The 288,358-nt window shown below is 45.0% G+C and overlaps 1 protein-coding gene across 1 annotated transcript; it reads right to left on the minus strand.

Annotated features, from left to right (window-relative positions):
• Nucleotides 1-43,380: 43,380 nt before the first annotated feature.
• DNAJC11 (DnaJ heat shock protein family (Hsp40) member C11) lies at nucleotides 43,381-239,859 on the minus strand. Its single transcript, XM_040429902.1, has 16 exons — nucleotides 239,738-239,859; nucleotides 180,073-180,202; nucleotides 167,205-167,278; nucleotides 145,847-145,948; nucleotides 112,607-112,735; nucleotides 110,633-110,755; nucleotides 97,271-97,344; nucleotides 89,838-90,027; nucleotides 87,696-87,781; nucleotides 64,884-65,000; nucleotides 54,740-54,895; nucleotides 50,894-50,963; nucleotides 46,636-46,693; nucleotides 46,166-46,308; nucleotides 45,944-46,073; nucleotides 43,381-44,110 (listed from the first exon to the last, which is right to left on the minus strand). The coding sequence occupies exons 1-16, from the start codon at nucleotides 239,807-239,809 to the stop codon at nucleotides 44,085-44,087; spliced, it is 1,680 nt and encodes a 559-aa protein (XP_040285836.1). The 5' UTR covers nucleotides 239,810-239,859; the 3' UTR covers nucleotides 43,381-44,084.
• Between the last annotated feature and the right edge of the window lie 48,499 nt (nucleotides 239,860-288,358).

Raw genomic sequence — 288,358 nt, forward strand, 5'->3', positions numbered from 1 at the left:
TTACCGCTTCCTGGTCCTTCAGTACTAATGAGCGCTTTCATAATGGAATTCACCGGCCTGCTTTGGGGGGAATCAGCGGGGGGGGCAAAGAATAACATAGGGGGGGCAACTGCCCCCCCCTCGCCCCCCTGTAGCGACGCCACTAATGCTCTCCCAGCTCTCTGGCCCACACCTAGTGTGTACTAGTGAGCGCTCATTAGTATTCACCGGCCTGCTTTGGGGGGAATCTGCGGGGGGGCAAAGAATAACATAGGGGGGGCAATTGTCCCCCCTCGCCCCCCTGTAGCGACGCCACTAATGCTCTCCCAGCTCCCTGGCCCACATCTAGTGTGTACTAGAGAGCGCTCATTAGTAACAATTAAAAAGTCTTTTTTTTTTTTACCAACATAAAAATTTGTTGTTCCCCCCCTCTGTGGGACGCTTACCCATCATCTGCTGTATTACTTTTTGCATTTTTGCTGTGTTGTGACATCACTACATTATTCCTGTACTTTGACATCATATGTGCATTATATCTGCATGTGACATCACTGCATAATTGTAACATCACTAAGTAGATTATCCCTGTACAGTGACATCATATTCTTTATTATCTCTGTACTGTGACATCACTGTGTGTATGATGCCTTTATTGTGACATCAGTGTCTGCACTATCCCTATACTGTGACTTCACTATGTACATTATCCATGTACTGTGAAATCACTATCATAGTTGTCAACTGTCCCGAACTTGGTGGGATTTTCAGACAGTCCTGGAAAATTTGTGCTGTCCTGGGCCAAAAACGTGTGGGACCCGCATAAACCCCACCTATAAGTGGGTGTTCCTGGTCTGTCTCAGGGGGCGGGGCATATATGCCACGATTTTACCAACTGAAATGTTGGTAAGTATGCACTATGTACATTATGCCAGTACTGTGACATCATTATGTGTTTTAGCCCTGTGCATTTGGGAGACCAATCATAAATGTTTCTGAACATGTTTCTGAATTTGGTCATGGTGGAATGGGGCCCCATGGTTACTTGTTAGGTTACATTCATATGACAGCCATTTTTGTAATGGCCTTCACACGGCCATATCTAGAACCCACTAAAGTCAGTGGAGCTATTCACATGGCTATTTTTTTTTACGGTGAATAGCGGCCATCAAAAAATAGGACAAGCTGTATTTTTGGCTGTTTTCATGGCAAGATGGACCCCATTGAAATCAATGAGACCGTTTTTAAAGGCCGTTTAGACAGGAGTGCACTCGTCTTATGGTCATTAAAAATGGGTACACTTGGTCTTTCAGGGGGTTAAAAAAAAAAATATATATAATAACAGTAATAATACTCACCTTATCTACTTACATGTTCCAGAAAACATGCTCTTCTCTAGATGCAGCAGGACCTGACGTTCCCAGCGTGATGAACTCATCATGCTGGGAGTGCAGGTCCTTTCCTGCTGTATTCAGTGAAGAGGGAATGTCTCTGCATGTGCAAGTAGATAAGGTGAGTATTGTTGTTTTTTTATTTTATTTTTTTTGTACAAACTGAATTGAGGGCCAAAGTGTAGAAATACTCTGAGCCACTAAGGATGGCATTCATAATACTGCGGGCCACAATAGTGCACATTAATAATAACAATGGGGGCCACAAAAGGGGATATTAATAATATGGGGGGGGGCACAAAAGGGGTCATTCATAATATAAAGGGCCACAAAAGAGAGCATTAATAACACTATGGGTTACTAATGGGGGCATGGAACTATGGGGTGGGGGAATTGATGTCCAGGGGCCTCTATGGGAGACATTATGTATACAGAGATAGCTGTCAATCACTGATAGGACAGATTGAGCAGGAATTTAAATCAATAAAATAAAAGTTTTACTGAATCTTTTCCATTGAAACTATATATGAATCTGCTCAGCTCCTCCTGCTCTATAACATGCTGCCTGCAGTTTAAACACCATGTTCAACATGATACGGTCCCTTATAGTAACAGAGGGTTAGAATGTCCAGCCCTGGGCCTTCCTCTGAAAGATTGCAAGGGGTATTCTGGCTGTGAAAAGAATCGGAGATCACTATTAGATTATTGGGGTCTTACCAGCATTAGAAAAAGCCCTCCATTGACAACTGCCACTAACTGATAATAGGATTACCAGTGAACTTATTATTTGTGCTATACAAAATTTTCCATTGATGAACTGTACCAACTGTCCAGAGACTATTGATTCTTCAGTAAATGTTCAACTGGTTTACAACAACCGACTCCTCATTCTTACTACTGCTACTCTCAACATTTGCACCTTGCGGTGCTGGCGTCACGAACCAGGGGCCCAGCCGCAAAAGCACCTAACACCAATTACCATCAAGGACACCTCAACCAACATCTGGCTGATGTTCCCTACAACCGAGAGTGCCCCGGAGGATCTCGTGCTGTCTTCCCATCCACTGTACGCCGGCCCAGGGAGGCATCTGCTAACCGTGAGTACATTAACTATTGCACCCATCGGCCCACCGCGAGCCTCATGTGTTTCCCCTATGGTTTGGTATGCTACATACCTATGGTGTGGTGGCACAAAGAGGGAATAATTACTATGTGGGGGCATTAAGGGGATTGGGTGTGTATAGTTATGCTTTGGGTGGAGTTAAGAGGTGTCGCTTAGTATGAAAAAAAATATGCTCTCTGCATACAGTGTTACTCTTTGTACTTTTCAAAAGTTGGGAGGTACCAGTACCACCATCGCCAATAAAATGGCTACCTCCCCATTAAGGGTGGCCAGACGTCCGGTTTTCAGACTCCTGGTCCTCTGTTCGGCGCAAGTCCAGGACAGACGGCAAGAAGTCCTCCTTTTTAGTGGCTACAGGTTCCGTTTAAGTATCTCCATGGCAGGGGGCAGGCAGCATGTCCGCACAGTGCGCTGCATGACTTGACGTCACAACGTCATGATCAAGTACTGCGTCCATTGAAACTGTAATCTGCAGCAGGCGGGAGCGGAGCGCGGGTGCCAGTGTCCACAGTCTAGTGCCTCTGCCTGACTTGCCTCTGCAGTAGAGGCTCTAAGTGTCTGCACAGCCCAGAGCCCCAGGTATTTACACACTGCCCCTGTCCTAATTTATCAACATGAACTGTTCATAATGAACGCTGATACTAGTCTGCTGCAGGCTGCATAGAGTAAGCAGCCTGCAGCAGACCAGTACAAGTTGGAAGTTTGGGGCACATGCCTTATATAAAATTATATATGTAGTGCTGGTATGTTATATATCATCTTGTATATAGTGATATGGAGCATGCTGGTATAACCTGGGTATCTCCTGTATATAATTATATATGTACAGCTGGTATAAATTATACTGTATAACTCATACCAGCTGTACATACCTAATTATTTAAAGGAGAAGCCCAGGTTATACCAGCTGTACATATATAATTATATATAGACGATACCCAGGTTATACCAGCATGCTCCATATCACTATATATAGCCCAGATTATACCATATCATTATATACAAAAGATGTATGATTTATACCAGCTATAAATATATAATTATATACAGAAGATGCCCAGGTTAAACCAGCATGGTCCATATCACTATATACAAGAAGATGTATACAGTCTTGTGAAAAAATTAGGACACCCTTTGAAAGCATGTGGTTTTTTGTAACATTTTTAATAAATGGTTATTTCATCTCCGTTTCAACAATACAGAGAGATTAAAGTAATCCGACTAAACAAAGAAAACTGAAGAAAAGTCTTTTCAAGATCTTCTGTAAATGTCATTCTACAAAAATGCCTATTCTAACTGAGGAAAAAGATAGGACACCCTTGCCCCTAATAGCGAGTGTTACCTCCTTTGGCTGAAATAACTGCATTGAGACGGTTCTTATAGCCATCTACCAGTCTTCGACATCGGTCTGAGGAAATTTTACCCCACTCCTCAATGCAGAACTTTTTCAGCTGTGAGATGTTTGAGGGGTTTCTTGCACGTACAGCCCTTTTCAAGTCACCCCACAGCATCTCAATGGGATTCAAATCTGGACTTTGACTTGGCCATTTCAGGACTCTCCATTTCTTCTTTTTCAGCCAATCTTTGGTTGATTTACTAGTATGTTTTGGGTCATTGTCATGTTGCATGGTCCAGTTCCGCTTCAGCTTTAATTTTCTAACTGATGGTCTCACATGTTCTTCAAGCACCTTCTGATACACAGTAGAATTCATCGTGGATTCTATGATGGTGAGCTGACCAGGTCCTGCTGCAGCAAAGCAGCCCCAAACCATGACACTTCCACCTCCATGCTTCACAGTTGGTATGAGGTTCTTTTCTTGGAATGCTGTGTTTGGTTTACGCCAAACATGTCCTCTGCTGTTGTGTCCAAATAATTCAATTTTGGACTCATCTGTCCAAAGAACATTATTCCAGAAGTCCTGGTCTTTGTCAACTTTATCGCTGGCAAATGTCAGTCTGGCCTCGATGTTTCTCTTGGAAAGCAAAGGTTTCCTCCTTGCACACCTCCCATGCAAGTTAAACTTGTACAGTCTCTTTCTGATTGTAGAGGCATGTACTTCTACATCAACAGTAGCCAGAGCCTGCTGTAGTTCTCGAGATGACACTTTAGGGTTTTTGGATACCTCTTTTAGCATCTTGCGGTCTGCTCTTGGGGTGAACTTGCTGGGGCGACCAGTCCTGGGCATGTTGGCAGTTGTTTTGAAAGCCCTCCACTTGTAGACTATCTTCCGGACAGTGGAATGGCTGATTTCAAAATCTTTTGAGATCTTTTTAAATCCCTTCCCAGACTCATAGGCTGCTACAATCTTTTTTCTTAAGTCCTCTGACAGCTCTTTTGCTCTCACCATGGTGCTCACTCTCACTTCAACAGTCAGGAGCACACCAAACTAAATGTCTGAGGTTTAAATAGGGCAAGCCTCATTCAACATGCAGAGTAACGATCTACTAATTATGTGCACCTGGTGTGATATACCTGTGTGAGATCTGAGCCAATTTAAGAGGGAATACATGTGAGGGTGTCCTATCTTTTTCCTCAGTTAGAATAGCCATTTTTGTAGAATGACATTTACAGAAGATCTTGAAAAGACTTTTCTTCAGTTTTCTTTGTTTAGTTGGATTACTTTAATCTCTCTGTATTGTTGAAACGGAGATGAAATAACCATTTATTAAAAATGTTACAAAAAACCACATGCTTTCAAAGGGTGTCCTAATTTTTTCACATGACTGTAACTTATACCAGCTATACATATATCATTATATACAGGAAAGGCCCAGGTTATACCAGCTGTACAATTATATATGTACAGCTGGTATAAGATATATATCTTCTTGTGTATAGTGTATACAGGTGAAACTCAAAAAATTCGAATATCGTGCAAAAGTCCATTTATTTCAGTAATGCAAAAGGAATTGCATTAATGCAGCTTAAAATTAGAATTTTGTGAAAAGGTTCAATATTCTAGGCTGAAAGTGTCACACTCTAGTCAGCTAATTAATCCATACCCCCTGAGCAAAGGGTACCTGAGATTGTGAGTTTGGGGTTTCATAAGCTGTAAGCCATAATCATCCAAATTATAACAAATAAAGGCTTGAAATATCTCACTTTGCATGTAATGAGTCTCTCATATATTACTTTCACCTTTTAAGTTGCATTAGGCCTCATGCACACGACCGTTGTGTGCATCCGTGGCCGTTGTGCCGTTTTCCGTTTTTTTTCGCGGACCCATTGACTTTCAATGGGTCCGTGGAAAAATCGGAAAATGCACCGTTTTGCAGCCGCATCCATGATCCGTGTTTCCTGTCCGTCAAAAAAATAGGACCTGTCCTATTTTTTTGACGGACAACGGTTCACGGACCCATTCAAGTCAATGGGTCCGTGAAAGAACACGGATGCACACAATATTGGCATCCGCGTCCGTGATCCGTGGCCGTAGGTTACTTTCATACAGACGGATCCGACGATCCGTCTGCATAAAAGCTTTTTCAGAGCTGAGTTTTCACTTCGTGAAAACTCAGAACCGACAGTATATTCTAACACAGAGGCGTTCCCATAGTGATGGGGATGCTTCTAGTTAGAATATACTACGAACTGTGTACATGACTGCCCCCTGCTGCCTGGCAGCACCCGATCTCTTACAGGGGGCTGTGATCAGCACAATTAACCCCTCAGGTGCTGCACCTGAGGGGTTAATTGTGCATATCATAGCCCCCTATGAGAGATCAGGGGCTGCCAGGCAGCAGAGGGCAGACCCCCCTCCCTCCCCAGTTTAAATATCATTGGTGGCCAGTGTGCGCCCCCCCCCCCGCCCCCCCCTATTGTAATATCATTGGTGGACAGTGTGCGGCCTCCCCCGGCCACCCCCCCTCCCTCTATTGTAATATCATTGGTGGCCAGTGTGCGCCCCCCCGGCCCCCCTCTATTGTATTAAAATCATTGGTGGCCAGTGTGCGGCCTCCCCTTCCCCTCCATCATTGGTGGCAGCGGAGAGTTCCGATCGGAGTCCCAGTGTAATCACTCTGGGGCTCCGATCAGTAACCATGGCAACCATGACGCTACTGCAGGCCTGGTTGCCATGGTTACTTAGCAATATTACAATATTAGAAGCATCATACTTACCTGCTGCGCTGTCTGTGACCGGCCGGGAGCTCCTCCTACTGGTAAGTGACAGATCATTAAGCAATGCGCCGCACAGACCTGTCACTTACCAGTAGGAGGAGCTCCCGGCCGGACACAGACAGCGCAGCGGGTAAGTATGATGCTTCTAATATTGTAATATTGCTAAGTAACCATGGCAACCAGGCCTGCAGTAGCGTCCTGGTTGCCATGGTTACCGATCGGAGCCCCAGCGAGTAAACTGGGACTCCGATCGGAATCTCCGCTGCCACCAATGATCGGGCAGGGGGGGGGATGAGAGGGGAGGCCGCACACTGGCCACCAATGAAATTACAATAGAGGGGGGCCAACGGAGGCCGCACACTGGCCACCAATGATATTACAATAGAGGGGGGGCCAGGGGGGGCGCACACTGGCCACCAATGATATTACATTAGAGGGGGGGCCGCACACTGGCCACCAATGATATTCAAACTGGGGAGGGAGGGGGGTCTGCCCCCTGCTGCCTGGCAGCCCCTGATCTCTTACAGGGGGCTATGATACGCACAATTAACCCCTTCAGGTGCAGCACCTGAAGGGTTAATTGTGCTGATCACAGCCCCCTGTAAAAGATCGGGTGCTGCCAGGCAGCAGGGGGCAGTCATGTACACAGTTCGTAGTATATTCTAACTAGAAGCGTCCCCATCACTATGGGAACGCCTCTGTGTTAGAATATACTGTCGGATCTGAGTTTCACGATGTAACTCAAATCCGATGGTATATTCTAACATAGAGGCGTTCCCATGGTGATGGGGACGCTTCAAGTTAAAATATACCATCGGATTGGAGAAAACTCCGATCCTATGGTATATTAACTCCTGACTTTACATTGAAAGTCAATGGGGGACGGATCCGTTTGAAATTGCACCATATTGTGTCAACGTCAAACGGATCCGTCCCCATTGACTTGCATTGTAATTCCGGACGGATCCGTTTGGCTCCGCACGGCCAGGTGGACACCAAAACGACTTTTTTTTCATGTCCGTGGATCCTCCAAAAATCAAGGAAGACCCACGGACGAAAAAACGGTCACGGATCACGGAAAAACAGAGCCCGTTTTTGCGGACCGCAAAAAAAAAACGGTCGTGTGCATGAGGCCTTACTGAAATAAATGAACTTTGCACAATATTCTAATATTTTGAGTTTCACCTGTAAATCTTATGTAATATAGGTTATTGTTTCCACTGTATGCGTAGTAGTATGGGTATATGTATTCTGTATCATGCATGCTGTAGTAGTATTCAACAATTTTGCACCATTGTCCCAGATAATGTCCTCCTTTTTGGGGTTCTGCAAGTGGCCACCCTACTCCCCATGTGTAGACAAAAGTCAAGATGATATCATATAATAATGGTGTCACTTCATGTGTGCAGCCAGTCACCTGGTAAGTGTACTAAACCTATGTATATTGCTTTCCTATTCAGATTACAGCCGCCTCCACTGACACAGCAGTAAAAGATTACACTGCGTGCAGAATTATTAGGCAAATGAGTATTTTGACCACATCATCCTCTTTATGCATGTTGTCTTACTCCAAGCTGTATAGGCTCGAAAGCCTACTACCAATTAAGCATATTAGGTGATGTGCATCTCTGTAATGAGAAGGGGTGTGGTCTAATGACATCAACACCCTATATTAGGTGTGCATAATTATTAGGCAACTTCCTTTCCTTTGGCAAAATGGGTCAAAAGAAGGACTTGACAGGCTCAGAAAAGTAAAAAATAGTGAGATATCTTGCAGAGGGATGCAGCACTCTTAAAATTGCAAAGCTTCTGAAGCGTGATCATCGAACAATTAAGCGTTTTATTCAAAATAGTCAACAGGGTCGCAAGAAGCGTGTGGAAAAACCAAGGCGCAAAATAACTGCCCATGAACTGAGAAAAGTCAAGCGTGCAGCTGCCAAGATGCCACTTGCCACCAGTTTGGCCATATTTCAGAGCTGCAACATCACTGGAGTGCCCAAAAGCACAAGGTGTGCAATACTCAGAGACATGGCCAAGGTAAGAAAGGCTGAAAGACGACCACCACTGAACAAGACACACAAGCTGAAACGTCAAGACTGGGCCAAGAAATATCTCAAGACTGATTTTTCTAAGGTTTTATGGACTGATGAAATGAGAGTGAGTCTTGATGGGCCAGATGGATGGGCCCGTGGCTGGATTGGTAAAGGGCAGAGAGCTCCAGTCCGACTCAGACGCCAGCAAGGTGGAGGTGGAGTACTGGTTTGGGCTGGTATCATCAAAGATGAGCTTGTGGGGCCTTTTCGGGTTGAGGATGGAGTCAAGCTCAACTCCCAGTCCTACTGCCAGTTTCTCGAAGACACCTTCTTCAAGCAGTGGTACAGGAAGAAGTCTGCATTCTTCAAGAAAAACATGATTTTCATGCAGGACAATGCTCCATCACACGCCTCCAAGTACTCCACAGCGTGGCTGGCAAGAAAGGGTATAAAAGAAGAAAATCTAATGACATGGCCTCCTTGTTCACCTGATCTGAACCCCATTGAGAACCTGTGGTCCATCATCAAATGTGAGATTTACAAGGAGGGAAAACAGTACACCTCTCTGAACAGTGTCTGGGAGGCTGTGGTTGCTGCTGCACGCAATGTTGATGGTGAACAGATCAAAACACTGACAGAATCCATGGATGGCAGGCTTTTGAGTGTCCTTGCAAAGAAAGGTGGCTATATTGGTCACTGATTTGTTTTTGTTTTGTTTTTGAATGTCAGAAATGTATATTTGTGAATGTTGAGATGTTATATTGGTTTCACTGGTAAAAATAAATAATTGAAATGGGTATATATTTGTTTTTTGTTAAGTTGCCTAATAATTATGCACAGTAATAGTCACCTGCACACACAGATATCCCCCTAAAATAGCTAAAACTAAAAACAAACTAAAAACTACTTCCAAAAAATTCAGCTTTGATATTAATGAGTTTTTTGGGTTCATTGAGAACATGGTTGTTGTTCAATAATAAAATTAATCCTCAAAAATACAACTTGCCTAATAATTCTGCACTCCCTGTATTACTGGTATTTGACAGATGAACTCATCAGAAGTTATTTGCAGGAAACTATAATCCCTATCCTACATCGCCACCTTGTGGCAAACTTTGTTTACTACATAAATTATTTTATTCACTATAAGTATTTGGAGGGGGGGGGGGGGGGTTATGGGACAAAAACCAGCAAAACTTGTAATTTATTCATTAATATCTGCTTTTTGGGGCAGATTTGCTCAGTTTTCATCATTTGAAATGCAATGCAGAGAGTGAATTTGGCAACAAGTCCATTGAAAATATACATCCATATGATCATGTAAGTCTTGGATTTTGCAGTGGCTTTGGTTGTGGCATAAAGTTACGCCATGTGTGAATCCACCTTGAACAGTGACAAGGGGTTCGAGCATTCGAGATCCCCTTTAGACCTCATGCACACGACCGTATGTATTTCTACGAAAAATACGGATGACGTCGGTGTCAATTCCGTATTTTGCGGAACAGCTGGCCCCTAATAGAACAGTACTATCCTTGTCCGTAATGCGGACAATAATAGAACATGTTTTTTTTTTGTGAACGGAAATACGGACATTTGAAAAAGGAAGGCACACGGAGTAACTTCCGTTTATTTTTGTAGACCCATTGAAATGAATGGTTCCGTATACCATCCGCAAAAAAACAGAACGGACACGGAAATAAAATACGTTCGTACTCCGAGTACTCCGTCAAAACTGCTCGATGAAATCATATCAGAAGAGTACTTGCAACCGTCTCACCATATATTTTTATTTTTTTTTATGCTTAAAGGGAACCTGTCACCAGGATTTTGTGTATAGAGCTGAGGACATGGGTTGCTAGATGGCCGCTAGAACATCCGCAATACCCAGTCCCCATAGCTCTGTGTGCTTTTATTGTGTAAAAAAAAACGATTTGATACATATGCAAATTAACCTGAGATGAGTCCTGTCCCTGACTCATCTCACGTACAGGACTCATCTCAGGTTAATTTGCATATGTATCAAATAGTTTTATTTTACACACTAAAAGCACACAGAGCTATGGGGACTGGATATTGCGGATGTGCTAGCGGCCATCTAGCAGCCCATGTCCTCAGCTCTATACAGAAAATCCCGGTGACAGGTTCCCTTTAACACAAGATTTATTGAGAGCAAAAGAAAATCATAAATTACTGCTTAAACTGCTAAAAGTCGCAGGCAGAGTGGTACAGGAGAACTGCAGTACAAAGGAAGGCAATACCCTTAGAAGAGTAGTCATGAAATACAATCATCAATAATGTGTAAAACCAAAAAACTCTCATGTTAGCATTTAATAACTAAAACCCAATCACAGCAGGTCTCAACTAGCACACGCAAGTAAATGTACAAAAACCAAGTAAGGGCTCTTTCACACCTGCGTTATTGTCTTCCGGCATAGAGTTCCGTCGTCGGGGCTCTATGCCGGAAGAATCCTGATCAGGATTATCCTAATGCATTCTGAATGGAGAGTAATCCGTTCAGGATGCATCAGGATGTCTTCAGTTCCGGTACGGAACGTTTGTTGGCCGGAGAAAATACCGCAGCATGCTGCGCTTTTTGCTCCGGCCAAAAATCCGGAACACTTGCCGCAAGGCCGGATCCGGAATTAATGCCCATTGGAAGGCATTGATCCGGATCCGGCCTTAAGCTAAACGTCGTTTCGGCGCATTGCCGGAGCCGACATTTAGCTTTTTCAGAGTGGTTACCATGGCTCCCGGGACGCTAAAGTCCTGACAGCCATGGTAAGTGTAGCGGGGAGCGGGGGAGCAGTGTACTTACCGTCCGTGCGGCTCCCCGGGCGCTCCAGAGTGACGTCAGGGCGCCCCAAGCGCATGGATCACGTGATCGCATGGATCACGTCATCCATGCGCATGGGGCGCTCTGACGTCATTCTGGAGCGCCCCGGGAGCCGCACGGACTGTAAGTATACCGCTCCCCCGCTCCCCGCTCCTACTATGGCAACCAGGACTTTAATAGCGTCCTGGGTGCCATAGTAACACTGAAAGCATTTGGAAGACGGTTCCGTCTTCAAATGCTTTCAGTACACTTGCGTTTTTCCGGATCCGGAGTGTAATTCCGGCAAGTGGAGTACACGCCGGATCCGGACAACGCAAGTGTGAAAGAGGCCTAACATATAAAACCAGATTCAAAGCATAGATGGCAAGGGCGGATTACTGTATACTGTACATAAAATGTATGGAGGTTACACCATGCCGGACAATATAACCTCTGTGCCATGCTGTACAATAAACAGTATAACCCCTACACTGTGTAGAGGTATACTGTATATTGTGTGGCACAGTGTATGCTATATGTGTATAACATAAACATACTCCACATGAAAACTTACAATTAATTGGCTTGGGGATCTCGGACACCACTTCCACACTTTGGCCGCGGGCTCGGTGGAGCTGATGTTGTGCTTTATCCTAATGAGAAAGATTTCATAATAAGGATTTGGAGAAGGGGCAGAGGGATAGCAGAGCAGGGAGAGGCTGGTGATGCTAGTAGGGGGTCATACCATTGGGGAGTAATAAAGCCCACCAGAATGCCCCCCCAGTAGTAATAATTCTCCTTATAATGTGCAAAACATACCCCCTTGTAATGCCCCCAGTTGAGCTAATGTTCCCATAATGTGCCAATATAAAATACCCCTTCTCAGTGCCCCCGTAGATGACCCCATAGTACCCACTATAATGTGTCCCAATATAAAATGCCCCTATACAGAGCCCCCCATATAAAATACCCCTTCTTTTTAGCCTCTGTAGATGCCCCTATAGTGCCACCAAATAATGTGCCAGTAATAAGTGCCCCAATAGATGCCCCCCAATCATGTGCCAGTAAGATGTGCCCCCTTAGATGCCCCCTAATCATGTGCCAGTAAGATGTGCCCCAATCATGTGCCAGTAATAAGAGCCCCCATAGATGCCCCCCAATCATGTGCCAGTAATAAGAGCCCCCCCCACCATCATGTGCCAGTAGCCAGAGTGCCCCCATCATGTGCCAGTAGCCCCCCTATCATGTGCCAGTAGCCCCCTTATGTGCCAGTAGCCCCCCTTATCCCTTATGTGCCAGCAGACCCCCTTATGTCTGTGCCAGTGGCCCCCCTTATATGCAAGTAGCCCCCCTTATGTGCAAGCAACCCCCCTTATGTGCCAGAAGCCCCCCTTATGTCTGTGCCAGCAGCCCCCCTTATATGCAAGTAGCCCCCTTATGTGCCAGCAGCCCCCCTTATGTCTGTGCCAGCAGCCCCCCTTATATGCCAGTAGCCCCCCTTATGTGGCAGAATCCCCCCTTATGTGCCAGCAACCCCCCTTATGTCTGTGCCAGCAGCCCCCCTTATGTCTGTGCCAGGCTCCAGCAGCCCCCCTTATATGCCAGCAGCCCCCCTTATGTGCCAGCAGCCCCCCTTATGTCTGTGCCAGGCTCCAGCAGCCCCCCTTATATGCCAGCAGCCCCCCTTATGTGCCAGCAGCCCCCCTTATGTCTGTGCCAGGCTCCAGCAGCCCCCCTTATGTCTGTGCCAGGCTCCAGCAGCCCCCCTTATGTGCCAGTATTGTAATTTTTACATATATAAAAAAAATATAAACTTATACTTGCCTCCTCCAGAATGTGATGCAGGCCTCTTCCGGCCTGTGTCCCTCGCTGGCTCAGGCGGTGCGATGATGCCATCGTGCCGCCTGCAACGGCCTCTGATAGGCTGCCGGCCTAGTGCTGGCAGCCTATCAGAGGAACAGGGAGGGGACACACCTCTCCCTGCCCTGCCGCATTACAGACATTTGTATTGCCGTCCTGAGGATGGCGATACAGATGAGATGACTTTGGAGATGAGTGAGCGCTTCCACAATGGAAGCGCAGCGCTCATCTCCTGCTGTGCCCTGCCGGCACCCCCCTTCTGAAAGTGCCCGGCCCGCCCACTCCAAGAAACGTCCCTGTGCATATTTTTTGCTGACCGCAAAATACATACGGTTGTGTGCATAAGGCCTTTTTCTGGAGATCAGTGGAGATTCAGGCATCAATCTTCTCACCTGTATCCATATTAAAGAGATCCATAAAACATTATACAGTCAGGTCCATAAATATTGGGACTCCGACACAATTCTAACATGTTTGGCTCTATACACCACCACAATGGAATTGAAATGAAACGAACAAGATGTGCTTTAACTGCAGACTGTCGGCTTTAATTTGAGGGTATTTACATCCAAATCAGGTGAACGGTGTAGGAATTACAACAGTTTGCATATGTGCCTCCCACTCAGGGCCGGCGTCATAACCCGGCATCCCCGGGCAAGTGCCGGGGCCCAATGCTCCTGGGGGGGCCCACTGAGCTGCTATGAGCACTTCCATCAATACAGATGGGAGCTCTCACTGCTGTCCTTTCACATACGCAGTACCCCTCTGGTGGGCCCTCTGAGCTGCAGAGACTCAGGACACGCCCCCTCTACACAGGACACGCCCCCTCTACTCAGGACACGCCCCCTCTACACAGGACACACGCTGCCTGAGGAGACTGGAGAGAGACCGCACGGCTGGAGCTGGAGCAGAGAAGTGTGGAGACAGTCTGTGAGTGAGTCTGCACTGTGACTGTCTCTTCTCTGTGGGACAGAAGGAAAGGGGGGGACACTGCTGCTTCATTCTATTTAGTTGTGTTACTGTTTTATTAAGCAGTTTGCCTCCATGACACCTGCCCCCCCTCCCCCCATATCCTGTCCTATATCACCCTCATGGAGCCCCTGCTGTCTCCTTTCCTCCCTCATGTATCCAGGGCTCCTGTCCCACCCTCCTATCTCCTATTGCTGCCCTGCACAGACCTCCTGCCACTACTTGTATGAATCCCCCTCAGAGCCCCTTCAACCTACTTGCTGTGTCCACCCCTCCTGTCCATCCAGGGCCCCGGGCCCCTGTCTCACTCCTCTGCCTCTCATTATGGTGGCATCTGAACCGCATTCACCATAAGGACCTTCTAACATCACAGGGTCATGTGACTGTGCCCCCCACCCCGTACTGTGCCCCTTTATACCCTGCATTGTGCCCTCTTACCACACTCTGTGCAGTGCCCATAGTCATTCCCTGTACTGTGCCCTCTTATACCCTTTTATCCGGTCACTGTATGGTGGTTTTATCCTTGTATGGCGGTGTTATCACTATATGGCGGTGTTATCACTATATGGCGGTGTTATCACTATATGGCGGTGTTATCACTATATGGCGGTGGTATCCAATAACTGCATGGCCATAACTGTATCCCCTTTCTGCCCACACCACTTTTTTTAGACCTGGCATGAGCGGGAAAAGATACAGATTGCGGTGTTAAGGACCTTTGCGCCACATCTGTGTCAGAAATACGCCTAATATAGACGTATTTCTATATAATAAATGACCCCTAATCGTATGATTATTCGGGGGGTGGGGCTAATATCTTTATATTATATAGATTCTAGTGTATTATACTGTGCCCTGTATTTCCCAGTAGAAAATGATCCTTGGGAAGCACAGTCCTCACCCCTGACCACCAGGACCAGGTAGAGCTCTGTCAGTACATGGCGGCCTCCCCTCTCCGCCACGCTGCTCCGCTGTGTACTGGGGCTTATTCTGACACTAGGGCTGGGTTCACATCACATTTTTGCCATCCATTTAATGCATACTGAAAATGTATGCGTTAACAGATGCCTCAGACTGATGCCGTACAGTGGCGTCCGTTCACCATACAGTTCCATGGTAAAAAAACATATACGGTAACGTCTGCATTTTTTACTTGACTCTGCAGGATACAAAAACGTGGAGTGCTGCACATGTGTATACATCAAACCGATAGGAAAAACGTAATGTGAACCCACATTGGGGGGGGAGGGGGGCGTACTAAATTTCGCTGTGGGGCCCAGTCAGTTCTAGCTCCATCACTGCACATCTCCTTCTCTCCTCCAGGCCTGGCTCACTGCTGCAGCGGAGGAGAGAAGGAGCGCAGGGAGCTGCGGTTAGTGAATGACAGGACCACCAGCTCCCCTGCAATGATAGGTATGTGAGGGGGCCACTGGGGGGTCATTCATCACACTGTGAGGGTCCCTTACACAGTATAATGACTCCCAGTGCCCCCCATTTAGTATAATGATCCCCATTGACCCTCCATTTAGCATAATGACCACCAGATCCCCCATTAAATATAATAACCCCTCGTGCCCCCTCCATACAGTATAACCCCCAGTGTGGGGGCGACTGGGGGTCATTATTCTGAATGGAGGGTCACTGTGGGGTCATTATACTGTGAGGGCCCTTTACATAGTATAATGACCCCCAGTGTCCCCCATTTAGTATAATGATCACCAATGACCCTCCATTCAGTATAATGACCCCCAGAGCCCCCTCCATACAGTATTCCCCCCGTGTGGGGGCTACTGGGGGTCATTCAGGGCCGGCTCCAGGTTCATGTGGGGAGCTGGGAGCTGCGGTTAGTGAATGACAGGACCACCAGCTCCCCTGCAATGATAGGTATGTGAGGGGGCCACTGGGGGGTCATTCATCACACTGTGAGGGTCCCTTACACAGTATAATGACTCCCAGTGCCCCCCATTTAGCATAATGACCACCAGAGCCCCCATTAAATATAATAACCCCTCGTGCCCCCTCCATACAGTATAACCCCCAGTGTGGGGGCGACTGGGGGTCATTATTCTGAATGGAGGGCCACTGTGGGGTCATTATACTGTGAGGGCCCTTTACATAGTATAATGACCCCCAGTGTCCCCCATTTAGTAATGATCACCAATGACCCTCCATTCAGTATAAATACCCCCAGAGCCCCCTCCATACAGTATTCCCCCAGTGTGGGGGCTACTGGGGGTCATTATTCTAAATGGGGGCGACTGGGGGTTATTATTCTGAATGCAGGGCCACAGGTGGTCATTATACAGTGGGGGGGAATTGGGGGTTCATTATACTGTGTGAAGGGCCACTAGTAGTCATTATACTGTATAGGGGCCACTGGGGGTCATTATACCGTGTAGGAGCCACAGGGGGACATGTCAATGTAAAAAAATGCCTCATGGGGGCCCACTGGGATTTATCGCCCAAGGGCCCACATGAACCTGGAGCCGGCCCTGCTCCCACTTGTTATATTTATGGACCTGACTGTACATAAGAAAGACTAAAGACACAGTTTAGGAATATTTTAGGCAGAGTTTTGATTTAAAGGGGTTATTATGCATGAATGGCGTGTGTGTGAGGGGGGGGGGGAGAGTTGGCAAACAACCCTACTTAGCTGGACCTATAAAGGGAAGCTTACTTACCTGCTTCCTGCTCCCATCACCTCTTGGCCCGCAATGCTCTGCTTCCCTCCCTCGCTGAAAACATCCGGTTTGATGCAGGCTGCAGCCAATAACTGGCCATGGCAGTGACCGGATCCACCTGCCTCATGTGACCATCGGGGAAGTAGTTATATCTGCGGGCAGAAAACTAATCTCTGAATATTAGCAAAGATAATTGCTAATACTTAGGCATTTACTCATTTTGGTCTTAAAAATTAAAAAGTTTTCTGCAGTTTTTGTCACGGGGTTCCGAAGGTGCACTCTGTCCCCCATTGCCCGCAGAACTGTTGCTTAGCTTTTGGAATGAGGTTCTGTGTTTGACCTCATTCCCAGGGCGGCTTTACTAGCTGGGTGGCTCCCTGCTCCTAGTCTGCCTTGAGCGCCGAGCTGATCACTCGGTGCTCGACTGGTTGGTCTGTCGGTCATGTGATGCTGGCCACGTCACATGACCCTCACTCCCCACTATAAATACATGCAGCCTGCTGGCTACAGGTTGCCTGTTAATTTCTAGGTTCCTGGCTATTTGTTGGACTACTGAATATTTACCTGATCCTGTTCCCTGACGATCCTCTGCCTGCTCCTCCTGTACTGCGCATACATCCTGGTATTGTGACCTCGGCTCCCACCTGACTACTCTCTTAGGACTCCTCTTGTACTTCGCTACTCTCCTGGTATTTGACCCCGGCTTCTCCTGACCATTCTTTGCTTAATCCGTTGTACTGCGTAGCTCTCTTGGTTCTGACCCGGTCCGTTCATGTTCCGTATTTTGTCTTGTCTGTCTTCCCTGCACATATCCTAAGTTAGGGATTGCTGTCCAGTTGTCCCCTGTCATCAGGACTCGTGAGGCAAGTAGGCAGGGCCAGGGGTGAGGGTGGAGCGCAGTGGTCACTACCCTTCCCCCTGTGTGTGTGTGGACGTGACCGTTACAGATTAACAGGCCCAATAACCACTGTATCATGAATCCTCTTACTACCCTGACTGACCATGTCTCTAACTTGACACAGAGGGTGCAGGAGCTAGGAGAGAAACTCTGTTCTTGTGAGTTAGGGCAAGGTTCTTCCACTCCTCTGTCCTCCAGTCCATATTTTGAACCCCAGATCAAGCTCCCAGAACCCTTTTCTGGAGACCGGAAGAGGTTTCTCTCCTTTAAGGAGAATTGCAAACTCTACTTCCGTTTGCGCCCCGTGTCCTCCGGTCCCGAGAGCCAACGCGTGGGGATTATCATTTCTCTACTACAGGGTGATCCCCAGGACTGGGCATTTTCGTTACCTCCTGGGGCCAGTTGTCTAACTTCTGTGGAGGGGTTTTTTCAGGCCCTGGGTACCCTCTATGACGAACCAGACAGGGCCCTGGTAGCCGAGACAGCTCTTAGGGCACTGGTTCAGGGCCATCTCCCTGCGGAGGAGTATTGCACCCAATTCAGACGGTGGTGTGTCCCCTCAGGATGGAATGAACCAGCCCTGAAGAGTCAGTTTAGGTCTGGTCTATCTGATAATTTAAAAGATCTATTGGTCAATTACCAAATTCCTGAGACCTTAGAGGAGATGATGACCCTAGTTGTCCGACTTGACAGACGAGTTAGAGAGAGACGACAAGAACGACAGTTCTGTTCTCAGATGGTGGTCCAGCCAGAGGCCTTTTCCAGGGACAACACTGAGGTCTCCACCGAGGAACCCATGCAGGTTGGCATGACCCGGGGTAATCTTCGTCGCAGACGCGGAGAGTGCTTCTACTGTGGAGATCCTGGCCATTGGATCAACAAGTGTCCTAAGAGGGACCTCTCTGACAAGTCTTCTAAAGCAAGACAACCTAAAGACCAGGTACACCCTGATTTTTCTAAAGGTAAGCTTTTGGTACCCATAACAATTTCTCTGGGGGTTAATAAGTGGCCGGGTAAGGCCTTTATTGACTCCGGTTCAGCGGCCAGCTTTATTGACTTTGAGTTTGCTTGTAAATTGGGTATTCCAATGTTTGCTTTACCTACACCTATCCATGTCATGGCTATTGATGCTACTCCCCTGATTGGTGGTACGGTGAGGTCATGTACCTCTGAAATTTCTCTGTCCGTGGGTGTGTGCCACTCTGAGAGATGTTCTCTTCTAGTCCTGGAGAACCTACCGGTTGAGGTGGTACTAGGGTTGCCTTGGCTCCGTTTACATAACCCCACAATTGATTGGTCCAAAGGAGAGTTGGTGAAATGGGGACCTAAGTGTGACTCATGCTTGTCCGTGGTCCAGGCTGGGGTTTCAGTAAGGTCTAATACATTACCCTCTGTTATTAAGGAATATTCTGATGTGTTCTCGTCCCTTACTCCAGAGGTTCTACCCCCCCATAGACCTTATGATTGCGCCATAGAGCTAATTGAGGGTGCCGAATTTCCTAAAGGTCGAATTTATAATCTTTCAGTGCCCGAACGCAAGGCTATGGAAGATTATATTAAGGAGAGCCTTGCTAAGAGGCATATTAGACCTTCAGTCTCTCCTATGGGAGCAGGGTTTTTCTTTGTTAAAAAGAAGGATGGTGGTCTTAGGCCTTGTATTGATTACCGGAGATTAAATAAAATCACTGTCCAAAATAGATACTCTCTCCCATTGTTTCCGGATTTATTTAACCAGGTTTTGGGGGCAACCTGGTTTTCCAAGATTGACCTGAAAGGGGCATACAATCTAATCCGAATCAAGGAGGGAGACGAATGGAAGACAGCGTTCAATACTCCGATAGGACACTTTGAATATCAGGTGATGCCTTTTGGACTCAGCAATGCCCCAGCTGTGTTCCAAAACTTAATGAACGATATTCTTAGGGAGTTCTTAGGTAAATTTATTATTGTCTATCTTGACGACATTTTGATATTCTCTCCTGATTTCGAATCTCATGTGTCCCATGTCAAACAAGTATTAGAAGTGTTGAGGGAGAACCAGCTATCCGCTAAGCAAGAGAAATGTGTCTTTGGTGTACAGGAGATACTGTTTCTAGGGCATGTTTTGACTCCTCACGCCTTTAAGATGGATCCTGGTAAGGTTTTAGCAATTAAGGAATGGGTAAGGCCTTCATCCTTAAAGGCTTTACAACGGTTTTTGGGTTTCGCTAATTACTACCGTAAATTTATCATGAATTTTTCTGTAATTGCTAAGCCATTGACCGACCTTACTAAGAAAGGGGCGGATTTGGAGAATTGGTCTACCAAGGCCATTTCTTCATTTGAAACATTAAAAAAGGCATTTAGTAGCGCTCCCATTCTGATCCAGCCTGATCAGGAGAGACCCTTTATTGTGGAGGTGGATGCGTCCGAGGACGGCGCAGGAGCAGTCCTTTCACAAGGTCCTGCTAGCCTCACTAACCTGAGACCGTGTGCCTTCTTCTCTAGGAAATTCTCTCCCACGGAGAGAAACTACGACATAGGGAATAGGGAGCTGTTGGCCATTAAATGGGCATTTGAGGAGTGGAGACATTTTTTGGAGGGGGCAAGGCATCGAGTAACTGTTGTCACTGACCATAAAAACCTAATGTTTCTCGAGTCCGCTAAGAGGTTGAATCCCCGACAAGCTCGATGGGCTCTGTTTTTTACCCGTTTTGATTTCTCCATTACGTTCAGGCCGGGAAGTAAAAATGTGAAGGCAGACGCATTATCTCGGAGTTTCCATGCTTTTCAACCCACTGAGACGCCGCCTGAATCCATCCTACCAGCAAACATCTTCTTAGCGGCTCTAACCCAGGATATCTCGGCTCGCATTAAGGCTGAACAACATCTGGCACCGGCATCCACCCCAACAGATAAGTTGTTTGTTCCCGTACAATTTCGTCTCCAGCTGTTGGGTGAGTGTCACGATTCTGCCTTTTCTGGACATCCGGGTATTGAGGGCACTAAGGATCTGGTTTCTAGATCTTATTGGTGGCCCACTCTGACCAGGGATGTCAAGTCCTACGTGTCAGCCTGTGAGGTTTGTGCCAGGTCTAAGACACCTAGTACTCGCCCTGCTGGTAACCTACGACCCCTACCCATTCCCAGTAGACCCTGGTCCCATATCTCGATGGACTTTATAACTGACCTACCGCTGGCGGAGGGTAAGACTGTGGTTTGGGTAGTGGTCGATAGGTTTAGCAAGATGGTTCATTTCATTCCCCTGTCTAAACTTCCGAATGCTAAAACCCTGGCGTCTATTTTTGTGAGAGAGATTGTTCGTTTACATGGCATCCCGGAAAATATTGTTTCGGACAGGGGTGTGCAGTTTGTGTCCAAATTCTGGAGGGCCTTCTGTCAAAGATGCAAAATTTCGTTGTCTTTTTCTTCCGCCTACCATCCTGAGAGTAATGGGCAGACTGAACGCCTTAATCAGTCTGTGGAACAATTCCTGAGGTTGTATGTTGCTGATGACCAGCAATTATGGGTCAAATTCCTTCCGTTGGCTGAATTTGCTCTAATTACCCTGTCAATTCTTCTGCTGGGGTCTCCCCTTTCTTTTGTAACCATGGTTTTCATCCCCGTTTTCATTCTGGGTCGTCCGTCTCCTCCTCTAAGCTGAAGCTGATAAACTCTCCTCCGAACTGTGCACAGTTTGGGCCCGGGTTCAATCGAACCTAGAAAAGGCTCAAAGTTCTCAAAAACTCAAGGCCGATAGGAGACGTTCAAGGGGGGTGAACTTTCAGGTTGGGGATAAAGTATGGTTGTCCTCCAAGAATCTATCTCTCAAGGTAGCTTCTAGAAAATTTGCTCCTTGTTTTATTGGTCCATATAAGATCACGGAGGTGATTAACCCGGTATCATTTAGGTTGGAGCTGCCCGAGTCATTCCACATTCATAATGTGTTCCATAAATCTCTACTTAAAAAATATTTTGAACCGTTAGTACCATCGAAAGCCTCGCCACCGCCGGTTCTTGTTAATGATGCTGTCGAGTATGTCGTGTCTAAAATAGTGGATGTCAGGAAGGTGCGTAACTCCTTGCAGTATCTGATTCACTGGAAGGGGTATGGACCTGAAGAGAGATCTTGGGTACCTGCCAGGGAGGTTCATGCTCCTAGACTGGTTCGTAAATTTAATTTAGAACACCCTGAAAAGCCATCGCCTGAAGTCTTGGGTCCGGTGGCCCCTCGTAAAAGGGGGGGTACTGTCACGGGGTTCCGAAGGTGCACTCGGTCCCCCATTGCCCGCAGAACTGTTGCTTAGCTTTTGGAATGAGGTTCTGTGTTTGACCTCATTCCCAGGGCGGCTTTACTAGCTGGGTGGCTCCCTGCTCCTAGTCTGCCTTGAGCGCCGAGCTGATCACTCGGTGCTCGACTGGTTGGTCTGTTGGTCATGTGATGCTGGCCACGTCACATGACCCTCACTCCCCACTATAAATACAGGCAGCCTGCTGGCTACAGGTTGCCTGTTAATTTCTAGGTTCCTGGCTATTTGTTGGACTACTGAATATTTACCTGATCCTGTTCCCTGACGATCCTCTGCCTGCTCCTCCTGTACTGCGCATACATCCTGGTATTGTGACCTCGGCTCCCACCTGACTACTCTCTTAGGACTCCTCTTGTACTTCACTACTCTCCTGGTATTTGACCCCGGCTTCTCCTGACCATTCTTTGCTTAATCCGTTGTACTGCGTAGCTCTCTTGGTTCTGACCCGGTCCGTTCATGTTCCGTATTTTGTCTTGTCTGTCTTCCCTGCACATATCCTAAGTTAGGGATTGCCGTCCAGTTGTCCCCTGTCATCAGGACTCGTGAGGCAAGTAGACAGGGCCAGGGGTGAGGGTGGAGCGCAGTGGTCACTACCCTTCCCCCTGTGTGTGTGTGTGTGGACGTGACCGTTACAGTTTTTTTCTTTTTTACTACAGGCTCAACTTTTAGTGTATCTGCAGACTATCAGTTTCTGTTTACCCTGAGTCCCATTATCTAGTTGATCTGTTGGCTCAGTTTGAGGCCCTCATCTCTAGGTGGTAACAAGGGCACACCCTTTCCTCGGGGCACACGTCGGTTCTCGGACCCTCTGCCTGGTGGTAATAGAGGTGTAAATAGGTTTTATAGGGTGCAAGGCAGAGGCCCTGAATGTTGCAATGCAAATGTTGGTGCAGACAATGATGAAGCTCGTATTCTTACAGCAAATAAATGATACTTTACTGATCTACTCGGCAGATTTTACATCCATGCACTTGCAATGGTCAGTACTGTCTTTACAAATGTTTTCGACAATTTCCTCCAAGATTGTGAACGTGGGAGAGCAGGCAGTTTACTAGTCTCCTCTGAGTTTCTCTACAGATAAGCAATGGAGCCTCTCTATAATCTGTACAGCCTCCTCAAATTTAGTCAAAGGGCTGCCTTTCTCTTTTGCCGCTTTCTGCACTTTTTCTGTGCAACCATGGGGAGGCCCCTCTATATTACATAATTCTATTACAGGTTCTATTCCTTTCTCAGGTTGCGGACTCTCTTACAATGCGGCACTACAATGCTTTGCAAGTTCATTAAATGGGTGGTGAAAATTTTTGGAAGGACTAGCAAAGGGAAGCTTATCTACCCGTTTCCCAGTGCCAGCTCCCTGCTCCTTCTTCTCGCGGCCTGCGATGCACCTCAGGGCTACAGTGATGTCCAGGGGCGTAGCTATAGGGGGTGCAGAGGTAGCAGTTGCTACCGGGCCCAGGAGACCGAGGGGGCCCAAAGACCCTTGGACCACATGAGAAGACACCTGTTTTATAGAAGGTGCATGCTGGTCAAGTTACACCTCTGGCTGGAGGGAAGGTGTTAGGTCAAGAATTTGGCATGGTGGGCGGTGCAGTTTAAATTTTTGCCTCAGGCAGCAGGAAGGCAATGTGCTTCCCTGCCCCTGGCCACAAAGCAATGAGGGATGGGGGGCCCAAGCTAAACTCTTGCACCAGGGCCCATGAGTGTTTAGCTACGCCCCTGGTGATGTCAACATCTGGTTTGACATTGCCGCAGACAATCACAGGCTACAGCAGTGTCAGGCTTCCCTTGCGGCCCTATCATGATGCAAGGGGAGCTTGACTCGGCCGCAGCCTGTAATTAGCTTTGGCGATGTCAAACTGGATGCTGACACCATTGGAGCCCCGAGGAGCAGCGCAGATCGGGAGAAGGAGCAGGGAGCTGGCACTAGGAAACGGGTAAGCTTCCCTTTGCAGGTCCTGCAGAATGGGAGGGAGGGTTGCCAAAAACCCTTTAAGTATTTCCGCTGTACCCACTCTGGCAGCAGATTTTAACAAGTGATCAGGCCGTTTCTTAAGTATGGTGAGATATCTGAAACTACTAGTCCCATTAAATGGCAGTGAAGTCCATAGCCCTAACTATATGCTTTACCTTTCACTGGCTTGTATTCCTCAGCACCCTCCTTTGTGATGGCCGCTGTGCAGTCTCTTGAGCGGTTTTCTTTTTCCTCAGAGGCTGGTTCACTTGTTTAGCTGTCTATTGCTGCTCTCTCTCGCACAGCTTTTGTCTCTCTGGCTTCAGATTTTAGCCTCCTAGCTAAAGGGCTGGAACTAGGCACACACCAATACAGTAAAGGGGCTGGATGACTAACTCCCTACTCTCCATACACAACTTTTGAGGTACACGGTGCATAAAGTATAGTACATTAACCCTTTGCAGTATGCTTCCAAGACTCTGCATAAGTATGATTAATATTTAAATTATTCATATTAATTTTCTAATATCTGCCATAAATATACAATGCTATCAGAAAGGTTTTCCCATAAAATGGTGTACCCATATGGGGGCTCGTTTTTTTGGCTGTCAACACCCAGCAAGCTCCCCCAGGCCTGCTATCAGTTTCTGACTTTTAATAGGCTGCCTATCAGTGTACCAGGGATAGTTTATGATGCTTTGGAATACAATGTAATCCAAAGAATTATAGAAGTAGTCCAATGATTGTTGCTTCAAGTCTCCCAGCACCTTTGCAGGTACTAGAAAGCTAGGATACTTATTGCTCAGGCACCTTATCACAGGGGAAGTCACCTTAAATTCTGTAGGGAGGCTAGCAATAGGTTGGACAAATTAGGGTATGCACCTACAGGCTCTTTAAGAGCCAGAGGAAGCATGTGCACCCTATGGGCAGACTGAGGCACTGCAGGTAAGAGGAGAAGACTGCAGCCAGTGTGGCGTGGACGGAGCAGCACTACTCCAGCAGCCTTGCCCTCCAGGAAGGAACAGGGAGACACAGACTGGCACAGACCACTGTAGCGGCAGATAATGTAAGTGTTCTGTCGGCCGTGTATCCTGGGAGAACAGAGGGCATGGACCGCTGGCATCACACAAGGCACCCTGGGCAAGCCCACAGGTCAGATTACTTCCTGGGATCATGTGATGCTCTTGTTCATCTTCCATGTACTGCTGTCTCCTGTTCTGTAAAATGGATTACACCACTTTTAGGCAGTTGATACGAAACAAATTACAAAAGCTTTGGATACGCCAAAATAGGAAGGTTTTGGGAAATTCATAACAAAATCCAGTTCATTATAAACAATTTGTTCATCTCTCTGTGTGTCCCCAAAAACTACCAATAAACAATACAACATCCTGCAAAAAAAAAAAAACTGATATAGCTATGTTGATGGAAAAATAAAAATGTGTGTGTATTGAATTTTTTCTTTTTATAGAGTGTTTTTATTGTGCAAAAGTACTAAAATAAAATAAAAACATTTTAGCACAGTAAACAGCAAAAAAAAGCCACAAATAAAAACAGCATGATTGTTTTTTTCCCCCCCTATTCAATTAATTATATGTACCCAAAATAGTGCCATTGAAAAATACAACTCATCCTGGGAAAAAAACAAGATCTGAAACTGCTACAACAACTGAAAAATAACAGAGTGATGGGTTTTGGACTGCAATAATATGAAATGAGAAAGAAAATTAATTTCTTGGTTATTAAACAGGTTGTCTCACTATTGCAAGTCATATTCATTTTATAGGATCATAAAAAGGAAGCATGATTATCATTTAAGTTACACACTGTTAAGAATTTACTTACACAGTATGGTGCCACTATGTGGTCAAAATGTAATATTGCATATGTTATCCGCTCCTTTGCAGTGAACATAGGGAAAAAAGATATTACCATGAGCTGCTCTGCAGAGAAGAGAGGATCACTATGCAGAGAACTGGCTGTGGCAATGGTGGCTGAGCATGTGTGACCAGCAGCACACAGCTCAGTAGGTGGACGTGCACATTACAAACTACAGATTGGAGTGGTATTAGAAAGCAGGAAGTGCTCAACCACATATGCAGTGATGCATCTATACAAAGGGAGCAGATCCTGCACTTGTGGTCCGCTGCTAATGGCAATCCACAGCAAAAATGCATACAATGGAGGATGCCTGCAGCGGACCACAAGTACCATAATGGACTTCCTACACAGGATAGCAAATGTGTGGATGTAATAAACAGTAAAAATAATATAACAAAAACAGGTGCACACTGCGGTCTTACTAACCCTCGTACTGGTGTAAAATTGAGAGATTAGCCAACATATCCTGCTTGGGGGACATGTCTGAGCCCGAGCACCGTGCCAAGGTTTCTCAAGTAGCTTGGGACCCAACGCTAAACCTACCTGGGCCGTATGGGCAATACCAGGAGCCAGTGGGCAAATTACAGAAGCACAAGGTCCGACTCACTGTCAATCTCCCAGTAACCTCCAGCATGTGACCATGCATACAGTGGGAGGAGGAAGAGAGCTCTGAGCCCCACCCAAGACTGGCTGATATAGCCCGGGCCTCACATGTGCACCAGAATGCTGACTGTGGATGGAAATGTATAGATGTACCACTGCAAATGTGGTTGAGCACTTCCTGCTTTCTAATACCACTCCAATCTGTAGTTTGTAAATATAATTTTTTTGGAGGTGTATAAACTCCTAGTCTGAATTCGCCTTTATTTCCATCCACAGGCAGCATTCTGGTGCACATGTGAGGCCCAGGCTATATCAGCCAGTCTTGGGTGGGGCTCAGAGCTCTCCCTCCTCCCACTGTATGCTGGAGGTTACTGGGAGATTGACAGTGAGTCAGACCTTGCGCTCCTGTAATTTGCCCACTGGCTCCTGGTATTGCCCATGTAGGTTTAGCGTTAGGTCCCGAGCTACTTGATAAACCTTGGCGCGATGCTCGGGCTCAGACATGTCCTCCAAGCAGGATACGTTGGCTAATCTCTCAATTTTACACCAGTACGAGAGTTAGTAAGACCGCAGTGTGCACCTGTTTTTGTTATATTATTTGGACGTGCACATTACTATACACTTGATCATCAGGTAGCCCATGCTATAAGTAAATGTCAGTGGTGATTGTGCCATCTGAGGGGTTAGACAGGTGGAGGGGTCTCCATTTGTCCTCCAGTCTGAGCCCCCAGTGTATAATCACAGGGTTCCAATTCGTTACCATGACAGCCTGGGGCTTCGTGAAGGCTCCTTAGCCTGCCATAGTAAGTGGCAGGGCTTCATAGAATGTCTGTCAAAATCTCATGGACTCTAGTAGTATTGTATTGCAATCTATGGTACAAGCGATCAGATCACATATTTAAGTCCCCTAATGGGACTAAAATTTACACCTGTGTGAAGTTGGCACCCCATGTTCTTGAATTTCAAAAAGAAATACACCATTCGTTTGTGCTGCGTTTGTGCTGGTTTGTGCCGCAAAAATGAACGTTTGTGCCGGTTCGGGTCCTGAGATATTGCGCGTTAGATTTTTATGAAGCCCCGCCCATTTTTCACCCCATGTTCTTAAATTTCAAAAATAAATACACCATTCGTTTGTGCTGCAAAAATGAACGTTTGCACCGCTTTGGTTTTCGAGATATTGCGCACTTGATTTGCTGAAACCCCGCCCACTTTCCACCCCATGTTCTTAAATTTCAAAAAGAAATACACCATTCATTGTGCTGCGTTTGTGCGCGCAAAAATGAACGTTTGCACCGCTTTGGTTTCCGAGATATTGCACGCTTGATTTGCTGAAACCCCGCCCACTTTCCACCCCATGTTTTTACCTTTAAAAAAGAAATACACCATTCGTTTGTGCTGCGTTTGTGCCGCAAAAATGAACGTTTGCGCCGCTTTGGTTTCCGAGATATTGCACGCTTGATTTGCTGAAACCCCGCCCATTTTCCACCCCATGTTCTTAAATTTCAAAAAGAAATACACCATTCGTTTGTGCTGCATTTGTGCTGGTTTGTGCCGCAAAAATGAACATTTGTGCCGATTCGGTTCCTGAGATATTGCGCGCTTGATTTGCTGAAACCCGCCCACTTTCTACCCCATGTTTTTAAATTTCAGAAAGAAATACACCATTCGTTTGTGCTGGTTTGTGCCGCAAAAATAAACGTTTGCGCCGCTTTGGTTTCCGAGATATTGCGCGCTTGATTTGCTGAAACCCCGCCCACTTTCCACCCCATGTTTTTAACCCTGACCCTAGACCCCCCCAGGTGTGCTGCAGCTTGCCCCCCTCCCACAACTTTTTTTGGGGCACAAGCATATTTTATTTTTTTCTGCGTACGCTAACTGTGGCCGGGACTCTTAGCGTCCGGCCACTGTTAGCGCATCACACACCCCACCGCTGATCAACTTCGGACGGTTGATCAGCGAGTTAGAATTTTTTTTGTGTGTTAGGTTTAGGATAAGTTCACAAACACCCGTCCCCCCACACACACGCACACCAAATAAAGTTTATCACGCACACACACTCCCCTATGGCCCGCCGGATGTTCTCGGCTGAGGAGGCATACGCCCAGCTTGCCTCCGAGTCCGAGAGCCCCAGTAAGGATGAGGATGACCCCACTTTCCTTTTGTCATCCGCGTCCTCCTCATCTAGCGATGATGATGAGACTCCAAGGCGGCGGAGACACCGCCAGGCGGAGCAAGGGGACCGCTATGCTAGGGACCCTGTGGCCCACACTAGTGCGAGAAGCTCTGGGGCTCGTACTAGTTTTCCGGCCCACCAGTTAAGTCCACCGGAGCCCCCTACCGGTGAACTTGTCTAGTATACCCCAGAGCGTTTTGAGCCCGTGATTCCTGATTTCGTAGGCCAACCAGGAATCCAGATTTCCACAGTGGGCTTCACTGAATACGACTACTTTAGTCTTTTTTTCAGTGACCACTTTGTGAATCTGATGTTGGAGCAGACGAACCTGTACGCCCAACAGTTCGTCGCTCAACACCCGGGCTCCTTTTTGGCTAGGCCCGGTGGCTGGACTCCGGTCTGTGCAGCCAAGATCAGGACGTTTTGGGGCCTCGTACTGCATATGGGCCTAGTCAAGAAACCTAGTGTCAGGCATTACTGGAGTGGGGACGTCCTCTACCAGGCCCCACTTTACAGTACAGCCATGACACGCTCCCGGTTTGAGGCCACCCGGAAATGCCTGCATTATGCAGATAATGCAGCATGTGATCATGCCTATGACCGCCTGTACAAAATCAGGCCGGTCATCGATCACTTTGGGGCCAAATTTGTACAGGCCTATGTACCTGGAAGGGAGGTCGCGGTTGATGAGTCTCTCATTGCTTTCAAGGGGAGACTCATTTTCCGCCAGTATGTTTCCTCTAAGCGGGCGAGGTATGGCGTGAAGCTGTACAAACTTTGCGAGAGTACCTCAGGGTACACTTACAAGTTTCGTGTGTACGAGGGGCGAGATTCCCGTATTCAACCCCCAGAATGTTCCCCCCACTCTGGGTGTTAACTTGTGTGGGACCTTATGCACCCACTGCTAGATAAGGGTTACCACCTGTACGTGGGTAAATTTTAGACTAGTATCCCCTTGTTCCAGTCCCTCGCCGCCAGATCCACGTCCGCTTGTGGGACCGTGCGGAAAAAATCAACGCAGCCTCCCTACCCACCCCCTCCAGGTACCTATCCCCAGGGGTGCGACCCGTGCCCTTACCAGTGGAAACCTGTTGCTGGTCAGATATAAGGACAAGAGGGATGTCCTTGTACTGTCCACAATTCACAGTAACGGCACCACCCCTGTCCCTGTGCGAGGTACCGCGGCAACGGTCCTCAAGCCTGATTGCATCGTCGACTGCAATCGGTATATGGGAGGAGTTTATCTATCTGATCAAGTCCTCAAGCCATATAACGCCATGTGCAAAACCCGGGCATGGTGCAAAAAAGTTGCGGTCTGCTTGGTGCAGGTTGCCATGTACAACTCTTTTGTACTATCCCGAAGCACTGGCAGCACAGGGACATTCCTCCAATTCTATGAGGCAGTCCTCAAGGACCTGATCTTTTCTGACCGGGAAAGAGCAGGCCGGAGTACCTCGGGAACTGGAGGCGCTTGGATCGTCCCTGGCCAACACTTTCCAGGTGTGGTCCCCCATACTGGAAAGAAGGGACGGACCCAAAAAAGGTGCAAAGTGTGTCACAGGAAGGGGATACGGAAGGACACCACTACTCAGTGTGACACGTGCCCCGATCATACAGGCCTCTGCATTGACGGTTGCTTCAGGGAGTACCACACTTCCATGGGGTACTAAATTTATGTTCCCCTTCCCCAATTTAGCCACTGACAATCGGATAAAAAACTATGGTTCTCAGACTTGAGACACTAAAACTAAAGAAATATTTTTTCAAAAATATTTAGTAAAACTAAAATAAATAAAAAAAAGTAGACATATTAGGTATCGCCGCGTCCGTAAGAATCTGTTCTATAAAAATACCCCATGTCCTAACCCCTCAGATGAACACGGTCAAAAAATAAAATAAAAACGGTTCAAAAAAAGTTTTTTTTGTCACCTTACACCATGTTCATCTGAGGGGTTAGGTCAGGGAGTATTTTTATAGAGCAGATTCTTACAGACGCGGCGATACCCTAGATGTCAACTTTTTTTTATTTATTTTAGTTTTACTAAATATTTTAGATAATTTTTTTTTTCGTTTTAGTGTCTCGAGTCTGAGAACCATAGTTTTTTTATCCGATTGTCAGTGGCTAAATTGGGGAAGGGGAACATAAATTTAGTACTCCATGGAAGTGTGGTACTCCCTGAAGCAACCAATAATGCAGAGGCCCGGATGAAGAGGGCACATGTCACACTGAGTAGTGGTGTCCTTCCGTATCCCCTTCCTGTGACACACTCTGCACCTTTTTTGAGTCTGTCCCTTCTTTCCAGTATGGGGGACCACACCTGGAAAGTGTTGGCCAAGGACGATCCGGGTGTCTCCAGTTCCCGAGGTACTCCAGCCTGCTCTTTCCCGGTCAGAAAAGATCAGGTCCTTGAGGACTGCCTCATAGAACTGAAGGAATGTCCCTGTGTTGCCAGGATCTGGCGGCGAGGGACTGGAACAAGGGGATACTAGTATAAAAGTTATCCACGTACAAGTGGTAACCCTTATCTAGCAGTGGGTGCATAAGGTCCCATACAAGTTTCCCGCTAACACCCAGAGTGGGGGGATATTCTGGGGGTTGAATACGGGAATCTCGCCCCTCGTACACACGAAACTTGTAAGTGTACCCTGAGGTACTCTCGCAAAGTTTGTACAGCTTCACGCCATACCTCGCCCGCTTAGAGGGAACATACTGGCGGAAAATGAGTCTCCCCTTGAAAGCAATGAGAGACTCATCAACCGCGACCTCCCTTCCAGGTACATAGGCCTGCACAAATTTGGCCCCAAAATGATCGATGACCGGCCTGATTTTGTACAGGCAGTCATAGGCAGGATCACCTTGGGGGGGACATGCTGCATTATCTGCATAATGCAGGCATTTCCGGGTGGCCTCAAACCGGGTACGTGTCATGGCCGTACTGTAAAGTGGGGTCTGGTAGAGGACGTCCCCACTCCAGTAATGCCTGACACTAGGTTTCTTGACTAGGCCCATATGCAGCACGAGGCCCCAAAACGTCCTCATCTTGGCTGCACAGACCGGAGTCCAGCCACCGGGCCTAGCCAAAAAGGAGCCCGGGTGTTGAGCAATGAACTGTTGGGCGTACAGGTTCGTCTGCTCCAACATCAGATTCACAAAGTGGTCACTGAAAAAAAGACCAAAGTAGTCGTATTCAGTGAAGCCCACTGTGGAAATCTGGATTCCTGGTTGGCCTACAAAATCAGGAATCATGGGCTCAAAACGCTCTGGGGTATACCAGACAAGTTCACCGGTAGGGGGCTTCGGTGGACTTAACTGGTGGGCCGGAAAACTAGTACGAGCCCCAGAGCTTCTCGTACTAGTGTGGACCACAGGGTCCCTAGCATGGCGGTCCACTTGCTCCGCCTGGCGGTGTCTCCGCCGCCTTGGGGTCTCATCATCATCGCTAGATGATGAGGAGGACGCGGACGACAAAAGGAAAGTGGGGTTATCCTCGTCCTCACTGGGGCTCTCTGACTCGGAGGCAAGCTGGGCGTATGCCTCCTCAGCCGAGAACATCCGGCGGGCCATAGGGGAGTGTGTGTGTGCGTGATAAACTTTATTTGGTTTGCGTGTGTGTGGGGGGACGGGTGTTCGCAAACCTATCCTAAACCTAACAGACAAAAAAAAAGCCAAAAAATGTGAATTTTTTTTCAAATAAATTCGAACTCACTGATCAACCGTCCGAAGTTGATTAGCGGTAGGGTGTGCGATGCGCTAACAGTGGCCGGACGCTAAGAGTCCCGGCCACAGTTAGCGTACGCAGAAAAAAATAAAATATGCTTGTGCCCCAAAAAAAGTTGTGGGGGGTCTAGGGTCAGGGTTAAAAACATGGGGTGGAAAGTGGGCGGGGTTTCAGCAAATCAAGCGTGCAATATCTCGGAAACCAAAGCGGCGCAAACATTAATTTTTGCGGCACAAACGAATGGTGTATTTATTTTTGAAATTTAAGAACATGGGGTGGAAAGTGGGCGGGGTTTCAGCAAATCAAGCGTGCAATATCTCGGAAACCAAAGCGGCGCAAACATAAATTTTTGCGGCACAAACGCAGCACAAACGAATGGTGTATTTATTTTTGAAATTTAAGAACATGGGGTGGAAAGTGGGCGGGGTTTTAGAAAATCAAGCGTGCAATATCTCGGAAACCAAAGCGGCGCAAACATTAATTTTTGCAACACAAACCAGCACAAACGAATGGTGTATTTATTTTTGAAATTTAAAAACATGGGGTGGAAAATGGGCGGGGTTTCATAAAAATCTAACGCGCAATATCTCAGGAACCGAACCGGCACAAACACTAATTTTTGCGGCACAAACAAGCAGAAACGCAGCACAAACGAATGGTGTATTTCTTTTTTAAATGTAAAAACATGGGGTGGAAAGTGGGCGGGGTTTTAGCAAATCAAACGCGCAATACCTCAGAAACCAAAGCGGCGTAAACGTTCATTTTTGCAGCACAAACGAATGGTGTATTTCTTTTTGAAATTTAAAAACATGGGGTGGAAAGTGGGCGGGGTTTCAGCAAATAAAGCGTGCAATATCTCGGAAACCAAAGCGGCGCAAACGTTCATTTTTGTGGCACAAACCAGCACAAACGAATGGTGTATTTCTTTTTGAAATTTAAAAACATGGGGTGGAAAGTGGGCGGGGTTTCAGCAAATCAAGCGTGCAATATCTCGGAAACCAAAGCGGCGCAAACGTTCATTTTTGCGGCACAAACCAGCACAAACGCAGCACAAACGAATGGTGTATTTCTTTTTGAAATTTAAGAACATGGGGTGGAAAATGGGCGGGGCTTCATAAAAATCTAACGCGCAATATCTCAGGAACCGAACCGGCACAAACGTTCATTTTTGCAGCACAAACGAATGGTGTATTTATTTTTGAAATTTAAGAACATGGGGTGGAAAATGGGCGGGGTTTCAGAAAATCAAGTGCGCAATATCTCGGAAACCAAAGCGGCGCAAACGTTCATTTTTGCAGCACAAACCAGCACAAACGCAGCACAAACGAATGGTGTATTTCTTTTTGAAATTTAAGAACATGGGGTGGAAAATGGGCGGGGCTTCATAAAAATCTAACGCGCAATATCTCAGGAACCGAACCGGCACAAACGTTCATTTTTGCGGCACAAACCAGCACAAACGAATGGTGTATTTCTTTTTGAAATTCAAGAACATGGGGTGCCAACTTCACACAGGTAAAATTTACAGTATAAAAATACATAAAACATTCAAATGATCCCGCCTTATAAACATATTTGGTATTGTCACTTTAAAAAATGTCCAAACTATTAGAATATAAAACTACTTAGGATGCCCAGAGAATGTCATTGCACGGAAAATTTTAAAATACTTAATTTGTTGTCTTTTCAGCAATGACCCACCCCCGCAAAATAAAATAAAATAAATAAAAAAGGATCAAAATGTCACCCTGCAAAAACAAGCCTTCAAAGAGCTCTGCAGATGAAAATATAGGGGAAAAAAAAGGTCTGGGTGTTTTTAACGCCTACATCATGCAAAGCTATTAATGCCTTACGGTCATAAACAATTTTCATTTTCATCTTTTAGTCCCTGCCTTCCAAAAGCCAGGTGTTTTTATTTTTCTGCTCACAAAGCCTTATGAGTTTTTTTTTTTTTTTTTAAGTGAATGGGGCTGAGCTGTTACCAAGCACAGCCGCTATACAAGGATTGGCGCTGTGCATGGTGAGCTGTAATTTTTTTCAAGAACTATATCTCCTTAGTCTTTAAATTCTTAAAATTAATTCCCTACTTTGTGTCGGTCGTTTTGTTATATAATATGTATAATGGCAATGGTTTTGGTTGGTGTGGGCGTTTATGTATATTTTATCATTTTTTAAATATACTTCTGCCACCCAAGAGTTCATAAAAAGACCTTTAGGGGGACACTGACTTTTTTTTTTTTACTTTCTTATTTAAAAAAAAAAATACTTTATTAGGGTGGATTCACTTCACCATTATGGATTCAGTTTTTTTTTTTCTGTTATAACATGGTCATAACGGAAAATAACAGAATCCATAAGATGGAAGTCAAAACTGAAGCCTTTGAGAGCCATTCCGTTTTGATCCTTCATAATGCAAGTCTATGGGCAGCATAATGGATCCATCCTGGTTTTCATTATGCAGGAGTCCAGTCCTGCATAAAGGAAACCAGGAAGGATCAGTTATGCTGCCCATAGACTTGTATTATGACGGAATGCAAAACGGAAGCCTTTAACTCCTTAAGGACCAGGCCATTTTTTGCAAATCTGACCAGTGTCAGTTTAAGTGGTGATAACTTTTAAACGCTTTAACTTATCCAGGCCATTCTGAGATAGTTTTTTCGTCACATATTGTACTTCATGACACTGTTAAAACGGAGTAAAAAAAATAAATCATTTTTATTTATAAAAAAATACAAAAGTTGCCCAAAATTGGGAAAAATTTGCAAATTTCCAAGTTTGAATTTCTCTACTTCTATAATACATAGTAATACCTACAAAAATAGTTATTACTTTACATTCCCCATATGTCTACTTCATGTTAGGATCATTTTGGGAATGTTATTTTATTTTTGGGGGACGTTACAAGGCTTAGAAGTTAATCTTGAAATTTCTAAAAAATTTTCAAAAAACAACTTTTTAAGGACCAGTTCAGGTCTGAAGTCACTTTGTGAGGCTTACATAATAGAAACCACCCAAAAATTACCCCATTCTAGAAACTACACCCCTCAAGGTATTCAAAACTGATTTTACAAACGTTGTTAACCCTTTAGGTGTTCCAAAAGAATTAATGGAAAAGAGATACAATTTCAAAATTTCACTTTTTTGGCAGATTTTCCATTTTAATATTTTTTTTCCAGTTACAAAGCAAGAGTTAACAGCCAAACCAAACAATATTTATGGCCCTGATTCTGTAGTTTACAGAAACACCCCATATGTGGTCGTAAAAAGCTGTACGGGCACACGGCAGGGCGCAGAAGGAAAGGAATGCCATACGTTTTTTGGAAGGCAGATTTTGCTGGACTGGTTTTTTGACACCATGTCCCATTTGAAGCCCCCCTGATGCACCCCTAGAGTAGAAACTCCAAAAAAGTGACCCCATTTTAGAAACTACGGGATAGGGTGGAAGTTTTGTTGGTACTAGTTTAGGGTACATATGATTTTTGGTTGCTCTATATTACACTTTTTGTGAGGCAAGGTAACAAGAAATAGCTGTTTTGGTACCGTTTTTTTTTGTTATTTACAACATTCATCTGACAGGTTAGATCATGTGGTATTTTTATAGAGCAGGTTGTCACGGACACGGCGATACCTAATATGTATACAAATTTTTTTTATTTATGTAAGTTTTACCCAATGATTTCATTTTTGAAACAAAAAAAATCATGTTTTAGTGACATGTTTTATAGTCTGAGAGCCATAGTTTTTTCAGTTTTTGGGCGATTATCTTAGGTAGGGTCTAATTTTTTGCGGGATGAGATGACGGTTTGATTGGCACTATTTTGGGGTGCATATGACTTTTTGATCGCTTGCTATTACACTTTTTGTGATGTAAGATGACAAAAAATTGCTTTTTTTACACAGTTTTTATTTTTTTACGGTGTTCACCTGAGGGGTTAGGTCATGTGATATTTTTATAGAGTAACTTATTACGGACGCGGCGATACCTAATATCTATACTTTTTTTTAATTTATGTAAGTTTTACACAATGATTTAATTTATGAAACAACAAAAAAAAAAATCATGTTTTAGTGTTTCCATAGTCTGAGATCCAGTTTTTTCAGTTTTTGGGCGATTATCTTGGATACGGATTTTTGCGGGATGAGATGACGGTTTGATTGGCACTATTTTGGGGTGCATATGACTTTTTGATCGCTTGCTATTACACTTTTTGTGATGTAAGGTGACAAAAAATGGTTTATTTAGCACAGCTTTTATTTTTTATGGTGTTCATCTGAGGGGTTAGGTCATGTGATATTTTTATAGAGCCGGTCGATACGGACGTGGCGATACCTAATATGTATACTTTTTTTTTATTTATGTAAGTTTTACACAATAATATCATTTTTGAAAAAACAAAAAGAACCATGTTTTAGTGTCTCCATATTCTGAGCCATAGTTTTTTTTTATTTTTTGGGCGATTGTCTCAGGTAGGGGCTCATTTTTTGTGGGATGAGGTGACGGTTAGATTGGTACTATTTTGGTGGGCGTACGCCTTTTTGATCGCTTGCTGTTGTACTTTTTGTGATGTAAGGTGACAAAAAAACGGTTTATTTTGCACAGTTTTTATTTTTTATGGTGTTCATCTGAGGGGTTAGGTCATGTGATGTTTATAGAGACGGTCGATACACACGCAGCGATACCTAATAGGTCTATTTTTTTTAACTTTATTTGGGAAAATGACGTTTTTGTTTATTTTTACTTGAAACTTTATTTTTTGGGAGGGGGAAACTTTATTTTTTGTCCCACTTTGGGACTTCAACTTTTGGGGGCCTAATCCTTTACAATGCATTCCAATACTTCTGTATTGGAATGCATTGGCTGTAAGAGTAATACTGTGTGTATTACTCATACAGCTTCCGGCCTGTGAGATGCAGGGGGCTGGATCTCACAGGCACGTCACAAGAAGGCAGCGGCGATGCCTCAGGAAGGCATCGCGCTGCCTTCCATGCCATCAGGTCCCCCCTACAGCCCCATGGGGACCCGATGGCACCGCCGCCGCCCGCACCATAAAAAGCCGCAAACCGCAGGTCTGAATTGACCTGCGGTTTGTGGCCATCGCCGACATGGGGGGGAGAGGACCCCCCCGCGCATTTAGCCGAGGTGCCTGCTCAATGATTTGAGCAGGCACCAGCTTCCGATCACCGCCCGCGACACGGCGGTGATCGGAAATACACAGGGCGTACAGGTACGCCCTGTGTCCAAAAGAGGTTAAAAGTCATTCCGTTTTGCTTTCCGTCATAATAGAAGTCCATGGGAAATTATAACGGATCCGTCTGGTTTCAGTTATGCAGAACGTAAAAAAAAGTCCTGTCGACAGGACTTTGTTTTCCGTTTTGCATAACGGGAACCAGACGTATCTATGATTCCCATAGACTTCTATTATGACAGATCAAAACAGAAAGCCTTTTAAAGGTCTCCTTTTTTTACTTCTGTCTTATGAATTCCGCTATACAAAAACGGAATCCTTAACCGTGATGTGAACCGCCCTTATTTTGTTTTTTTTATGTATTTTTGCCACATATTTCTTTAAAAGAACTCTGTGGAACATGAATTTTCTTCCCAACTTTTTTCTTTTATTTGTATATTTATTATATTTTAATAATTATTTTACTTATTTGTTACATATTTTTGCTACATATTTTGTCCCCTGAGAGGTCACTGAAAGACCTTTGGGGGTCATGGAGACTTTTTTTTTTCGTGTTTCTCAGTTATTTCCACTGTAACTGGGGCATCCAAACAAGCGCCAGTTACAGCGGAAACCAGCCCCCTGTGGAGGACTTTGTACAAGGCAGAGCTTTGTTCTCCTGACCAGGCTTCTAGTCACTGCATATCGCTTAATGAGTAACAAACTGCTTCTGTCCTCTCCTCAGATCCCCCGCTGTCACTAACAGCCTGGGAATCTGACCTGCTCCTACTAGACTGCAGGACCAGGAACTGTAATCCAGCGCCATGCCGCTCTCCTGGCAGAAACACTATGTCTCAGTTCAGCAGGACAGGGACCCGTGGGTTGTACCCCCTCACAGTAGTTATGCCCATATTGTGCCCCCTCAGTAGTTATCCCTTCATGGTGACCCCTTCACAGTAGTTATGCCCTATCTGTGCCCCTTCACAGTAATGCAACTTTGTTCCCCCCTCACAGTAGTTATGCACGCTCTGTACCCACTTCAGCGTAGTTATGCCCTCATTGTACCCTGTGCCTCACAGTAGTTATCCCCACATTGTGCCCCCTTTATAGTAATGTTCTCTGTTCCCATAACAGTTGTTATGCACTCTCTGTGCTCCCATAACAGTTGCTAAGCCCATTGCCATTCTCTGTACCCTCCTCACAGTAGTAATGCTCTTTCTGTGCCCCATAACAGTTGTAAAGCTCATATTGTGCCCCTATAGTGTTAATAAAATAAAAACAGTAAATATTCACCTTGTCCTGTTCCTGATGATCAGATCACCTGTAGCAGTACCCTGCAGGCACAGATCGTGCTGCAGAACTGTGTGGGAGGAGAACAGGCAGCTTCCCAGGCCTGCAGGCTACTCCTACACAGTCTGACAGTGTGATCTGTGTCTGCAGGGCTGAATGGTGAAGCAGAGAGCAGACAGCCTGGAGGAGGTAAGGAGCATATGGAGGTGAACGATCAGTAAGTGAAAGGTGCCGCCAGCTCCTCAGTGCTCTAACAATGAGTGATTCTATCTATTCTATTGATGGAAGCGCTCATTACATCCGTCACCTCCGACAGCTGGTACGGACCTCCCTCCCCCCCCCTGTCACGCCACTGAGGGCATTATTTCTTTCTGCTACGAAGTTCACCATACCTATATTTAAATTTATAATTGTTCTGAATTTTTTTTATGCCAGAATACCAAATATTTTTAATTCCTTTTATATTCATGGGGTACATATGACTTTTTGATCACTCGATATTATGCATTTTGTAAGGCGAGGTGACAAAAAATGACTGTTCTGGCAGTTTGTATTCATTTATTTTTACAGCGTTCACCTGAGGGGGCATATCAAGTGATACTTTTATAGAGTAGGTTTTAACGGATACGGCGATACAGAATGTGTCTATTTTTTTTATTTTTGTTAAGTTTTACACAGTAAAATCATTTTAAAAAGAATAAAATCTTGTTTTTGAGTAATTTGTTTTATTTTTTGATTGGTACCATTTTGGGAGACAAGACTTTTTGATCACTTGGCATAACACTTTTTGTGAGGCAAGGTGACAAAAAAAGGTTGTTTTGGCACAGTTTTTATTTTTTTAGAGCATTCACATGAGGGGGCATATGTGATATTTTTATAGAGCAGGTTTTTACAGACACTGCGATATCTAAATGTGTCTATTTTTTTTGTTCAGTTTTACACAGTAAAAGCATTTTTGAAAAGAAAAATATCTTGTTTTTGTTTTGCTATTTTCTGAGAGCCACATTTATTTTTATTTTTTGAGCTTTTGTAGGGTCTCATTTTTTGTGGGATGAGATAAAGGTTTGATTGGTAGCATTTTGGAGAACATACGACTTTTGTGCTCCCTTCACATACCCCACACATGCCGTGGGCATAGCAAGGATTAATGCGCCGGCATCGGTGCTTTCACCGATGCCGCCGCAAAAAGCAGGGTCTTGTCTGTCAGTGACTGCCAGACCCCTGCTGCTGATCGGGCAGGCGCAGCCCCTGCACCCGATTAGTGCGCCGTAGATGTATGGTGCTGGTCAGGAAAGGGTTAAAGGGTATCTGTCACCATGATTGTGGACTATTATCTACAAAAATGCATGAGGAGCACTGCACATATTGCCATTTCTTATTGTCCTGCTCCTCGTTCCCCCACTGTCAGCACTCAAATCTGTGCTCATTTACTCAGTCCAGACTGCTGTGCCATGCTAATATAATGTATGGGGAGGGGAGGACAGGGGCAGTAGGAAAATAAAAATTAGTGATTTGCTTTCTGTTACAAAAATGCTACAGTTGCGAGATATTCCCATTACTTCATTATAATGGCATCACTGGTGTTTAAAATGTGCAAGTGCACCTACTGAGCTGAATGACCGTGCAAGCACAGTCACCACTGATGGATTGCAGGGTGGTCATAACCATGGAAGCAGTGTATAATGTGATGGAAACATGAATTCATACAGCAAAGGAAGCAATATGGATAATAATACATAATACATTAGTAAGTGCCTTTTATTAACGTTATCTACATGATAAATGCTATTTGCTGAAGTGAGACAACCCATTTAATAGCGAGCTCTGCAAAAGGGCTTAAAGAGGTATTCCGGTTTCATGAAATTAATGACCTATTCTCAGGACAGGTCATCAATTTCATACTGGTGGTGGTCCGAATCTTGGCACCCCCGACGGTCAACTGTTTGAAGGGGCTGCGTTGCTAGTGTGAGAGCTACATCCTAGTCAATGTTTACTTGAACACCTTCTACATTGCAGCGTCTGTACAGTGCAATTACAACTGTTCATCCCATTCATGTGAATAAGAGAGGAAGCTGTAACTACACTGCACCACCACTACAATGTCAAGGGTATGCGGATAAATACTAGAGAGAACGCAGCTCTCGCACTGCTGCTGAAGCACCTTTAAACCTCTGATCGCAGGGGTTGCTGAGAGTCCAACCTCTACCAATCCAAAACTGATGACTAATCCTGAGGTTAGGTGATCAATGCCCCTTTAATAGGGAGCTTGACTGACATGGCCAGGTGAGATAACTAGGCAGTAACCTGGTCCTTTCAAAAAAGTAGAGGGAAGGGCTGGAAGAGGAAACAAGAGTAGCTCTGGGCCATCCTCTGTGCACTTAACCACTCACAGAGTGAAGAGACAGATTGCCAAGTGAAAGTTATCATTACATTCAGCGGAGTTAGAATAGTGAGTACAGCTCTGGAGTATAATACAGGCTGTAACTCAAGATCAGTACAGGATAAGTAGTGTAACTTCACCAGCAGAATAGTAAGTTCAGCTCCGGAGTATATACAGAATGCAATTCAAGATTCAGTATAGTATAAGCAATGTATGTATACAGGGACAACCAGCGGAATAATGAGTATATTTTGTGTAAAATGTAATGAAATGTACCGACAAAGTGACTTAACTATGTATGTTCATAGGCTGATTTTAAATTAGTATGAGTATAAAGCTTAAATTGCTCTGCATGCATGTTGGTACTTGTAGTCCCTGGATTCAATGGAGGCCATTTTGGCACCGAAAAATGATAAAAACCATAGGGGGCCCAGCATGCATGCGGAACCTACACCCCCTAACCTTCATGGTCGCTGTCATGGCACTTAACAGGTTGAACTTAGTGTTAGGTTCCTGTCTTACAGAGATCACCTTGACGTGTGGCAGACGGGCCCAAATAATTTTGTACACAATGATTTGCCAAGCATCTCTAATTTATAAGCATAGCATTAGCAATATAATACATGTTTGTACTTTATTTGGTTTGCAGAGTGCTGTTGCATTGTATGTTTTGTTCTATGTTGTGTTTTCAGCCATAGCAACGTGCACCTGCGCACTGGGATGTGCTGACTGACCCTCTTTTTTTGCAGTCTGAACTAAGTATGCTGATGGAAACCTCAGACCAGACATGAGTAAAGCAACACCTTCTTACATAAGAGACAGGTGAAAATGTCCCATTTTAAAAGAAAAGTCAATTCCTCAAGAATCAGTAAGACTTGGAAAAATATCCTGGTTTATTTCACATTGTATTTATTTCTGCTGCGTGGAGGAAGAAGTAGAAAATGAACCTTTTCATGCAAATCCCTGGTCAGGTCTCTTGGATGGACATTTTCAGGGCGAACTGTCTGCTTGGCAGAAGATGAGAGGGACTGACATCCAGGGAGCACAGTCTGCTGTGGAGCTGTTAATGAAATCTATCATGGGTTAAAGCCTTGTGGGTGCGCGAAGGAACCCCCCCTACCATGTAGACACACAAAATATCATCTTATATTCCACTCTCAGCCTAGAGCAGTGTTTCCCAACCAATGTGCCTCCAGCTGTTGCAAAACTACAACTCCCAGCATGCCCAGACAGCCTTTGGCTGTGCAGGCATGCTGGGAGTTGTAGTTTTGCAACAGCTGGAGGCACACTGGTTGGGAAACACTGGCCTAGAGGATAACAGCGTGTGTAAGGAACAAGGGAGGCCCTTGCGGTAAAATATAGCACAAGAAGCTGCTCTATGGGACAGGGCTAACATAGTGAGCAAAGGAAAATAAACGGTGCAATTTCAAGGATAGGCCAAGGAAGAGACTTTGAAAAAAATTAGATGTGCAAATTAAAAAAAAAAAAAGTCTACTAAAACCTGTATACATATATATTCAATAAATAGGTCCCTGCCTCCTGGCACATGTCCCCAGCCAAACACTAGAACTCATTTGGAATTTTTGGCATGGTAGATGGAAAATAAGTTCCTGCAGTCAGATATTCACAGATCCAGTGTGATTCCAGATTTTTGACCTTCCTACTTTTGACCATCCTGCATCACAGTGTTCTCAAAGAACAGAAAATTTTGCACCAAAACCCCAGAATATTGCAGTCTGGATTCTGATAGGCTAATCCCATAAGTCTGAACCCAACTGCTTATACAGTTTATTGACCAATGGAATTGCTAGATCAGTGCAATGCATAGCTTAGATGGTAACTGGGCATAAAATAAATTAAAAACCCTATCCTTGCATATCCAGGGCTGCAGACATGTCCAGTTTAGTTAAATGCATTTCCATACTTATGGTTGCAAGTGGATGCCTCCAAATGCATTTAAAGGGGCACTAAACCTAAAATCTAAGTAAACAAGTAAACAAAATGATCTATTGTTCTCTATTATCAGCAACTTCAAGCAGGAGAGAAACTAACTATAGTGCTGGGATGGCTGTCAGGACGGCCCCAATTTTTTCTGCCCTCATGATTAACTACTTTATGTCACATATCTCCAGCACAGGGTTCCTTGAGAAAACTTTACATACCGTAGGTGTAACTGATATTCATTAATACATATTATAACACTGCTACTGATTTTAAAGGGATAGTCCATGATTTAAAAAAAACATGGCAGCTTTCTTTCAAAAACAGCGCCACATCTGTCCACAGGTTGTGCGTGGTATTACAGTTTAGTTCCACTGATGTGTAGTGCTCCCTACAATAATATGGAGATGCATACATCATGTAACAGATAGAAAAAGTTGGGTGTTCAGCAACATAAAGACATCTCCACACGTACCTTACACCAGTTGTTAAAGTACTACAACTTAAAGCGTATCAGTGCAAGCTAGGAGTTGTAGTTCCACAACAGAGATGCACAAGTTGAAGACCAATTGTTATGATTGCACCAAGGGGTAAAAACCAATTGAACCTTAAAGGAGAATATGGCTCTGGTAAAACAATGCCATTTTATCAGCATATGCTCATCATTACTATAACATATATTATTTCTGACAACTTTGTTTCTTCCTTTTTAATAATGGATATAGTCTTAAAAAATTCAGCTTGTTGGATTCATGTGCAGATAATCCAGGGTAGATGTTCCAGGTGTCGGATATATGAGTTTTGAGTATCAAAATTCTGCTCTTGGTATAGGCTAGCCGTCCGCATCGATCTTGTGAGCTGAAAGAATAGAGAAGAAAAGGAGCCGATCATAAAACCACACAAAAGGGCTAATATCAGAGGCGACTTTGTGAGAGGATACTACCAGGCTCTACTTGCTTTCCTTGCATGATCTACTTTTATGTGGAAGTGAAGTGTAAAAAGCTAGAAAATCCAAGATGCATTGTGGAATTGGGGATAGGGGTGGCAATACTTCTACCTTTTAAAGTATCTATGAGGGCCAGAGGTGCATTTAGCTCCCTATCCAAGGCCTGTTGAGTTAATACTGCACGCTGCTGTATGTGACAGACGTGTTAGTATGCAGACAGGAAGAACAGGCAAGATATGGGCACTATACTGCATTTAATGATAGGAGGATGGCACTTTCTGGGAGTTCAGCATTGATGGCCTATCCTCAGTAGTGATCAGCAAAGCGAGCTTCGGATCCTAGATCCAAAGTAGCTTCGGTCAAAACTTTGTTTGAACACTGTGCAGAGATCCGTCTCTGTACTGCATTCAAATGTATGGGCTCCGGTGAGACTTCGGTGAATAACTTTGGCATTCAATTTTTAAAATTGAAAACCATTTTAAAACAGGAATCCGAAGTTGGCGTTGGTACCTCAGTACTGAAGCCGACTTCGCATCCAAGTTTTAAAGTGGTTTTCAAGTTCAATAATCAAATCCTGAAGTTATTCACCAAAGTACTGCAAGACTTTGGCGAGAGCGAATTTCCCCCGCGGGAGCCCATACATTTTAATGCTGTATGGAGACGGATCTCTGTACAGCATTAAAACGAAGTTTTGAGCAAATCAACTTCGGATCTTGGATCTGAAGCTCGATTTACTCATCCCTAATACTTAGGATAGGATCACCAATATCTAATTTGTCGGGGTCTGACTCCAGGCACCCCCACCAATTAGCAGTTTGAAGAGGTTGTGTCCCTCTGGTGAGTGCTGTGGCCTCTTCCTAAGCCGGTGATGTCATGTTCAACGTCACATGGCCTATTTGCAGCTCAGTGCCATTCAAGTAAATGGGCCTGGGCTGCAATACCAAGTACGACCATTATACAAAGGACGGTGCTGTGCTTAACATGCTGTGAGGAAGCTGCAGCACTCACTAGAGCACTACAACCTCGTAAAACAGCTGATCGACGAGAGTGCTGGGAGTTGCACCCCCATCGATCAGATACTGATGACCTATCCATAGGACAGGCCAGCAATATTGGGCTCCCGGAAAACCACATTAATGATAGTAGTATGGCACTATTCATATGGACACTATTGGGGCAATGTGAGGTATTGTTTGGGTATAATATGTAATAATTTCCTGGGCTCTGTATGGTTGCATCTATTCGGGTACTGGATAGTGGTTTTTGGGCACTATTTGTCTTGGCATTGTGGGGAGCTGTCTGGGGATTTTATGGCACTAGATATGGCACTGTGTGGAATGGCCTAGGCTTTTATTACATGAATTATCTGGACATTGGGTGGCGCTGTCAGGGGTACGGCACTAGGTATTTGGGCACTATGTGAAATGGTCTGGGCTTTTATGACATTATCTGGGCACTGTCTGGACAATGGCACTAGATATTTGGACACTGTGTGGCACGCTATGGGCTTTTATGACATTAATTATCTGGGCATTGGTTGGCACTGTCGGTGCTCTTTACAGCACTAGATATCTGGGCACTGTGCGGCATAGTCTGGGCTTTTTAGGACATTATCTGGGCTTTGGTTGGTAATGTCTGGAAACTTTAGTTACTATATCACTTTGATGATACGGAGAGGTGGGGGGTGATCAGATTCCACATCTCTAAAAAAATTGTTCACATAAAAAGCTTAAATATAAACTCACACTGCTTTGGTATCCTAAGTGGCTCGTTGTCTCCAGACATGACTTGGTGCAGAACCCCTCTGAACTGGTAGAGGATCTTTAGGCTTTTATCCTCCCCAATACATGGGTCATAGAACCCAGGCAGTCCAGCCTAAGAAGGAGGAAAGACAGCCAGGGTCAGCTGCCAGTATAAAGGGACAGCGGGCAAATCTTCATCCTGGAAGGAAGCTTTAGTGCAGTTACCTTTGAAGCTTCTGTGAGGATCAACTTAGAGTCTTTGACCAAGCACTGCAGGGGCACCGTCACATCAATGACTTTCACTCTCTCATTTCTCCGGCTGTTGTCGGTAACAAATTTGCCATACCAAGCATTCAATATTATCAAGCCTGAAACACAAAAATAACCCTAGGTTGTGAAATTTAGAGATCCTGTCAGCTCTCCTGACATGTCCGTTTTAGTAAATGCTTGCAGTCCCAATGAAATAGCAATTCTGCTGCATCATTTTTTACAATCCAGCATTATGCCATTCCTCTGTTACTCCTCCTGGAAATGCATGAATGAACTGACAACTTGTCAACATGGTACAGAGTGACACTGTGAAATCAGTGCTCACTACTGACAAGGGGGAGAGTAATGCTCAATACACACTAATAATAAAATGACAGGAAATTAACAGATGGGCACTAGGCATCTCAAAAGAAGTTCACCCGTACCCATTTTAGACTCTTCAACTTCTATGATCCGCCGCACAGACTCTTGCATTAATCGCACCTACAAAACCAGAAAACAACAATGAGGATCCCATTTTAGAACTTTTTTTTTTTTTTTTACAAGAACTAAAGGAAAAGTTAACCTAAAAGTTGCTGACAGCTGAGGGAAGTAAAGGAGGTGGGATTTAACATACTTTGTCTCCCACTGTGTATTTTATTCAATGTTTTGGATGCATGTTTAACCCCTTCACTGCCGAGCCACTTTTCACCTTAAATCCCAGGCTGATTTTTGCAAATCTGACATGTGTCACTTTATGTGGTGATAACTTTAAAACGCTTTTACTTATCTAAGCCATTCTGAGGCTACTTTCACACGAGCGTTCGGGTGTCCGCTCGTGCGCTCTGTTTGAAGGGGCTCACGAGCGGCCCCGAACGCATCCGTCTGGCCCTAATGCATTCTCAGTGGAGGCGGATCCACTGAGAATGCATCCGCCTGCCAGCGCTCAGCCTCCGCTCCGCTCAGTGAGCGGACACCTGAACGCTGCTTGCAGCGTTCGGGTGTCCGCCTGGCCGTGTGGAGGCGAGCGGATCCGTCCAGACTTATAATGGAAGTCAATGGGGACGGATCCGCTTGAAGATGACACCATATGGCTCAATCTTCAAGCGGATCCGTTCCCCATTGACTTTCAATGTAAAGTCTGAACGGATCCGCTCAGGCTACTTTCAGACTTAGAAAATTTTCTAAGTAATAATGCAGACGGATCCGTTCTGAACGGATGCAAACGTCTGCATTATCGGAGCGGATCCGTCTGATGAAACATCAGACGGATCCGCTCCGAACGCTCGTGTGAAAGTAGCCTAAGACTGTTTTCTCGTCACATATTGTGCTTCATGACAGTGGTAAATTTGAGTCAAAATATTTCATATTTATAAAAAATACCAAATTTACCAAAAATGTGGAAAAATTCGCAATTTTCAAAATTTCTATTTCTCGGCTTTTAAAACAGATAGTGGTACCTCCTAAAATAGCTATTACTTTACATTTCCCATATGTCTACTTCATGTTTGGATCACTTTGTAAATGAAATTTTTTTTTTGGGACATTAGAAGGCTTACAAGTTTAGAAGCAAATCTTGAAATTTTTAAAAAAATTTCCAAAACTCACTTTTTTAGGACCAGTTCAGGTCTGAAGTCACTTTGTGAGGCTTACATAATAGAAACCAGCCAAAAATGGCCCCATTTTAGAAACTACACCCTGAAGGTATTCAAAACTGATTTTACTAACTTTCTTAACCCTTTAGGTGTTCCACAAGAATTAAAGGAAAATGCAGATGAAATTTCAGAATTTCACTTTTTTGGCAGATTTTCCATTTTAATCAATTTTTTCCAGTAACAAAGCAAGGGTTAACAGCCAAACAAAACTCAATATTTATTACTGGGATTCTGTAGTTTACAGAAACACCCCATATGTGGTCGTAAACTGCTGTACGGGCACACGGCAGGGTGCAGAAGGAAAAGAACTGCCATATGTTTTTTGGAAGGCAGATTTCACTGGGATAATTTTAATTTGCCAAGTCACATTTGACACCTGGAGTAGAAACTCCCCAAAAATTACCCCATTTTGGAAACTATGGGATAAAGTGGCAGTTTTGTTGGTACTATTTCAGGGTACATATGTTTTTTGGTTGCTCTATATTACACTTTTTGTGAGGCAAGGTAACAAAAAATAGCTGTTTTGGCACCGTTTTTATTTTTTGTTATTTACAATGCTCATCTGACAGGTTAGTTCGTGTGGTATTTTTAATAGAGCAGGTTGTTCCGGACGGGACAATACCAAATATGACAACTTTTTTTGGTTGCTCGTTTCAGTTTTACATAATAAAGCATTTTTTTTTTTAATGATTTTTTTTGTGTCCCCATATTCTGAAAGCCATATATTTTTTTTTGGGCGACCGTCCTATGTAGGGGCGAATTTTTTTCGGTATGAGATGACGGTTTAATTGGTACTATTTTGGTGTGCATATGACTTTTTGATCTCTTAGTATTACACTTTTTGTGATGTAAGAATGGCTTTTTGACACTTAATTTCATTTTTTTTTACGGTGTTCTTACGGACGTGGCGATACCTAATATGTATACTTTTTTTTAATTTATTTAGGTTTTACACAATGATATCATTTTTTAAATAATAAAAAAAATATCATGTTTTAGTGTCTGCATATTTTTAGCACAGTTTTAATATTTTTTTTTTGATGGTGTTCACCGTTAGGTCATGTGTTATTTTTATAGAGCCGGTCGATACGGACGCAGCGATACATAATAATGTCTACTTTTCTTTTTTTTCCTATTTTTTACAAATTTATTTTACTTTATTTTGGGAAAGGGCTGCTTTTTTTTTTTTTACTTGCAATTTTTTTTTGTCAAACTTCTTTTTTTTCACACTTTTTTTTTTGTCCCACTCTGGGAACTTTGGGGGTCTAATGCCCTTTACAATGCAACACATAACTTCTGTATTGTGATGCATTGGCTGTAAGTGTATTACAGATTGTAATACACTTCAGCCTGCTTGCCTGAAGATCCAAGGGCCTGGATCTCACAGGCTGTCACGGAAGGCAGCCACAATGCCCAAGGAAGGAATCGGGCTGCCTTCCCTGCCAGCGGGTCCCCGTCAGAGCAGCACGGGGACCCGATGGCCACCCCGCACCCGGCAGGATCCCGCATGTGCTGCGGCCAGCGCTGACTGCGGCAGTGCGAGAGTTTTCACCGATGCCGGCGCGTACAGCAGGGGTCTGGCTATCAGCGACTGCCGGACCCCTGCCACTGATCAGGCGGGCGCAGCTCCTGCATTCGTCCGATGTACATATACGGCGCTGGTATTTGTGTCCCGCATGTCTGCGCCGTACATGTACGGCGTTGATATCCTACGGGTTAATAAAGTCTGTTAAAAAAATAAAAAAGCTTTTTATTATTTTTTTTTTTACAGATTTTAAAAAAAAAATCATCCCATTTTTATCTCTAATGTGCTGCTATGTATCTGTATTCCAGTCCATTAGCTTCTACTAAGTCTAGTGTCACCTATGCGGTAAGAGATCAGACAGGCTGGTCCAGCAGAGAAGCAGAAGCAAATATGCTGAGAATCGGACAGATCTCTGCCGGAACCCATTATAGTTAATGGGGTCAGCAGGTAGTCAGGTAATGGCAATGCCGTATCCCAAGAGCTCAGGCAGGCTGTTCTCTGCCGGGTCTCTTGCTGCATATGTGAAACTAGCCTAAAAGAGCACAGGCAATTGTTAGGGCACACTAACAACAGGAAATGTGACTAGACAGCACTGGGGTATTTCAGTGGAAACAGGCATTTGCTTGGGAATACCTGAAAATAACGTATCAGCAGGAAAAATGGTCTAACAGCCCTAGGGTCTTTTAAAGGGGCTGCCAATGTCAGAGTTTTTTTATTTATACAATAAGAAAAAAATGCATACTTCCTGTCCTGAACTATATCCGTTCCAGTGGCTCCGCTAGATCCAACCGCTTGCTTCAGAGCTCTTGTGCCATATACTGCTGAGGCCAGTGACTGGCTGCAGCTGCCATGTGTGGTATATGGGAACATCATGGCTGAAGCAGAGGGTAGGAAAGGAGCAGTGGCTGGAACAGAGGGGGCTCAGGACAGTAAGTGTACTTTTTTAATTATCCAAATAGCTTCCTTGCCTGTAAAAGAAAAAAATTACTTGGAAAGCCCCTTTAAGGGTTTTTTGGTCGCCTGGACAATTTCCACAGTTCTGACTTGAACAAATGAAACAAAAAAAAAAAAAAAAAATGCTACTATGTCCCCAAAATCTAATTTTCTTTAAGTGCACAATATACCACAAATAAAAATATAAAAATACAACTTATAGTATTAATGCACCTAAGAGAAGTGATCTGCATATTTCACTCTAAATATCCAGTATGGACTGGGTGGGGACAGAGGTAAATGAAACTTTATTGCTTGTGGTTTGGTGCGACCTATTTGATGCTCTATACCAGAAACAGTAAATATTTGAGTCACAGCATCAATAAATGGCATAACTAGGCAGATAGCGGTGATTAGATGAGCAAGTGCACATCTTTTGCCTTATTTTCCACTGATAAAGTGGAGGTTCACAGCTCTCAGTATAACGGGAAACATGACATGCATGGATCTAGGTCATTATACGGGGCTGAATTTACGGTAACTCCTATATCTGTATTATAGAATGGGCAGGAGAATGAAGGCAATACTCACTGCAGCCTCTGCTTCTTGCTTCTTCTTTAAGACGTCAGATGAGGAGTCTTCCCTATGTTTCTCTAATTCTCTATCAATTAAAATAAGCGAAAAAAATGAACAATCAAGGAGTATAAGCTTGTAGAACAGTGAGTGCATCTCTAGAGTATAATACAGAATGTGAAGGCCCTATTACACGGGCAGATTATTGTTAAAGGGGTTGTCCGGGTTCAGGGTTCATACCCTTATTTTCACCCAGGCAGCCCCCCTGAGGCTAGCATCGGAGCATCTCATGCTAGATCGCGCAGGGCACGGGTTCTTTTGTTTTCAATAACACACTGCCGGGCGGAAACTTCCGCCCGGCAGTGTGTTCGGTGACGTCACTGGCTCAGATGGGTGGGCTTTAGATCGGCGGGCCGTTTTACTGGCTAGGGCAGCGCTAAATCCTGCCCCTCAGTGCCGGTGACGTCACCGGGGTTCCTGGCAGCCCCATAGAGAGCCCCGGTACGTCACAGGATCTCCAAAAAATGCCTTTGCCCTGCGCGATTTAGCGCAGGGCAAAGGATGCATCGGAGCATGAACTGCTCCGATGCTCAAGTCAGGGGGGCTGCCTGGGTGAAAATGGAGGGATGTCCGGGTTCAGCTCTGAACCCAGACAACCCCTTTAAGATGATCGCTAACGACTCACGGCTAATGATCACGCCATGTAATAGGCGCTCTGCTGCCGGCAAACAATGAGACAGTATAGGGACGAGCGATGCATTAGCAATCACTTGTCCCTATACTGAGAAGGAGATCGCTGCATGTCACAGCAGTGGTCTCCTCCTCTAGCGAGCAGGCCATTACCAGGAGGGAACACTTCCCTCCCAACAATCGTCTGCTCTATCTGCCCGTGTAATAGGGCCTTTACTTAGGATACAAGATAAGTAACTTACGATACAAAATAAGTAATGCATATACACAATAAACACATCAGCAGAATAGCGAGTGCAGCTCTGGAGTATAATACAGGCTTATAAGGGTCCTTTTACATGGGAAGATTTCTATCCGTGTAATGACTGTCAACTAAATATACAATACATTTTGAACGGTGCTCGTTTGAGGATTCCATAGTTTTTGCCCCATAAGACGCACTTTCACCTTCCCTCAAAGTGGGGGAAAAATGTCAGTGCGCCTTATGGGGCAAATACTAATGAGCGCCTCCAATGCGCGTCAGGTCACAGCACAGCCGTGGCAGGAAGAATAAGAGCGCTGGAGGTGAGAATCGGCGGCGGTGACATGTGGCATGGGTGTGATCTGGGGTCTAAATGGGGGACCTATTTATATTTGGGCTCTTATCTGAGGTCTGATTGGGGGTCATTCACATTGGGGTCTGAGCTGAGGTCTGATTGAGGGTCTTATTAACATTGGGGGTCTGATTGCTGGTCTGATCTGAGGTCTAATGAAAAATATTTTTTTCTTATTGTCCTCCTCTAAAACCTGCATCTTATAAGGCGAAAAATAGAAAGGTAGATAACTACCTAAATGAATGACTGCATGAATTTTCAGATGGTTAGAGCAGGCATTTGTTTACCTTGTCAGCTGCACTTCCCATGGTTACACAGGGAAAAGTGCTGCCAAAATAAAATGTCCAACAATTCGATGTACATGCATTTGCCCGACTGTCAGCTGCTCAGCGGGTCTTTTACACAGGCCAGTGATTGAGTGATCACTTTCACCATGAAAATGCAGTGGAAACTACAGGTAGCAGGTTATAGAGCAGGAGGAGCTGAACTTATATACAGATTTATGGGAACAGATTCAGTAAAACCTGTAGTTCATTCATTTAAATATCTGCTCATTCTGAGCTTAGGAGTCCTGTAAGTGGTCTTATTAGGCTACTTTCACACCTGCGTTCAGGTGTCCGCTCGTGAGCTCCGTTTGAAGGGGCTCACGAGCGGCCCTGAACGCAGCCGTCCAGCCCTGATGCATTCTCAATGGAGGCAGATCCACTGAGAATGCATCCGCCTGCCAGCGCTCAGCCTCCGCTCAGTGAGCGGACACCTGAACGCTGCTTGCAGCGTTCGGGTGTCCGCCTGGCCGTGCGGAGGCGAGCGGATCCGTCCAGACTTACAATGTAAGTCAATGGGGACGGATCCGCTTGAAGATGACACCATATGGCTCAATCTTCAAGCGGATCCGTCCCCCATTGACTTTCAATGTAAAGTCTGAACGGATCCGCTCAGGCTACTTTCAGACTTAGAAAATTTTCTAAGTTATAATGCAGACGGATCCGTTCTGAACAGATGCGAACGTCTGCATTATAGGAGCGGATCCGTCTGATGAAACATCAGACGGATCCGCTCCGAACGCTAGTATGAAAGTAGCCTTAGTGATTGAAAGCTATCTTTGTGCTGACTGTGCATATAGCTATATCTGTCAATCACTGATAGGAGACCAGTGGGTGGTCCTAAGCCCAGAAAAAGCACAGGTTTAAATGAATAAGTGATCAATTTTAGGCTACTTTCACACTAGCGTTCGGAGCGGATCCGTCTGATGTTTCATCAGACGGATCCGCTCCTATAATGCAGACATTCTCATCCGTTCAGAACGGATCCGTCTGCATTATAAAGTAGCCTGAGCGGATCCGTTCAGACTTTACATTGAAAGTCAATGGGGGACGGATCCGCTTGAAGATTGAGCCATATGGTGTCATCTTCAAGCGGATCCGTCCCTATTGACTTACATTGTAAGTCTGGACGGATCCGCTCGCCTCCGCACGGCCAGGCGGACACCTGAACGCTGCAAGCAGCGTTCAGGTGTCCGCTCACTGAGTGGAGCGGAGGCTGAGCGCTGGCAGGCGGATGCATTCTCAGTGGATCCGCCTCCATTGAGAATGCATCAGGGCTGGACGGTTGCGTTCAGGACCGCTCGTGAGCCCCTTCAAACGGAGCTCACGAGCGGACACCTGAACGAAGGTGTGAAAGTAGCCTAAATGAATCTTTTCCCATAAAACAATATATCAATCTCCTCAGCGTCCCCCGCTACATACCACTCAGCCTGCAGTCTGCACTGCATTTCAATATTACAGGTTCCCTTTAAAAGGATTTTACTGGGTAATCAGACGCACCGTTACACCGCCAGATAATCGATAACAAGCGTTCCTATGAGCGCTTGTTAGCGATTATCTGGCAGATTCTCGGCCTGTGTAAATGGGCCTTAAGAAATGGTTGGAAAGAAGAGGATGAGCCAAGAACAGATAATTTTATGATTAGGCCCCTTTCACACGAGCGAGTATTCCACGCGAGTGCAATGCGTGATGCGCACGCATTGCGCCCACATGGAATCCGGACCCATTCATTTCAAAGGGGCTGTGTAAAATTTTTTCACACATCAGTTGTGCGTTGCGTGAAAAACGCAGCATGTTCTATATTCAGCGATTTTCACACAACACTGGTTCCATAGAAGTGAATGGAGCTGCGTGAAAATTGCATTCGCAAGCAAGTGCGGATGCGATGTGTTTTTCATGGATGGTTGCTAAGAGATGTTGTTTGTATACAGTTTTTTATCATGCGCGTGCAAAACGCATTAAATCGCATTGCACCCGCGCGATAAAAACTGAACGCGATCGCATGAAAAACTGAATGACTTTGCCTTGCGAAATCGCGCATTTTGTACTGAATGAATTCGCAATGCATCCGGACCTAATGCGGACACGCTCGTCTGCAAGGGGCCTTAGAGGAAAAAAGTTTAGAATAAACACTCCAGAAACTTATTTGGCCAGTTTAGCTACAGAAAAAAGATCTATCTTAATGCAAACCTGGTGTTTCTTGCCCATAGAGGAGTTGTCTGGTTGAGTTATAGGACGAGCTGTGGCGAGATACTTACTTCTCTTTCTGTGCCTTGAGGTAAGGTTTGATGATAAGCTGATGCATCGCTACATAGATAATAAGGGGTCCCACAGTGGCGTAAAACACCGCACTTGGTAGAAGCTGATCTGTCAGATGAATGGGGAAGAAATACGTCTGACTGGCTCTATTCAACCTGGAATAAAGGAGATCAGGAACAGATTAATAGAAAGCATCTGTAGGGCTCTGAACCACCAAACAAGCCGTAAATTATACTTTGCAACAAATGCTGAATCTCATCTGACCTCGAGTGCAAAACTTGACACATCTATTATCCCCATCCCTGTAATAGGTGCGCAGCTAATAAGTAGCTGCTGGTCAGCCTGAATGCCGGGACCATCTATCCAAAGCAACTAGCCGGCCTATAAAATAAATTCATCAATGAAAAGTAGTAATACCTCAAACAAATGCGGTTATTTCTTAGGCTACTTTCACACTTGCGTTTTGTGCGGATCCGTCATGGACGGATCCGTTCAGATGATACGGCCATCTGCATCCGTTCAGAACGGATCAGTTTGTATTATCTTTAACATAGCCAAGACGGATCCGTCTTGAACTCCATTGAAAATCAATAGAGGACGGATCAGTTTTCTATTGTGCCAGATTGTGTCAGTGAAAACGGATCCGTCCCCATTGACTTACATTGTGTGCCAGGACGGATCCATAGAAACATAGAATGTGTCGGCAGATAAGAACCATTTGGCCCATCTAGTCTGCCTAATATACTAAGTACTATGGATAGCCCCTGGCCCTATCTTATATGAAGGATGGCCTTATGCCTATCCCATGCATGCTTAAACTCCTCCACTGTATTTGCAGCTACCACTTCTGCAGGAAGGCTATTCCATGCATCCACTACTCTCTCAGTAAAAGAATACTTCCTGATATTACTTTTAAATCTTTGCCCCTCTAATTTAAAACTATGTCCTCTTGTAGCAGTTTTTCTTCTTTTAAATATTCTCTCCTCTTTTACCTTGTTGATTCCCTTTATGTATTTAAAAGTTTCTATCATATCCCCTCTGTCTCGTCTTTCTTCCAAGCTATACATGTTAAGGTCCTTTAATCTTTCCTGGTAAGTTTTATCCTGCAATCCATGTACCAGTTTAGTAGCTTTTCTCTGAACTCTCTCCAAAGTATCAATATCCTTCTGGAGATATGGTCTCCAGTACTGAGCACAATACTCCAAATGAGGTCTCACTAGTGCTCTGTAGAGCGGCATGAGCACCTCCCTCTTTCTACAGGTAATTCCTCTCCCTATACACCCAAGCATTCTGCTAGCATTTCCTGCTGCTCTATGACATTGTCTGCCTACCTTTAAGTCTTCTGAAATAATGACCCCTAAATCCCTTTCCTCAGATACTGAGGCTAGGACTGTATCACTGATTTTATATGCTTTTGGGTTTTTACGCCCCAGGTGCATTATCTTGCACTTATCAACATTAAATTTTAGTTGCCAGATTTTTGTCCATTCCTCTAGTTTTCATAAATCCTTTTCCATTTGGTGTATCCCTCCAGGAACATCAACCCTGTTACAAATCTTTGTGTCATCAGCAAAAAGACACACCTTACCATCGAGGCCTTCTGCAATATACACTGCTCAAAAAAAATTAAGGGAACACAAAAATAACACATCCTAGATCTGACTGAATTAAATATTCTTCTGAAATACTTTGTTCTTTACATAGTTGAATGTGCTGACAACAAAACCACACAAAAATTTAAAAATGGAAATCAAATTTTTCAACCCATGGAGGTCTGGATTTGGAGTCACACTCAAAATTAAAGTGGAAAAACACACTACAGGCTGATCCAACTTTGATGTAATGTCCTTAAAACAAGTCAAAATGAGGCTCAGTAGTGTGTGTGGCCTCCACATGGCTGTATGACCTCTCTACAACGCCTGTGCATGCTCCTGATGAGGTAGCAGACGGTCTCCTGAGGGATCTCCTCCCAGACCTGGACTAAAACATCTGCCAACTCCTGGACAGTCTGTGGTGCAACGTGACGTTGGTGGATAGAGCGAGACATGATGTCCCAGATGTGCTCAATTGGATTCAGGTCTGGGGAACAGGCGGACCAGTTCATAGCATCAATGCCTTCGTCTTGCAGGAACTGCTGACACACTCCAGCCACATGAGGTCTAGCATTGTCTTGCATTAGGAGGAACCCAGGGCCAACCGCACCAGCATATGGTCTCACAAGGGGTCTGAGGATCTCATCTCGGTACCTAATGGCAGTCAGGCTACCTCTGGCGAGCACATGGAGGGCTGTGCGGCCCTCCAAAGAAATGCCACCCCACACCATTACTGACCCAATGCCAAACCGGTCATGCTGGAGGATGTTGCAGGCAGCAGAACGTTCTCCACGGCGTCTCCAGACTCTGTCATGTCTGTCACATGTGCTCAGTGTGAACCTGCTTTCATCTGTGAAGAGCACAGGGCGCCAGTGGCGAATTTGCCAATCTTGGTGTTCTCTGGCAAATGCCAAATGTCCTGCACGGTGTTGAGCTGTAAGCACAACCCCCACCTGTGGACGTCGGGCCCTCATATCACCCTCATGGAGTCTGTTTCTGACCGTTTGAGCAGACAAATGCACATTTGTGGCCTGCTGGAGGTCATTTTGCAGGGCTCTGGCAGTGCTCCTCCTTTTCCTCCTTGCACAAAGGCGGAGGTAGCGGTCCTGCTGCTGGGTTGTTGCCCTCCTACGGCTTCCTCCACGTCTCCTGATGTACTGGCCTGTCTCCTGGAAGCGCCTCCATGCTCTGGACACTACGCTGACAGACACAGCAAACCTTCTTGCCACAGCTCGCATTGATGTACCATCCTGGATAAGCTGCACTACCTGAGCCACTTGTGTGGGTTGTAGACTCAGTCTCATGCTACCACTAGAGTGAAAGCACCGCCAGCATTCAAAAGTGACCAAAACATCATCCAGGAAGCATAGGAACTGAGAAGTTGTCTGTGGTTACCACCTGCAGAACCACTCCTTTATTGGGGGTGTCTTGCTAAATGCCTATAATTTCCACCTGTTGTCTATCCCATTTACACAACAGCATGTGAAATTGATTGTCACTCAGTGTTGCTTCCTAAGTGGACAGTTTGATTTCACAGAAGTGTGATTGACTTGGAGTTACATTGTGTTGTTTAAGTGTTGCCTTTATTTTTTTTAGCAGTGTATATTAAACAATATGGGTCCCAGAACAGACCCCTGAGGTACCCCACTGGTAACAAGACCTTGGTCTGAATATACTCCATTGACTACAACCCTCTGTTGCCTGTCCCTCAGCCACTGCCTAATCCATTCAACAATATGGGAGTCCAAGCCCAATGACTGCAATTTATTGATAAGCCTTCTATGTGGGACAGTATCAAAAGCCTTACTAAAGTCTAGATAAGCGATGTCTACTGCACCTCCTCCATCTATTATTTTAGTCACCCAATCAAAAAAATCAATAAGATTAGTTTGACATGATCTCCCTGAAGTAAACCCATGCTGTTTCTCATCTTTCAATCCATGGGATTTTAGATGTTCCACAATTCTCTCCTTAACCGCCTCCGGACCGCCGAACGCAGGGACGCGTCCTGGAGGCGGTCGATTCATTCCTCCTGGACGCATATACGCGTCCTCTTGCGAGACGCGAGATTTCCTGTGAACGCGCGCACACAGGCGCGCGCGTTCAGAGGATCGGAAGGTAAGCGAGTGGATCTCCAGCCTGCCAGCAGCGATCGTTCGCTGGCAGGCTGGAGATGCGATTTTTTTAACCCCTAACAGGTATATTAGACGCTGTTTTGATAACAGCGTCTAATATACCTGCTACCTGGTCCTCTGGTGGTCCCTTTTGCTTGGATCGACCACCAGAGGACACAGGCAGCTCAGTAATAAGTGGCACCAAACACCACTACACTACACCCCCCCTGTCACTTATTAACCCCTTATTAACCCCTGATCACCCCATATAGACTCCCTGATCACCCCCCTGTCATTGATCACCCCCCTGTCATTGATCACCCCCTTGTAAGGCTCCATTCAGACGTCCGTATGTTTTTTACGGATCCACTGATACATGGATCGGATCCGCAAAACACATACGGACTTCTGAAGAGAGCCTTACAGGGGGGTGATCAATGACGGGGGTGATCACCCCATATAGACTTCCTGATCACCCCCCTGTCATTGATCTCCCCCCTGTAAGGCTCCATTCAGACGTCCGTATGTTTTTTACAGATCCACGGATACATGGATCGGCAAAACACATACAGACGTCTGACTAGAGCCTTACAGGGGGGTGATCAATGACAGGGGGGTGATCACCCCATATAGACTCCCTGATCACCCCCCTGTTATTGATCACCCCCCTGTAAGGCTCCATTCAGACGTCCGTATGTTTTTTACGGATCCACGGATACATGGATCGGATCCGCAAAACACGTACGGACATCTGAATGGAGCATTACAGGGGGGTGATCAATGACAGGGGGGTGATCACCCCATATAGACTCCCTGATCACCCCCCTGTAAGGCTCCATTCAGACGTCCGTATGTTTTTTACGGATCCACGGATACATGGATCGATCCGTAAAACACATACAGACGTCTGACTAGAGCCTTACAGGGGGGTGATCACCCCCTGTCATTGATCACCCCCCTGTAAGGCTCCATTCAGACGTCCGTATGTGTTTTGCGGATCTGATCCATGTATCCGTGGATCCGTAAAAAACATACGGACGTCTGAATGGAGCCTTACAGGGGGGTGATCAATGACAGGGGGGTGATCACCCCATATAGACTCCCTGATCACCCCCCTGTCATTGATCACCCCCCTGTAAGGCTAGTTTCACACTTGCGGCAGGACGGATCCGACATGCTGTTCACCATGTCGGATCCGTCCTGTGGCTATTTCGCCGTGCCCCCGGGCCGCCGCTCCGTCCCCATTGAGTATAATGGGGACGGGGCGGAGCACCGGGGAAAGCCGCCGGACTAAAAAACCTGACATGCAGTAATTTTAGTCCGGCGGCCTTTCGCCGTGCACCGCTGGAGCTCCGCCCCGTCCCCATTATAGTCAATGGGGACGGAGTGGCGGCCCGGAGGCACGGCGAAATAGCCGCAGGACGGATCCGACATGGGGAACAGCATGTCGGTTCCGTCCTGCCGCAAGTGTGAAAGTACCCTAAGGCTCCATTCAGACATTTTTTTTGGCCCAAGTTAGCGGAAATTTTTATTTTTATTTTTTTCTTACAAAGTCTCATATTCCACTAACTTGTGTCAAAAAATAAAATCTCACATGAACTCACCATACCCCTCATGGAATCCAAATGCGTAAATTTTTTTAGACATTTATATTCCAGACTTCTTCTCACGCTTTAGGGCCCCTAAAATGCCAGGGCAGTATAAATACCCCACATGTGACCCCATTTCGGAAAGTAGACACCCCAAGGTATTCGCTGAGGGGCATATTGAGTCCATGAAAGATTGAAATTTTTGTCCCAAGTTAGCGGAAAGAGAGACTGAGAAAAAAAAATTAAAAAAAATGAGTTTCCGCTAACTTGTGGCAAAAAGAAAAAATTTCTATGAACTCGCCATGCCCCTCATTGAATACCTTGGGGTGTCTTCTTTCCAAAATGGGGTCACATGTGGGGTATTTATACTGCCCTGGCATTTTAGGGGCCCTAAAGCGTGAGAAGAAGTCTGGGATCCAAATGTCTAAAAATGCCCTCCTAAAAGGAATGTGGGTCCCTTTGCGCATCTAGGCTGCAAAAAAGTGTCACACATCTGGTATCGCCGTACTCAGGAGAAGTTGGGCAATGTGTTTTGGGGTGTCTTTTTACATATGCCCATGCTGGGTGAGAGAAATATCTCTCTAAAATGACAACTTTGTATAAAAAAATGGGAAAAGTTGACTTTTAGAGAGATATTTCTCTCACCCAGCATGGGTATATGTAACAATACACCCCAAAACACATTGCCCTACTTCTTCTGAGTACGGCGCTACCACATGTGTGACACTTTTTTGCAGCCTAGGTGCCCAAATTCTAAAGAGCACCTTTAGGATTTCACAGGGCATTTTTTAGGCATTTGGATTCCAGACTTCTTCTCACGCTTTAGGTCCCCTAAAATGCCAGGGCAGTATAACTACCCCACAAGTGACCCCATTTTGGAAAGAAGACACCCCAAGGTATTCCGTGAGGGGCATGGCGAGGTCCTAGAATTTTTTATTAGCGGAAAATGATGATTTTTTCTTTTTTTTCTTACAAAGTCTCATATTCCACTAACTTGTGACAAAAAATAAAAACTTCCATGAACTCACTATGCCCATCACGAAATACCTTGGGGTGTTTTCTTTCCAAAATGGGGTCACTTGTGGGGCAGTTATACTGCCCTGGCATTTTAGGGGCCCAAATGCGTGCGAAGTACTTTGAAATCAAAATCTGTAAAAAATGGCCGGTGAAATCCGAAAGGTGCTCTTTGGAATGTGGGCCTCTTTGCCCACCTAGGCTGCAAAAAAGTGTCACACAATATGGTATTGCCGTACTCAGGAGAAGTTGGGGAATGTGTTTTGGGCTGTCATTTTACATATACCCATGCTGGGTGAGAGAAATATCTTGGCAAAAGACAACTTTTCCCATTTTTTTATACAAAGTTGTCTTTTGCCAAGATATTTCTCTCACCCAGCATGGGTATATGTATAATGGACACCCCAAAACACATTCCCCAACTTCTCCTGAGTACGGCAATACCAGATGGTGACACTTTTTGCAGCCTAGGTGGGCAAAGGGGCCCACATTCCAAAGAGCACCTTTCGGATTTCACCGGCCATTTTTTACAGATTTTGATTTCAAACTACTTACCACACATTTGGCCCCCTAAAATGCCAGAGCAGTATAACTACCCCACAAGTGACCCCATTTTGGAAAGAAGACACCCCAAGGTATTTCGTGATGGGCATAGTGAGTTCATGGAAGTTTTTATTTTTTGTCACAAGTTAGTGGAATATGAGACTTTGTAAGAAAAAAAAAAAGAAAAAATCATCATTTTCCGCTAACTTGTGACAAAAAATAAAAAGTTCTATGAACTCACTATGCCCATCAGCGAATACCTTAGGGTGTCTACTTTCCGAAATGGGGTCATTTGTGGGCTGTTTGTACTGTCTGGGCATTGTAGAACCTCAGGAAACATGACAGGTGCTCAGAAAGTCAGAGCTGCTTCAAAAAGCGGAAATTCACATTTTTGTACCATAGTTTGTAAACGTTATAACTTTTACCCAAACCATTTTTTTTTTTACCCAAACATTTTTTTTTATCAAAGACATGTAGAACAATACATTTAGAGAAAAATTTATATATGGATGTCGTTTTTTTGCAAAATTTTACAACTGAAAGTGAAAAATTTCATTTTCTTGCAAAAAAATCGTTACATTTCGATTAATAACAAAAAAAAGTAAAAATGTCAGCAGCAATGAAATACCACCAAATGAAAGCTCTATTAGTGAGAAGAAAAGGAGGTAAAATTAATTTGGGTGGTAAGTTGCATGACCGAGCAATAAATGGTGAAAGTAGTGTAGTGCAGAAGTGTAAAAAGTGGTCTGGTCATTAAGGGTGTTTAAGCTAGGGGGGCTGAGGTGGTTAAGTATGGTTTCCATTAATTTCCCCACTATTGATGTCAGGCTTACTGGCCTATAGTTGCCCGATTCCTCCCTACTACCTTTCTTGTGGCTCCGTTTGGCTCAGTTTCATCAGACGGACACCAAAACGCTGCAAGCAATGTTTTGGTGTCTGTCTCCAAAGCGCAATGGAGACTGAATGGATGTATTCTGAGCGGATCCTTTTCCATTCAGAATGCATTAGAATGCAAACTGATCTGTTTTGGACCGCTTGTGAGAGCCCTTAACAGATCTCACAAACTGAAAGCCAAAACGCGAGTGTGAAAGTAGACTTAAAAGAAAAGTAGACAGAAATATTTACAGACAACTGAGATCATGTGATATTCTTGGCAGAGCAATTTATTATAATTAAGGGCTCTTTCACACCTGCGTTGTTGTGTTCCGGCATAGAGTTCCGTCGTCGGGGCTCTATGCCGGAAGAATCCTGATCAGGATTATCCTAATGCATTCTGAATGGAGAGAAATCCGTTCAGGATGCATCAGGATGTCTTCAGTTCCGGAACGGAACGTTTTTTGGCCGGAGAAAATACCGCAGCATGCTGCGCTTTTTGCTCCGGCCAAAAATCCGGAACACTTTGCCGCAAGGCCGGATCCGGAATTAATGCCCATTGAAAGGCATTGATCCGGATCCGGCCTTAAGCTAAACGTCGTTTCGGTGCATTGCCGGAGCCGACATTTAGCTTTTTCAGAGTGGTTACCATGGCTGCCGGGGACGCTAAAGTCCTGGCAGCCATGGTAAAGTGTAGTGGGGAGCGGGGAACAGTGTACTTACCGTCCGTGCGGCTCCCCGGGGCGCTCCAGAGTGACGTCAGGGCGCCCCAAGCTCATGGATCATGTGATCACATGGATCACGTCATCCATGCGCATGGGGCGCTCTGACGTCATTCTGGAGCGCCCGGGGAGCCGCACGGACTGTAAGTATACCGCTCCCCACTACTACTATGGCAACCATGACTTTAATAGCGTCCTGGGTGCCATAGTAACACTGAACGCATTTGGAAGACGGTTCCGTCTTCAAATGCTTTCAGTACACTTGCGTTTTTCCGGATCCGGAGTGTAATTCCGGCAAGTGGAGTACACGCCGGATCCGGACAACGCAAGTGTGAAAGAGGCCTAAGCAGGTTATTTATGCAAGCTACAGTCTTAGGGTACTTTCACACTTGCGTATTGAGTTCCATCCTAGAGGCTCAATACCGGAAAAAAACTGATCAGTTTTATCCTAATGTATTCTGAATGGAAAGAAATCCATTCAGGATGCATCAGGATGTCTTCAGTTCAGTCCTTTTACGGTATTTGGACGGAGAAAAAAACGCAGCATGCTGCGTTTTTCTCTTCGGACGAAATTCCTGAACACTTGCCGGAATTGTTTTCCACTGGAATGTATTAGTGCCGGATCCGGCATTAAAATTGCCGCATTGATGGATCCGGTCTTCCGGTCTGCACATGCGCAGACCTTTAAAAATGTAAAAAATAAATACCGGATCCATTTTTCCGGATGACACCAGAGAGACAGATCCGCATCCGTCTACAAATAATATCCGTTTGCATACAGATTGCCGGATCAGAACTGCCTGCCGGAATCCAGCAACGCAAGTGTGAATGTACCCTTACACGGTAAGGTGTGTTTACAATGTGGCAGAAGTGTGCCCCCTTGTGGTCGAAGATGCTATTGTCTTCAATAGGAAAACTTATTGGGGGAGCAAAAAAAAAAGCTGAATGCTGAAAAATTGCATTATGGATGGGCTTATCCTTTTATATAGCTAGCAAACTATGATATCAGAACATATCAAGTAAGTCCAAGTCCAAGTTTCTCGTTCACGACATCACTGCAAACAAAAGTAACGGTGACTGGCTATCAAAGGCAGGACACGTAATGGGTGCCGTCACACCAATTTTCCATCTGCTAAGCACCTAGAAATGGTCTGGGCAGAGAGAGGGGTGTAATAAAGGTGCCACCTGTATCTGGATGGGAGCTGCTCAAATGATCCTCCCTACTGGTGATCTGTCTGGGCCATCCAGAGCAACGTCACCATGTGTGCCTGCCCTCATATAACCACTGCTTCCAACACCTCCTAAGAGGTCAGAACAGGGTAAATGGCAGGAAATTCGTTGAAACAACCATCCTCCACACCTGTAATCATTTAAATGTCTGCCTGAGACATAACTGAACGACTAGTTTTGCAGTAATCTGACATTTCTATCTGGGTGTGTTATTTTTTATTTTTTTGGCACTGAATGTATATCTTGACGATAATATAGAGTTGTGGTGCAGGGAACATCAATACATATCTCATTTCATGCAGAACATCACAATATATACCCAAGTTGCAGATCTTCTTTATAAAGAGGTTCTGCAGCAGCAGAAGTGTGTATTATAGGGAATGAATATCCTCTCGACTGTGGCAAAGTGCTTTACTGTGCCATAAAAACACCTCAGTAACTTACATGACAGTACAGAATAACTTACTTGACTTTTAATGATACTCCCTGTGGCACGCCGACACTCACTGTGGCCCCTAAAACGCTGTGCCTAGAGATCTTCCTCTCTGCGCCATACTCCACCACTGTCCCGAACAAGCCTGCCCTGAAACACAGGAGACATGGTAACTGGTTCCATTGTTACTAGCATTATCCTGAGACTGCCATGACACCCCAGTGCAATAGTCTTCAGGGCAGAGTTCTGCAAAATGTGGACCCTCCAGCTGACTACAACTCCCAGATTGTGCTGTCAGTGCCAGCTTAGTTCATATGTAGTAATTTATATAATAAAATATATAATAAATATAGTGACTCACCCTCTCCTTAAACTATGGTAGAGGTGCTCTGTTTTTTGGTGACTCAACCCGTCACTGGAAAAGCAATATAAATGTTTTTGAAAAGTAAAAACAGGCACTCACCATCTATATAGTAAGTTTAAAATTAAAATACATTTATTTAAAACATGTTTAAAAAAATATAAGGTTTAAAGCAAACCTGTTCGATTAGGCAATAGAAGCAATTCAAAATGACCCCCTAAAAAATATAATAAATACAATTAATTCTATGGTAATACTTCTGATATAGTCACGGGCTGTAACAGATTTACGTTAGTATTAGCTTAGTATATACTCTACATTCAATAAACAGTGACTAATGCCCCTATGAATAAAAAAAATGAAAATAAATGAATAGTAATAACACACTTCGTAGGTAATGAGAATGAATTTTACAGGTGTTCAAACAGTCTTGATAAAAAACATAAGTGACATTGAATATTCAAAGTTTCAAAAAGGTGGTTATAGCAGAAATCCTTATCCTTTTGTGTTTGATCAATTTGAGATAGGTGAATACATCTCTTCTTTTAAGCTGAGTACATAGAGAAAATATGTATGTATCAAGGGGAGAAAAACAGAGCTGGATCGCACATCCACAATGCTATGCTTAGATCTAATTAAATTTGCTTCTCGGCGCAATATAAAAGTGTACAGCCCCCTATACTACATGCTGTACCAGAGGCATTAGTGTACATTTTGATTAAAAGGCATAAGCCCACTCACCACGCCAAGGTCGCCTCTTACGCTGTGTTCAGACCTGAGCGTACGGGATGGAGCGCTCTGTATGCGCGTTTACAGACGCGGCTCCGGAACAAGCGAACACCCATTGTCGCGCGTTCCCGCTGAAGTCTATGTACGGGAACGCGTGACAAGACGCCCCAAAGAAGCTCCTGTACTTCTTGGGGCGTCTGGCGTTTTACAGCGCGATCGTACGCGCTGTAAAACGCTCAGGAGAGAACCATGCCCATAGGGAAGCATTGGTTCTTGCCTGTTGAGCGTTTTACAGCGCGTAGGAACGCGCTGTAAAACGCTCAAGTCTGAACCCAGCCTTAGAGTGGGACCTACTCTGACAAAAAAAAGGCGCAGCACAGTGCGGTGACATAGCGGCACTGCCCTAGTAGGCGGCAGGACTCAGGAGTCAAACAGCAACCAGCTGTCTGACAATGCCACCCATGGCCCTGGGTCCCATCAACCCACCAGTACAGCGCCACATGCAGTACTGCACCATGTGAACAGTTGTCTAACACAACATGTCCATTGCTATCAGGAACTGCAGGTCAGTTACCACTTATATGCAGACTTCTGTGAATAAAACCACCTGTGCAGAATGGGAGGAGTGCTGATACCAGTAATAAAGAAGAAAGATTAAACATGTATGTATCAAGGGGAGAAAAACAGAACTGGATCGCACATACCCAATGCTATGCTTAGATCTAATTAAACTCGCTTCTCAGCGCAATATAATGGTGTACAGCCCCCTATACTACATGCTGTACCAGAGGCATTATTACCTTTTGATCAAAATGTACACTAATACCTCTTGTACAGCATGTAGTATAGGGCCTGTACACTTTAATATTGCGCTGAAAAGAGAGTTCAATTAAATCTAAGTGGAGCATTGTGGATGTGCGATCCAGTTTTGTTTTTTTCCCCTTGATATAGAGAAAATATGGTTCTTTATAATTGATGCACAGAGGTTCAGAAACTGTGATGTGATGAAAACTATTTATAAATAAAGGTTCCAAAGAATAATCCAATTCTCTGTTTACTAAGGATGGATTAACTAATACACTAATTGTTACAACCCGTGACTATATCAGAAGTATACCATAGAATATAATTGTATTTATAATTTTTTAGGGGGTCATTCTGAATTGCTTCTATTTGCCTAATCGAACGGGGTTGCTTTAAACCTTAGATTTTTTAAACATGTTTTAAATAAATGTGTTTTAATTTTGAACTTACTATATAGATGGTGAGTGCCATGTTCATATGTGTCTGCATTGCTGAGAAAAATGATGTTTAACATATGCTAATAAGCCTCTAGGAGCAACGGGGGAGTTGCCGCGCTCACCACTTTGACAGGGCCAGGCAGTGATAACATCATCATCACTTGGCCCTGTCAATCAAAGTGAAGAGGGCGCGGCAGTTGCAGAGAGAGCTGAGCCTCTGGGTGTAATGGCAACGCCCCTGTTGCTCCTAGAGGCTCATTTGCATATATTAAAACATAATTTTTCTCAGCAATGAGGGCACATATGAACATGGGACCAACACAAGTGCCTTCAGCTGCCAAGAGCACATGTAACAGGTCAGCCAGTGTCATAGGTACAAATCTGCTGACAGCTGCCCTTTAACAAGTTAGTGGCAGTGCACAGGAATGCTCCAGAGGGAGCAGACATGCATTACTAATACAGCCATCTGCTTCTGAGGAATGAAAAAAAACTCCATCAGTTAAGCGGTTTTGCCTTTTAGTATAAACAATCCATAGTAAATGCCCCCACTCCCCTGTTAGGATTTGGAGTAATCAATAAGTGCAGTCTCTGGAGTGGCAAGCTCTTGACTTCACTCCTCATGCCACTGACATTGAAAGGATTAAACAACACATGAATCAATTGGTGTGGAGAAAAATAATCACAATTTTATTACCGGAGCACCACAGGGTTAATCCTAATTGGATTGCAATAGGCTCATAATTCACTGTCAGTGCATCGACTGATACGTGGTTCCAGAATAGATACAGCAAGGAAAAGAACAGAGCTATTCTCATTTTTACAGGGCTGACACCGGGTGATGAAATGAGTGCATTGATAGCAAGGACTAATCCCTGGGCGTCACGGCTCTGAGGCTTCTACAATAACCACAGCTGCAGCCTCATACATCTCAATAGAAATCAGAGAGCCAACATAAAAGGTGCAGCTGGCAAGGCTTTTGTTTTTATGGAAAATGTCAAAACTGCAAACATGTTTTAATCTATGGCTAAAGAGGACAACCCTTCTCCTTATATCCTAGCGAGACATACAGCCAATAGAGGAAGGTCCTAATGCGACTCCCACCTATCTGCACGGGCTAAGAGTCCTTGGAAAGAGCAGCTTAAGTGTCGTTGGCACTGGATGGACATTCAAAAATGTTGTGCCAAGTGGTTTCTTGGCAATTAAAGTTGATGGCAGTGGTGGGGATGGTACATGTGTTTTCCTGCAAGATGCATAGGGAATATGCTTAGAGAGGTTGCACGGTGGGATTAATTTTTTATTTTTGTATAAGAGGCAGAATGAATTTAAACAAAATTGCTTTAATGACTCCCTCTGCTTCCTGGTCTCAGCTCAACAGACATGAAATGCCAATAGATGGTTGCTCAGCAGATCAGTGACTTGCTCAGTCAGTCATTGGCTGAGCAGGCATCTCCAGGATGGCATTTCTTCCATGTCGAGCTGGGATCAGGAAGTGTAGACCAGCTGGGACCTGGTAAGCCTTGTAATGGCTGTGACAGGGATCGGCGAGGTGAGTAATATTCTTCAAAGAGTACCGGTCAGTACCTGTTTTAACACATACATGTATTCCCCATGAAATAACAATCCTGGAGCATATTTTCTTATAACAATGTGTTGTGTTGCTCCTCTGTCCTTCCTTCTGGATACAGATGAGTAAATTGATTCTAAACTAATTGGATGTTATACATTTCACAAAAAACTTGTCACCAAACAAATCCAAACTTTTTGCATTTCTGATGAATCGAGTAAAAACAGAGCCCAGCTTAATTTTAAAGTGAATATTGGCGGGGAAAACCTTGATGGAGGACAAAGATGGAGGATCACATGACACTGTGAGAATGTGGGGGGGAAGAGCTTGCCCTAACTGGCTCAGAGGTTGAAAGACAGACTGATCAGCCAATCAGAGGCAGTTGGCAAGAAGGTCCTCATGCTTAAAAGAAAAAAAATGCCATTCTGTTCCCAGCTAGGCTTGTGAAAGAATGGCAGTGTCTGACAAAAAGCTAATTCAGACACAAGTAGCAACCCTACTTGTGTCTGGGAACTTTCGATACCCAATCAATACTTTTAGCCCGGTATCGATACGATAGATCTCTATTAGGGTGAATAGACAAGGGATTAAAAGATCCTAGGTTCTAGCCCCTAAGGGGGGAAATCGTTATTAAATAAACTGTAAAAAAAAATAAAAAAATTAAACAAATAAAACACACCAAAATATTAAGTATAAATCACCCCCTTTCCCAATTTTACATATAAAATATATAAACAATAAATAAAATATTACATATTGCCATGTCCGAAAAGTCCAAACTCTTAAAATATTAAAAAATATTTCCTATGTGGTGAACGCCGTGAAAGAAAAAAAAAAAATTACGAAAAACTGCGTGATTCGCCATTTTTTTTGTCACCTTGTCCCCCCAAAAATAGGATAGGACTGTTCGATTATTTTTTTTCGCATGGTATCTAGTATCGCAATACTTTTTTATGGTATCGAAACAGATTTAAAATTTTGGTATCGAAACAACCCTAGCCACAAGCCACTAATCTAGCATGATAGGGACACGATAAGCAGTATGAAGTATATATCTGGGAATATTTTAGGAACTTTGATCATGGAAAGCATATAGAGGGAGTGAGGTACTGGTCACTCAAAGTTCTGGATATTCATGCAGCTTGTTGTCAAGTAGTTCTTTCTACATTACAAAATCTCAAAAGAAAAAGAAACTCAAGTTTCTACAGTTCATAGGCTTATTGCCAGACCACAATAACATACATTCTGCTGCAAATGCTGAGCAATTATGCAATAGTAGCAGTAGAATCACCAGCCATCTGTCCAGAAGTAGTAGGCCACAGTTCTCCCTGGCTTATGATAGGTACCACACAGTGCAGTTTCTAGGTAAAATTTATCTAAGTGCGAGTGTAAAAAAAAACTCCCCCCCCCTCCCCCATCAAAACTGCTCGATGAAATCATATCAGAAGAGTACTTGCAACCGTCTCGCCATATATATATTTTTTTATTATGCTTAACACAAGATTTATTGAGAGCAAAAGAAAATCATAAATTACTGCTTAATTTAGAGAGCTGTGGGGACTGGGTATTGCAGATGTGCTAGCGGCCATCTAGCAGCCCATGTCCCCAGCTCTATGCACAAAATCCTGGTGACAGGTTCCCTTTAAACTGCTAAAAGTCGCAGGCAGAGTGGTACAGGAGAACTGCAGTATAAAGGAAGGCAATACCCTTAGAAGAGTAGTCATGAAATACAATCATCAATAATGTGCAAAACCAAAACACTGGCATGTTAGCATTTAATAACTAAAACCCAATCACAGCAGGTCTCAACTAGCACACGCAAGTAAATGTACAAAAACCAAATAACATATAAAACCAGATTTAAAGCAGAGATGGCAAGGGCGGATTACTATATACTGTACATAAAATGTATGGAGGTTACACCATGCCGGACAATATAACCTCTGTGCCATGCTGTACAATAAACAGTATAACCCCTACACAGTGTAGAGGTATACTGTATATTGTGTGGCACAGTGTAGGCTATATGTGTATAACATAAACATACTCCACATGAAAACTTACAATTACTTGGCTTGGCCCTTGGGGATCTCGGACACCACTTCAACACTTTGGCCAAGGGCTCGGTGGAGCTGATGTTGTGCTTTATCCTAATGAGAAAGATTTCATAATAAGGATTTGGAGAAAGGGCAGAGGGATAGCAGAGCAGGGAGAGGCTGGTGCTGCTACTAGGGGGTCATACCATGGGGGGAGTAATAAAGCCAACCATAATGCCCCCCCAGTAGAAATAATTCTCCTTATATTGTGACAGTGCAAAACATACCCCCTTGTAATGCCCCCAGTTGAGCTAATGTTCCCACAATGGGCCAATATAAAATACCCCTTCTCAGTGCCCTCGTAGATGACCCCATAGTGCTCCTCTCCCCCTTCCCCATAGTACCCACCATAATGTGTTTCAGTATAAAATGCCCCTATACAGAGCCCCCCATATAAAATACCCCTTCTTTTTAGCCTCAGTAGATGCCCCTATAGTGCCACCCAATAATGTGCCAGTAATAAGTGCCCCAATAGATGGCCCCCAATCATGTGCCCCCATAGATGCCCCCTAATCATGTGCCAGTAAGATGTGCCCCCATAGATGCCCCCAATCATGTGCCAGTAATAAGAGCCCCCCCCACCATCATGTGCCAGTAGCCAGAGTGCCCCCCCTATCATGTGCCAGTCACCCCCCCTATCATGTGCCAGTAGCCCCCTATCATGTGACAGTAGCCCCCCTTATGTGCCAGTAGCCCCCCTTATGTGCCAGTAGCCTTTTATCATGTGCCAGTAGCCCCCCTTATGTGCCAGTAGCCCCCCTATCAAGTGCCAGTAGCCCCCTATCAAGTGCCAGTAGCCCCCCTACCATGTGCCAGTAGCCCCCTATCATGTGAGTAGCTATCAGTGCCAGTAGCCCCCCTATCATGTGCCAGTAGCCTATTGTGCCAGTAGCCTATTGCCAGTAGCTATCATGTGCCAGTAGCCCCCCTATCATGTGCCAGTAGCCCCCCTATCATGTGCCAGTAGCCCCCCTTATGTCTGTGCCAGTAGCCATGTCTGTGCCAGTAGTATCTTATGTGCCAGTAGCCCCCTTATGTGAGCCAGTAGCCCCCTCATGTCTGTGCCAGTAATTTGTACATATATATAAAAAACACAAAAAAAAAAAACAAAAACTTATACTTACCTCATCCAGAGATGCGATGCAGCCTCTTCCAGCCTGTGTCCCTCGCTGGCTCAGGCGGTGCGATGACTGTGCCTGCCGGCGCCCCCTTCTGACAGCGCCTCCTCCTCTCAGTCACAGCAGGATGATGTTGAGGTCACCTCTGAGTCTGACACCATGCCATGGAGCTAGGAGTTACAGAATACCTTCTACTTCTCCTCCTTGCATCTCAAGAAAAGCCTTTCACTTGCATCCTCTCTGTCATTACTGACCCCTTTCAGTGGGACACCTTCTATTTTCAAAACTCCACCACGCGCTATGGAAGATACACAAGAGTATCTCCCTTTTGAAGACTTGTTTGAGAACAGTCAGCATTTGGATTGCCATGAGGAGATTTATGGGGACCCCATGCATAGCTGTGTTGGTGGTGGTAAAAGTGGCACTTGTAGCCACTATGGTGGCAGTAGTAGTTACACTGGCACTCGGAGCAGATTGGGCTGCTGAAGAGTAGGTGACAGCAGAGAGAGAGAGTGGTGGCCGTGGCGGCAACAAAGGGCAGAGAGAACGTGTTGTCAGAAACTCCCCAAAAAATTGCCACGGCTAAAACAAACTGTTGTGCCTTTTCATAGGTGTATAATATTATATCATATATCCTAATTATAGAGTATTTGATATATAATAGGCCATGTTGTGTTATATTCACCATTGTGTATGTATTTTAAAGTAGGCCGAAAGAGGTTAATGGAAAAGACACGGTTCATATAATTTCTTCTCTGTAAATCTACCAGTCTGAAAATAGTCATTCTTGTCTCCTTATAGATTTATGACTGAGATATGGATATTTTCTAGCCGCATCTGGTACTAATTATCCCCATGGTTTAATGCCTATCGATGAAGCAGAAAATCTGTGATGTATATGTATTGTAGGAGAGTCCCCGGAATAATAATGGACGGACGATACGTGCCACCAGAGGTCCTGGCCTCGGTGGAGTAAGAACCGGATCATTGCGGTTACAGCGGCGAATGCTGCTGGCGCAGCGTGTCCGGGCCGGTTTTTACTGGGAACAGGTAAAGAGTTGGGGGGGGTGCCTGTTCCCCACGGCCAGCCCAGGTTTTTGGTGGAGCTGGGCCTTTAAAGAACCCAGCCTGCTGATGATGGGGGTGGGGTGTGTCTTGCTGTGCTGGAGATTTCGACAGACAGAGTCAGTGCTGGAGGAGGAGAGTCTGGGCGCAGCACACATTGAAGGATAGTCCTGGGACCTGTCGTGCTACGAGCCGAAGTGGCTCTGGCCTGAGGGAGACAAAGGCAGGTAGCCTACAAGCCTGCAGAAACTGCTGTGGTCTGTCCAAAACAAGGTGACTCAAACCTGCTGTTTATTTTCTATGGAAGGACTTTTGTTTTATGCACTATGTGGATATGCACCTGTCTGGTCTGCACATTGCCTGTTATGCCTTTGGTGTAAATAAAGTCACGGTGAACCACAAAGACTGTCTGTGATTGCCTCAATACTGCCGCCGCTACCGTGGCCTACCACGAGCACATCCCCACAGTATAATAAACATCAAGTTTTAGTATAAGATAATCAATAGGACATATGTATTGTACTATATTATTGGATATTATGAAGGACAACAATGCATCTATTATCTTATATATTTCTCACTAGGAACGTATACACTCCTGAAGCATGATGAGAAGATTTTTAAGTGTAAATTTTATAGTAAGATAGTGTTATTTTAACTAACAATCAATCAACCGTTGGAGTAACAGAGGAGACACACGTCTGTGAGAGTACAAGGTCCATTATATTCTTATCGGTACATAAATTTGAGAGTAGCTTGGGAAATGTCTCAAATGGTACCCAAACGTCTGTGTTTTAATTGGTCCATGTGTCAAAGGTAATCCCTTATCTTGGATTTAGGATTCCATATATTATGTGTATAGAATGTAAGAGAAATCAGAAATGGACAGTTAACCCTTAAAGGGTTTCTATCACTTCGTTTCACATAATTAGCTGTCAGACACTAGCGAGTGTCTGCTCTGCCAAACCATCCTAATATAATAGCTTTTGGGGCAGCCGTTTTGCTAAAAAAAAGAACTTTTATTAATATGCTAATGAGCCTCTAGGTGCTATGGGGGCGTCATTAGCACCTAGAGGCTCCGTCTACCTTCACAAACTGCCGCCGCCCAGTGCGTCCCTCCAGCCCGCCCATCTCCTCCGGAATGCGATCCTCCCTGTGAGCGTATGTATTCGGCGCATGCGCAGTGAATGTCTGACCGCTTCCCTGCTCAGACATTCACTGCGCATGCGCCGAATACATACGCTCACAGGGAGGATCGCATTCCGGAGGAGATGGGCGGGCTGGAGGGACGCGCTGGGCGGCGGCAGTTTGTGAAGGTAGACGGAGCCTCTAGTTACTAATGAAGCACAGATAACAGCCCCATTCACTTGATAACCCCTTTAACTCCCACCTGGCCAAGTTGCTGACGGTGCAGTCGTTGCCGTATAACTTAGTGGATTCTGCTGCCTCGCTAGAAGATAGCTGCCATTATTTCTAAAAACAAACAAACCCATCCCTTGTATTGCCACTTGGTGGAGAACGTGAGCCGCTCCTCGCAATACTCACTGTTTGGCAAGGTACACGACATGCCACCATGGACACTGGGAATAGCTGTTAAGGGTAGGGGCAGTACATATCTTTCATGGCCCACTGGGTCAATGTTTTTCATGTAAGTGACAAGGTAGCACCGCAGCAACAATGTCAGGTCCTATTTACAATTCCACATTTTTGTTAGTTTTCTTCCCACACCAAGTGTTTATTCTCCTCCTCCGTGGTCGCTCTGCATTTGGGGGAAATAATACATATGCTCCCTGCATGGCACAGGTCATAAATCTTTTCGTGCAATGCTTTTTGTAACAGTACAGTGGCTTGCAGAGTGTGCTGGCCATGTCCAGGAGACTGTCCTCGCATTTCAGACATTCTTATGTGGCAAAGAATGATATTTTTTTTTCATGCACCAGACCTCCTCAGCAGGGAGCATGTGTTGTTTTGTGGTCAGGCAGTAGCAGCTCACTAGAGATGCCTGTTGCTTACTGTGGCCCTTCAAAGAGGCCACTAGATTTGTCAGTAGGGACAACTTCGACATAACTGATGTCATCCCATATTTATCGCATAAGCTAATGCTGAAGCAACAAGGGACGTGGAAGAAGAGCAGCTAATGCATCTTGCTGGCCAACCTGTAGCTATTGGGGACCCACATGAATAAAGTCACATGGAGGAGGAAGTGGAGGATAAGAAGCTGCCACTGGAGAAGGAGAAGCAGGAGTAGTTGCCTGTGCAGGAGGATGAGGGTAGTGGTGATGATGATGATGATGATGACGACGACACTGGTCATGATGACCAATCATATCAGCAGAAGGCGTAGTTGGAAAGACCTGGGTACTCGGGTACGCTGACATGAATTCCAAGCTGTAGGCTTGCTTACATACTGACAGGCATTTCGTTCTGATGATTATTGGATAGCCATGGTTTTAGGCCCTCACTATCAAAGCAAAATAGGGAAATGTTTTCCCGTTGTCAAAAGGGAGGCCAAATTGCTTTATTACAAGAAAACTGTGTATGCAGCATGCTGCAGCTTCAGTCAAGCAGACACCTGCCGCCTGCGTGCCTGACCAGGAGGCCCCTCTCCACCCCTTGCCAAGTCACCCACCTCCCGCCATCTCCACTACCACAAGCAGCAGAAGCCACAGTAGCAGGCAGTTCAGTATCATCCACATGATGGAGAAATTTTGTTTGTGTGCTGTGCCATGCTGATGCAAACCAGCAAATGGAGATGTACCACTTGAACACCCAGGTTCAGTCCTATCTGGACTCTGGCCTTCTCCAATGCATACTGTGTTCCCTGACCACATAGACTTCTGGGCAGGCAGATTGGAACAGTGGCTGGAATCGGCCCAGTATGCGCTCTGTACTGTCTTGAACAGCCTCCATTTTCATCTCAGAGGGTTTTCAGCATATCACACCCAAATGGACAAAGTTGTTCTGTCAGAGACAAAACATTACTTTTGTCAAAATGAACGAGGCATGGATTTTCCGACACCTCCAGCTGAGACTGATGTATGGATCTGACATTGCTGACGGTGGCTATTTATTACCATCCCCATCATGCCACTGCTGCTGCCAGTCTGCCTACTATCATATTCCATATCATATGGTTGCTGCCGCCACTGATTGCACTCCCTGCTGCTAATCATCCAACTGCCACCTCCATTACCCTTACTGCCACTAACTTTACCGCTACACAGCTGCTACTACTACCCCAACAAAGTGGCACACACCTAAGGCTGAGTTCACACGAGTGTGTTCGGATAAGGTCCGGATGAGTTGCGGCAAACCCGCGCGAGTAGGTACCCAATTGCAGTCAGTTTTTACTGCGATTGGGTTCCGTTCAGTTTTTATGCACGCGCGTGATAAAAAACTGACTGTGGTACCCAGACCCGAACTTCTTCACTGAAGTTCAGCTTTGGGTTAGGTGGTGTGTAGATGTTATTATTTTCCCTTATAACATGGTTATAAGGGAAAATAATAGCATTCTTTAATACAGAATGCTTAGTAGGTGGTCAATTGAGGGTTAAAAAATAAAAAATAATTAACTCACCTTCTCCTCTTGATCGCGTAGCTGCCGGTCCCTTCTTACTTCTTTAATCATGAGCTGCCGGCTAAAGGACCCGTGGTGACGTCATATCACATGGTCCAATCACATGATCCATCACCACGTGGTGCGTGAAAATCACAGCTCATGTGCACAGCCCCATAGAAATGAATGGGTCCAGATTCAGTGCGGGTGCAATGTGTTCACCTCCCGCATTGCACCCGCGCGGAAATCTCGCCCGTGTGAACTCAGCCTAACGCCTTGTTTATTGCATGTTGTGCTGCTACTGCTGGTGCTACTATTGTAGCCTCTATTACCCCTACACAATTTATCCAGATGGTACTGTTGCTGCTTCAAAATAAAAGGGATAATTTTTCATCTTCCGAACAATCCAATGTTTCTAACAATTAACTGTGTGTGTAAAAACATGAATAGACATTCTGCCCCCATTAATGCATGATTTTTGGATGCTTATGCAGAACTAGCTACTGTTTCTTGTGACATTAACATGTGCAGGCTCGGACTGGCCCACCGGGGAGGCGGGGGATTCCTGGTGGGCCCCCAGTCTCCTGCGCCCGAGATAAGATGGAGGAGTAATTATTTCTCCTTTCTCAGGAGAGATAATTATTGTAACCACTAGGTGGCAGTATCACACAGTGATGCAGCCTCCTACTGGTGTACATTGTAAAGGAGGCCTAGCAGTATTTCTAGACTTCTTGGGCTGCTGGCTGTAAAGGAGGAGAGAAGGTGTCTGCCTCCCCCTGCCCTCCCTGCTGTCAGGAAACTGTGGCTGCTGGAGAGAAGGACTCCTCTGCGGTTCTGGGCTGATTTGTCAGGTGTGTGACAGTAATTAGCTGTAGGAGACTGTAAGGGGGGAAATAGGGGGATTTGTTTATAGCAGACACATATCTATGTATGTGTGCTGCTCTCTGCAGGGTTCAGAGTGGCATTGGGGGGGACTCTGCCCTAGGTCCCCCAATGCCTCTGCTTTAGGTGCATCCCCATAAGTGCCCCAGCTCCAGATGCCCCCACTATAAAATCACCCCTAATATTGAATCTTCTCCAGTTGCCCCCCTAATACTCCTGCAGCTGCTCCAGGATCCACACTATTACCCTGCCTCAGGTGACCCCCAATGTCTCGGCTTCAGTTATGTCCCTCCGTTTGTGCCCTTTGCTCACGTTGCTCCTCTAGCACCTTTGCTTGGGCTTTGTTAAAGGTTGTGATCTGCAAAGGGGGGTTGGACTTCTGCCCAAAGAATTCTGCACAGTGAATCACATTCTCCAGTATTGACACGTATAGTTTACATGGCGGCAGTGATGATATTCTGTATTTACAGGCATCACTGCTACAATGTAAAGAGATACTGGTGGTGGAGGATTTAAAGGGGTTGTCCAGGTTTTAAAGTTATCCTCTCCACACCATAGGGCATAACTATATGAATAGTGGGGTCCGATTCTGCAACCCCCACTGATCCCTGTTTCCCCTTTTTAAGGTGTGACAGGCTACACATACGCCCTGCTGCTCCATTCATTCTCTTTGGGACCACTGTAATTAGCCAGCGCTGTACTCCACCATCTCCGGCAACCCCATAGAGAGTGGAGCTACTCAGTCAAGAAGATGGATCAGTGGGGGCTCCAGCGTTCAGACCCCCACGGATCACTTAGTTATCCCCGATCCTGTGGATAGAGGATAACTAGAAAAGTGGACACAGGCCTTTAACCCCTCCCCGACTGCCCACTGTGTATATATGTCCTATCTGCACATGCCCCATGCAGCTAGCACGTATATACACGTGCATGCAGTGCTTTAATCTGGGATTAAAGCTCCTGCAATCTAGCAGGAGCAGGTCGGGTCCCGGGTGACAGACACAGCAGGGACCCCGAGGAGAAGACAGGAGTGGTTTATTACCGCTTCTGCTGTGCAATCAGGACAGCGCTGAACGAGCGCATGTTGCAGGGAGCAGGAAGCGGCAGAGTGATCACGTGACCACCGGGGGTGTCTGGAGCAGGGGCATGAGCAGAGCTGCAGGGTCTAAGGATTGCAGGGTGGTCTGTAACCATGGAAACGAGCAGTGTATAATGTGATGAAAAATGATGATTACACTCACCAGTAATCGGATTTTCCAGAGCCCACGACAGCACCGCAGAGAGGATCCGCCCCCAGGGACAGGAAAAATGCAGAATAAAAAGGTGGAGCCTCTCTCCCACCTCAGTGGTTTACAGAGCATGAGAGGGACTCCAACCTGGGTTAGTTTATACAATTCTTTTCTTTAAAAAAAAAAAATATATATATTATATATATATTTTTTTTTTTTTCTGGAAAATCCGATTACCGTGAGTGTAATCATCATTTTTCCCTTCCCCCACGACAGCACCACAGAGAGAGATAACAGAGAACCCCTTCCTTAAGGGTGGGAAACAACTTCCAGAACTTTCTTCCAAACAGAAGATCAGAGACAGGATTCAGTTGAAGCCGATAGTGACGGTAGAAGGGAGAAGACACATGGCAGCCCTACATATTTGCTCGATAGAGATATTTGCTCTCTCAGCCCAGGAGGTAGAGACTGCACAAGTAGAATGTGCCTTCAGAGAAAGAGGAGGAGAACTTCCAGAAAGGGAGTAGGCCAGAGAGATAATTGCCCTAAATCCACCTGGCTAGGGAACTTTTTGAGGCCCCCTTAACCTTATTTATGCCTAAAAAAAGAACAAACAGGGCAGAGGACCTTCTCCAATCCCTTGTAACCTCTAGTCTAGTTAATGCATAAGACTTCTTCTTACATCTAGGCAGTGAAAAACTCTTTTCCTCCTGGGTCTTGGGATTAGCAAAAAAGGACGGAAGAACTATCTCCTGTAGCCTGTTAAGATGGAATCTTTGGTAAGAAATTTGGGTCCGGTCTAAGAATAACCCTATCCTCAAGAATGGACATAAAGGGAGGATTAATAGAGATGGCCTGAATTTCACTAACCCTTCTTGCCGAGGTTAGTGCTACAAGCAGGGCAAGTTTGAAAGGTCAGAAACTTTACAGAACAGGTCAATAGCAAGGGTCAATAGCAAAATGTTTTCCCCCCCAGAGCAGAAAGGGCTGAGACCTGTACTTTAAGGGTGCTTTTAGCTAATCCCTTAGACAATCCCTTCTGGAGAAACTCCAGAATCTGTCGGACTAAAATATCACAGGGTAAAAGCGCCTGCCCCAATCCCTGTAAAGTCTAAAAACTTCTTCCAAACTCTCGTATAGATAGAAATTGTTACAGCTTTTCTGCTTCTTAGAAAATGTAGACACTTCGGAAAAACCTTTTCTAATTAGTAGTGACCGCTCAAATTCCAGGCCGAAAGGTGCAGACCCCTGACATTTGGATGACATACCGGTCCCTGCATCAGAAGGTCTGGGATCTCCTGAAGGATCCACGGATCTGAGACTGACATCAACCTCATGAGAGAAAACGATGCTCTCTTTGGCCAGAAGGGAGCTATCAAAACTATTCTTGCGCCCTCGTCCCTGATCTTTTTGAGGACTAGAGGAATGAGCTGAAACGGGGAAAGGCATAGCCCAGGCATGCTCAACCTGCGGCCCTCCAGCTGTTGCAAAACTACAACTCCCAGCATGCCCGAACAGCTTACAGCTATCAGCCTACAGCAGGGCATTGTGGGAGTTATAGTTTTAAAACAGCTGGAGGGCCGCAGGTTGAGCATGCCTGGCATAGTCTAAGGGAAGTTCAATTTCTGAAGAAAGGCATCCACCCAAATTCTTTTGGGTTGAGAGAATAAAATCTCTCTACCTTTCTGTTCTGTCTGGTGGCAAAAAGATCGATAGAGGGGATCCCCCAGAGAGAGACTATCTTTGAGAATACAGAAGGGTTCAGGGACCATTCTCCCTGTCTTAGCTGATGACAGCTCAGGAAATCCGCCTGAAAGTTCTCCTGGCCTCTTATGTAGAGAGCAGACAGATGACTCACCTTTCCTTCCAAAAATGGAATAACCGGCCTGCTTCCCTCATGAGGGAAACCGATCTTTTCCCCCCTTGATGGTTTATGTAAGCTACTGCAGACTGATTGTCCGACATTATTCTGACATGTTTTAGATAAATAAAGGGTAACGCTGTCTCCAAGGCCAGTCTTATGGCTAGCAGCTCTTTCCTGTTTGAGGAGAACATCTTCTGCATCGAATACCACCGACCCTGAATCATCTGGTCTAAAAAATAAACTCCCCATCCCCATGGGCTGGCATCTGTTGTTATCACTACAGGATAGGGGTAACCCCAAGGAATCCCCTGACTCAGGGGTGTGATGTCTTCCCACCAGAATAAATCTTCTAATGTTTTCTTGGAGATTATTATCTTCGAGTCCAAAGATCCCCCAGTTCTCCTCAATGATAGGAGTATTTCTTTCTGTAGCTGTCGAGTATGAAATTGGGCCCATTCCACTGCCGGAATACAGGTGGTTAGTGACCCCATAATTGACATAGCTTTTCTGACGGTCAATTTCTGGGCAGTCTGTAACATTTGCAGCTTTGTATGGACTCGCAAAATGTTCTCCTCGGTCAGAAAGATTCTTTTGCACTACCGAATCCAGGAGAAACCCTAGAAACACTTGAAGAGTTTCTGGCACCATTCTGGACTTTGAGATTGATATCCATCCTAAATCTTCCAGAATGTTCCTCACCCCCTGAACTGCCATCACACAATCCTGCTGAGAGACTGCTATGATTAGAAAATTCTCCAGATAGGGCAGGAATAGGATGTTCCCCTTTCTTATAAATGATGCTACTTCTGCCACAACCCTTGTAAATATTCTGGGGGCCATAAAGAGGCCAAACAGAAGAACCTGAAATTGGAACTGACGAATACTTGCTTCTACAGTCACTGCCACTCTGAGGAACTGTTGGTGTACAGGATGAAAAGGGATGTGATAATATGCGTCCTTTAAATCCAGGACCGCCATAAAACATTTGTGATACAGAAGATGAACTGCTGATTTTACTGTTTCCATCTTGAATTTCCTGAAGAGAAGGTATCTGTTTAGATGTTTCAGATTATTAATTGTGCAAAAGGAGTTGTCTGGTTTCTTTACTAGAAACAGCGGAGAGTAGAACCCCTTCCCCTGTTCTGTCACCAGGACTGGTATTAACACCCGCTTCTCTAACAGTTTTATCACTTCCGTCTCCATAACTAAACTCTGCGTCTTTGTGGCTACAAACCTTTGGGGAGGATTTGCACAAAATTCTAACTTTAAACCTTCTCTTATGATCTTCCTGACCCAATCTCCTGCCACCTTCTCCCACGCGGGAAGAAAAGATTTTAGCCTTCCTCCCACTGGAGTTCTGGCATCATTGCTGTGATGGCTTCTTAGGCTGGAAAGAGGAACTACCGAACAGGAAGCCCTTTCCCCCAGACCCCCTTGATCTAGGGTTCTGGCTTTTATTGATAATTTTCCCCCTATTCTGAAATCTAACTGATGAACGAAAGGGCCGTCTGGATCTAGAAAATGGAGTCGAGGAAGCACTAGGAGAAAACCTCTTTTTCTTATTTGCTGCCTTCTCTAAGAGGGAATCAAGTTCTGGACCAAAAAGAAATTGACCCCGACAAGGAATGCTGCACACTCTCTGTTTAGAGGACAAATCCCCATCTCTCCAATTCTTTAACCAAAGAGCTCGGCGGGCAGAATTAGACAAGGAGGAAGCCCGCGCGACCAGCTTAACCAAATTCACAGAGGCATCTGCAATGAAATCAGTGGCCCTCTGCAGAGTAAGTAAGGAGGCCAAAATCTGCTCCCTTGGACACTTTTCCCTAATCTGACATTCCAACCAGATACCCATGGATCTGGCCGTGACAGTGGCAGCAATACTTGGTCTAAACGTGGAGGCCGTAGCCTCCCAGGTGCTTTTTAGAGAAGAATCAATCTTCTTATCTAATGGGTCCCTCAGGAATCCCATATCCTCAAAGGGGAGAGAGGACTTTTTTGAGATCTTGGAAATGGCGACATCAATCTTTGGGGCTTTAGCCCAAGAAGAGGTTTCTGCCTCAAAGGGATATTTCCTTTTAAATCCTTTAGTAATAAAGGGTTTGTTATCACCTTTCTTTCATTGTCTGTCAATGAGGCCTAACACACTTTTGTGCAACAGAAAACATCTGTGTCTCTTCTCCTGAAGGCCCTCAAATACCGAATCAACTACAGATTTATTATCTTTCACATCTTCTAAGTCTAGGGTGGAACGTATAGCCTTTACCAATTTGTCAGTGTCTTCAATTGGAAACAACGGTCTACCCTCCATCTCCTCACCCGAGGAAGAGGAATTTTCTGAGTCATATGTTTCTACTACTTCTTCGCCATCAGTCGAAGAATTCACTTCTGACCCCCAGTCTTCTACTGATTTCTTTTGGTGTTTACATGCCCTTAGAGAAACTTTCACTTCCGATCTGATGAGTGATTTTATACTTTTAAAAAGACTAGGCGATTCTTCCGCCACAGTCTTCTCTATACACTGCTGACACAGCTTCTTTTCATAAGAGGAAGATGGGGAACATCTACAAAATGCACATTCTTTATTTTTTCTCTTAGCCAAAACTTTCTTCGGCCTTATCTAGAGAGAAGAAATAACCACCTTTAGTATCACTTAAATGCTTGGGCATTTACCCATTCCAAAGCCAACCAGTATCGGCGCTGGGATCTCTCCTTCTGCCAGATCAGATCTTTTTTCTTCCTCCATGTTCTCAAAGTCGGAACACTTGCCTGGCCAGAATTTCTGGGCAGTCACCAAAGTGTAGCCCCAAATGGAGGACAACAACTCCTCACTTAGAGGATTATAACGATGTAAGGAGAGGATTAGCGGAGAACAAGCGTTTACCATATATATATATATCTATATATCTATATATCTATATATATATATATATATATATATATATATATATCTCTATATCTCTATATCTCTATCTATATCTATCCATAGAAAAGGTCAGGCAGCACTCCTTTTTCACAATTATACGGTGCCCGTGGTGGTCCCTCGATACAGGACGGATGAACAAATAAAGAAAGTCCGCAGCACTCCTTGAAGTAAAAAATGTGCAGTTTATTCACACGTCAGAAAATTGACAACGTTTCAGTTCTCTCACAGAACCTTTCTCAAGTCAAGTGACTTGACTTGAGAAAGGTTCTGTGAGAGAACTGAAACGTTGTCAATTTTCTGACATGTGTGAATAAACTGCACATTTTTTACTTCAAGGAGTGCTGCAGACTTTCTTTTATATATATATATATATTATATATATATATATATATATATATATATAATCTATAAAAGTCCATACACATACAAGAGGGAGGGGTAGGAAGAAATATACCGCTATCCAGACAATGGAAAGTGAATTGCAGCAACCAAGCCGGCATTTCCCAGGTTCTCACTTACTTTTATCTGCTCCTGCCCCTTCCCTCCGCTTGTGGAAGGCAAATCCGGAAGCGCGTCACGTCGAATGCACGTCTTACCGGAAGTGGCGTCCAATTCTTGCGCTGGACGATCCAATGCTCCCATTGAGGAGCGCACACGCACCTGCTGCAAGAGCCAGGAGGCAGCCTAGACCACCACCGGCTCCTAGGGTCCTGCCTAGCCCAACATATGGGCGATATATCCGAGCAGGTATGTGCCACATAGCCCTCCAGAGCATCTCTGGGACTTCCAAGCTATGGGTAGAACCTCAAAGAAAACTGCAGGTCTCCCGCTCCAGGGACAGGAAACAACTGAGGTGGGAGAGAGGCTCCACCTTTTTATTCTGCAGGTTTCCTGTCCTTGGTGGCGGATCCTTACTGTGGTGCTGTCATGGGGGAAGGGAAAAAATGGATCCAGCCATCAAAGGAAGCAACATGGATAATAACAGTATATTATTAAGTTGCTTGTATTAACTTTCTCTACATGATAAATGCCACTTACTGAAGTGAGACAACCCCTTTAAGACCCTTGTGTACATAGATTGGCGGTAATGTAATTGAATGTCTCAGGACCCCTTTTTTCATGATCAGTGAGTGTTCCAGCAGTCAGACCCCCAGCAATCTGATATTTATCACCTATCCTGTAGATAGGCGATAGGTCATTATGGTAGGACAACCCTTTTAAATATACTGTAGATTATGTGCAATTTGAGGAGGTTAAGATATGATAATTTTCATGCCAGACATTTATGCTTAAAGGGATTAAAGGGGTTGTCTCACGTCAGTAAATGGCATTTATCATGTAGAGAAAGTTAATACAGGGCACTTACTAATATATTGTTATTATTAGGGTTGTAGCAGATACCCAATCGATACTTTTGTATCAGTATCGATTTGATACCGGGATTTGACATTTACCGATATGCTAGGCTACTGCGCAGCCTAGTATCAAAGAACATGGCGCATGCTGCTCTCAGCACGCTTTATTTTCTCCTCAGCAGCACAGGGGAGAAGGAAGCAGTCTTTACCAAAAATTTGAAAAAAATAGCTAATTTCCAAATTTCAATTTCTCTACTTCTATTATACATAGTAATACCTCCAAAAATTGTTAGTAATTTACATTCCCCATATGTCTACTTCATGTTTGGATCATTTTGGGAATGCCATTTTATTTTTTGGGGACGTTAGAAGGCTTAGGGCTGTTTCACACGAGCGGATGCAGTGCGTGACATCCGCTCCGTGAATGACAGCCAAGACCGATGCAGACTGGGCAGATAGCACGGAGGCATTAACATGATTGAGAATGCTCCGTGCCTCTCTGGGATCTCTTTACCTACGAATCACAGTGACAACGTTATCTCACTGGCACGGAGCATTATCGAATCATGTTATATGCTCCGTGCTTCTGCAGTCTGCATCGGGGTCTTGGCTGTCATTCACGGAGCGTGATGTCACTTGGCACGGCATCCGCTCGGGTGAAACAGGCCTTAGAAGTCTAGAAGCAATCTAGAAACTTTTCAAAAATATTCTAAACCCACTTTTCAGGACCAGTTCCGGTCTGAAGTCACTTTGTGAGGCTTACATAATAGAAACCACTAAAAATGTTAACCCTTTAGGTGTTCCACAAGAATTAATGGAAAATAGAGATAAAATTTCACCTTTTTGGTAGATTTTCCATTTAAATCCATTTTTTCCAGTTACAAAGCAAGGGTTAACAGACAAACAAAACTCAATATTTATGGCTCTGATTCTGTAGTTTACAGAAACACCCCATATGTGGTCGTAAACTGCTGTACGGGCACATGGCAGGGCGCAGAAGGAAAGGAATGCCATCAGGGCCGGCTCTATCATAAGGGAGCCCAAGCGGCTGCTTGAGGGCGCAGAGAAGGGGGAGGGGGGGGGGGTGGGTGGGCGGCAAACAATTAACTTGCTAACTTACACTTGCCCCGAGCTGATTGTTGGCTAAGTCCTTGCCATTTTGGCTATTCTTCTATCCATTGGAATGGTAGTTTTTCTGGAACGACCCATTTTCCTCAGAATTTCAGAGAGAAATGCGCTGTAACCAGCATGTACAATATTTGCTGCCTTCCTTCCTTAAAGAGGACCTTTCACCGATTCTTACCCTATGAACTAACTATACAGATAGGTAGAGCGGCACCCGGGGACCTCACTGCACTTACTATTATCCCCGGGCGCCGCTCCGTTCTCCTGCTATGCCCTCCGGTATCTCCGTTCCCTAAGTATAGTAGGCGGAGTCTGCCCTAGCGCTGGCCAATCGCACTGCAGAGCTCACAGCCTGGGAGAAAATAACCTCCCAGGCTGTGAGCTCTGCGCTGCGATTGGCCAGCTCTAGGGCAGACTCCGCCTACCATAACTTAGGGACTGGTATCTCCGCCTACTATAACTTAGTGAGCGGAGATACCGGAGGGCATAGCGGCAGAACGGGAGCGGCGCCCGGGGGATAATAGTAAGTGCAGTGAGATCCCCGGGTGCCGCTCTACCTATCTGTATAGTTAGTTCATAGGGTAAGAATCAGTGAAAGGTCCTCTTTAAATAATGGCAATAATTGCCACCTGTTTTTCAAAGAATGAATGACCTCACTCATTGAACTCCACACTGCTATTATTTTGAACATGCCCCTTTCAATTAGTGATTCAATTACACAGAATCAGCAGCATGCATGTCATGACTGATGGGTCGGATTTCTATTACGCTACTACACCTGCTAGTAAATTATTTGCCATGTAGAAATATAATTTCTACCAAAAACAGTGATTGATCAGGTTAGTGATGTCTGACTGCTATTATTTTGAACACAACTGTATGTCAGTGTCACTCTGACATTTGCTATTGCTTTCATTGCAATAAAGTGCTTAAAAAGGCGGGGGCAGTCAGGAGGAGAGAAAAGAGAACGGAGGAGAGAGAAAAAAATAATTAACCCCCCCCCCCCCCCCAAAAAAATAAAAAATTTCAGGCCAATTGCAGCATATCCGATTTGTGTAGAACTGATTTGGTCACACATTTTATTTTTTATTATTTGACAAATGGAACACAAAACGAATGATCTCTATTCCTAGATATTTATGGATTGACAAGTGGCTGTTACCATTACCCTTGTCAAAAGGGTGTGTCCTTACACAGTCTGGCACTGGTAGCTTTCACTTTATTCATGAAATGAGGAAATGACAGAGGAACACTTCTAAGAAAAGGGAAATGCAAGTAGTTACTGCAATATACACCATGAGATCTGACAGCTCCATTCCACTAGGTGAGATGGCTGCATCCAGAAGTGGATTGGGAACTTCAAGTGGCCCTGGGAAAACACCTAAAAGTGGCCCCATGTTCTAGGCGGGACTAAATTGATAAAATATAGGGCAACATAAATAGGCAGGGACAACAGAAGTAGACAGGGCCATAGTGCAGCACAAATTACCACCAATCCGCCCCTGGCTGCATCCAGTAGCAGAGTGAAGAAATGGCACAGAGAGAGCCCCACACACAAGGCCATCTCTCCACACGGTCTGGGGCTGGCAGTGGCTGCTGTCCCTCCTAGCGAAGGGACATGTATCGTAAATACCAAAAAGTCATGCGACCAGAATGAGAAGAACTTCATGATGCAGACATGTAACACATGTACACCAGACCCTGAACATCGAGATTAATTAACCCTTTGTCACTTACTTAATAGATCCTTTAAGTCGTGTCTGTTCTTCATCTTGAAATTTGTGTTGGTAGCTAACCATCATAAAGGAATGGGGGATTCCAAGCTGAAATACAGGAGACACAAGACCAGACATTTAAGGGTTTGTGCAGTAGAATTATACTGATGACCTACCCTCAGGATAGGCCATCGATATCAGATCGGCAGAGGTCTTGACCAGTTTGAACAGGTTGCAGAGCTTGTATGAGCACTCCGTTCTCTTCAAAGATTAACTGCGCGTTGTCTACAATGTAGTGATGGTTAAGTTCATCTATAACTGTTCGTGCCATTCACTTGATGACCAGACTCTAGAATGTTAGCTAGACATTACTGTGCTTCCCAAAAGGCCAGTAGCCTGCCACCCCGAGCATATGGTGCGTTAAATGCTGATTTTGTGTGTGGACGGACTGCAGATTTCACCCTTCTACATTGGGGTGAAATGCTCTGCATTTCTGCAGCATGCAGTGAATATGAATGCCCATCTACACGTAATGTACTGTAATTTACTGCATTGTGGAATCCACACGGCAAAACTGCAAAGTCTGAACTCGCCCATACTCTGCAGCTTTATTGTCAACTGATACAAAATACATAGGCAACAATGTTCACAAAGCAATCTCTCATCTGGTTCCTCTCTCCAGAGTGTAGTTTGCTAATTGCTTTGTTATCTACAGCATGGTGTGCTTTATTAGATAGATTGAGAGGTTTAAAAGAGAAAAAAAAAAGCGAATAAAACCTTCCTTCAGCTATAAAGACCCTACGCATTTTTATTTTTTCCTTTTTTAATTGAAATTTTAACCACATGAGCAAGACAGCTGGGAATGAGATTAAGCATCACTTTAGTCAGATGCCAGGGAGTGTGATATTTAAGGATGGGTGCATAAGCAGGAAGGCAAGCTGTTTAACTGCACTGCTAACAGTGACCCTTGGCTAATGCGAAATGTGTCGACTTGCCAGCTTGGGCTGGCGAGTGTGTGAGATAGTGCACTTAGCAGACAATGCTTCTTCCACTGTCGCCTGTATCCAGGATAACTTAGTACACAGCACCCCTTCTGCATTAGTATTTTTAATGTAGCGCACTTTTATATTTATGGGTTTTGCAAAAAGCAATGCATCAGCCAAAATAGCCCAAAAAGGGATCATAAAATGTACATTTATTAAAGAGTGTAATTGAACGGCATAAAACATTCATATAATGGTAATAGCCATTTGGGTTTTAATTATACCCAGTCTCTCCAATTCAACTTAAGTGCAGTGGAACCAGCTCCGAAAGACGACATTCAGCGTAGAGTGAAAGTCTCTGGCGTTTCCTGTGTAGGGCACATACGATGATTAGGGTGCGCTGCTGACACACAATCTATTATTGGCTACTATGTGTACATTATATAAGTGTTGCCGCAGTCTCCCAGTCCCGACAGGCCGGAAAGGACTACTTCCTGTATAATTCAAGCGGCATTGTATGATAAATTACCTTCTGGAGGTGCACTTGCTATCCTAACACAGGAAATTTATTTACATACTTAAAAAGCTGCACAGAAGCAGACAATTCCTATGATTTAATAAAAGCATTTATGTATATCAAATGAGTGCTTCAAAATAAGCCCTATGCCACACAGGTTTATGCAATAGGGATATCTGCTCAGGAAGGGTGGAGAAGGTCCAGTGGTAGTCAAATGTGGGGATAATGAGAGCCCGCCAGTTTTTGCATCATACAAAAAAGAGCCAGACAGTTGAGGAGAAAGGCGCCGGTCAAGCTCAGGACAGAGGGCAGGCGCCGGTCAAGCTCAGGACAGAGGGCAGGCGCCGGTCAAGCTCAGGACAGAGGGCAGGCGCCGGTCAAGCTCAGGACAGAGGGCAGGCGCCGGTCAAGCTCAGGACAGAGGGCAGGCGCCGGTCAAGCTCAGGACAGAGGGCAGGCACCGGTCAAGCTCAGGACAGAGGGCAGGCGCCGGTCAAGCTCAGGTTGCAGGGCAGGCGTCGGTCAAGCTCAGGGAGGAGGGCAGGCAAAGACGAGGATCAGTCAGTTCAGAGGGAGAGACAATCAGCTGAGTAAATGTGGGCAAAATGCCAAGTTATACACAGTGATCACAGATAATCACAGTAATACTGTATATTATCCTCACCTGGAAGGCCATAGTGAAGTGGCTCGTCTTTGTGTCCCGGACAATACTAGTGTTCATTGCTGACTGGATGCCCCAACGCCACTGGATGTAACCCATGGTGTTTTTGTCTAGATGCCTTGCTACCATCGTTGTGAGGCCAGGTCTGACTCCCTGGGAGGAAAACTGCAAAACGCAGCTTGTAGTGAAGAAACTAGAAGTGAAGAAAAGCATCAAATGAATATCGTATTAAGTCAGTGGGGGGTGGAATGTCTACATATTAAAGTTTAAAACCTAAACATATATAATGGACTGTCACTTTGTAGAAAGAAATTACTAAATGGCGAACCGCCCTTACAATTAGCCACTTGACAACTCTGCTCTCTGTCAGCATCACGCTAATAGGCAAAACCCTATGGGGGACATTTACTAAGCATGTTGCGTCTGAATTATGGTGTAAAATGCGGCAAAAAGAATGGAGTTTTGATTTGCTCCAAATATATCAACTGTTTTCTCCAGAATTTTCACCACAAAGAATGTATCACACTAGAAATGAGTTAGAAATGTCAAAGTGGGCGTGGCTATCAAATTGGCGCATATTACTCCCATTTATCATCCTCTTATCAGCAGAAATGGCTCCAATAGTTTCAGACAATTAAGGCAGCTTATGTGGTGGTGTTTTGTGTAAAAAGTCACATTTATGGCATAAAGATGCGACTTTTTGTCAAAAAGTCGCATTCATGAAAAGTAAAACCAGCTCGTCGTGGGAACAAGAGATGGGTAAATATTAAAATAGGATGATCTAAATGAGATAAACAACAGTGTTCGGTAAGTAAAGTGACATTCAACAAAAACGTCCCGAAACCCAAAAACAATAAACTGCTACTTTCCTGGACAGAAAGCACAAATAATGGAAATACTTGTATGTATACCCGAGGTGTCACACTCATCATCTACACGTGCCACAGGGAAGGACGTATCGCCTTTCACAGAAAAAATATATAGTAGAGAGAATCTGTCAGCAGGAAACTCACAGTTAAGCAGGCACAGAGTCTTGTAGGGATAGCACAGCTAAGTGTGACGATACCTCTCATTTAGTGAAGGGTATTGTTATATTCATATTCAAATAAGCAGTCAAGTGCACCAAGGGCGGACCCAAGCCACTCTGTGAGCATCTCCCTCTCCTTCTTGACTGACAGGGCCCAGTGATATGACAGACTCAATTTAAAGAAGCACTACCCTAAACTCAGCAGGTTATAATGGGGACTGCTGACATCAGTAACACTCATGCATGTAATTGTGGAGGTTCTTTGAGCTGGAGATATCAGAGATATTGGGGTAGCAGGGCTTCAAATGGCATTTCCAAAAAGATGAATGGGGCTTAAGCGTGCATGCCCTACTGCTGTCCCATTCATACAGGGAGAAACAGGCCCTAAGTTGCTGTGATCAGCGGGGGTACCAGGGTCAGACCACCACCAATTAGGGTTGAAACATAAAGGTTGCTACCATACCCTAGCATATGCCACTGACTACTGTATGGTGAGAGTCATTCCTATCACTTTCTCCCATCGCTAAAACATAGTAGTAGCAGCACAAGGAAGGCCCTGTGCTACTGTCTTCTTTATGTTCAGCCTTTTCTGAGCCGGCCATTGACTATAATCAAAGAAAATCCATGCAGAACTGTCAGAAGATGAAGTGGCCAAGCACTTTCCTAGTTAACAGAGGGGCTAGACATTCAGTCTATTCAGGGGGTCGTTTAGTTGGCGTTTTTGCACTCATTTCCTTTGTGTTTTTCGGAGGATCAATCAGACGCCCTTTTTACTTCTCATGGAATATTATGCCAAATGGCAAACTCAGCCCTGCTACATCAGCACAGGCCGACTCTACTATAGGAAACACGGAGACTCCAGTTCTTCCAGCAGACACAAGGCCCTCTACAGGCAGAAGGGAGGTACTGCATGTCAACTGACAATGATCTTTCTGACAGTGGCGTCCTACATACCCAGCTGCAGAAGTAGCTACTACACGAATAATGCTGATGTTAAACAAACAGTGACCTAAATAACAAAGTCTCACATTGACACTGTTTATGGGGGTCATATCCTTATTCTGGATGGGAAATAAATTACCTCTCGCAGAAACGCAAACTGCTTTAAAAATTAATCTAGTGCGACTCATTTCAGCTGTGAAAGTGTGACCTTACTTTCCTGCCCAAAGGATCCTAATTATGGATTTTAAAGCTGCTGTTGAGTATGGCTGACAAAGAGGATGCATTTCGCCTCTGAGCAGGGAGGGGGAGGCAATACCAGGCACATCACTGTTATGGATTAAAGATTCCATCTTCAAGTGATATATTAGGCAAGGGAAGATATAAATTTACACTACACAGCTTGTATAAAAAGCAGGAAGCAGGTCGTATATGGGACAATTTGCCTCTGACCGCCCTCGCTGTTAATGGTTATTGTAACGAAATTTGAGGTGAATAGACAGATAGATAGACGGACAGACAGATAGATAGATCTCATTCTCCTAAACTTACATTATCAAAAGCTGATTATATAGCAGTGGCTATTGATCTATTAAGCAAATGCAAATGGTGCCTCTAGATGCCAGCCCATCTGAAGACTAGGTGAGGCACTCCACATTCTCAGAGGAAGCCCCCATTTAGCACTGGCCTGCTAATTGCAAACCATTTGGGCATCCTAATGAAGACCTGGGAGGGGGATACTTAAAATGCACAGCCACCCTAGACATGTTGGCTGCTAGACCAGTGGGTGGTCTAACCCATTCAGTAGATGAATGAAATAATATCAGAAGCCATAACTCCGACCTCATGGCACCCACAGCCTCAGAACCCTAATAATTGTGTTCAGCCTGACATGGGCTTCGGGCAGAGTCTATGGACGCCATACTGGACAGGAGGCATTTCTCTGTATTCAGGATCTGGCCTTCTGGAAATCATAACTTAATCATATTTGGTGTCTGTATGACCGGGAAAAAAGCGACTCAGATTATGGGATTATACCTGTACCCGCAGTCCCTGTCATACAGAGAGGAATCGCCGTGATTTATATTGCCACCTCAGTCAGTCTTCTGGGAAGGTGGGGCAAAAACCTGAATAATATCAGACGTCCCAGAAGGCCGGACCGGAAGGAGGGAGGTTCATTTTGGGGATCCACATCATTTGGAGTGACTGCCCATATCTTCAGCTGTCCCCACAGCCGGAATATAACTGCTGCATCTCAGTAAGCCAATCTTCTGTATTTTATCCCTTTTATTTTATCTGTTTTACTGCATTGTTATTGTATGTATATTTGTATCTTTTATCGGACACTTTCTTTTTGTATTGCACTGCACTATTGTGTATTAAAATAAAAAAATGATAAGTCCCTTCCTTGTGGTCTTATAAAACTTGCTCTTTCGCAGGGAATAACGTTACCAGTAGTGTTTCAGAGGATTTTTGGTCCCATATAGATAACTTGTGTTACGGTGTTAAATTTGGGTTGATAGAATATCTGAGTATAGGCCCCTATTGCCTTATACTATAGGCGGTGGCATCTTTTGTGATAGAAAATATTGGGGTGTTAGAATTTAGGGGAGTAAGTTAGCATAATTCCGTCATCTCGAATAGGTGGGTGGGAATTTATGTGGTAAAGTGATGAGCTCACTAGTATAATTCACCCCAGTGACGCGACCCGAGAGTTGGGATTGTGACAGTTATCATGACTAGGGCCAGTTTAAGGGTATGTTTACACACGGTGGATATGCTGTGGATCTTTTTCTGTTGTGGAATTGTGGGCAGAAAATCCATAGAATATTAGGGTATGGCCACATGGTGTAAATGTAACCTGACATGCAATGCAGTGAAAATCTGCAGCATTTACAGTGCCTCGAAAAAGTATTCACATCCCTTGAACTTTCTCAAATTTCACTCACAAACTTAAATATACTTTGTATTGGTCTATCACATAAAATACCAATAAATTAGCAAGTATGTGTGAAGTGAAAAGAAAATGATTCATGGTTTTCAAACTTGTTAGTAAATAAAAAAGTGTGGTGTGCAGTTGTATTCAGCACCCTGTACTCTGATATCCCTAAATAAAATCCAGTGTGACCAATTGCCTTCAGAAGTCACCTAAATTAATAAATATAGTCCACCTGTGTGTAATTTATTCTCAGTATAACTACAGCTGTTCTGTGAAGGCCTCAGAGGTTTGGATCAAACAGCATCATAAAAACCAAGGAACATACCAGACAGGTCAGGGATAAAGGTGTGGAGAAGTGTAAAGCAGGGTAAGGTTATAAAAAATATCCCAAGCTCTGAACATCTCACGGAGCACTGTTCAATCCATCATCTGAAAATAGGAGTATGGCACAACTGCAAACCTACAAGGACATGGCTGTCTACATAAACTGCTACCCTAGGCAAAGAGAGCACTAATTAGAGAAGCAGCCAAGAGGCCCATGGTCACTCTGGAGGTGCTGCAGAGATCCCCAGCTCAGGTGGGAGAACTTGTCCACAGGATAACTAAAGCTAAACATGCAAGAAGCTATGTATAGCGGAAAAATAACACTGCACATCACCCTGAACAAACTATTTCCACCATGAAACATGGTAGTGGCAGCATCATGCCGTAGGGATGATTTTCTTCGGCAGGGACATGGAAGCTGCAGGAAAACCTGGTAAAGGCTGCAAAAGACTTGAGACTGGGGCGGAGGTTCACCTTCCAGCAGGACAACGACCCTAAACATACAGCCAGAGCTACAATGGAATGGTTTAGATTAAAGCATATTCATGTGCTAGAATGGCCCAGTCACAGACCTAAATTCCATTGAGAATCTGTGGCAAGACTTGTAAATTGCTGTTCAGACGCTCTCCATCCAATGAGACTAAGCTAGAGCTATTTTGCAAAGAATGGACAAAAATTTCAGTCTCTTAATGTGCAAAGCTGGTAGAGACATACCCCGAAAGACTTGAGGCTGTAATTGCAGCGAAAGATGGTCCTACAAAGTACTGAATTAGGGAGCTGAATACAAATTCATACCTCACTTTCCAGATTAAAATTTTTGAAAACCATGTATCATTTTCTATTCAATTCACACATACATGCTAATTTGTGTTAGTCTATCACATAAAATCCCAATAAAATACATTTAAGTTTGTGTGTGTAACTTGGAAAAAATGTGGAAAAGTTCAAGGGGTATGAATACTTTTTCAAGGCACTGTAAACACCATAATTTACAGTAGAATATACTCAGCAGACCCAACATATTTGGTGATACAGTTCAAGTAAAGTGGATGACATTTTACCAAATTTCATCCATAAGATGCAAGAGAAGCAAGAAAAAATCTGCAGCATAAATTGACCTGCAGTGCGACTCCTAAATCTGCAGCATATTAATTTATGCTAAAGATTTAACATTTGCAATGAATAGGTTGAAATCTTCAGCAAAATCATCTGCATGTAACACAAGCATTTACGTGATGGCAAAACTTTGGAGTGAAACTGAAAAAACCCACAATTCCGACAAGGTTTTTGGGGTTTTGATATTACAGTGTTCACGGTGTGCTAAAATGACATGATGCCCTTATTCTGGCAGCTCAATACGATTATGGCGATACCAAATTTATATAGTTTTTTTTGTTTTACTACTTAAAAAAAAAAATATATATATATATATGTCTTTGCATCCCCATTTTCTGCCAGCCATAATCTTTTTATATTACTGTATATAGAGCTGCATGAGGGCTTGATTTTTTGTCGGCCAAACTATAGTTTTCATTGGTACCATTTTTGAGATACATACAACTTTTTGATCACTGTTATTCATTTTTTTTGTATACCACTCAGGAAAAATATTTTAAATTTTAATAGTTCAGACATTTTCAGAGGCAGCGATACCTGTTAGCTGTACTTTTTTTTTAATTTGTTTTTATATGGAAAAGTAGGAAAAGTGGGTGATTTGAACTCAATATTTATTTTTTACCCTTTTTTTTTTACATAACTTTTAGCTTTGGGGGCTAGAATCTGGAATGTTTTGATCCCTTGTCCAATACACCATAACAGAGAACTAGTATGGTGAATGGAATTCTGCCGCGCAGCCTGCTGAGCCATGCTTCATGCACAGCTTTGCAGGCAGATTACCATGACAGGCCTAGGAACCTTCAGCAAGCCCCAGGCAGCAGCCTCCCTCTGTCTAACTCCATTGATGCCGCGGTTAAATGACCGTATTCTGCGTCATCGCGGCTAGGTGCCTTCTGTATTATATGTATGGTGCGGGCTCAGAGCAGCAGCCTGCTCTATACATTCCCTCAGTGGTGGCTGAAGGGGTTAAAATACATTGACCCAAATTTTATCTGGCGCAAATTAGGTTTCGATCCTTTTTTCGACTTGCACAAAATGGGGTGGAGCTTGTTGGAAAGGGGTGAATCTTCATGTTTAAAACACATGATTTGAATATAAAAAAAAGAAAGTATGAAACAGCATCGGTAATATAGACAGAAAGAGCTAATTTTAGTCACCATAATCAACCCTACCAGGTAGAACGCCTGCCTGGTTTAATAGGGTTGATCATAGTGACTAGGGATGAGCGAATCGACTTCGGATGAAACATCCAAAGTCGATTCGTATAACACTTCATTTGAATACTGTACAGAGCGAGCGATCCGTACAGTATTAGAATGTATTGGCTCCTAATTGGTACTACGTGGAACCGAACCCGAGTTTGGGAAATGTTTTTTTACAGTAGAAATTAAATTATGAAGTTATTATGCGAAGTCTCGCGAGATTTCGCAAAGTAATAACTTCGGCTCATAGGAGCCAATACATTCTAATAGTGTACGGATCGCTCGCTCCGTACAGTATTCAAACGAAGTATTATGTGAATCGACTTCGGATGTTTCATCTGAAGTCGATTCGCTCATCCCTAATAGAGACACATGTTTCGATACGGAATGACAATCAGTCTCCTTTCTTGAAATGTTGAGTGTTGTCGCCACTCCTCCACCTCTTAGTAGTGGCAGCCTCTAAGGTCAGCTCTTAGGCACACAGCGTTATTATGATTGATAATGCTGTGGGCCTCTGCCTGACCTATCTGTAACAGAATCATACTGACATAAAGCTGTCACTATGATTTCATTACAGAAAGGTCAGGCAGAGGCACACAGCATTAATCAATCATTATAACGCCGTGTGCCTCTGTAGTCCAGACCGCACAATCCCTCTCTCACATGGCGCGCGATTCCCGCAAAGGACACGCTCGTGTGAAAGAGCCCTTAATGTAACCGCTATGGCTGCCCAGACATGAAGCAGTGCATGTAGTAGTTCACCGCGCGGATGTGAACTACAGCTGCCATGGTTTTTGGCTGCGAATCTTGTACAGGTGAAACTCTCGGCTCCTCAGCTGCATGAATGGACACCCTAAAACGGATATTAACAATACTGTCATAGAATTACCATTTTGGCGTGAGATTCCGAAAAATCTTAAGTCCAAACAGGGGTCCCTGAAGGTCACCAGCTCCAAACTCTAGCTGAAAACAAGAACAAAAAGTATGAGTAGAATTTGAGAATGTCATCATTTTTGGTATAAAATGTATTGCTTCCACATGTCCCCGAACTGTGCTCCATTCCTGGATACAATTTCTTCCATTTTTCCTTCTTTTATAAATGGTGGGGGACAGTTACACAGAAATAGCTAATGTCGTAGCAAAGTGACCACCACCTGTGCTTAGTTTGCAATAGAATCTGGTGTCATCTTGCTAGAGAAAGCAGTGTATTTTCCCTAAAAATAAAGTAGGCACAAACAGCACTGCCTCGTGGTCTCTTCATCAAGGACACGCTCCTGTGAAAGAGGTCTCTTCTTCTGAAGTAGGCAACGACAGCAATGCCTTCCTGTCCCTACCTGTGAATTATGTAGCTACAGACAGTCCTGCCTTCCTGTAAAGTATGTAGGCATAGTACTACCTTACCATCTCTTCACTAAATAATGTGGGCACAGAAAACACTGTTTGCCCGTCTCTGCTTGTAAATGATATACACACGGATAATACTGCCTTTCATTCTCTTCTTGTACATGATGTAGGCACTGTTAGTACTGCCTCCCTGTCTCTAATAGTTAATGGAGTGGGCACAGTTAATACTGCCTTTCATTCTCTTCTTGTAAATGATGTAGGCACAGATAGTACTGCCTCCCTGTCTCTAATAGTAAATGACAGTACTGGCTCCCTGCCCCACCCTGTAAATAATGTAGAAACAGATAGTACTGCCTCACTATAAATAAGGAACAATCTGTATAAATAATGTAGGAACAGATAGTATTACCTCACTGTATCTCCCTGTAAATGATGTAGCACAGCTATTACTGCTTCTCTGTCATGTGAATATTTCAGAAATTAGGCCTCATGCACACGACCGTGACATTTTTTTCCGGGCTGCAAACCGCGGATCCGCAAAAAACGGAAGCCGCCCGTGTGCCTTCCCTAATTTGCGGGACGGAACGGGCGGCCCATTGTAGAACTCCCTATTCTTGTTCGCAAAATGGACAAGAATAGGACAGGCCATATTTTTTTGAGGGGCCTCGGAATGGAGCAATGGATGCGGACAGCACACGGAGTGCTGTCCGCATCTTTTGCGGCCCCATTGAAGTGAATGGGTTAGCAACCGACCCGCAAAAACTGCGGCTCGGATGCGGACCATAAGTACGGTCGTGTGCATGAGGCCTTAAACAGATGTTATAAAGACAAGATAGCATATTAGCATGCAGCTCTTAGAATACAGATTTTGTTTTAGTATTCAAACTTTGTAAACTTTATTATTAGAAGAAGAGCATAATAAAGAAGCTTTATGTTTGTTCTTTAAGCTGGCCATACACATGAAATTGTTTTTGGCGAAACAGCTGGCTCTCCTGATCCTCCCATACATATGCATGTTCAGCCATGCATGTAACATAGTACGGGTACTGTCACACTTACGGCAGAGCAACTGCCTGCTGGATCCGGGTGCGGATCCGTCTGACAAATGCATTTAAATACCGGATCCGTCTCTCCGGTGTCATCCGGAATTTTTTTTCTAATTTTTAAAAGGTCTGTGCATGCGCAGACCGGAAAACCGGATCAGTTTTGCCGGAACATTTAATGCCGGATCCGGCACTAATACATTTTAATTGAAATTAATGCCGGCATTCAGGCAAGTGTTCAGGATTTTTGGCTGGAGAGAAAACTGCAGCATGCTGCAGTATTTTCTCCGGCCAAAAAACGTAAGAGGGACTGAACTGATGCATCCTGAACGGAATGCTCTCCATTCAGAATGCATCAGGATAAAACCAATCAGTTTTTTCCCCGGTATTGAGCTCCTGTGATGGAACTCAACACCGGAAAAGAAAAACGTTAGTGTTAAAGTACCCTAACATAGTTTGTAAGGCTGAAATAGAGAGATCCCTCTATCCAGTTCGGCCTGTCATCCTGCAAAGTTAATCCAGAAGACAAATAAAACAGTTATGAGTTAGAAGAAAAATTTCTTCCTTTTAGGGGAAAAAATTATTTCCCCAAATCTAATGAAGCAGTCAGAATAACTCCCTGGATCAACGACCCTTCTCCAGAAATCTAGTAACTACAACCTGTAATATTATTAAACTCCAGAAATACATCCAGGCCCCTCTTAAACCCTTTTAGTGAGTTTACCATCACCACCTCCTCGGGCAGAGAGTTCCATAGTTGAACTACATTACAGTAAAGAATCCTCTTCTATGTTGATACAGAAACCTTTCCTCTAGATGTAGAGGATATCTGCTTGACCAGTCCTGGGTATAAATAGATCATGGGAGATCTAGCTGTACATGTAGTAAACAGAGAAACAAGAAAAAGCCACTGCCCACAGTGCTTCGATGTGGGCGCTGAATGCAGCAGGAGCTGATGACCACCACCCCCTGGCTTGGTTTCTCTCACATTACACTGTACACTGAGAAGTGTGCAGAGGTACATAGCTCTCATTAAGTCACAAGAGTGCTGTTGGGTCATTAAGGAAGCAGTTAGGGGGTTAAATGCCTTAGTGGGTCATGTGGTCCTCCAACCACACGGTGGCAGTATTTCTGTTGCAAACTGACAAATGACACGAAGGTATACACCTTATTCTGAATAAACAGAACTACAAGGTTAGACTGAGTTCATAACAGTGCTAATCACTTCTGCTGCTCTGCTCCATTGTAGAAGTAGAACAATGACCACAACGCAATTGCCAGGTCTGGCACATAAACTAATGGCACCCGATGGACCCTCGTTGAATATAATGGGGTCCTTCAGGTTTCCATTAGGGAGTCTGGCATTTTTGAATAAGCCTATTACTTATTATATTACACATTGCATATAAGACATCATTATAATAATATTAAAAACTGTCTTTCCTTTCCCCACACCCTCAGACCCCATATGGCTGGGATCACATAAAGATCCCCAACTTTAAAGGGGTTGTCCGAGTTATGAAAAAAAATAATATAGCACTGAAAATCTGATGGGCAGCAATATATAACTAAGCTAAGCAAGTTTTATGCAAAAAAAAATATATATTTCCTCATTTCCCTGGTTCTTTTCTGGCCCTTTGTTTACATGCAGTAAAAACAATCTCTGCCCCTCCCCCTGCTCTGCTAAGGGAGTGGATACAAGAGCTGCCCTGAGTGACATGTCTGCCTGCTGGGAGAATCAGCAGCATGTTGTATGTGTAGGACCACAAGTCCCAGCTGTATAATGACACTGCTAAGGGAGCGGATACAAGAGCTGCCCTGAGTGACATGTCTGCCTGCTGGGAGAATCAGCAGCATGTTGTATGTGTAGGACTACAAGTCCCAGCTGTATAATGACACTGCTAATACACACAGGATCTTCCCTCTACCTTCTTGTGCAATGCTCTCTCTAGTCTGTCAGCTCCTGTGCCCAGAATTGTCACTGCCTGCAGCTACCCAGCCTGTGCAGCTGAAGGGGTTAAGAATCCTAGGAGAGAGCAGACAGCCCGGCAGTGAAGGAGGGCATGGCCAGCACAGTGACTTCTGGTTTACAGGCTTGTAATCAAACTTTATCAGAGCAGGGAGAGAAGCTGACATCACAGGTCATGTGACCCTCAGTGAAATCTGATAAACCAGGCACTGCAGATAAATTGAGTTAATTGCAAAGTTGTTATATTTGCCTAGGTAGGAACATAGAAAGAACAAAAAAAATAACTCGGACAACCCCTTTAATGTTATTTATTATTTTCATTACTTTGCATATTCCCACATGGTGTCACTCTGAAGACAGCAGCGGCCGTCCAGACAGGCTGAGATATAAACATCTATTATATTAGAACAACACACTTGATCTTTTTTTTTAATACTTTCTTTGCATAAGTATTTTAAAAAAGTAATCTGAAGTCGGGTTTGGTAATAAGGTACCTGCCAGTACCAAACCTGACTTTGGATTGCTAATTTTAAATGTTTTTAAAGATGCAGAAATGAATACCAAATTCATTCACCGAAGTCTCTCCCGACTTCAGGTGAAACCACCATTGTCTCCACAGAGGCAATACATTTTAATGCTGTACGGAGACAGGTCTCCAGACAGCATTAAAACAAAGTGTTTGAATTAATTGACTTCAGATTTATGATCCGAAGGTCGATTTGCTCAAGCCTACTTAGGGTCATGGTGCAAAGTGAACCTGCAGTCCAGTCTGAGGTCTAGAGCACTCTGGAATGTTCCATTCAGCTTTTCCTCAACGCTGACCAGTCTCCCTATCCTAGCCACTGACAAACACAACCACAGCATGTTGCTGCCACAGACATGCTTAAATAAGGGAAGGTATTGGGTAAAGGATGGGTTTCTTTCCGACATGACTTAGAATTGAGGCCAAAAAGTTAAATCTTTGTTTCATCAGACCAGAGAATCTTGTTTCTCACAGTCTAAGAGTCCTTAAAGGGGTTCTGCAAGTTTTTTTTAAATTGATGATCTATCCTCTGGATAGATCATCAGCATCTAATCGGCAGAGGTCCGACACCCGGGACCCCTTCCGATCAGCTGTTTGAGAAGGCAAAGGCGCTGGCAGTAGCGCAGCGGCCTTCTCGCTGTTTACCGCAGACCCAGTGACGCCACGACTAGTATCACTGGCCTTGGCGAGGCTAAGCTCATTCAAGCTACTGCCAGCGCCGCTGCCTTCTCAAACAGCTGATCGGCAGGGGTCACGGGTGTCGGACCCCCGCCGATCACATGCTGATGATCTATCCAGAGGATAGATCATCAGTTTAAAAAAAACTGCAGAACCTCTTTAAGGTGCTGAGGAGAGACTTATTTCTGGCCACTCAGCCATAATGCCCAGATTGGAGAAATGCTATAGTGATGATTGACCTTCTGAAAGTTTCACCAATATGCATAGAGGATCTTAGGAGCTCAGCCAGGCTGACTATTAGGTTCTTGGACGCCTCTCAACGGACTTCTGCCCCTTCTGCCCCAAAAACGTAGGTGGGGCGACCAGCTCTAGGAAGAGTCCTGGTTGTTCCCAACTTCTTCCGTTTAAGATTTATGGAGGCCACTGTGCTCTTGGGATATTTTCTGTACCCATCTCCAGTTATTTCCTCCAAAAGGCAATAAACACTGTGTAGTCATCTGGTGCTCATACTTCCTTCTATTTGTCCACAACATTTTGAGAACATAAAAATTATTTTGGCTAGCAGAGATGAAAGGGTGTGTGACTGCAAGAACAGATTACACAGGGTTTGTTTGTAGTCTGTTACCATGGAGACACAATGGTATGCATAAGAGCTGTAGAATCTTATTTTTTTTAATCAAAATGATTTGCAAAGCTGTAACAAATATTACACTTTTCTCACATTTTGGCTCCCTTAATTTTCAGTCATGTATCCTAGAGTTTTAAAATGTTTTTGCCTTCATCTTACATATAATGTATGTTTTTGCTACTGATTTGGTTGTCCTATTATTTTTTTTAAACTCTTTTTTTAATTTTAGATCCTAAAAGGCCTTAAAACAATATACAATGGCTGATCTATTTTTTTTATTATAGTTTTCCTCAGTGACAGTAGCTGACATAGCATCCCACAATAAGAGAGATATTGTTAAATTTGTCACAGTCAGAGCTGATCTGGGTCTTTTTAGACCTCTGACCCTGTAGTATCATTCCAAGGACAATGTGATACGTAACATTTCTGGGATGTATACAGATGCAGCAAAACACTTTCTGTATTTTATACACATTGTCCCCTTAGTGCTCTGTACAATGTGATCCTGTCGTCTCTGAAAAGTCAAGCTGTCACAGACCACCGAGTCTGTCATATCGCTGATGCAGAATTAAAAGTACTAGTTACACCAAAAATCAAAGTGCAACTCCCTCCGAATAATTATAGGGAAACTAAACCTTTGATGAAAAATCAAAGGGGCTGAAGCACTGCTCAGATCGCTCTGCCATTTCTGCTTTCAACGACTCTGCTCGGCTTTTGGAGTGTGTAGAGTACAGATCCCAAGTTCTATGGATCTATAGGATACTGGGAAGAGGAGAAAGCTGCTTCCAGACATCTCCTCACCTTAAAAATCAAAGTGCAACTCCCTCCTATAGATCCATAGAACTTGGGATCTGTACTCTACACACTCCAAAAGCCGAGCAAAGTCGTTGAAAGCAGAAATGGCAGAGCGATCTGAGCAGTGCTTCTGCCCCTTTGATTTTTCATCAAAGGTTTAGTTTCCCTATAATTATTCGGAGGGAGTTGCACTTTGATTTTTAAGGTGAGGAGATGTCTGGAAGCAGCTTTCTCCTCTTCCCCCATTAATACCACATACATGCTTGGTTGAATCAACTGTGTAATGAGAATTCAGGATAGACAGCTGTCGGCCGACAGATATTGAAGATGTACGTGGACCTTACCGCTACTGCCATCACCATGATTGGATTAGTAGAACACAACGGGAAAGAGTCCCGAGTACTCAGAAAAGAACATTGCAACCAACATGCACCTGGGATAAAGAGCTGCAAACCGCTATCTAGCTACATTTAATTTTTTTTCTACTACCAGTTAGAGTATGCATAAAGCTAATCAGACAAAGAAGAGCTGTGTTTGTTGAATGCAGTGGAGCAGACAATGTTACTCCATGCAACTCACACTCAAGGTTTTACATAGGAACGCATAGGGTTGGGCGATATACCGGGTATCTACAATATACAATGGTATTAAAAAATGGCGATTTATCGCCGTTTCTTAATTACCACAGTGTTTTAGTGACATCATAGGGGCGTTCGCACCTGACAGCGCTGACCTCTTCTAAAACAGGCGCAGCGTAGGCACATACTGACGTGTTTTGTGCGCCATTGCACAAGGTGTCCTCGCCACAGAGTCTGGCGCAAATTACACCTGTTGCAGCGCATGTTACACAAAAGGACCGGGGAGCTAAGACTAAGGCCGAGTTCACACGAATGTGTGTGACCCATGCCCGTGCTGCGATCGCCGGCCGTAGGTCAGCCGCATCGGATCGCGGACCCACTCACTTTAATGGGTCCGCGATCCGCAAAAAGATAGGACATGTTCTATCTTTTTGCGGAATGGAAGTACGGGACGCAACCCCACGGAAGCACTCCGTAGTGCTTCTGAGGGGTCCCGTTCTGTGCGGCCGTTCCGTTCATTGAAGTGAATGGGTCAGCATCTGTGATGCAGAATGCACACTGAACTGTGGCCGTGTATTGCGGCCCGCAATACGGCCACGGATCACACACGTTTGTGTGAACTAGGCCTAAGAGTGGTGAAGCTGGTGAGTGAAATCTGATCACTCCCTGGTTCGGGCTTCTTAACATGGAGTCGGACAGTGGGGCCACAAGAAGACATTATACTGTATAAGGTCTTCTTGTTGTCCCCATACAGTATAATGTCTTCTTGTTGTCCCCATACAGTATAATGTCTTCTTGTTGTCCCCATACAGTATATTGTCTTCTTGTTGTCCCCATACAGTATAATGTCTTCTTGTTGTCCCCATACAGTATACAGTATGGGGGCAACAAGGAGAAATTATTGTATATTGTATAGGGGCAAAAAGGAGACATTATACTGTATGGGGGATACAACTTGTAGCCCCTATACAGTATAATGTCTCCTTGTAGCCCCCACACAGTATACAGTAAAGTCTCCTTGGTGCCCCTATAGTATGTGGGTTCACAAGGAGACATTACTGTATGGGGGCAACAAGGTGACATTATACTGTATGGGGCCACAAGGAGACATTATACTGTATGGGGCTTATACAGTATAATGTCCCTCTTTCGTCTAAATGGGTAATTATTGTGATATATATCGTTATCGAGATAAATGTCTTAATATCGTTATTGTGGGAATATTTTTGATATTGCCCAACCCTAGGAACGCACAGAAATCTAATGCATTATCATACCTCAATGCGCAATTACAAAGTTCATGACAAATTCACCCCTGCTACATCTCCACTAGGAAGCAGCATGCTGATAACCCATAACAGGGTTAAAATAAAGTAACTTCGCCAACAGCGATGCTGTAAGTGACAGCAAATGCAATTATGACCCACAGTGTGTAATGAGATTACATACAATATTGCAGCGTAAGCCTCTTAGCTACAGATATCAGCGCACGGAATTCATTACCGTTATGAATCGCACCATTTCATACAAAACCCACAACACATGATTCATACTTGGACATCGCTCTTCAGTCAGATGAGGGTGCAAAAAAAATAAAAATATATATAAAAAATCTGAGTAGGACCCCACAGATCAGGAAGGTTGCGGCTCCTGAATAACATAATCAGTTAAATTTCTTTGTGCCTTTCATCCTAGATGGAAGCGTTCTGGCCCTGGGCCACTGACCCTATTCAACCCTTAAATTATAACTGGTGTATCTTATTCAATCTCATCTCTTGACTTGGCAGGGGAGTCTCAGTTCTTTGCTGGGCCTGGCGCTTTGGAATAAAAGAGGAGAGGTCTCTCTGGAGAAGACCCGGCTGTCTGATAACTGACTCTTCTCCTCTCTGAATCTAATTAAGGGTCTTTGGATGAATCGCTGCTTTTTTGCATTTCCATTTGGTTACACTCCACTGTATTTTAGGTCTCACAGGTGGCTCGAGACTGCTCTCCAGAGTCTCATGTTAAACCATGTCAGCAGTTCTGCTTGAGCGCAGCCTTTGAAGTTGGAGCGAGGGCTTCCACAGTCTCATTTTCTATACTGTGGGTGACTTTCACATCGGCTTTTCAATGTTAATCTGACATTCTTCAGTCTCAGCAGTACCAAACGCTTGTTAAAGATGCAGTATTTATATACTCACTAAAAATTACAGACAGAGCAGGGAACACTTAAAGGGACACTAAACCTTGAGATGAATGAGAAAAACTCAGAAGGAGAAAACCTATTTGTCAGATGCCAAAGATATTCTGCAAGCTCCACAATCAGGCTTGAAGCAATCTGGCAGAGAAAACAAGTGTTCTGTCTCCTGCTGGACCCATTGATCTTCAGTTTGGGATGAGCTAAGGGCCAGGTCCTAGCTAAAAGGGGCTGATCTGTTGCATTCTGCTGCAGCGAGTCTCCTCCCAGCTAGAAACTAATCAACCAGTTACCCTCAAAGTATTGCTTCACATGAATTAGCACTGGAGGGGGTAACCGAAAATGGATGCCTGCTGTATGTTTTTAGCCTCTGGAATATGGAATATTGTGGCAATTGCTTGTAATATATATTTTACATTTAGTGTCCCCTTTACTACAACAACAAGACTCTTGCTCATTTTGTGTGCCATTTTGAAATGCTCAGTGAGAGCTGATTCTGTTGATGGGGAAGGAGCAGGTTATGCGGATTCTTATTGTAGTACAGAATTTTTGATGCAAATTCGCCTTTGGCTGCATAGAGTCTGTGCAATTAGCAGCAAATGCATTCTCCAGAAACCACATTTTATACCTGCTACATTAAAATGGGAATCAGCTATTTATATGACGGGTCATTGGTTATCACATCCACTGAATAATGGAAGGAGAAGGGAAATCAGAAAGCAAAGGAAGTACTAGATTATAGACAAAGCATCAATCAATCCATACAGTACTCAAAAAAAGTTAGGGATATTTGGCTTGTGGTTGAAATTTCAGGATGAACTTAATGTGACCTTCTTTAAACTTCTGAATGCACATGTCCAACTGTTTCAGTACTTTTTGCACAACTTGCTGTTCTCTAACAAGGAGCTTAACGGCCAAATTCACAACAGCTGTTTGATCCATGAACCGTCCAATAAATTTCCTGGTTCAATTAGAATTGGTATTTAAACTGTCCTCCTCATCATGCTGTTCACATTTTGACAACAAGAGACTAAGACAACACCTGACAATTGATCAACAGTATCTCACCACGGCGAGGCTTCAAGATGATGTTCTCAGTCGGGAAGTGGCCACTGAGCTTAGAGTGTCATCAGCAGGTTGTAACAGAGATAAAGAGAGACTGGAAGAGTCACAGAAAGGCATAGACATCCCACACTGATGACCACTTCATTGTGAACAATGCCCTGCAGAACTGGATGATGAATGCCACACAACTCCAGGCACATTTAAAGGAAGTGAGAAGCACCCAAGTGTCACGTCAGACCATTCGAAATCATTTACATTAGCGTTGTCTGCGTGCTAGACGACCTGCAAGGATACCTGACCACACCACAAGGCACAGGCATCATCGTCTTGGACAAGGGACCATTGGGCCTTAGTGCTGTTCACTGATGAAAGTAAATTAAGGCTGAGCAGAAATGATGGCCGCCAACGATGTTAGAGACGTCAAGGAGAGTGCTATGCATCAGCCACTGTTTGCCTTTGGTGGTGTTACAGTGCAGGTGTGTCTAGTCAATACAGAAGTGCCATACACTTTATGAATGGTACGGTTACAAGCCCATACTACGTGAATAACATCATTAATCCAGCCACTGTGCCTCTGCATGAACAACAAAGTCCTAATTTCATCTTCATGGAGGACAATGCGTCAGCTCATTGAGTTCGCATCATTAGGGAACGGCTGCTGGAGACTGGGGTACCTCAAATGGAGTTGCCATGTAGAGGCTCGTAACACTGTACCCCAGAACCTCAATGACCTGAGGGCAGCCCGTCAAGGAGAATGGGATGCCATGCCTCAGCAAACAATAGGTCGACTTAAGAACAGCATGAGGCGTCGTTGTCAAGCTGTAATTGATGTTGAAGACCACATGACCAGTTATTGAGACACTGACATTTTTGTGGGGGTATACCCACCACTTGTGTTGGCTTTTGTTTCAATAAATTGCTTGAGATGAGGAAATCACCATTGCTGCTTCTACTTAAATGAAAAAAATAAAAATAAAAAATCACAGAATGTGTGGATGAGAATATAAAAATAAAGATTTCAATATTCTCATCCACACATTATTCCACCTTGTGTAGGATGTTTTTGTGGTGCACGTGCACATGCAGAGGAATTGCTCCCCCGGGTATAAACACGCTACAGTGTTTGGTGTTTTGAGCACTTCCTCCCATTTAGGTCACTTCATTCTCAGATTTTTTTCTCTCAATATATATGGAACGTTCCATAGTTTATCGTTGGTAACATTCTGTTGCACCTGGTAGCCTGTGTCACATGGCCTGTTATAGGTGGGGCTCGCAGCCTCCTCAGTTTGGCTGTGAGTCGGACGTCAGCACCTATCGGACTGTGTTCACACACTGTAGGTAGGTTAGCGGTAGGACCCATGCCACACTGAGATACCTTGACGGGGTGCCTTGGGCTCCGATATGTTCCTGACTGGAATATATTGGCCAAAGTCTCAGTTTTTAACATCAGCGTGAGGGTTTGGCCAGTATTGTCAGTAGGGCTGGGCGATATGGCCTAAAATCTATATCGAGATATAATTTGAAGCATGTGCGATATAACGATATATCGCAATATATTATTTTCTTGTATACAAATTACATGGCCATCATCATCCATGTCCCCCAGCCAGCAACCATCAGCCCCAAGCTATTGCCATATCATCCATGTCCCCCAGCCAGCACCATCAGCCCCATGCCATTGCCATATCATCCATGTCCCCCAGCCAGCACCATCAGCCCCATGCCATTGCCACCATCATCATCATGTCCCACAGCCAGCGCCATCAGCCCCATGCCTCTGCCATATCATCCATGTCCCCCAGCCAGCGCCATCAGCCCCATGCCATAGCCATCCACCCCCCACCCCCGGTAGATTTGGGCCCCTGCTAATATACTTACCTTTCCGGCAGGGTGCGCGGCTGGCTAATGGAGTCCACAGGAGACGGACCAAGTCTTCTTGCCAGCATGCACCGGGAGGGACCTGACGTCACACACAGCGTCAGCCAGTGCGCTGACTATGTGTTCACACAAGGCCCTGGCCAGTTCAGTGCGGTGCAGAGTCGGGAGGCCACGGAGCGGTGAGTGAGAAGTTTCTTCAATTCACTACCGCTCCGTGGTCATCTATCGCGATATGGCGATATAGCTAAAATCTGTATCGTTGCCTGAATTTATGGCGATATCGTATATCGTGTATATCGCCCACCCCTAATTGTCAGTAGCATATTATTGTGGTGGACTTCTACTTAAATGCCTTACTTTCACGATATAATATCATTGTAGCCCTCCCTTTTTCCATCTCGCTCCAACCTTTCCACCACTCCCTCCCTCCTTTTACATTGTGCGCTGCCTTTACCGTCAAGCTTCCCCTCCCTTTCAGTTGCCCACTCCCACTCTCTTTCCGTCTTGTGCTCCCCCTCCCTGTTTCTGTTCTCTCTTGTTCTTTGTCTCCCTTTCTGTATCTATCTATCTGGAATCCACCTAACCTGCATCTCTCTCTATGTATCGATTTGTCTACAAACGCACACAAATCTTAAAGTAGTTTGTAATCCTGAACCCCTGCATTTTCAATTGAAAAACCCATGAATAAATCCAAAGCTCTATTAGGAAGTGGCATAGTATATATACAGAAAGAGTGAACAATATTTGACCAGTGCTGGATTTCTGCATTGTCGGATAATTTCTCTCAGGCAAATTAAAGAGTCTGTCTCGCTTCAGTAAATAGCATTTATCATGGAGAGAAAGTTAATAAAAGGCACTTACTAATGTATTGGGATTGTCCATATTGCCTCCTTTGCTGGCTGGATTCATTTCCATGGTTACCCTGCAATCCATCAGTGGTGGCCGTACTTGCACACTATAGGAAAAAGCACCAGCCTCTCTGGTGCCAGGACGATAGGAGCGCACATAGACTAGTGCTTTTTTCCTATAGTGTGCAAGCACAGCCACCCCTGCTGGATTGCGGGGTGGTCGTAACCATGGAAATGAGCAGTGTATAATATGATGGGGAAATGAATCCAGGCTGCAAAGGAGTCAATATGGATAATAACAATACATTAGTAAGTGCCTTGTATTAACTTCCTCTACATAATAAATGATATTTGCTGAAGTGACACAAGCCTTTTAAGCATATTACGCTTTTTATAGAAGTTACTAACTAGTGCCCTCGGGGGCTCGGTAATAATCGATACTTCCTTAATCACCTAAACAGATATGGGTCTTGTTGTACAACACGAGAGGCTGAGCGCTGGAAGAAGATCCCATTAGTTTTGTCCTTCACACAGAGGCAGCGATGTATAAACCCTTTTGTGTCTGACAGGATGGTAGACAGCCATAATTATATAAACACCAGTTTGCAAACTACCTTTCCGTCCTGTTTGGCAATTTATATTCATAATGTGCTGCATGTGCGATTTCTTGTTTGTTCGCTCGGGCGGATGTAGAGATCTTCAGTGTTTATTTTCCACGGTGCTTACCTCTCCCCATCCCTTGGCCGAGGTCACTCGTCTCAACGCTAAGTTTATTGATCCACCCCCATTGCCATTTTGAGTGGAGAGGCTCCCGGAGAGAATGGCCGTGTCTGTTGCTGTTAGCGGAGCCTGGCAGTGAAAGTGAAAAAAAACCTGATAAATATTTCAGAAAAAAATAAATAAATATCACAATAATATCCATTGCTATATGTGACATTCCTTCTTACACAGGCGTCCACAGGAATAAAGAGGTTTCTGGGAGTACTGTGGTGTTTAACAGAGATGCTCATGTAGCTTTTTGATTTTTTTTCAGTTTATACCCTTATTCACCATGTAAACCAATCCCTCAGGTTTGTCTCCATCCTGTATGTAGCCCTTTCGGTTCCTGTATCCAACCAAACCCACGATGCACCTTTCCTTTCTCTGCCACACCTCCAGCACCAACCCCATTTAGATTTTTTTGTTCCGTTACAGCATTAACCAAATTAAATAAATATTTAAATATTTTGAAAAGCAGGGCATTTTTGGACACAGTAATACCAATGATGTTTATAAATTTTTCATTCACTTTTATATGTAAAAAAGGGTGTTTTGAATTAAATTTATAAAACATTTTTAGGAACTTTTTATTAACTGTGTTTTTAGTCCTTCTAGGAGACTTGACCATGCAATTGTTAGGACTTAAAAGGGTTTTCTGAGATCTTTTTACTGATCTATCAATATCTTATCGTGGGGGTCCGACTCCCGGCACCCCTGCCGATCAACAGCTTGAGAAGGCACTGGCGCTCGGAGTAGCACCACGGACTTCTCGCAGCTCACCAAGCGCAGTGCCGTCCATTTGATAGCAGCTGTGCTTGGTATTGCGCTCAGCCCCATTCACTTCTATGGGGCTGAGTTGCACCTAGGCCACGTGACTGATAAATGTGACATCACTGGCCTGGGGAAATCTGTGAGACGGTCGCGGTGCAACCACTGCTAGAAAACCCTTTCAATAGAAACTTCAGTGCCGCAGGCCTTCAGAAGCTTCCCGAATGCCACAGCAACTAAACTACACCCGCGATCTTGTCTGTTCAGTCAACAGAATAAATTATACCTTTGATACTGAGGTGGCAATTGAGGGGTTAACTGTCCATGATGGACATTTCTGGCAAGTGTATGCTGCATAATACAGCAGTCACTGGCTGGCTATGGTACCTGCTCAGTTCCTGAGTGTGCGCCATATTTAGAACCCCGACTTCCATTGTACATATATGGTGGATGTCGCCAAGAGGTTAAGGGCATGTTCACACATTGCAGATATGGAGGTAAAATTTACCTGAGGTGTGGATTTTAGATCCGCAGTGTGTAAACTTATGCTGCTGATTTTAACCCCGGATCTCAACCTTTGCAACAAGTCCGTAGCAGATTTTACTGACCATTCGGGCGGATTTACATCCCATGTGGATGCACCCTAAGTGGGAAGATTCCATCTTAGAAAGTGATTGCATCACTTTATGATCGGTGGGCTTCCAACCACTGAGACCCCCCCACGCTGCTGAGAATGAAGAGGATGTAGTGTAGGATTTGTTGCTGCACCCGGCTTCACTTGAATGGGAGTCCACTGCAGATGGCTACAGGTGGCTGGGGTGGTGCTGTGTGGGGGTGAAAACAGTAAAGAGGATGCAGCATTGCACCAGCACTGCTTCCGCTTCATAAAATATACCCCTTTAATCGTAGCTCAGTGATTTTTGGGACTGGGTGCCAGTTCTCCATATCCTTTAATACTATGTACTCTAACCTCAATGCAGATAGCCCCTATTGCATTCTTGCTCTGTGCCATCTCATGTAGATGAGGCTCTGGCTAAATGAATAACTGAATCCCCTTTATAAATAAAGATGAGCCCATGGTGAATAAAACTGCAGTATTAGATGCTATGTGGGGCTGCTATGCCCTGAAAATTCGGATAGATTTTTATTTGGAGAGAAATTAGCTGTGCGTACCTCAATAGACTGCGAGATGTGCATGCGGTTAATTTCAATCTGGGGAAAGCCACTTCCTGGCAGGTCTTCAAAATCTTCATCATAGCGATCAAACAGCTCCGTGGCATCTATGCCAACGCTAATTGTCCCCTGAGAGGCGAGAAATAAGAAATAGAGGGAAAATAAGGGGAAATAAATACATTTAATATCAGCAGGAACAACCGAGATTGTACTGGCTAAAAGCAGGCTTAGGAGTGAGAGGAGCCAATGCCTGACACTAGCATCTACCAAGAGGGATAGGGACAACTGGAGCACCTGCTAGTAACCAGATGAGAGGGTCATAAAATGCATCATTTCACAGGCCAAAATGCAGATAATAGAGCCAAATCTATAAAAAAACAAACAAAAAAAAAACAGCACAGTACTAATGAAGTTTGGAGCTGAACAACTCCTGTAAAACAGACTGGTTGCTAGGGATATTCAGTCTTAACTACAGGAAGACAACCACTCTGTCTCAGACAAGTTGGAAATGCTCAACCCAAGACTTTCTCGGTCTCTTGAATACATTTAGTTGGAGAATCCCTTTAAGTACCTTCACCACAGTTTGTCAGAACTATGGGGGAGATTTAACATCTCCCACCTCCGGTTTTCTGGCAGATAAAAGTTGCAAGAGTCGAAACCTTAGATCTGTCTAATACTCTGAAAAATACAGTAATTCAGATTTGCTGTGCGTTTGCCCTTTGCTGGAAGAAAATGCACAATAAAAGCAAGTAGGTTGTTGCAAAAACCGCATCCGTTTTTTTGCTGTACCAAAAGTGCAGACAAATGTGAAGTGTGGCAGCACCCTAATGGTGCGAGCTTTCACCAGAGGAACGTGCAAATGTGTTCAGTAAATGTTGATCGTGTCTTTTGGCGGGCACCTGGAATCATCATTTCTGTGCACAGAATGTCCTGTGCAAAATGCAGGGGGTAAAGCCATTTCTAATCTGCACACTGCGTGGGTGATTGCTGCACGTACAATAAATTCAGCCTTCATCTCCACTGATGATCAGGCAATTATCTGGAATGAGCAAAACATTTAAATAATTGCTGCTAAATTGTCCGTGTAAAAAAGGATCTTAAGAGGGATTCTCCATTACACCCAGGTGAAAGTAAAGGGGCTGACAACCTTTAGGGAGTTTTCGGACAACCCTCCACCGCAGCAGATGTTCAAAGGGAAGCACACTTACCTGCTCCCTGTCACTGAAGTCCCCCGCTGTCATCATCATCAGCTTTGAGACTGCTGCAGCCAATTGCTGGCCACAACAGTGACCTGCTCCCATAGCATCATAAGAGTTGTCATGCTGCACCGAGTGATTGGCTGCAGTAGTATAATAGCATATGTTGACAGCGGGGAATTCAAGCAAGGCAGCCGAGGCTGGGGAGTGAATGAGCTGAGACCCAGAGATGGTGAGTAGGTAAGTACACCTCCCTTTGCAAGTCTGCCCAGGAGGAGGGGTTTGCCAAAATACCCTGAAAAGGAGGCCAACCCCTTTAAAAAAAACAGCCAAAAATCTAATGTGTATCGGGTCTCCTGACTCTCCCCCAACAGATAATGTCAGGAGAAAGGACTGAATTTTTCAATCAGTTCTTTCATTCTCCGTTTTCTCCTCTCTCTCCACTGACAACACATGCACGATCCTCCAAAGCCAATGTATATGCATATAGGGGGAGAAAGGAGAGATAGCCGTGTTCTAGCTGTTTACACTACAACATGGAGCAGATCAGCAGGAGGAGATTAACCCCTTTGTTCTCTGCAGGATTTGTACCGGACTGTTTGTGTTGGGATTATGCTGAAAATTCTGTGTATGTCACAAAAAGTGGGGGCAACTATATTTCTTGTGTACTTTCCGAATTTTTTCTAAGTTTAGTTTTACTTTAAGACCAGGCAACTTGCCCCAGTCTATGACCAGACACAGCGTTGCTTCTTTAGTCCGGCTGCGTTTGAAAGATTTAACTTTTCGGTCATTAATATAATATTTGCATTTTTTTTTCAGTAACACATGGGGTTTTATTTCTATCATTTTTATATAAAATGTAAAAAAAAAAAAAAAAAAAAAAAAAAAAAAAAGAGTCTGTTCTGACAGGCAGCCAGTGAAATTCCCATTGTCTGTAATAGTATACTATGGCAGTATATGGTACAAATGAAATACGTTTTTTTTGGCAAAAACACAAAATATTTAAAATTCTAATTGCCCCATCTCCCAAGTTTACATATAAAAATAAACAAAAAAAATAAAGGTGTTGTCACGTTCTAAAATGTCAACTATTAAAATATAAAAAATAGAATATAAATGATTAGTCATATATGCCCCTAAAAAGGTAATAAATTACAGCAGCCCTTAAACAACTCTCTAGAAGGAAATTTAATGTTTTTTTCAAAGGTTTTAATTCTAAGTAGTAATAAATTCTAAAAACTATATAGGTTTGGTATCGTTGTAATACTATCGACATGCCGAATAAGGTTGTCATGCTATTTTTAGCGCTCCCTGAATGTCCTAAAAAACAAAGCCCAAAAAATCCTAGGATGAAATGCCATTTTTTCTAATTTCATCCCACTAAAGCCTCATGCACACGACCATTGTGTGTTTTGTGGTCCGCAAAACATGGATGGCGCGGACATCCATTAATATAACAGCCTATTCTTGTCCGCAAAACGGACAAGAATAGGACAGTTTTTTTTTTTTTTTTTTGCGGACCACGGAACGGAGCAACGGATGTGGAAAGCAGACGGAGTGCTGTCCGCATCTTTTGCGGCCCCATTGAAGTGAATGGGTCTGCATCCAAGACGCAAATACCTCGGCTCGGATGCGGACCAAAACAACGGTCTTGTGCATGAGGCCTAAGAATGTTTTCCCATTTCCCAATACAAGCTATGGTAAAATAAATGGTGCCATTAAAAACACAAATTGTCCCGTAAAAACAAGGTCATATACAGCTATGCGAACAGAAAACTTCTAAAAATGATGGCTCCTGGAAGGCAAAAATGAAAACAAAAAAAAAAGACTGTCCTGAAAGGGTTAAATAGGTTTTCCAGTTTTTTTTAATTCACTTTCACCGAGTGGAACCTGTTAAGAGAGCTATACTTACCACCTTCTCATGATGCTCTGTTGCTCCTGGGGCCTCTTCACCAGACTTTCAGTCCATGCCTGTAAACCTCCTGTATGAACATGGGTCATGTGTCCCGCTGCAGCCAATGACTGGTCTCAGGGGTGACATGTCACCAGGCAGCACATAACAGCAATGACGTGCCACTTGGGGACATGTCAACATTGAGGCCAGTCATTGACTGCAGCGAAACCCAACTGTGCAGGATGTTTGCAGTCTTACTGAAAAACAGCTGGAGACAGCTTAGGAGCTACGGAGCAGGTAAGTATAGCTCTCTTCACAGGTCCCATTGGGTGAGGGTTAATTTAAAAAAAATCCTGGACAACTCCTTTAAACTGCATTGCCACTTCCTGATCATTGTAAGTATGAGCGCTGTGTATCCAGCAATCAAGAAGGCAATGTAATTTACCCAGTCTGACTTCTCGATGGTGAGTCCAGGTGTCTCTGCCAGGCATGCCCACTCTCCTTCAGCTGCCGAATCGCTGCATAATGATATGTGGAGCAATTAAAGGGCATTTCCACTACAAATCGAGGAAGCTAGTGAATATAATCATTGTATCCACCTCATTTGTAAGGTTTCCTACATTTGTTACTGGGCTTGGAGAGCAGGTTAAATCCAAAATATCTGCCCTATATGTTCCTACTCCGCCATGCCTGTATCACAACAAGGGGAGATGCTACACAAAGTACCATGGTTGTGTGATCATTGACCAAGCACTACTGGCAGTCTTTATGTTGTCAATCTCAGCTCAATCGCATTAAGTTTTCCAGGTGTTTTTCTGTTTTTTTGCTTTTTTTCCATATTCCAAGTGTATTCAGAGACTTTACAGATCTATCACAGCGGAAGATCTGCTACACCTTCACCCAGTCAATCCAAACACATCAGCCGCAGAAACCTCTCTCATGTCTGGATAGTTTGCTACAATGCATACTATGTATAGATGCTTTCTGCATCCGTATGTCCGTTCCGCAACTAACTATACAGACATGTAGAGCGGCGCCCGGGGATCTCACTGCACTTACTATTATCCCCGGGCGCCGCTCCGTTCTCCTGATATGTCCTCCGGTATCTCCGCTCACTAAGTTATGGTAGGCGGAGTCTGCCCTTGTTCTTCTGTAGCGCTGGCCAATCGCAGTGCAGAGCTCACAGCCTGGGAGAAAATAACCTCCCAGGCTGTGAGCTCTGCGCTGCGATTGGCCAGCGCTAGAGCAGAACAAGGGCAGGCTCCGCCTACCAAAACTTAGTGACTGGAATCTCCGCCTACTATAACTTAGTGAGCGGAGATACCGGAGGGCATAGCGGGAGAACGGAGCGGCGCCCGGGGATAATAGTAAGTGCAGTGAGATCCCCGGTCGCCGCTCTACATGTCTGTATAGTTAGTTCATAGTGTAATAATCGGTGAAAGGTCCTCTTTAAAGAGGACCTTTCATGTTTTTTTTTTTTTTTTTAGATAAAAAACTTTACTTGCGGGGTACTGATGCTGCCACCCTATCTGTTTTTTTTCAAATATCGCTCTTACAGCCCGCTGTGCCCCCCTGCAGTTTTCCCGCTCAGTATGTTAATACTGAGCATCGGTACAGGGAGGAGGAGACACCAGGGTTTCTCAATGGGCGTCTCCTTCTCCCTGGCCGCGATCCAATCACAACGGAAAGCGTCACAGCTGGGGAGAAGGAGACACCCATTGAGAAACCCTGGTGTCTCCTCCTCCCTGTACTGATGCTCAGTATTAACATACTGAGTGGGAAAACTGCAGGGGGGCACAGCGGGCTGTAAGAGCGATATTTGAATAAAAACAGGTAGGGTGGCAGCATCAGTACCCCGCAAGTAAAGGTATTTATCTAAAAAAAAACAAAAAACATGAAAGGTCCTCTTTAAGACAATGGGTCTGCAAAAAAAATTAAAATAATTTATGGATCTGTGTTTTGCGGACCGCAAAGTACATACAATCGTGTGAATAAAACCTTAGAAAACCCGCAGCAGCGGGAAATATTCATTGAGTACAGCCTCTGGATATAAGGAGTGTGCACTACCAGCAAGCCAAGGTCTTTAAAATGGTGAAGAATCCAAACAGAAAAGTAGATTAGAAAGTTTCTGAATTTTTCAAGCTAATTAAAGGGGCATTCCAATCTTCTAAATGGTGACATACCGCTAGGATATGCCATCAGTTTATGACTGCTGAGATTCAGACCTCTGGGTCCCCCACAATCCTGAAAAGGAAAGGTGTGCGGAGATGATTGAGCACTGTGGCAACTTCACTGTCTTTCCTTGCACAGCGGCGCCCAGGCACACAGAAGCTGGCCCAATTACCTTGAATGGAGCAGTGCTGTACAGTGGGGGTCAGGGTGGCACTGTGCGTGAGAAGACTGTGAAGCAGCCCCTCCATTCTCAGGACTGTAGGAGTCCCAGAGGTCGGACCCTAATGACTATTAAGTATGCCATCACTTTATGAAATGGGAATTCCTCTTTAAACTTTATTTTAATAACTACTATGCAGGTTCGGTGAGGCAGCAAGCTGTTTTTTGGGATTGGCAGAGGTCACAGCACTTGTTTGCAAGTTCCATATAGTAAATTATAACTTTTTTGAATTTGATTGTCCTTTAAAAAGTTGAGAGGAAAAAAAAAAGAAAAAAAAAGAAAAATACTTGGGTAAGATGGATCAGCAAAGCAACAGCCATTAAAAGAAATGAGGCGCGCTAAATCCAGTCAACTGATTAACTTTGCAGCCAAGGGAATGTCGACAACACATTATGGTGCCATGCAGCTTAATGGTATTGCTTCCTTCCCTTCTTTACAGTGGTTGTGGCCTTTCTGAAGACGACGCTCTCAGCTGAAACGGGGAGAAAAGGTTAACAATTCATCACGCAGCCCCCTCCTCGCCGGATTCAATTATGACGAATGTTAGACCCAAATTAATCCACGTAGTCTACTCCGCGTGATTAGCCGCACTATTTATAGGACATTTTTCAAGACTCGATCCCCTGGCCTAGACCTTGCCTCGTATCTCGCTAGTTTACAAGCTGCTGGGAAAACACTTGTGGGAATTCGCATTTCCATTTGTACTCATTATATCTTCCGTGTGGGTGAGGTCATTCTTCTTTCTTAGTTGCTCTAAACTTATCTTCAAGTTTCCTGGTGTACGGAGAAGGAGGCGCCACGCTCGCTCATTTATGAAAGGCTCGCCTCTTTAAAAGAAAAAAAAAAAACATCTACCACAGGGCTCCAGAATGAACACACTTTGCTCGTTTAGGTCATCCCATTTCATGATCCAAGACGAAGATGTGACCTGCAACTCCCTTTGTGTCCTTAGCGGTAATATAGGTAAGTGATGGGGAGGGGTGCAAGCAAATCTCAATGATCTAGATCATGCAGGTGCCTTGCTGTATAAAAGCAATACCCCATAAAATTAAAATGCAAAAAACAAACAAAAAATTTATAAAAAAAATCACAGTAACTGGTCCTAATGTTATCCATTCAGCCACTGAAAAGACAGAAAGCAATATGGCTGCTAAGCGGCGGTTGTCATACAGCTTTTCTCACACCCCAATTCCTAAATCTGCCAAGTCATCAAGCCCTACATAAGGCTACTTTCACACTTGCGTTTTGGGCGGATCCGTCATGGACGGATCCGTTCAGATACTACATCCGTCTGCATCCAGATTGTGCCGTTTGGCTCAGTTTGATCAAACGGACACCCAAACGCTGCAAGCCGCGTTTTGGTGTCCGCCTCCAAAGCGGAATGGAGACTGAACGGAGGCAAACTGATGCATTCTGAGCGGATCCTTTTCCATTCAGAATGCATTAGAATGCAAACTGATCCGTTTTGGGCCGCTTGTGAGAGCCCTAAATGGATCTCTCAAACGGAAAGCCAAAACGCGAGTGTGAAAGTAGACTAAGGGTACTTTCACACTTGCGTTTTTCTTTTCCGGCATAGAGTTCCGTCAAAAGGGCTCAATGCCGGAAAAGAACTGATCAGTTATATCCCCATGCATTCTGAATGTAGAGTAACCCGTTCAGGATGCATCAGGATGTCTTCAGTTCAGTGATTTTGACGTAGCATGCTACGGTTTCATCTCCGGCGAAAAAACCTGAAGACTTGCCTGAATGCCGGATCCGGAATTTTTTTCCACAGGAATGTATTAATCGCTGGATCCGGCATGCGTAGACCGAAAAAAAGGTTTAAAAAATAAATGCTGGATACGTTTTGCCGGATGACACCAGAAAGACGGATACAGCATTTCAATGCATTTTTCTGACTGATCAGGCATTTTTAAGACTGATCAGGATCCTGATCAGTCTTACAAATGCCATCAGTTGGCATACGCTTTGCCGGATCAGGCAGGCAGGTCCGGCGACGGAACTGCTTGCCGGATCACTCTGCCGCAAGTGTGAAAGTAGCCTAACTGTGGGGGGAATTAAAGGGGGTCATCCCACAAATAATATTATACAGTTTTCAAACCAGCACCTGAATCTGAATACTTTTGAAATTGCACGTAATTAAAAATATATTATAGCTACTGAGTTATTCAATAACATCTATCTGTATAGCGCCACCTGCTGTTTGCTCCTTTTCAAATTTCTTTGCCCTGCTCACAGACACTGTAGCACAACCTCAGTTCTATCCTTCGACTGCTATCAGCTGCAGCAAAAAGGAAACACCTCTAAGAAAGGACATGCCCCTTAGGCCTCATGCACACAAACGTATTTTCTTTCTGTGTCCGTTCCCTTTTTTTGCGGACCGTATACAGAACCATTCATTTCAATGGGTCCGCAAAAAAAACTGAAGTTACTCCGTGTGCATTCCGTATGTCCGTATTTCCATTCCGCAAAAAAAAAAAAAGAACATGTCCTATTATTGTCCACATTACGGACAAGGATAGGACTGTTTTATTGGGGGCCAGCTGTTCTATTCCACAAAATACGGAATGCACACGTATTTTTTGAGGATCAGTTTTTTTGCGGACCGCAAAAAAGAGCAATGAATTGGGAGATCTGTGGGTCCATGTGAGGTACAGGGTTGGTTCTAGCTTTGTTAGAATGATTGACCTATATGATATCAGATTTTCATTTTTTACATTAATCATGGGATAACCCCTTTAATACACAGATTTGCACCGATTTAGTATGGGAAAGCTGGGTGACAACAAAGATGGCCAACATAAAAGGGGGAATTATCAAGCTCATCATAGACCCTGAAAAATGTGCCTAGTAATGGAGCACTGAGGGAGGCACTACTACGTAACTAGGCAGCTCTACCATTCAGAAAAAAATGTGTGATAAGGTTACAAGGGTGGTTGCAACCCAACTTTCTAGGAAACAGATGTGTATGAGAAATACAGTAATGACTTTCTTCAACAACTTGATAGAGGATGTCAGACTTCTATTTACTGGTGATTTGTTTTATTTGTATTTTTACGGTAGGCCTCTTTAAAGCGTAGCCATTCCAGGAAGGATGCACTTCATCATAGCAGGCTGTAGATGGCGCCAGTTGCACTGCCATCTATGATTTCCAATGTCAGTAATATGTGGAAGCTACAAACTGTTACAATCCTGTAAACATAAAAACACATCTACATGAACTGTCTACAGTAAACTATGGGGGGCAGATGGCAAAGTAGCCCCTATAGAAAAAATACTGAGCAAAGACCCAGTGAACACTAAGATACCTATTAGGGGCTCTCTCATTTCTATAACCCCTTATCATATGCCCCATTAGGGCATTTAGACATCCTGGCTCAGTGCCCCGTGGAAGTGCTTCTAACAAGCAGCATCAGCCATTCATAAACATACTCATTCATAAACACAGCTTTAGGGGTGCACTGGGTGTGGGGTGCATGCACGGGTCTTCTACCGCAAAGTGTCTTCATCGCTAAGTGTCATGCAGTTAAACATGGCAAATGGGGCAGGATACAGGTAGGTTATCCGTACTACACATCCGCACACATTTCTTCCTCAACTATGTGCCTCGTCTCTACGTCACTTTTTACCTCCACATTCACCGCCCTGTTCCTCTTCCATTACCTTCCATCCACATCTGCCCCTCTCTCCTCCACTCCCCCATGGACAGCTCCCATGCTCTTTTCACCTTCCTTAATCAATTGAAACCATCGTGTCCCAGGGTGCAGCACAACAAGCTCTCCCATAAATCCTATAACCATTTGATTTTCCTCTCTTTACTTTTACTTCTTATTTCAGGGGATATCTCTCCTAACCCCGGCCCACTCTGCCCCCACATCAACTCCTCCCCATCTCTCACAGAAACCTTGCAAACCTCATCAACATTTGTTGTCCACCTTCTTTCCCCCTCTTTTAAAACTGTGCGCTCTGGAATTCGCGTTTAGTCTACATTCAAAACTTATTTTTAACCAACTCTCTTAACCTGCTGGCCCTCACTGAAACCTGGATTCAGGAATCTGACATGGCTTCCCCTGGTGCTCTCTTCTATGGCGGCCTACACTTCTCCCATACCCCCAGACCTGAGAACAGACATGGTGGTGGAGTTGGCATTCTCCTGTCCCCACAATGCACTTTCCAGGTCTACCCCCCCCAGTCCCATCACTCTCATTCCCTTCTTTCGAGGTTCACACCCTCAGGCTCTACCATCCCCTCTCCCTCAGAGTAGCGGTTCTATACCGTCCCCCTGGCTCACCCACCCAGTTCCTGGATCACTTTGCTGCCTGGCTGCCATACTTCCTGTCCTCAGAAATACCAACCCTTATCTTGGGAGACTTCAACATCCCCATAAACGGCCCCATCTCCCCATCTGCTTCCCAGCTTCTCTCCCTAACCTCCTCTCTTGGCCTTTCTCAACTATCTAACTCTCAGACACACAAAGACGGTAACACACTTGACTTGGTTTTCTACCAGCTCTGCTCAATCTCCAACTTTAATAACTCCCCTCTCCCGCTTTCTGACCACAATATCCTTTCCTTCACTCTCTCAAATCTGCACCCATCCCAGCACTCCTCTACCTATTACGTGCACAGAAACCTACAGGCCATCGACCCTCCTACACTTGCAGACACTCTACATGCATCATTGTCCCCAATCTACACCCGAGAATTTCCTCCATTACAAATTCATGCTACGGACCTATAACTCTGCCCTTAACCTTGCTAAACAGACCTACTTCACTACTCTAATCTCCTCACTGTCCAACAACCCCAAAAAATTCTTTGACACTTTCCAATCTCTCCTCAGTCCTAAAGTTCAGGCACCCACCACAGTCCTCTCTGCTGAAGACTTAGCCGCCTACTTCACAGAGAAAATAGAACATCCGTCATGAAATCAGCTCCCAGCCACTAAGTGCTATTCATCCCCCTCCCCCCGCATGTCCTCTGGCTCACTGTCCACATTTGACCCAGTCACGGAAGAAGAAGTCTCCAGGCTCCTCTCTTCTTCTCGTCCTACCACTTGCGCCTCTGATCCCATTCCCTCAGACCTACTCCAGTCTCTCTCTCCGGCTGTCACCACTCACCTAACAAAAATTTTCAACCTCTCCCTCTCTTCTGGTATCTTCCCCTCCTCTTTCAAACACTCTATCATTACTCCATTAATAAAAAAAAACATCTCTCGACCCATCCTGCACAACTAACTACAGACCAGTCTCCAATATTCCCTTCATCTCTAAACTCCTGGAACGTCTGCTCTACTCTCGCCTTACCCGCTATCTCTCTGATCACTTTCTCCTCGATCCACTACAATCTGGTTTCCGCCCCCTGCATTAGACAGAAACTGCCCTCACCAAAGTGACAAATGACCTCCTGACAGCAAAATGCAACGGTAACTACTCTCTGCTCATTCTCCTTGACCTCTCTGCAGCTTTTGACACTGTAGACCACTATCTCCTGCTCGCCATGCTCCAATCCATCGGCCTAAAGGACACCGCCCTCTCCTGGTGTCACATCTTTTCAGGGTGGCCTATCACCTCCCTTGATCTAACCTCCCCATAGCCCATTTATCATTCCCTGAAGCTGAGCCTCCACTGCACCCAGAAGCACTTCGTATATTGGCTGCTGACCGGCTCATGTGGCTTTATATCTGCTCCCCTATTCTCCCAAGATGGCTGGACTATCGTACATAACAAGCACTTTTACCTTTTGTGTCACCCCTATCCCCTCATAGATTGTAAGCTCTTGCGAGCAGGGCCCTCATTCCTCTTGTTGTAGTAATCAACTTGTCTGTTGCTATGTTATTTATGACTGCTTGTACATGAACCCCTGAATTGTAAGGCGCCGCGGAATATGTTGGCGCTATATAAATAAAGATTATTATTATTATTGGAGTGGATGAATGCAATTGTAATACCACATTTCCCCTGTAGCGGCCACAGCAGGAATAATCGTCAGCCAAGGGCAACTTCCCTTCCAGAAAATTAGGTGTTTGTAAGGGGTCTCATATTAAAATGCTTGTCTTTAAAGGGTTGGCCAATTTATAAAACCCATCTTCATATACATTTTTAGGGAAACCTGATATAAAGGGCACTTATGACCTGTATGGAGCGGCAGCCCAATCAAACATTTGTTACCATTCAGTAGGCTGTGACAACTGTTATACACTTTTTTTTTTATGCCGTTCATTTTACCTGTGTAATTCCCCACTGAATATTTCCTGCCCTGTGCTGGAACCCCTCCACCTTGAAGACTGATGCATTTCCTGCCCTGTGCTGGAACCCGTCCACCTTGAAGCCTGATGCATTTCCTGTCCTGTGCTGGAACCCCTCCACCTTGAAGACAGATGCATTTCCTGCCCTGTGCTGGAACCCCTCCACCTTGAAGCCTGATGCATTTCCTGTCCTGTGCTGGAACCCCTCCACCTTGAAGACTGATGCATTTCATGCTCTGTGCTGGAACCCCTCCACCTTGAAGACTGATGCATTTCCTGCCCTGTGCTGGAACCCCTCCACCTTGAAGACTGATGCATTTCCTGTCCTGTGCTGGAAACCTTGCTGGAGACTGTCAATCAAACCATGGGGGCGCAGCTAGGCAGGAGGCTCTGCGGTACGCTGGACTTCTCTCCAGCATACAGCTCAGGAAAGCTGCACTTACAAATTACTAATTATCAGAAAAATATAAATTAATGTTGGAGAGGTTGTAAAGGCCCAGACTGAGGAGTTTGAAAAGGTATATGTGTTTGAGGTGGATACATTTTGGTGAAATTGTGGTGATATGGGAGGGGCATTATCGTCCCATGGTTAGAGGGGACAGTGATTATAAAGAGTGTGTCGCGCTCTGGATGACCGGTCCAGCATTATAAATATATGGTTTTAATGAGAATTGTGTAATTTTTTTATTTCACCAGTGGTGGCGCTAAAAGGAAACTGAACACTCATTGATAGATTTTTCCACAGTTTACAGCTGATCGCTGGGGGGCCCAGTAAAGATTTCAGTCAAGGGACCCTTCTAACAGGAAGGGATTGTCTAAAGTGGACAACCCCTTTAAAGAGGTTGTACAAAATTGGGGGAGGGAGGGGTGTCAACTCTCCCCCCCCCCCCCCCCCCCCCATTCTGTAGGACCTACAGAGGGAAGACTTACCGGCTCCCAGCTCCCTCTCCTAGCCTGTGATGCTCTGCTCGGCTCTGGCAATGTCAACATCCGGTTTCACTGTGATTGGCTGCTGCGATGTCAAACCAGATGTTGACATCGCAGGCCGGGAAGTGGGGAGCCGGCACCGGGAAGCATGTAAGTGATCTTCCCTTTGCAGGTCCGATTGGATCGGGGTGTTGCCGAAACCCCCCCATTCTTGCACAACCCCTTTAGAGTGCTCAAAGTAGTAAGACATCCACGGTCCAGCCTGCAGCTGCATTCGCCAACATGCAAACTGTATGGTTGGGTGGAGCAGGAGGAAAGCCCTATCTGTCAGCATTGCCAAGAGCAATTCACCAACAGTATATACTCTACTGGAAAATGTAAAATACTGGCAACATATAAACTGCTAGTGGTGCTTGGTCAATGATCACACAACTACAGTGGTGCCCCCTGTATGTTGGGTTCTGCAGCAAGGTTTATGGTGAGGCAGGGTGATATGAAAATTGGGGGACATCTCCCTTGCTGGGTTACAGGCTGGCACTCTGGCATGGTAACGATTATACAGATGCTGGATATCCTCCTCCAAGCTCTTTCATCTTGGACCTGTAGTTTAGCCAAGGAGGTTGTTGGCTGCTGTGCTTGGGAGATCCGTCACCCCATCCAGTCCCAGACATTCCCAATGGATGAGAGATCTGGTGATGGAGCTGGAACAGCTGGAGACCCGGAAGAGCACGATGTGTAACGCGGGCAGTGTGTGGGCAGCATTATCTTGTCAGCAGGACTGGTTCCATGATGTCCTGGACATAACGAAGGCCGGTCAATGTTCCCTTCATGAATACCAGATGGGAATAGCGATGGTAACTAATGGTGCCCGACACCATGAAACCTGGTGTTGGCCCTGTGTGTTTCCACACTAAGTATAATGGCAGTAGGTGCTCTCCAGCCCTCCTGACAACCCTGATGTGGCCGTCAGTTGCATTCAGTGATGAAAGCAGGATCTGCCTTGGCACTAATGATGGCCGTATCAGAGTTCTCAGGAGTGCTGGAGAGTGTCTACAGCCATCATGTATGGTGCTATCAGCCAGCTTTTCATATAAATCCGCTTTGTTAAACAGCCACATTCCTCTGCCCTGCTACACTATCTGTGTACATCTGACAGTTCTGCAGCTCTAACATTATATTCATGAACCAGGAAGCCCAGGACGAACAGTGCTGTATCTCACCCCAGAAAGCGGAATTCTGCAAAGTACAGAACTGTGGGAAACCACAGCGAAATCTGAATAATGTTTAAATAAATGTAAGAAGTGCAGCATCTACATGAAACCTATATAAGACTTGAGGAAAGAAGAAACTTTTCAAATCCTCTGGATAAAGCTAAAGCATTGGTGCCTCTGGGTGACTTATGCTCCATATAAAAACCCACACACAGGAATAGATCATCCCCCCTCCCCTCAGGAGACAGGCGCACCACTGAGGCATTACCAGACCGTTCACTTGGGTAACTCTGACAGATAAGAGGCCCCTGTCTGCGGAGTACTTATGAATCTTCACCGGCGTCTACAAGGCTTAGAAGACAACACTCCATCACAGGCTCAGTTATGTGAAGGAAGCCATGAAGTGCTCAGCTTACAAAGTACTTATGGCCAAGACAAAGGAGAAGCAGCTATTATGTGGGGGTTATGCCCTATTCAAAGCAATGGCATCTAGCAAATGTATTTTCGTTAAAGGGAAACTCCTCCTAAAATTGAAAATTCCCCCAATCTCTCATCAACCTGTAGTGTGAGGCCCAGAAGCATCGGAAAGCTGTCCACCATCGCAACAACTATTGCACTTTTCCCATTTACTTTGTGTTCCAATTCCTTACTAATTTCAAGATCTCTGCAGGCTGTCAGTGTATGCCAGCATTCTTGCTTATATCTAGAGGCTAAAAGCCTGCACAGTCCTAATGCTTTTTACTACAATTGCATGTACCTTACACGATCCACTATGGATTAAGGCCTCATGCACATGACCGTTGTGTGCATCCACGGCCGTTGTTCCGTTTTCCGTTTTTTTTCGCGGACCCATTGACTTTAAAAAAAAAAGCACCGTTTGGCTTCCGCGTCCGTTTTTCCAGTCCGTGAAAAAAATATGACCTGTCCTATTTTTTTCACGGACAACGGTTCACGGACCCATTCAAGTCAATGGGTCCGTGAAAAATCACAGATGCACACAAGATAGTCATCCGCGTCCGTGTCCGTTTTTCCTATCATTTTCAATGCAAACTTGACTTAGTTTTTTTTTTCACTTTTCATGTCCGTGGATCCTCCAAAAATCAAGGAAGACCCACGGATGAAAAATCGGACACGGATCACGGAACAACGGAAACCGTTTTTGCGGACCGCAAAAAAAACCGTCAGTGTGCATGAGGCATAAGGCCTCATGCACACGACAGTATTTTTTTGCGGTCCGCAAAAACGGTTTCCGTTGTTCCGTGATGAGGCTGTGTATCCACCTGACTTCTCCTCAACGCCACTGATGGTCCCAACCCCATTTATAAGGCAAGAAATCCCACTTATTAAACCTGACAGGGCACACCTGTGAAGTGAAAACCATTTCAGGGGACTACCTCTTGAAGCTCATCAAGAGAATGCCAAGAGTGTGCAAAGCAGTAATCAAAGCAAAAGGTGGCTACTTTGAAGAACCTAGAATATGACATATTTTCAGTTGTTTCACACTTGTTTGTTATGTATATAATTCCACATGTGTTAATTCATAGTTTTGATGCCTTCAGTGTGAATCTACAATTTTCATAGTCATGAAAATAAAGAAAACTCTTTGAATGAGAAAGTGTGTCCAAACTTTTGGTCTGTACTGTACATACAGCCAACATAAATGTAGGCTTTACTGCTCCAATGTCAGGGTAATTGGTATATCCTTAGCTTCTCCTAGTGTCTACGCCAAATGTGCGGTGTGAACAGAGACATTCCAACCTGAGGTTCCACACATTATGGACCCCTGTCTATGATGTCCATATTCCTTAATTTTAAAGGGATTCTGTCATGTAAATTTCACTAATATAACTACAAGCATCGGCCATCAGAGCGTTGTAAAAGCTTTATAACCGTAACCTTTAGGTCATCTGCGTGTTTATTCCATATGCAGGAAAAACCCTTTTATTCCTATGAAAAAACGCTCCCATGTGCCCAGTGGGCTTTCCTTTTAGAAGAGCCCGCACCTGCCGCCCTTCCCGCTGTCTGCTCCTCCCGTTACCTCCCAAGACTTCCTCTCCCCTGACATCACAGCGATGCAGGGGATGCAGGGAAAGACAGCGGGTGCGGGCACTTTGAAAAGGAAAGCCCACCCAATGGGCACATAGGAGCGTTTTTTCATAGGAATAAAAGTTTTTTTTCCTGGAGATGGAATAAACACACAGATGACATAAAGGTATAGTTATAAAGCTCTGATGGCCGATGCTTGTAGTTATATTACTGATATTTACGTGACACAATATCGACAGATCTACCTATCCACCCATATATGTACACACTGCTGTTCAGACGTATATGCGCCATGTGTATTCTCCTAAGTAATACCTCTATATCCTGCCTCTACACGATATGTGAGTTTTTGCACTTTGTCTTTCAGATCAAACGAAAACTCCTTTCTCTTCTGCCATTTCCCCGGGGTCCGTCCTCGCTCTAATACTGTGTTACAGCAAAGAGCAGCGCGGCTGAAAACACTAAGAAATTAGCTGCCAATCTCCTTGGCAGAGTGTCAGCTTGTAAACCTTCAGTCCCATGGAGAACCCTTAACTCAACAGATTATTTGATGTTACACCGAACCCGTCACGATTTCTAGCCCTTTCCGTAAAAAATCTAAATACTTTTCAGTAGTGGACTGAAGCTGGATTGTGTCCTGAGGCTGCCAGCCCCAGCGGCACCACGGGGGCCCAGATACTGGCATATGGAGTTTTGCTGCAAGATGGTATGCAATGCTGCCACAATGCAATACTGTATAGCAAAGCCGCCTTCTCCTGCCCTGGCGTGACCCTGGTTGCCTTTTTGGTCAATGAATAGAACTTCAGAATTCCAGTAAATACTGACACCTTTACAAGCAGAAGGATAGAAGCACAAGAACAGGGCGCTGAATGTATCCCTACATAATACATTGGGGGATATTCATTAATACTGGCGCCATACAAGTACTATAACAGTCATTCAACCCAAAGTCGCAAACGCCACAATTATCAACAGGGTGCACACCCAGTTAATAAATCTGCCATCGTTTAAGTTTGGGTCACATTTGTAAGCAGAAAAGTGTTGGACAACATGGAAAAATGAGTCACATTTACTGCAACTCTAAAGTCTCGCCCCCTATTTTCTCAACAGGGGTCATAAAAATAGGGAGTCTATACATATGGTGCTCAGCCAGAGTGCAATTTTAGCATGCAAATGCACTGATGAATCTGCCTCAGTGTTAAACGCTAATTGCATGCACACAACCGTGTCCGCACTGCGGTCTGCAAACCACGGATCTGCAAAATACGGACAAAGTCCATGTGCTATCTGCATTTTTCTCACTCCCATCACTAGAAATGACTATTCTTGTCCGCTATAGGGGCAACAATAGGACATCTTCTGTAATTTGTGGAATAGACACCTGGATGATATCCGTGTGTTGTCAGCTGTTCTGTTTTTTGCGGACCCATAGAAATGAATGGTTCTGTGTGCAATCTTCAAAATATGTGGATCAGACAAGGATTCAAAATTATTATTTGCCACCCACTGAGCACAAGAGGATGAAGTCTGGGGCTTCTATATACCATATTTTTCGGCCCATAGGGCGCAATTGCCTCCCCCCCAAAAGTGGTGGGAAAATGTCCCTGCATCTTATGGTGTGAATACTAATGAGCACTTCCATTATTAGCGCTCATTAGTATCGGAGGACCGGGAAGCGGTGAAGGCTCTCTCGGCTGTGCACAGTGTAAGGGCGCTCTGTGACCTCACGCTGTGCGCGTTGCTTCACAGCACAGCCGGTGGCACAAAGAGCAGGAGCTGTGCGCTGCCGGAGAGGAGCAGCGTTGTCCAGAGCAGTAGAGGTAAGTATTTTTTTTTTTATGTTCTCTGTGGCATGGGGGCTGATGAGAGGCATGGGGCTCTTATCTAAGGTTTGATTGGTGGTCATTTACATTGGGGTCTGATCTGATGTCCTATTGGGGTTTTAATAACATTGGGGGTCTGATTGGGGCTGTCAGCTGATGCCTGATTAACATTGTGCGTCTGACTGGTGGTCTGACCTGAGGTCTAATGAAAAAGATTTTTTTTCTTATTGTCCGTCTGTAAAACCTAGGTGTGTCTTATGGGCCGGTGCGTCTTATAGGGTGAAAAATACGGTAATTGTGTCTTTCAACAGGGCAATAATGGTGGTGTGATGAAATGTGAGGCAGCGGTGATGTCATAAATAACCAAAACGGAAAAAAAAAAAAATGTGCGAACAAAAAAAAAAAGAGATAGTGCTGACACATTTGCTGGAAAAATAGCTGTAATGGAGAAAAAAAAACTGTCATCCACAGGATAGGGGATAAAACCACTGGGAGAACTACGAAAAACGGGTGTCGCCTGCGTGACTGGAGTGGTGGACACTCTGTCATGGGAGATAGTCAGGTATAATGCTCCGCTATATCCGTCAGTCCTATGGGAAGAGAATGGAGCAGCTGGTAGTCATGTGAACTACCCTTCACATAGGGGACTCACAGATACCTCCTTTCGTGATCAGTGGGGGTCCCAGTGGTTGGACCCCTTATCCTGTGCATAAATGATATGTTCTTATGGGAAAACCCCTTTATAGCCCTCATGCACATACGAGAAATATGGTCCGAAGCTGCTGACCTCAGCAGGACTTGTCGACTATCTGTATGGGGCCCATTGGAGTCTCCTCCAGCAGATGCAATCAGGGGGTAAAGGATCGAGCATGGTATATTTCAATGCCCAATTCTTGTGCTGCCTCAGAGGTGTCTGGCTGAAGCTTATAATTAGGGATGAGCGAATCGACTTCGGATGAAACATCCAAAGTCGATTCGCAAAAAACTTTGATTCAATACTGTATGGAGCGAGCGCTCAGTACAGTATAAGAATCTATTGGTTCTGATGAGCCGAAGTTATTACTTCACATAAAAACTTCATAAAGTAATTTCTACTGTAAAAAATAATTTCTCGAACTCAAGTTCGGGAAATGTTTTTTTTTTACAGTAGAAATCAATTTATGAAGTTAGACTTCGCGAAGTAATAACGTCGACTCATCAGAGCCAATACATTCTAATACTGTACGGAGCGCTTGCTCCATACAGTATTGAAACAAACTGTTATGCAAATCGACTTTGGATGTTTCACCCGAAGTCGATTCGCTCATCCCTAATTATAATAATAAATACACATGCAAGCTCAGCCATAAGTATAAATGTATGGGGCGTATTAGGCTACTTCATTGTCAATGGGGACAAAAACCCGCTGCAAGTTGGGGACAGAAACCCGCTGCAAGTTGCGGTTTACTTTCAGTCATGGAATGCGGAGCAAAACAGATCCGGCATGACACACAATGCAAGTCAATGGGAACGGATCCGTTTTCTTGGACACAATAGAAAACGGATCCGTCCCCCATTGACTGTTAATGGAGTTCATGACGGATCTAGTATGGCTATTTTGAAGATAATACAACCGGATCCGTCAAAACGTATGCAAACTGATGGCATTTGTCAGACAGATCAGGATCCTGACCCGTCTGACAAATGCATTGAAATGCCGGATCCGTCTGTCCGGTGTCATCCGGAGAAACGGATCCGGCATTTATTTATTTTACTATTTTTTTTTGCCAGATCTGTTTTGCCGGAACACTCGGGGCCGGATCCAGCATTAATGCATTTCAATGGGGAAAAAATGCGGCATTCCGGCAAGTGTTCCGGAATTTTGGACGGAGATAAAATCGCAGCATGCTGTGGTATTATCTCTGTCCTGAAAAGGCAAAAAAAGACTGAACTGAAGACATCCTGATGCATCCTGAACGGATTGCTCTCCATTCAGAATGCATTAGGATAACAGTGATAAGTTCTTTTCCGGTATTAAGCTCCTAGGACGGAACTCAATGCCGGAAAAGGATAATGCTAGTGTGAAAGTACTCTTAGGAGGAATTGCTGTCAGCCAAATGAGTAGTCAGCCGACAATACAGCAAACCATGGCTGAACACAAAGCCTTTTTATGATATGCAGGTAAGAATCTACTTCACTGGTTGGGAGTGTATATATATATATATATATATATATATATATATTATCCATAAAATGGAAGGGAATGATAAAGCTGGAAAGCGGTTAGTGGAGACCGGACATTCGACTGTTAAAGTAAACAACCAGCAGGAGCCGATTGCAAAAGGCGTTCTGCGGCAGTGAATTAAAATTTCAAATAAATGGAATGGTTATTGCCGATAATGCAAATGAATGATCTTGATAAAGACAGTGCAATTCGAGGAATTGGCATACTGGGGCCCATTTGTAGGAAGTCACAGCAGGAGAAAAAACCTGTGCATCAGCAAATCGAAGAGACTGAGGAAATTGACAAAGTTGTGCTTAGAAAGGCGAGCGGCAGGTGTTGTGTTACAAGGGCAGGAAGGAAAAAAAAGAAGAAGAAGCCGGGGCACATACAAAGGGAAGGAGCCCGCAGCTGCCGAGACCTGCTGTCATAGCGAGTCTCACAACTGGGGAACTAGGCTCGGAAAAGAAACACAAAACGTCAATATGTGCTACTAGAAAAATCCCCTGCACAAGACAAAGGTTGGTAAAGTATGTAGAGGGGGGGGGTGGATTGCTGCTAAATTTGGGAGATTCTCTGGTAAGGACACTAGAATCCTATAAGGGCCGTAATTTAAGTCTTACTGGTGCCTATCCAGCTTTTCAAGGAACAGATATAACTAAAACACATCTGGAGCTCATTTTTAACAAAGTGATGTACTCTGCTGCTTTCCAGTTAACTCCCCGATGCCATGACTGTCCTGCACCTGTCCTATGGGGCACTGTGGGAGGTCATAGGTACTATACAGTAGTCTCATGTAGGGAGAACGATCAGCTACATCTTCCATAATGTACTGCAATTTATAATCCTAGCTAGAAGAGTGTCTGTCCGCACAGCATATACCTGACTCACAACGAAGATCTGTAACTGCAAACATGAATAAAAATCAGCACACGTGAAAGGGGGCAAATCATTTGGAAATGGCTAAATAAAAGGTTATGGGCACTATTGCTCACATTTCTTTTACTGCACTATAATAAAGAGAGAGGCTGGAAACGGGTAGTCGTGAGAAAGCGGACGTGACGGAACTGAGTCTGAATGGGCATTCTGCAGCTTGCTATGAATGAGAATATATGAAAGCTGCAGAAGGCAAGTGCAGCAAAATGTTTAAACCATACATGGTTCACACATTAAAGGGGTAGTCCAGCTTAAAGTACTTTCACACTAGCGTTTTTCTTTTCCGGCGCTGAGTTCCGTCCTAGGGGCTCAAATCCGGAAAAGAACTGATCAGTTTTATCCTAATGCATTCTGACTGGAGAGTAATCTGTTCAGGATGCATCAGGATGTCTTCAGTTCAGTCTTTTTGACTGATCAGGCTTTTCAGAAAACCGTAGCATGTTGTATTTTTACCTCCGGCCAAAAATCCAGAACACTTTGACTGAACGCCGGATCCGGCCTTTTTCCCATTGACTTGCATTAACGCCGGCGCCGTGTGTTCAGTCAAACCGGATCCGGCTTTTGCATGTTAAACCTGAAAAATGGAAGAAAAAAAAAAAAAGGTAAATCCATAAATGGCGGATCCGTTTTTTCCAATGCATTTTTTCATTGTGATCAAAATCCGTTTTCACACGTTTTTCCGGATCTGGAGGGCAGTTCCGGTGTCGGAATTGAACGCCGGATTTAAACAACGCTAGTGTGAAAGTAGCCTCAGGCTACTTTCACACTTGGCTGCCGGATCCGGCAAAACGTATGCAAACTGATGGCATTTGTAAGCGTGATCAGGATCCTGATCAGTCTTAAAAATGCCTGATCAGTCAGAAAAATGCATTGAAATGCCGGATCAGTCTTTCCGGTGTCATCTGGCAAAACGGATCCGGCATTTATTTATTTTCACCTTTTTTTCAGTCTGTGCATGCGCAGACTGGAAGGACGGATCCGGTATAGAGTTCCGTCGTCGGGGCTCTATGCCGGAAGAATCCTGATCAGTTTTATCCTAATGCATTCTGAATGGAGAGAAATCCGTTCAGGATGCATCAGGATGTCTTCAGTTCCGGACCGAAACGTTTTTTGGCCGGAGAAAATACCGCAGCATGCTGCGCTTTTTGCTCCGGCCAAAAATCCTGAACACTTGCAGCAAGGCCGGATCCGGAATTAATGCCCATTGAAAGGCATTAATCCGGATCCGGTCTTAAGCTAAACGTCGTTTCGGCGCATTGCCGGATCCGACGTTTAGCTTTTCCTGAATGGTTACCATGGCTGCCAAGACGCTAAAGTCCTGGCAGCCATGGTAAAGTGTAGTGGGGAGCGGGGGAGCAGTATACTTACAGTTCATGCGGCTCCCCGGGCGCTCCAGAGTGACGTCAGGGCGCCCCACGCTCATGGATGACGTGTCGCATGGATCACGTCATCCATGCGCATGGGGCGCCCTGACGTCATTCTGGAGCGCCCCGGGAGCCGCACGGACTGTAAGTATACTGCTCCCCCGCTCCCACTATGGCAGCCAGGACTTTAATAGCGTCCTGGCTGCCATAGTAACACTGAACGCATTTTGAAGACGGATCCGTCTTCAAATGCTTTCCGTTCACTTGCGTTTTTCCGGATCCGGCGTGTAATTCCGGCAAATGGAGTACACGCCGGATCCGGACAACGCAAGTGTGAAACCAGCCTAATACATTCCTATGGAAAAAAATGGCGGATCCGGCATTCAGGCAAGTCTTCAGTTTTTGTGGCCGGAGATAAAACCATAGCATGCTACGGTTTTATCTTTTGCCTGATCAGTCAAAAAGACTGAACGGAAGACATCCTGAACGGATTACTCTCCATTCAGAATGCATGGCGATATACCTGATCAGTTATTTTCCGGCATTGAGCCTTTTTGACGGAACTCGGTGCCGGAAAAGAAAAACGCTAGTGTGAAAGTAGTGAAAATCTCCTCAAAGCTCCACCCGCTGCTTCCAGTGACGCAACTCCGATTCTCTAAGTCTGTGGTTACACACTACAGCAGTGACATAAGCGCTGCAGCCAATGACTGGCCTCAGCGGCATAGGGCACAAGACCGTGGAGGCGACTGATTGCTAGTAGTGGTCATGTGCCATACACCGCTACATCACCACTGCAGCTTGTAAACACAGATTGTGCTGGAAATAGCGGTGGTTTAAATGTTGAGTTTGCAATCTTTTATTATTTTAACACATTTAGGCGCTGCGGAGAGATTTTCAAACAAGTCTAACAACCCGCTGTATAACATGTGAAGTCACAAGTTGAGTACTGACCCTGAGATGAGCTGCATTTACACTATTCAGTGCTGAAATCTTCCACTATTTTTCTGCCTATTCGATGTCTGCATAGAGCTTGCTCTGATTATTTGCATTTGGTTTCTCAAGTAAGAAAAATTAACTCAATTAATTAAGAGCTCATCTAACACTGAAAAGAAAAACGGAATCGCCATATCCGGTACATGCTGGACACCAACAGCGCTGAAAGGATCAGACTGATAAAATACCTTTGCATTTTGTCTCTTTTTTGGGCTAGAACCTGCAGTGGAGGCTCCTGCTGTAACCTCCAGCACAGATTTTCTATTGAAAGAGGAGTGTGGTGAAAAGCTTGCTGCTTCCAGTAGCAACCAGAACAGTGAGTGCTGCTCTGGAGAACATACAAGATTAGTACAGAAAGTAATGTCATGCATGTATACAGTGGGATAAAGTTATAAAGACTGGCATTGCATTTCATACATCAGTCTTGATATAGATTGCACTGGAGTAAGTGGTGCCCAATTTTTTAGGAGGTACAGGCTATGAACTTGCGCAGATTACAGCTATAATTTACACCTGTTTCTGATGCAAATTTGCATGGCTTCAGCAGGTGACATATTTTGCGGAGAAAAAAAAAGTTCTTGCCAAAATTTTTGTCTTTTTACTCAAGATCAGTACGGGATAAGTAATGTAATGCATGTACACAGTGACTACCAGCAAAAGAGTGAGTACAGCTCTGGAATATAATACAGGATGTAACTCAGGATCAGTAATGTAATATATGTACACACTAATTCCACCAGCAGAATAGTGAGTGCAGCTCTGGAGTATAATACAGGATGTAACTCAGGATCAGTAATGTAATATTTGTAGACAGCAATTCCACCAGCAGAATAGTGAGTGCAGCTCTGGGGTATAATAGAGATAGTACAAGATAAGTAATGCACTTCGAAAGTTACTCAACTTTTGAAGTAGATTAATTTGCACATGAACTATAAAAAGATTGTAAAAAAGACATGAGAGAAACACAGGGCTATTGACTGCCTTATGGTATGTGTATTAAAGACAGACTTTACATTCTGCTTATAAAATGCCTTCAATCATGAGAATTTTAGAGGCAATTTTATGAATACACAAGAACTGCAATGATGCAAAGATTATTAAAAAAAAAACATCCCTTAAGCGACGCACCAAGTAGTCCCAACTATCCTGGAACATAACAAACACCGCCGTCACTGGGGCTTGCTCACAAACCCAGCACACTTCATAAAATCCTCCCTGTTACAATATGTCTTACACAATTAGGCACGACACAGCAATAGAAGAAAACATTCTGTATATATTTCCCTTCTGGAGAGGTCACCAATTACATTTTCATTGAATGATGTCATCAGTTCCGCCAGCAGTTCATCCAGTAATGGGATTTCAACTCAATACTTGTCTATAGAATACTTGGAATCAGTAAACCAGGACAATTACTTCCGAGAACAGAAAAGGAAAATGCAACTTGTATTACGAGTTAGAATAAAATAAACCAAAAACATATTTTTAACAAAGAAAACAGAGAAAAGTCTGATCTGATGAAATCTTCTGCACAAAGTAATCACATGTGGAACATGGCGTCAGCAAGTCACTATTATCATGTAGGTCAGCACCTCTCGAGTAGCTGAAACCAAGTGACTTCTTCAGTTGATCTCTTGAATCTAAACCAGTAGAATTAATATGGAAAGGCCTGAAGATGCCATGATCAATGTTGCCCATGGTTAAAGAGGTCTCAATGCACCAGAATCAATGTTACCCAGTGATTAAAAAGGCCTAAAAAGGCACCAAGACCAATGTTACCCAATGACTAAAACGGCCTAAAGGTACCAATATCAATGTTATCCCATGCATAAAAAGGCCTGAAGGCACCAAATCAAAGTTTACCCAGTGACTAAAAAGACCTAAAGGCACCAAGATCAATGTTACTCAATAATTAAAAAGGGCTGAAACCTCCAAGATCAACGTTACCCAATGACTAAAAAGATAATATACACCAAAATCGTCCTCTTACATCAATTATAATTGGAAAAAGCTCAAATCTTGAAATATACTATAATAATGCACAAAGCTCTTTCAATTCCATAAAAACATCACTTTTATTTAAATATAATTAAAAACCTCCATATAGGAAATAGATCCAATATAAATAACTTACAATAGACACTACGCAACTTACAATTACATAACTCACGTTCCAATTAATAAAATACCTCAGCTCAATAAAAGGTCAAATATAACATGCGTCAACCATAGTCACATAGCCTAAATAACACACTGCTCTCCAATAAGCCCATTTTTATGTCGTCCATATAAATACACACTGCTATTACAAATAATGATGCCCTCAGCACATGCCCAGTTCTTACAGACTCTTCTTGGGATACTTCCGCTCGTCATCAGGACTGCACATACCCAAGAGCGCTTACTAGGAGTCAATCTTCACTGAAGCCACGTTGGCCAGGCACCCACCTACATTCAAAAATTCCAAACTTGATAATAAATATAGAAGCTAATAAAGTGCAAAGTGCTATACTGCACTTTATTCCCCTTAAAGAGGTTGTCTCACCTCGAACATTGGTAGGATATGCCACCAATATCAGATAGGCATGGGTCCCACCTCCAGCATGCTAAACTATTTTCGGAAGTCCCATAGAAATAATTGACACCTGGGCAACAATATTATTTGTATTAACAGAGGTTATTTATATGAGTGTTAAACGGACGATTAATAAAAATAAAATAATAATAATAAAGTTATTGGTTCTGGTCGCTTCTTTTCCTATTCAGTTGCATTGACTATAATGCAGCCAAACAGGAAAAGAAGTGGCCACATCTGGTCGGTACCCGGGCGGAAGAGCACACAGTGCACGCGAGTGCAGCACTGGGGGAGTGAGGGAGGGTAAGGAAGAGTGCACATCACTCTTATAGCTTTTCCGTTTTTCTGATTTGTCAGGGGAAAAAAAAAGCTAAAACAAAAGGATCTGTTTTTTTGAACATCAGTTTGTGTAAGTTCCATCAGAGATCAGTTATTTTTTAACAACGAAAAAGTCCTGCATGCAGTATTTTTCTTCATTCAAAAATAACTGATCTCTCATGGAACTGACACAAACGGATACTCAAAAAAAAGTTATTTTTAGTGCAAACTGATGCTCAAAAATAAAGGATTATTATTTTTTTTTTATATTTCTTTTTCTGATGGATCAGAAGAACGGAAAGCTAAACAGTGGTGTGAACTCAGCCCAAGGCTACTTTCACACTAGCGGCAGGACGGATCCGACAGACTGTTCACCCTGTCGGATCCGTCCTGCCGCCGGACTGCTGCTCTGTTCCCCTTTGACTATAATGGGGACCGGGGGGGAAGGGGCGGAGCTCCGGAGCAGCACCGCAGTGTATGGCGAGAGGCCGCCGGACTAAAAGAACTGCATGTCCGACTTTTTAGTCCGGCGGACTCTCACCGCGCACTAACGTGCTGTGGCGGAGCTCCGCCCCCATTATAGTCAATGGGTACGGAGCGGCAGTCCGGCGGCACGGCAAAATAGTGGCAGGACGGATCTGACAGGCTGTTCACCCTGTCGCTAGTGTGAAAGTACCCTAAGTACTTTGTAAAAGCTCATCCCTCCATAGGTTAGTTACAACTACTAATCAGACAAAATAGAATCCCTATACAACGGGGGGTTCTGTAATGACCTGTTTCACCAGTCATTACAGACTGTGTAAAACCAGGGTTGCTCAACCTGCGGCCCTACACCTGTTGCCAAACTGCAACTCCCAACATGCCCTAATAGCTGTAGGCATGCTGGGAGTTATAGTTTGGCAACAGCTGGAAGGCGGCAGGTTGGGCATCCCTGCCGTAAGCAATGGTCACAGTTTAACCCCTTGTGCAACCAAAGTTACACACATCCATAAAAAAAGGAGCAGGTTCGCAGCATTCAAATTTCTGCTGCGGAATTCATGGTGGATTCGGCCTTTGCTAAATTCACTGGTGGCCTTATTGGAACATCCCAGAAAAAAATGATAGTGTTTTACGTGCAGCGGGGCCTAAAGGATTGCCCCACAACGTCTGTTTTTGGTGCTCTTTGAGTCGCAGTGTCATACCCTGCATGCATGCATGGTTTCTTTAAGAAAAGAACGGAATTACAAACAAACTTACAATTCTTTTCGTACTGTTCTAGAGACCAGACTGACGCCTTCGCCTGCTGAACTCACCCTTGAAACACTTGCCCTTCACTCAAATGAAAATTTTGGAGTTCCCATTTAATTAGAAAAAATAAATAAATAAAAGTATAAAAAAGGTGAAAATATACAGAAACAAAAAGCGGGTTTTTGCAAATTGCTCCATAACGTGCATCTGTTTATGGCTAAACATTTCTGGTTAGAAATGTTTTATTTATCTCAAGTCATTTTATTGAAACCAATAAAAGGTTGGAGATTTTCAACTAACTTCCAATCTAGTATGAAATCATAACAGCTGCCCTACCTAATTCAATGCGAGCATTGCCCGGAGATACATTGTGACTGAATCCCAATAAGCAATTGCTATAAACACCCCAGATGGCTAATTTTATCACAGGACACATCGACTCCGTATTCCAATCCTGCCTTTTATTTTTTACAGCTCACAAACGGCTGAAAGACAGTTTGGGGAATGGGGGGGGGGGGGGGGGGGGTGTAAAGAGGAAGAAGAGGGGGGAGAAGAGGCACAGACAAAATGTCATAGCACTGAAACAACATCGATGGTTTTTTTATGCTCGGTAAACACAATTGTTTGCTTAGGTCTTCACTGGAGGGCTTTATGGATGGGCAGATTTCGGTGGAAGGCAGAGTAAACCGTCAATAATTCCAAAGACGAGGAGATGATTTAGTACGTGGTGGAGGAAGACGGCAAGTCAACTTTCAAGCCCTTCAAAAAGGAAGCAACGGGATGGATGCAATTTCTGGTGGCTGGCTAGCGGCTGCTATCTGGATTGTGTGACGGCTTGGGACATCCAGCACTTTTTAATGGTTTCAGAGATGGACACGGTAACGCAGCCAAGCCAAAGCGATAATCATATCACTTTGACGCTTTAGGCCTCATGCCCACGGCAGTATTTTGGGTCAGCATCTCATCCGCATTTCTTGCGGATCACATATGGACCCATTTATTTCTATGGGGCAGTAAAAAAAAAAATGTGTGTGCAGTCCGCATCCGTTCAGCAAAATGACAGAACATATCCTATCCATTGTGCGGACAGGAATAAGCATTTCTATAACAGGGACAGCGGAAAGTGCAGGATGCACAGAGCCGTTATCCGGAGTTTGCGGACTGCAAAACTGCAACAGCTGTGTGTATGAGGCCTTAAAGAGCCCCGGTCAGCTTCCCGAACACGTTTTTAGTACAGATTAGCCACATTATTGTCGGCACAGAACCAACATTTTAAGTTATGTATGGGTGATAAATGCATGATTGCCGGGCATCCAACTGCGTCCAGCCATACTAAGAATGGGGGTCCCTGAGTCCCCATTTGAATAGAGTGGTACTGTACATATCTGTTCACCGCTCCATTCACTCCTATGTGACTGACGGTGTGTTATTGGAATGGCTTCTACTACAAGGGGGTGAGGAGCGATACTAGAGAGCTGGTGAAATCTCTCACCTTTTGTCTGGAGGACGTAAAAGTTCCTCTGTGGACAAGCTACGGGAAGTGGATTCCGTGTGAGCCTTACAATTAGGTCAGACTTGCTTATAAAGGATGCAAAGTCTTATAATAAGTACATAAAGAAATTTCTTTCATAATTTCTTCATATGTCACCTTAAGAAGTCTAAACTCCATGTTCCAAACATCAGGTTCGGCCCGTAATAGTGTCACAACTTCTGTTCAGAACAGAAGACCCATGAACTATGCTGGGTCAGTTCTTCAAAGGAACCCACTGGAACCTGATGGACACCATTGGCCTATAATGTGGTCTGTCAGGTTTCCAGCATTTGTGATGGCAAGAATAGCTATCTAGATCAGAAAAATGTGGCAGCTTTTTTAAAAAAACAACCACGCCTGTCTACTGGCCCCACGGTTCTATCATGTTTGCTTCAAAGGCAATCAGCCACTGACAGAAAGATATATAAAGGTACGTTTCCTAATAGAAAATTATAAATCACTGCCTGAAAAGGATACGAAAAGAAAATAATAATACTTTATTGTAACGCTACTAAAAATATATTCAAGGTGGGGGCAAAATGCCCAATGTATCTCAGGCAAAAAACCTCAATGGAAATCACACTTGACTAAGTCCAGGGGGATATTGGAGGATACGCAAATATATATATGACCCACACATCAAATGGTCACCGTGGTTAGGGAGGCACTGATCATGACAATCGCTTGATCGCACACAGTGTATCTTGTCCTCAGTGTTAGGGCTCATGCACACAAACGTATTTTCTTTCCGTATCCCTTCCCTTTTTTTTGCGGACCGTATGCAGAACCATTCACTTCAATGGGTCCGCAAAAAAAAATGAAGTTACTCTGTGTGCATTCCGTATGTCCGTAATTCCGTTCCGAAAAAAAAAAAATAGAACATGTCCTATTATTGTCTGCATTAGGGACAAGGATAGTACTGTTCTATTAGGGACCAGCTGTTCCGTTCCGCAAAATACGGAATGTACATGGACGTCATCCGTATTTTTTGCGGGCCGCAAAATACATACGGTCGTGTATATGAGCCCTTAATGTAGAGAGCGGTAGCTAATTGTGTTGCTCCCCCACAATAGTATCAAAACACACAGGCTGTTACTAATCACTTTCTTAGTCATCCCTCATTTTACATGTGTAGTGTTACCGATAATTCAGAAAATCCTTTCTAAATAAACGCTATATTGTTCTCAATAATTCTTCTATTTCTCTTTGAAATTTTGAAAGGCAATAACAGAGCTACACAGTGGACAGAGCTCTACTTCCAGCTCCATCCTCATGTCATTTCAGGTGCCATCGGCTCCTGAGAACAGCTGATTGGTGTGGGTGCAGGATGTCGGACCCCCCCCCCTTCCCAAAAGATCAGATATTGATGACCTATCCTAAGGATTGGTCAACCATATCTAAGAACCTGGACAACTCCTTTTACCCTATTCTCCTCTCACAGGCTGTGTGAACCTGCACAGCAATGTCAGCAAAGAAGTGAGAGGAAATTGTTCTGAGGGTCATTTCTATGGCCTCTCTCACACAGGCGTCATGGTTTTGGGCCGGATAAGATGCCGGTGCGTCGCGCGAGTACAAAACATTTTAATGCGTTTTGCACGCGCGGGAGAAAAATAGGCATGTTTGGTACCCAAACCGGAACTTCTCCACAGAAGTTCGGGTTTGGGTTAGGTGTTGTGTAGATTGTATTATTTTCACTTATAACATGGTTGCTAGGAGACGATCGGGATAGGGACCCGATCATTATTATTTCCCCTTATAACATGGTAATAAGGGAAAATAATAGCATTCTTATTACAGAATGCTTAGTAAAATAGTGATGGAGGGGTTAAAAAAAATAAAATAAAAATTAACTCACCTCATCCACTTGTTCGCGCAGCCCGGCTGGTGATGGATCATGTGACAGACCATGTGATGAGCACAGGTCCTTTTCCTAATGCACAGCAAAGATGAAGACAGAAATCGAAGCCGGGCTGCGCGAACAAGTGGATTACTATTTTACTAAGCATTCTGTATTCAGAATGCTATTATTTTCCCTTATAACCATGTTATAAGGGAAAATAATAATGATTGGGTCCCCATCCTGTCTCCTAGCAACCATGCGTGCTTGCGGATGCTTGCGATTTTCACGCAGCCCCATTCACGTCTATGGGGCCTGCGTTGCGTGAAAAACGCACAAAGTAGAGCATGCTGCGATTTTCATGCAACGCACAAGTGATGCGTGAAAATCACCGCTCATGTGCACAGCCCCATTGGAGCGAATGGGTCCGGATTCAGTGCGGGTGCAATGCGTTCACCTGACGCATTGCACCCGCTCTGAAAACTCGCCCATGTGAAAGAGGCCTATAAAAGGTTATAGTAAAAGTGGAATGGGGCGTGACAGCCTTGGGCCTTCCTGGGATCAATGGGTATGATGCCATGAACCAGTAGGTATGGACCTCCCCGTGACACTGCAATACTAAGACAGGCACACATGCAACCGACTGGATATATCCCGAAGGGTTAAATGCAGACAGATTGTGCAGTTCTGAGGCGTCGCCCATCCGTCTCGGAGAACATTTTCCCTAGTTTCTCATAAAGAAATGGAATGTATCGTTTGCGCGACACGGATGACTATAGATTTCAATTTACAGTTTTATGACTCGAGTATCAGCTTTTATTGTTAATGAAATTAAAAAGCTGTGATTGACTTCAAAAAAATGTTCACGGCTATGAGAGAGCGGCGGGGGTGCAATATATTACCGGGCTGAGGACGAAAGGGCCCCCGATCAAAGTCTTACAGCAGAGAGGCAATTCAAGTCATCCTACCCTGGATGCTGACAGAACAGCAAAAAAGGTACAAGAAGAGAAAACATAAAATGAATATTCAACCAGGAGACGTCATTTTAGAAGAAGGTCTTAATTAGGATCCTGGGGGAGCTGTCAGCATTGCACTCCACACAGGGTATAATTAGCTGCAAATCAGACAGTGGCTGAGTTATAACCTACAGTCCTTTGATTTGTGAGCCTGTAATAAAACAGGTAGCACACAACCTTCGTGGCGAGTCTGTGAACCCAGGTAAACAGATGGCGTTGCTGGGGAAAGACGCGCCGCTGCGACTTTGTTGGGTTCTCAATATTGGTTATTGCAACATATTTTCCATATGAAAACAGTGTGGTGACAGATACGATGAAACAATAAAGAATATTTAGCTGGAGAGGCCATGAGCGCCCTCGTAAAATGTGATGCCGGTTGAAATAAATTAAAGAGACAGTAATAGTAAAAGTGTGGCATGTGAAAACGCACAGTGTTATTTATGAAAGCCCCGCCAGTGAGGGGAGACGCCGTGTGCCGCTCTGTCTCTGATCCTGATACTTCCACGGGGAGAATTTCAATGGGTTTGTGAACTGTATGGAAGAGCTGGGAGGCTTGCGGACATACTTTTAACTCTTTGGAGACCATAACAAAGAGGTCCACGGAACATGACACAGCTGCAGGAATTTGAATGGATATTGGACGAGGAATGCTTTTAAAAGGGGTTGTCCAAGACTGGGAAATTGTGACTGCTTTCTTCTCAGAAGGAGCCCAAACCTTTTACTGAAGTAAAAGGCGCTCAGCTGCAATACCGCACACTACCTGTGGACTAGTTGTGGCACTGTTCCTGCAAGACGGCAGCCATATTTTTCTAATCCTGGAAACCCTTTTAAATATTCCATCACTACAGTTCTGCATCTCCATTGGACTCCTGTACAGCGTTTAGAGTGAACATCATTGCATTTTTGAAGTAAGTCTATGCTGATTAATGGAGAGCGACAAGTTTGAGATCAATGATTTGAAGGGGTTGTCCAAGTGCTTAATAAGGATGACTTAGGATAAGTCATCAGTATCAGATTAGTGGGGGTCCAACTCCTGGCACCTCCACCCATCGGCTGTTGGAAGAGACTACGGCGCACTTCCTAGGCCAGTGACGTCATATTCATCTGTCACATGGCCTAGCCGCAGCTAAGTCCCATTCTAGTCAATAGGGTTGAGCTGCTATACCAAGCACTGCCGCTATACAATAAATGCTGCTGTGACGGGTATGCTTCAAATAGTAGATCAGTGGCGATACAGAGTGTCAAAACCCGACCAATCAGATATTGATCACCTAACCTGAGGATAGCTCATCAATTTTTTCCTCCTTTAAAGAGTACCACATGCACAGGGTGGAGTAGACTTGGGGGGCCACTGTGTAACAATTGTACCTAGATCTAGACCAGTCCAGACTTGAAGCTGTGCTGCATACCTGGGCCTTGAATATGGCTTGGACATGCAAGCTCCATATCATATATATTTTTTTTTATGAAGTTCTGTCTATAAAAACACATGCAGATTCAGGATCTACCTTGGGGTTTGTTCGTTGTTGAAGCCGCCTTTCTTCCCGCTCCCTCTGTAACCTCTCAAACTCCTCTCGGATCTCAGCTGCCGTCCTCTTCCTCTCTACCACCTGAAAATCAAGAACACGGAGAAGCTTATTACGTATAACTGACGATTATAATGTAAGGTATGAGGAACATTCTGGTATTAGTCTAATGAGCTCAAGATATGGTACATACAAGAACTATAGTAATTTCTTTAACATACTGCATCTGATTCCAGGGTCCCAGCTCACAGACCCCACAGATAAAAATCACATCACTATATACAGCACATGACTTCTCAAATGATGTTTATCATACCTGAGGTACACTTTAGTCCAGGTGTCTAAATAATAAAAAACAAATGTACCGTATTTTTCAGATTATAAGACACTTCTCCCCAGTGCGTCTTACAGTCCGAATGCTAATGACAGCTTCCTTTATGGAAGAGGTCATTAGTATGCAGGAGGCATGGTGAGCGGTGAGGGAAGCGCTGCACAGCTCTACTCACCCTCCTCCTTCTGGGCCCCACTTTGCACTCTGTCTGATTGCGTACAGCAGGGATGGCCAACCTGAGGCTCTCCAGCTGTTGCTAAACTACAACTCCCAGCATGCCCACACTGCCTACAGCATGGTATGGTGGGAGTTGTAGTTTTGCAACAGCTGGAGAGCCGCAGGTTGGCCATCCCTGGCGTACAGCGTCAGGACATAGTGCACATAGGCGCACATTTTGACCTGACACTCCTGTGAGTGCTGCTGCCTTCTCCATGCTCACCAAGCACAGCTCCGTACATTGTATAGCCGCTGTGCCTGGTATCACCCTCAGCCCCATTCACTTGAATGCGGCTGAGCTGCTCCGAGGCCACGTGACACAGGAACGTGCTGTCACTCAGCCTAGGGAAAGCAGAAAGAAGACCACAGCGCATACAGGAGGCCTTTTCAAACAGCTGATCGGCAGGGGTCATGGGTGCCGGACCCCCGCCGATCAGATACAGAGGACAGGTATATCAGTAAAAAACTAAAATCTCGGAAAACCCCTTTAAACATTTTAGAGATATGCTTTACAACAGCCAAAATATGCACAATAGACTGGAGGGGACATCATTGACTTCCAAGGGAGGGAGAGTTTTCTAGACATGCTCTGTCATCTGTGCAGAGGTCAGGAGGGAGCAGATAAGCTGTGATATCACCTATCGTTAATGGTGGATCCTGTGTTATCTATACAGGGGTGATAATTGTTATTGTAATCCTACCTGTAATGAGAAGGAGGTGACCGCTAAAAAGTGATATGCACAGGCCAAGAAATGGCTATTATTAAGCTTGGCCGTCAGTTCAAAAACTGCATGATTGTATTTCAATTTTTTCAAACATTGAAAATTAAAAATGACCACCAAAAATTCAATAAATATGTATTTGACATTTTTTGATAGGGTATATTTTTAATGTAAAATTCTAACTTTTTTAACCAGATTATGTGTGGGTTAACCCAAAAAATCCAAGAACATTTAAGAAAACTCTAAAAAAAAACAGCTTCCAATAAAGCAGGTTATCTAGTTCTGTCCCTCCCGCACATGCGAGGAAAATTCTGGACTAATTACGGTATTTATGCCCTATAGACCCGACTATGTAAAGATGGCTCTCAGGGTACATCTAAAAACGACTAGCCAATCTTTCAAAGAGGAAGCTACTTGGAGAAGTGATGACCTCTGCTTTCTATGGTCCACCTGAAACTTTTTGCAAAGGACGATATAATAAAAGACAATAGTGCAGGTAATTAATGCAAAAAAAAAAAAATACTGGAGCGGAGTGCCTTTTGTCTAAATATCCTTATCTTTAGGAGACACTAATGAGTGTGATAGAAAAATGCCTGCAATAGACACTACAAATCTCAAACTGTACATTAAGCAGATTATATCTAACAGATATAGCAAACGGTTCGTACTTGGCCCATTTCCCTCATCTTTTCCTGCCAAATCCGAGCGACAGAAAGAGAATCCTATTTTTAGAAGGACAATTTCTGAAAATCAGCGGCGCTCAGATTTATCACTCGCCTGGTATTTCATTTCCAATGTTATCTCTCCAAGACCAATAAAATAAAGGCCTGGTTCAGAGTCAAATTATAGATAATCCGCTAACTTATTCAGTTAGCTTAAATCAATTTTATAGACTGCAGGTTTACTAATGCCGGGACACAATTTATTACATATAGGAGAGGAAAACAGATATGAAGGACGAGCGCATTTATTACCATTTGTTATGGCTGTTGTGTTTAAGAGGCAAATGATGTCCTGTAAAATGGGTTTATTTCCCTTTAAAAGTCACCTAATTGCCCCTATTATGAGGTTTATTTAAAGGGGTTGTCCCACGAATAATATTCTAAATTTTTCAAACCAACTGAATACTAGTTATACTAGAATACTGGATCTGAATACTATTGTAATTGCATGTGATTAAAAATGTTGTATAGCCAGTGAGATAGTCACTGAAATCTATCTGTATAGCGCCACCTGCTGTTTGCTCTTTTTCTCATTTCTATGTCCTGATCACTGAGACTGAAGCACATGATCAGTTCCATTCTTCAACTGCCACCAGCTGCAGTAGAAAGGAGAAAGTGGGGCAATGAATGGGCAGATCTCTTGATTCATGTAAGGTACAGGGCTGGTTTTAAGTTTGTTAGAAAGAGATAGGCGTGTACTATATGATACCAGATTTACATTTTTTATATTACTCATGAGATAACCACTTTACGTTTTGGTCTGAACTAGTTTAAGGTGATAGACAAGGCTTGTTTTGTTCAGAAACCTTGAGGCCTCAGCTCTCTCTGCAACTGCTGCACCCTCTCTACTTTGATTGACAGGACCAGGCAGTGTAATCATCATAACACCAGGCCCTGTCAATTCAAAGTTCAGAGGGTGCGGCAGTTGCAGAGAGAGCAGAGCCTCTAGGTGTAATGACAACGCCCCCATTGCTTCTAGAGGCTCATTTGCAGATATTAAAACTTTCTTTTTCTCAGCAATGCGGGCACATATGAACATAGGACAACACAGATGCCTTCAGCTGCCAAGTGCACATGTAACAGGTCAGCCAGTGTCATAGGTATAAATCTGCAAAGCCTTATAGGGGTTGTGTCACTTCAGCAAATGGCAATTATTATATAGAGAAAGTTAATACAAGGCACTTACTAATGTATTGTTATTATCCATATTGCTTCCTTCACTGGCTGGATTTATATTTTCATAACATTATACACCGCTTGTTTCCATGGTTACGACCACCCTGCAATTCAACAGTGGTGGTCGTGCTTCCATACTATAGGAAAAAGCAGCAGCCTATGTGCGCACCCTGTGGTCTTGGCCACGAGAGAGGCTGCCACTTTTTTCTACAGCGTGCAAGCACGGCCACTACTGTGGGATTGCAGGGTGGTCGTAACCATGGAAACGAGCAGTCTATAATGTGATGGAAAAATGAGTCCAGCCAGCAAAGGTGGCAATATGGACAATCACAGTACATTAATAAGCGCCTTGTATTAACTTCCACTACATGATAAATGCCATTTGCTAAAGTCAGACAACCCCTTTAAGGGCTATTATCAGTGGAGACTGCTGCTTTGTTGGCATTTTTACTAAGCATCCAGTTTTATACCTTAACACCCGGGAACTTGTGGTGAAGTTAATAAGCTCCTATTTACTGGCAGGCCATATGCTGTAGCGTTTCATGCTAGACAACATGATAGATGGATGGGCTAAGTCTTCCCGAGAGTTCTCTTTAGTAACATCTCTCCAGATTGGCAAATAAAAGGAGGTCCATGAGTGGAACACCCTCCATATCGAAATGAGACATGTTCAAGAATCAACTAACTACTTTAGGGTACTTTCACACTAGTGTTTTTCTTTTCCGGCACCGAGTTCCGTCAAAAGGGCTCAATGCCGGAAAAGAACTGATCAGGCATATCCCATGCATTGTGAATGGAGAGTAATCCGTTCAGGATGTCTTCTGTTCAGTCATTTTGACTGATCAGGCAAAAGAGAAAACCGTAGCATGCTACGGTTTTATCTCCGGCGAAAAAAAACCTGAAGACTTGCCTGAATGCCGGATCTGCCATTTTTATCCATAGGAATGTATTAGTGCTGGATCCAGCATTCAAAATACCGGAATGCCGGATCCGCGCAGACCAAAAAAAAAAAGGTGAAAAAAAATAAATGCCGGATCTGTTTTGCCAGATGACACCGGAAAGACGGATCCGGCATTTCAATGCATTTTTTTGACTGATCAGGCATTTTTAAGACTTATCAGGATCCTGATCAGTCTTACAAATGCCATCAGTTGGCATACGTTTCGGAACTGCCTGCCGGATCACTCTGCCGCAAGTGCGAAAGTACCCTTAATCCAGAGAAACTGAGAAAAATCTTAAAGACATCCTATTCAATCAGTCAAAACTGATCGTTGCGGCACCACTAAGTCCCATAGATAACAAGGCATGGCCACCTCTTCATAGCTATATCCAACCATTGCAGAATACCCTGCAGACCACCTTTGTCTGCTGGATAGGGGAAGCAAGTTCTCCCCCGTCTAGTAGACATTTAAGGCATATCCTATTTGGATAGATTTCCCACCAATCCACAGAATAGTTGCTAGATGCATGATCAATAGAACCAGTGTCCATTCCACCTCACTCACATGACCTTGGAGGTGCTCCACTGATACTTTTTGGGAAATATGGAAACACCATGTGATTTTTTACTTTAGACAGTTGTAGGAAAGTTACCCAGAACCGCTGTTAAGAATCCCCCCCAGAGCCTGATTATTGTGATGAGGTTTTTATTGTAGCAGTGGTGCGGCTCTCACATGGTAAGCGGGGCCATAGAGCTGCTCAGTGCCAGCACAGAGCGGGCATCTAGACAGCACTCGTCTAATTACAGAATATAAAAGGTCTTCATCATGGTTGTTATTGCAGACAATTAAGAGGCTTAGAATAAGCAGAGGCAGTAATGTCTAATGAAATGTAAGGGTTTAATAGATCGCATTTTGTAATACTTTTAATTTCAGCTGAGGAATAATAATAAAAGAAACTCTCCACAATAAATATGCAATAAAATCCTCATATCCGGGATTATTGAACATGTCTGACCACAGGATGTGTCAATGGTGCATGAGAACATTACCAAAAGGAGGGGGGATCGGACCTGAAGTGCTGTGTTCTCACTAGCTGCCCTCCTCCCCCAGTCCCAGCCCACCAGGCAAAGTTCATTTGACCACATATTACAACCCAGATTCTCTCTTTAAATGTGGCTACTACAGACTATGCTGACAACAGGTCAATTATTTGAATATGATGCAGGCACAGGGCACAGACAGTACTGCCCCCTTCCTGGCTGTATGTGTAAATTAAGTAGGCACAGATAGTACCACCTCGCTGCCTCTCCCTGTAAACGATGTAGGCACAAATTATATTGCCTCCCTGTATCTACCAGTAAATGATGTAGGCACAGACAGTACCACCTCCCTGCCTCTCCCTGTAAATGATGTAGGCACAGATAGTACTGCATCCCTGTATCTACCTGTAAATGGTATAGGCACAGATAGTACCACCTCCCTGCCTCTCCCTGTAAATGATGTAGGCACAGATAGTACTGCATCCCTGTATCTACCTGTAAATGGTATAGGCACAGATAGTACCACCTCCCTGCCTCTCCCTGTAAATGATGTAGGCACAGATAGTACTGCATCCCTGTATCTACCAGTAAATGATGTAGGCACAGATAGTACTGCCTCCCTGCCTCTCTTTGTAAATGATGTAGGCACATATAATATTGCATCCCTGTCTCCACCTGTAAATGGTATAAATATATTTATAAATAAATATTGCCTCCCTGTCTCTCCTTGAAAATGAGGCAAGTACAGAGAATACTGAATCCTGCCTTTCCCTGTAAATTATGTAGACAGATAGTACTGCCAACTTGTAACTGATATAGATACAGATTGTACTGCTTCCTTGCCTCTTCCTGTAAATTATGTAGACACAGACAGTGCTGCCTCCTTGTAACCAGGGCCGTCTTTACCAAGGGGCAAAAGGGGCAGCTGCCCCGGGCCCAGTTGCTCCTGGGGGGCCCAAGGCAGCTGCCTCTTGAGGCCTGCTAGGCACTGCCCTGGGTGTCAGGCTGTCAGCTACACAGGGGGTGCTTCCATGCCATGCCTGCCGGCACTGAGTCCAGCCAGCGTACTGTGAGTTGTGATCTAGGACCTTAGATGACATCATCACCATGTGACCAGTAACCTAGCAATATTTCTGGTCACATGGCTATGAGGTCATCACAGGTCCTACCAGGAGTGTTGTGACAGAAGTTTGCCTTAAAGGGAGTCTGTCACCACATTTGGGCATATTAGACTGATCAAATAGCGTTATATGTGCCACCCAGAACTTAAAAAAGGCACCTTTGTTGTATGTAACAGAGTTTTCTTTTAGCCGAAAATGAACTTTTAAGATTATGTAAATGAGCCCTCTCAAGTGCCCAGGGCGGCGTCTCAATCCTCCGAGCCCCAGGCAGCACCTCCTCAACGGCTCATAACCCCGCCCTCCGTGTGCCTCTGCCCGCCCGTTTACTCCCCTCCTCTGTCCTTTTCCACTGCAGCTGCGCGGTCAAATTCGTAGCGGGCGCATGCGCAGTAGGTATTGCGATGCCCTGCCAGGAGCTACGAATTTGACAGCGCAGCTGCAGTGGAAAAGGACAGAGGAGGGGAGTAAACGGGCGGGCAGAGGCACACGGAGGGCGGGGTTATGAGCCGTTGAGGAGGTGCTGCCTGGGGCTCGGAGGATTGAGACGCCGCCCTGGGCACTTGAGAGGGCTCAGTTACATAATCTTAAAAGTTCATTTTCGGCTAAAAGAAAACTCCGTTACATACAACAAAGGTACCGTTTTTAAGTTCTGGGTGGCACATATAACGCTATCAGTCTAATATGCCCAAATGTGGTGACAGACTCCCTTTAACTGTGGAGCTTTTTTGTGTGAAGATTACATCAGAAAAAGGTGACAGGGGCTGTTATGCTAATATACTGTAAACTACAGTATAGTGAGGTGCTGTATACTGTGGGGGGGGGCTGTATACTGTGGGGGGCCTGTATACTGTGGGGGCCCTGTATACTGTGGGGGCCCTGTATACTGTGGGGGGCCTGTATACAGTGTGGGGGGCCTGTATACAGTGTGGGGGGCCTGTATACAGTGTGGGGGGCCTGTATACAGTGTGGGGGGCCTGTATACAGTGTGGGGGGCCTGTATACAGTGTGGGGGGCCTGTATACAGTGTGGGGGGCCTGTATAGTGTGGGCTGCTCTACTATATACTATGGGGTACTGTATAGTGTGGGGTGCTATACTGCATACTGTGTGGTGCTGTATACTATAGGGTGCTATACTGTATACTGTGGGTTGCTGTATACTATAGGGTGCTATACTGCATACTGTGGGGTGCTGGGGTGCACTGTAACACTAGGGTGAGCCGAGCCCTGGTCTCCTTCCTGCAGAGCGGTGCCCACTTCCAGCCTGAGCCCAGCTGCCCAGAGCACTGATCCTGAGCCGCTGGAGTCTTCAGAACTGGAAGTATTTACAGTCATTCACTGTACTCTACCAGATGTGTGGATTTTTTGTGTGTGTGTTGTGGTGGAGGGCATGATTACCTGCTAAGGTGTGGGAAGGCGGGATCCAGGGGGCCCAAGTAAATTTTTGTCCAGGGTCCAATCAATATTAAAGACGGCCCTGCTTGTAACTGATGTAGATACAGATTGTCCTGCTTCCCTGCCTCTTCCTGCACATTATGTAGGCACAGAGTGTGCTACCTCCCTGTAAATAGTTTACAGCTCATGACAGACTGTTATGCGTTTGTGCTATGCTATTGCAATGAGCAGGTAAGAAAGCGTCACCAAAGCTCATCAGCAATTGTCCAGCTCAAATGTAAGGGAATAGCCACATTTTCTTTGCCAGAGTTCTACAACTTTGTATAATTTCTTTTCTGTACATAATTATGGTGCGGTCATCTTGTCTGAGCATTCAGATATATGCTTTACAGCAGCCACATCATCAACAGGAGCCTGTAGATTGGAGATGACTCATTGGCATCTATGGAAAAATCATGTGGGCATGCTCTGCGACCTCAAGAAAGTGGAAAACCGCGCTGCTTGATACACCTCCTCCCTTCTTGGTACGGGTTACAAAAAGCACGGGGAAGGATCTGCAAGGGGTATACCCGAGGATCCCTCCTCTCTCCAACACTCCTGTGGGTAATTAAAATACAATTCAAAAATACATCAAAATTTATCATAAAAGAAGTGTATAAATAATTTCAATAAAAGTCAACAGATTCACAGTATCAAAATATATAAAACAACTAAAACCATCTTTCTAGTACTCGCTCCTAATAGATCTTTCAATACCCCTCCACACTTCTATCTCAGGCCGGCCCCTTCTAGCTGGTCACAGCGGCTCTGCTCAATCACCGACTCGACTAGTCAGACCTTCAATCCACCTCTCATCCTATCCCAGTTAGGATTGAAAGAGGCGGACCCCGAGTGGGGACACAGGGGAAGGGTGTGCCTTTTAATGGTATTTAAGATTGGTTTTTGATGCTAAGATGTTCGCTCCTGACTAAGCGTGACAGCGAAACCCGAAGTGTGCATACCATTGTTTTATGCGTTTTATCTGAGATACTGTTTTAAGTACAATAAATCTTTGCACGTGCCGGTGGCGGTCTGGGCTACACTATTGTTGCGACCTTTAATTACCCATCTTTAATTAATCTGTTGGAGAGAGGAGGGATCCACGGGTATACCCCTTGCAGATCCTTCCCCGTGCCTTTTGTAACCCGTACCAAGAAGGGAGGAGGTGTATCAAGCAGCGCGGTTTTCCACTTTCTTGATTTACTTGCTTCTGTGATCTTCCCACATCGCATTGAAAACCTGCAGCGCAAGATTACAGATACAGATACGTATTACTAGTGACTTTTCTACTGTGATGCTCTGTGACCTGTGCAGAAGGATAGGAGGTGAGCTGTGTAAACACCTATTGTAAATGGTGTATCCTGTGTTATCTATCGTTCCAAAATTTAGACAGCACTGTCACTCATCAAATGTACGGAGTACCAAAAGATAAAGATGTGACTGACCAGCCAAAATTAAAAAGCGAAAACAAATGCAGCACTTCCAAATTTAGTGAAAAAAGTAGTGTCCTTTATTCACCCAGAAAGCGTTTGTGGGTGAATTAAGGACACTACATTTTTCACTAAATTTGGAAGTGCTGTGTTCTTTTGTTTATTTATCTATCCATCACTTGTTATTGTAATCCTGCCTGTGGTGATAATGAGATGACTTCTGAGAAGTAACCTACACAGAAAAGGGATTGTCAGCCTATTATTAGGCTAAGTAGCCAGAGTTAAAAATCAGTGATTTCATTTTCTGATGAAACATTCTTTTTAACTTCCATGTCCAAACTTGGTAAAGGTTTTTCAAACAGACCCAAGACTAAAAGGCACAGAAGATATAAGAAAGGGGGCGAATTCAAAGTAATAGGTAAGGAAAACTGATGGGACCTTTTTTTAGTCAGTCAGTGACCATCTACAAGGGACAAACGTTTAAAGCTACAGTTACTGCTTTTTTATTTATTTTGTAATAGGTAATGATGATTTACTTAAAGGGGTTTTCTGAGTATTTAATATTGATGACCTAGCCCCAGCGTAGGTCATCAATATCTGATCGTGGGGGCCGACACCCAGCATCCCCTGTCGATCAGCTGTTTGGAGACATGGCCGTCTCTTATTGGATGCTTGATACTGCAGCTCAGCACCATTCACTTGAATGGGACTGAGCTGCACCTAGGCCACGTCACCAATGCACAGGACGTTAACTAGCAGGACTGTGAAGTCCATAAGCCACAGTTCTGACTCCAACTGCCACATTTTATCCAACTGCCCTATGTCCATCTTCTGGTCCCTGGCTTATTTACTTCCTCTCCGTCATGATCATCTGCTCCACTGCAGCCAACGACTGGATTCAGCAGTGATGTGTCCACAAGACACACATTATTGCTTTAGCCTGTCATTGGCTGCAGCAGAGCAGGTGACAATGGCCATGTTGTGGAGGAAGTAAACGACGTTTACTGAAAGATTGAGTCACAACAGCTGAGGGTAGCAGGCAAGTATGAATTTTTTCATAGCAGAGGCAGGCTGCGGGCTCCTGTCAAAAATTACTTATTCTCAGATAACCCCTTTAATGCAGTCGTCCTGTCCTGTCCAGCAGTTCAGAGATGACTGCAGACATGCTCAGTAGAGAATTTTCTCGTCTGGTAATTAAAGGCATTGGAGCAACATGAAGATACTAAGTATAAGGGACAGGAGAGAACTGATTTTTTATCACCACTAAAAACACCCTGCTTATCACTGTTCATAGTATAAGGGACAGTGGAGAACACAGGGGAAGTGAGAACTGAATATCTATTACCACCAGAACACCCTGCTTACCACTGGTTATAGTATAAGGACAGGGAAGAACACAGGAGAAGGGAGAACTGATTATCACCACTAGAACACCCTATTTACCACTGGTTATAGTATAAGGACAGGGGAGAACACAGGAGAAGGGAGAACTGATTTTCTATCACCACTAGAACACCCTGCTTATCACTGATTATAGTATGAGGGACAGTGGAAAACACAGGAGAGGTGGGAACAGATTTTCTCTTACCAGTAGAACAACCTGCTTATAACTGTTTTTGATAAATAGGAGTCTTATGGCAGATTTCCACTGCACAGTTTTGCACTGATATTTATGATTAACCTAGTAAGTCAATTACACAATATTAATAACAGATCATATATTTTTTAAGCTGCAGCTGAAAACACTACTTTCTACTGACTCAGACTCCCAAAACTAGCTTCAACTCTGACTCCATAGCCCTGGTTACTAGCCTAGGAAAAGCTGATGAGCTGGTAAACCCCTTTAACGATACATTCTGATTACATTAGTTGGATTTAAGCTCACAGTACACCCTCCCACCAGAACATGGACAAGGGCTGCGAGATAACAGGCCAAGATTTGTTGAACAGTACTGCAAGAGTTTAACCTTTACAAGGGAGAATTAATAACTTTAAATTACGTTATCCGTGACAGTTTTGGTGACATACTGGAAAGGGGGGAAAAAAAGATGCTGGCACTTTTCATTTCAAGTCATCAAATTGTAACATGATTTACAAATTTAGGAGACGTCTTGAGGGGCTCACTGCAAGGTGAAAACGTCTGGCAGCCGTAATTCTCATCAAAACGTACAGAGACGTACTGAAGTGTGTCTGTAGAGAAAAATACACTCTTAAGATGAAGTAAACACTTGTTCTGCGTTTCGCCTGCACTTCTGCATTTCCCTGGCCGCTGCTGCCGTGTAATCTATATTTGCTCAGGCTGATAGTACAGACAATGCATAAAATATGGATAGTTGAAGAATGTGCGATGCATCTGGGCAGAATACAACCAAAAGGCTTCTATAAAACCTGACATGACCTCCTCTTCTTATAATTCTTTCTCCAGAACTATAACATTCTATGTGGAGGTATTTGAAGGTGTTTGACCATATGCCCTACTAAGGAACATCGAATCAGAGGGAGTCTCACTTGGAACCCCATTAGGTGAGCCATAATGTAGATGCGCTCTGTAAGGGTGGCCATACACATTCAATAGCCCCCCCCCCCCCCCCCTCCAGGCTGAGTATGTGTATTAAATGGGGAGAAGGGAGACACTGATGGTGGCTTATCTCTAGGGAGAACGAATGGATCAGCCAAAAATATCCATTTTGCACGATCCTTCTCTCTCCCATCACCTGTTGGGGAGAGTCGGGAGAAAAACACACAAATTATACTGTCGGCCGAACCAGCTGTTCTCAGCGTATTTTCCAACCTTACACTAATGCGTCTATACATAAACTAATGTATTACATAAACAGCCAGTATTAGGCCTCATGCACACGACAGTTGTTTTTTGCGTCCGCAAAAAAAAACGGATGCGGCATCAGTTTTTTTTTGGAGGATCCCTTTTTTTCCACAGATCCCTTGTAATAAATGCCTATCCTTGTCCGCAAATGTGAAAAAAGTAGGACATGCACTATTTTCTTTGCTGAAGGGAAACACGGACAACAGACGCGGAACACAAACGGTTGAACTATCAGCATTTTTTTTGCTGACCCATTGACATGAATGGGTCCCCATCCTATCCGCAAAAAAAACGGAACGGAGGCCGAGAAAAACTACTGTCGTGTGCATGAAGCCTTACTCATGTACCCTACTGCAGCAGCTACAGAGGAAAAGTATATTCAGATGTGCAAACTCCTGATGTGCAATCCAGACATACAGGGAGTGCAGAATTATTAGGCAAGTTGTATTTTTGAGGATTAATTTTATTATTGAACAACAACCATGTTCTCAATGAACCCAAAAAACTCATTAATATCAAAGCTGAATATTTTTGGAAGTAGTTTTTAGTTTTAGCTATTTTAGGGGGATATCTGTGTGTGCAGGTGACTATTACTGTGCATAATTATTAGGCAACTTAACAAAAAACAAATATATACCCATTTCAATTATTTATTTTTACCAGTGAAACCAATATAACATCTCAACATTCACAAATATACATTTCTGACATTCGAAAACAAAACAAAAACAAATCAGTGACCAATATAGCCACCTTTCTTTGCAAGGACACTCAAAAGCCTGCCATCCATGGATTCTGTCAGTGTTTTGATCTGTTCACCATCAACATTGCGTGCAGCAGCAACCACAGCCTCCCAGACACTGTTCAGAGAGGTGTACTGTTTTCCCTCCTTGTAAATCTCACATTTGATGATGGACCACAGGTTCTCAATGGGGTTCAGATCAGGTGAACAAGAAGGCCATGTCATTAGATTTTCTTCTTTTATACCCTTTCTTGCCAGCCACGCTGTGGAGTACTTGGACGCGTGTGATGGAGCATTGTCCTGCATGAAAATCATGTTTTTCTTGAAGGATGCAGACTTCTTCCTGTACCACTGCTTGAAGAAGGTGTCTTCCAGAAACTGGCAGTAGGACTGGGAGTTGAGAGTTAAGCTTGACTCCATCCTCAACCCGAAAAGGCCCCACAAGCTCATCTTTGATGATACCAGCCCAAACCAATACTCCACCTCCACCTTGCTGGCGTCTGAGTCGGACTGGAGCTCTCTGCCCTTTACCAATCCAGCCACGGGCCCATCCATCTGGCCCATCAAGACTCCCTCTCATTTCATCAGTCCATAAAACCTTAGAAAAATCAGTCTTGAGATATTTCTTGGCCCAGTCTTGACATTTCAGCTTGTGTGTCTTGTTCAGTGGTGGTCGTCTTTCAGCCTTTCTTACCTTGGCCATGTCTCTGAGTATTGCACACCTTGTGCTTTTGGGCACTCCAGTGATGTTGCAGCTCTGAAATATGGCCAAACTGGTGGCAAGTGGCATCTTGGCAGCTGCACGCTTGACTTTTCTCAGTTCATAGGCAGTTATTTTGCACCTTGGTTTTTCCACACGCTTCTTGCGACCCTGTTGACTATTTTGAATGAAACGCTTGATTGTTCGATGATCACGCTTCAGAAGCTTTGCAATTTTAAGAGTGCTGCATCCCCCTGCAAGATATCTCACTATTTTTGACTTTTCTGAGCCTGTCAAGTCCTTCTTTTGACCCATTTTGCCAAAGGAAAGGAAGTTGCCTAATAATTATGCACACCTGATATAGGGTGTTGATGTCATTAGACCACACCCCTTCTCATTACAGAGATGCACATCACCTAATATGCTTAATTGGTAGTAGGCTTTCGAGCCTATACAGCTTGGAGTAAGACAACATGCATAAAGAGGATGATGTGGTCAAAATACTCATTTGCCTAATAATTCTGTACAGGGTGTATAATCTGTCATAGGGATCTGGATGTGGACGCCACTGCTTACCAGTACAAAGCCACTGAAATGACCAGCAAGTACATACACTGCCTGTCCAAAAAAAAAAGTTGCCACCAAAAAAAAGGTTACACACTCTAATATTTTGTTGGACCGCCTTTAGCTTTGATTACAGCACGCATTCGCTGTGGCATTGTTTCGATAAGCTTCTGCAATGTCACACGATTTATTTCCATCCAGTGTTGCATTAATTTTTCACCAAGATCTTGCATTGATGATGGTAGAGTCTAACTGCTGCGCAAAGCCTTCTCCAGCACATCCCAAAGATTCTCAATGGGGTTAAGGTCTGGACTCTGTGGTGGCCAATCCATGTGTGAAAATGATGTCTCATGCTCCCTGAACCACTCTTTCACAATTTGAGCCCGATGAATCCTGGCATTGTCATCTTGGAATATGCCGTGCCATCAGGGAAGAAAAAATCCATTGATGGAATAACCTGGTCATTTAGTATGTTCAGGTAGTAACTGACCTCATTCTTGGAGCACATACTGTTGCTGAACCTAGACCTGACCAACTGCAGCAACCCCAGATCATAGCACTGCCCCCACAGGCTTGTACAGTAGGCACTAGGCATGATGGGTGCATCACTTCATCTGCATCTCTTCTTACCCTGATGCGCCCATCACTCTGGTACAGGGTAAATCTGGACTCATCAGACCACATAAGCTTCTTCCATTGCTCCAGAGTCCAATCTTTATGCTTCCTAGCAAATTGAAGCCTTTTTTTTCTGGTTTGCCTCACTGATTACTGGTTTTCTTACGGCTACACAGCTATTCAATCCCAATCCCTTGAGTTCCTTTCGCATTGAGGGTGTGGAAATGCTCTTACTTTCACTATTAAACATAGCCCTGAGTCAAAGGCGTACATAGAAATCAATGGGCCCCACCCATAGCAAGAATCTAAATTGGGCCCCCCTTTCCCTTTTTCCCCTCCCACTACCCATTCCAGGCCTCTCCCTTTATTCCATGAACTAGGCTTGCTGCTGCGTTTATAATTTATACCATCAGGGCCAGATTGGGATTACAAAACAGCCCTGGCACACAAAAGAGGTATAATAGATGCAGTGTGTACAGGTATATAGTATAAACAGTAGTGTAATATCTGAGGTACGAGGTATAATAGATGCAGTGTGCACATATATATTGTATATACAGCAGGTAGTACATGTGAGGAACGAGGTATAATAGATGCAGTGTGTACAGGTATATACTAAATACAGCAGTGTATTGACGTGAGGTATCAGTCCACTGCTGTATATACAATATATCTGTAAACACTTCATCTATTATACCTTGTACCTAACATATCAGTACACTGCTGTATATACTATATATCTATACACACTGCATTTATTATACCTCGTATCTCACATATCAGTGCACTGCTTTGTATACTATGTATCTGTACATATTGCATGTATAATACTATGTAAAATATGCAGTGTGTGTTGTGTGTTTATATATATATATTCTATACAGAGCAGTTTATTGATGTGAGACATACAAGGTATAATACTGTAGATGCAGTGTTTACAGATATATGTGGTCAGTTATACATAATGGTCACTGTGTGTGAGGTACATGAGATAGTGGTCACTGTAACTGTCTGAAGTATTATACATAAGTGAGCAATGAGTAAAAACAGGGCGGGGGGGGGGGGGGGGGGGTAAATGACAAGAAGTGGAGGACCTCCTCTTACCACTTCATTCCAGTCTGCATGGATCAATGCAGAGCTGATTGTGAACTTCTAATACTTGCTGTTAGGGGTTGAAGGACCTGTGATGAGGTCATCACAGGTCCTGGCAGATGTACCTTTCAAACCTAGGAACTACACCATTTTTGATGTAGTTCCTTTTCTATATCCTGCAGGACCTGTGATGTTGCCACAGGTCCTGGCAGATGCACTGTTCTAGCCTGGGAACTACACTTTCCACTGTGCAGTTCCCTTACAGGACCTGTGATGACATTATCAAAGGTCTTTTTAGCTTTAGAAAGATAGACAGGAGCAATTAGGGGGCGGGCTCTCTCCTCCACTGCGGGCCCCTCTTCCTCACGGGCCCCATAGCAGCTGCGTGGTCTGCCTATATGGTAGGTATGCCACTGCCCTGAGTTCTACTGTTGTTTTTCTTCGATTTGATTTCACCAAACGTTTAAGTGACCGCCGATCACGATCATTCAGGATTTTTTTTTCGGCCACATTTCTTCCTCGAATACGATGGGTCCCCAATATCCTTCCAGTTTTTAATAATGCGTTGGACAGTTCTTAACCCAATTTTAGTAGTTTCTGCAATCTCCTTAGAGGTTTTCTCTGCTTGATGCATGCCAATGATTTGACCCTTCTCAAACAGACTAACATCTTTTCCACGATCACAAGATGTGTCTTTCGACATGGTTGTTTAAGGCTACTTTCATACCTCCGTTAGGTGCGGATCCGTCTGGTATCTGCACAGACGGATCCGCACCTATAATGCAAACGCTTGTATCCGTTCAGAACGGATCCGTTTGCATTTTTTTTTGTTCATGATAATGCAAACGGATCCGTTTTGACTTACACTGAAAGTTAATGGGAGGCGGATCCGTTTTCAATTGCACCATATTGTGTCAGTGAAAATGGATCCGTCCCCATTGACTTACATTGTAAGTCAGGACGCATCCGTTTGTCTCCGCCTTCGTCAGGCGGACATCAAAACGCTGCAAGCAGCATTTTGGTGTCCGCCTCCAGAGCGGAATGGAGGCTGAACGGAGCCAAACTGATGCATTCTCAACGGATCCTTATCCATTCAGAATGCATTGGGGCTAAACTGATCGTTTTGGGCCGCTTGTGAGAGCCTTGAAACGGATCTCACAAGCGGACCCAGAAACGCCAGTGTGAAAGTAGCCTAAGAAATGAGAAGCAACTTATTGCACCAGTTGGGGTTAAATAACTTATTGCCAGCTGAAAGATAATCGCCCATGCAGTAATTATCCAATAGGAGGCTCATAACTATTTGCTTTGTTAAATCCAGGTGGTGACTTTTATTTGGGACAGGCAGTGTATCTCGCAAAATGGTGAGAAATTAAGACATAAACATCCCCTTATGCAGTTCTCTAACACCCCCCAGTCATGAGAATGGGGTCGGGACTTCCCCCCCCCCCCCCCCCTTTTTTTTTAATGGGATGTCGGTCACACATGTGCACTGCAGCTCCCTTCACAAAGGAAGAAACAGTAACCCGTTCTCACTGAATACACAGAGGACAATACCTTTAAACTGAATATACAATGTTTAACAACATTTTGCCTTTTTTATCTATATAGGTGCAAATCCGGTGCTATGTAATACTTTAATAAAGAATTCCAACAAGGTTTTTTGGGTTTTGATATTACAGCATTCACTGTGTGCTAAAAATGACATGACGTCCTTAATCTGCGGCTCAATACGATTATGGCGATACCAAATTTGTATCGCTTTTCTTTTGGTTTTACTACCTTAAAATAAACCTTTGAAAAAAAATCCAAATTTTCCTTGCATCGCAATTTTCTGACAGCCATAGCTTTTTTATATTTTTTCTAACTGCTTTCTGTGTCTTGATGCTGGTATGTTTCTACCTTTTACATAGCTGTCTGTATTTGTCGATTTCTGTATTTCTGTGTGTCTTGCATACAGACTCAGACAGATTGACAATCTTACATTGTGTCTGTATGTTTTTCACAATGTATCTCTCACTATTTTCCATCTCTCCCTGTACGTATTGTTCTGTTTCTCACAAACATCACATGACAGAGGATGCACTCTCCACTGTGTGTTTCAAGAAAGAGACGCAGACCTGGAAGAAGTAGGGCGCATAATTTAAAAACAGAGTCACTTCAGGGGCTGATATGTATCAGGTTAGTTTAAGTGCACCACATACACGCCAACACTACAGGAGTTTAAAAAAAAGTTACATAATCGTAATACCCCTTTAACTTTGTTTACATGATAAATGCCATTTTTTTCAGTGAGACAACCCCTTTAATCCCTTCAGCCACAGTGATGTATCTGAACGTCTTAGCGACTGAGGGAATGTATGGAGCGGGCTGCTGTGCTGAGCCCGATCCATACGCAGCAGGTGCCGGCTGTATAATACAGCAGGTACCCGGCCGCAATGACCGGGATCAGTGATGACGCCAAGTCATTTAACCTTTCAGTTGCCGTGTTCTATAGCAATCAGGGCATCAGTGAGGTTAGGCAGAGAGAGGTGGCAGTGATGATCAAATAAAAGTTAGCAGAACTGCAACATGTCCTAAAAATATTAATGCCATGCGTACATTTCTAGCAGTAATTCCCTAATACTTGTGGCAACTGCAAACTGCAGCTTTATTTGGAGGGGGTCATTTATTAAGACTGGTGTGTTAGACGCTAGTCTTAATAAGGCCCTGCATTGTCTGTGGATCCGCCAAAGTTATGTACAGGCGCCGGACTCTACATAACTTTAGAGGATCCACCACTGCTTCTAAATCTTGCTGGTGTAGATTTAGGCCATTTTCTATGCTAAAAAGGCCCGTCCCCTTTCCCAGGCCATGCCAAGTCCACTTTTATTAGACCTGGCATGAGCAGGGAAGAGTCGCAGATTGTGGCGCAAAGAATCATTTCTGGCGTAGACTGCAGTGCAAAGAAGCATTTCTGGAGCAGTCTGCGACAAAAATAACTTTTGCGCCGCAATCTGCGCCAGAAATACGCCTAATATATATTTCTGTTAGTAAATAACCCACATTGCCTTTCATTTCATTCACTTTCGCCCCTCTTCTGTCTGGTACCTTGTAAGGTTCTTTTATCAGCCGTTTATGTGCAGAAACTTTGCCATGTATTTCTATCCTAGCTAACTTTGTAACCCCTACAGAACTTTAACTTTCCCCTTTCAAAGCGAGAATGAAAACTTCATATCATTAAAACAATCCTAACAAGATGGTGCTTTATAGGAGAATAATGAGTCTCCAGGCAGGACTCTTTGTACTTGTCGACTCACCGAAACGGTGATTACAGAGCCTAATACACATTATTAAGCGCTGGCATTACACAACAGTTCTATAATGATGGCGGCGCTACCTGTTGGGCGCTCTGTGAACGGGAGTCTTCAGGGAGGCAACAAAAACAGTATTAGAAGCGTTTCAGAAAAGCATTTGACCAAAAAGCTCTATTTTTCAGGACGATGTAGTAATTAGTACAATCTGGAAACGATACAGGAGCTTCTGTCAAGTATAAAGTGGCTCCAATTATCCACAGTATATATTTCACGAGTCAGAATGTTATATTTGTAGTTGTTTTTAAGATGGTTAAAGGATAGATTAGTGCTTTGCAACACTTTCATGTAGAAAAAAATGTCTTCCATCATATGTGAGGTTCCAGAGGCCCAACAGAGGACATGACTCTACAACACGAGGACGTGTCCTTATATTTACATTGTTACCGCTATTATCACTGTTCACACAGGACACATTAATAAGATTTTATTTGTGGTTCAAGCCAGAAGATCACCATCTAATAGTAGATTGTGGATGAATTGGTAGATTCACAAGGGCGGGGGTGTGTTGGGACACTTTCACGCGTGGATCTTTCAATTGTTATCTATGATCGTTATGGAAATAAATGAGAAGGCAGCTCCCAGCTCTCTATAGCAGTCATGGGACCCCCTTCTCCAGACAGGTGGCATATTTTGTGGAACACATTTTTAGGGCCCTACTACACGGACAGATAGAGCAGATGACTGTCAGGAACAAAGCGCTCCCTCCAGTCAATCATCTGCTTGCTAGGGGAGGAGACCGCTGCTATTACATGCAGCAATCTCCTCCTCAGTATAGTGACGAGCGATCGCTAATGCGTTGCTCTTCCCTATACTGTCTCATTGTTTGCGAGCATCAGAGCGCCTATTACACAGTGCAATCTGCCGCCAGCAAACCAGGATTTTTTTTAACATGTCAAAAGATCCCGTCCGTTCATCGGGTAATCGCCGGCAATATTACATTGCAACATGATCTTTAATGAGTGTTCATACGAACTCGGTTAGCGATCATCTTAACAATAATCTGCCGATGTAATAGGGCCTTAAGTCTCTTTGTCCAGTGGAAAAAAGAAAAGCACAATAGGTGCAGCACAGTCAAAGCTCAATCTTAAAGCATAGCTGAGAAAAATTATGTTTTAATATAGGCATATTAGCCTCTAGGAGCAACAGGGGCGTTGCTGTTACTCCTAGAGGCTCTGCTTTCTCTGCAACTGCTGCATCCTCTGCACTTTGATTGACAGGGCGAGGCGCGAGCACATTTACCTGTTAATCAAAGTGCAGAGGGTGTGGCAGTTGCAGAGAGAGCCGAGCCTCTCTGTGTAATAGCAACGCCTCAGTTGCTCCTACCTTGAGGCTCATTTGCATATATAATACATCATTTTTCTCAGCAATGCGGGCACATATGAACATGGGACCAACACAGATGTCTTCAGCTGCCAAGTGCACATGTAACAGGTCAGCCAGTTTCATAGATACAAATCTGCTGGTAGATGCCCTTTAAAAAGTAAAAAAAAAAAATATAACATTTGGTGCAAGCCTCACCGCAGACTGGAGTCTAAGCCACAATTCTAGAATACAACTTCAATGAAAGAATCTGTGCTCCAAAGTTTCACGCAAAAATAGTGGATTTATTCACTCAATGCATAAGGCTTGAAATTGAATCCCATGGAGGGACTGCAACATCTCTTGTGCATTGGGTGAACAAATTCACTATATTGGCTGGAAACCTTGGAGTGCTGCTTCCATTGACGCTCTATTATAGACACATTTAGGACTAGCTGAACGTCTTACTGCCAAAAACCCTAAAGCCTCATTCACACGTCAGTGACCCAGACGGCACACGTCCCTATTCATTTTAATGTGTGTATTCACACATCAGTGTTTTAGCACGGTGCGTGGGTCCGTGTTGTTAGCAGGGATGCATGCTCTATTTTGTCCGTGTTCACGGATCCATCACGCTTATTATAGTCTATGGGTCAGTGTCAGTTTCAGCTGTGTAGTGTCAGTGAAACACGGATGACACATGGACAGAAAAAATGGACACACGGATCCATCAAAGACATCTTCACCTTTTCACGGATTTAAGCGTGGACTCGGACGTGTGAATGAAGCTTTAGGGTTACATTACTCCACATGTGCAGAGATTGGTTGATGGTTTCAGAATAGATATAACGGTGAGGTTTTGGGGAGTGGAACGATGGGACCTCTACAGCATAACTACACCTCTAAACCACAAAGCGACGAAGGTCGGGTGACCACAGGATCCAAAGAAACACATGGAGTTACTAGACATCTGTGACAGTTCATCAGGATAAGGTTGCAGCTCAGAGGAATAAATCTTACCTCCCATCCTTCCATCTCCAGTCCCTTCTTTCCATACACATCATAGATGGCTCTTGATTGAGGATCACTAAGCACTGCAATACAGAAAGACTTATATTAAAGGAGTTATACTGTTTTCATACTAAAAGTCCTGAAGGGTTGCTAATAGCAATTTGCAGCGTTTCTAGCATACTAAATACCTTTTCAGCAGCTTTTTGATTCTATCCGCCCCCATGGTGCTGAGGGGCTATTTTAACAACATATAAATGGCAACAACCCCTTTAAAAGATATGGGGATTGCTTGACTAGTAACTCCTCTGGATGTATTTTATTACCTTAAAGGGGTTATCCCATGACTAATGCAAAACATAAAAATCAGACATCATATAGTACATGACAATCTCTTTCTAACAAAGATAGATCCAGCCCTGTACCTCACATGGATCCAGAGATCTCCCCATTCATTGCTCTGCTAGATTTATATCAAGCTGACTCAATGGGAGTGTATTTTCGGCTGCAGCTAAGGGGGCGTGTCCATCACAGCTCAGGAGGCAGTTGAAGGATGAAACTGAGCATGTGCGGCCTTCTCAGTGAGCAGGACAAAGAAATAAGAAAAACAAACAGCAGGTGGCGCTATACAGAATACAGATACATTTTATTGAATAACTCAGTGGCTATGCTAAATTTTTTGTTACATGCAATTACAAAATAATTCAGACCCAGGTGCTGGTTTACAAACTGTAGAATATTTTTTGTGGGACAACCCCTTTAACTCTATCTATGCAACAGGTGCAGCAATTTGGTAACAGACCAACGGTGATGCAGGGAATTCACTGCTGTTTGGTCAGACAGCCACAATACACATTACAACTGATCCTCACCAGTTCCACTGAAGCAAATGTAAATCACCATCAAACCCTAAGTCCCGTTGAGTAGAACCAGCAGAGGTCTGGGCATTTCTGCTGTAAAATGCAGTCCCAATATGGCTGTATCAGCTAAATGTTCTTTCTGGCAGTCTGTATTTTGACTATGGAGTAGCGCATACAGCCCGTCTTAAAACAGCTTGGCTGCTGGTGGACTATAGGTGATCCTTCAGGCAGTGCTAGACTCTCCAGAGAAGTGGTTTACACCCACTGGTTCTCCAGCAATTGCCAACATCTGCTAGGGTATGCTGGGAGTTGTAGTTTTACAACAGATGACGAGTCAAAGGTTGCAGAGGATGCTGCTTCTAGCAAATGGAGTGATTCTCATAAGACTACATTATGGAACTGCACTTTACGCATTTGTTGGTTTTTCTTGAAATTTACCAAAATGCAAAAAATAACACAAATGAGAAAAAAAATACAGAAGAATAAGGGGGAAAAAAATAATGAAAGATAGCAGCGGTATAATCAGAGAGGCTGTTTAGATCAAAACCACTCTGCAAATTGATTTTTGCATATCTGCTATGGATGGGTACATAACGCATGATAAGAATGTATTGTCTTTACATTAATTTATCATCCGCCTCACTCTGAAGCTGTTGGGCTTAGCCATTAAAAACACATTTCAAGGCAAGATGGTAAACAGGACTCCTGACACACTTTTACCACTCTAAAACTCCAGGCTACGGTACATGATGTTCGCGGATTTCTTCTCTGCCTAATTACTAGAGAACAACTTGTGTGCTTTCAAAATCAGACCCTGCTAAGAAATATGGGCGATTAGCAAAAACATTTACAAAGCTGAGCGTATTCAATCCAGACGGACACGTCAACAATTCGGAAGGTGGGGGTGTTTAAACCTAACGTAACGTTTCAAGTGCAATTCCACTTTTTTAAGTTTAAATCAATATAAAACGTTGAATAACTTTTCTGGCTTTGTGTAGATTTGGACTTCTTTTATACACTTCCCTCCATGCACATTCAGAGCTGCATTCAAAATTCTGCTGGCTGCCCGTTGAAACAGACAACTATTTAGCTCCACCCTGCTGTCAGACATGTGACCTCACAGTTAAAGGTGTCCATATACATTAAATGAACGTTTGCTGAACCTGCAGATTGTACGGAGGGGTGCCCCACTTCTTCCTCAACAGCAGATGTCGGAGGTAGAGAGGGACTGGCCATGCTGGATTTCAATATGTCCCATCATTTGTTCTCATGGTAGATATGCCACCTATTCCTTTCCCCATTTGAGGGCATGCATCTAAAGTGTATGGCATTACTAGTTCTAACTGTGTAAGGGTGCATTCACACGACCGCAGTGTTTGGCGGTCCGCAAATTGCAGATCCACAAAACACAGATACAGGTCAGTGTGCGCTCCGCAATTTGCGGACCACACATGGCCGCCACTATTATAGAAAATGCAATTGCGGATAAGAATATGACATCCTTTATATTTTTTGCTGGGTCACGGAACGGAACTACAAATGCGGACAGCATGCAGTTTGCTGTCCGCATCTTTTGCGACCCCGTTGAAATGAATGGGAATGAATGGGTCTGCATCCGTTCGACAAAATTGCGGAACGGACGCAGACTCATTCATACAGTCGTGTGAATGAGCCCTAACTGCCATCTCTGCTCCCTCTTATGGCTCTCAGGTAACAGAAAACCAGCAAAATACTGAATTAAAGGGGTATTCCACTTTCATGAAATTGATGACCTATCCTCACAATAGATCTTAAATTTTAGATTGGTGAAGGTCAGACTCTTGGCACCCCACTGATCAGCTATTTGAAGGGGCTGCGGCACCTGTGCAAGATCTGCGTCCTCTTCAAGTGAATTGGGAGAGGAAGAGGTCATTACCATGCACCACAATGTAGATGGCGTGTAGGTAAACAATGAAACTAATGCAGCTCTCGTACGATCGCCATAGGCTGCAGTCCCTTCAAACAGCTCATCAGCAGGAGTCCTGAGTGGATCCCTTCTGATCTGAAAATAATGATCTATCCTGAGGATAAGTCATCGATATCACAAAACCAGGATACCCCTTTAAGCTTTAGACATGAACGGAGAAGAAATTCCCTTCTGTGACTGATAAGATAATTCAATGTTTTCAGCTAGATCAGGCCTCATGCACACGACCGCTGTGTGCATAAGCGGTCGTTGTTCCGTTTTCCGTTTTTTTTTTCGCTGACCCATTGACTTTCAATAGGTCCGTGGAAAAATCGGAAAATGCACCGTGATTCCGGTCAGTCAAAAAAATAGGACCTGTCCTATTTTTTTGACGGACAACGGTTCACGGACCCATTCAAGTCAATGGGTCCGTGAAAAAACACGGATGTACACAAGATTGCCATCCGCGTCAGTCATCCTTGTCCGTAGGCTACTTTCACACAGACGGATCCGCTGATGTGGGTGAGGGGAAAAAACATAATATCAATCAAAAAGTCGTATGTACCCCAAAATAGTAGCAATAAAAACGTCACCTCATCCCGCAAAAAACAAGCCCTCACACAAGACCATGGCAACACAAAAAGATGATATTTTTTTTTCTAAAAAAACAAACTAGACATATTTGGTATTCTTGTGAACACCATACTAATACGGTGTTGGACCCCTTTTTGCCTTCAGAACTGCCTTAATTCTTCGTGGCATTGATTCAACAAGGTGCTGATAGCATTCTTTAGAAATGTTGGCCCATATTGATAGGATAGCATCTTGCCGTTGATGGAGATTTGAGGGATGCACATCCAGGGCACGAAGCTCTCGTTCCACCACATCCCAAAGATGCTCTATTGGGTTGAGATCTGGTGACAGTGGGGGCCATTTTAGTACAGTGAACTCATTGTCATGTTCAAGAAACCAATTTGAAATGATTCGAGCTTTGTGACATGGTGCATTATCCTGCTGGAAGTAGCCATCAGAGGATGGATACATGTTCTCATTCTGTTTACGCCAAATTCAGACTCTACCATTTGAATGTCTCAACAGAAATCGAGACTCATCTGACCAGGCAACATTTTTCCAGTCTTCAACAGTCCAATTTTGGTGAGCTCGTGCAAATTGTAGCCTCTTTTTCCTATTTGTAGCGGAGATGAGTGGTACCCGGTGGGGTCTTCTGCTGTTGTAGCCCATCCGCCTCAAGGTTGTGCGTGTTGTGGCTTCACAAATACTTTGCTGCATACCTCGGTTGTAACGAGTGGTTATTTCAGTCAACGTTGCTCTTCTATCAGCTTGAATCAGTCGGCCCATTCTCCTCTGACTTCTAGCATCCACAAGGCATTTTTGCCCACAGGACTGCCGCATACTGGATGTTTTTCCCTTTTCACACCATTCTTTGTAAACCCTAGAAATGGTTGTGCGTGAAAATCCCAGTAACTGAGCAGATTGTGAAATACTCAGACCGGCCCGTCTGGCACCAACAACCATGCCACGCTCAAAATTGCTTAAATCACCTTTCTTTCCCATTCTGACATTCAGTTTGGAGTTCAGGAGATTGTCTTGACCAGGACCACACCCCTAAATGCATTGAAGAAACTGCCATGTGATTGGTTGACTAGATAATTGCATTAATGAGAAATAGAACAGGTGTTCCTAATAATTCTTTAGGTGAGTGTGTATATATATATATATATATATATATATATATATATATATAGAAAAATGACAAACAGTTTTTTGTGACTTTACCTCCCAAAAAAATGAGATAAAAAGCAGAAAGCCAAATGTACCCCAAAATGGTGCCAATAAAAACAACAGCTTGTCTCGCACAAAATAAGCCCTCACGTAATTCAGTCAACAAAGAAATTAAAAGTTATCTCTTAAAAACCATGACAGAAAATTCCATGTTAGAAAATCCAGATGCCGCTCCTTCCCTTCTGAGCTCTGGCGTATTCCCAAATAACAGTTTACGACAACAATTGGGGTGTTACTTTATTCAGGAGAAAATGGGTAGCAAATTGTGGAGGGATATTCTCTGGTTGTATTTAGTGAAAAAGAAAGTTTGGGGCTACAGCACCATTTTCTTGTAAAAAATAAATACAATTTTTCATTTTCACAGCCAAGTATTATAAATTCTATTTAACGCCTGTTGGGTCAAGTGCTTACTACACACCTTAAAAACTCCTTAGGTGGTGTATTTTACAAAATGTGGTCACTTTCTTGGGGTTTTCACTGTGGGGATACCTCAGGGTCTCTTCAAATGCAACATAGCGCCCTAAGACCATTCCAGCAAAATCTACCCACCAAAAACCATATGGCGCTCTGTGCACTGCCGTGTGCCCATACAGCAGTTTAGTTTACGACCACATATGGGGTGTTTCTGTAAACTGCAGAATCCGGGTACTAAATATTGAGGTTTGTTTTGCTGTTAACCCTTGATGTGTTACAGGAAAAAAATTATTAAAATGTAAAATCTGCAAAAAAAAGTTAAACTTTGAAATTTCACATCTATTTTGCTTTAATTCCTGTGGAATACTTAACGGGTTAACAACATTTTTACAACCAGTTTTGAATAGTTTGAGGGGTGTAGTTTTTTTTAAATAGGGTCATTTATGGGTGGTTTCTATTATGTGAGCTCCTCAAAGTGACTTCACAACTAAACTGGTCCTTAAAGTTGATTTTGGAAATTTTGTTAAAAATTTAAAAAATTGGTTCTAAAATTCTAAACCTTCTAATGTCCTTTTGGATTTTTTATAAATAAAAGGTAGAACATATTGACTCAAATGTACCATTAACATAATGTACAATGTGTCACGAGAAAACAATCTCAGAATGGCATGGATAAATAAAAGCGTTCCAAAGTTATTACCACATAAAGTGACACATGTCAGATTTACAAAATTAGGCCTGGTCAGGAAGGGGGAAAATGGCCTGGTCTGAAATTGGTTAATCCACGATCTACAAAGACACCCAGATGCTTCTCTACAAGTGACTCTCCCAGTGTACAATGCATGGAGATTATTACTACCAAGATGCATAACTTTACATTTAGGCAGAATGCACACGGCCGTGTTCCGCGGCCGAGAGCGGTCCGTGGTATGCCGGGCTGGATTCCTGTTCAGAGCTTCATGCCGCCGCTGCTGTACAGTAATACACTCGTATAGATCATACGAGTGTATTACTATAGTGCAGCGGCTGCTTGAAGCGCACGGCGTCATAGCAACCAATGACGCCGTGCGCTCCTGCTCTGAACAGGAATCCAGCCCGGCATACCACGGACCGCTCTCGGCCACGGAACACAGCCGTGTGCATTCGGCCTAATACACATTAAATCTCCTTTGCCAATCTGACGCCCAAACACTCAGGGTGTCCAAGTCAGCTTGTATTTTAAGGACATCTTCCATAGACTGCACAGTACTACACAGCTTAGTGTCATCTGCAAAAATAGGAACAGTGCTATTAATTCCATCATCTATATAACTAAGTTAAATAATAGAGTACCCAGCACTGAACCTGGGGGTACACCACTTATAACCCGGGACCATTCTGAATAGGAATCATTGACCACGACTCTCTGGACACGGTCCTTCAGCCAGTTTTCAATCCGATTACAGACTATACTTTCAAAGCCTATAGTGTCTATAATTACCTGTGGAGGACCTAGAGCCCTTTTTGAATATGTGCACCACATCTGCCTTGCGCCAGTCACTTGGCGCTGTACCAGTCCCTAGAGAATCTCTAAATATTAAAAACAGGGGCACAGCAATGACTGAACTGAGCAGTTTAATAATTCTTGGGTGTAATCCAGCTGGACCAGTCATGAACACAAACCAATAAATATTATTTGGGTGCCATTTGTATTCTACTTACTAATGCTAAATTAAAGGGACGGTGTCTCTTTAAGGCTTGGCAACACTGCTGGATACAACGAAGCCTTTATATTGCTAATTCTTTACACAAGTCACCGCTATATAGAAAAGCCTTCGCTTTCCTTACAGCTGCTGACCTTCACACTTCCGGCTTTTGTCTTGGACAATGCTGAACAATCGGCCAATGTGTATAATCTCCAACTGATAATTAAGTCCTACAACACAACACTTCACTCGCCGGCACCTGCTGGAATCTGACAAAAAGCAAATACTATTGATTCCTACACAGGGAACAAGACGGGAGCTTCCAGTATCTGCTGAGTACAGAGGCGTAATCATTAGCGGCAGACATTAGTATCCACCGTATCGGTCTTACAGCATATACCGCTTTGTCACATTTTTCTGGTTCTGTGTGCTTTAAAATTCCAATAATCCGACAAAATCAGGTGTGGATTCACAGAGTAGCCCTGCAATAGGACAGGGCTTAGAAGGACCGAATGAATTTTCAAGGTTATACGCATAACTTGCTGTTATTTATTTTATACAGATCCCCAACATCGTTCTTACTGCAGTATATATGTGCAAAGCCGTCTTTCTCAGTGATGGTTCAGTATCTTGTAAATTATAACCATTCAGTGACTGCTGTAACGGAAAGCAGAGTCGATGTCGCTGACCTCCTGGTGTGATTGTTTTTATAACCAGCAGGCGATGCCAAGAAGTAAACCAGCAGTGTAAAGCAAGGGGATGGACGGAACAGACAGGCGTGCACTCCAGCAGACAACACAACCAAGCTGGAGTCATCAATTATGGGTCAGAACTCACCATAGTACTAGTCATAACAGATGAACCTATGCTTAGAAGCCCTGTGAACTGAAATGATGGCAGCCCAGTCCATCACTTGACAGATCTGGGTCAGGTTTCTCATTACCAGGGACGTAGTTGTAACATAATATAAGACAGGGATTCTCTCTTTGGAGTTGTTTGAATCCTTGGTTCACACGACGCTCATCGATGGGTCAAACAGAGTCCAAAGGATTTATACCATTTTTAGGTATTCAAAGACCATCAACGAGTAGAGATGAGCGAACTTCTGTTTTAAGTTCGGCGTCTAAAGTTCGGCTTCCGGTTAGCGGAGGATCCCGATATGGATTCCGAATTCCGTTGTGGTCCGTGGTAGCGGAATCAATAATGGCCATTATTGATTCCGCTACCACAGACCACAACGGAATTCGGAATCCATATCGGGATCCTCCGCTAACCGGAAGCCAAACTTTAGACGCCGAACTTAAAACAGAAGTTCGCTCATCTCTATCAACGAGCTAAAATGCAATGTGATCCCAGCATTAGCTTACGATAGGACGCTATTGGGCGGATTTAAAAGTGAGACCGTGTAAACCTAGTCACACAGTCTTGAAAAGGAAATGTGTCACCAGAAAATGACCTATTATTTAAATCACATTTTTAGGTTTAACATATTTTTAAAGAATTTTTGATGATGTTATTTTAAATTTTCCATGTCAATATCTACATTTTAGGCTACTTTCACACTCCCGTTTGGTGCAGATCCGTCATGGGTCTGCACAAACGCTTCCGTCCAGATAATACAACCGCATGCATTCGTTCAGAACAGATCCGTTTGTATTATCTTTAACATAGCAAAAAAGTCAATGGGGGACGGATCCGTTTTCTATTGTGCCGTATTGTGTCAGTGAAAACGAATCCGCCACCCATTGTGTGTCAGGACGGATCCGTTTGCCTCCGCATCGTCAGGCGGACACCAAAACGCTGCCTCCAGACTGGACGCATCCTTTTCTATTCAGAATGCATTAGGGCAAAACTGATCCGTTTTGGACCGCTTGTGAGAGCCCATGACGGATCTCACAAACTGAAACCAAAACGCCAGTGTGAAAGTAGCCTAAACAAAAAACATAAAATCCTGCAGTTTCCACACTGATCACTAAGGCTACTTTCACACTGGCATTTTGGCTTTCCGTTTGTGAGATCCGTTCAGGGCTCTTACAAGCGGTCCAAAACGGATCAGTTTTGCCCTAATGCATTCTGAATGGAAAAGGATCCGCTCAGAATGCATCAGTTTGCCTCCGTTCAGTCTCCATTCCGCTTTGGAGGAGGACACCAAAACGCGGCTTGCAGCGTTTTGGTGTCCGTCTGATGAAACTGAGCCAAACGGATCCGTCCTGGCACACATCGTAAGTCAATGGGGACGGATCTGTTTTCTATGACACAATCTGGCACAATAGAAAACGGATCCGTCCTCGACTTATTGACTTTCAATGGTGTTCAAGACGGATCAGTCTTGGCTATGTTAAAGATAATACAAATGGATCCAATCTGAACGGATACAGACGGTTGTATTATCTGAACGGATCCGTCTGTGCAGATCCATGACGGTTCCACACCAAACGCGAGTGTGAAAGTAGCCTAAGTCTAATAGTAGGAGATACATCTTGGTCTGTACAGATCACTTTACTGCAGTCATCTGCTTATCAGTCATTCAAATCCTGTCTTTAATGATATCATCTGTGTGTATAGATAAGACAGGATCTACCATTCACAATAGGTGATTGTCACAGCTTATCTCTTCTTTTCTTGACCTCTGCACAGGTCACAGAGCATGCCTAGAAAACTCTCCCATGTAAGTCAGTAGGGTCCCCTCCTGTCCATTGTGTCTATAGACGATGGGGCTGCCGTAAAGCAATTTTCTTAATGCTTTTTAAATGCAACAGCTCAGGCTGCCCCCATAATCATGTTTAGGAAAGAGAATAAAAAAAAATCTGCAATCAGAAAATAAAAACAGATTAGCAAAAAAGGATATGCGTTACTATCCAGTAGTTAACTGGCAGAAACATTTTTGGTGACACATTTCCTTTAACCCCTTAAGGCCCTATTTCACCTTAAGGACTTGGCCATTTTTTGCAAATGTGACCAGTGTCACTTTAAGTGCTGATAACTTTAAAACACTGACTTATCCAGGCCATTCTGAGATAGTTTTTTCGTCACATATGACACTGGTAAAATGACACTTCATGACACTGGTAAAATGAAGTAAAAAAAATTCATTTTTATTTATAAAAAAATACCAAATTTACAAGTTTCAATTTCTCTACTTCTATAATACATAGTAATACCTCCAAAAATAGTTATTACTTTACATTCCCCATATGTCTACTTCATGTTTGGATCATTTTGGGATGATATTTTATTTTTTGGGGATGTTACAAGGTTTAGAAGTTTAGAAGCAAATCTTGAAATTTTTCTGAAATTTTCAAAAACCCAATTTTTAGGGACCAGTTCAGGTCTGAAGTCACTTTGCGAGGCTTACATAATAGAAACCACCCAAAAATGACCCCATTCTAGAAACTACATCCCTCAAGGTATTCAAAACTGATTTTACAAACTTTGTTAACCCTTTAGATGTTCCACAAGAATTAATGGAAAATAGAGATACAATTTCAAAATTTCACTTTTTGGCAGATTTTCCATTTTAATAATTTTTTTCCAGTTACAAAGCAAGGGTTAACAGCCAAACCAAACTCAATATTTATGGCCCTGATTCTGTAGCTTACAGAAACACCCTATATGTGGTCGTAAACCGCTGTACGGGCACACAGCAGGGCACAGAAGGAAAGGAATGCCATACGGTTTTTGGAAGGCAGGTTTTGCTGGACTGTTTTTTTTGACACCATGTCCCATTTGAAGCCCCCCTGATGCACCCCTAGAGTAGAAACTCCATAAAAGTGACCCCATCTAAGAAACTATGGGATAGGGTGGCAGTATTGTTGGTATAGTTTAGGGTACATATGATTTTTGGTTGCTCTATATTACACTTTTTGTGAGGCAAGATAACAAGAAATAGCTGTTTTGGCACCGTTTTTATTTTTTGTTATTTACAACATTCATCTGACAGGTTAGATCATGTGATATTTTTATAGACCAGGTTGTCACGGATGCGGCGATTCCTAATATGTATACTTTTTTGATTTATGTAAGTTTTACACAATGATTTCATTTTTGAAGCAAAAAAAAGAATGTTTTAGTGTTTCCATAGTCTGAGAGCCATAATTTTTTCAGTTTTTGGGCGATTACCTTGGGTAGGGTATGATTTTTGCGGGATGAGATGACTGTTTTATTGGCACTATTTTGGGGTGCGTGTGACTTTTTGATTGCTTGCTATTACACTTTTTGTGATGTAAGGTGACAAAAAATGGTTTATTTAGCACAGTTTTTATTTTACATTTTTTATGGTGTTCATCTGAGGGGTTAGGTCATGTGATATTTTTATAGAGCCGGTCGATACGGACGCGGCGATACCTAATATGTAAACCCTTTTTTTATTTATGTAAGTTTTACACGATAATATAATTTTTGAAACAAAAAAAAAAAATCATGTTTTAGTGTCTCCAAATTCTGAGAGCCATAGTTTTTTCAGTTTTTGGGTGATTATCTTAGGTAGGGTCTCATTTTTTGCGGGATATGATGACGGTTTGATTGGCACTATTTTGGGGTGCATATGACTTTTTGATCGCTTGCTATTACACTTTTTGTGATGTAAGGTGACAAAAATTGTTTATTTAGAACAGTTTTTATTTTTTATGGTGTTCATCTGAGAGGTTAGGTCATGTGATATTTTTATAGAGCCAGTCGATATTTTTTTATGTAAGTTTTACACAATAACAGCTTTTTTAAAACAAAAAAAAAATGATGTTTTAGTGTCTCCATATTCTGAGCCATAGTTTTTTTTATTTTTTGGGCGATTGTCTCAGGTAGGGGCTCATTTTTTGCGGGATGAGGTGACGGTTAGATTGGTACTATTTTGGTGGGCAAACGCCTTTTTGATCGCTTGCTGTTGTACTTTTTGTGATGTAAGGTGACAAAATAATTGTTTATTTAGCACAGTTTTTATTTTTTTACGGTGTTCATCTGAGGGGTTAGGTGATGTGATATGTTTATAGAGCCGGTCGATACGGACGCGGCGATGATCAGGCGGCGGTGATCGGAACAACACATGACGTACCGGTACGTCATGCGTCCCTAAGGGGTTAAAGGAGGACCTTTCACCACTCCTGACAGGCCTGTTTTAATAGCTTCATGCATCCCCATGTAATAACAATTCTGGAGCATCTATTCTTATGGTAACCAGTTGGGGGGGTGGGGGGGTCCCTGCACAGTCTGAGAATGTCAGCTCTGATTGGATAGAGTCAGTCTGTGCAGGTACACCACCCCCTCTGTACTCTTACTGCAGACTGCTAGCAATTCATTCATAACTTCTAGTAGAAATAATAAAGAAATGGCACAACATAGAGCCATAAGAATAGATGTTCCAGAATTGTTATTACATGTGGAATGCATGTAGCTGTTAAAACAGACATGTCAGGAGTGGTGAAAGGTCCTCTTTAACTGTGCCAGATTTATCACTGTGGCTGATGTTGGATGATAAATCTGTCACATCTTTAGACTGTCTAGTCCAGGTTTACGTTGGCTTTATTTTACTCCAAAAATACTATTACAAACACCTGATTGGTCCCTCGCCGCTGCCCTTCTACTGGATCCATGCTATTCTCTGCTTCCCGATTCTGGCTCGACACACAGGAAATTGCAGGAGATGTCTGCTAGCCAATAACCCACCTCAGCCAGTGAGAGCAGCAGGACCCTGTAAAAGGTCACAATGGAGGGGGTTTCTTTTAAAAACTAATATTCTGCCCCATATATCAAAAATTGGACCACCACAGATAACCCCTTTAAAATCTAGACGTTTAGACCACAATCCAATCGCCCCATCTGTGCAATTCTTCTTTTCTTTTTTTTGGAGACTTGACAAATACCGATCACCTGGGGTTAACAAATCCTAATTTATTTGAATAATGATCTGTTCACGGTCGGATTTACAACTCTGCGACTCAAACATTAGTGACCTGTCACCATTTAAAAAAATAATTATTTCAATAATTAGTCGGATCGCAATTTTCCAGCAGCAGACATTGATTAGAGCGACCTAGGTGAGACAAAGGTGCAAAGCCAGCCGTCATCTTACAAAACCCTCAAAGGAACGTCTCTCCTGCCAGACACACAATTCAAGGGCTGTGAGAAAATTCAATATCTGCCACCAAGGCAGTTTTAGCAAATCTTAAATATCCACTGACCTTCATAGGCCTGGTGGACAAGGTTAAAGAGTTGCTCGGCTTGCTTTTTCAGTTCAGGGTCCCTGTGCTTGTCAGGGTGGTATAACATGCACAGTCTGCGGTACGATGCCTTCAACTCCTCCTGGGTAGCCTGAAAAAGAGAGGAAAAAAAAGAAGAAAGCAAATCAGCGACATCTGTGACCTTCTAGTAACATTTATTGCAGATTTGCCACAGGGTTTATCCTATGTATTGCAGAGGGTCAAATCCACAATGGAAATCCACAGCATAAATTGAAGATTTAAGATCCACAATGGGGGTGAATTTCTTGTGCATTTTTTTTCTGCAACGCGTGGATAGGATGGCTTAGAAATGAATCTTATCCACTATGCTGTTAAAGTAAGATGCTGAAGAGATTTGCTGCACGTAAAAAAAAAAAGAAAAAAAAAAAAGGCAGGATTTCCATCCCATGTGGATGCACTCTGAAGGATATTCTGCATGCTCCTGGCACACAGCCTTGTAGAAATCCTGCAGAGAACAGGGGGTTAATATTCTGCTGATCCGTTCCATTTTCAGTTGGAATACTGGAATAGACAGGGTAGAGGTTGGGAGGCTCCTGCCGCAGCCATTTCTCTTACAGCCAAACCCAGGATAGTGCGGAAAAAGATTTATATTTTTTAAATATTTATCAGTTTTAATTATGTGACAAATTAAGATCAATGGGGAGGAGAATAAATACTGGAATATTTTTGTGCATTCCCTATGTTTAGTGTTCCCTTAACGTGGACCTTTCACCTTGACAAGTGGGGGGGGGGGGGGGGGGGGGGGGGGGTACGCTCCGCTGAGGCTGGTATAACTTTCCTTTTTTTTTTTTTATTGCCCCTCGGCTGCCCCGCTGTGCCCCCATTTTGTATTCAAGCCCTGTATACTAATAGATAGCATCGGTACAGGGAGGAGGAGACGCCAGCTCTTCTTAGTGGACGTCACTGTTCTGTCCCCACATGAAGGCGAATGAAGGTGTAACTGATAATGACTTTGTGACTGGCCTACCTTCGTATCCAAGCAGTGGAGCAGACCGGACCGGCAGATGCTCAGGTTAGATGGATCCAGACGTAGACAGGAGGATGCAATCAAACGTGGGTTTATTGATCCAGACATACAGTGATGCAATACAGGAATGCAGTAGATGCTGTGATGTGGATGTCTTTTCTGAGGCTAACTGCTGAGGCAACTGCTGGTCAAAAACTGATGCCTTCACAAGCCGAGGTGTGTGTCTCCAGTCACAAAGGAATGCAGCACTGAAAAAGGCTACAGGAAGTGACCAGGCCCAAGGCTGCTAAAACCACGCCCAGACGTAAAACTTTATAGACAACGAACGAAGCGTGCAGCATACAAATTCCGGCCAGCAGATGGCAGCAGAGAACAATAGATTTAAACAACATAGGTAAAACAAGAAATAATACAGTGCAGAAATTCAATATGAAAGGAACAGCACACTCCCCGTCTGAAATTCACTTTGGGGATTTCACTATGACGAATGTCCATAAAATATAAACAACCTGTAAAAGAAAACATGTTAGAATGCAAACATAGATTAGTCCTGTTTTCCAACTTGGAATGGAGAAGATCTGCGAAGCTTGATACAGTCCTGTTCACCCATCAGGGACGTTCTCGATGGGTCTCATCCAACTGGAGAAACGTTCAAAGCGCTGACAACTGAAGCTGGCGGTTTGCTTTGTTCCAGTGACTAATGCACTAACTTCAGCGCGGATTTCTGGATCATTATCCGGATCCTGGATGCTGAAAACTTCCTGTACACATTCGTCCGCCTCTCCAAGCAGAAACTCTGGACCAAAGACGAATCCAACGTGATTTTGGTTGTTGGGTTCTGTGACTTTCAGATAGGCAACCGCTGCGATGGCCTCAGTGGAGGCATCCGAGAACACGTGGAGTTCTTTCTTTATGCTAGAGGAAAGTGAGGTTTTAATATAGCATCTCGGGATGTGGATCTCATCCAAGGCACACAAAGATCGCTTCCAGGCTTCCCATTTTTGCTCTTTCTCGGAGGGAAGTGGGGTATCCCAATCCTTGACTGTTTCAGAAAACTGTCTCAGTAGAGATTTACCTTGTATGGTGATGGGCGCTACAAATCCCAGCGGATCAAATAGGCTGTTTACCACTGATAGGACGCCTCGTTTTGTGAATGGCTTGTCTGCACAACTTATCTGAAAACCGAAGGAGTCAGCCGAGAGATCCCATCTGAGGCCCAAGCTCCTCTGCACAGGTGGACTGTCCAGTCCCAAGTTAATGTCCTTGAATCCTGGTGCATGATCGCCTGATTCGAAGGCCCTCATAACGGCCAGGCTGTTTGAAGCAATTTTGTGTAGTCTAAGTTTAGCTTGGTACAACATACTTTGAGTCCTTTTGAGCAGATCGATAGCCGCTTCTTCAGTGGGTAGTGATTTGAGTCCATCGTCTACGTAGAAGTCCTTTTCTACAAAGTCTCTGGCGTCTTTACCGTACTCGGATTCTCCCTCTAATGCAGTGCGCCGAAGGCCGTAAGTTGCCACGGCAGGTGAAGGGCTGTTTCCAAATACGTGTACCCTCATACGATATTCTGCCATCTCTGCGTTGGTGTCGTTATTCTTGTACCACAGAAACCTGAGGAAATTCCGGTGGTCCTCTCTGACTACGAAACAGTGGAACATCTGTTCAATGTCGGCGGTGATGGCAACGAGCTCTTTTCTGAACCTCATCAGCACTCCAACTAGGTTATTCGTCAGATTAGGACCTGTGAGAAGGACATCATTAAGAGATACACCTTGATGTTTGGCACTTGAGTCGAAAACAACCCTAATTTGATTAGGTTTCCGTGGGTGATACACTCCAAATGAAGGCAAGTACCAGCACTCGTCATTCTTCCCTAAGGATGGAGCTGGTTCTGCATGGTTGTTGCGGAATATTTTGTCGATAAAGGCAACGATGTGTTCTCTCATCTCAGGCTTACTGTTCATGGTACGCTGAAGAGAGTTAAATCTAGACAGAGCTTGTTCCCTATTGTTCGGGAGTCTCACCCTGGTAGCTCGGAAGGGTAATGGAGAAACCCAGTGATTGGTTTCGTCTTTAAGGAACTCATTGTCCATTATCTTGATAAATTCTCTGTCCTCTACTGACAAAGCTACTTTATCATCGTCCTTGCTTGTGTGAAAGACTAATCTTCCCAAGTTGTCAGCAAAGGGAGGAATGTCGTCAGGTGGTTGTATGAGGTCTGGAGGCTTCTCTTTCACCTCATAGTGATGAGGGCAAGGCTTAATGCAAGTCGTGCGTCCATCTCCACGCACATACGTTTTGAATGAGCGGATTTTTGGTTGATCCAAGCATACATTTCCTATGACTACCCATCCCAAGTCCAGTCTCTGGGCATATGGTGCATAGTCGGGACCATTACACTGTTGACGCACCTTGTGTACCCTTAGATTGTCTCTGCCAAGCAGGAGTAGAATCTCGGCGTTGTTGTCCATAGGTGGGATAACGTTGGCTAGGTGCCTTAGGTGTGGATGGTGAAATGCAGCTTCCGGGGTAGGAATTTCATCCCTATGGTTGGGTATTTGATCGCATTCGATCAGCGTCGGTAGAGGTATTTCTGTATTTCCACTGACGGAACAAGCGATGAATCCTTGTGCCCTCCTGCCGCTAGTCTCTATGCGACCCGAGCAGGTGTTTAAGATGTAGGGTTCTGACGGTCCCTTTATTCCAAAGGCTTCAAAGAATTTAGGTCCTGCTAGGGAGCGGTTGCTTTGGTCGTCAATGATGGCATACATTTTTACTGCCTTTTCTGGTAGCCCCTCCGGGTAGACCTTGATTAGGCATATGCGGGCACAACATTTCTCACTCTGGCCCTCCCCACATACGTCCAAGCATGAGCAGGAAACAGCAGTGGCTGTGTTAGCGTGGTTCTGGGGCTCCCCGCCATGACTTGGAGCAGGACTGGTGGTGACGGCAGCAGGTGAATCCCTTGTGAGTGGAGTTGGGTGCATAGCTGAGGCATGTCTATCACTATGACACTCCTCACACTTGATAATGGATTTGCAGTCCTTAGCCATGTGCTCCAATGAAGCGCAGCACTTGAAACATACCCCAAGCTCGGTCAGGACTTTCCTGCGCTCCTGTATTGTTTTGGATCTAAATCCTCTGCATTTGTTCAGTGAGTGTGGTTTTTTATGAATGGGACATTCACGATTGAAGGCCTTGTCTCCTGATGAGGTAGTGTACTGTCTACCAGTGGGTACTGCAGATGATGGTAGGTTAGTCTTTCTAACATTCACGCTGCTCTTAAAGTCTCTGTGTTTATGTACAATACTTTCATACCTTGATGATGGTGTCACTGAGGCTGTAGTATTGAACTCCAGGAAGTCGAGGCTGGGGTCATTCCTCATCTGGGACTGTTCATCGATGAATCTGCAGAAATGAATAAATGGGGGAAAAGTGACGTCATGCACTCTTTTGTACCTTGAGACTGATGCCGCCCACTTCTCTTGCAGGCTGTATGGTAACTTCACGACAATTGGGTTCACCCCATGGGCTGTATCCAGGTAGCACAGCCCGGACAGACGAGGGTCTCTTTTGGCAAGCTCCAGTTCCATGAGCAAATCACTTAAATCCTGAAGCTTATGGACATCCTTGAGACTGATCTTGGGGACGTTCTGCAGTCTCCTGAATAGTGCCTTCTCTATTGCTTCTGCGCTGCCAAAGGTGCGTTCGAGTCTCTGCCAGGCTGCAGCGAGACCTGCTTCTGCTTGTCCCACATAGACAGTTCTAAGGCTCTTGATGCGATTTGTGGAGCCTGGGCCCAGCCAGTTGATCAAGAGGTCGAGCTCCTGCTCTGCAGTTAGGTTGAGGTTGGCGATGGCAGCTTTGAAGGTTGCCTTCCAGGCTCTGTAGCTCTCCGCACGGTCATCAAATTTTGAGAGACTGGTGTTAATTAGCTCTCTGCTCACCATAAACCTGGCAAACTCAGACATATCTGATTTCTCACTGCTTGTTGCCATGACAACTTGTGATGCCCCTGGGGCGTATAGGCTGCGTGGCGTGAAAGGGTGAGATGCTTCCGGGTAGAATGATGTTGCTGCAGGGTTGAGCTGTGGTCTAGCCTCTGTAGATTCTGATGACTGCTGCTTGAGCTGTGGAGGTAGGCCAGGAAACACCTGGTAGCCATCTTGCTGTAATAACTGTCCTTGAGAGGGTGCGTCTGGGCGACTGTTATTGGATTGCTCAGGTGCTGTGGGTGTCACTGGCACTGCAGGTAGAGCTGACTTGGAGGTTTCAGTGTTGTTGGCTTGGACAGTACTGCACACTGGGGGTGGTGCAGGTAACTGTTTCAGTACGTAGTCGCTGGTGCGATCAGCTGGATCGTCTATCTCCTCTGGTGGTAAGCAGACTGAATCAGAGCCTTGGCTCAATGCTTGCTCAAGTAGTCTTACTCTTGCTAATGCGATTTCCTCTTCCCTCTCTGATTCAAGGATCTTTATTCGAGCCTCTGCTTCTGCTTCTGCCCTCTTGGCTTTTGCCTCCGCTTCTGCCCTCTTGGCTTCTGCCCTCTTGGCTTCTGCCTCCGCTTCTGCCCTCTTGGCTTCTGCCTCCGCTTCTGCCCTCTTGGCTTCTGCCTCCGCTTCTGCCCTCTTGGCTTCTGCTTCAGCCCTCGCAAGGACTTCTTTTTCGGTGAAGGAACGCCTCACTTTGGATTGCTCTGCATTTATGCGGGCCTCTAGTAATCTGTCGCTCAGGGTGGAGCTTCTAGAGCATGATGATCTGTAGGACCGCGAGGAATGTTTGGATGAATGCGATCTGTGTGATCTAGTTTCTTGCAAATGAGAGATACGGAGTTCCACTTTATCTTTAGCATCCAGCACCATGGCGTCTCTTTGTCTGTCTATTGATTCTGCCTTGCACAATTCTGACGGGGCTTCTTCAATATTAGAGTCTTTTAGAAAGGTTATATACCTTGTGGACAGTCTCTTGTATCTTTCATGGGCTGCGTTCAGCCGCCCAACGGCAACTTGTAAACTGGTGGCATCGCCTGAGGAGGACTTAAGTCCTGATATGAGGGAGGAAACTCGCTCCCATAGATCTTCCAGGTCGTCCCATAGCTCATCTTTCCTGGTGTGATAATTTTCTGTGATCTTTATTGTTGGTTTGAGAGAGCGCCTTGGTCGCGTGACTTGGTCTGCTGGAAGTGTGGGTTCTACCTCCAGCTCTTCATAATGATCAGTATCAGGTAGCATTTGCTTTGTTTCATCACTGGGGAACTGTACGAGGTCCTTTTCGGCCATTTTTATTTAAGGTGCGCTGTCTCTTTAAGAAAATGAACTTTTGAATTGGGGGCTGAAAATTGCAGTGCGGCTCAGATGAGGCACCCCGATGAGTTTCCCAAGGTGTCTTGAGTGAATTGCGGGGTTTTGGTTTAAGGGAGGCTCCACGTGTGTGAACAGTCCTTATATCGTGCGAGCAAGGGTTAACATAGGATGTAGAAAGTGGCTTGGCGAGTAGTGGAGGACTTCCAGGCGAGAGTATATCTACTGCGGACACGCCGTGCTTCCCCTTGGGCTTATGGGACGTGCACTGTTGCTGGGCAGATTTGCTGGGAGTGGGCCTGTTGCAGGGGAGGTTCCTGAGTGTGGCGCTGGGCTCTGAGGGAACCTGTAGCTGGGCATTGGACATTCAGACGGGTATTGACTGGGGTATAAGGCTTTAAGGCAGTTTTTGACTGTTCTGTCCCCACATGAAGGCGATTAAAGGTGTAACTGATAATGGCTTTGTGACTGGCCTACCTTCGTATCCAAGCAGTGGAGCAGACCGGACCGGCAGATGCTCAGGTTAGATGGATCCAGACGTAGACATGAGGATGCAATCAAACGTGGGTTTATTTGATCCAGAGCAGTGACATACGGTGATGGAATACAGGAATGCAGTAGATGCTGTCATGTGGATGTCTTTTCTGAGGCTACTGCTGAGGCAACTGCTGGTCAAAAACTGATGCCTTCACAAGCCGAGGTGTGTGTCTCCAGTCACAAAGGAATGCAGCACTGAAAAAGGCTACAGGAAGTGACCAGGCCCAAGGCTGCTAAAACCACGCCCAGACGTAAAACTTTATAGACAACGAACGAAGCGTGCAGCATACAAATTCCGGCCAGCAGATGGCAGCAGAGAACAATAGATTTAAACAACATAGGTAAAACAAGAAATAATACAGTGCAGAAATTCAATATGAAAGGAACAGCACAGTCACCTTCTCCCTGGCTGTGACATACATGGCTAACCTCCTGGGGCACACAAATATACACACACACACTTTCATGCACTTTTGTTTCAAAGTGCTGAGCGGCATTTTCACAATGTTCTAGGTGTCAAAAAATATATGGTATTAGGGGGCGGCGAGTATGATTTATATTTTTTATTTTGTAATATAGGTTTTATTTGTAAATGGCAAAACTGGCCATCAGAGATGCCAAATGTTCAAAAAAAAAAAAAAACAGGCACCGAAAGGGTTAAATACCAATAACTTCTACTTATATGGGTTGTACTATTAGGACAAATGGACACCATGAGGAGGAGGTTCCCAGCTTGGACCTCCCTCATCAACCAGTTCAGAGTTCCACCAAAAAATTCTGTTCCCGCTCTGGAGGACTCAATGCAACCGTCTGACTGTGGTGATCAGAAAATGACCATCTCTGGAGCTGTAAAAAAGATGGAACGAGCCACGGGCAGCACAAGACACAATCATCTTTGGCCATTTACAAGTATTTGGTAAGAAAGAAGCAGGTGGTGTGAAAATATAGAGATCTACCAGTTTCTAATAAAGCTGGGTGAGGACCAATATGGTCATCATCAATGTCCCATAGAAGCCATCACAGAGCTTTCCCAGAGAGCTGAATGGCATACCTACCTACAGGAGGAAAGGAAATGTATCAGTGCTATACAAGAAGCTGAATATCAATCTCTGAGCCGTAAAGGCAGCCATATTGTTCGTTATCCACCTTTCCCAAGTTTCAATCCCTTGGTTCAAGTTAATTCAACACCTCCAGAGCTTCTATTTTCTAGTATAATAATAATAATAATAATAATAATAATAATAATAATAATAATAATAATACTACTAAGATTAGATACATAAAAATCCAACTTTTTGGAAAGAGACACAAAAGTCCACCTGGTAATGCAGATTCTGAACCACCACTGTTCTTCGTTGGATATATTTGCAAAAAAAAAAAAATCCAAGAGAACCGTAAAAAGACTATGACCAGTTCACAAAGCCACATACCCACATCCAGTGCTTTAACTACATATTAGGCAATATTAGCCCTTTAGGACATGTGCACACAAAGTTTTTCTGTAGAAAAATCTGCAAAAGAATCCACATTAGAAAACCAAGGCTGACCCTCTAAAAACTATAGCAGGTTCTAAGCGGATTTCAAGCGGAAATCCACATGGAAAATCTAGTGTGCACGCATACCCTTGAAAGGGGTTTTCTGGGATGTAAATACTGATGACCTGTTCTCAGGAAGGGTAATCAATATCTGATTGGTGGGGGTCCGTCACTTGGCACCCTTTTAGCTATTTGCCGAGGCTGCACCTTTTTCTCAGGCCTGTAATGTCACGTCCATCGGCTACATGACCTATGTGCAACTCAGTCCCAATCAAGTGAATTGATTAAGCTGTAATTCCAATCAAAGCTGCAATATTATGTATGGTGCTGTTTGTGGCACAATGTGAAGGGGCCGCAGGCCATTTAAACAACTCGTCGGGAGTTGGACCTCCACCGATCACATATTTATTACCTATTGTGAGGACAGGTCATCAATATTGGATTCTCAGAGACAAACCCTTTTTCCGAGATATTTTTATTACCAATTAATATCAGATCAGCGGGGGTCCGACACCCAAGTGTATAGAAGATTAAAGGGACGGCTTCTTGTAATTACACCTGCTCCCCACTGCGATGTCGACGGCAAGCAAGTAAACAATGATGGGAAGGCTGAGGGACAGCGCGCGGCATTCTCTTTACCAAGCTCATTGGCGAGGGTGCCGGATCTTATACTCATGATATTGATGAGTATCCCGAGGATAGGTCATCAATAAAAATATCTAGGAAAACCCCTTAAAGTCCATAAGCGAGGACACATACAACAGAAAACTTTCTTCTCAGCACTGTATATTTTATACCGAAGACCATAAACCTTACAAAAAGATCCATCTAGTACACTGAGCTTGAGTACATAGCTCGAGTCAGCAGGGACTGATGTGGTCCAACTTCACAGTCCACCGCTTTACCAAGTAGGTCATCCTATTGGCGTCTACAAAGTTAAGAGCCGTAGTGACATGGAAGCAAAACAGAGACAAATATTTCATGCCAATGACTTTTGACACGCAATGCTTGTACTGATATCACCCACACACACAAAAATATTAAAAAATGTAGGGTTTTATTTTTCCCTGGGTGCTTTAGTACAGTATATCAAGGCTGAATCATAGAGTGGGGCAAATATTAACTCTGATTTTGCTGGACGATTTTCAGGAGTCCCAATCATAGGAACCTACTCTATTATAACAAAAGGACTGTGTAGAATAATTTAAAAAAAACAACATCTACTTTAGGCTACTTTCACACTCGCGTTTGGTGCGGATCCGTCATGGATCTGCACAGACGGATTTGTTCAGATAATACAACAGTCTGCATCCGTTCAGAAAATAATCAGTTTGTATTATCTTTAACATAGCCAAGACAGATCCGTCTTGAACACCATTGAAAGTCAATGGAGGACGGATCCGTTGGATTCCCAATGGGCCAATTCTTTAAATCTATAAAGCTGGTCAGTCTTATCGGTCCAGTGCACTATGGAAGGGGGAGAGTCGTTTTTCCATAAGTAGGGGATAAACAGGCGAGCTGAGGTGAGTAGCATAGTTGGGAGATTGTTCTTAGATGTCGTTAAAGTTTTGTTGGGACACCATAAGAGAACTAATTTGGGGTTGAGTGTGATATGCGACGAGCAAACTTGGTTAATTAGGGTTTCGATCTGGGTCCAAAAGGGGTGTATTTTTTGACACTCCCACCAAATATGGGATAGGGAGCCAGCTGCCACTACGCACCTCCAACATGCATCTGGAATTTCTGGGTTTAGTTTATGTAAAAATTCAGGAGTTTTGTACCACCTTGTAAGGAGCTTATAGGAATTTTCCTGTATTTTAATGCAGCGGTCCCCAACCGCAGGGCCGCGGCCCAGGACCAGGCCCTGGAAGATTGTTTGCCGGGCTGCGGCAATACCGAGGAGTGGAGACTCCAGGCCAGGGGCCGGCGGGGGGGAGGGGCCGAGCCCTCCTTATATTTTAAGTGCGGCTGCTCTGTGCTGTCATAATCCCGCGAGACCTGTGACCTCCTGCGGTGGGTCTTGCGGGATTACTGCTGGAATGATGCGGTGAGCAGCAGGCAGAGCCACGGGATTGCGCATCGAACTGAAGCCCGCCACAGCCCGCAAGTACAGAGCAAGGGGGGGGGGGGGGGGGGTGAGATAATGATCAGTGGCACTAATGTCTGAATTCGGAAAAGGGGGGCCCGTGACAGCCATATGAGGGCAGGGCAGGGGCAGCAAATAATGAGGGGGCAAGATGAAAATGAAATATATAGAGGGGCAAAAAATTAAATATATAGAGAGTGGGGGCAAAATGAAATATAGGTAGAGAGGGGGCCTCTGACAAAACATTGCCAATAATAACCGGGTTGTTATTGCCAAAGATTTGTCAGTGGCCCCCTTTCTCACTATATTTCATTTTGCCCCCACTCCTATATATTTCATTTTTTGCCCCTCTCTGTATATATTTCATTTTCATTTTGCCCCCTCATTATTTGCTGCCCCTGCCCTCATATGGCCGGCGTGGGCCCCTCCCTTTCTGAATTCAGACATTAGTGCCAGTTATAATAACCGGCACTAATGTCTGAATTCAGAAAGGGAGGGGCCCACGCCGGCCATATGAGGCCAGGGCAGGTGCAGCAAATAATGAGGCGGCAAAATGAAAATGAAATATATACAGAGAGGGGCAAAAATGAAATATATAGGAGTGGGGGCAAAATGAAATATAGTGAGAAAGGGGGCCACTGACAAATCTTTGGCAATAATAACCATGAGCACCACCGTGCCACGTCGGCCACATGAGGGGCACGGCGGTGCTCATGGTTATTATTGCCGGGGGGGGGGCCCAAATTCAAAGTTTGCCCTGGGGCCCATAGAATTCTAGTTATGCCACTGCACATCACACACAGCGCGCGGTCGTACAGCAGGAAGGAAGGAGAGCGTTCCTTCCTTCCGTGATGCCGGCCAGCCACTGTCACCAATGAAAATGCTTATAAAGGGCCAGTGAGGTAGGGATTGGTTAGGTCCCACTGTCCCACCAATGAAAGTAAACATGACGGCCCGAGGGGGGTTGTCGGCATCCAGTTTCAGCTAGTATCTGAGGGAGTGAGCGGGAAAATGACCTGCAGTTCCTCTTCCATGTCACCTTGAAAATATCAGCAGTGCAGCAGAGCCCCTAGTCAGTTTTGAGTCACATTTAAATAATAAATGTAATAGTTATATATTTTAACATGCACCTTGTGTTTTGTTATGCGCGTGAATCAGTCAGCGCCGACCAGCGGATGACACGCACAGCGTTGCATGAAAAACACAGGATGTTCTATATTCTGCGTTTTTCACGCAGCCCTGTCTCCATAGAAGTGAATGGGGCTTTAGTGAAAAACGCATTGCATCCAGAAACAAGTGCGGATGCAATGCGTTTTCACTGATGGTTGCTAGGAGATGTTGTTTCACTGAATGCATCCTGAACGCATCCTTAGCCAATCCATCATGCTCATGTGAAAGAGGCCTTACACACACACACACAATACGTACAGTTATGTTGTGGTAAGGAGTATGGAGTGGGCTTACACACTTAGCCTGCTGCATACGTGACTGTGATGAGCGATGGTGCTGACCCGGGTCATTTAACCCCTCAGATGCCTTCCGATCAGAGCCCCAGCGGTGAACTCGTAGGGCTTCAATTGGTTGCCATGACAGCCTGGGGCGCAGGCCTGTTGTTGCTAACTTTGTGAAAAGCAATGCACAAAGCAAGGCTTTTCAGGCAGACTGTCAGAAATCCATAGACCACAAGAGTATTCTATTGCGGTCTATATGACAATTGATTAGAAGATCGCATGTTCAAGTCTCCTAAGGGGACTAAAAAATACAGTGAAAAAAGTTTTTAAAAAAAACACCCCCTTTTACAAATCAAAATGAATAATAATAAAAAAAAATATAAACATAACAGGTATAGCCACATCCAAAAATGTCTGAACTATTAAAATTTTTAAATATTTTTCCTGCATGGAGTACACAGTAACAGAAAAAGAATAAGAAATGTGCGATTAGATAATTTACACCTTCTCCCCGCCCAAAAAAATAATAATATTTGATTAAAAAGTAATAAAAAAGCTGTATGTAACCCAGAATGGTACCATTAAAATCTACAGTTTACAGCCTTCATACAGCTTTGTGGACATAAATATAAAAAACATTTATGGCTGTCAATATGGCGATGCAAAGGTTTTTATTTTTTAAAAAGTAGTAAAAACAAAAAAATATATATAATTTTTTATCACCATAATCATACTGATCCTCAGAATACAGTTGTCCTGTCATCTTTATCACACAGTCGAGAACGATGTTTTTTCAAGTGCCTTTTTTCCAATTTTACTACATCAAAGAATTTTTTCCCGCAATACAAGCTATGGTAAAATAAACATCACCATTAAAAAAATATTTTTTTTCCTGCATAAAACAAGCCCTTATATGTGAACAGAAAATAAAAATAATTATGGCCGTGTATAGGAAGGAGCTGTCCCACTGAAATGAATGTGACAGCTTCTTGTAATTACACTCGGTCACCGCTGCAATGTCGAGGGCGAGCAGATAAACAATGAAGGGAAGTCCGGGCACGGCCTTCTCTTCAACCAGCTGATCAGCGGGGGTGTCGGAGGATAGGTCATCAATAAAAAAAAATATCTTGGAAAACCCCTTTAATTGTTCGTATTAGACACAAAGATTATAGCTCATGGAGGTGGACCATAGGGGAAATGACACGCCAACATTACACCACATATACAGTCTGATCTTCTAACAAGCGGGTGACGACTTATTACATGCTCAGATATGCGCTCGGTGAATGAGAATTTTTAAGCATGCTAAAAGATCCCGATCAGCGAGAATCACATTTTATGATCACTGGAAACTATCAGAGTGCGAAGATCGCTCTTTTGCAAACCATATTACGACTTTTCTTTCGATTATCGCAAACATCCAATACAGACTTTACACAGTCAACCAATTAATTAAAGGAAGGTCACTCCTTTAGAAGACGGTTTATACATTAACCACCTCTCACATTGTACGTCTACAAGCATCAACAGTTAATCGTCTGTCATTCACCACCAGTTCCTCCACTCTCGGGTCTGAAATACACAGCTTCTATAATGCCGCCATTAAACAATAAGTCAGCTCTTGGAATGACGCCTATGCTTAGTGTCTTAAGTGCCTCACTTGTCAGATCCCAATCTGTGCCAAGCATGAAGGTTGAATTTAAAGATTTCTGAGATTCGTTCAAATTCGGTGTCGTCCTTTAATTTTTACTCAGCTCTGGAGATCTGCAGGCATTCACTACAATCGAAGGACCCTCACGATTTAGATTTCAATGGGAAGGAACCATGGAATGCGATGTTTTATCTGCAGCAGAACGAACCTTGGCGATCAAAGTAGCCGGACCCCACTGCAGTCAGGTTAGACACTAAAGACACATTTAGATGGTGCGAGGAGCAGCCGACTGCCAGGAAGGAAGGGTTCCCACAATCGGGTGCTTGTTAAAGGGGTTGTTTGGTTCAGAGTTCAACCCGGACATACCCCCATTCTCACCCAGGCAGCCCCCCTAATATGAGCATTGGAGCATTTTGAATTGCACAGGGCTTTTTTAGGAGACCCAGTGACGTACCGGGCTCTTCATAGGGACTGCTAGGCAAAGGCTTGTAAAACGGCTAAAGCAGCGCTAAAGTCTACCCATCAGAGCCGGCAAAGTCACCGGCAACACTGCTAGGTGGAAGCCTCAGCCTAGCAGTGTTAAAAACGTAAACAAAAAAGCTCTTGCTCTTATCAGGGGGGCCGGAGGGGTGAAAATGGGGGTATGTCCGGGTTCAGCTCTGAAACAGGACAACCCCTTTAAGAGGAGGTGAAGCCTTGCATTTATATGCAGCAATCACCACCACAGTATGAGAAAGAGCGATGGCTGCTGCTATTGATCATCCCCATACAAAACCATTGTTCCCGGGCAGCAGATACTATTTAGACAGGACGATCTGCTGTCTGGGAACGATGATTAAGGTGTCCGCACCTCATATCTTTGCACCCAATGGACGAGGCCGTGTAAATCCAGCTTAAAGAAGGCACTTGTAATCTGACATGGATTTCCTACACTAAAGAATGATTTTAACATCATGTTCACACAGGGTGGATATGCTGCAGATTTTCTGTCAAGGAATTGTGAGCAGAAAACTGCAGAGTATTAAGCTACCAGGAACATGAATGAAATTCTACAAAATAAAAAGGGGGCCTGGCTTAACATGGGGTGTTTTTTTCATAGATATAGATTCTCCAACTGGGTGAGGTAAATGAAATCCAGAAAGTTAAAATGGTCTCAGCAATGTGTAGGTTGCTGAGACAGATTTGTTAAGTTTATGGGCTGGATTTTATTGGACTGGGGAAGGTAGGCTTAGTAGAGGGACCTCCCCAGTCCACCCCATTCCGAGGCAGGTTTTCCCCTAGCCTGAGGGATCCCCAACTGAAGCCAGCTGGGATCGTTAAGGGGAAATAAAGCACAGTCCGGGCTGTCAGTCTGGGGAGAGTGACGCCTGGAGAAAGTCTGGGAAGCTGGCTGCCCTGCGGGCTAGAGAAGCCGATTTCTCTGTGAGACCGGTGTTCAATAGGTGAGGTAGGATCCACTGTATTAGCCAGAGCCCAGACGGGCAGGTGTTTATTTTGGTTTGGTTTGTGTTTTTTTTTTTTTGTGCTGGACCTTCACCTTACCCAGTGAGCTATAAATGGGGTTTGCCTGAATTGCTGGAGTGTAATGAAAAATAAAGGATCATTTGAACTTTAACCCTGTTGTCTGCAAGAGAATCTGTCACCGCCGCCCTGGACACCCCTGTGTGTTTAACATTTATTCAGTCTAGATTTTAAAATTATCTCTGCCAGGTATTGACCCATGACCTTCTGCATTGAAGGAAAGACTCTATAGGCCTCAAAGCTATCTACATGACCCATCCTGAGGACATGTACATCTATGGATGCCACCACTTCAGCCAGGTGCTGGGGTGGTGGTGTTACATCGATAAAATCTTCTTCAGTTGGTAAGGTACTGAGGAGGAACTAGTTAGTTTCCATGATTTTTTTTTTTAAAACCAAATTGACCCAGGTGTAAAATTCACACTAACCCACTCCTCAGACATGATCCAGTTACTGGATACTAAGGTTAAGAAAAAAGGTGAAGGACTCACCATGGATTTACATGAAAAGATACAGATAGTATTTGAGATTTGGGAGTCATCATCCAAAATCAATGATCAGATTTCTTCTCTATAGCCAAATGTTAAGGATGAGAAAGTCAGGAAGATTGATAGGGATCAAATACTGAAGGGCCCTTCTGAACAGACTACTCGGACCACCATATTCTCTTTATCTCTGAGTACAGTGAGAACAGTAATCAGATTATACGTATTCTCAGGAAGCACTGGTCGATCCTAGGTAGTGATTTCAAGGATATTCCTGAATTTAAGTCTCCGCCCCTAGGCTCCTACCGTAGGAATCGCAATATATAGGACAAAATTGTATAAATGGACCTGGGCTCTAATAGATCTGGTCTAGGTCAATTTTTTGGCTCCATTCGCAAGGGTAGTCCCCCCTGTCGTAATTGCATCAAATGTCCACTGATGTTAAAAGGCAATTGGTTTATTATTCCCTTATCTGATAGATCTGTGAAAATCCAACAATATTTAACATCTGACTCTAGTTATGTGGTGTACCTCCTGGAGTGTCCTTGTCATTTATGGTATGTAGAGGAAATCACATCGGATTTGAAAACGAGATTGAACCAACACAGGTACAGCATTCGCAAGAAAAAAAATGGTTTTACCAGTGTCTAAACATTTTACTGAAGCTAAACATATGAAGAAGGACCTCAGATTTAGGACACTTGAACAATTTTCAATATCGAGAAGGGGAGGTGATAGAACGGCGAAATTAAAGAGAATTATACTGGATTTAAACGCTACAAACTGTAAAACCTAGGGGTTTGAATGTGGAATTTAAAGTAACAGGTTAGACTAAAGGGGGGGGGGGGGGGGGATTTTTAAACCGTGCTCTTATAATTATCCGCTTTGAGTCTGACAGGGGTATGGGGGATACATGTGCCTTTATACTTACCTTGTTCTTGTTTTTATTTTATTTTGGTTCTATATGAATACGTGAGCAAGAACATGGTGGGATCATCGACCCTGGGACTCCTTGATCTCCAGTTTATTAAATTTTTTACATTGGATCCCTGCTTCAATTCTGTTTTGTTTTCCCTTTTTTGGAGGACCTCACCTATGGGCCTAAAAGAGGACCTTTCACCACTCCTGACATGCCTATTTTAATAGCTCCATGCATTCCCAACGTACTAACAATTCTGGAGCATCTATCTGTACTCTTACTGCAGACTGCTAGCAATTCATTCATAACTTCAAATAATACAGCAATGGCACAACATAGAGCCACAAGAATAGATGCTCCAGAATTGTTATTACATGGGTAATGCATGAAGCTATTCAAACAGGAATGTCAGGAGAGGTGAAAGGTCCTCGTTAATTAGCCTCTTGGTGGGCATCTGTTTCCCCCCCCCCCCCCCCCTTAGGGTACTTTCACACTTGTGTTGTGAGGATCCGGCAGCCAGTTCCATTGCCGGAATTGGCTGCCGGATCCGGAAATCCATATGCAAACGGATATCATTTGTAGACGGATCCGTCTGACAAATGCATTGAAATTCCGGATCCGTCTCACTGGTGTAATCCAGAAAAACGGATCCGGTATTTATTTTTTGCACATTTTTAAAAGGTCTGCACATGCGCAGACCGGGAAAACGGATCAGTTTTTCCGGAACACTTGGCATCAGATCCGGCATTAATACATTTCAATGGAAATTAATGGCGGATCCGGCATGTGTTCCGGAATTTTGGCCGGAGGAAATACTGCAGCATACAGTAAAAGGGACTGAACTGAAGACATCCTGATGCATACTGAACGGAATGCTTTCCATTTAGAATGCATTAGGATAAAACTGAACTCAATACCGGAAAAGAATAACACTAGTGTGAAAGTGCCCTTAGTGTCAGGGGACGCGGGGTGGACCGTGGAGGGACTTCTGATCCCACACCATTATCTTTTTAGATGACTTATATGTTGTGAAATAGAATATATCCCTTGATGTGAGGTCTCGACTGGGGCGACATGAAGGTGGTACCCAGTCTTTTCTTCGAATAGGGAGTGGGGTTATTCCTGGATGACTTCAGGATTTCTCCTTCCCCCTAGGGATAATTCCTTGGTATTGAAATGTTTACTGGCAGTGAAGTCTCTGGTACTGTTGCGCTGGTGGGGATGTGAGACGTGATGGTGCATCTGATCTCTTCCTTCGTTTTGGCCAATTTAAGACGCCAAGTCTGGTCCTCATGGAGTCCGGGGCCAGGTGACCCCTATACATGCTAAGTTTTTATAAGAGATATAAATCATGTCACATGCTGTGGTTTTTGTCCGGCCGCCTCTCGGCATGTTTGGCTGTTCCCATTATAGTGAATGAGGCCGGGGCGGACTTCCGGCTGCACACTCATGCAAAAGTTACTACGGGTCAGGCAGGCTGTTCCCCTTTCAGAATAGCCTGCCTGACAATCCTAACGCACAACTGTAAAACTTCCACTCAAGTGGTTTACAAAGTATTACCGGTATCTACACCACAATTACTAAGGGAAGAGAAGAATACCTAGAAGAACAGGATCAACAAAGTGAATGGTCAAGCATCTGCACCGGCCTGTAATCCTTTACACAATAGCATCATACTGTACACCTCTAATACCAGTCAGCCATTTAAATATACTACATATATCAGGCCTGGAGAAATCTAAAGAAAGCCATACACCTTTTACTATATAATACATATTGTCTTTGATGTGGCTACAGCAACACTTTTGGTTATTTTACAAAAAATGTTTATAACTTATGTCAGTATTAGAAATGAGCGAATTTCAGGTTATGAAATTCGTTCACGCTTCGTTTACTGGTAAAAGGTGAATTGTGTTATGGATTCTGTTACCACAGACCATAACGCAATTCTAAGGAAAGGGGTGGGGTCATGACTCAACCATGTGTCTAATTTAAATATCAAAACAGGATTGAATCTCAGCATCTGTCATCAAATTTAAAGGCATTAATCCAGCTAATGTAATGTTTTTGGTCCTTTCTTTAGGCTGCCTCAATCTGTAGAAATCAATGTTTTATAATATGTAAATGAGCCCCTGGGTGCAACTAAGGCAGAGCTGTTGCACCCAGAGGATCCGCTCCCTGTCTCCTATGACGCACCTCCACCACTAAGACTGACAGGCCAGGCAGTGAAAACATAATCATGCCTGGCCTTGAAGTCTCACAGGAGCACGCCGCGCTGTACAGGGACGGAGACGCATTCCATCTTCATCTTCATGGCCAGATGTGAATGTTTTCACTGCCTGGTCTGTTAGTCTTAGTGGTGGGGTCGCGGCATAGGAGACAGGGAGTGGACAGGAAGAGGAGTCACCAGGTGCAACAGCACTGTGTCCTTGTTGCACCCAGGGGCTTATTTACATATCATAAAACATCAATTTATGTCAGCTGGATTAATGCTGATGAATCTGATGACAAATGCCCTTTAATAAGAGATGCAGTGGCCACTACAGGGGGAATATAGTATTGCATGCGGGCATTCTAGTGGACACTGCTTGATGGTGACTCCTTGCTTTCATAGATGGGAATTTGGGGTAAAACAATAAAAAATTATATATGTGTGTATATATATATATATATATATATATATATATATATATATATATATACATACACACACACATACACACATACATACATACAGTACAGACCAAAAGTTTGGACACACCTTCTCATTCAAAGAGTTTTCTTTATTTTCAAAACTTTGAAAGTAAGGGCTATTTGACCATGAAGGAGAGTGATGGGGTGCTGCGCCAGATGACCTGGCCTCCACAGTCACCGGACCTGAACCCAATCGAGATGGTTTGGGGTGAGCTGGACCGCAGAGTACAGGCAAAAGGGCCAACAAGTGCTAAGCATCTCTGGGAACTCCTTCAAGACTGTTGGAAGACCATTTCAGGTGACTACCTCTTGAAGCTCATCAAGAGAATGCCAAGAGTGTGCAAAGCAATAATCAAAGCAAAAGGTGGCTACTTTGAAGAACCTAGAATATGACATATGTTCAGTTGTTTCACACTTGTTTGTTATGTATATAATTCCACATGTGTTAATTCATAGTTTTGATGCCTTCATAGTCATGAAAATAAAGAAAACTCTTTGAATGAGAAGGTGTGTCCAAACTTTTGGTCTGTACTGTGTATATATATATATATATATATATATATATATATATATATATATATATATATATATATATATATATATATATATAGTGTGGACTTGCTCTGGGAGACAAACAGTTCAGTGTTTTATTCATACTTTAGGCAAGTTGCAAAACAGTCATATTCAAACGAAAAGTCATATTGAAACCAAAAGTCACCTTGCGGTGTTGGTGGTAATTAACACCATGCAGCAATTCTGCCTCAAAGAGTCCTTGCTGAGAACAGCACCAACTTATTTTCACGCCACACAGGTAGCAAGGCTTTATCCAGACACAAGGCTCCCAGATCCCAACACAGAGACCTGGCTTCTGAGCCCAGCTGCCTATTTAAGGACATCCAGGTGCTGCCAAAATCCGGTCCGGTATTTGACCTCACCTGGCTGTAAATCAGCCCAGCAGCACATGCTGGGAGGAAAATACCTGTTTTCCAAGACCAAACCTCTCACTGTGTCACACCCCCTCCTCTCCTCCTTTGTTCAACCCTGAGGGGGTAAACACACGCCAGACAGTGTTTCCCTGTAACCGACCTGCCCTGTATTCCACCAAAAACGTAAAGTTTTGTAGGGAGAGAAACCATCGGGTGACCTGGGCATTTCTGTCCTTGGCCTGGCTCATCCACTTGAGAGGGGAGTGGTCAGTCAACCGGCGGAATTTTCTCCCCAATAAATAATAGCGGAGAGATTCTAGTACCCACTTGATAGCCAGGCACTCTCTCTCCACTATACTATACCGGGTCTCGGCTGGGGTGAGCTTATGGCTGAGGAAGACAATGGGATGTTCCTGCCCATTGACTTCCTGAGACAGTACAGCACCGGAGGCATCGGTCTGTACTATAAACTCCCTTTTTGAAGTCGGGAGTCACCAAAACCGGGGACCCGCGCAGGGCCAACTACAAAGCGGAGAAAGCCCCTTCCGCCCGATCATCCCAGCGATCCATCATTTACTTGTGTCCTTTCACATATCCTGTTCAAGGGTGCGGCTAGAGTAGCAAAGTGGGGAACAAACCTCATGTAACAGCCCACCATTCCCAGGAATTACTTTATTTGCCTAGTGGTGACAGGTCGGGGCCAATTCCATATTGCCTCTATTTTGTTCACGGGGTTTGTCTGGTAATTCACACCATGCGGCAATTCTGCCTCAAAGAGTCCTTGCTGATAGCAGCACCAACCTGTTTTCACGCCACACAGGTAGCAAGTCATCATCCAGACACAAGGCTCCCAGATCCCAACACAGAGACCTGGCTTCAGAGCCCAGCTGCCTATTTAAGGACAGCAAGGTGCTGCCAAAACCCGGACCGCCATTTAAAATCCAGTCCGGTATTTGACTTCACCTGGCTGTAAATCAGCCAAGCAGCACATGCTGGGAGGAAAATACCTGTTTTCCCAAACCAGACCTCTCACTGAGTTGAGACAACGTCTTTAATGAGCATTAATTCTAGTAAAACTTCAATTTCCCACAACAGCTCTTATAAAGAGATTGAGCCATTTGTGTATTACTCTGTGGTATCCTCAGGCGCCTTATTATTACGCTCGCATGTGCCTCTTATCCATCGCACCTATGCAAAATGAGCAGCATTAAGGACTCAAGATGAAATTAGGCAGACAAAAAAAAAAGCAGAGACATAAAATCACAATTTCCGTGGTGCAGAAGTCTGCAAGACGTCTGCGGTGGAAGTAGGTTTCTTTCCTAATATTTTATAAGGAACATATTCTGTATTAGCACAGTATGTCTCTCAGGAAAACAGGATAGCGTTTCTGAATGCTCCCTGGCATTCTCGCGTAGTAAAGATGCTCACTGTGCGCGCCGCTTTGTTTTCATGGCAAAATAGGAGACTGAAACGTTCTGAAGTGTGACAGGGAGGAATCGGAATCAGATCTGCAGCCCTAAGCCACGTGTACACGGCCGTGTTTGTATTCCCTTGTTGCATCTGTACACATCATGCCAAGAAAACGAACAGAACCAAGCAAGTTTAGGCCTCATGCACACAATCAGATTTTCGGTCCGCATCCAATCCGGATTCATTTCTATGGGTCTGCAAAAATGTGGACAGCACATGTATGTCATCCGTATGGCCGTTCTGCAAATTATAGAACATTTCCTATTCTTTTCCGTTTTGCGGACAATAATAGGCAGTTCTATTAGGAAAATGCTGGATGCATGCGGCCGGTATCCATATTCTGCAGATCTGCGGTTTGATGACTGCAAAATATATATGGTCGTGTGCATGAGGCCTAAAAGGGATGTTCTCATCTCAAACATTAATGGCATATCCAAGGGTATTTGAAACTCCCACAGAAGTGTATAGGTCACACACGTACAGCCACCTCTCCATTCACTGCAGCACCAGACAAAGAGGGGGTCTGAGAGATAGGTGTGGGTCACAGAGACAGGACTTGCATTTATCAGATATTTATGACATATCCTGTGGACGTGCCACAAATGTCTAAGTGGAGAATACCCCTTTAAGCATAGATACACTGGTTTCCCTGCTTAGATGTGTTGGCATATAAAAGGTGTGGGTAAATAAATGTTAGGCCAAAGTTAGAGCTCAATTACATTTGGGGGTTGTCCCAGAATGAATATTTAGGATCTACCCACAAGATTGACAATAAGTGGGGCCACACCCAACATGAGAACGGAGGTCCCATGTTGACCGGTTCAATGTAGCGGTGGTCGTGCATGTGGCAAGCAGTGCACTAACTTTCTCCACCATTCACGTAGAGCAGCACATGTCTGACCACTGCTCCACTCAAATGAGGGAACATAGGACCTCCGTTCTCATGATCTTTAGTGGTCCAAGGGATCAGACACTTATCAGTGATTATTCTGGGACAACCTCGTTATCTACCAGCACAATAATATACTATATTAAAGGAAATCTGTCACATAGAGATTACCAGTATGAAAGTACAACTGTTGCCATGTAGAACAAAATACCTTATTTCATGATGTACCCTTCATTCAGCATTTGTGGCTTTTATTTTCGAGTAATCCACTTTTTGTATTATGCAAATTAGGCTGTAAGGTGCCCGGAGGGGCGTTAGTATCTTTCAAAGGTGCCCAGGAATGTCCCCCCCCCCCCCCTCCTACGTCATTGAGGCGATGTAACTCCCCCCACCGGATGCAAACAACTCACTACAAACATCAATGGGCTCGGCGCATGCAGGGTACATTGAGAAATCAGGTATTTTGTTCTACATGGCAATAGTTGAACTTTCATATTGGTAATCCATGTGAATCTCACTGAATTTACAGGCCTGAGGCTGCACTACTATGAGAGAAAATTATGAGAACATCTCCCCATCTAACTTCTGTTAGGAGAAGTGTTGTCAACCATGTCAATGGGGAAATTAGCAAGACATGATCAGATTGGGTTTTGGGGCTCTGGGTGCAAACAAGAATGTTATTTCCTTTTAATTAAAGCAAGCAGATGTCTTAAAAATGGTGAGGAAGTATGTTAGAAAGCTGCAGAGCTACACAGAGTTTTATTCCTGTTTGGACAACACCATTTCTGAATGTAGTTCTGCACCCATTTAATACACACGGGTGCTGATCTTATTAGAGGCTCTTCTCTCTAGCTCAGGGGTAGGCAACCTCTGGCACTCCAGCTGTTGTGAAACTACAACTCCCAGCATGCATACTTGCTCTGATCTTCTAAGAACTCACAAAGTCAATGAAGCATGCTGGGAATTGTAGTTTGACAACAGCTCGAGTGCTAAAAAGGTTGCTGGTCCCTGCTCTAGCTAATAGAGAGGACTGTGAATCAGGCAAATGCCATGAGAAGCTTTAGTTAAAAGGGGCTACAGATATTGATAACCCACCCTCAGGATAGGTCATCAATATCAGAATGGTGGGGGTCTGACACCGCCACAGATCAGCTGCTTCAGGCAGCCATAATGCTGGAAACTATTAGGCTAGGGCTACACAGTGACGTGTTGCAAAAGTGTGTAAACTGAAGAAGGTTGTGGTCGGCACTGCGAGGTGCGTCTAGTCCATCTAAACGGACTCTGCGTCATACACCCGTGACATCTGGTGATGCTCAGTATATGGAAGATGCACAAATTTTAATGGGAAGTACAGAAGAAACGAAGAAAGAATACGGGACTCACCAAAAATGTTCACAGCTTTATTCACCGATAAAACAAGATGGATGCGGGCACAGCACAGTCAGAAAGGCTACAGCCGTTTTGCACTCACTGCGCATCCTCACGTCTGAGTCTAAAGCGGTGAAGATTTTTGGCGAGTGCTGCATTCTTTCTTCGTTTCTTCTGTACTTCCCATTAAAATGTGTTACAAAAGTGTACAACTACATAGCGACATGCGTCGCATGACTTATCGTAATGATAGTCGATGGAGTCACATTGCGACATACAACATGCTGTGACGTGACAGTAGTGTCGCAGTCGCAACATGTCGCAGTGCGATACCATAGACGATCATTACAATAAATGTTGTGCTACAATACTGTGACAAAAGTCGTCGCGTAGCCCTAGCCTTAGTGTACGGGGAAGAAGCAGAGGTATAACATGCAGTTCTCTGGTCCATTGGGAGCTGAGCTGCAGTACCCTGCACGGCCACTACACAGTGTATGGAGCCTCCTGCTTCCAGCTCCGTACACTGTACAGTTTCCGGCGTTGTGGCTGCCAGGTGTCAGACCCCCACCAATCTGATACTGACGACGTATCCTGAAGGTAGGTCATCAATATCTATAGCCCTATAGTTTAAATATAACTAGAAACCCATTTAGAGTGAACACCTTAAAGACCAGGAATTTAAAAAGTGAGTCTATTATTTTCTTTTACCCAAAAACAGGGTCACTGTTCTCCATGGGCTTTCTAGTATTGCAGCATTAAAGTGAATAGGATAAGCTGCAGTACCAAACACAACCAATGGACAAGAGTGGCGCCGCTTCTGGATTAAAAATAGCAGACCTTTTTTGTCTAATCCTGGACGAATCCTTTAACATCACTTAATAACAATCAACATTTTGTCCATGCTGATCCCACAAAACAAACAACATAATTGTATCCTGTGGTGCAAAGAGCAATAAAATCTCTGCCCATCAGCACAACTAATCATGGCAGTAAACCTTTAAGTGCCCTCTTCCATCCATACCACCGGAAACTAGTGCCAACATCACACTGACACATCAGATGTATGGCTCTATCGCCAGACTGGGGAAAGGGGGGGGGTTAAATGATCTCTCCGGCTCCTTCATTGTCCCGCAGGTCACCAATGTTATGGCCGCTGCAGCCCCTCGCCACCTACTTATCAATTACTGCTTCAAGTGTGTTTGTAGCCATCACTACATGAACCGTGTCCCCTCCGCCCTCCTGGCAGGGGCCTTGTGTCAGCTCCAATACAACATATTACTGTCTGCAAAAACCAAAATGTATCTTATCTGGGCTAGAATCAAGTTACTCATCTTAACTCCATAACCCTTACGACTTTGCGCATTTGAAAGCAGAGGGAATTTATGGCGGAATAAAACCCTGGAGCGGACGACAGAACAGACGGTTTGTGTTCGAAGAACTAGTCGGCTTTATCTGACCTTTTTTTATTTGCCAATATAAGTATTTATGTTTCAATTTATTCTGAACTATTGATACTGATGAGAGTCCAGACTTGTGTCTGCGCGGTCGTAAGAGCCGGGGGGCTTTCATGCGGAGGCTTAATATTGTTTACTTAGTGATAAGAGATCAGGCCCACGTTATGTCGGCGGTACGTTCTGGGCTACGATGGCTCTAAATTGTTGTCCTTGCCAGATCTTAGCTAAAAAATAAAATAAAAAACTTAAGAAACTTCTCCTTTTCTAGCAATGTTTTTTTTCTCCTATGTCGCCCAGTTATACTCCACTTTCTCACTCTTGTAGCCGAGTCTAGGAAGCATCTACATTGCAGCAGATATGGAGATATCATTTAGTCATAGTGTCATCCTGGCTCCATGAAAATGTAAAGGGGGTCATTTATCATGCTAAAATACGCCTAAGTTAGGCGTATTTCAGGCGCAGATTGCGGCGCAACAGTTACTTGCGCCGCAATCTGTGACTCTTCCCCGCTCAAGCCAGGTCTAAAAAAGTGTGCTTGGTGTGGTCGGGGAAGGAGACGGGCCGGCAGATCCGTCTCATGTACAATTTTCTATGCCTGTTTCAGGCGTAGAAAAAGGTCTTAAAGGAAACCTGTCACCAGGATTTAGTGTATAGAGCTGAGGACATAGCGGCCATCTAGCAACCTAGCACATCCGCAATATCCAGTCCCCATAGCCCTCTGTGCTTTTATTGTGTAAAAAAAACCGATTTGATACATATGCAAATTAACCTGAGATGTGTCCTGTACATGAGATGAGTCAGGGACGGGACACATCTCAGGTTAATTTGCATTTGTATCAAATCGTTTTTTTTTTACACAATAAAAGCACACAGAGCTATGGGGACTGGATATTGCAGATGTGCTAGCGGCCATCTAGCAACCCATGTCCTCAGCTCTATACCCCAAATCCCGGTGACAGGTTCCCTTTAAAGGGTTTTTACCACCAGAAATACCGTTATGTAGCTGAATGACATTAGCGATGTGCTAATGTCAGCACTACATAACAGTATGTTTCTGACATTTGTCTCTGCAGCTGTTTTTTATAAAATAACCACTTTTATAATATGCTAATGAGCCTCTAGGTGCTATGTGGGCGTAAAATCAGCACCTAGAGTCTCCGTCCACTCACGCTTTATCCCGCCCAGGTCCCCTGTTCTGCCCGCCCGGCTCCTCTTGATTGATGTCACTGTTCCCTGCATCGCAGACGAAATCCCACGCCTGCGCCGTTCACTATTGTATTCGGCGCAGGCGCAGTGAGTGAATAATGCGCTCCTGGTGCCGGATCCCTCACTGCGCCTGCGCCGACTACGTCACAGTGAGGAAGCCGGCATCAGGAGAGCGGCCTTCACTCACTGCGCCGAATACAGAAGTGAACGGCGCAGGCGCTGGATTTCGTCTGTGATGCAGGGAACAGTGACATCAATCAAGAGGAGCGGGGTGGGCAGAACATTTAAAAGCGTGAATAGACGGAGCCTCTAGGTGCTGATTTTACGGCCAAATAGCACCTGGAGGCTCATTAGCATATTATAAAAGTGCTTATTTTACAAAAACGGCTGCAGGGACAAATGTCAGAAACATACTGTTATGTAGTGCTGACATTAGCGCATCGCTAACGGTATTTCTGGTGGTAGAAACCCTTTAATGTAAGACAGCAAGGAAGCAGTCTTACATTTAGAACTGGCGCTGAATGCGGCGAAGTTATGGAGAGACTTGTGCCTCTTCATAACTTCGTTGATTCACTGCCAGCTATATGGCTTTATTAAAACCAGCGTCTAAAACACTGGTCTTAATAAATGTGCCCCATAGTCTCTGCTCATTCCTCTCTATGGGGCCTCCCGTTGGGGCACATTCACACAACCGTATGCACTTTGAGGTCCTAGAAGATTGACACCAGGGGACATCAACTTACGTCACCTTTGTGCCATTTGTGTGGCAAAACCTTCTGCTGCCTTTTCAAACAGCTGATCCGCAGAGGTCCCGTGTGTCGGACCCCCGCCGATCAGACGCTGATGATCTATTCAGAAGATAGATCATCAGTTTAAAAAAACTGCAGAATCCCTTTAAATATATGGCAGCTAGGAGGCTGCAGCAGATTTAAATGTGTCGCACAGCACAGCCAGAAGATGCGCCAAATATGAGAACCATGCACCTCTGCATGAATCTGGCGCCTCCTCCGGCAGCACTGTGGGAATCAAGATCGGCTTACAATACGTTGGTCTTGATAAATGTCCTCCCACCGTCCCTGTGCCGTCCGCATTTTTTGCTGACCTATTGAAGCACATCTTCTAAGACCGCTCTTAGTTCCCCCTTGCGCTGCTATTAGATTTGTCTAATTTATGAAGAGGAGTGGGCTTCGTCATAAGTTTGGAGCATCTATGGCAGCCTTGCGCCTGGCATAAAAACCACACCAGCCCCAGTGGTTTTTCACTAACATTTACACCAGTTTCCAAAAGTAAATGTTAGTGGATTTGCCGCGGCTGGACTCCTGACCCAGTCACGGCCAACTGGCGGACACTGTGTAAAATCGGCTGTGCGACAAAATACTGTTGAACAGCGGGTTAAAAAAGGGCACTTGCAACTATTTTACGTCTAAAATAATCGCAAGTCCCTTAGTAAATGTGCCACATTGAATTCAAAAGGTCCGTGGTCCGAATTTGCAGCCAAGAATAGAACATGTTCTGCCTTTTGCCGAAAGGACATACAGATGTGGAAAGCACACAGACCACAATGAAGTCCGCTAAAAAAAAATATGGCATCCGTATTTTGCAGATCACAAATACATATGGTTGTGTGCAAGGGGCCTTATGCAAAGAACTGAATTCAATCATTAAAGAAAAATGAAAGGAGGAATCTGATTGGTTGCTATGGGTAACTAAGCCAGTTCTACTTTACACCAGTTTGATAAATCTCCCTCATGGCGTCTAACCTGCTGACAGCGTTTTATAGAGGAGGGGGAGCGGAGGAGACTGAAATATAGTTATGTGGGAAAATATTCAGTATAGGGCCTCATGCACATGACCGTATTTTGGGTCTGCGTCCTGGATCCATTCATTGATATAGATCTGCAAAAAATACAGACAGAACACGGATATCATTCGTGTGCTATCGGAATCCGTGCTCTGCAGAGAAGAATGGGCATTTCTGTAACGATATTGCGGTATACATCGAGGATCCGTATTTTGTGGATCCATGGTTTGCAGACTGCAAACTGGATACGGTTGTACGCATGATGCCTAACTTGTGTATTATTCATTTACATTCCTGTTGCGGCCCTAATCCGTGACTGACAGCCTTCCATGCACAAGTGTGGATACAGAGACCGCTATCAATCACTACATATTAAGAGCAGGGATTGAAATGAATAAAATAAAAATAATTATACGAAGTAAAGAAAGAAAAGTTTAGAAAAAAGGTACTGTATACTGAATCTTTTCCCACAAGACTATATATCAATCTGCTCAGCTCCTTCTGCAGATCAGGCGCCATGTTCAATGTGACAGGCTCCCTTTAAGGGTACTTTCACACTTGCGGCAGAGGATTCCGGCAGGCAGATCCGCCACCGGACGCAAACTGATGGCATTTGTCAGATGGATCTGGATGCGGACCCGTCTGACAAATGCATTGAAATACCGGATACGTCTCTCCGGTGTCATCCGGAAAAAAACGGATGCGGTATACATTTTATTTGCATTTTTAAAGGTCTGCGCATGCCGGATCCGTTTTGCCGGAACACTTAATGCCGGATGCAGCACTAATACACTCCGGCAAGTGTTCTGTATTTTTTGCGGGAGAGTAAACTGCAGCATGCTGCGGTATTTTCTACGTCCAAAAAAAACGTAAGAGGGACTGAACTGATGCATCCTGAACGGATTGCTCTCCATTCAGAATGCATTAGGATAAAAGTGATTTTTTTTTTTCCGGTATTGAGCTCCTGTGACGGAACTCAACACCAGAAAAGAATAACGCTAGTGTGAAAGTACCCTAACAAAGGCAGTTAATCAGTCATGAGGGCGTCACCCTTTGATCCAACAAATGCATTAAAAAGTTGCAAAACAAGGTTTGAGTCTTTTTTATACCAGAAAATGTGAAGGGGAAGGGGGGTATTCCCCCCCAGAGGCTCAGATGCAGTCAACTCTATTATTTCATAAATGTGCTTTATCAGTTTTCTACATAGGGCATTAAAAATACAAAAATAAAACTAAATATAAAAAAGAGACATTACATTTGTCTAATCAACCACAAACTGCAACCAACAATCTCCACCCAGCAGTTCCACATCTGCCTCATGCTTCTGCTTATTGTCCAATTTAATATTTAATGGTAAATACATGTATAGTGTCATCTGCCAGCGGGCGACAGAGAACACCGCATCGCAGAACATCTCGCCGATGCCTCATGTCATATTACATATTGCATGGGAACACAAGTCATCAGACGGCTTCTCGAGCAAGAACAAACATCCACAAAGCCCAAACGTCTCGTTCCTCCACTCAGTGCTTACAAGAACAGGTATATAGAGCATTACCCCAAAATATCAAAGTCCGCAGCAGAATAGTGGGCATGGGACCTCTACGGGGGTCCATATGGCTCTGTACTACGGATACACTGTATATACATCAGATATAATTCTAAGGCTATGTCCACACGTGACTGAATAGCTGTGGATTTGCTGTTGCAGATTTTCGTGAAGCAAATCCGCAGCTTTGTACAGAACCAGCAAAGTGGATGAAATTTTAAGATTAATTTTAATAAAATCTCGTCCAAATGTGTCATAAATTGCGCAAATTGACCTGCAATGCGAATTTGAAATCTGCAGAATGTCAATTTATGCTGTGCATCTCCCCTGTGAATTTCACCCTTTGCAATGGAGAGGGTGGTCCGCAGCCTTTTCCGTGGCAAAAAATCCCCACATGTAATACCTAGGGTGTTTGCGGAGGGTTTGCTACAACTGGATCCAGTCTAGACAATCTTCTGTAAGCTATATATAAAATTGTTAAGTCCGAGTGTTAACAAGGATGCTTCCGTTTACTGACAGCAAGCAGAGATCTTGTGAACGTATAGCATTACTGAAAGCTGCAGAACTTCTCATTATACAGATTTTGGTTCCTTTAAGTAGGCCCCCCAGCATGTCGTACCTAAAGAAAGAATCCTATTCACCGACTCCCCACCAGTCCAGTGCAGCAACTTACCTCCGTTTGGCAATCTTTCGGTTTGCAGCTGGGTTTACTTCTGGCCGGAGTAGTGGTGGGTTCACGAGCACTGCTGCAGTCAATTACTGGTTTCTGCAGTTCTGTGTCCCCAAACAGGACATTACCACTGGGTCAAGTGCCGCTTGGGGGGACACACCACCACTGAGGCCAGTCACTGGCTGCAGTAGCACACGTGACCCCATCTAGAAGCAAAGAAGCTGGGGAAACTCATTAAATGGAGCCAGGGTGCTGAATAGGCAGGGAGCAGGAGAGTATGATTCTTTCATTAGGTACCACACGTCAAGGGACCTACTTAAAAAGGGACCCAATCCTGGAAAACCCCTTCAAGTATAGGTAACATAACCCTGGAGGGTGCTATTTCTACAAAGAACTGACATCACAGTCGGTGCCGTTATCGACTTCAGTCCTGCTTGGTTAGCATTACACAACCATACCTGTCACATTATTTCCAGCGCACAGATCATGTCATTAAATGGCGACGTCTATCAGCGAGCGTTCATACGGCAACTCTGCAATTTATTTAATTCTGTGTGTCACAGCTGGTTAACTGCAGAAATATGTCCTGCAGAAAGCGCTTTCCTAGTCTTTAAAACATTTAATATAGCCTCCAGGAAGAAACGTCTTAACATTCGCCATTTGATGCCGCTCGTATATTCTACTTCTTGTACAAGCGTTGGAGAAGAAATCAAAAGCCTAGCCTCAATTTCCACTGTATGAAGAAGAAAAAAGAAAGCTGCCACCTCATCCGGCTTTAATTAGGTTTATATTCACCCTAGTGAAGAGAGAGAAGCAAGGCTACTTTCACACCTGCGTTTAGGTGCGGATCCGTCTGGTATCTGCACAGAAGGATCCGCACCTATAATGCAAACACTTGTATCCGTTCAGAACAAATCATGATAATGCAAACGATTGTATCCGTTCAGAATGGATCCGTTTGCATTACCATGATAATGATAATGCAAAGTCAATGGGAGGCAGATCCGTTTTCAATTGCACCATATTGTGTCAGTGAAAACTGATCCGTCCCCATTGACTTACAATGTAAGTCAGGACAGATCAGTTTGGCTCCGCATCATTAGGCGGACATCAAAACGCTGCAAGCAGCGTTTTGGTGTCCGTTCTCCAGAGCGGAAATGGAGGCTGAACGGAGGCAAACTGATACATTCTGAGCGGATCCTATCCATTCAGAATGCATTGGGGCTAACTGATCGTTTTGGGCTGCTTGTGAGAGACCTGAAACTGATCTCACAAGCGGACCCAGAAACGCCAGTGTGAAGGTAGCCCTAAGCAGTCAGCCCTCGCCACATGAAGGACACACAGGAAAATGGTCAATAGGGTCATTGAAGATATGGAAACTAGCTTTAAAAAATTGCTATCTCGGGTTACTATCACCTCTAGGGTAGCCATGGAATGTGCAATGCTGGACTGTCAGCCAGCTTTCCCCCGAGATTCTGAATGACAAATCTGCCTTGCTAGGGGAATTGTGTGAGAGTGAGGTGACGGGGATGCATCATTCTGTAACAAGGAAGTATAACCACCAAGTTTGCTGTATATCCATACTTCTCTCCTCCCAATCTGTTACTGCAATTAAGAGGGGGAAAAAAGTTGTTTAATCGACATACAAATTAGGTCTTAGTGCACCAAAGGTTGGCCTGAGCCACTCGGTGCACCTAGCTCTTCTGCTAGCCACTCCCTCTCCTGCTGTCTTCTGCTAGCCACTCCCTCTCCTGCTGTCTTCTGCTAGACACTCCCTCTCCTGCTGTCTTCTGCTAGACACTCCCTCTCACTGCTGTCTTCTGCTAGACACTCCCTCTCCTGCTGTCTTCTGCTAGACACTCCCTCTCCTGCTGTCTTCTGCTAGACACTCCCTCTCCTGCTGTCTTCTGCTAGACACTCCCTCTCCTGCTGTCTTCTGCTAGACACTCCCTCTCCTGCTGTCTTCTGCTAGGCACTCCCTCTCCTGCTGTCTTCTGCTAGACACTCCCCTCTCCTGCTGTCTTCTGCTAGACACTCCCTCTCCTGCTGTCTTCTGCTAGACACTCCCTCTCCTGCTGTCTTCTGCTAGACACTCCCTCTCCTGCTGTCTTCTGCTAGGCACTCCCTCTCCTGCTGTCTTCTGCTAGGCACTCCCTCTCCTGCTGTCTTCTGCCTAGACACTCCCTCTCCTGCTGTCTTCTGCTAGACACTCCCTCTCCTGCTGTCTTCTGCTAGACACTCCCTCTCCTGCTGTCTTCTGCTAGACACTCCCTCTCTGCTGTCTTCTGCTAGACACTCCCTCTCCTGCTGTCTTCTGCTAGACACTCCTCTCCTGTGTCTTCTGCTAGACACTCCCTCTCTGCTGTCTTCTGCTAGACACTCCTCTCCTGCTGTCTTCTGCTAGACACTCCCTCTTCTGCTGTCTTCTGCTAGACACTCCCTCTTCTGCTAGACACTCCCTCTTCTGCTGTCTTCTGCTAGACACTCCCTCTTCCCCTTGACTGATAGGGCCAGGCTTCTGAATCATCATCATCATCTCAGCGTTTTGGCGGTGACAAATCGGGAGAGAGGTACGGGTGTAATTAGTGAGGCAGCCCTACGAGGCACTTTGCCTGGTTTGATACAGATTTTACAGGTAATAGATTTTCTTTAGTTCTACATCTACAACAAAGACATTTTATGTTTTTAATATCCACAATATGTTGGGATTTTTTTTTTACTTGTACACAGATGCAGAAAAAAAAAAAATAAGAAAATCTTAAAAACCCCACTTCCCAGCATTTCAATGTCTGCCTCGCTGCTTCTGCTTATTGTCTAATTTAATAATTAATGGTAAATACATGAACAGTGTCATGTGCCAGCGGGAGACAGCGAACACCGCATCGCAGAACATCTCGCAGACGCTGCATGTCATATTACATATTGCATGGGAACACCACCAAACATCAGGGGTCTTATCAAGCAAGAACATAAGAATCCACAACACCCAACCATCTCTTTCCTCCACTCATAGCTTCAAAAGGAAAAGAGCATTATTCCAAAATCCTAGGCACAGCAGTGGACATGGAGCCTCTATGGTGAATGCAATGCCAATGTACTATGGAGGCTTATAAAAATCACGTGCCCCTTCTAAGGCTACTTTCACACTAGCGTTCGAGCGGGTCCGTCTGATGTTTCATCAGACGGATCCGCTCCTATAATGCAAGCGCTTGAATCCGTTCAGAACGGATCCGTTTGCATAACAGTTTATTTCAGATCTGCTTTTTCACTTCGGAAAACTCAGATCCGACAGTATATTCTAAACACAGAAGCGTTCCCATGGTGATGGGGAACGCTTCAAGTTAGAATATACTGAGAACTGTGTACATGACTGCCCCCTGCTGCCTGGCAGATGCTGCCAGGCAGCAGGGGGCAGACCCCCCCCCCCCCCCCCTCCTGTATTTAACCTATTGGTGGCCAGTGCGGCCCCCCCTCCCTCCCCAGTATTAATTGTAACCAGTGCGGCCCCCCTCCCTCTATATTCATCGGTGGCCAGTGCGGATATTAAATATGAGCAGTGCGGTCTCCCCCTCCCTAGTATTAAATATGAGCAGTGCGGTCTCCCCCTCCCTCCCTCCCCAGTATTAAATATGAGCAGTGCGGTCTCCCCCTCCCCCCCCCCCCAGTATTAAATATGAGCAGTGCGGTCTTCCCCCCCCCCTCCCTCCCCAGTATTAAATATGAGCAGTGCGGTCTCCCCCTCCCTCCCTCCCCAGTATTAAATATGAGCAGTGCGGCCTCCCCCCTCCCTCTATTCATTGGTGGCCAGTGCGGATTCAAAGTATTGTGATCAGTGCGGCCTCTTCCCCCCCCCATCATTGGTGGCAGCGGAGAGTACCGATCGGAGTCCCAGTTTAAATCGCTGGGGCTCCGATCGGTTACCATGGCAGCCAAGACGCTATTGCAGTCTTGGCTGCCATGGTTACTTAGCAACAAATAGAATCATTATACTTACCTGAAGAGCTGCGATCTATGTGACCGGCCGGGAGCTCCTCCTACTGGTAAAGTGACAGGTCTGTGCGGCGCATTGCCTATAGACCTGTCACTTACCAGTAGGAGGAGCTCCCGGCCGGTCACATAGATCGCAGCTCTTCAGGTAAGTATAATGCTGTTATTTGTTGCTAAGTAACCATGGCAGCCAAGACTGCAATAGCGTCTTGGCTGCCATGGTAACCGATCGGAGCCCCAGCGATTTAAACTGGGACTCCGATCGGTACTCTCCGCTGCCACCAATGATGGGGGGGGGGGGGGGGAGAGAGGGGGGGCCGCACTGATCACAATACTTTGAATCCGCACTGGCCACCAATGAATAGAGGGAGGGGGAGGCAGCACTGCTCATATTTATACTGGGGAGGGAGGGAGGGGGGAGACCGCACTGCTCATATTTAATACTGGGGAGGGAGGGGGGAGACCGCACTGATCATATTTAATACTGGGGAGGGAGGGAGGGGGAGACCGCACTGCTCATATTTAATACTGGGGAGGGAGGGAGGGGGGAGACCGCACTGCTCATATTTAATACTGGGGGGGGAGGGAGGGGGAGACCGCACTGCTCATATTTAATACTGGGGAGGGAGGGAGGGGGAGGCCGCATGCTCATATTTAATATTGGGGAGGGAGGGGGAGACCGCACTGCTCAAATTTAATATCCGCACTGGCCCACCGATGAATATAGAGGGAGGGGGGCCGCACTGGTTACAATGAATACTGGGGAGGGAGGGGGGGCCGCACTGGCCACCAATAAGTTAAATACAGGAGGGGGGGGGGGGGGGGGGTCTGCCCCCTGCTGCCTGGCAGCACCTGCCAGGCAGCAGGGGGCAGTCATGTGCACTGTTCTCGGTTATTCTAACTTGAAGGTCCCCATCACCATGGAACGCCTCTGTGTTATAATATACTGTCGGATTTGAGTTTCACGATGTAACTCAAATCCGATGGTATATTCTAACATAGAAGCGTTCCCATGGTGATGGGGACGCTTCAACGTTAAAATATACCATCGGATTGGAGAAAACTCCGATCTGATGGTATAATCCTGACTTTACATTGAAAGTCAATGGGGGACGGATCCGTTTGAAATTGCACCATATTGTGTCAATGTCAAACGGATCCGTCCCCAATTGACTTGCATTGTAAGTCTGGACGGATCCGTTTGGCTCCGCGACGGCCAGGCGGACCACGGAAAACCGCTGTAAGCAGCGTTCGGGTGTCCGTCTGCTGAGCGAGCGGAGGGACAAACGGTGCCAAAACTGATGCATTCTGAGCGGATCCGCATCCACTCAGAATGCATTGGGGCTGTACGGATCCGTTCGGGGCCGCTTGTGAGAGCCTTCAAACGGCTAACTCACAAGCGGAGCCGCGAACGCTAGTGTGAAAGTAGCCTAACTTGGGGATGTTTTCCCAAAGAAGCAAGGCTTCAGGGAAAAGTACCCAAGTAATATTGGTTCCAATGGAAGTATGTCGTGAATCATCCCTATGGAAATCCTTGAAATAAATGGGTCCGCACCCATTCCCGCAAAATTCGCTGAACGGATGCAGACTCATTATCAGTGTGTGAATGTTGCCTTACTGTGACACAAACATTAACGTTTTCTTTTTTATGTCTTAATGTGCATAAATACTCACTGAAAGTCAGCACTTGGAGAACTCACCTTTTGCTGCAATTACAGATGAAATCTCTTAGGGTTTGACTCTAGTAGATTAGCAGATCTAGACACTGGGATCAAAACTCCCCCACTCCTTCACATCAGATGGGTTATGTTGGTGTCCAGCAGTCTTCAAGTCATACCATTCGACTGAGGTCTGGGCTTTGACTAGGTCATTCCAAGACATTTATTGTATATTTCATTAAACCCCCCCAGTATAGCTTTAGCAGTATGTTTAGGGTCATTTTCCTGCTGAAAGGCGAAACGTCGTCCAGTCACAAATCTCTGGTAAACTGAAACAGGATTCCTCAAGAATTGCCCGGTAATTTACTGCCACCCTACGATGCTGCCACCACCATGCTGCATTGTGGGAATTACTCCATCCTCTGCATTTCAGGTTCAGTCTCGTTTGACCAGAGAACCTTCTTCCATGCTTTTGGAAGTCTGTCACATGCCGTTTGCTGAACTCCAAACATGTTTTCTCCTGTTTCTTTTTACGCAAGGGCTTTTTTTTTTTCCTGGAAACTCTTTCATAAAGCCCTAGTCCAGTGATGGCTAACCTCCGGCACTACAGCTGTGGTGAAACTACAACTCCCAGCATGCTCCATTCATTTCTGTGGAGTTCTGAGAACAGCCACGGCTGGAGTGCCGGAGCTTAGCCATCACAGCCTAGTCTGTGGAGCATACGGATTAGGGTCCATTCACACGTCCGCAGTGTATTGCGGATCTGCAATACACCTGGCCGGTAACCCCATAGAACTGCCTATTCTTGTCCGCAATTGCGGACAAGAATAGGACATGTTCTATTTTTTTCCGGAGATGCAGACTGGACGTTCTGGGCCGCACTCCGGAAATGCGGACAGCACACACTGTGCTCTCTGCATCCATTCCTGCCCCATAGAGAATGAATGGGTCCGCACCCATTCCGGATAATTGCGGAACGGGTGCGGACACATTCTACGGACATGTGGTCCTATGGACAGAAACTTCTCCACTAAGGATCTTCGGAGCTCCTCTGGCATTATTGTTCGTGTCTTTGTTGAATCTCTGATTAATGCCTTCCTTGCACAGTCTGAGTTTTGAGCACAACTTCCCCTGGCAGTAACGGCAACTGCTAGTAATGTTAGACCACGGTGGGATCAGCTGGACACGTGGCTCGCCTAACAGGGTTGCAATCCCCACTTGTTACAAGGTTTCCATGGTAATAAGCTGACCACAAACTGTCCCCTGCAAGGAATCCTATCAATCAGCTGTAATCTGTGAGGAAACATGGAGATAAGTGTTCAATCTCCCTGCAGCGCCACCACAGGGGAAATGAAGAATTACATAATAAACATCTAAGTTAATAGATTGTCTGTGTAATGCCTCATTCACACGTCAGTATTCAGTCAGTGATTTCCATCTAGGAAAAAGCACCGCTCTCCTCCATTGGCCGGGTCCGGTATTGCAGCTCAGCTTTACTGACTTGAATAGGACTGTGCTGAAATACTGAACAGCCCACGGGTGGTCAAATCCTTTCTTCCGAATGACCTCTTTAAAAGTTTGCATGATAAACGGAGGATTGTTGAGGGCCTCACTGCTGCGACCCTCATGATCACAAGAACTGGGGTCCTGAGCCTCCAGTCCTTTAGTGCCAGTCAAGGACGCACGCTGCCACTCCAATCATTGCCTAATCCTGTACGGCACTTGGCCATTTTCGTCAGCACCATAGACACTAAAGAAGGTAGCAGGACTATGATGCATTCAAACTACTCAATAGGGTGCAGTAGTGAGGAGGGCCACAGGGCAAAAAAAATAATAAAGAGAAGAAAGTTCGGTGGAGTGCTTAGTGCCCCCCCCCCGCACGCTAGTCAAGGATAGGCATGGGCTGCCTTTACATCACTTGATCACAGGATGGCATGGACTACAGGGTAATGCCTAGCCAATCAGAGTGAGGGTCTATACCAAAAATGTCTTGATCGCTGCTGGATGCTTGGCAATGCTACTTAGGAATTTTTGGTCGAAAAAGCGGAGTCTTGAAATATGGAACACAACCCCAGTGGTGTCAAAGCTGTTTGTTCTAGCCTGACTATCAATTATTGAAATCTCACGTCGGGCTGCTGTCTCGCGCCCCACCTCGGCTGCACCACGCGGTTGCTACCAGCCACCCGATTGGCTCTTCTGCTGATTCTTAGTGGTAAACAGGAGGTAAAAAATTGATCCTTGCCCATGAATAATTTCTCGTTGGCCTTTCAACATCGCTTCTGATGTGTTCATCAACCAACACAAAAGGGGCCGTTATTACAGCCGGTGCTGCCGCTGCAAACATCTCCCCTCGTGCTACGTCCTCTTGACACGTCTCTAGCCTTTGTTTCCTCTGCCTCTAATCAGCGCACGCAAAGATACCGGCTGTAAAAATACATTACTTCTATCTTCTCGCGTGCAAGCTTTTCCAGAGCAGAGGAGGCGAACAAAAAAAAAAAAAAAAAGCAGAAAGTACAGCCAAATACATAAAAATGGATTACTTTCAGCTTCATCATACCTTCAGATCTGAAATTGCTTTCAACATTCATAAACTTCACTATCATTTCCCACAAATTCTGCCTTTGAAGCACCATTTCCCACCAATTCGGCTTTCCGAGCAATGTCGAGAAAAAAAAAAAAGAAAAAAAAAAAATTTGCATGTATATATGAAATCCTTATTTTAAATAGATTTTCGTCTCGTACATGGTAATGAAAAGACAATGATGATCATTTGCATTTCAACTGTGGTTCTAGGGTGGGATTATCGTACTATGCTGTGTTAACCACTTCATATCCAGGCAATGGTTTTCACCTTTTTTAAAAGGGAATTGTCACCAATTGGAGAGAGTACAGGTCTTATAGGCAGGTCTTTGAAAGACGTCTGTCAGTAGATTTGTACCCATGATACTGGCTGACCTGTTACACGTGCACTTGGCAGCTGAGGACATCTGTGTTGGTCCCATGTTCACATGTGCCCGCATTGCTGAGAAAATGATGTTCTAATATATGCAAATGAGCCTCTAGGAGCAATGAGGGTGTTGCAGTTACACCTAGAGACTCTGCTCTCTCTGCAACTATTGCACCCTCTGCACTTTGATTGACAGGGCCAAGTGATGATGATGTTTTCACTGCCTGGACCTGTCCATCAAATTGGAGAGGGTGTCGCAGTTGCAGAGAGAGCTGAGCCTCTAAGGCCCCTTTCACACGGGCGAGTATTCCGCGCGGATGCGATGCGCAAGTTGAACGCATTGCACCCGCACTGAATACCGACCCATTCATTTCTATGGGGCTGTTCACATGAGCGGTGATTTTCACGCATCACTTGTGCATTGCGTGAAAAATCGCAGCATGCTCTATATTCTGCGTTTTTCACGCAACGCAGGCCCCATAGAAGTGAATGGGGTTGTGTGAAAATCGCAAGCATCCGCAAGCAAGTGCAGATGCGGTGCGATTTTCACGCACAGTTGCTAGGAGACGATCGGGATGGAGACCCGATCATTATTATTTTCCCTTATAACATGGTTATAAGGGAAAATAATAGCATTCTGAGTACAGAATGCATAGTAAAATAGCGCTGGAGGGGTTAAAAAAAAAATAATAATTTAAGTCACCTTAATCCACTTGATCGCGAAGCCGGCATCTACTTCTGTCTTCATCTTAGCTGTGTGGAGCAACAGGACCTGTGGTGACGTCACTCCGGTCATCACATGATCCATCACCATGGTAAAAGATCATGTGATGGACCATGTGATGACCGAGTGACTTCAACCACAGGTCCTGTTGCTGCACACAGCTAAGATGATGCCGGCTTTGCGATCAAGTGGATTAAGGGGAGTTAAAAAGAATTTAACCCCTCCAGCGCTATTTTACTATTCATTCTGTATTCAGAATGCTATTATTTTCCCTTATAACCATGTTATAAGGGAAAATAGCAATCTACAGAACACCGATCCCAAGCCCGAACTTCTGTGAAGAAGTTCGGGTACCAAACATGCGCGATTTTTCTCTCACGAGTGCAAAACGCATTACAATGTTTTGCACTCGCGCGGAAAAATCGCGGGTGTTCCTGCAACGCACCCGCACATTTTTCCCGCAACGCCCGTCTGAAAGAGGCCTAAGTGTAACGGCAACTCCCCCCATTGCTCCTAGAGGCTCATTTGCGTGTATTAAAACATTATTTTTATCAGCAATACAGGCAGGTATGAACATGGGTCCAATAAAGATGTCTTCAGCTGCCAAGAGCACATGTAACAGCTATCTCCTGTAGCCTCATAGACAATAAATGGAGTGGAAACCCCCATGCATGACCTGAAGCTCCATTCATACGGGTGCAAGGTACCCTCATTCTCATGATCAGAGGGGGTTGTAGCGATTAGCCCTCACTAATCAAGATGGTTATCCAATGTTCTGTGGATAGGGGATATGTTGATTTCATGCACAACCCTTTAAATCAGCCATACACATTAGACGTAGTCATCTGAATACACTGATTTCGGCGGGATCGGCTGACTAATGTGTATGGGAATCTCTTGACTCAATCCAGATAGCAATGTCAAGTTAGAAGGCATGTTGTATATGACATGCTCAATCCTTTTGTTCTTGGGGACTTAAGCCGCCCACAGCTTTCTCCCCTCTTCAATGTGCATGCTCAGCCAAGTTGAGCATGCATGTGTACAGGAGGATCAGGGAGATAGCAGTTCTCATGTGTTTTGCAGGCATAAATGAGGACCAGTAACCTCTGCTGAAATGTCTGTTTTAGTAACTACTTGCATTCCCCATGCAATGACAAATCTGGAGAATCTATTCTTATGACTATGTTGTACAATTCCTTTATTATTCCTGCTAGAAGTTACAAACGAATGTCTGGGTCCCCATCCGATCCACAAAAAAAGGGCAAACTAGATGGACCATCTGTCTTGCCGCCATAATTCTAAGCCACGTGAAGCTCTTATAGGCACACTTTCTGATTGGATATAAAAGGGATTAAAATGTAAGGTTGCCTTACACCATTTCTACAAAGTGTAGAATAGTATTCATTTCATGAATTTTTCAGCATTTTTTACATTTCTTATGTGCCTTAAAGTGGTTGTTCATCCCAGGGGCCTTTTAGGCAGGCCACCCAGCATGGCCACACCTGTGGAGGGGAATCAGTCACCAGATCCCTGCTGCTGGTTCCTTCACTCCCCGAACGCCAGTGCAGCTCTCAGTTTCCCTGTGTCAACATCCTGTTCCAGTTTACATTCACACGACCGTATAAATGGATCCGTATCTGTTCCGCAATTTTGCAGAACGTGTGCGGACCCATCATTTGAATGGGGTCGCAAAAGATGCCGACAGCACACCGTGTGCTGTCCGCATCCGTTGTTCCGTTCCGCGGCCCTGAAAAATTATAGAGCATGTCCTATTCTTGTCTACGGGACAAGAATAGGTATTCTCTATATAGCCCCGGCCATGAGCAGACCACAAAAACACTTACGGTGGTGTGAATGTAGCCTCTCATGGGTCATTTAGGCCGCTGCAGGCAATAACCAGAAGGGTGTTACCAGTGGGGGCGAGTCTCTGCACAGTCTGACAAAATCCATTCAGTGCTGCCGGTGACTCGGCGGGTGCTACTCAATATGGATTGCAGCAAAACAACTGGGTCACTTGAAGTAAGTGATTCAGTTTTCCTCAACGGTATCCGACACCAGTTAATGTTGCATCCTCAGGATCAGTGGGGGTCCCAGAGGTCAGCTCTCCCGCTTATTATAAAGTGACAGCTTGTCCTACCCATGTCTAAATACTTCTTTAAATAATGTTCTAGAGCAGGGATGGCCAACCTGCAGCTCTCCAGCTGTTGCAAAACTACAACTCCCAGCATGCAAAGACCGCCTACAGCTATCAGCCTACAGCAGTGCATGGCGGGAATTGTAGTTTTACAACAGCTGGAGAGCCGCAGGTTAGCCATCCCTGTTCTAGAGGGAAGTGTTTTAGTGAACGCTTACATGTGTCCTGCAACATTTCAAGTCATGACTGTCAGTGGTGTGACAAGGCGACATGTGACATGCTGCAACTGTGACACGGGCAGTCGTAAGAAAATGCAGACATGTTCGATTTTGTGTTGCAAGTTGAGCACAACTTTTACTCCATAGGCTTTAATGAGTTGAACAACATGTGACTTGGCTGTTTTCACAGCCAAACCACAGCTCTAAAATAGTCACGTGGCTACAAGTTGCAGACAAGTCGTCTTGTAGCTGTTTTCCAGGCATTCAATATTGATGACCTATCCTCAGGATAGGTCATCAATATCAGATAGGCAGGGATCCGACACCCGGCACCTCCGCCGATCAGCCATGCGCACGTGCTGTCTCCTGTCTCTCTTCCTATGTCTATGGCAAGCAGGAAGAGAGACAGGAGATGGCACTTGCGCATGACGTGTGCCTATTCTTCATACAGCTGATCAGCGGGGGTGCCGGGTGTTGGACCCCCACCGATCTGATATGATGACCTATCCTGAGGATAGGTTCATCAATATTAAAAGCCTGGAAACCCCCTTTAATATTAATACTGCAATAGTAGTAAATGCTTAGAATAAACTTCCAGCAGATGTGGTTTGAAAATCCACAGGAAGGCTAGGGCTACACGGCAAAATGTGTTACGTGACAAATACATTGGCTAGGGCTACATTGCAACATGTGTCATGCGCCATTCATGTCGCGTGACATTTATTGTAATGACAGTCCATGGCGACGCACTGCGACATGCTGCAACACGACAGTCACACAAAAAGCCAACTTGGATGCAGTCGCAGCATGTCGCAGTGCGACACCATGGACTGTCATTACAAAAAATTTCACGTGACATTGGTGTGACAAATAGTCACGCAACACAATAGCCTAAGTGAAGTTTCACATGCCTGGGAAAGCATCTATCTATCCTAAGAGAAAAATAATATCTGTTTTGCACCAGTCGTGCGCATCCCCCATCTTCCCCTTCACGCGGGTCATGTAGCCGCTGCAGCAATGACTTGTACTCCCTGTGCCACTAATGTGGATAGGCCATCAATATAAAAATACAGGACAACCCCATTAATAATTTTTGACAGCTACCCAATACATTGCTTGGAATATTTAAAGGTGCCATGAGAAAATACAAATAGTCCCATAAAAAAAGCCCCCATACAGTGAATGGAAAAATATAAAATTGCTGCTTTTTGGAGGGCAGATATCACAAAACCAAAATATAAAATGGCCGCGTTGGGAAGGGGTTAAAACAGTGCTTTATCAGTACTGAATCTTTAACTTTAGCTATAAAAAAAACCCTGGTTTTCAAGGGTCGACATTAGGACTGCAACGAATAACTCTAAACAAAATAAAATACTTGATGCTAATTTTTGGCATCGAGGATTCGTTTGTCATGTGACCACGGAGCGTGAGTGAAGCGCTTGCTATTACTCACGCTCTGTGGTCTCCCGCCGGCCCGCACTGCGCTGCACTGAATCCTGACACATCTTCAGGACATAGTGCACATAAGCGATCGCTATGACCTGACGCTGTCACACATCAGGACACGAAGAAGAGGCACCCCTACAGGAAAGGCAAGTATTAAACTGATGACTAGGAGTGGAGGGCACGGAGGACTGATGGCATGGGGAGGCTGATGCACAAAGTACTGATGGCAGAGGACTGATGGCATGGGGGGGCGATGGCACAGTACTGATGGCATTGGTGGTGATGGCACAGAGGACTAATGGCATGGGAGAAGCTGATGGCACAGAGGACTGATGGCATTGGGGGAGGTGATGGCACAGAGGACTGATGGCATGGGAGAAGCTGATGGCACAGAGGACTGATGCATGGGGGGAGGTGATGGCACAGAGGACTGATGGCATGGGGGGGCGATGGCACAGTACTGATGGCATTGGTGGTGATGGCACAGAGGACTAATGGCATGGGAGAAGCTGATGGCACAGAGACTGATGGCATGGGGAGCTAATGGCACAGAGGACTGATGGCATGGGGGAGCTAATGGCACAGAGGACTGATGGCATGGGGGAGCTAATGGCACAGAGGACTGATGGCATGGGGAGCTAATGGCACAGAGGACTGATGGCATGGGGGAGCTAATGGCACAGAGGACTGATGGCATGGGGGAGCTAATGGCACAGAGGACTGATGGCATGGGGGAGCTAATGGCACAGAGGACTGATGGCATGGGGGGAGCTAATGGCACAGAGGACTGATGGCATGGGGGGAGCTGATGGCACAGAGGACTGATGGCACTAGGGGAGCTGATGACATGGAGGGGTTGATGGCGCTGAAGACTGATGGCATGAGGGGGAAGCTGATGGCGCTAAGGACTAATGGCAGGGGGGGTCTGATGAGTTGTTATAAAGGAAAACTCTCTTCTAAATAGGTTTTAGAGTACTCGATTAATCGTTGGATTCATCGATAGAATTCTTGATTACTAAAATAATCGATAGCTGCAGCCCTAGTCGACATTCACTGTAAAGGGTGAAGACAAAGAATGAAGATGATCAATTATACTGTTTGAATGGCTCCTTCAGCTTCCACATTTCATGCATTGGTCATCTATCATTATTTACAATTTATCCTATGTTAAAAATGAATCATATTTCATCTTCTTTCCAGAATTCAACGGATGGTAAATTTCAAGGCCGGCAGGTCTTCGGTTATTGAATGGTGGAGGTGGTCAATGGGGATTTAGAACCATGGCCGCCCAAGAGCATATCAAGTAGACTTCAAAAAGTATATCTTCACATATTTTAAGGACCCATCTCTCTCTGTATTCTAGAGCTTTAAATACAATTTGAGGAAGGGCACGCGTCTGAAACAAAGGCCCACGGGGTACATCTGGCAGAGGTACAGCTTCTATCCTCTCATCACCTCGCCATGTTTTATTCATTTTGACTTATTTTGTTCTGTCACAGTGAAAGACTCCTCTTTATGTTGACCTCAGTACTTTTCACGTTAAATTACAACCTATTGATATTCCTGGCTCAATCTGCTGAGATATTATATCAACAGCGTCAAGGCTCAAGCCAAATGTATGTATTTCTTGAAAAAAAAAAAAAAATAGTTATGACGGCAAAAATATATTAGGCAATACAAAAGACGGCTAAAAATGCAACGCTGATCCAACGTATGGGAGGGGGCGTTCTGCCTTAGCATTATTTGATGTATAGAACATTGGTTTTTTCTTGACCTTCCAACGGGTTCCTTGTCAATTCCCTTTATGCCTCCAAATGCATAGATTGGCAACAAGAACAGCTTTATTTATAGCTGCTGAAAGAGACAGGACGATGCTGGGAAATTGTAGAGACGAGTAGTGAAAAAGGAGAGGAGGAGGAGATACAGAGTGGGCGGGTAATTATTTCCTTCTCTTCTTGACAAGTGACGTTCATATTTCTTCCGAAAATTTTCCACGCCAACAAACCCCGCATTAAAAGAATTAAATCGTATGAGGCGACCAAAATGCAGACAACAAACATAATTAGAAATAATGATAATGCGCCATTATCTATTCTGAACAGGTGCTTTAAAAGGAAATCACATTTACATTGGACAAACAGTGATAATCCGCGGCTAAATAGCGGTAATAAGGATTAAGGATCTAACGCCATATACATCTTACAGCTGAGTGACTGGTTGTGGCTGGGCTTACCCATTTTATCTCCATCACAGACCATGGATGTAACTTTGGTGGGTCCCTGCACAACACTTAAAGGGGTATTCCCATAAGGCCTCTTGCACATGTCCGTATGCATTTTGCGATCCGCAAAAAACGGATCTGCAAAAAAAATATGCATGTCATCCATGTGCATTCCGTACTTTGCGGAACGGAACAGCTGGCCCTTCATAGAACAGTACTATCCTTGTCCGTAATGTGGACAATAATAGGACATGTTCTATTTTTTTGCAGAACGGAAATACAACATACGGAAACGGAATGCACACAGAGTAACTTCCGTTTTTTTTTTGTGGACCATTGAAGTGAATGGTTCCGTATACGGAATAAAAACAAAAAACGAACGGACACGGAAAGAAAATACGCTTGTGTGCAAGAGGCCTAACAGAAAGAGATGGCCCATTGGTATCACTTTCTGTTAAGTCAAGGTCTGATATCCAGGACCCCCATGATCCTGAGAGGTAAAACAGCACTGTGGCCTCCACTTTTCTCCATATAGTGGTGCTCCCATCCACCAGCTACGTAGAGAACATACCTCTAGCTATGTAAACTGGGTCGTGCTGCAATTCTCTGTAAAGTCTTTAGTCGGGAGCCGCACTATGCGCAAAAAAACTGTGAAGGGTCAAAAACAGTGATACTGTTGTTGGGATCCAAGCAGTGAGACCCCTACCAATCATAAAGTGGTGTCATATCCCATCACTTTCTGCAATAAGAATACCCCATTAAAGGGGTTTAGAATAAACTTTAGATCATCCAGTGTCCATATCACCTATGAGGACATATTATCATAGAGAAGGAGGGGGGAGGGGGGGGGGGACGACCGCTGCAATGCCTCCATCTCTAGAGAACCCGGCATGATTATGGTAGCCAATTCATCTGAATAGGCACTGTGCCAGCACATATTTCCTGAAGCAGCGCTGCTTCTCGCATATCCAACCCCATCCCACTGCAAAATCAAAACTGGTTCCTAGATTACCAGTTCCTAGTGTGCACTGAATTGCCAGCTACAGGTGAAACTCGAAAAATTTGAATATCGTGCAAAGTTTATTTATTTCAGTAATGCAACTTCAAAGGTGAAAATACATATGAGAGACTCATTACATGGAAAGCGAGATATTGCAAGCCTTTATTTGGTATAATTTGGTTGATTATGGCTTACAGCTTAGGCTTAGTTCACATCAGCGTCAGCCTTTCCGTTCTCCTGCTCAGTTATAGGAGCAGGAGAACGGAAAGGACGGATTCGACACATAACTGAGCCGAACGGAGCCTACAGACCCCATAGACTATAATGGGGTCCGTTAGGTTTCCGCTCAAAAGATGATTTTGGAGCGGAGACAAAAGTTGTGTGCGCAGGACTTTTGTCTCCGCTCCAAAATCATCTTCTGAGCATTATAGTCTATGGGGTCTGTAGGCTCCGTTCGGCTCAGTTATGTACCGAATACGTCCTTTCCGTTCTCCTGCTCCTATAACGGAGCAGGAGAACGGAAAGGCTGAACGCTAATGTGAACTCGACCTTAGGCTACTTTCACACCTGCATTACGTGCGGATCTGTCTGGTATCTGCACAGACGGATCCGCACCTATAATGCAAACGATTGTATCCGTTCAGAATGGATCTGTTTGCATTACCATGAACAAAAAAATAAAAAAAAAATGTATTTTTATTTTTTGTTCATGATAATGCAAACGGAACTGTTTTGACTTACATTGAAAGTCAATGGGAGGCGGGTCCGTTTTCAATGCACCATATTGTGTCAGTGAAAACGGATCCATCCCCATTGACTTAGGCTACATGCACACGACTGTATGTGTTTTGCGGTCCGCAAATTGCGGATCCGCAAAAAAAAAACGGATGACGTTCCGTATGGCATCCGTTTTTTTTGCGGATCCATTGAATTAATGCCTATCCTTGTCCGCAAACTAGAAAAAAAATAGGACATGCGCTATTTTTTTTGCAGAGCAACGGAACGGACATACTGATGCGGACACGGTGTGCTGTCTGCATTTTTTGCGGACCCATTGAAATGAATGGGTCTGCATCCTATCAGCAAAAAAAAACAGATTGGACACGGAAACAAAATACAGTCGTGTGCATGAGGCCTTACGGTAAATTACAACCTTAGGCTACATTCACACGTCCGTGGTGTGTACACACCAGCTCGGGACACCCCTATAGAAATGCCTATTCTTGTTCGCAGCTGCGGACAAGAATAGGACATGCTCTATCTTTTTGCGGAGCTGCGGACCCAAAGATCGGGGCCGCGCTCCGCAAATGCGGATGCGGACAGCACACTGTGTGCTGTCCGCATCCATTCCGTCCCCATAGAGAATTAATGGGTCCGCATCCGTTCCGCAATTTTTCAGAACGGGTGCGGACCCATTTTGCGGACGTGTGAATGGACCCTTACATTAAGGCCTCATGCACACGACCGTATTTTGTTTCCGTGTCCGATACGTTTTTTCTGCGGATAGGATGCGGACCCATTCATTTCAATGGGTCCGCAAAAAACGCGGACAGCACACCGTGTGCTGTCCGCATCAGTATGTCCGTTCCGTTGCTCCGCAAAAAAAAATAGTGCATGTCCTATTTTTTTTCTAGTTTGCGGACAAGGATAGGCATTATTACAATGGATCCGCAAAAAAAACGGATCCACAAAAAAAACGGATGCCATACGGAACATCATCCGTTTTTTTTTTGCGGATCTGCAATTTGCGGACAGCAAAACACATACGGTCGTGTGCATGTAGCCTAAGTCAGGACGGATCCGTTTGGCTCCGCATCGTCAGGCGGACATCAAAACGCTGCATTCAGCGTTTTGGTGTCAGCCTCCAGAGCAGAATGAGGCTGAACGGAGGCAAACTGATACATTCTGAACGGATCCTTATCCATTCATAATGCATTGGGGCTGAACTGATCTGTTTTGGGCCAATTGTGAGAGCCCTGAACGGATCTCACAAGCGGACCCAGAAACGCCAGTGTGAAAGTAGCCTTATGAAACCCCAAAGTCTCTAATTTTGAGGTGCCCTTTGCTCAGGGGGTATGGATTAATTAGCTGACTAGTGTGTGACACTTTGAGCCTAGAATATTGAACCTTTCCAGAAAATTCAAATTTTAAAGGGAACCTGTCACCGGGATTTTGTGTATAGAGCTGAGGACATGGGTTGCTAGATGGCCGCTAGCACATCTGCAATACCCAGTCCCCATAGCTCTGTGTGCTTTTATTGTGTAAAAAAAACAGATTTGATACATATGCAAATTACCCTGAGATGAGTAGAGCTTGAAAATATGATTCTTCTCTGGTCACACAAGTAAGATATGGCTCTTATGTTAATTTGCATAAAAGGCGGAAGTACAAAAATGCATAATACTTATTGAATTTGTCTGCAAATGAAATTAAAAGTGTCATTTATATGTTTAGGGTAACACAATGAACATTTAGAAACGTTCAGTGAGCGTAGTAGAGGTGACAGGTTCCCTTTAAGTTGCATTACTGAAATAAATGGACTTTTGCATAATATTCTAATTTTTTGAGTTTACACTTTATATTTAACTAAACTTTGTGTTTGCCTCGTATAAAGAGCCTAATCAGAAGCGTCCAAAATTCATCGACTGCTCTAATGCGTCCGTATCCCCATGAACTATTTTATCTGCTCCACTATTTTGGTTCACGTGGCTCTGCTTTTGTTAAAATTCAACTCTGCATCTCTGGTCCTACCACATCACATAACTATAAGGGTCCAATGACTTGCACCTTCTCTGTAGTCAGAGACCCCCACACTCAACGTTATCTCACTCCTGCTGCAAACTCATCCCTGGAAATCACCTACCTTATTCTTGCTCTACTGTAACATAGAAAACAACAGTGTTGTGGCCAACAACATTTATTTCTACTGGTGTAAAGTAGATTCCACCTTTCATTTTCCAATTAAGCTGTGAAAAATGAAAGGTGGAATCTGATTGGTTGCTATGGGCAACTAAACCAGTTCTACTTTACACCAGTGTGATAAATCTCGCGCCTCCCCCAAGTTCACAAGATTCCCTTAAACAAAATATGAGAAGATCAATTTTATCTAGACTTTCCCTTTTAAACGTGTATGAAGCATGCATACACAGAAACAGGGCATCTGCAGCCCTGGTATTTCCCAGCGATGTGGACCTTTGACCACTCCGTCCATAACCCCCTCATGGGATGCAATCAGGCTTCACACACAAATATACGAGAAGCAGCTGACGTCACGGCACCCTTACATGATCATGTATTGATTGACATGGGAAGCACATTCTGTTGCAGGAGACGTTTGCACCTTTCTGCCAACAAGGTCACAAGCCTCAACAACAAGGTGACGCCACAAGCTGCCACCGAGCGGTGCCTGTTATTAAAATGCATTAGCCGTTTTATAGCTTCATAGATCTAAAGGAAAGTAAATTACAGACAGAATAGCAGAAAACGTATAGAAAGTCTGAGCTGCAAGAGACAAATGAACGCCTGTCTCAGGAGACCACAAAAAGAACGTGTATATAACAGATAAGGAACTTTAGTAGCAACTGAGATGGAGTCTTATACAACACCCATCATGGTTTTTTTTGCATAGCTAAGGCTACTTTCACACTAGTGTTGTTTTAATCCGGCGTTCAATTCCGACACCGGAACTGCCCGCCGGATCCGGAAAAACGTGTGAAAACGGATTACATTTGAATCCTGATAAGGATTTTGATCACAATGAAAAAATGCATTGGAAAAACGGATCCGCCATTTATGGACTTTAAACTCTTTTTTAAAAATTTTCGGGTTTAACATGCAAAAGCCGGATCCGGTTTGACTGAACACACAGCGCCGGATCCGGCGTTAATGCAAGTCAATGGGAAAAAGACCGGATCCGGCGTTCAGTCAAAGTGTTCAGGATTTTTGGCCGGAGGTAAAAATACAACATGCTACGGTTTTCTGAAAAGCCTGATCAGTCAAAAAGACTGAAGTGAAGAGATCCTGATGCATCCTGAACGGATTAGGCTACTTTCACACTTGCGGCAGAGAGATCCGGCAGGCAGTTCCGTCGCCGGAACTGCCTGCCGGATCAGGCAAAATGTATGCTAACTGATGGCATAGTAAGACTGATCAGGATCCTGATCAGTCTTAAAATGCCTGATCAGTCGAAAAAATGCATTGAAATGCCGGATCAGTCTTTCCGGTGTCATCCGGCAAAAACGGATCCGGCATTTATTTTTTCACCTTTTTTTCAGTCTGCGCATGCGCATACCGGAACGACGGATCCGGCATTCCGGTATTCTGAATGCCGGATCCGGCATTAATACATTCCTATGGGAAAAAATGCCTGATCCGGCGTTCAGGCAAGTCTTCAGTTTTTTTAGCCGGAGATAAAACCGTAGCATGCTACGGTTTCTCTTTTGCCTGATCAGTCAAAACGACTGAACTGAAGACATCCTGATGCAAACTGAACGGATTACTCTCCATTCAGAATGCATGGGGACATACCTGATCAGTTCTTTTCCGGTATAGAGCCCCTGTGACGGAACTCTATGCCGGAAAAGAACAACGCAAGTGTGAAAGTAGCCTTACTCTCCATTCAGAATGCATGGGGATAAAACTGATCAGTTCTTTTCCGGATTTGAGCCCCTAGGACGGAACTCAGAGCCGAAAAAGAAAGACTTTGCAACAAGAAGAGCTTTTTTTCACCTTGCAACAACCTGTAGACCCCTTTCCCTCACTGTAGGCCAGGGGTCAGCAACCGTCGACACTACAGCTGCTGTGAAACTACAACTCCCAGCATGCACCCTTGCTCAGGCTGTTCTTGTAAGGTCACTTACACACTTGCGGCAGAGGATTCGGCAGGCAGTTCCGTCGCCCGAAACTGACTGCCGGATCCGGCAATCCGGACGCAAACTGATGGCATTTGTCAGACGGATCCGGATCACAGCTGAGACCCCCACCAATTACAAGTCCTGTTTTCCCCATTTGAACGGAGTAACGGTCAGACATGTGCGATGCTACAACATCAGAGTGCTCGGCCACCTTTGTCATCCGGAAAAACGGATCCGGTATTATTTTTTTTTGCATTTTTAAAGGTTTGCGCATGCGCAGACTGGAAAGCTGGATCCGTTTTGCCGGTACACTTAATGCCGGATCCGGCACTAATACACTTCAATGTAAATTAATGCCGGCATTCCAGCAAGTGATCAATATTTTTGGCTGGAGAGAAAACTGCAGCATGATGCCGTGTTTTCTCCGTCCAAAAAACGTTAGAAGGACTGAACTGATGCATCCTGAACGGAATGCTCTCCATTCAGAATGTATGGGGATAAAACTGATCAGTTTTTTTCGGTATTGAGCTCCTATGACAGAACTCAATACCAGAAAACAAAAACACTAGTGTGAAAGTACCCTAACTTCTATCAAAGTGAAAGGAGGATTCTGGGGGTTGTAGTTTCAGAACAGTTGGAGTGTCAAAGGTTGCTGTTACCTGCTGTAGGCGAAATTTCCCCTATAGCTATAAGTAGAGAAGAGAAAGGAAGGGTATGCAGCTGCAGCGTGTCTGTGGGACTGCATGCTTGGAAAGGGGAGGAACAGCACAAAGCCAGACCTGTAGCTAGGCTTTCCTTTAACCAGTTGATTGCCCGTAACCAGTATCTAAACACCCTAGCTCAGGCAAAGTGGCTTGCTGACAGCCCTCTGGCAACAAGCACCAAGCCACATGTCCCAGTTGCCCTCCCCAGTTACACTCCTGTACAACGGGGAAGCATATGACTGGCTTAAAGGGGTATTCCCATCTGGGACATTGATGGCATACCGCTAGAATATGCTATAAGTGACAATAGTTGTCACACATGGGGATGCCCAAAGTGAAGAGAGAGCAGCCGCGCATGTGCGTCCACTTTCCGTTCATCGATATGAAAGTTAAACAAATAGCCCAGCGTTGGCTCAGCTATTTCCACATTGCAATAACGCCTGTACAGTCATCACAGGCGCCTGTACAGGCAATTTTACTCTCTGAAAGAAGGGTCATGTGTATTTCTACTCATGAGGCTTTCTTTGGTCGAGAGTGCTGTTTTCGTGTAGCCTTTGTAGTCTGTTCAGTCGCTGCCGTCCACATCATTAATCCTGGTGGGGTGGCAGGAACTGAACAGGCCTCACACAGGCTGTACTGATACAGCACTCCAGATCATCGCAGGCACCCGGCAGTGACTGAAGCCAGGCTACCGCTGTAACAGCCAGCACGGAAGATAACAACGATGCTGGACGTTTAACTCCCTAGATGCCGCTGCTATTGCCTGCAGCATCTAGGGAGTTAAAACAGCCAGCAGGTTAGGACAGGTCTCCCAGTCAACATCAGCCCCCAATGAATGAAGCTGTGGGGAGCTGATGTGGTGCCATGGCAGCTGGGGGTCTAAGGCTCCATTCACACGTCCGCAATTTCGTTCCGCAAAATTGCGGACCCATTCATTTCTATGGGGCAGCACATCGTGCTGACCGGACACGGAATTGCGGACCCGCACTTCCGGGTTCGCCCTTCCGTTCCGCAAAAAAATAGAATATGTCCTATTCTTGTCCGCAATTGCGGACAAGAACAGGCATATTCTATTAGTGTCGGCAATGTGCGGACCACAAAATGCGGAACGCACATTGCCGCTGTCCTTGTTTTGCGGATCCGTAAAACACGGTGCGGACGAGTGAATGGAGCCTAACATGGCTGTATGTCTATGTCTGTGTGACAGACACAGCATAATAGACAGCCTGTACTAGTACAGTGATAGGCTATAATCCACTGGTATACAAGGTATACCAGTGAATTATAAAAGTGATGTCTCCTAGTGGAACTAAAACAAGAATAAAATTTGATTTAAAAAAAATATTTTTTTTTTTTCTTCCATAAATAGTGGTTAAAAACACACATGCACACATACATGTTTGCAGCAACCCATATAATAAACACAGCATTCTATTTATACTCCCCTTAAATAACATCACCACTGTCCTAAAAAATAAATGTTAGTAAGTCCCGTGTACCCCAAACAATGATACCAATGAAAACTACTTGACTGCAAAAAACAAGCAAGTTAAGAATATAACAGCACAAAAATGTTCTGGCTCTTGAGAATGCAGAGGCATAACGGGGCATGTTAGTATTGTTAAAAAGTAGTAACAAAAACATATAAAACTACACATATTTGATATCACCCTAATAGTACTGACCCATAGAATAGCAGTAACATGCTAGTTATGCTGCACAGTGAACGCAATGGGGGAACGGCGGGGATCACCCCAAAAAGGTAAAAGTTAATAAGTTATATGTACAACAAAATGGTGTCACTAAAAAATACAATACATCCCACAAAAAACAAGCCCTTATACAGCCACATTGACAGAAAAATATAAAATGTTTTGGCCAGGAAAAAAAAAATGCCACCCAGTGTCTTGTGTTGTACTCCTTGGCTGAAAATACTCCTCAAAAGTGCTAAGAAGAGTATGTCTTCCTGGAAAAATGTTGTGCGACCTCTGCCCATAGCAGTGAATGGAGAGGTGGCCGTGCGTGCACACTGCGCTCTCCATTCACAGCTTTGGTTTTCCAAAAAATAGCCGAGCGCCCTACTGAGGCCATGTTCTCTAGATAGGAGAGGATCCCACACCCATCTGCTAGGATATGCTATCAATGTCCAAGATGGGCAAAACCCTTTAAAGCACACATGACACCAGGAGAAGCCTGGGACACGTGTGAGTAGCATTTTAGGAGATAGGTTGTTATATAACAATACGCTTTTATTGCTGTGTTTTGGTTTTATCAAGTCCTATAGAGAAGAAAAAAAAATCATGAGATTCCACCTTTCATTTTCCAAAGGAGCTGTGAACAATGAAAGGTGGAATCTGAGTGGACAACTAAGGGCGGGTTCGCACTTGCGTTAGGGTATTCCATTATGGGTTCTGTTTATAATGGAATTTATAGACAAAATGAAAAACGGATGCCTTTAAGAGGCATTCCGTTCTGATCCGTCATAATAGAAGTCTATGGGCAATCATAACGGATCCGTCTGCTTTCCGTTATGCAGGACGAAAAACAAAGTTCTGTCGACAGGACTAAGGCTACTTTCACACTCGCGTTTGGTGCGGATCCATCATGGATCTGCACAGACGGATCTGTTCAGATAATACAACTGCATGCATCCGTTTGTATTATGTGTAACATAGCCAAAACGGATTCGTCTTGAACACCATTGAAAGTCAATGGGAGGCGGATCCGTTTTCTTTTCTATTGTGCCAGATTGTGTCAGTGAAAACTGATCTGTCCCCATTGACTTACATTGTGTGCCAGGACGGATCCGTTTGGCTCAGTTTCGTCAGACGGACACCAAAACGCTGCAGGCAGCGTTTTGGTGTCCGCCTCCAGAGCGGAATGGAGACTGAACGGAGGCAAACTGAGCGGATCCTTTTCCATTCGAAATGCATTAGGGCAAAAGTGATCCGTTTTGGACCGCTTGAGAGAGCCCTGAACGGATCTCACAAATGGAAAGCCAAAAAGCCAATGTGAAAGTAGCCTAAGCCGGTTCTACTTTACATCAGTTTGATAAATCTCCCCCAAAATGCAAAAATAATATGCTATAGTCTATGGGGCAGCCAAAGGTGGCCGAGCACTCTGATGTTGTAGCATCGCACATGTCTGACCGTTACTCCGTTCAAATGGGGAAAACAGGACTTGTAATTGGTGGGGGTCTCAGCTGTGAAAACCCCCAGTGATAACTGCAATGCCATAATCCTACAACATCTTGCAGGTCCCTAACACAAAACTATTATTATATTGGGCCATTTCCACTGTTTCCTTGCAGAACACAGACTGCCATTTATAGAAACCTTCATAAAACAGGGGAGCGCTGAAGAATGTGACTGCCCCACGGTCGATGAGCTCTATTGGAAGATGGGAAATTTCTATAATGGGTGCCTTGGTAAACTTCTGTCACTGGGGTGTACATGGAGAACAGTCCTATAGTAAAGACAAGTACCGCATATACATGCATATACACCCCCAAGTGCCCTTTTACATTCCCCATGCACGGATGATCACACTAGTCTACACGGTAAACACGAGACTGACCTATTGGGACAATGTATTCCCTAATGTAAATTAAAGCCATCAGCAATCTCCAAGGAGTTCTGTGACTACATGAAAGCGCAGGAACATAAGATAGGGGAATTTTACATGGGGAGACACAGAGGACAACGATCGAGAACATTGATCCCAAATATCACTGGCCGTTCATTATCAATGATCCCTGCTGTTACTACGATCATTCATCCCTAGAAATTATCATTGTTTATAAGCAACACATTTCTTTCTACCAGATAAATAATCCAATCTGCTAGCAAATGAGGGTTTGCTTTATTGTTGGCTGATCGAGGACACTTTCACAGGGGCCAGATATGATTGGCCCAATCATTTGCTTGTGTAAAAGGCCCTTAAAGTGGTTGTCTCACTGCAAGTGACATTTATCATGTAGAGAAAGTTAATACAAGGCACTTACTAATGTATTGCGATTGTCCATATTGCCTCCTTTGCTGGCTGGATTCATCTTTCCATCACATTATACACTGCTCGTTTCCAGGGGATATGGCCACCGCTGCAACACAGACATGAGATGGCTGGAATGGGAACTGCTGTGCACGTGTGCCTATGTGCGCTCCCACAGTCCTTGCCACCAGAGAGGCTGGGGCTTTTTCCTATAGTAAGCTAGCACGACCACTGCTGTTGGAGTGCAGGGTGGTCATAACCCTCTGTATACAAGTGTATAATGTAAAGGAAAAATGAATGGAGGCAATATGGACAATCACAATACATTAGTAAGTGCCTTGTATAAACTATTGGGGTCATTTATCAAACTGGTGTAAAGGAAAACTAGCTTAGTTACCCATAGCAACCAATCAGATTTCTACTTTCATTTTCCAAAGGAGTTGTGAAAAATGAAAGGTGGAATCTGATTGGTTGCTATGGGCAACTAAGCCAGTTCTACTTTACACCAGTTTGATAAATGACCCCATATGTCTAAATGATAAATGCCAGTTGCTGAAATCAGTTGACCGCTTTAAAAGTTCTGTCCAGCCTTTTCTAAGTGATGGTCTATCTGCAGGATAGGCCATCAGTAGCTGACTGGTTTGGGTCCGACAACTCACCAATCAGCTGTTTGGGTGTAGCTCTGTTGTCAGAAGAGGTGCCGAAGCTACAAAGCACCATAAACCTTGTAGTGGAGGAAGCTTGTTACTACAGCACTGCCACCATTCACTCCAATTCATATTAAAATCAGAATCTGATGGTTAGGCCTCATGCACACGACCGTTTTTTTTTTCCGGTCCGCAAAAACGGGTTCTGTTTTTCCGTGACCGTTTTTTCGTCCGTGGGTCTTCCGCACACTGGCCACCAATGATATTAATACAATAGAGGGGGGGCCGGGGGGGAGGCCGCACACTGGCCACCAATGATATTACAATAGAGGGAGGGGGGAGGCCGCACACTGGCCACCAATGATATTACAATAGAGGGGGGGGGGGCCGCACACTGGCCACCAATGATATTACAATAGAGGGAGGGGGGGGGCCGCACACTGGCCACCAATAATATTACAATAGGGGGGGGACGGGGGGCCGCACACTGGCCACCAATGATATTCAAACTGGGGAGGGAGGGGGGCCTGGCAGCCCCTGATCTCTTATAGGGGGTTATGATATGCACAATTAACCCCTTAGGTGCAGCACCTGAGGGGTTAATTGTGCGGATCACAGCCCCCTGTAAGAGATCGGGTGCTGCCAGGCAGCAGGGGGCAGTCATGTACACAGTTCGTAGTATATTCTAACTAGAAGCGTCCCCATCACTATGGGAACGCCTCGGTGTTAGAATATACTGTCGGATATGAGTTTTCACAAAGTGAAAACTCATCTCTGAAAAAGCTTTTATGCAGACGGATCTTCGGATCCGTCTGTATGAAAGTAACCTACGGCCACGGATCGCGGATGCCAATCTTGTGTGCATCCGTGTTCTTTCACGGACCCATTGACTTGAATGGGTCCGTGAACCGTTGTCCGTCAAAAAAAAATAGGACAGGTCATATTTTTTGGACGGACAGGAAACACGGATCACGGATGCAAAACGGTGCATTTTCCGATTTTTCCACGGACCCATTGAAAGTCAATGGGTCCGCGGAAAAAAACGGAAAACGGCCGTGTGCATGAGGCCTTATTTGAATATTATTTACAGACAGGTCAATGGAATTTCCATTTATATGCCTCATATACCGCATGAAGCTCTGCAAAAAGAAAACTCAGTTGGCACCATGAGGAGAAGCACATTCACTGGAGAGGCAAGCGGGTGCAAGAGAAGCACAGACCAGAAGAAAGGTGAGGGGTTGCACAGAAGGCACAGACCTGGTGCAGTACAGTCACCAGGTAGGAGAGGGTGATGCAAGAGAGGTGCAAAGGGGGTACACAGGAGGGACAAGCCATAAATGAGATGAGGGTGAACAAGGGAGGCCCAAACTAGAGGAGAAGAAAGCGAGATGAAGGGCACACATACGTCACCAGACAGGAGAGGGACATGCAAGGGAGGCACAGTCATTAGAGAGGCACAAGGATGGTACAGATGAGGTGATGCGGGGTCACCACAGACAAGAAGAGAGGTGAAGGGGGTGCGGGGTCACCACAGACAAGAAGAGAGGTGAAGGGGGTGCGGGGTCACCACAGACAAGAAGAGAGGTGAAGGGGGTGCGGGGTCACCACAGACAAGAGAGAGGTGAAGGGGGTGCGGGGTCACCACAGACAAGAAGAGAGGTGAAGGGGGTGCGGGGTCACCACAGACAAGAAGAGAGGTGAAGGGGGTGCAGGGTCACCACAGACAAGAAGAGAGGTGAAGGGGGTGCGGGGTCACCACAGACAAGAAGAGAGGTGAAGGGGGTGCGGGGTCACCACAGACAAGAAGAGAGGTGAAGAGGGTGCGGGGTCACCACAGACAAGAAGAGAGGTGAAGAGGGTGCGGGGTCACCACAGACAAGAAGAGAGGTGAAGAGGGGGCGGGGTCACCACAGACAAGAAGAGAGGTGAAGAGGGTGCGGGGTCACCACAGACAAGAAGAGGAGAGGTGAAGAGGGTGCGGGGTCACCACAGACAAGAAGAGATGTGAAGAAGAGGCAAGGACTAGAGGTTAAGGGGACACCGGAGAGGCACGGACCCGAGGGGAGGCAATGGGGCAGTCACTAGAGAGGCTCAGTCATAACACAGGTGAGGGGAAGCACTACCCAGAGAAAAGATAGGGGTTAGATCGAGGAAAAGACAGAGGGAACACATAAGTGGCCCCACCCAGAGGAGGGCACATATCTGGGTTAGGGGCCCTATATACAGGAAGACAACAGACAGGAGACGTGAAGCGCCTCTGGGGTTCGGAGAAGTATACTGTATAGGTATAAGAAGTAGAGCTACGCCGGTAGGAGGCGCTATATTTACTGTTCCTAAATAAACCTCAATGTGACCTGCAGCCTCGTGTCCATTCATATTCTGGTACTTTTTAGTTAAGGCGCCCACTCATAATAGACGTACACAGGGAACAGCTCGGCTGCAGCCCCACTCCGTGTCACCCAGGTGACAGCTCCCGGGGTCATCGCACGATGCCGGTTACAACCGCCCCGCAGACACACGCTCTCCCCAGTCTCTCCAGCCTCACACTCCAGGACAGCAGGCCAGACACCCGCCTACACTCCCAGCCAGACGCTCACCTCCCTGCGGACGTTTAATAGCGAATAATAGTCATCGTTATCCACTTCTTCCTCCATAAAGGCCGCCGCCATCTTCACAACCTTTCACCTTGACTGCCGAGTGCAGCGGGAACATAGATCAGCCGGGGAAGAGGAAGCTCCGCGCAGCGACATCTGCAGGACGGGGGAAGAACTACAGCTGCTATTAGACTTCAGCTGCTGGACAGCTCACCCATTTACTGCCTGTAAGGCAATGTGGGAGATCAGTCAAATATTAACTCTGCTGAAAAGCTAAAATTCTGGAATTCAATATTGACTTAATCATTTGATTTGCATAAAAGGGTGTGGTGTCAGCACATTGTATTGATGACAAATTACTAGGGTATGTCATCAAAGGAGATTGAGGTCCAACTGCTGTGACCACTAGAGGCTGGTGGAGGGAATTGACAGCAGTGCTAAGAAAGTTCTATGTTAATGCGTTTCTGTGTTAATGCGTCTCCTATCAGTCACAGGGTCAGGCAGGGCTGCCGAGATTTGTAGGCAGCAGCCTAGGGTCCTATTAAATGGAGGCGAGTACAATTTATGGATAAAAAAAAAACGAATCTAAAAAACAATGCTATCCCTTTAAATGTCTTTGTATAACCAATTGGACTGTGTGTCTGTGGTACCCGGAGATGGTGCAGCGTCCTGACAGCACCCCCACAGCACCCCAAAAAGCCCTTTTTAGGGCTGGTACATCAGTCTGCTTTTTTTTATTTTTATATATATATATTGCAGTTGCCTGCCCCTGTGTGAGAGGCTGCAGGCTCACAGACTGTACTGTGTGCACACCATTCATACAGGGTGTCACAGACAGTACCTTGCAGATAAAAAAAAAGGCAATTTTTTTTTTTTTTTTAATATATAATCGCAGTTGCCAGACAGTGAGAGGCTGCAGGCTCACAGACTGTACTGTGTCCACTGGCCAGGCCACCACTCATACCGTTACAGGGTGTCACACTCACTACCTGGCAGATAAAAAAAAGCCAATTTATTTTTTCTCTGTGATATAATCGCAGTTGCCAGACAGTGAGAGGTTGCAGGCTCACAGACTGTACTGTGGCCACTGGGCAGGCCACCACTCATACTGTTACAGGGTGTCATAATACATTGCAGATAAAACTAAAGTCAATTTATTATTTCTCTGTAATAAATATAATCACAGTTGCAAGCCAGTGTGTGTCAGGCCCACACAGACTGTACTGTGCCCACTGCCCACCACTTATATAGGGTGGCACAGTACCTTGCACGCATAGTACTACTTATCTAAAAAAAAATGACAGGCAGAGGCAGGACACCCCGCAGGGGCCGTTGTGGTGCTGTGATTTCCACTGGCGCTGGAATAATGCCCAGTGTTCAGAGGCCACGTACCCTGAACCCGAAAAATTCGGAGAAAATAGTTGACTCGCTTACACAGGACACCCAATCTTCAACAGCTTCCGCTAAGAACCTTGACGCACCATCCTCCTCCAGCTCAGCTTCGGTCACCTGCTCTCAATTTACCACTCTCCCGCCCGCCGCCACCACCACCACCACAGCCACCACAGCCGCTTCACTTGATCCGTCAGAGGAGTTATTTACACATCAGTTGGATGAAATTAGTGATGCGCAACCATTATTGCCAGAGGATGTAGATAACAGGGATATGTCTCAGTCAGGCAGGATTACACACATGGACGTACAGTATGATGATGATGATGATGATGTTGTACCCGCTGCTGCTTCCTTTGCTGAGGTGTCAGATACAAGTGAAGTGGTTGATGATAACGATGTGTCCGTGGATGCCACGTGGGTGCCTGCTCGAAGAGAAGAAGAAGAGGGGGAAAGTTCAGAAGGGGAGACAGAGAGAAGGAGGAGACGAGTTGGAAGCAGGAGGAGGTCGTCGCAAGGAGCTAGTGGCACAGTCAGACAGCATGTATCGGCACCTGGGGTAAGGCAGACAACACGCCAATCAACGCATGCTGTTGCCACCACCAGAATGCCGTCATTGCAAAGCTCAGCAGTATGGCTTTTTTTTGTGTGTCTGCCCCTGATAACAGCAATGACATTTGCAACCTGTGCCAAAAGAAACTGAGTCATGGGAAATCAAACACCCACCTCGGTACAACTGCTTTGCGAAGGCACATGATCGCACATCACAAACGCCTATGGGATCAACACAGACATGAGTACAAGCAGCACACAAACTCAAAGCCGCCATCCTCCTCCTGGTCCAGCATCTTCAGCCACGTCAACCACTGCTGTCCTCCTTGCCCCCTCTCAACCATCCGCCACCCCGTCTCTCGCCTTGAGCAGTTCCTGCTCATCTGCCCACAGTCAGGTGTCTGTCAAGGACATGTTTGAGCGTAAGAAGCCAATGTCACAAAGTCACCCCCTTGCCCGGCGTCTGACAGCTGGCTTGACGGAACTCTTAGCCCGCCAGCTTTTACCATACCAGCTGGTGGAGTCTGAGGCCTTCAAAAAATTTGTCGCTATTGGGACACCACAGTGGAAGCTACCCGGACGAATTTTATTTTCAAAAAAGGCAACCCCAAACCTCTACTCTGAAATTGAAAAGGAAGTCATGGCATCTCTGGCATACAGTGTTGGGGCAAGGGTCCATCTGACCACTGATACCTGGTCTGCAAATCACGGTCAGGGCAGGTATATCACCTACACTGCGCATTGGGTCAACCTGCTGATGGCTGACAAACATGGAATGCGTGGCTCTGCAGCGGAGTTGGTGACACCGCCACGACTTGCAGGCAGGCCTACTGCTACCTCCTCTACTCCTCCTACTCCATCCTCTTCGATAACCTCCTCGGCTGAGCCCTCTTCTGCTGCGGCATCTGGCTGCACATCAACTGAATCCCCCCAGCTCGCCAGGGGCTATTCCACATCCCGGATACGACAGTGTCACGCGGTCTTGGGGTTGACTTGCCTTAAAGCAGAGAGCCACACCGGACCAGCACTCCTGTCCGCCCTGAACGCACAGGTGGATCAGTGGCTGACCCCGCACCAACTGGAGATCGGCAAAGTGGTGTGTGACAATGGAAGCAATTTGTTGGCGGCATTGAATTTGGCCAAGTTGTCACATGTGCCGTGCATGGCACATGTGTTGAATCTCATCGTACAACGCTTTGTGTCTAAGTACCCAGGCTTACAGGACGTCCTCAAGCAGGCCAGGAAGGTGTGTGGCCATTTCAGGCGTTCCTACACGGCCATGGCGCACTTTTCAGATATCCAGCGGCGAAACAACATGCCAGTGAGGTGCTTGATTTGCGACAGCCCGACACGTTGGAATTCAACACTCCTAATGTTCAACCGCCTGCTCCAACAAGAAAAAGCCGTCAACGAGTATTTGTATGACCGGGGTGCTAGGACAGCCTCTGCGGAGCTGGGAATTTTTTTGCCACGTTACTGGACGCCCATGCGCAATGCCTGTAGGCTCATGCGTCCTTTTGAGGAGGTGACAAACCTAGTCAGTCGCACCGAAGGCACCATCAGCGACCTCATCCCATTTGTTTTCTTCCTGGAGCGTGCCCTGCGAAGAGTGCTGGATCAGGCTGTAGATGAGCGTGAAGAGGAAGAGGAAGAGTTGTGGTCACCATCACCACCAGAAACAGCCTTGTCATCATCGCTTGCCGGACCTGCGGCAACGCTGGAAGAGGAGTATGAGGAATAGGAGTCAGAGGAGGAATGTGGCTTTGAGGAGGAGGAAGACCAACCACAGCAGGCATCCCAGGGTGCTCGTTCTTGTCACCTAACTGGGACCCATGGTGTTGTACGTGGCTGGGGGGAAGAACCGTCAATGACATAAGTGAGGACAAGGAATGGGAAATGAGTAGCTCGGCATCCAACCTTGTGCAAATGGGGTCTTTCATGCTGTCATGTCTGTTGAGGGACCCTCGTATAAAAAGGATGAAGGAGAACGACCTGTACTGGGTGGCCACGCTACTAGACCCCCGGTATAAGCAGAAAGTGGCGGAAATGTTACCAAATTACCGAAAGTCGGAAAGGATGCAGCAGTTCAAAACCAAACTAAAAAATATGCTTTACACAGCTTATAAGGGGGATGTCACAGCACAACGGGAATCTAACTGGGGAAGAGGTGAAAGTAATCCTCCTCCTACCATGACCACGGCGGCAAGGACAGGACGCTTTACAGATGTGTTGTTGATGGAGGACATGCGGAGCTTTTTCAGTCCTACACATCGCCACAGCCCTTTGGGATCCAGCCTTAGAGAATGACTCGACCTTAACTGCAGATATCGACACTCTGAGGAGCGATGAACCCCTTGACTACTGGGTGTGCAGGCTTGACCTGTGGCCTGAGCTATCCCAGTTTGTGATAGAACTTCTGGCCTGCCCCGCTTCAAGTGTCCTGTCAGAAAGGACCTTCAGTGCAGCAGGAGGCATTGTCACTGACAAGAGAAGTCGCCTCGGTCAAAAAAGTGTTGATTACCTCACTTTCATTAAGATGAATGAGGCATGGATCCCGAAGGGACTGACAGTGGGGGATACGTTTGACTAACAAAAGGCCTGATGACATGCCTTGCCCTCAAAATGGTCCCCACGCTGCTGTTTCTAATGCCTGCATACCGGATGACTTTCGTGAATTCTCCGCCACCAACTAGGGTTCAAGCCGCAATGTTTTAGTCACCTTTCTGCCTGGAAAACATACATTTTTCCGGCCACTGCTACAACAATACCATTATTTTTCAGGCATGTGTACATGCCTAATTTTTCTGGCCTCTGGTGCTGCACTGTGGCTGCAAAAACAAAACAAAAAAAAAAGGCACAGACATGTGTCAACTCCCCTTCGTGATCATTACCTTGTCGTGGTGAAGGGGCTTGCGTATCACAATGAAGCGATCATCACCTCTATGAGTGTGTTGGCAATGTTGCCACACCCCAGATGATAAGGCCGTTGCTTCATTATGATCAGACCAAAAGCGATTGGCTGGATAATTTTTCATATAAAAAACATAAATTTTCTTTTTTTTTCTTTTTTTTTAAAGTTGTATGGGTTTTTAATACATAAAATAAAAAAATCATAATAAAGTCTCTTAATAGTTTATTAGAAATAATGCAGACATATTAAAAAAATCTCCATCAATTCCTATACAAAGCAAGTACAGAGCTCAGAACTAAATTATTTCAGGATGTCGTAATGGTTTGTTAATTCGACAATGGTTATTCAATTCGACACACGTCCCCGGATAGGGGACGTAACAGGGATTAAACTGATAGGAATAGTACTATACCCAAACAATAGAACTACGGCTCCAATTATAAGTACAAAAATTCTCTTTATTAAATAAACACAATCACATTGTCATAAAAACAGCAGTAAACAGGTATGTTGTAGTGAGGAAAGACCCGAGGAGGACCGGGGGATCGACACACATGGGCTCAGATAAGTTAGTAAGGAGCGTCGCAACAAAGCCAGAAAAAGAAAAGAAAAAGTAACTCTGGATGGTTGGATCCAATGAGAAATATACATAGGCAGTGTTGAAATAAAGACAAGCTCAGAAAAAGTACCCAATATTAGTGCGCCGATCCCTCAGTCTCCTTGTCCCAACGCCGTTTCGCCAGCAACCTGGCTTCTTCCAGGGATAAGAGACTAATGAGAACTCTACCTTTATATATCGCTCCCATAGATGTAATCAGTACACTGATCCTCCTTTGGTGTGTGAAAAAGCTGAGCTCACCAATAGGAGCTCGCATCATGAGTCAGGTGGTAAAAATGGGGAGGGGATTGGAAAAAGGTCGAATAGAAATCAGCCTGCATCATCATGACACTTACCGTATTTTTCGCTTTATAAGACGCACCTGATTATAAGACGCACCTAGGTTTTTGAGGAGGAAAATAAGACAAAAAATATTTTGAACCAAAAGGTGTGCTTTTGGTGGATTTTGAACTAATGGTCTGGGGATGACACTGTTATGGGGCTCTGTGGATGACGCACTGTTATGGGGGATCTGTGGATGACACACTGTTATGGGGGGATCTATGGATGATGCACTGTTATAGGGGGGGATCTATGGATGATGCACTGTTATGGGGGGGGAATCTGTGGATGATGCACTGTTATGGGGGGGATCTATGGATGATGCACTGTTATGGGGAGGGGGATCTGTGGATGATGCACTGTTATGGGGGGGATCTATGGATGATGCACTGTTATGGGGGATGTGTGCTGTGAAACATAGGGCCATGAGGGGGGCCAGCATAAGATGCTATATGTGTGGGTGACACACATATAGCATCTTATGCTGGTCCCCCTCATGGCCCTATGTTTCACAGCATTACAGTACTTTATTCTTTGTATGTAAAATATTTCTTTAATCCTGAATCAATCGCTCTCCTTTTGATAAACTAGCTGACACGGATGTATCGCCGGCCGCTATGCTGCACAGTGTGGCGGCGATACATCAGTCACAGTGCAGGGAGGGAGGAGGGGCTGGAGGCAACTCACAGCGGGGCCCGATGCAGTCACTGTAGTACACCGGGCCCCGCGCACAGAAGTCTCTTTGTATGTAAAATCTTTCATTAATCCTTTTTATACCGTAAATCACTCTCCTTTTGATAAACTTTACTAGCCTAATCGCCTGCATCAGTACACACTATGAATGTAGCGTGCGGTCCCTCCGGCACATGACTTCATCCTGCTCCTGCTTCATTAATGAAGTGGGAGGAGCGTGACGTCTCACACGCCGGCCGGACCGCACGCTACATTCATAGTGTGTACTGATGCAGGTGATTAGGCTAGTAAAGTTTATCAAAAGGAGAGCGATTTACGGTATAAAGGATTAATGAAAGAGTTTACATACAAAGAGACTTCTGTGCGCGGGGCCCGGTGTACTACAGTGACTGCACCGGGCCCCGCTGTGAGTTGCCTCCAGCCCCTCCTCCCTCCCCGCACTGTTACTGATGTATCGCCGGCCACACTGTGCAGCAGAGTGGCCGGCGATACATCCGTGTCAGCCCTGTAAAAAAAGTCAACCATCGTTTTATAAGACGCACTGTCATTTCCCCCCCTCTTTTGGGGGAAAAAAAGTGCGTCTTATAAAGCGAAAAATACGGTAGGTCACGTGACTGCTGCATCAGCATGTCATCACAAGTTCCGCCCATCAGTATTTGAATGCTATATATTAATTAACTACTCAAACATATTCGCGTTGCTGACACCGATATTGACAATAATGCTGCAGTCACGTGACCCAAGTGTCATGATGATGTAGGCTGATTCCTATTCGACCTTTTTTCTAATCCCCTCCCCCATTGCTATCACTCATATCTGTTCTTGTAATTCGGATGCACATCGCGATTATATTGCGATTATTGTCAATATAGGTGTCAGCAACGTGAATATGTTCGAGTAGTTAATTAATATATAGCATTCAAATACTGATGGGCGGAACTTGTGATGACATGCTGATGCAGCAGTCACGTGACCTAAGTGTCATGATGATGCAGGCTGATTTCTATTCAGCCTTTTTCCAATCCCCTCCCCATTTTTACCACCTGACTCATGATGCGAGCTCCTATTGGTGAGCTCAGCTTTTTCACACACCAAAGGAGGATCAGTGTACTGATTACATCTATGGGAGTGATATATAAAGGTAGAGTTCTCATTAGTCTCTTATCCCCAGGTTGCTGGCGAAACGACGTTGGGACAAGGAGACTGAAGGACCGGCGCACTAATATTGGGTACTTTTTCTGAGCTTGTCTTTATTTCAACACTGCCTATGTATATTTCTCATTGGATCCAACCATCCAGAGTTACTTTTTCTTTTCTTTTTCTGGCTTTGTTGCGACGCTCCTTACTAACTTATCTGAGCCCATGTGTGTCGATCCCCCGGTCCTCCTCGGGTCTTTCCTCACTACAACATACCTATTTACTGCTGTTTTTATGACAATGTGATTATGTTTATTTAATAAAGAGAATTTTTGTACTTATAATTGGAGCCGTAGTTCTATTGTTTGGGTATCGAATTTTGTAAAATGTGTTAGGGCTCCTTTCACTTTATTACTACCCGGTGTATTTAATTGGTGGGTAGGAATAGTACTAGTTAAGACACCACTCATATAGGGTGTCACATCACATTGCTCCGTGCACGCGCAGTGCCCCAACTTGGGAGTAAGAGGAACGACCAACCTGCTTTTTCCATCTCCCGGTTCCTAAAATCAATTCAGTTTGGTGTATCAGAGTTTGGTCTGTCACTGTGAAGGCAGTCGAAGGTACCCGGCCTAAAAAAAAATTCACAAAAGGCAATCCCTGATATGGGACGTAACAGGGATTAAACTGATGAGAATAGTACTACAGAAAATACCACTCATATCGGGTGTGACAGTAAATTGCACGGCGCAGACGCAGTGACCATGGATTCAAACAAAGGGGAGGGAGCCAGCGTTTTTTTAACCATCTCCCCGTTCGAAAAATCTATTCAATTCACCTTTCGGGGACCCTTGGTGTTGTACGTGGCTGGGTGGAGGACATCAACGAGACATGGCTAGCTTGGTATCCAACCTTGTGCAAATGGGGAGTTTGCAGTTGGGCAAATGGACTGTTTGCGGTGCATTAAAAGGGAAGTTTGGTCTGTCAATGTCTGTGAAGCGGGCGTAACCCTTACATTGCCTGATCGATACAACATCATACCTGATCGTATACACACACTGGATGTTTTAAACCACGTTGTTCAAAAAAATGTAGGATTGCTGGGTGATTTATGCCCTTTATGGATTAAAACCCAACTCTGCGTCAACTATGTAATTTTCCATGGGAGTTTTGCCATGGATCCCCCTCCGGCATGCCACAGTCCAGGTGTTAGTCCCCTTGAAACAAATTTTCCATCACTACTGTGGCTAGAAAGAGTCCCTGTGGGTTTTAAAATTCGCCTGCCTATTGAAGTCAATGGCAGTTCGCCCGGTTCGCCCGTTCACGAACATTTGCAAAAATTTGCGTTCGCCGTTCGCGATCGGAAAATTTTATGTTCGTGACATCTCTACTTCTGTGGAGCCACTCAAGTCATTGCTTACAGGCAACCGCCTTAAATAGAGAGATTTTCTTAGCAAAAATCAGAAGATTTGGGGCAAGTCAGAGAGAGTGGTTTCATGCCAACATTTTAGATCCAAGGGCAGATATTCTGCCAGAAGAGAATCAGGAACATGAATTCCTGCAGATCTACTTCATGGATGATGATCAGGTAGAGGCTAATTCCCACCAGGGAAATGTCCCAGCTACCAAGCAGCAAGCAATATCTAAATTACAGGAGATGCTATATCAGCATAATCTGTATGTCAAATCTGCTTAAGGGTGCAATTGAACAATGCCCTCAGATAATTATAAGGCACTTCTTGGCCAACATCGAGGCAGGATCAATGCTCCAACCATTAATGAAGTTGCCATTGTTATGATTGGTGATAACTTTACTAACTGAGATATCATCTTACAGAAGCATTATAATATGAGAGGATATCTGTATTTCACAAGCCATATGATGCCCTGCCTTACCCCCTTATATTCTGGGATAGACGTGATAGATATCACTTTGGAATCACTCAGGTCCAGACACCAACAACTGTCTCAGCAATGGACTTTTATGCTTCTATGCTTTTATGCTTCTGCTGAAGATTCACAGTGACATTTCTGCCATTACATATGCTTTGTTGGCATACAGGGACTTGTCTCACCAGTTTATTGTGGACATCTATGCAAAATTAAATCTGAGCTGTTAAATCAAAACACATGAGAGAATTATATCCACCTATGACATGCTGTTCGTAATGACAGATCAGCTGAGAACTTAGGAAGATTTTTGGAAGTTATTTGTGGGAAGTCCACCACACATAGATGAGTATGCCCAAGATACCGTGACTTAAATTAGTAATTTTGAAATTCCAGATCTGTTCGTTACTGTTACTTGCAATCCAAATTGGAAACACATTGCGCCAGGGGTGGACTGGCCATAAACCTTACAGGGAGATTTCCTAGTGGGCTAATGCCCAGGGGAGCCACTCAAGCCCTCCTCAGGGTGCCAAGTACGTAACCACTGATGCCCTCGTGAATTCAAATGTATCACCATTTACAGGACAGTGATACAGGTTAATACTGTGGCAGCAGAGGAGCCAATGGCTTCCTGCCCCAACGTTCACCCTCATAGGAAACAGGCCACTAGACTTGAAGCCTATGAGACAGTGTACAAATGGCACAGGAACCCAGGCAACTCAGAGTCCAAAGCTGGAAGAGGCCTGTGGCCTCCACTAAATATGGTATGGCTGAGCCTGCCTACTTGTGACCTTCTGTCAATTTGGATAGGCCACGTTTATTTTATTTTTTCCAGGCCCAATTTAACTCATAATATAGGCAAGACTTGATTGCTGTATAGTCTGTTGCTGAAAACTATAAAGATTGGGTGATGTAATTAACAATGGGCACGTCTTTCATGCACCTTGATGCAGGATATACTCTATTGAGTGACAGAAGAGAGGTCTGTCACATCCTCACATATTGGTTTGCCTTATTGAAAAATCAAGCCAAAAGAGATGAACTCTATCATATGTGAAAATACCAAATGATTCTGTGGATCCTGAACTGTTTGCAACAGTTACGACCCAAATGACTCATGGGCCCTGTGGTCCAAGTTTCCCAAACTCACCTTGCATGCAGCAAGGATTTTGTAGCAAAAGGTACCCAAGGAATTTTATAGCTAAAGCGCAGACTGCTAGTGATGGGTATCTATTATACAGACATAAAAAGCCTGGCGAAAGCCTTTACAAAAATAAAAAATCAGCATGATGCAGGTTGTTGATGGCCAGCAGGTTTTCAAACCTACTGACTTTGAGATCGATAACCACTTTGTGGTGGCTTATAGTCCACTATACAAAATGTCCGATGCCCACATAAATATGGAGTTATGCAGTTCAGTGAAATATATCTGCAGGTACATTTATAAAGGCTCAGATCAGCAGTACCAAACTGGATGTTATATAAGCAGCAATGAGGCAGTTTGGAGAATTCTCAGAGGTATCCAACAGTCTAACACCTCAGTGTCCATCTTGAAAATGGTCAGAGGGTCTACTTCATAGTTAATAATCTAGCTGAAAGGGTGCTAAATCCACCCAGGACAACTTTTAAAACACTTTTTGAACTATGCCAACAAGAAGTTTTGAAAGGAAGCTGTTTTATGCAGATGCTCCTTCATACTATATTTGGAGAACAAGTTTCAATGGTACTTGCAAAAGCAAGGCACTCCTGTGCAAGACCAGCCAGTTGTGTATTGTGCTGATGCTCTTAGCTGAGTATGCAATGTACATCCTAACATTGTGAGTGCTTTTACCTGTGGAGGTTACTGCACGTAGTCAAAGGTCCTACCTCAATTAAATTTCCCAGGACCGTCAGTGCTTAACACCATGAAGCTTGCCAGTTGCTTGGCCTTGATAAGCAGATACTTACATGACTGTCTCAGTGAGGTGGCAACAAGTCACTATCAACCGGAAATTATGGAACTGCTTGCAATAATTCAAAATAAAGAGAGGGACCCCCTTGCGCTCCTATTGTTTAGATGTGTAGATCTGCCTGTGAAGGAAGATTCCGCTGCTCGGTGTCTATCAAGGAGCTCTTGTCCTCCTAAAGAAAGAATATAAATCACTGGTGTATCACCCGTGGGTGATATAAGACATCGGCGCTGGAAAAACAAGCTAAACAACTATTCCCATTAGAGTTTGTTAGGTGGATAGGTATGTATCCCTAGGAAAAAGAGGGAATGGTGCATCAAAGTGGGCTGTGCTGGGGTATGTGTGATTACTATCTTTCTCACAAAATAGGCAGCAATTGCAAGCGTGAATCATAATGATGATGATGCAGTTCGTACCTTATACTTCTCCAACTTTATTCTCCTTGTTCTTTCTGGTGATTATGTAGCGCTCAGTTCTTTTCTTTTTTCTTTGTAGGTGTATTTTTAAATGAGAGCGTCCTCCTTGCTCACCTTCTAGGTGCCCCGGCCGGAAGCACGCGTGGTGCGAGGGAGCTTGTGGTTTGGTTGCCCGGGAAACCACTATCGGTGACGTCACCATTGAGAGTACCGGAGCCTCCGTGGGACATAAAACCTCCTACGCGTTTCGGGGCCTATCGGGCTCCTTCGTCAGGTGGATACATACATACATGCCCGTTTGTTAGGTGGATACATACCTATCAACCTAATAAACTCTAATGGGAATAGTTGTTTAGCTTGTTTTTCCAGCGCCGATGTCTTATATCACCCACGGGTGATACACCAGTGCTTGCAATAATTCATATCTGCAGTGTCGCAGCTATTTAAAATGCTCTTTTGGATAGGCACTGTCAAGACATGGCAGATGATGTTTTATATCTTGCTTGCCGAGAGGCCAATACTTTCATGGATGCTTTAGAGGCTCAGCTGGACAATGCTCCAAATCAGAAACTGGCATGTCAGATGCTACTTGAACTCATTAAAAGTGGCTCTGTAGGCCTCTTCTTTCTTGATGCCTCAAGTGGAACTGGCAAGACATTTCTTATCAACCTGTTTCTTGACAAGGTCCGAAGTATGGGTGGTATTGCTATGGCATCATCAGGAATATCAAGAACACTACTGAGTGATGGCAAAACTGTGCATTTCACTTTTAAATTGCGTTTTAATATTACGAGAGATGAGGCACCAGCCTGCAATATCACTGCAGATTCAAGAGATGCCCATGTCTTCAGTCAGTGCCAGCTCATTGTCTGAGATCAGTGCACCATGGCATGTAGGCGTGCTCTGGAAGCATTAGACTGAACTCCAAGAAACTTAAGAGATAAAACTTAGATTATGGGTGGGCCTTTGGTCTTGCTTGCAGATGAATTCAGGCAGACCTTGCCTATTGTACCAAATGAGCTGAATGGTTAAGGCATCTCCGCTCTGGCACTCTGGAGCTCTGCCTCATTCAGAGGCTTACTCTGGTAACCAATATAAGAGAAAACTTTCTGGAGACGGATGTTCTCTGCAATTCTTACAATTGCTTCTGCTTGGCAATGTATCCAACTAGATGCAAACGGAAATATACCACTTATTGCTGATTTCAGCAGGGCTGTAAAGTCACCTGAGCACCTCAACTAAGCAGTGTTCCCTGACATTGGCATTCAGGAGAAATAACCTCTTACCATGATTGGATATGTCAGAGAACTATTTTGGCTCCAACAAATGACTCGGTAAATGCAATCAACTTGCAAATTCTTAAGGAGTTGTCAGAATTAGTTTATTCTTATAACTCCATTGACACCACAATACAGGGAGTGCAGAATTATTAGGCAAATGAGTATTTTGACCACATCATCCTCTTTATGCATGTTGTCTTACTCCAAGCTGTATAGGCTCGAAAGCCTACTACCAATTAAGCATATTAGGTGATGTGCATCTCTGTAATGAGAAGGGGTGTGGTCTAATGACATCAACACCCTATATTAGGTGTGCATAATTATTAGGCAACTTCCTTTCCTTTGGCAAAATGGGTCAAAAGAAGGACTTGACAGGCTCAGAAAAGTCAAAAATAGTGAGATATCTTGCAGAGGGGTGCAGCACTCTTAAAATTGCAAAGCTTCTGAAGCGTGATCATCGAACAATCAAGCGTTTCATTCAAAATAGTCAACAGGGTTGCAAGAAGCGCAAAATAACTGCCCATGAACTGAGAAAAGTCAAGCGTGCAGCTGCCAAAAGCACAAGGTGTGCAATACTCAGAGACATGGCCAAGGTAAGAAAGGCTGAAAGACGACCACCACTGAACAAGACACACAAGCTGTGTCACGGAACCATGAACCAGACGTACAACAAGAGAAGTGAAAATAAGAAGGCTTTATTGAAAATAAAGCTGTAAAGCTAAAGTCCAAACGGATGGTGAAACCGAGCAGAGTCTTTGCGAAGCCAGAGGTCAGGAACCAGAAGGGTAGTCAGACGAAGCCAGGATCAGGAACCAGCAGGGTAGTCAGACGAAGCCAGGATCAGGAACCAGCAGGGTAGTCAGACGAAGCCAGGATCAGGAACCAGCAGGGTAGTCAGACGAAGCCAGGATCAGGAACCAGAAGCAGCAGCAGTCTTAGAAGCATGTGAACACAAGAGGACCAAGCAAGGAACTGAAGCCACAGACCTCCTATATATATGAGCTAGGCATCCAGCTCCTCCCAGGGGAAGGAGGAGCCGCAGGGTGGAAGGCTACAAGAAACCCAGAAACCAAGATGGCCGCCAGCACATGTCAAACGAAGGAGAGCAGCAAGCAGGTGAGACCATGACAGTACCTCCCCCTCAAGGGCCCCTCCTCCGCGGAGCACAAAACGGTTTCTGAGGGAAGCGTGCGTGGAAGGCTCGGAGCAAGGCAGGAGCATGGACATCTGCGGAGGGAACCCAGGAACGCTCCTCTGGACCATAACCACGCCAATGGACCAAAAACTGCAACCGACCGCGGACCAGGCGTGAGTCCAGGATATTGCTCACCTCATATTCCTCACGATTGCCCACTTGGACCGGACGAGGCCGAGGAACCGAGGAAGTGAAACGATTACACACCAGTGGCTTCAACAGGGAGACATGAAACACGTTGGAGATCCGCATGCCAGGAGGAAGCGCAAGGGCATAGGCTACCGGGTTTACCCTGCGAAGCACTCGGAAGGGACCAACAAAGCGAGGCGCCAGCTTGGGAGTGGGCACTCGAAGGTTGAGGTTGCGGGTGGACAACCATACACGGTCTCCGACCTGGTAGGAAGGAGCAGGCGCTCGTCTGCGATCAGCCTGGAGTCTCTGGCGCTGCGCAGAGACCTCAAGGGACTTCTGGATCTGTACCCAAGAAGCACGTAGGACGGAAAGGTGATCCTCCACAGCCGGAATATCCTGGGGAGAGAATACCTCCGGTAACACGGCAGGTTGGAACCCATAATTGGCCATGAAGGGAGACGTCCCAGAGGAAGAGTTCACCGCCGTGTTCCTGGCAAACTCAGCCCAAGGCAGGAGGTCAACCCAATTGTCTTGGTGATCGGAGACATAGCAACGAAGGAATTGCTCCAAGGCCTGATTGGATCGTTCTGCGGCCCCATTGGACTGAGGGTGGTAGGCCGAGGAGAAGGAGAGATGAATCCCCAACTGGGAGCAAAAGGCGCGCCAGAACCTGGACACAAACTGACTCCCCCGATCCGACACAATCTCCTTAGGCAAACCGTGCAACCGGAAGACCTCCCTGGCAAAAATCGTGGCCAACTCTTGTGCAGAGGGTAACTTCTTGAGAGGAACACAGTGGCACATTTTGGAAAACCGATCCACAATCATGAGAATGACCGTATGGCCTCGGGATGCAGGGAGGTCCACAATGAAATCCATCCCCAGGTGTGACCATGGGCGCTCCCCGGTGGCTATGGGTTGCAGAAGGCCCAACGGAAGGTGCCGAGGGGACTTACTCTGGGCACAAACGGAGCATGCCGCTACATATGCGGCGATGTCGGAACGTAGGGAAGGCCACCAGAACAGACGTGAAACAGCCCAGGACAGCTGATTCTTTCCAGGATGCCCCGCGGTCTTGGAGTTATGGTAGGTTCGCAACAACCGAGTGCGCAACTCCTCAGGCACAAAACATCTGCCGTTGGGTCTCCCAGAGGGAGCACCAGATTGAGCCGCCAAAATCTGCTCACCCAGGGGAGAGGTCAGGCTGGTGCGAATGGCGGCCAGGATCTGATTCGGAGGTATGACCGAAGTCGGAATCGACTCCTCCCTGGACAGCTCGGAGTACTGCCGTGATAAGGCATCCGCCCTGATGTTCTTGGAACCGGGTAGGTAGGAGACCACGTAATTAAAACGTGACAAGAACAGAGCCCATCTGGCCTGACGTGGTGTCAATCTCTTGGCCTCAGAAAGGTAGGTCAGATTTTTGTGGTCCGTCAGGATGAGAACCGGAACCACCGAACCCTCGAGCAAGTGCCTCCATTCTTTAAGGGCCTGCACGATGGCCAATAACTCCCTGTCACCAATCTGATAGTTGCACTCCGCGGAAGACAGTTTCCGGGAGTAAAACCCACAAGGAAGCAGAGGGCCCTCTGGTGTTCTACGCTGAGACAGAAGGGCGCCTACTCCCGTCTCAGACGCGTCCACCTCGAGGACAAAGGGCAACCCAGGGTTGGGATGCGACAGAATCGGAGCCGACACAAAGGCGGACTTTAGGGCCTCAAAAGCTCGGATGGCCTCGAGCGGCCAGACCTGGGAATTACTGCCCTTCCTGGTCAGATCCGTGAGAGGCTTGGCCAGCATGGAAGAGTCCCTGATGAACTTCCGATAATAATTGGCGAAGCCCAAAAAGCGCTGCAGGGAACGAAGACCACTGGGCTGGGGCCACTGTAAGACAGCCGAAACCTTCTCAGGATCCATGGAGAACCCCTCAGCGGAAATGATGTAACCTAAGAAGGTTACCTGGGATCGGTGAAATTCGCATTTCTCAAGCTTACCGAACAGCTTGTTCTCTCGTAACCGTTGCAACACTCGTCTGACATCCAGAATGTGGGCCTCCATGGATTCAGAATATACCAAGATGTCATCCAAATAGACTACCACACACTGCTGCAACAGGTCACGGAAAACATCGTTGATGAATTCCTGAAAGACTGCGGGCGCATTGCACAACCCAAAGGGCATAACCAAGGATTCGTAATGACCGGTCCTGGTGTTAAACGCGGTCTTCCACTCATCGCCCGCCTTGATCCTTACCAGGTTATATGCCGCCCTCAGGTCGAGTTTGGTAAAGACCGTGGCCCCTTTAAGGCGATCGAACAGCTCGGAAATCAAGGGTATCGGGTAAGCGTTCTTGATCGTGATGCGATTGAGACCCCTGTAATCGATGCAAGGCCTCAACTCACCGCCCTTCTTTTTCACAAAGAAAAATCCAGCCCCTGCCGGGGACGAAGATTTGCGAATGTGTCCGCGTGAAAGCGCCTCCCTCACGTACTCCTCCATGGCCTCATTCTCCGCTACCGACAGTGGATAGACTTTGCCACGAGGAGGAACGGCACCAGATTGTAACTCTATGGCACAATCGTATGGGCGGTGCGGAGGTAGGGCAACCGCGCGCACCTTATCGAATACATCCCGGTACTCCTCGTATTCAGGAGGCAACAGAGAGTCCGAGGAAGTACACAGCAACTTGACAGACCCATGGATGCAACTAGCCCCACACTGCGGTGACCACGAGAGGATCTCGACCGATCTCCAATCGAAAGTCGGATTATGCTTCTGGAGCCAGGGGTACCCCAAGACCACCGAGTAGTGTGGAGACGAAATAACCTGGAGGCAGACCGACTCTCTGTGAACGGCACCAATGGCTATCCCCACTGGAAGGGTCTCATGAGTCACGTGTGGCGGCAGAAGGGGTCTGCCGTCTATCGCCTCAAGAGCCAGTGGGGAACCTCGAGCCTGCAGAGGAATGGAATTGGCGGCAGCGAACACACTATCAATGAACAAACCACCAGCACCAGAGTCCACCAACGCCTGGGTCGTCACCGAGCCCCCGACCCAGGAGAGGACAACAGTGATCAGTGGTTTGTCAACACGGGAAACCGGGGACGAGGAGACTCCACCCAAGATCTGCCCCCGACAGGATCTCAGGGTACGAGCGTTTCCCGGACGGTTCGGACATGCCAACCGAAAATGCCCACCGAGACCACAGTACATGCATCGGCCCTCGCGTCTCCGGAGTGCCCTCTCCCCCTCGGACAGGCGAGAAAACCCTAGCTGCATGGGTTCACCCCCAGACAAGTCATCCCCAGGAGGCGTGGGAGGAGAGGGAGGCACGGGTGGGACAGCAAACGTAGGCACCAATCTGTTAGAAGACCTCCGCAGGTTCTCCTTAAAGGAAGGTCTCTCCCTGAGTCTGGTGTCAATCAAAATCAGGAAAGAAATAAGAGACTCGAGCTCAACTGGTAGGTCCTTAGCTGCAACCTCATCCTTCAAGGCATCCGAGAGACCATGAGAGAAAGCAGCGACCAGAGCCTCATTATTCCAGCCCACCTCTGCTGCCAGGGTACGAAACTCAATGGCGTATTCAGCTACGGATCGTGAACCCTGTCTGATGGACATAAGGAGCTTCGCAGCAGAGGCAGCACGAGCCGGCACATCGAATACCTTCCGAAGAGAAGCAACAAAACCGGAAAACTCGGCAACCACCGGATTGTTGTTCTCCCATAAAGGGCTGGCCCAGGCCAAGGCCTTGTCCGAGAGCAGCGAGATCAAGAAGCCCACCTTTGATCTCTCAGTAGGAAAGGCATGTGGCAGCAACTCGAAATAAATGCCCACCTGGTTAAGGAAACCTCGGCACTGAGTTGGCTCTCCCCCAAAGCGCTGTGGAAGAGGGGCAGAACCGGTCATACCCCGAAACACCGCAGGCGCAACAACAGGTGTCGGGGTAGACTCTGGCGCAACAACCGGAGCGGCAGTAGGAGCGAGCCCAGGAGCGACAACCGACCCATCGGCAACGGGAGCGAAATGAGCCGTGCGTTCAAGCAGGGTTTGCAACGCCACAGCGAACCGACCCAACAGGTGATCCTGCTGATCAAGTCTGGCAACCAGCGTGGGTAGCGAGGATGGCCCTGTACCGTCAGAATTCATGGCTTGGTCCTAATGTCACGGAACCATGAACCAGACGTACAACAAGAGAAGTGAAAATAAGAAGGCTTTATTGAAAATAAAGCTGTAAAGCTAAAGTCCAAACGGATGGTGAAACCGAGCAGAGTCTTTGCGAAGCCAGATTTCAGGAACCAGAAGGGTAGTCAGACGAAGCCAGGATCAGGAACCAGCAGGGTAGTCAGACGAAGCCAGGATCAGGAACCAGCAGGGTAGTCAGACGAAGCCAGGATCAGGAACCAGCAGGGTAGTCAGACGAAGCCAGGATCAGGAACCAGAAGCAGCAGCAGTCTTAGAAGCATGTGAACACAAGAGGACCAAGCAAGGAACTGAAGCCACAGACCTCCTATATATATGAGCTAGGCATCCAGCTCCTCCCAGGGGAAGGAGGAGCCGCAGGGTGGAAGGCTACAAGAAACCCAGAAACCAAGATGGCCGCCAGCACATGTCAAACGAAGGAGAGCAGCAAGCAGGTGAGACCATGACAGTACCTCCCCCTCAAGGGCCCCTCCTCCGCGGAGCACAAAACGGTTTCTGAGGGAAGCGTGCGTGGAAGGCTCGGAGCAAGGCAGGAGCATGGACATCTGCGGAGGGAACCCAGGAACGCTCCTCTGGACCATAACCACGCCAATGGACCAAAAACTGCAACCGACCGCGGACCAGGCGTGAGTCCAGGATATTGCTCACCTCATATTCCTCACGATTGCCCACTTGGACCGGACGAGGCCGAGGAACCGAGGAAGTGAAACGATTACACACCAGTGGCTTCAACAGGGAGACATGAAACACGTTGGAGATCCGCATGCCAGGAGGAAGCGCAAGGGCATAGGCTACCGGGTTTACCCTGCGAAGCACTCGGAAGGGACCAACAAAGCGAGGCGCCAGCTTGGGAGTGGGCACTCGAAGGTTGAGGTTGCGGGTGGACAACCATACACGGTCTCCGACCTGGTAGGAAGGAGCAGGCGCTCGTCTGCGATCAGCCTGGAGTCTCTGGCGCTGCGCAGAGACCTCAAGGGACTTCTGGATCTGTACCCAAGAAGCACGTAGGACGGAAAGGTGATCCTCCACAGCCGGAATATCCTGGGGAGAGAATACCTCCGGTAACACGGCAGGTTGGAACCCATAATTGGCCATGAAGGGAGACGTCCCAGAGGAAGAGTTCACCGCCGTGTTCCTGGCAAACTCAGCCCAAGGCAGGAGGTCAACCCAATTGTCTTGGTGATCGGAGACATAGCAACGAAGGAATTGCTCCAAGGCCTGATTGGATCGTTCTGCGGCCCCATTGGACTGAGGGTGGTAGGCCGAGGAGAAGGAGAGATGAATCCCCAACTGGGAGCAAAAGGCGCGCCAGAACCTGGACACAAACTGACTCCCCCGATCCGACACAATCTCCTTAGGCAAACCGTGCAACCGGAAGACCTCCCTGGCAAAAATCGTGGCCAACTCTTGTGCAGAGGGTAACTTCTTGAGAGGAACACAGTGGCACATTTTGGAAAACCGATCCACAATCATGAGAATGACCGTATGGCCTCGGGATGCAGGGAGGTCCACAATGAAATCCATCCCCAGGTGTGACCATGGGCGCTCCCCGGTGGCTATGGGTTGCAGAAGGCCCAACGGAAGGTGCCGAGGGGACTTACTCTGGGCACAAACGGAGCATGCCGCTACATATGCGGCGATGTCGGAACGTAGGGAAGGCCACCAGAACAGACGTGAAACAGCCCAGGACAGCTGATTCTTTCCAGGATGCCCCGCGGTCTTGGAGTTATGGTAGGTTTGCAACAACCGAGTGCGCAACTCCTCAGGCACAAAACATCTGCCGTTGGGTCTCCCAGAGGGAGCACCAGATTGAGCCGCCAAAATCTGCTCACCCAGGGGAGAGGTCAGGCTGGTGCGAATGGCGGCCAGGATCTGATTCGGAGGTATGACCGAAGTCGGAATCGACTCCTCCCTGGACAGCTCGGAGTACTGCCGTGATAAGGCATCCGCCCTGATGTTCTTGGAACCGGGTAGGTAGGAGACCACGTAATTAAAACGTGACAAGAACAGAGCCCATCTGGCCTGACGTGGTGTCAATCTCTTGGCCTCAGAAAGGTAGGTCAGATTCTTGTGGTCCGTCAGGATGAGAACCGGAACCACCGAACCCTCGAGCAAGTGCCTCCATTCTTTAAGGGCCTGCACGATGGCCAATAACTCCCTGTCACCAATCTGATAGTTGCACTCCGCGGAAGACAGTTTCCGGGAGTAAAACCCACAAGGAACCAGAGGGTCCTCTGGTGTTCTACGCTGAGACAGAAGGGCGCCTACTCCCGTCTCAGACGCGTCCACCTCGAGGACAAAGGGCAACCCAGGGTTGGGATGCGACAGAATCGGAGCCGACACAAAGGCGGACTTTAGGGCCTCAAAAGCTCGGATGGCCTCGAGCGGCCAGACCTGGGAATTACTGCCCTTCCTGGTCAGATCCGTGAGAGGCTTGGCCAGCATGGAAAAGTCCCTGATGAACTTCCGATAATAATTGGCGAAGCCCAAAAAGCGCTGCAGGGAACGAAGACCACTGGGCTGGGGCCACTGTAAGACAGCCGAAACCTTCTCAGGATCCATGGAGAACCCCTCAGCGGAAATGATGTAACCTAAGAAGGTTACCTGGGATCGGTGAAATTCGCATTTCTCAAGCTTACCGAACAGCTTGTTCTCTCGTAACCGTTGCAACACTCGTCTGACATCCAGAATGTGGGCCTCCATGGATTCAGAATATACCAAGATGTCATCCAAATAGACTACCACACACTGCTGCAACAGGTCACGGAAAACATCGTTGATGAATTCCTGAAAGACTGCGGGCGCATTGCACAACCCAAAGGGCATAACCAAGGATTCGTAATGACCGGTCCTGGTGTTAAACGCGGTCTTCCACTCATCGCCCGCCTTGATCCTTACCAGGTTATATGCCGCCCTCAGGTCGAGTTTGGTAAAGACCGTGGCCCCTTTAAGGCGATCGAACAGCTCGGAAATCAAGGGTATCGGGTAAGCGTTCTTGATCGTGATGCGATTGAGACCCCTGTAATCGATGCAAGGCCTCAACTCACCGCCCTTCTTCTTCACAAAGAAAAATCCAGCCCCTGCCGGGGACGAAGATTTGCGAATGTGTCCGCGTGAAAGCGCCTCCCTCACGTACTCCTCCATGGCCTCATTCTCCGCTACCGACAGTGGATAGACTTTGCCACGAGGAGGAACGGCACCAGATTGTAACTCTATGGCACAATCGTATGGGCGGTGCGGAGGTAGGGCAACCGCGCGCACCTTATCGAATACATCCCGGTACTCCTCGTATTCAGGAGGCAACAGAGAGTCCGAGGAAGTACACAGCAACTTGACAGACCCATGGATGCAACTAGCCCCACACTGCGGTGACCACGAGAGGATCTCGACCGATCTCCAATCGAAAGTCGGATTATGCTTCTGGAGCCAGGGGTACCCCAAGACCACCGAGTAGTGTGGAGACGAAATAACCTGGAGGCAGACCGACTCTCTGTGAACGGCACCAATGGCTATCCCCACTGGAAGGGTCTCATGAGTCACGTGTGGCGGCAGAAGGGGTCTGCCGTCTATCGCCTCAAGAGCCAGTGGGGAACCTCGAGCCTGCAGAGGAATGGAATTGGCGGCAGCGAACACACTATCAATGAACAAACCACCAGCACCAGAGTCCACCAACGCCTGGGTCGTCACCGAGCCCCCGACCCAGGAGAGGACAACAGTGATCAGTGGTTTGTCAACACGGGAAACCGGGGACGAGGAGACTCCACCCAAGATCTGCCCCCGACAGGATCTCAGGGTACGAGCGTTTCCCGGACGGTTCGGACATGCCAACCGAAAATGCCCACCGAGACCACAGTACATGCATCGGCCCTCGCGTCTCCGGAGTGCCCTCTCCCCCTCGGACAGGCGAGAAAACCCTAGCTGCATGGGTTCACCCCCAGACAAGTCATCCCCAGGAGGCGTGGGAGGAGAGGGAGGCACGGGTGGGACAGCAAACGTAGGCACCAATCTGTTAGAAGACCTCCGCAGGTTCTCCTTAAAGGAAGGTCTCTCCCTGAGTCTGGTGTCAATCAAAATCAGGAAAGAAATAAGAGACTCGAGCTCAACTGGTAGGTCCTTAGCTGCAACCTCATCCTTCAAGGCATCCGAGAGACCATGAGAGAAAGCAGCGACCAGAGCCTCATTATTCCAGCCCACCTCTGCTGCCAGGGTACGAAACTCAATGGCGTATTCAGCTACGGATCGTGAACCCTGTCTGATGGACATAAGGAGCTTCGCAGCAGAGGCAGCACGAGCCGGCACATCGAATACCTTCCGAAGAGAAGCAACAAAACCGGAAAACTCGGCAACCACCGGATTGTTGTTCTCCCATAAAGGGCTGGCCCAGGCCAAGGCCTTGTCCGAGAGCAGCGAGATCAAGAAGCCCACCTTTGATCTCTCAGTAGGAAAGGCATGTGGCAGCAACTCGAAATAAATGCCCACCTGGTTAAGGAAACCTCGGCACTGAGTTGGCTCTCCCCCAAAGCGCTGTGGAAGAGGGGCAGAACCGGTCATACCCCGAAACACCGCAGGCGCAACAACAGGTGTCGGGGTAGACTCTGGCGCAACAACCGGAGCGGCAGTAGGAGCGAGCCCAGGAGCGACAACCGACCCATCGGCAACGGGAGCGAAATGAGCCGTGCGTTCAAGCAGGGTTTGCAACGCCACAGCGAACCGACCCAACAGGTGATCCTGCTGATCAAGTCTGGCAACCAGCGTGGGTAGCGAGGATGGCCCTGTACCGTCAGAATTCATGGCTTGGTCCTAATGTCACGGAACCATGAACCAGACGTACAACAAGAGAAGTGAAAATAAGAAGGCTTTATTGAAAATAAAGCTGTAAAGCTAAAGTCCAAACGGATGGTGAAACCGAGCAGAGTCTTTGCGAAGCCAGATTTCAGGAACCAGAAGGGTAGTCAGACGAAGCCAGGATCAGGAACCAGCAGGGTAGTCAGACGAAGCCAGGATCAGGAACCAGCAGGGTAGTCAGACGAAGCCAGGATCAGGAACCAGCAGGGTAGTCAGACGAAGCCAGGATCAGGAACCAGAAGCAGCAGCAGTCTTAGAAGCATGTGAACACAAGAGGACCAAGCAAGGAACTGAAGCCACAGACCTCCTATATATATGAGCTAGGCATCCAGCTCCTCCCAGGGGAAGGAGGAGCCGCAGGGTGGAAGGCTACAAGAAACCCAGAAACCAAGATGGCCGCCAGCACATGTCAAACGAAGGAGAGCAGCAAGCAGGTGAGACCATGACAAGCTGAAACGTCAAGACTGGGCCAAGAAATATCTCAAGACTGATTTTTCTAAGGTTTTATGGACTGATGAAATGAGAGTGAGTCTTGATGGGCCAGATGGATGGGCCAGTGGCTGGATTGGTAAAGGGCAGAGAGCTCCAGTCCGACTCAGACGCCAGCAAGGTGGAGGTGGAGTACTGGTTTGGGCTGGTATCATCAAAGATGAGCTTGTGGGGCCTTTTCGGGTTGAGGATGGAGTCAAGCTCAACTCCCAGTCCTACTGCCAGTTTCTGGAAGACACCTTCTTCAAGCAGTGGTACAGGAAGAAGTCTGCATCCTTCAAGAAAAACATGATTTTCATGCAGGACAATGCTCCATCACACGCGTCCAAGTACTCCACAGCGTGGCTGGCAAGAAAGGGTATAAAAGAAGAAAATCTAATGACATGGCCTCCTTGTTCACCTGATCTGAACCCCATTGAGAACCTGTGGTCCATCATCAAATGTGAGATTTACAAGGAGGGAAAACAGTACACCTCTCTGAACAGTGTCTGGGAGGCTGTGGTTGCTGCTGCACACAATGTTGATGGTGAACAGATCAAAACACTGACAGAATCCATGGATGGCAGGCTTTTGAGTGTCCTTGCAAAGAAAGGTGGCTATATTGGTCACTGATTTGTTTTTGTTTTGTTTTTGAATGTCAGAAATGTATATTTGTGAATGTTGAGATGTTATATTGGTTTCACTGGTAAAAATAAATAATTGAAATGGGTATATATTTGTTTTTTGTTAAGTTGCCTAATAATTATGCACAGTAATAGTCACCTGCACACACAGATATCCCCCTAAAATAGCTAAAACTAAAAACAAACTAAAAACTACTTCCAAAAATATTCAGCTTTGATATTAATGAGTTTTTTGGGTTCATTGAGAACATGGTTGTTGTTCAATAATAAAATTAATCCTCAAAAATACAACTTGCCTAATAATTCTGCACTCCCTGTAGATCCAGAGCAGATGGTGCGGTACCCAGTTTTTAAACTCTTTAGAAGCTTCAGGAATGCCTCCTCATCACTTGGATCTAAAGGCTGGTGCTCCAGTTATTCTGTTGTGTAATGGAACCAGGATGTACATGAAAACATGCCATCTCCATGTGCCTGAAGCAACCATCCTCACTGGATGTGCAGCTGGAGCAGAAGTTTTATTCCACAAATTCCACTGATTTAGGGCTCATGAACAGGGCAGTCGTTTCTGTCCGCTTCCAATCCTCATTTTTTGTGGATATGATGCGGACCTATTCATTTCAATAGGGCCGCAAAAGATGCGAAAAGCACACAGTGTGTTCCGCGAACCCGCAAAAAAATAGAACATGCCCTATTCTTGTCTGTTTTGCAGACAAGAATAGGACATTTCTACAGAAGTAAAAAAATAAATGGTGGCCAGGATCATTGTTTTATGGTTCTGTGATTTGTGGTCATGTGCATAAAATGAAACAATACCATTGAAACGATTACAGTTTTACAGTTACGTTATTATTTTCAATGATGATAGGCCAATCATTGCAGGTGGCTGGCATAAATCTGGAATATGCATGTTTCTCGCATGGACAATTGTATGTTGCCTCATCCAGAGCTCAATCAGGTAAAAATCTTTATGTCTATGCACCTGGCAATAAAACTGCCAATGTTCTTTATCAACTGGCTCTGTTATATGACTCCATACCCTACCAATTTAGCTGTTAGGTATTTAGCAGGGCTGTATTTGTCACTAGGCACCAGAGGGCATGTGCCTAGGCCAGCAGAATTTAGGTGCAACACTATGAGTGTTGTCACCACTAGTGATGAGCGGCAGGGGTCATATTCAAATTCGCGATATTTCGCGAATATTTAGTAGAATACTAGTCGAATATTCGTGAATTTGAATATTTGTTATATTCTACGATTTTTTCTCGAAAAAAACGACAAGGTAATGATCGCGTAATATGCGAACTTTCGTAATGCAAATTTTTATCGCAAATTTTTCAATTGCCTAGTGAAAACATGATTCCTCCCTGCTAGAGTTGAGCGAACACCTGGATGTTCGGGTTCGAGAAGTTCGGCCGAACTTCCCGGAAATGTTCGGGTTCGGGATCCGAACCCGACCCGAACTTCGTCCCGAACCCCATTGAAGTCAATGGGGACCCGAACTTTTCGGCACTAAAAAGGCTGTAAAACGGCCCAGGAAAGAGCTAGAGGGCTGCAAAAGGCAGCAACATGTAGGTAAATCCACTGCAAACAAATGTGGATAGGGAAATGAATAAAAATAAAAATAAAATAAATAAAAATTAACCAATATCAATTGGACAGAGGTCCCATAGCAGAGAATCTGGCTTCACGTCAGCAGAGAATCAGTCTCTTCATGCCATAGCAGAGAATCTGGCTTTACGTCACCCACCACTGTAACAGTCCATTGTCATATATTTAGGCCCCGGCACCCAGGCAGAGGAGAAAGGTCCCGTAACAGAGAATCTGGCTTCATGTCAGCAGAGAATCAGTCTGCATGTCCTAGCAGAGAATCATGCTTTACGTCACCCAACACTGGAACAGTCCATTGTCAGATATTTAGGCCCAGGCAGGCTCGGACTGGCCCACAGGGGTACAGGGGAATCCCCCGGTGGGCCCCTGAGCTAGGTGGGCCCTTAGTCTCCCACCCCCTGCACAAGTGGCACATAACACAGTAGACCTACTGTACTACATACATATATTCAATGTTCAGCACCTCAACCAGTCTATGTTCATATAAAAAACTTGTTAAATTATTTATTATATTTGGATGCATCTGTATGGTGGGCCCCCAAAATAAATTTTACTGGTGGGCCCTAGGTACCCCAGTCCGACACTGGGCCCAGGCACCCAGGCAGAGGAGAGAGGTCCTGTAACAGAGAATCTGGCTTCATGTCAGCAGAGAATCAGTCTTCATGTCATAGCAGAGAATCATGCTTTACGTCACCCAACACTGGAACAGTCCATTGTCAGATATTTAGGCCCAGGCACCCAGGCAGAGGAGAGAGGTCCCGTAACAGAGAATCTGGCTTCATGTCAGCAGAGAATCAGTCTGCATGTCATAGCAGAGAATCAGGCTTTACGTCACCCAACACTGGAACAGTCCATTGTCAGATATTTAGGCCCAGGCACCCAGGCAGAGGAGAGAGGTCCCGTAACAGAGAATCTGGCTTCATGTCAGCAGAGAATCAGTCTGCATGTCATAGCAGAGAATCAGGCTTCACGTCACCCACCACTGGAACAGGCCACTGTCAGATATTTTTAGGCCCCGGCACCCAGGCAGAGGAGAGAGGTCCCATAACAGAGATTCAGGCTTCATGTCAGCAGAGAATCAGTCTTCATGTCATAGCAGAGAATCAGGCTTCACGTCACCCACCACTGGAACAGGCCACTGTCACATATTTAGGCCCAGGCACCCAGGCAGAGGAGAGAGGTCCCATAACAGAGATTCAGGCTTCATGTCACCCACCACTGGAACAGGCCACTGTCACATATTTAGGCCCAGGCGCCCAGGCACCCAGGCAGAGGAGAGAGGTCCCGTAACAGAGAATCTGGCTTCATGTCAGCAGAGAATCAGTCTTCATGTCATAGCAGAGAATCAGGCTTCACGTCACCCACCACTGGAACAGGCCACTGTCACATATTTAGGCCCAGGCACCCAGGCAGAGGAGAGAGGTCCCGTAACAGAGAATCTGGCTTCATGTCAGCAGAGAATCAGTCTTCATGTCATAGCAGAGAATCAGGCTTCACGTCACCCACCACTGGAACAGGCCACTGTCACATATTTAGGCCCAGGCACCCAGGCAGAGGAGAGAGGTCCCATAACAGAGATTCAGGCTTCATGTCAGCAGAGAATCAGTCTTCATGTCATAGCAGAGAATCAGGCTTCATGTCACCCACCACTGGAACAGGCCACTGTCAGATATTTTTAGGCCCCGGCACCCAGGCAGAGGAGAGAGGTCCCATAACAGAGATTCAGGCTTCATGTCAGCAGAGAATCAGTCTTCATGTCATAGCAGAGAATCAGGCTTCATGTCACCCACCACTGGAACAGGCCACTGTCAGATATTTTTAGGCCCCGGCACCCAGACAGAGGAGAGGTTCATTCAACTTTGGGTTGCCCCGCAATATAATGGTAAAATGAAAATAAAAATAGGATTGAATGAGGAAGTGCCCTGGAGTACAATAATATATTGTTAAGGGGAGGTAGTTAATGTCTAATCTGCACAAGGGATGGACAGGTCCTGTGGGATCCATGCAGTGGCGTAGGGATCGCCATAGCAACCATAGCAGTGGCTATGGGGCCCTACGCCACTGGGGGCCCGTCCGGACCGCATAAATTTTTTTTTTTTTTACACACTAAGGCACTGGCAGCCAGGCCCGCCCGCCCGCCTGGTGTAGTGGGCGGGGCGTGGGCGGGCGGTCCGCGGCTCGGGCCTGGCTGGGGATTGGGAAGCCAAGGAGTAGTCAGGTCATGTGCTCCGCCTCCTTGTCTCCCGACGTCACTCACCTCTCCCGACGTCACTCGCCTGCTCCGCCTGCTTCTAAAGTGGGAGGAGCATGTGCGTGCGGCGTGACGGAGTGAGTGACGTCACGCTGCCGCCCGCTGCCTATTTTGAATGTGAAGAGCGGGAGCCTGCCTGCCCACCCGTGCCCAGTGTGCCTAACTGCCCATGCCCAGTAGGCCAGAAGTGAATGGATTCTTTTCTGCACTGCCAGCAGTCTGCCACAGTAAAAAGAAAAAGTCTGGAGTGGAGAGGAGTCCTGACTGTCCCCGACTCCCCAGTAAGTTAGTGAAGTGTCAAGTGATAGATAAGGATTATTAGATAGTAGTATACATACTAGTACATACTTTGCACAAGTTTATTATTTACAACTTAAAGGGAACCTGTCACCAAAGAAATCGCTTATTAAGCTGTTAAAAATATTAACAGCTTAATAAGCGATTTTTTTGGTGACAGGTTCCCTTTAAGTTGTAAATAATAAACTTGTGCAAAGTATGTACTAGTATGTAGTACCTTATAGTGCTGCATAGTAGTTTCCTAATGCACTTTTTCTTCGTTTAGCCGCATTTAGCCTCCTTGAGAAATCAATGTTTTATTCAGTCGCTGCCCCGTGCTTCAAGTCAGGTTTGAAGTCAAGGGGGCAGCGGCCTAGGTGTCTCCAATGCTGCTCTCCCCGCCTCCCGCCGCCTTTATTGACAAGCCGGATCTCAGTGCCGGGACCGCGCTCCCAGCCCGCATGCGCAGTAAAGGGCTGCTGTAGCCTGTAGCGCGATCCCGGCTCCGGCTCGTACACTCAGCCGGCTTCAGTTTCGCTACTGCGCATGCGCCCGGCATCTTCTGTAACTGCGCTAGTATGTAAGGCTGGCGGGTGCATGCGTAGCCGGGATCGCGCTACAGGCTACAGCAGCCCTTTATTGCGCATGCGGGCTGGGAGCGCGGTCCCGGGACTGAGATCCGGTGTGTCAATAAAGGCGGCGGGAGGCGGGGAGAGCAGCATTGGAGACACCTAGGCCGCTGCCCCCTTGACTTCAAACCTGACTTGAAGCACGGGGCAGCGACTGAATAAAACATTGATTTCTCAAGGAGGCTAAATGCGGCTAAACGAAGAAAAAGTGCATTAGGAAACTACTATGCAGCACTATAAGGTACTATTAACAGCTTAATAAGCGATTTTTTGGTGACAGATTCCCTTTAAGCTCACTTACATAAGGAACGCGGCGTCCGTCTTACAATAGTTGCCGGCCTCCACCCCCTGTTGGGGGTCAGTCACTGTCAGGGACACTGTTATGGGGGGGGGGGGCCCATACATTTTTTTTGCTATGGGGCCCATGCATTTCTAGCTACGCCCCTGGATCCATGCCTGGTTCATTTTTATGAACGTCAGCTTGTCCACATTGGCTGTAGACAGGCGGCTGCGTTTGTCTGTAATGACACCCCCTGCCGTGCTGAATACACGTTCAGACAAAACACTGGCCGCCGGGCAAGCCAGCACCTCCAAGGCATAAAAGGCTAGCTCTGGCCACGTGGACAATTTGGAGACCCAGAAGTTGAATGGGGCCGAACCATCAGTCAGTACGTGGAGGGGTGTGCACAGGTACTGTTCCACCATGTTATTGAAATGTTGCCTCCTGCTAACACGTTCCGTATCAGGTGGTGGTGCAGTTAGCTGTGGCGTGGTGACAAAACTTTTCCACATCTCTGCCATGCTAACCCTGCCCTCAGAGGAGCTGGCCGTGACACAGCTGCGTTGGCGACCTCTTGCTCCTCCTCTGCCTTCGCCTTGGGCTTCCACTTGTTCACCTGTGACATTTGGGAATGCTCTCAGTAGCGCGTCTACCAACGTGCGCTTGTACTCGCGCATCTTACTATCACGCTCCAGTGCATGAAGTAAGGTGGGCACATTGTCTTTGTACCGTGGATCCAGCAGGGTGGCAAACCAGTAGTCCGCACACGTTAAAATGTGGGCAACTCTGCTGTCGTTGCGCAGGCACTGCAGCATGTAGTCGCTCATGTGTGCCAGGCTGCCCAGAGGTAAGGACAAGCTGTCCTCTGTGGGAGGCGTATCGTCATCGTCCTGCGTTTCCCCCCAGCCACGCACCAGTGATGGGCCCGAGCTGCGTTGGGTGCCAGCCCGCTGTGAACCTGCTTCATCCTCATCCTCCTCCACCTCCTCCTCATCCTCGTCCTCCTCGTCCTCCAGTAGTGGGCCCCTGTCTGGCCACATTTGTACATGGCCTCTGCTGTTGCAAAAAACCTCCCTCTGAGTCACTTCGAAGAGACTGGCCTGAAAGTGCTAAAAATGACCCCTCTTCCTCCTCCTCCTCCTGGGCCACCTCCTCTTCCATCATCGCCCTAAGTGTTTTCTCAAGGAGACATAGAAGTGGTATTGTAACGCTGATAATGGCGTCATCGCCACTGGCCATGTTGGTGGATTACTCGAAACAGCGCAACAGGGCACACAGGTATCGCATGGAGGCCCAGTCATTGGTGGTGAAGTGGTGCTGTTCCTCAGTGCGACTGACCCGTGCGTGCTGCAGCTGAAACTCCACTATGGCCTGCTGCTGCTCGCACAGTCTGTCCAGCATGTGCAAGGTGGAGTTCCACCTGGTGGGCACGTCGCATATGAGGCGGTGAGCGGGAAGCCCGAAGTTACGCTGTAGCGCAGACAGGCAGGATGTGAACGCCGGAAGCGCGAACAGACGGCCCGCACTTTATGCAGCAGCTCTGACATGTCGGGGTAGTTGTGAATGAACTTCTGCACCACCAAATTCAGCACATGCGCCAGGCAAGGGATGTGCGTCAAACCGGCTAGTCCCAGAGCTGCAACGAGATTTCGCCCATTATCGCACACCACCAGGCCAGGCTTGAGGCTCACCGGCAGCAACCACTCGTCGGTCTGTTGTTCTATACCCCGCCACAACTCCTGTGCGGTGTGGGGCCTGTCCCCCAAACATATGAGTTTTAGAACGGCCTGCTAACGTTTACCCCGGGCTGTGCTGAAGTTGGTGGTGAAGGTGTGTGGCTGACTGGATGAGCAGGTGGAAGAAGAGGAGGAGGAAGCTGAGTAGGAGGAGGAGGAGACAGGAGGCAAAGAATGTTGCCCTGCGATCCTTGGCGGCGGAAGGACGTGCGCCAAACAGCTCTCCGCCTGGGGCCCAGCCGCCACTACATTTACCCAGTGTGCAGTTAGGGAGATATAGCGTCCCTGGCCGTGCTTACTGGTCCACGTATCTGTGGTTAGGTGGACCTTGCCACAGATGGCGTTGCGCAGTGCACACTTGATTTTATCGGATACTTGGTTGTGCAGGGAAGGCACGGCTCTCTTGGAGAAGTAGTGCCGGCTGGGAACAACATACTGTGGGACAGCAAGCGACATGAGCTGTTTGAAGCTGTCTGTGTCCACCAGCCTAAATGACAGCATTTCATAGGCCAGTAGTTTAGAAATGCTGGCATTCAGGGCCAGGGATCGAGGGTGGCTAGGTGGGAATTTACGCTTTCTCTCAAATGTTTGTGAGATGGAGAGCTGAATGCTGCCGTGTGACATGGTTGAGATGCTTGGTGACGCAGGTGGTGGTGTTGGTGGTACATCCCATGTTTGCTGGGCGGCAGGTGCCAACGTTCCTCCAGAGGCGGAGGAAGAGGCCGAGGCGGAAGCAGCAGCAGAGGTAGCAGGGGGAGCCTGAGTGACTTCCTTGTTTTTAAGGTGTTTACTCCACTGCAGTTCATGCTTTGCATGCAGGTGCCTGGTCATGCAGGTTGTGCTAAGGTTCAGAACGTTAATGCCTCGCTTCAGGCTCTGATGGCACAGCGTGCAAACCACTCGGGTCTTTTCGTCAGCACATTGTTTGAAGAAGTGCCATGCCAGGGAACTCCTTGAAGCTGCCTTTGGGGTGCTCGGTCCCAGATGGCGGTGGTCAGTAGCAGGCGGAGTCTCTTGGCGGCGGGTGTTCTGCTTTTGCCCACTGCTCCCTCTTTGTCTTTTGCTACGCTGTTGGCTCGGTCTCACCACTGGCTCTTCCTCCGAACTGTGAAAGTCAGTGGCACGACCTTCATTCCATGTGGGGTCTAGGACCTCATCGTCCCCTGAATCGTCTTCCACCCAGTCTTGATCCCTGACCTCCTATTCAGTCTGCACACTGCAGAAAGACGCAGCAGTTGGCACCTGTGTTTCGTCATCATCAGAGACGTGCTGAGGTGGTATTCCCATGTCCTCATCATCAGGAAACATAAGTGGTTGTGCGTTAGTGCATTCTATCTCTTCCACCCCTGGGGAAGGGCTAGGTGGATGCCCTTGGGAAACCCTGCCAGCAGAGTCTTCAAACAGCATAAGAGACTGCTGCATAACTTGAGGCTCAGACAGGTTCCCTGATATGCATGGGGGTGATGTGACAGATTGATGGGCTTGGTTTTCATGCGCCATCTGTGCGCTTTCTGCAGAAGACTGGGTGGGAGATAATGTGAACGTGCTGGATGCACTGTCGGCCACCCAATTGACTAATGCCTGTACCTGCTCAGGCCTTACCATCCTTAGAACGGCATTGGGCCCCACCAAATATGGCTGTAAATTTTGGCGGCTACTGGGACCTGAGGTAGTTGGTACACTAGGACGTGTGGCTGTGGCAGAACGGCCATGTCCTCTCCCAGCACCAGAGGGTCCACTAACACCACCATGACCATGTCCGCGTCCGCGTCCTTTACTAGATGTTTTCCTCATTGTTACCGTTCACCACAATAAGAAAAATATTATTCGGGCCAATGTATTGAATTAAAATTCAGGCCTTTTTTTTACAGACACCTAACACTAAGTCTATCTGGCTATCTATTTAGGTACCGTATTACACTAATACACGCACACCAGTAATGACAGATTTAGCTGAATATAAATTTGAGGCCTATTATTTAGGCGCTGGGTGACAGGTATACGTTTACGGACAGAATTAGACTTGGATCTGCACTGTAGCGTGTGTGTGAAGTTCTTGAGAATTACCCTATCAGCACCTTGAATCTAATCTACCCTTTTAGGGATAGATTTAAAGTAGGCCTGATACAGCAGAAACCACTAATTTTGAGAATTGCAAATTTGGGAATTGTTTTTCAACCCAGAACAAAAACTGTGCTTTGACGGACAGTAAAACTAACTTGACCAGCTAAAACAGTACAGATTTGGATGAATATAGCAAAAAATAACCACACTATTGACGGTTAAATGCACTTGGGTGACAAGGTCAGCTTGCCCCTGATGTAGTATATGGCCAAAAAATAACCATACTATTGATGGTTAAATGCACTTGATGAAAGCTTGACCCTGATGTAGGATATAGCAAAAAATAACCACACTATTGATGGTTAAATGTACTTGGTGGCAGCTTGTGCTGGCGCACAAGCAAGCCACAAAATGGCCGCCGATCACCCCAGAAAAAAGTGACTGAAAAACGCTCTGGGCACCCTAAAAACACTGAGCAATTGAATATCACCAGTTCAATGATCCACAGCTGTAGATCGATCACTGAATGAAGTCTTTTGGAGGAGTTAATCACTGCCTAATCTCGCCCTAACGTCGCAGCTGCAACCTCTCCCTACACTTGTATCAGCAGAGTGACGTGCAGCGCTACGTGACCCAAGCTTATATAGAGGCTGGGTCACATGCTGCACTGGCCAATCACAGCCATGCCAATAGTAGGCAAGGCTTTGATGGCCTCTTGGGGCAAGTAGTATGACGCTTGTTGATTGGCTGCTTTGCAGCCTTTCAAAAAGCGCCAAGAAAGCGCCGAACACCGAACCCGAACCCGGACTTTTACGAAAATGTTCGGGTTCGGGTCCGTGTCACGGACACCCCAAAATTCGGTGCGAACCCGAACTATACAGTTCGGGTTCGCTCATCCCTACTCCCTGCTTCTTGCTTGTGGGCCAATAAGTCATAGCACTATATAGAATATATTTGTTTTTTCAAATATTCGTAATATTCTAAAACATGAATATGTAGCAATATAGCGAATATTCGAAAAAAACTAATATAGAGCAATTTAGCTAATATAGTGTTATAATCTTTTATTTCAATAGTTGAAATTTTTTCCCAATCTGAACTTCAGATGAGAAAAAAATTACAACTATTAGACAAAGAAGATTATAGCACTATATTAGCTAAATTGCTCGATATTAGTTTTTTCGAATATTCGCTATATTGCTATATATTCTTGTTTTAGAATATTAAGAATATTCCAAAAAAATTATATATTCGATATAGTGCTATATATTTGTTTTTTAGACTATTCATAATTTTTCCCATTTAAAGTCATGATTCCTCCCTGCTTCTTGCTTGTGGGCCAATGAGTCATTGGCCTACCATCAATAAGCAGGGAGGAATCGTGTTTTTACTCGGCAATTAAAAAAATCGGCATTACGAAAATCCGCAAAAAAAAATCTCTAATATTCGAAATCACGAATATATATCACTATATTCTAAATATTCGCGAATTGTCAAAGTACCTATATTCGCGACAAAAATTTGCAATTCGAATATTCGTGATCAACACTAGTCACCACCTGTCATGCACAGTTGTGTTCAAAATTATTCAACCCCCAATGCTGTAAAGGGTTTTAGGGAATTTAGTGTACATTTGTAATTGTGTTCAGAATGAAATCTTACAAGGACTTTTTAAAGAACCAAATGCAACTAAAATGACATCAATTGTTTTTGTAATACAGTATTAAATGTTTTTTTTGTGATTTCTTCATTGACACAATTATTCAACCCCTTAAAGACTACCACTCTTAAGAACAGAGGTTCATTCAAGTGTTTTCGATCAGGTATTGAAAACACCTGTGGATATCAAGGAGCAGCAATCAAGCATAATAAGCACCAATTAGGCAGATGTAAAAGGACTGTGATACTCAGCTCCTTCTAGACATTTACTGATGTGTTTACAAACATGGTGAAGTCAAGAGAATGGTCCATGAAGACAAGAGAAGAGGTGATTTCTCTTCACAGGAAGGGCAATGGCTATAAGAAGATTGCAAAGATGTTAAACATACCAAGAGACACCATAGGAAGCATCAATCGCAAATTCAAGGCAAAGGGCACTGTTGAAACGCTACCTGGTCGTGGCAGAAAGAAGATGCTGACTTCGACTGCTGTGCGCTACCTGAAGCGCAAAGTGGAGAAAAGTCCCCGTGTGACTGCTGAGGAACTGAAAAAAGATTTGTCAGATGTGGGTACTGAAGTTTCAGCTCAGACAATAAGGCGCACACTGCGTAATGAAGGCCTCCATGCCAGAACTCCCAGGGGCACCCCCTTGCTGTCTCCAAAGAATAAGAAGAGTCGACTGCAGTATGCCAAAAGTCATGTGGACAAACCACAAAAGTTTGGGGATAGTGTTCTGTGGACTGATGAAACAAAATTAGAACTGTTTGGGCCCATGGATCAACGCTATGTTTGGAGGAGGAAGAACAAGGCCTATGAAGAAAAGAACACCTTGCCTAATGTGAAGCATGGCGGGGGGTCAATCATGCTTTGGGGCTGTTTTGCTTCTACAGGTACAGGGAAGCTTCAGCGTGTGCAAGGTACCATGAATTCTCTTCAGTACCAGGAGATATTGGATGAAAATGTGATGCAGTCCGTCACAAACCTGAGGCTTGGGAGACGTTGGACCTTTCAACAGGACAATGATCCCAAGCATACCTCCAAGTCCACTAGAGCATGGTTGCAGATTAAAGGCTGGAACATTTGGAAGTGGCCATCGCAGTCACCAGACTTAAATCCGATTTAGAACCTCTGGTGGGACTTAAAGAAAGCAGTTGCAGCGCGCAAGCCTAAGGGCTCATTCAGACGGCCGTATGCTGTCCGCAAAAATACTGAATGCTATCCGTTTTTTTGCGGATCCGCAAAAAAACGGATCTGCAAAAAAACGGATAGCATTCAGTATTTTTGCGGACCCATAGACTTCAATGGGGCCATGTCCTGATTTTCACGGACAAGTATAGGACATGTTTCATTTTTTTTGCGGATCCGCAAAAAAACGGATAGCATTCAGTATTTTTGCGGACAGCATACGGCCGTCTGAATGAGCCCTAAGAATGTGACTGAACTGGAGGCTTTTGCCCATGAAGAAATATTTATCCCATATGGCAAACAGCAAAACGGGAAAAAAAAGTCAAAATGGCTGATTTGCCTTTTTTTTGTTGGTTCATCTTCTATAAAAAATTGAATAAAAAACGATCAAAAAGTCATACACCAAAAGGTATCAATAAAAAGAACACCCTGCAAAAAATGAGCCCTCAAATAGCTCCATACACATAAAAATAAAAAAGTTATGGGTGTAAGAATATGGCAATGCAAAGGAAAAATTCGTTTTTTATAATCCACCCCATTTGGAATTTCCGGCTTCCCACTACATTGTATGCTCATAAATGGTGCCATTAGAAGGTACGACCTGTCACGCAAAAAACAGTAGTATACATAGAACAAGCGGTGGACCCTCAATTCCAGATCAGGAGGGCTTGTGCTTGTTTACCCCCTTTTCCTTTGTATATTAGGACAAGTTCATCAAGGTTTGTGGCTAGACCAGGGACCAGCAAACTCTAGCACTCCAGCTGGTGCAAAACTACAACTCACAGCATGGTCCATTCACAGGTGATCAAATGTGTATGCTGGGAGTTGTAGTTTCACAACAGCTGGAATGCCGGAGGTTGCTGATCCATGGTCTAGACCTTTTTCCACCCACCTTCAGTACAAATACAAACCCCCTCCCCCCCAAATTGGAGATAGAAGCATGGATGGAAAACTGTTGTTATAAAAACAGTGAGGCACATGTGAGCCAGGACCATTGGAAGCATTTGAAACTTTCAAGTTAAACTTATTGTTTAACTTGAAAGAACATTGATTGATTAAATACACGAAGCTGCTGTACTCCCAACCCGAAATTCGGGACCAGTGACGACTCTTCTCGCTAGTGACGAACTGCTCCACCTCCTTCACGTGGGACGCCACGTTGAGATGTGTTGACCACGTGGTACGCCGCGTAGGTCCTTACAGGTTAGAGGAGAAACATACAACGCGGACGACTGCAGCTGCGTGGAGTGGTAAAGTACCGAACCTCCAGTTGTGATATAGTCTGATTCTATGTACCCAGCTTACTGATTTATGCATTCAGCACCGCATGATTGATTGCGTACTATAATAATACAAGTATGGGAGAGTTAGGCTGGTTTCACACGGGCGTTGCGGAAAAAGATGCGGGTGCGTTGCGGGAACATGCACGATTTTTCCGCGCGAGTGTAAAACATTGTAATGCGTTTTGCACGCGAGTCATAAAAATCGGCATGTTTGGTACCCAAACCCGAACTTCTTCACAGAAGTTTGGGTTAGGTGTTGTGTAGATTGTATTATTTTCCCTTATAGCATGGTTATAAGGGAAAATAATAGCATTCTTAATACAGAATGCATAGTACAATAGGGCTGGAGGGGTTAAAAATAAATAAAAAATAATTTAACTCACCTTAATCCACTTGTTCGCGCAGCCCGGCTTCTCTTCTGTCTTCTTCTTTGAGGAATAGGACCTTTGATGACGTCACTGCGCTCCTCACATGGTCCATCACATGGTCTTTTACCATGGTGATGAGTCATGTGATGGACCATGTGATGAGTGCAGTGACGTCACCACAGGTCCTTTTTCTGTGCACAGCAAAGATGAAGACAGAAGAGAAGCCGGGCTGCGCGAACAAGTGGATTAAGGTGAGTTAAATTATTTTTAATTTTTTTTAACCCCTCCAGCCCTATTGTACTATGCATTCTGTATTAAGAATGCTATTATTTTCCCTTATAACCATGTTATAAGAGAAAATAATAATGATCGGGTCTCCATCCCGATCGTCTCCTTGCAACCGTGCGTGAAAATTGCACCGCATCCGCACTTGCTTGCGGATGCTTGCGATTTTAACGCAGCCCCATTCACTTCTATGGGGCCTGCGTTGCGTGAAAAACACAGAATATAGAACATGCTGCGATTTTCATGCAACGCATGTTATACCATGTTATAAGGGAAAATAATACAGTGAATAGACTGTCATCTTAGCAACCATGCGTGAAAATCGCACCGCATTCGTTTGCTATCGGAATTCGGTGATTTGTCAGGTTACCAGGTTAACGCCACTAAATCTGAGATCCTATTTCTGGGCCCCACTATTCCAAACACATCTGAGAGACCACTGGATGTCCCCCTAAAAGTAGCTGGCAAATCAATCAGATATCTTGGTATCCAGGTGGGAAGGTGCCCAGGGTCGCTCTATTCTTTAAACTACCCACCCATTATTCAAAAGATTAAAGGGGATTTGCAGAGGTGGATGAAATTCCCATTGTCCCTAGGGGGAAGAATACAATTAATAAAAATGATGTGCACCCCAAAACTCCTATATCCGATACAAACGATCCCCATTTTGATCAAACACAAGGATATAATGGATATAGAATCTGCATTCAAAGCTTTCATCTGGAGGGAACGCAAACCCTGCATAGCTTTTCCGAAACTTCAATTATCAAAAGGGCTAGGGGGAATGGCACTACCCGATATAAGATCATATAATTTAGCCAGTCTTTTAAGACACAGTATAGATTGGATCTTCGGATCGAATTTCTACACTAACTCACTATTAGAGACCCAACTAGCTCGACCATGGTCTTTGGGGGCACTCCTCCATACGAAGTTCTCTGCTCTACCCCCTGTGGCCAAACGGAGTACTCTATTGACAGACACTATAGCGGCCTGGAAAGGGGTGCGTAAAATCTTCAAACTCCCTTTCATGATATAAAAATTTATGCCAATCTGGGAACACCCAGAGTTTCCCGCAGGTAGTGAAACAAAGCATTTTGTCTCGTGGAAGCGAGGGGGTCTAGGGAAGGTTCAAGACTTCTGGGATAGACAAGCTAATTCCTATAGATATCCACAAATTAAACCACAACACTTTCTGGCGCATGCCCAGCTAATGGGATTTCTTAGGTGTAGGGTGAAAAACCTGAGTGGGGAATTCACAGCCAATGCCTTTGACCGGGTGGTGGGAGATGGTTCCAGAAAAAGGTCACTTTCAGAAATTTATCACGAGATACGGGACCGCAAGCAAAAGTGTCTGGCAGACAATCTGCAAACCAGATTCCAAAAAAGTTGGGACACTAAACAAATTGTGAATAAAAACTGAATGCAATGATGTGGAGATGGCAAATGTCAATATTTTATCAGTAATAGAACGTAGATGACAGATCAAACGTTTAATCCGAGTAAATGTATCATTTTAAAGGAAAAATAAGTTGATTCCAATTTTCACGGTGTCAACAAATCCCCAAAAGGTTGGGACAAGTAGCAATAAGAGGCTGGAAAAAGTAAATTTGAGCATAATGAAGAACTGGAAGACCAATTAACACTAATTAGGTTAATTGGCAACATGATTGGGTATAAAAAGAGCTTCTCAGAGTGGCAGTGTCTCTCAGAAGCCAAGATGGGTAGAGGATCACCAATTCCCACAATGTTGCGCAGAAAGATAGTGGAGCAATATCAGAAAGGTGTTACCCAGCGAAAAATTGCAAAGACTTTGCATCTATCATCATCAACTGTGCATAACATCATCTGAAGATTCAGAGAATCTGGAACAATCTCTGTGCGTAAGGGTCAAGGCCGTAAAACCATACTGGATGCCCGTGATCTCCGGGCCCTTAAACGACACTGCACCACAAACAGGAATGCTACTGTAAAGGAAATCACAGAATGGGCTCAGGAATACTTCCAGAAACCATTGTCAGTGAACACAATCCACCGTGCCATCCGCCGTTGCCAGCTGAAACTCTACAGTGCAAAGAAGAAGCCATTTCTAAGCAAGATCCACAAGCTCAGGCGTTTTCACTGGGCCAGGGATCATTTAAAATGGTGTGTGGCAAAATGGAAGACTGTTCTGTGGTCAGACGAGTCACGATTCGAAGTTCTTTTTGGAAATCTGGGACGCCATGTCATCCGGACCAAAGAGGACAAGGACAACCCAAGTTGTTATCAACGCTCAGTTCAGAAGCCTGCATCTCTGATGGTATGGGGTTGCATGAGTGCGTGTGGCATGGGCAGCTTGCATGTCTGGAAAGGCACCATCAATGCAGAAAAATATATTCAGGTTCTAGAACAACATATGCTCCCATCCAGACGTCATCGCTTTCAGGGAAGACCCTGCATTTTTTAACAAGATAATGCCAGACCACATTCTACATCAATCACAACATCATGGCTGCGTAGGAGAAGGATCCGGGTACTGAAATGGCCAGTCTTCAGTCCAGATCTTTCACCTATAGAGAACATTTGGCGCATCATAAAGAGGAAGGTGCAACAAAGAAGGCCCAAGACGATTGTACAGTTAGAGGCCTGTATTAGACAAGAATGGGAGAGCATTCCTATTTCTAAACTTGAGAACTGGTCTCCTCGGTCCCCAGACATCTGTTTTTTTTTTTCTTTCAATAAATCTTTATTGGTTTTTACATAAGTCAAAGAAAACAATATTCAAAGGAATCGTACATATTACCCACATATCGGGTCATATTATGTTAGTATGTAGATTATTCATAGGAGCAAGATAACATGTACTCCATTGATTACATCTTTATGGCAGTTGGTATAGCCTCAGTACATTCCAATGGCAATGTCTAACAAAGTGAACATGGGAAACAGACTAAAGCAAAGGGAAAAATAAAGGAATATGGCAGAGATTATAAAGAAGGCCAAAGCTGTAAAGGTGTACATCCTAAGTAGTATCCCGTACAAGCATTTCCGTGTATACTCAATTAGCATCTACGTCATAGTTTACTAATGACAATTTGTCAATCCCTGGGTGGACTGTTCCATTGCGCCCATTCTTTTTCAAATCTGAAAAGCGCGAAACCCTTGTGTGCAATCATTTTTTCAAAAGACCTGGTAGTATCTACTGAATTAATGATTTCCTGTACAGCCGGGATAGTTATGCTTTTCCAATATCTGGTTATAGCTAACTTTGTGGCCAGGAACAGATGCATGGCTATGGTCCTAAATTTACACGGAATTTCCGTTATGTTAATAAAAAGTAAAGCCAAAGCCGGGTCTCTGTCCAGCTTGCGTCCAGCTACTTTTCCCACTAATTGGAAAATGCTTGACCATAAATCATTCAGTAAAGGGCAGCTCCATAATATATGTATCAGGGACCCTCTACCACCACATCCCCTCCAGCACCGCGGCTCCGAGCCTGGATAAATACGGCTCAGTCTCAGAGGAGTAAAATACCATCTGAGTAGAGTTTTCGAGTAAGCTTCTAGATGTGATACACATTTCAGTCGTTTAGTTGCGTAAATAATAGCTGTGGACCACTGCGCTGGGGGGATGCTGCGGTCCAAATCGTGCTCCCATGCGGTGATGGGCGCTGTTTTTACAAAGGCGTTTTTGTTACCCAGGAACGTATAGAGAGGGCGTATTCCCTTCCACTTGGATTGTGGCAGGTTCCATTGATTTAGGAGCTCAACGTGTGAGTGAACTTCAAGCTTAGGGTTAGTAGCTAAAAGGTGGCGAATCCTTAAATACTTATAAAAGTCCCTTTTGTGTATGTTGAAGCGGTTTTGCAAATTCTCAAATGAGTCTAGGACCCCCATCTGTAACAAGTCAGCTACTGTTGCTACTCCACCCTCCCTCCACTTCTCTAAAGAGAGATCAGGAATTAAGCATTGCAGCGTCTCTATAGGAGTAATTTTCGCTATGGAAGCGGTCATTCCACGACCTCCACTGTGATATTTTTTCCAGAACTTCAAGGAAGTGGCGGGTAAATACGGGAGGGACTGCGACGGTATCTCCTTGAAAAGGGAGGCTAACAGTATTGCCTTTAAGTTATGGGATGGGACAAGGGTCTGTTCTATGTGTACCCAATGTTTGGGATTGTCAGCGGTCCACCACTCCTTGAGTTGTTGAACTCTAGTGGCCAAGTAGTAATCATAAATAACATCTGTTTTTTTTTTAATAGTATCTTTTTATTTATTAATTTAGCAAAAAGCATAACAAACACATCAAATACAAACAATCATCAATTGAGTCCAGTACAAATCAAATACATGGGATCAATCATAACAGTTCCTCATGACCCAAGTTTGGGACAGAAGAAAAAGATATCACTTTCAGGATGAACAGTACCCAACATATCAATCCTAAGGAAGATTAAAAGTACTGCACACACACACACATTCACACACGCCTTCATTGGTCAGAACAGTCTTTCAGTCATCTATGGTACTAGAGTCTGGGCTCCAATCCAGGGGTCCCATATCTTCATGAAGCGATCAGGGGTCCCTCTTCTCTCATACACAAACTTGTATAATTCAAGATCAGCATTAACTAGATGTACCCATTGTTGCACAGTAGGATTCTTAGGAGGTTTCCAGTTGAGAAGGATAGTTTTCCTAGCATAATATAAGAGTATTCTATACAGCTTCCTGCCAAATTTGGTTGGAACAATCTCGTTGGCTACTCCCAACAGACTAGTGAGTTCAGTACAGACGTTAGGAAAGCCTAGTTTGTCATTAAAATATTTATGGATCTCTTCCCAGAAGCCATGAATAATCGGACACTGCCAAACCATGTGTATAAGACAACCGTTTTCATGTCCACATCTTGTACAATGAAGGTTCGGCAATTTACCCATTTTAAATAGTCTCACAGGAGTATAATAAATCCTATGAAGCCATTTAACGTGAATCAACTGATCCCTAGCACTTACCACTGTAGATCTCCATGTGCAGCTAGATTCTTTAACATGAACATCTTCCAAACCTTCAATGTCCCTTTTCCACCTAACAAATGCCCTGTCTAGGGGGGAGTCCTGCAACGCCATCAACGACGCATACAGGGTCGACACTGGTTTGACCAACGGAACCCTCCTAATCGCTGCCTCAACTGTACCACACTCCAGCTTTAAAGGTTCTCTACCAAACTGAGCCTGACAGGCATGCCTGAGTTGAAGATATCTATACAAACAACGCTGGGGCAAATTAAACTCCTGTTTCAAACTATTAAAGGTTCTAAATAGGCCCTTATCATATAGTTGGGTAAGGTAGCGCACCCCCCTCTGAGGCCAAAATTCAAACTCCAGTAATGAGAACAGCTCCGGAAGCACTCTGTTTCTCCACAAAGGCAAATATGGCGACCAAGTAATATCATTCTCATCAGGGTTACATTTCTGACCCCATTTGACCCACATCTGTACTGCAGTAGCCATCGATTGGGTGTGGTGTATTGTAGACCTAGCCCCCCTCCTATACGTCAAGTTCGTAAGTGCCTCATAGGACCCCAATAAAGCTGCCTCCAACACTACCGCCGGGTTACCTGAGTCAGCCCGTACCCACCACGCCACATAGCTCAGCTGCACCGCTACATAGTACATGTACAGGTTTGGCAAGGCAAGACCCCCCCGCAGGTAAGACGCCTGGAGGGTGGATCTTGCTATTCTGGGAGAAGACTTATTCCATAGAAAGGGAGCGATTATTCTATCCAAAGTAGCAAAATGTCTCTTGGGGAGTAACACTGGGGCAGCCCTATATAAGTATAGCAATTTTGGGAGAAGAATCATTTTTACCACATTGATACGCCCAATCAGAGTTAAAGGAAGGTTTTCCCAAGCCTCTAGCTTTCGAGTAATGGATTGCATTGTAGGAGCAACATTCAAATCATAAAATTTTGCCACTTCTTTATGAACAATAATCCCCAAATATGTAAATTGCTCCACAATCTGAAGCTTATTGTTCACCGAAATGCGAGCTGGGTCAACATCATCAACCAGACATAGACTAGACTTAGCCCAGTTCACACGGAGACCCGAGAAACCCCCAAATTGATCAACAACACCTAAAAGGGTATCCAAGGACTTCCCTGAATCAGCCAGGTAAACCAGCATGTCATCAGCATATAATGAAAGCTTTTCTGATATTCCAGCTATTTCCCAGCCTTCTATACCTGAATTAGTGGATATGAGTATCGACAAAGGTTCCATAATTAATGCAAATAACAGGGGGGAGAGAGGGCAGCCCTGTCTAGTGCCTCTACCCAAGGGGAAGGAGTCCGATGTGTACCCATTCACCCTGACTCTCGCCGAAGGGGATCTATAAAGCATTTGTAACCAGCACAAAAATTTCTCCGGAAAGCCCATTTGAGTCAGCACTGCCCACATAAATTCCCATTCTACTGAATCAAATGCTTTTTCATTGTCTAAGGACGCAAGAGCCCTCATACCTCTGTTATCATGTTTGACCTGAAGATTAGTGAACAATCGCCTTAAATTAATATCTGTGGTTTTCCCTGGCATAAAACCCGATTGATCTACCCCAACCAAAGAGAGAATTACCCCCCGCAATCTTAACGCCAGTACCTTCGCAAAGATTTTGACGTCAAGATTCAGAAGTGAGATAGGTCGATAAGAGCTACACTGGTCAGATGGTTTCCCCGACTTGTGAATCACTACTATCGTTGCCTCCAGAAAGGACGGTGGCAACGAACCACTTTCCAGTGCATACCTCAACAGCTTCCCAAATCTACTAACCAGGTCTTTAGAAAATCGCTTATACCATTCAGCAGGAAATCCATCGGGTCCCGGGGTTTTCTTGGTTGCTAAGGAACTAATGGCCGTTTCAATCTCCAGGTCAGATATGTCTGCCGCCAGGGCTCCCCTGTCATCTCTGTCCAAAGAAGGAATATTAATACCTGCTAAGAAATTGACAATTTCCTCCGAAGTACACGTGATCTTGGGGGCATACAATGTCTCATAATAGGAGGCAAACTGTCGGCAGACATCTCTAGGCTCCCTCAATAAGATCCCTTGGTCATTTAGAACTCCCGCCACCACCGTTTGCTGTGTCTCAGATCTAGTCAAGTACGCCAAGGCCCTGCCACACTTATCACCATCTGAAAAAATAGTTTGCCTCTGATTTAAAAGTTTCTTCTCAGTATATTCAGTTAAATGCAAAGTAAACCTACGCTGCGCCTCAAGCCACAAAGTCTGCTTCTCAGGGCACGGATCTAGTATATATAACCTCTCCTTATCAGCTAGTTCCGTCTCTAGTTTGATCCGTTTGATATTCAGTTCCTTTCTATGAGTTGCAATAGCAGCAATCAATGCCCCTCTCATTACTGATTTGAAAGCATCCCATTCTACCAGAGGATTCGTAGACCCTTCATTTTCTGCCCAGTAGTTCCCCATTGCATCTAGACTCTCGCTCACCACAGGTAATACCTCGAGCCACATAGGGTTTAACCGCCACTGCTTATCAGTCGAAGCCAGCGGCTGTGACAGTATCAGAAGGAGGGGGGCATGGTCTGAAACTCCTCTCGGTAGATAATCACTAGACTTGATATAGGGGGATAAGTCTCTGCTGACAAAGACCAGATCTATACGAGAGAGTGAGCCAGTAGAAGCTGAATAGCAAGAGAATTGCGCATCTGTGGGGTGGAAATAGCGCCACGTCTCTACTAAATCATAAGTATTAGCCCAATGTGATAGGACATTGTTGTGTGAGGCCTGGGGAACCCTTCTGTCCCGTATAGGATCTAAAGTGGCATTATAGTCACCCATAATAATATAAGGTATTGCTGGAAATCCTGCTATTTTAGCTGTAATTAAGTCTAGGACCTCTCTGCGGAATGGCGGAGGAATATATAGTCCCACAAATAGGTACTGCAGGCCTCTGACACAAGCATGTAAAATCACATACCTACCATAAGGGTCTAGCTGCACAGATAGTATTTGAAATGGAAGACTTTTAGCAATTAAAATAGACACGCCTCTAGCGTGATTTGAGTAAACCGCATGATATGTGGGGCCTATCCATGGGCGCCGCAAAGCTAGTACTTTCTGGCCCTGCAGGTGCGTTTCTTGCAATAACATTATGTCAGGGTTATACCTCTTCAGATAATTGAACACTAAAGACCGTTTAATCTTATCATTCAGACCCCGAACATTCCACGAAAGTAGCTTAATTACCGCCATTTATTCTTCCAAAGATAACATCTCCATAGTTTCCGACCAATGAAGGCACATTCACGCACACACACAAACCACATCAAAGAACCCCTCAACAGAGAAACTCTCTTCAACCCACCCATTCCCAACCTCCCTAACCCACCCTGCCCAAACCTTCCTAACATGGTTGAGCCTGACACCCCAAACTAGCAACTCCTGGGTACGATAACCTACCCTAACTCATTAGAACATATATACCATATAGGTACGTTGGTGATAGGAAGCAAGTATATACGTCTACCCACAACAGTGCATAGTCATACAGGGTGTTGCCACCCAGCATACCAATATGGGGTTAAACATCTGATCAATAGACAAAGTCAAAGAACAGGGAATCTAACAGGAGTAATAATGGTGCTTTTAAACCAGATACTCCCCCCCTCCCCCAACCATCTTGTCAGCAAAACAATTTAACATTTAATCAAGTATTATATGCTTCAGCTGCTAACACTATAGTATAAACCATCAGCGGTGAGGCCTTGCATTTAGATTTCTCTCAATCCATTCAGTAGCCTCTTCAGGAGTACTAAAAAAACGGACTGTTTCCCCATCCTGCACCCTCAAGCGAGAAGGGTAGATCATGGCATATTTCAAATTTTTGTCCCTCAGCCGCGCTCGGACCTCAGTAAACTGCTTCCTTTTCTTCTGGACCTCTGCAGTAAAGTCCGGGTAAAAGGACAAACGGACATTCTCATAGCTGACATTTCCCTTCTGCCGAGCAGCTAGCAAAATAGCGTCTCTGTCCCTGTAGTTCAGGATCTTCATGATGAAAGGTCTAGCAGGGGATCCCGGCGGTAAGGGCCTGGTTGGAATCCTGTAGTGTACGGGGACTGTAATGCCCGTCACTACAAAGGTGTCACTTGGTGTGCTGTCGTCCCCCCTTATTTATGGGGAAGTTGGTATATGTCATCTTTATAAATTGTCATGTAATGTAATGTTATGTATTTCCCTGTTACTGTGAAACTTGCATGTACAGGCCTGCTAGGGGTGTCATTCCAGCTTCTAGTCACTAGAGGGAGCTAGAGAGCCCTAGTTTATATAAGGCCCAGACAGGGAAGCAAAAGTCAGTCAGAAGTTTCTAGAGTGTGCTGAAGTTTCTAGAGGCTGAGGAAGCTGAGGGAGAGACAGAGGCATGTCAAGGAAAGCAAGAGGTACTCAAGATAACAGAGGAGGTACTTTATAAAGCTAAAACCAAGGATATACGCCAGAGTTAAGGTATTGGGCCTTGGAGAAGATTTGCTATGTTCCAGGATCAGTCAGAGATAGAGTGCAAGCTCCTGTACTGCAAGTCCTGTGTGTTTAACACTCTGTAGTCACCTTGCTCAATCTGTATTGCCTGCATCAACCGTATTGAAAAATCGACTGTATGCAAAGGAACTGCGCTTCCGTTAATGTCTCTATGAAAACTACTAAAGTTGGAGTTCTGTTTTAACATCACGGTGTTCCTCATTTATTCCTGCTATCAGCAAACGGCGTGCCACCGTTTAATTGGCACTGGCGTCACGAACATTTTCCTACCATCACCTGCCTATGCAGAGAGTCAGCCGTCTCAGGTTAGTGTCATTGCACTACTACACCCAGAAACTCTATTACACACAACTTGAGTACGCTGCGCCTCTCTTTTGGCGTCACGAACAGGATACGCACGCTTTCTAGTGCAAGAAGCGTGAACTTTGTGCCTTATACAGTTGCCCTGTGACCAAAGTGACATATTGCCTGTTTTATTAAAGTGGACTTTGTGAACTGAAAATCATACCCAAAGTGTTCCCAAAACCTCTAAAAAGCGCTGTGCAGTGTTGCGCTATCAAGAGGAAGAAAATCGCCACATTGGAGTGTGGTTTTGTGGACTTTTTACAATCCTGCTTGCTGTCAGTGAATGGACAGCGTTTTGCTAAAGATGGCCACCGGCCGCCTGGAGTAAAGTTTCCCGCGCTGCTGAGGACCTTCGTGGGCGGAGCCCTGCAAAGACACAGAGAATCCCGCCCCTCGTCATCATCGCACCGCCGCGGCCCTGCTTCTTCTACGTCACCGCGTACTCAGGACGTCCGGAATCTCTCGAGACTTGGACTGCGCAA

The sequence above is a fragment of the Bufo bufo genome, chromosome 1 (assembly GCF_905171765.1).
Source record: "Bufo bufo chromosome 1, aBufBuf1.1, whole genome shotgun sequence".
NCBI classification, from domain to species: domain Eukaryota; kingdom Metazoa; phylum Chordata; class Amphibia; order Anura; family Bufonidae; genus Bufo; species Bufo bufo.

What these genes read in the sequence shown, in the direction of transcription:
- DNAJC11 (XM_040429902.1), bottom strand. Translation starts at nt 239,809, where the DNA reads ATGGCGGCGGCCTTTATGGAGGAAGAAGTGGATAACGATGACTATTAT. An exon ending in CTCAAGGCACAGAAAGAGAA is followed by an intron (nt 50,964 to 54,739) that starts GTAAGTATCTCG and finishes TTTAATTGATAG; the next exon opens with AGAATTAGAGAAACATAGGG. An exon ending in AGTTGAAGAGTCTAAAATGG is followed by an intron (nt 46,309 to 46,635) that starts GTACGGGTGAAC and finishes TTTGTGTTTCAG; the next exon opens with GCTTGATAATATTGAATGCT.